A 288,358-nucleotide genomic window follows, 5' to 3' on the forward strand; every position below is an offset into this window, starting at 1 on the left:
TTTATCTCTTGCTCGGTGGTTCCATTTTTTGAGAGTATGAATTATAAATATTTGAATTTGTCAGTGCCGTTAATTTCCCTATTATCGTCCATTTCCAAGTATCTCACTGGTTCTTGCTCTGTTGTTAAATATTCGGTCTTTTCTAGATTTACCCCCAGTCCATTTTTTGTGTATTCCTTTTTTAATTTTCGGAGCATATAGCACAGATCTTCTTCATTTTGAGCCGTTATCACTTGGTCATCTGCAAAGCCTAATGTGTACAAGAAGTTGTCCCGGATTGGTATTCCCATCCCTTCACATTTCCTTTTCCATGGTTTTAATATTTGTTCAAGGAATATCTTGAACAGTGTCGGAGATGTAGAGCATCCCTGCAATAAGCTTTTTGTGGTATTAAATTCGTTGGAGTATTTGTTGTCGGTTTTAACTCTTACCTTGTTGCTGTTGTAAAGGTTTTTTACGGCTTCTATTAACCTCTGAGTTATTCAGATTTCCTTCATCGTGTTCCATAGTTGTTTTCTGGTGACCGTGTCATATGCCTTTTTTAAATCTATGAATGCCATGTGTACTGGTCTATTTTTTGCCATTTTTTTTTCAATTAATTGTTGGAGTATATATATGTGGTCTATGCAGGATTTTCCTGCCGTGAACCCCGCCTGATCTTCTCCGATTTTATTTGAGATAGATTTTTCCAGTTTTTCTTTCAGTATTTTTTCATATAACCTGCCCATACATGCTATCACACTGATGCCTCTGTAGTTCCCGCATTTTTTCTTATCTTCCTTTTTATGTATCGAGGTTATATATGCTTTGGACCATTTTACTGAACATTTCGTGTATAATTCTGTGTAGTTTGTCCATTCCGTACTTAATTAGTTCATTAACTATTCCTCCTAGTCCCTCTGATTTTTCGTTCTTTAAAGTCTTTATGGCATTCTTTACTTCGATTAGTGTTATCTCAATCTGTTCTTTATTCTGATTTTGCTGTTGTTCCTGTTCTGTGTCTCTCTCTATGAAATCTGGGCGGTTTTCTGTGAGTAGTTCTTTATAGTAGTCTTCCCACTCTTTTTCTGATATGTATTGTATTTGGACCTTTTCGTTGTTATTCTTCCGTAAAGATTTAAATATTTTCCAGGATTCCGAATTCCTTGTTTCTCCTATGTATTGTTCAATTTGTGCACATGTTTCTTCCCATTCTTCATTCTTTTCTTTTGCCGTTCTTCGTTTTACTTCTCTGTTTTTCTCTTTGTACTTCTGTGTGTCTTCTGGGGATTGGGTGCTCATACTTTTCATATATAGAATTTTCTTCTCCTCAATATATTTTTTGGTTTCTTTGTTTATTTTTACTTTGTGTTAGGTATTTCTTTTCTCAAGTTTCCCAAAGCTTCTAATGCCGCCTTTTTTATGCCGTGTTTGACGTGCTCGTACGTTTCTTTGACGTTTCTGAAACCGAAATCCTGTAACTCCAGTCTTCTCTGCTATAGGTCCCTTAGTTCAATTAATGATTATACATTATTATTCATAAAAAATTTAGAGTATAACTTAGGGAAATTGAATACTTCCCAACAAATTGTAGTATCCGTCAAACTAAAATTATTAATTTACCATTAATAAATTACTACAGAGAATATCTCTGGAAAAGTTAAAGTCGCCACTACAGTGGTGTAGCATAAAGTTTATAATAAAAATTTAATAAATATAATATATACAGTTTTTGAGGCAAACCCTCAAGGGAATATAAATGCATATTACCCAATGAATTAAAGTATTCATCGGACTAAACGTGAAGGAGAAAATTAATTTAAATTAATAATAAAGCGGCAATATATCTGATATATTCAGAAATACATTGTTGAAGAATTTTGTCTTAAGAAATTCTTCTTCGGAAGTACAACGACTTCCTTTACAAGATAGCATACTATACACATAGTATGAAGTCTAGTTAGTAATTAAAGACAAATCAGCAAAGTATATAAAAATAAAGGCAAATAAGCAAAGTCAGGTAAATATTTAATATAGAGATCATATCTCATAGAAATGAATAGCTAATGAACATTGCTACTGAATGAATCTAAAAAAAATTAGTACTCAGGATGGCTGAGCACCTAAAGTAAGGTAACAATAATATCAAAATTATAAGATGAGTAAAAGCATGTAGACATTAATATGCAAATATAATTATTGATAAACAACTCAAAAATACATATAAACTTTACTTGATATGTCAAATAAGACAAAGTTCTACACAAAAGAGATATTTTTTTTTGAACCTATTCTCTATCCTTCCATTGTTGGATGTAGGTCTCCCCCAGTTCTCTCCATCTTTCCCTATCTTGAGCTGTTCTCTGCCATGTGGGACCTCATTGTTTCCTGATGTCATCTTTCCACCTCATCTGTGGTCTGCCTCTTGATCTCTTTGCATTGTATGGACGCCATTTTCCGATGGCATTGTTCCATCGTCCGTCTTGGAGACGTTCATTGTGTCCAGCCCATTTCCATTTCAGTTTTGCTGCTTGTTCTATCGCGTCTACTGTCTTTGTTCTGGTTCTAATCCACTGGTTATGTTTTCTATCTTTAAGTGATATACCCAACATTTGTCTCTCCATCGCTCTTTGTGCCTTTCTTATCCTATCCAAATTGGCCTGTGTAAATGTCCATGTCTGTGCTCCATATGTGAGAACCGGTATTATACAGGAGTTATATACCTTGCTTCGTAAGTATAGAGGGATTGTTTGATTTTTTAGAACGTAAGAAAGTTTGCCGCTGCCCATCCCATTCTTACTCGTCTTTATATTTCGGCTGTTTGATTTTCTCTGTTAGCTCTGATTGCTTGTCCTAGATAGATATATTCATTTACCTGTTCTATTTTTTCTGTTTGTATTTTTATTGCCTCTCGGTCTTCCGTGTTTGTCATTACTTTTGTTTTGTTGAAGTTAATTTTTAGGCCTTTTTGCAGTGATTTTTCATGAAGTTCATTCAGCATTAATTCTAGTTCTTGTCGTTCCGAGGAGATCAGGAGTATATCATCCGCATATTTAAGGTGATTTAGGTACTTTCCGTTAATACATATTCCTCTGTTTTCCCAATCTGTTGATTTTATTATATCTTCAAGGGTCAAGGTAAACAGTTTAGGTGAAATTATATCGCCTTGTCGGACTCCTCGTTTAACTTTTATATTATCCGTTATTAATTTGTCGTCCAGAATTACGGTCATGGTTGCGTTTTGGTAAATATCATGTATCAATTGTCGGCATTGGTTTTCTCAATTAAGATTTTAAGCGCATGTAGATGGTCGATTGTGCTGTATCCTTTCCTGAATCCGGCCTGTTCCACTGGTTGGTAGTTATTAAGTTTATAGGTTAGTCGGTTGTTTATTATTCATTACAAAAGAGATATAGTAACTGCATAAAACAAGTCCTAGAAGACTAAGTGTAAGTTAATAATTAAAATAAGGTAATGATACATAAGAAATGTCATTCTCACTAAATATAAACCAGGGATCTACACAAAAGAATAAAGTACTGCATAAATATAGTTTACAAAAATAGAAGAAAACAAGTGAAAGTAGGTATACTACAATCAAACTACGACATTTTACATTCTAATTTTGGGGGCCTTCTATTAGAAATATTGTTAATTATTGCAGACGTTAGTTTACCTGTTTAGAAGTATGAAAATGAAAAAAAGTGTAAAACCGAAATTTGTTGGTTACGTAGGAGGTGTCGAAATAGGTTTAAATTGTGTATTCGCTTTATGAACTTTCGGTACTTCATAAAAACGAGGTGTCTTGCTGTAATGAGGTGTAATTAATCTTCTTTGATAATTTGTTAAATAATTTTTAAACTTTAAATAAAGTTCTAAAGATTCTGTTTTCCAAGGGTTTCGTTGTGTATTTCCATTCTCGTCCAAAAATGAATCATATAATTCAATTGCATAATATCGTTATTGCATTTCTCCTTATATCTTTAAAATTAATCTTTTAGGTAGACCATTATATTTAAGGGGAGGTTACAATTTGCGTAATAGTAATGTTATTTTTCCACAATATTGAATTGTCTACATGATTATTATAACTTTTGTCGTTATAACAACTTGTACAAACAAACTTGTGTATTTTATCACAATAAAAATGTCTTGTAGAATATCCATTAAAAGTTATACAAGATTGGTTAAGTTTTATTTGAACATAGGTGTAATTCTAGGAATTTTTCCAACTATTTCAAATAATCAAACGATTCAGCTACTTCACAAGACTATTTTTAGTTTAACATGTGTACTATGTTATATCTTCGTAGTGGTCTATCATATTGCATATGCAAAGATGAGTTTCTTGGAAACAATGTCATTAGCTGGCTTTATAGTATTTCAATTCACTAGTTTGCAGTCTGTCATTATAAACAGAAAGTACTGGATGATTTATATAAGCAGTTTAAAAGCTATAGACAGAAAACTTCCTTGTAAGCCAAATATTAGTTTGCTACAATTTTTCTGTTACATTGCTTCAACTTTTTTCCTAGTACTTAATGCTGTATTTTTTCAAGTTAACTTACCTGGTGGAACTGCTTTGCACAACCTTGGTATTTTTTCTTGGAGCTACATTTTTACTAAAGCAGTTTTTAGTGTGATTTACACTCTACAGATAACAGATATTTTTTCGACAGCAATGGGTGCTATTTTGGGCTCTACACGACAGACATTTTTAAATACCGGAAACTCCAAGATACTCTATAAAAATCTTAACAATATTAAGTTTTTGTATAAAAATCTTTCTACATCAACGAAAATGTTTAACGCGCTCATTGGAAAATTTATTTTTCTATTTTTCATTATGAATCTCGCAAATGTTCTTTTAAATACTGACTTTATACTACATGATAGTTTTCATTTTGAAGGAGATGGTCTTACAGTAGCTAGTTGTTATTTCATAATACTTTGTATTATATACGCGGTGAGTATTATTTACACATATTTTTATTTATTTATGTCGATCTTTATAAATAATTACTAGCAGGCTCGGGTAAAAGCCATGTATGCAGATCGGTTTCCCATTTAATTCTGATAAATTTATTACTAGTGGACCAAGTAAGTAAAGATATCTATGGCGGCAGTCAGGGTCAGTAGGATAATAATTCATGGTTTCTAAAACAATTCGACCAATTCGACCGGATTAAATTTCATTCAAACTTTTTAAAAGAATTCGACCAATCTGAGCGTTAAGTGATCCCTGCGTAAGACACTTTTTAAATTAATGATCCGAAATCCGAGACATCCATCCGCCTGTGTGGATTCTTAAAAAGCCACGTTTGACGATTTACATGTAAAAATTAACGGAATATTAGTTGACGAGCAACCAAACATACATTTCTCTCCATACACATTTAATTGCCAAGTACGGCAAATTTAAATTTGCCGATGCTTTATTTGGATTGGCCACAAGCTGTACCTTGCGAGCGCGGAATGAAATGTTATTTCAGGATGGATAAGTACTTAAGAACTTAAGTAGGGAAGTGGTCATGAGTGTACGGATTGGCTTTTCTGGTATTTCTGGGATTAATTTTTATTTTCTAAATTAATACTGTGATAAGGGGCGTAGGAAATTTTGACACTAAGCAGGTAGCGACTAAAATTTAATGGCAATTTTCGACACCAGCCCCAATTCCCGTTTTTACCTTACAGGTATATTCGACACCAAATAAATAGCTGCGACATAAATAAAATACCATAATTAATTAATTTATTTATTTTAATAAAAGTAATGTGCATTTTATTTCTTTATAACTGTAATAATATCTAAATATAATACAACTAGTACCTAATTTTTGTACATTTTACCGTTAATATACTTGTATACAATGATTTATTTGCTATTATAGGAATGATAAGATGCAGCTTTTATAAAATCTAACCTACGTATTTGTTGGGATCGTAGTTTATCCATCATTTTCTCTAAAAATGCCAATTTAGCCTTAATAGTAGTATCTTTGATTTTTGCTGGTATATGTAAACTATTTATTTTGACATAAGTGTCTACTTGAAATTCTTTTAACTTTTCAATAAAAATAAAAATAGAAGGATGTGTTGAATAAAAAGAAGAATTAAATCTCGAATGAAAGGATTTACAGGCATTGTCTTGTACCAAACCCAAAGATTGAATTTTTTTAAACCAGTTTTGGTGTAAGTGAAAACGGCATCCACTAATTTTTGCATTGGGCCACATATACAATAAAGCACAGTGAATTGCTTTTTCAAAGTCCACAAATATTTCAGTTGGCTCTAATGATAATTGAAATGTTTCAAAAATCTTAGACCTTAATAAAGAAAATAAATTTTTGTATGTCATTGACAATTTGTCCTTTAACAAACAGTATGCTAAAGGAACATAATGTCCATTTTCCAAGCCATGTATAGTAAATAATTGTAGAAAATATTTGGTACTGTATGAAAATGTACCATCTATATACAAAGTTTTTAATTTACAACAAACGAATATTTGTCTCGCATGAAAATACAATTACATTTAATTCAGGATGATTTAAAAACAAAAAACTTTCATTGCGACAGGTTTTAGGAGAATAATTACTAACCGCGTTATGGACTTCTGATATGCTTCTTGGTAACGGACCTGGTAACAGTTTACGACGACAGTTGTAAATGTTCTTTCTTATGCTAGCTATGTCAGGAACCGTCAGCAAATTGGCATCACACTCAGCAACAGCAGTTCTTGTAATTTTGGCAGGCTTTTCCGATATGTCCTCTTGGGCTTTTCTTTTACATGCATTGGTTACCATCTTTACTTCAAGCTTTTTTGGATCGGCTTCATGATTATGTACCAAATCACTTCTTGTGATGGTGAGATCCTCACAGCCTATTGTAAATATTTTTGCGGAACACTTAGTGTTTCTTTGGGTGCAGCGCCAAAATATCTCGCCGCTTTTTAACACTTTCTGTTTCGAGAACGAATGATGCTTCACCACTAATAAATCTCGACCACGGGAACTTTTTATCAAACTCATTTTTTAAATATCCGTATATGTGCACAAGTCAACGTCAAACAAGAAATAAATTACAACTGAAATAATTTAGTCACAAGTACACAAGTGCCACGCCCCCCGCCGTGACAATAAATATTGGGAAAACCCGCTTGTCCTGCTTGGGTGCAAATGTCCATCGCCGCTAATTACCTACCTACCTGCTTTACGCCGCGGTGTCGAAATTTCCTATAATAAAATTTGACCCTTCGATTACCCCAGGTACAAAGACAATTTGGTGTCGAAAGTTCGCCCGCCGGTGATAAGTTACCGCTGTCGTAAATAGTTAAAGGGTTTTTTGATATATTAGAAGTTTTTTTTTTTAATTAAAGTGTTAACAAATACAGGTAAATTAACCTAAAAAAATGCAAGCTATGGGAGAAACTGTAAGTATTGATAAATCTGATATTGTAAAGTACATTTTGCAAAATGGGTTTTCATCTATTCCATACGAAGAACAAATTGTTATTAAAAATAAAGACCGTCTTTTGCCTAAAATGTTCCGGTTCATAAATATTAGTGCGGGGGGTAAGGGAAGTAATAAATCATTTTCAGATAAAAATGCTATTAAACATAACAAAATTTTAAAAAATAATTTACGCAGTTTACAAAACGTAAAATTACAACAAAATTAAATTTAAATACCGCGAGTAAAAGAAACAATGCAACAGTGTAAAAATACCCAGCTCATCACTGCATAACGTTTATTGCACGAATGGCTTTGCTAGACCCCCACTTTCAAATTTTTTTCTGCGCGGTGACTTTACTCTACATTATAAGTGCCTGCAAATGAGCACAGCTTCGTAAATGTTACGAAGGTTAGTAATAACGTTATATGTAATTGCAAAAACAACGATATTATCAGTTTTGTTTTTTTTTAGCGTGAAATATGAATACAAAAAATAGAGACACGTACAGACCTCACACGCAGCGGGAGTTGGAAGCTAAGTTGCAATAACTGTGCCATAAAGAACTTTGGCCAGATGAATCGGATAACAATTTTGATAAATCAGAAAGTAGATCTGAAATAGAAGATGCCGTTTTAGAAGCATTCAGTCCATCTGAATCAGAGTTCGAACCATCCACCGATAATGACTGAGATTCCGACCATGACTTGCCATCCAGTATTAAGAAAATAAATTCTAAAAAGAGTAATGAATTGGAAAAACAGTACTTCAGTGTTTTCAAGAAAAGAAAGAAATGGCTCTAAAATCGACAAGGGAAAGAACTATCCTCCTTAGCAAACTCCATCAAACGAAGAAGAATCTCCAGAAATTGCAGCTAAAGAAAAGCAAAATCGGTTGCCGTCGAGTCTAAAAGGTAAAAATGGACACAGGTGGCCCCCTCAACCAAAGGCCGCTACTAAAACTCCAAAACGTATTTCATTGTTTTGTGAGTCCAGAGTCTCTGGCAAAAATTGTAGGATATACAAATGCTGGAATTTCTGTTGGGACCCAAAAATGTTAAGTTGAAAAACTTAAAAACTCAAAAATGAATATTGACGAATTGCATGCACTCCTAGGACTACCTATTTGTGCTTCTGATCAAAAAGACAAACATTTGACGACAAGACAAATATTTGATGACTAAATTTCTGGTGTGATATATAAATCAACTATGAGCCGTGAAATATTTGAATTTCTTATAGAATGTTTAAGTTTTGATGATAAAATGTCTAGACTAGACAGAAAAAAGAACAGATCTATTAGCAGCCATTTGTGAAATATATGATGATCTTATACAGAACTGCAAAACATTCTATAAGCCCGGATCATACCTAGTAATCGATGAGCTACTGGCTTTTAGGGGAAGATGCCCTTTCCGGATGTATATCTTAAAAAAGCCAGTCAAATATGAACTGAAAATAGTAATGCTGTGTGACGTAGGTACCAAATATATGTTCGATATAGAATTGTATTTAGGAAAGAGAACTAAAATCAATGGACTGTCTCTAGGTAAATATTGTGTAAAACAATTAACTCAGGATGTGTACGGAAATAAATTTAACTATAGTTGGTAGGTACTCTACGGCAAAATAAAAGAGAAATACCTCCGAAGATGATAAATCTCAAAAATCGTAAAATTGTTCATTCCTTACCTTCGGTGGTGAAAAAACAATAGTATCCTGTAAGACAAAAGTAAATAAGTATGTGCTTCTTCTGACAACAGTCCACAAAGGCCCAGTAGAATGTGATCCAACTAGAAAGCCAGATATCATTAAATTTTATAATGCAACCAAGTACGGAGTAAACACATTTAACTAAATTTGCGGAAACATGAACATCTCCAGAAAAACAAGAAGATGGCCCCTTTGCCTAGTCTATGACATGATAAAAATAGCTTGCATAAACTTTTGGATAATTTATAATCATAACCAACAACGACAGCGGAAAAAACCATCACCAGAAAAAAATTTATGGTCATTTTGTCTGAACAACTGACGAAACCTTGGCTATAGCATCGTATAAATTGGTTAACTTTGAACTGCTCGGTAAAGTTGCTTATTAAAAATATTTTAAATCTGGAGCCGCAGCAAGAACGAATATGCCCTTTTATATCAAAACGGGCCATGTGTCAATTTTGTCCGTCTAAAAAACGTCGAATGACAACCCATCATTGCCAGCATTGCCGACGTTCATTTTGTGATGAACATTGTAATGGAAATATAGCAAGGAAATAAAGAAGGAAAAATTAAGGGACAATTAGCCTAGTAAAGAGAAACAATTATTTAAGAAATTATTACATATTCCAAATTGATTAAAGAACAAATAAATTCATAGCTGGTAGGTAACATATTTACGTAAACATTTTACATTAAACAAAGATTGAAAACTCGACCCAGTTTAAATGTATTACACGAGTCTCAAATATCAGGCCACCAAGGTTGTTTAAATCACGTTTCAAAACATAGACCTCCGCCGAAATACAACACGAGGATCAGTCAGCAAAAAAAACAATAACGCGACCTTGGTACTACGACTGAAAATTGAGAACACGGACTAATAAAAAAAGCGAACAAGGGGGCCAGCGGGTTAGTGGGAAGTGGTCACGCCAGACGCTCCACGCCATAGTGTGGAGATCGGACGATACGCAGACAGTGGACGCGTTATTTAACTCGACGGGATAGTGTGACGTATAAGTGTCTACAACTGAAGATTCGAAGGTTCGCAATCTCAAATCCCTGTAGACTGGAGGCGTATTCCCTAGCTAGAGCCTAGATACGCGAAGGTAACTAAGATCTATATACTAACCCAAGGTATATCTAATAATACGGAATTGTCCGACCTTTAATTCCTTGCTTGTCTCTTCTCGTCTCCCTTCGCGCCTGATCGAACATTTTTGGTCCTAACTGATGTTTTGTAGTGTACTGTATAGTTAATACATCGTAAACTCGAAATTTGTTTTTGTTATTCCTAACCGTTACAGGTCGAGACTAGAAGAGATACACATTTCGCTTATGCAGTGCTCCGGCTTCTAACGTAAGCCCATAGCCTCTCACTCTTTGCAGGACCTGAGACCGAGAAGTCCTTAATTCCCTTCCTTTCCAGAAAGATTTCCCTACCCTCTTGTAAATCCGCGAGGGCGGAACCAGTCAGTCCGGACTAGTGAAACCAGTAAGCCTTGCCCCGCTCGCAGGGATAAGTATCTCATAAAAATTGTAGAGGCATTGATAAGGACATTGAGACAGACGTCTTCTACAATGGTGACAGCCTTATCAGAGTGGAGACAATTCATTAGAGGGGTTTAGTCGATTCATCTACAGCTTCAATCCTAAATTATTACGCTTAACCCCCCCAATGTTGTTAGCACATCGCGCCCTTTGTTGTCAGCAGTGTACGTCTAAAATGTAGAATTTATATGTAGTTCTAAAATGTAGATTTTTTTTTTGTGATTTTTGGTTTAAGACACATCTCTTCGTTTAAAATAATTTGTAAAATTAAGATAAATAAAATAATTTTTCGGTGGCCATATTTTTTTCTCAGTGTAGTAAATTTCACTATGGTTAGTATAAATAAAGGTAAAAGTAAGGTTAGTATTCTAGGGTTAACTACGAGTAATTAATTATTTTCAAAATTTACACATTCACTCCAATGTAATACTAGCACTCTTCTCTTCACCAGCGCCGCCCTAGCGACAAACCAAGCAAACGGGTAAAATAGTGTACACAAATTTCAAGGTCGCCCAATTTTGATACTTCTTCTGCTTATAGTGTTCCATATCCGTGATCTAAAGTCCTTTTACCCTATGACGGCCAATATACAATTAAGATATGATCAGTGGGCCTCAAACAGTGGGGCGTTAATATTTAATTCCGATAGCTTGAAAAGTAAAAATATTTAATTTGCTGTATTTTATGTTCAGTAATAATATTGGATTTTACTGTATCAAAGACAAATAAAATGAATATAATACGTATATACAGGGCGTGTTAAAAGAAGTGGGACGGAATATTTCAAATAGTCGAAATTATTTGTCGACATCAAATGTTCATCAAGGTCTCTATAAATCTCTATTTTGCATAGAGTGAAAATTATACGAATGGTTTTGCATGCAGTAAAATTGGAAAATACTTGCCAAGTTGCTGGTATGTCCAAATTTGAATAATATACATCTAAGACTTTACTTTCTGCAGACACTGTATTAAATATAACCTTGAAACAAATTGGCACTAAATCACTTCCGAGTTTTCAGCAAAACAAAAGTTTAAACACGTGTACTCCAGTACCTAATTCCAAAGCAATTGAGAGTATGCAGTCCAGTAATTAGACCGAAAGTACTTTATCGTTTAACTAAAACACACCACAAAGTCCGAATTGAATTCCCGAAACACTTTTTTGTTACTTCTTTTTAGCAAACGATTTGTCCTATATACAGTCTAATATTTCACTATCAGAGTCGTCATTATCATCTAAATTGTCTATCCGAATAATTAGAGGCCGGACCTTATCTATAACTCGCTCGGTTTGAAAAGACTTATATGTCTTCCGTATGTCTAATGCAATTTTGCCATTGTTCTGCCTTTATTTGTTCTAGCGATTCTTTCCATAAACTAAGAACGCTAGCGTCATCTGTTGTGATGAATGCATGTTTATCATAAAAATTTTTGGCTATAACTCAAACTAACTCAATTGCATTATAGTAGCAATGGTAGGGCGGAAGTCGAAGAACTTCATGGCCATATTTAAGAGCCATTTGGTCAGTAACAAATTTCTTTTAAATTTTGTGCTCTCCACACCTTTGAAGTAAATCGACTTTTAAAAATATGTCACTGTGATAAATTTTCTTTTCTGTCAACCACAACTTTATTTCTTCTTTTGTCCAGCTGCTTGAAGGATATCTCTCTTCTACTCTTGAGTGGTAGGATGCATTATCCAACACTATTATGGATGGTCGCTCCAATGTTTTTAACAAATTTTCTTCAAACCATTCTTCAAAAATATTTGCATTCATATTTCCATGGTAATTACCTGTATTCTTTGTGGACGAAAAAATTAAACTAGCGTCAGGAATAAAACCCTCATCATTTCCATCCAGCATGAAGTATAATGTAGCGTTTACCGTTACCGGAACGACTAGAAGAATAACATTTCGTGATGCCATCTTGCCAGGATGATTTTGAAAATCCGAGCGAAAATCCAAAGTTCATCTAAAAATATAACTTGTCTCGAACTATCAGACGTTTTGTTCATGTATTTTCTTAAAAAATGCCACCGTTTTGAAACATCATTAAAGAATTCAATTTCTTCTCGTATAATGTTAGGCCCAGTAACATCTTTAAATTCTTTTGATGCTTCTGTTCTTTCTTTGTCTTCAAAAAATTGTGCTATATATTGTGTTCATCTCTGCATTTTTTGGTTTATATCTGTTATAAGTGCACCACTTTCATCTCTTAGTTGCCTAGTTTGAAGTGTTTTTCTCATTCCTGTTAATTCACATTCTCATTCTCAACAACATTCTCTCCTTAGCTTTTTTTATTCTCCTTTTAATTAATCGATCAGTTTCATTATATTTAATTGGATTTTTGTTTTGAATAATTTTCTTTCATTAATTAATAGTAGTATTTCTTCAGTCATCCAGTCTTTATGTGTTCTTTTCTTTGGTTTTAAGTTTTCATTTGCTGTTTTAATTAGTCCTACTTTTATATTTTCCCATTTCTGATCAATGTTATAACTACTTTTAGTCAGTTTTTGGGCATTACGTAGATTTTCAGTAAGAGTTTTTACAGTTTGTTCCTTTGTTTGTGGTTCCCTTAATCTCTTAATATCAATTCTACTTTGTGTGGGTTTTTTAACCAGTTTCAATTTGGATCGTAATGTGACTACTATGGGGTTATGGTCTAAACCGATGTCTGCTCCAGGGTAAGTTTTGGCAGACAGTATAGAATTACGAAATCTTTGTCTAATGAGGACAAAGTCAATTTGATTTCGGATTATTCTATTCGTTGTGTCAGGTATTAGGTATTACAAATTCTTCCGTCTAGCAAAATTGTATCAAACGGTTACCACGTTCATTTCTATTTCCTAGACCATATTCCCCCACATATCCATCCACTCTTCCCTGACCAACTTTGGCATTGAAGTCACCCATTACTATTGTAGTGTGATGTTTCTTTATCGATTTTAAGACTTGTTCCAAATCATGGTAAAATAGTTCGATATCGTCGTCATCTTTATCTGCCGTAGGAGCATAAACTTGAATAAATTTTACTATACCTTTTTTAGACTGAAGTTGTATTGATAAGGTCCTATCAGAATAAGGAGTAAAACTTCTCACAGAGTAATTGGCCTTTTTTGCAACTAAGATAGCAACACCATAGCGATGATTGACCTCGTTGTTACCTGAATAATACATGGTTCTATTATTTGTAATTTGTTTGCCTGAACCTGGCCACGGTACGTCACTTATACCTAAAACATCAATTTGGAGGTTTTCCATTTCAAGCAGTACGTTCGCTAATTTACCACTTGCATATAGACTTCTGACATTCCACGTTACTATTTTCAATTTTTTAAGTGCACAGGGATTTCTCTGGTTTACGACCTGGGAGGCCCTGTGATCTACAGTTATTCCTCCCCTACCGGATCTTGGATTCCGTGCTTCATAATCAGTAAGTTTGTTTACTCTACTTGTCATTTGTCATTCATTACTGCACTAGGAGTACTCTATGAGTCTTTAATGTAGTGGTTATCCGTTGCCTTTTGCATCCTTACGCCGTTGAACTATTTTTCGATTCATCCGCCTTTAGGACCAGTTTCCCAACCCTTGGACAAAAGAGTGCCCTTTTACTTATTAACTCATCCGCCCGCAGCCGTTGGTCATAAGTGGGGGATTGCTTATACCGGCAATCATTCGGTGAATTACCTGTTGGTCCACGGGAGGTATTTTATTTCCCATCTACCCACCGGTAAACCGGGTCGAGCATTCCCCTATCTGCCACCTGGGGACGCGCTCTATAGAGGTTACAGGTTCCCCCGAGAGACGTTTTCGTTAACAGTGGCGTTAACAGAAATATATTCTTAAATAGGATGAATCATTTTTCAATGATTGTGTGGATTTAAGAAATACAATACTAAACAAATTTTTAAAGTGTGTATAAAGGAGATTACAATTATTATGATTCATGGTACTCCTTATTTTCCAAATAATATTTTCGTGTAAAGGCATAACTTTGATTATTGGGTAAACCTACATTATACGATACGTCAGAAGAAATTGATTGAAATCAGTGCTGATTGAAACAACAGAGCAGTAAAATGTTATTCATAAAGGTAGTGTAAAATATATCGCCGCTTATCTGGTCCGCTAGTAATAAAGTTACCAGCATTTAATTGCACAGCGATCGTCTTAGGTGGAAAATACTTTATGAATCAGGCGATTATGTCTGTTTTTACACATTCATTACATTTGGTAATTTCTGCCGCATTTGCCGCAGTTAGAAACAAAGCTTGGGGAAGGGACAATTCTACAATTCTAGACCACGACCTGTAAATCAACCCCGGATACAATAATTATTCTGTCGCTTCATTATGTCTAAGGTTCCTTTATATTGTAAAAATCAGAACTCTTATTATTAAACACATGTTTTTTAATAAAAATCAATGTAATAATAAGTCGAAGGTTACAATTTGTTTAATGAAAATGTTTTTTAATCGTATAATAAATTAATTTTCTACACAATTGTTGTAAGTGTTTTCCATTATTAAAATTAACTTAGTCCATAGAAGACATATTATTTTTAAGCGTAATACTAGTAAAATGTCGGGCAAAATCTGCGTTAAAAACTATACAAGTTTGGTAAAATTTTATTTAAATGTAGGTATAATTTTAGGAATTTTTCCTACAGTCTCAAATAATCAAAAGATTCAGATATTTCACAAGATTATTTTTACTGCATTATCTATACTGTGTCACGTTTCTTTTATTTCCTACCAAGATTTCTATGCAAATGTTAGTACCATAGAATTTATGCCAGCAACTGCCTTTTTATTATTTGAATTTATCACCTGGTGGATGGTTTTGACATATAGAAATAACTGGATAATTTACATAAGCAGCATAAGAGCTATAGATACTAAGAATAATTGCAAATTCAATATTAGTTTACTGCAATTCGTCTGTTACATTTCTTCAATTATTTTCGCAATATTTAATGTTGCATTTTTACAAGTTACTGCACCTGGTAAAAATGCGTTGCAGAATCTTGGTCTCTTCTTTTGGAACTACATTTTTGTTAAAGCAGTAGTGATGGTTACTTACTATCTACAAATGACAACTGTTTTTTTAGAAGTAGTTGAATTTATTTCAGACTCTACAACACAGACATTTTTAGAAATCAGGAACTCAAAAATCTTGTTCAAGAAGAATCTTAACAATATTAAGTTTTTGTACAAAAATCTTTTTATAACAACGAAAATGTTTAACATCATCATTGGAAAATTTATTTCCGTATATTTGATCATGAATTTAGCAGACATTCTTTTTAATGCTGATTATATACTACACATTCATTTTGTTGTTGGAAAAATTCCTGATGGTTTAGCTGCTTACTCCTATTATTTTATAATATATCTGGTACTGGAAACTGTAAGTATTAGTTGTTGATATTCTTTTTTTTTTATTTATTTACGCTGTAACCACCAGGGTTATTAGCGACCTAAATATATAATACAGGTGAAGTTAGAAAAAATTACAATAATTGATACAGTCCTGAGTCTTTAAGATAACTTATTGTGTTTTTAATGTTCATGTTTTTTCCTAGGGCTTCCTTTATATTATTTGGTATAGTGTGCTTCTTTCTTGCTGCTTCATATGTTTTGCACTGAGTTAGTATATGCTTCACGGTGAGTGTTACTTGACAATTTTCACACATTGGCGGCACAGTTCGCGTAAAGAGGTGTTTATGTGTAAAGTTACTGTGTCCTAGTCGCAAACGTGTTATTCTCACTTGGTCCTGTCTATTCGCTGTGGGTTGGAACCATGGTTTCACTAATTTTTTGATTTCCTTGAGTTTATTTTGTGATGCACTCCACTTATTTTGCCACGCACTTAACACTTTATGTTTTATTTCTGACTTAAAGTCATCTGAAGAAACCTCATTAATAAGAATGGAGTCCTGGCTGAAGGATGCTAAGCGTGTTAGTTCATCTGCTTCTTCATTTCCTTGTATACCTGAATGTGATGGAACAAACATGAAGTCAACAGTGATCTTATTATTATTTAGAATCTCTATTTCTGATTTGATATGTGAGACAATTGGATTATTGGTATATAAACGTTTGATAGTGTGAAGTGAGCTTAGTGAATCGGTTATTATGAGAGACGGGGACAGTTTTGACTCTTTTATGTGGATAAGTGCTTGTAATATTGCAAACAACTCCGCAGTATATGACGAAGTAATGGGCTTGAATTTAAATTTTAAGGATGTATTGGGTGTAAGGATGGCTGCACCAACACTGTTTGAAGATTTGGATGCGTCAGTGTATATCTTATAGTGATTTTTATAAGTTTCCATTTCTGTTAAGAATAATTGTTTGATCAGGTCTGTTGTAGTCTCACGTTTTTTATATATACTAAGGTTAGTATTAATCTTGGGAATCGATATTAACCAAGATGGAGAAGTTAGGAAATTTGTTGGGAGAATTTCAGGAAATTTAAGATGTAGGTCATGAAGGTTTCTTCTAACTCTTTCGTAAAATGGTGGATCTAGTCTTGTTGTAGAGAAAGTGTCTTGAAATCGATCTGTGAACGTATTGGTATAAGTAGGGTGTTCTTTATTACTAGCTATTTTAGAGGCATATGAGAGAGAAAGGTATTTGCATCGTAAACTTAGTGGTGGTTCTCCTGTTAAGCATTGTAAACTTTCAACTGGTGTCGTTCGAAACGCACCTATAGCTATTCGTAGAGCTGTGTTTTGAACAGTTTCTAATGTTTTCAATACTGATATTTTACTTGATGAATAAACTATCGCACCATAGTCGAGTTTGGATCTAATTAAAGATTTATATACATGTAATAGTGTATTTTGATCTGCTCCCCAGTTTTTGCTGAAAATAGTTTTCATAAAATTTAGTCCTGCTTGGCATGATTTTTTAAGTTCTTCTGTATGTTTTTTCCAGGTGAGCTTTTGGTCGAAAACCATACCTAAAAATCTGATATTATTTGTGAAACTAAGGGTTTGATTATATAGCTTTAGATGTGGAGTTAGAGTGTTATTTTTTCGTGTGAATAAAATACATTTAGTTTTTGTTGGTGAAAATTGTAATCCGATAGTCCTAGACCATGATTCTAACTGATTAATTGTTTGTTGTAAATGTTTTTGAATAGATGTAGAGTTTTTTCCTTTGGCAAATAAAACTAAGTCATCAGCGTATAATCTTCCTTTAACAATCGGTGAGCATTGTTGAAGTATGTCGTTTATGGCTATTAGAAAAAGGGTTGAGCTTATAACTGACCCTTGTGGTACTCCGTTCTTTTGAATTTTTTTATCTGAGTTAACGTTGTCTGATCGAACTATGAAGCTGCGAGAATGAAGAAAATTGGAAATAAATTTTAACATATTGCCTCTGATATTCCAATTATGCAATTTTGATATGATATTGTATCGCCAGACAGTATCATAAGCTTTATTAATATAAAAAAAACTGCGATACAATCTTGCTTATTTGCAAATGCTTCATGTATTCCTGACTCTAAGTCTATTAGGTTATCTATAGTGGATCTATTTTGCCTAAATCCGCTTTGTTGTGGAATAAGGAGTTTTTGTTGTTCTAAATACCATCTCAGCCTTTTATTTACCATTTTCTCTAACACTTTACATATAATATTGGTTAAAGATATTGGTCGATATGACTCAGGTGATGTCCGGGATTTCTCAGGTTTAAGAAGTGGTAGTATTATTGCTTCGGACCAAGTTGATGGGAAAACCTGGTTACTCCAGATAAAATTATAAAGGTCTAGTAATAAATTTTTTCCATTGTCTGGTAGATGTAGTAGAAATGCTAAGGGGATACCGTCTGGTCCTGGGCTTGAATCTTTGGAAGAGTTTAAGGCTTCAGCAAGTTCTATGAAGGAAAAAGGAACGTTAAGGTTGTGAATCTCATGTCCGTCTGATTTCAATACGTTTTTTTCCACGTTGTTTTTATGTATTTTAAAATTATCAGTGTAATTTTCATCACTGGAATTTAATTCGTATTGGTCTGCTAACATATCCACGATTTCTTTTCTATCACTAATTATTTTGTTATTTTTTGCTAGAAAAGGAATCCTATATGGTTGGTTTTTGCCAGAGATTTTCCTTAAGTTTCTCCAAACTGTACTTGTGCTTGAAGAGGTATTTAGAGATGAGATGAATTTTCTCCAGGATTCTTTTCTATTCTTTTTTAGAATGTATCTTGCCTCAGCTCTTCGTTTTTTGTAGTCTGTTATGTTTTCGTCTGTTTTATGATGCTTTAGTTTATTGAAAGATTTCTTATACGCTCTTGTAGCTTGGCTGCATTCAGGTGTCCACCACGGAAGAGGTTTATGTTTCTTTAAAATTTTTGTTTTTCTTACATACGCCTCTGGGGCTGCTGTGATGGTTTGTAAAAATGTACTTAAAAACTTGTCAATGTCATTTGATGATGTAAAGTTGGTTTGGTTAATGTCCTGTTCGATCTGTTTGGTAAAATTAGTCCAATCAGCATTTTTAATATTCCATTTTGAGATAGGCGATTCGATATTTGTGGTTTTTTGATGCGTTAAAGAAATTATAATGGGGTAATGGTCACTACCATATAAGTAGGGTAGAACGTCCCATGTTAACGTAGTGGACAGAACAGGGTCACACAGAGAAATATCAATTGCCGATGATGTGCCATTATGTATGTTGAATCTGGTTGGTCTTCCAGATTCAGATTTTGAGATGTTATAATATCTTCTATAATTCGTCCTTTTAGGTTGAGTTTTATGGAACCCCACATCGGATTGTGGCAGTTAAGATCTCCAACGATAATTCTAGGTGAAGGAATTTGTTCCAAAACAGCTGTTAAATCTTCTTGGGATATGGTTTGATTTGGTGGGATATACATATTACATATATAAATCTTTTGAGGTATATTTATTGCAATAGTTATTAATTCAATGTTATTTGAAGTCACTGGTAACTGTGTGCTCATGAATTTTTCATCCACGTAAATTGCTACTCCTCCACTGGCAATGTTTTGGTTTAATCTGTTATTATAAAAACATGAATAATTACGAAAGTTATATACATGGTTTGAATTTTTGAAATTTGTTTCCTGTAGACAGATAATAGATGGGTGTGTTTCAGAGATATGTTTTAGTTTTTCAAAATGGGTGTAAAACCCATTTAAGTTCCATTGAAGCAGAGAAGTGAATGTAATTATTCTTTAAAGGAATTATTTATCGATGAGTCGGAATCTTCTTCCGACAATGAAGTATTCACAGAGAGAAAACCTATGTGTTTGCCAAGTTTTCGTATTAATTTGGTGCTTTTGGTTTTCATTCTTCTGTCGATGTAGTGTGGATGTAATTCCGATAGAAACTTTATAAGTGCATGAGAGTCTTCTGAGTACAATTTTGTTACGCTGATTATGTCTTTTGATCCTTGTATATTTTCGAATAGATCCACTACTTGATCGAAGCTTAACAATTGCTTTTCCCTTTCTACATATTCTCTAACTGGTTCCAATAATGTTTGGAGATTTGGTATATCATTTCTTAAGTTTTTGTCATCAGTTTTGGTTTTTTTCTTTAATTGAAGCTTAGGTTTTTCAAAGTTTTCTTCGGAGGGTGGCGTGATTGCATCTTCTATGGTTCTTTTTCCGGTTGCTTTGTTCGAAGTTACTTGGAGTTCGTAAGAATTCAAATGTGTATTTTTATTTGGAGGTAAGTGTTGACTTGTTTCGGGTAAGGTTGATTTATGTTTTTGGGTATTAGAGGATGACTCAGACGATGTAGGTGTTGTGATTGTAGTGTTAACTGAAGAAGTGGTCAAATGTATAGATGTATTTTGTAGTGAGCACTGTTGGGTTTGGTTTATTGATAAATTTGGGATTGCTACTGTTTGTAATGTGGTTTGAGAAGACGTAGTAAGTGTGGAGGGAGTGGTATTTGATATTGCAAGAGTATTTTGTAGATTATCTTGTTGAGTATATCTTTTGGGCTATAAATATGCGATATTATGTTTGTTCCAACTCGATAATATAAGATTCAGGTAGTACAAAGTTGTCTGGAAAAGGTGAAACGAAAATTTGTCTTTGGAAGCTTAGAATATGACTAAAGGCAGGATTGGTTGCTCCTATCCGTAGATATGATATGTCTGAGAGAGGATTTAAACCTAGTTTTATTAATTCGTCCATTATTATGTTAGAAGGTATGCTTGGACATACATTGGACAGAATTAAGCGGACTGATGGAGTTATTAATCTTCTCGCTTCTAGTATATTTCCATTTACTATTATCTTCTTTGTTTCTGCTAAGAATTTATCTACTTGGTTTTTGGATGATAGATATATGCATATTCTACCATTTGATATACGGGATGCGAAAATTATATTTTTCGGTTCTATATGCTGACTCAATCCTTCAATATAGTCATTAATTGTACAATTCTCTAGAGTGTTAAATAAAATAGCTTGATCTCTGCTTGGGATTAATATACTACGTGGTTGACTAACTGCTTTTGAGTATGATGCATTTTGTGTTAGCTGATTGGAAGATGACATCTTTTAAATGGATTTTAAAATCCGAGTAAAACTGGTGCTGTTTTACAGCTTTCGTTGCGATACCAGTTCATGTAAATTGGATAATACTTATAACTAATAGCAGTGATTTACTTAAATATCTAAATCCAAATAGATGAAAAAAGTATATTTTATCTACTCACGATTCCAATATTCAGTATACAAATCACTTTCACTTTTATACTTAATTACTTTTCTCACTAAGTTATTAAACCACTATAAAATTAACTTCTTTGCGAGCTATTTTAGATTAGACTCGAACAGGATTTTGATTTTAATATTATTCACTATTTACATGTTCAGAACTGAAGAAATAATCGTTTAAATATTTAAATTTTTAAGAGAAACTTTGAAATGCGTCTAAACACTTTGACAGTTTTTTGACGTTTTTTTTCTGTTGATATTCTTAATTTCCTACTTGGACGATAACATTACTATTCATGATAAATCTCACTATAGTAGAGTTAGTAAATCGTAGGCAATAAATTCTGAGAAATGGTAGTTTAGTTTTACCGACACTTTTACCAGGTTGTGATTATAGATAATTTATGAACATCTATATTCTTAAATCACATACCGTCAAAAATAGTCATAGAATATCGGACTTGTTTTTTTTGTTATTGGCATAGACTAGGTGTCAATCAGCCAATTACAACATGACTAATACCTTAAACATATAAATTTTATGACAGTAAAGTCCATAAAATATCAATAACGAAAAGCTGAATAATATGCTTTAAGAACTAAAATTAAAATAAGATACAAGTTAAATGTTAAATATAGCATCTTTTCAACATCATCAGTGTGTTCAAAAAACGGTACACATAAGTATTATAATTCAAAACTTCTTTCTTTGTATTATCTCCTTTTTATCTATATTTACATACAAATAAGATGATGAGGTTCTCAGAGTTCCACAGCAAACTCTTGAGCAGCTATCTACTCAATTCGACAGCTGCTTTGCTATGGACTGTCTAAGTTGCTCACCACAATTTTGCAGATACATATATTTTTTTTGATAGTAGATACTACAAGACTATTTTATTACTTGACAGAAATTTTACTAATGCATTATAAATTCTCTCATTTCCATTAGCTAAGACACTAAGGATATTAAAAGGAGCCGTACATTAAGATCATGTAATTGTTGAATAAATTGATCTGTTTCATCCTTATATTTTTGACATTCGAAAAAAATATGATCTAAATCACCTTTTTTGCCACAATTTTGACAAAGATCATTTTCGAGAACATGAATTTTATGTAGATGTGTGGGATAACAGGCGTGGCCAAATCTAAGACGTGTAACAGTTGTGATATATTTTCTTGAATAATTATATGGCTGTAACCACGTTTTATTCGGTATTTGATTTTGTATACTGCAGTATCTAGAAGGGTTGGTATAAGTATGTTGTGACCAACATTCGTTCCAAATATTGAGATATTTCATTCTAATATAAACTACTGCATTACAAAAACTTACAGGTAGTTTATTGGTCAAACCATTTTTTACACTTTTTCTTGCCAGCATATCCACATACTCGTTATGTTCGAGACCGACATATGCTTTAACCCATAAAAAATTAATGTTTTTGTTAGCCTTTTGCAGTTCTAAAAACCCCTTTTTATTTGCATATATGATATAATTGGAGGAGTAGCTTGGGTATTTAGCCAAAACCAAGGAATTTAAAACAGACAGGGAGTCCGATATAATTATTGCAGAATCAATTGTAGACGGTGATAAAAATGTCAACGCTTCGTAGATTGCAATAGCTTCAGCACTAAATATAGAAAAAAATGTAATCCAGTTTGTAGGAATAATTAATATTTTTGGAGGGAATATAAAAAGCACATCCCACACCATCCTTGGACTTAGAAGCATCTGTCATTGAATGCCATAGTCTGTGGACTAGTACGCATTTCGATGCGCATCGCCCCGCCTCGAATTTTCCCATTGGCTCTTGACTTGGAAATCCCTATTTATCGCTCGAACAGCGCATATAAATATTGGCGATTTTCAGGTCAGCCAGGTCAGTTCCTCACGGGCTCTCCGAGAGCTTAGTGCTCTCGGGGCTCTGCTTCCTGCATTTATTTTCCATAGTCTGTGGCTGAGAATTGTTTCAACTTAACTTGGTGTTTTTATTTCGACGAAGAAATTGTCATGTAAGAAATATCTTGCCTTTTCCAAGGCAAGACACCCAAGATAAATATTTTCCAAGTCCATAACCCGAAAATGGACTTAAGTAGAGGAGCTCTCGACAGTATATTCTATTCGAAGCCCTCTACAGAGCACCCGGAGACAACAGAAGGTGGTTAGACCCGTATTTGTTCCCCCGAGGTGACATGGCGCCCGACAACGTGGTTAAAATCCGAACCCACGACCCAGCTCGAATTCACAGAAGGCAACACACCATTGACTTCAACATCGGTTGAAGTCAAGAGAAGAATGGGGAGAACCACGTAGTATTAGAAAGCAATACTCTACCACTCCGACATCGAGGCCTTCTGCAGACCTGACGCCTTCGACGTGCAGACGAGCCAGGCTTATTCGAAGTTAGATGCCGATGGAAGTCCCGGAGTAGACCCAGCCATCGCCCCCCTACCGAAAGTGGTTGGACGACCACGTAGGCTTCGGCACACTGGTACTCTACGAAACCCCGTTGGATATGGCAGATGGGATCCGGACGACCGAAAAGAAGACGAGTCTGTTGGAGGAGTTGGCACACCGACCGAGGATGGACCTGTAGGAGCTTGAGATGCCGTTATCACCTCCGATCTCCCCCTGTAAGTAGACCGAAATACAACATTGGAGACCTTACGAAAGTAAACGACCAAGAGGAAGACCACAGATGAGATGGGTTGAAAACATTAAAAGAATAGCCGAAATAAATTGGAAATATGTTGCTCAGGATAGAGACGGATGGAAGGAGTTGGGAAAGGCCTATGTCCAAACATGGACGACAGAAGGCTAAGACGAAGAAGAAGAAGTGTTGGACAACAGGCGTGGCCAAATCTAAGACGTGTTACAGTTGTGATATATTTTCTTGAATAATTAAATGGCTGGAACCACGTTTTATTCGGTATTTGATTTTGTATAGTGCAGTATCTAGAAGGGTTGGTATAAGTATGTTGTGACCAACATTCGTTTCAAATATTAAGATGTTTCATTTTAATATAAACGACTGCATCACAAAAACTTACAGGTAGATTATTGGTCAAACCATTTTTTACATTTTTTTTCGGCGGGCGAACTTTCGACACCAAATTGTCTTTGTACCTGGGGTAATCGAAGGGTCAAATTTTATTATAGGAAATTTCGACACCGCGGCGTAAAGCAGGTAGGTAGGTAATTAGCGGCAATGGACATTTGCACCCAAGCAGGACAAGCGGGTTTTCCCAATATTTATTGTCACGGCGGGGGACGTGGGACTTGTGTACTTGTGACTAAATTATTTCAGTTGTAATTTATTTCTTGTTTGACGTTGACTTGTGCACGTATACGGATATTTAAAAAATGAGTTTGATAAAAAGTTCCCGTGGTCGAGATTTATTAGTGGTGGAGCATCATTCGTTCTCGAAACAGAAAGTGTTAAAAAGCGGCGAGATATTTTGGCGCTACATCCAAAGAAACACTAAGTGTTCCGCAAAAGTGTTTACAATAGGCTGTGAGGACCTCACCATCACAAGAAGTGATTTGGTACATAATCATGAAGCCGATCCAAAAAAGCTTGAAGTAAAGATGGTAACCAATGCATGTAAAAGAAAAGCCCAAGAGGACATATCGGAAAAGCTTGCCAAAATTACAAGAACTGCTGTTGCTGAGTGTGATGCCAATTTGCTGACGGTTCCTGACATAGCTAGCATAAGAAAGAACATTTACAACTGTCGTCGTAAACTGTTACCAGGTCCGTTACCAAGAAGCATATCAGAAGTCCATAACGCGGTTAGTAATTATTCTCCTAAAACCTGTCGCAATGAAAGTTTTTTGTTTTTAAATCATCCTGAATTAAATGTAATTGTATTTTCATGCGAGACAAATATTCGTTTGTTGTGTAAATTAAAAACTTTGTATATGGATGGTACATTTTCATACAGTACCAAATATTTTCTACAATTATTTACTATATGTACATGGCTTGGAAAATGGACATTATGTTCCTTTAGCATACTGTTTGTTAAAGGGCAAATTGTCAATGACATACAAAAATTTATTTTCTTTATTAAGGTCTAAGATTTTTGAAACATTTCAATTATCATTAGAGCCAACTGAAATATTTGTGGACTTTGAAAAAGCAATTCACTGTGCTTTATTGTATATGTGGCCCAATGCAAAAATTAGTGGATGCCGTTTTCACTTACACCAAAACTGGTTTAAAAAAATTCAATCTTTGGGTTTGGTACAAGAATATAAGGATACAAATTCAGAAATTGGAAAATGGTTAAGGCATACGTTTGGTTTAACTTATTTAAATCCAGCAGAAGTTGAAGAATGCTTTCTTTATGATTTAATGTCATATAAACCTATAAACGCAACACTTGATATATATGCAGATTATTTACTGGAAAATTACATTTTCGATAGCGCTCTATTTCCACCACACATATGGTCTAATCAGAATCCGTCTATTGCGAGGACCACAAATGCCTGTGAATCCTTTCATTCGAGATTTAATTCTTCTTTTTATTCAACACATCCTTCTATTTCTATTTTTATTGAAAAGTTAAAAGAATTTCAAGTAGACACTTATGTCAAAATAAATAGTTTACATATACCAACAAAAATCAAAGATACTACTGTTAAGGCTAAATTGGCATTTTTGGAGAAAATGATGGATAAACTATGATCCCAACAAATACGTAGGTTAGATTTTATAAAAGCTGTATCTTATCATTCCTATAATAGCAAATAAATCATTGTATACAAGTATATTAACGGTAAAATGTACAAAAATTAGGTACTAGTTGTATTATATTTAGATATTATTACAGTTATAAAGAAATAAAATGCACATTACTTTTATTAAAATAAATAAATAAATTAATTATGGTATTTTATTTATGTCGCAGCTATATTTATTTGGTGTCGAATATACCTGTAAGATAAAAACGGGAATTGGGGCTGGTGTCGAAAATTGCCATTAAATTTTAGTCGCTACCTGCTTAGTGTCGAAATTTCCTACGCCCCCTTTTTTGCCAGGATATCCACATACTCGTTAGGTTCGAGACCGATATGTACTTTAACCCATACAATTAGTGTTTTTGTTAACTTTTTGCAGTTCTAAAATCCGTTTTTTAATTGCATATATGATATAATTGGAGGAGTAACTTGGTTACTTAGCCAAAACCGAGGAATTTAAAACAGACAGGGAGTCCGATATAATTATTGCAGAATCAATTGTAGACTGTGTTAAAAATTTAGAAATTTAGCGAATCGGTCGCCCCTCTAAGTGTGCTGGATCCGCTGCTGGGGCTTTAAGGTTCAGGGTTCTGTTAAGAATTTAATTTTTTAAAACGGTTCGCCTCTAAAAATGTTTGGATATCACTGGTTTATTTTATAATTGTGGTTTTTTATTTATATTATACTTTATATAAAACAATATACTTCGTGTAAGAAAACAATTCGTTTGATGACAATGTTTTGTCTGTCTATATCTAATAATTAATTGTCCACACGATTGTTATTATTATTTACCATTACAAAAATTAAGTTAGTTCCTATACGACCGATTCTTTTTTAATGTCGTATTTGTATAATGGTTAAAGTCTCTATAAAAAATTATATAACTTTGGTCACATTTTATTTAAACGTAGGTGTAATTCTAGGATGTTTTCCTATAGTTTCAAATAACCAAAAGATCAAGATACTTCACAAAATTATTTTTACTGGGTTATGTGTACTATGTTACATTTCTCTCATTGCCTATCAAGACGCTTACCCATTGATGAGTAACTTGCAAGTTATGTCAGCAATTGCGTGGGTATTATACGAATTTAATTGTTGGCTATCTGTTTTTACATGTAGAAAGCACTGGATGCTTGTTATAAGAAGTTTAAGAGCTATCGATTGTAAAATTTATTGCAAATTTAATATAAGTTTGCTACAATTTCTCTGTTATATTTCTTCAAATCTCTTTTCAATTTTTAATGCTACATTTTTTCAAATTATCGCACCTGGTTTTACTACTTTACAGAACTTGGGGATTTTATTTTGGAACTATATATTCGTCAAAGCAGTTTTTATTGTCATCTTCATTATACAAATGACAGACGTTTTTTCAACAGTAATTCGTTTCATTTCAGACTACACTAGACAAACATTTTTACATGCAAAAAACTCTAACATATTGTTCAATAAAAATATCAACAATATTAGGTTTTTGTACAAAAATCTTTTTATAGCAATTACAATGTTTAACACAAGCATAGGCACATTTATTTTTTTATATTTGATGATAAATCTGACAGATGTTCTGTATAATGTTGATTTTATATTACATACTGATTCTGTTTTTCGAGAAGATGCTTATGCTCTAGTTGCATATTATTTTAGAATATTTTTAGTGCTGGAATCTGTAAGTATTCTTTGTTAATCTTTATTGAAAATTTTCCGACAAACATAGACTACTAGAGATGAAACAATTTATAATATTGTAAACAATGTTGTAAAACATAAATCAAAAAGTTGACTGCTTTATTCTAAACCTTATCGTCAAACATTTCAAGGACTTTAATCGGTATCTGTAGCAGCATCTGAATCTTAAGAGCAGTACTGTTTTTTGCATAGTCTTATAGAAATGTTTATTAAGACCTACTTCTCCGTGACTGTGTATTCAAGTGCCTATGTATATGCGTGCAAATATATATGTGTACTAGCTGACACGGCTACGCTTTGCTGTGTGGCTTGACTAATATTTATGTTCAATTTATTTAACAGAGTTAGGTAAATATCATGAAATCCGTGATGGCATCCCCGGTATATCCAGAGAATTTAAAATTTTTTTTGGATAATTCACTGCTTCGTCTTCATTAAAGATACTGTCGAGTGATTTAAAAGATATTAGATCACCTGGTAACAACTGTTGAATCTGGAAGTTAATTTCGTTAACGTCAACATTTTTCACCACCAAAATTGCGCGCTCAATAAGCCAATTATGATTCAAATACTTATTCAGTACAGCTGGGAAGACACTTACAATTAATTTATGTTTGGTCAACAGGCTTATTTTGCCGTTCACACGGTGAACCCCGGTAACCTGAGCAACTCTGAAGAAGATTGTGGTAACCAACCCTAATGAGAAGCAGAGTCAGGGCAGACGAGAGCGGGAGAAATGGTCCATCGAAGATTAGGGGGTTGGGTAAAAGGTTAACGACTTCTTTCCTTAAAAAAACTTATTGTTATGAAAGCACAAAGCAGAAAAGCCGGACTGTTTAATTTACGATGGCCTAGCAAACGACAAAGGAATTACGATTTACGGATCTGCACATGGACCGTATGAACCCTTCATGCCCAGGCGTTCTTAAATTGCTAACACAAGAACTGGATAAAATCAAAGCAGATGTAATAGCGATTCAGGAGATGAGATGGACTGGTTCAAGAATTATCGAGAGAAAAGATTACAATATATACTGTAGCGGACATAGCACCTGACACGAGTTTGGCAGTGGTTTTCTAGTCAGTAAAAAAAGAAAAACAATTAGTCCTTAACTTAAAACCCATAAACAACAGAATACGTTACCTACGTCTTAAAGGAAAAATCTTTAATTATACAAATACATAATGGATAAATAATATGATCGATGTCCACGTCATGACGTGAAAATAATTGCTGGTGATCTTAATGCAAAAATTTGCAAAGAGCGATTTTCCAGCCAACTATAGGATGTTTGAGCTTGCATGAAGAGTCAAGTGATAACGGGCTAAGACTAGTAAACTTTGCAAGCACTAAAAACATGATAGGAGAAACAAGATTTTCTCATAAAATAATACACAAAGGAACATGGAAATCACCTGACAACGAAACTGTTTACCAGATAGATCACAACTGAGAAGGCATCGGAATATTGGGGAAAACCAAAACAGTTAGACAAAACGAATGGTTTAACGAGGAGTGCCCAGAAGTAACAGATAATAAAAATAGAACATACCTAAAGACAGATCAAGCTAGATGCACAAGAAGAGCAGAGGAGGAATAACGGACCCTAAGAAGGGAAGAAAAAAGATTACATAGAAGAAAAAAAGGCAATTTAAAGAAAAGCAGTTAGAAAACATAGAATGGCTGAGAAATCACAACGAAACTCGAATGTTTTACAGAAATGTAAACAAAATGAGTAAAGAGTTTAAGCCAAGAATAGGGAGCTGTAAGGATGGGTAAGGAAATATCCTAAGTAATAATGCCACTATATGGAAATCTAACGCTCATTATATCGAAGGAGCAGATAACACCGTAGCAGATCGAAATGATTGGAATCTATTCAACTTTCAACTCAAACAAAAGACCACCTACCACTGAAGAGGTTGCCCAAATCATTAAAAAGCTTAAAAATAATACAACAGCAGGAACTGATCAAATTTGTAGTGATATCTACAAGAATGGAGGCGACGTTCTGCTACAAGCACTGCATAAACTTTTACTTCTTATCAGGCAAAATAAGACCATGCCCTGAGAATGGTTTCAAGGCGTAATATAGCCGTTACATAAAAAAAGGCGATCAGCTCCAGTGTGACAACTACAGAAGTAAAACTCTGTTACCAACTGCTTACAAAATACTAGCAAATAATCTCTACGAAAGGCTACAAGTTTACACAGTTAAAATATAGTTTGGGAAATACAATACCAGGCTGGATTTACTCCAAAAAAATCAACAATTTACCATATTCATTCAATAAGATAGATCCTGGAGAAAACATTGGAATTTAATATTAAAACCCATCATCTATTTGACATGATAGTGTCAAGAGAACGAAGAGTACTATACCAATCAATGCGTGCGTTTAGTATACCAGAAAGACTTATCCGATTAACGAGAATGACAATGTCTACCTTAAAAGCCAGCGTTAGGATACAGGGAGAAAATTTTCGATCCTTTGAGATAAAGGATGGACTCAGACAAGGACATGCCCTGGCTTGCCTCCTATTTAAAATTACCTAGGAAAAAGCAGTCCGAGACACACGAATTAGAGACGGCGGTTTTATTTACAATAAATCGGTTGAGTTTACCGAAAGTACAAGCTGATTATAGCCGCAAATGTCAAACATGGAACAAAAAATTTCGGTATAGCAGTGTTGGCATGTTTTTATAATGTAGATGCTGTATGCTTCAAATATAAAAAGATAAAGCTTTAGAAAAGTACATTTTGTATATTATGTTATGAATTCTGCAATTTTTGATTGATATAAAACAACAATGAGTAAATATTTGTTTCTTTGGAGATTAATTGCAGTTAATTAGTAGAAATTTTTTTAGCGATTACCCTTTGATAGATTAGGGGATAGATTTGGCAATCGTCAAATCAGCAGTTGCCAGATTACAACAGATGTTTGCAATTAATCTCGAAAGAGACAAATATTAACTTGTTATTGCTTCATATAAATTAAAAATTGCAGAATTCATAAAATAGTATAATTAAAATGTACTTTTTAAAAGCTTTATTTCTTTATATTTGAAGCATACAACATATGCATTATAAAAACATGCCAACACTGTCAAACCGAAATATTTTTGACATTTGCGGCTATGTTCAGCTTGTACTTTCGGTAAACTCAACCAATAAATCAATACAATAGCAATACAATGCCTTAACTCAGCAAATGTAGGTAGCGACCATAGCCTAGTATTATGTAAAATAAGAATCATCCTGAAATACTTCTCACCCAAAGTCGAAGGACTAAATACGGAATCCACGGAATACTTATACAGGAAAAGAATATCAGAGATAATCGCTGGGAATGAAATATTAGAAAACGATAACATCGGGGAAAGCTGGGAAAAACCCAAAAATAACATAATTAACGCAGCAACAGAATCACTTGGAGAAAGAAAAGTAACGAACACTAACATATCAAAAAAGAAAACACCATGGTTTAGAGAGAAAGTGAAGACAAAATGTAAAGAAAAGAAGAAAGCCTTTTTACAATACAGAACACAACAAACATAACAGTCATACAACCATTATAAACGAATCAAAAATGAAACGAATACTTTACTTAGACAAATAAAAAAGGAACACTGGCAGAGTTTCTCAATACAGATGGAACACAACTTTTCTGGAACACAAACAGAAATATGGAGAATGATCAGAGGACAAAGAAAAGAGATGAACGAACTAATAAAAACGAAACATATTCGGAAGGAAACATGGGTAGACTACTTTCGATCCCTATTTGCTAAAGCTGACGATAATGAACCACCAACACCAGAGGTGACGACAAACAAAGAAATAAATATGAGGAGGAAGAGGTAAAGGAAGCATTAAGGAGAGGACAGAATACCCAACGATGTTCTAATACCTCTCTTCAAAAAGGAAGACAAATCAGACCCGGAAAATTACAGAGGAATTAATTTATTAAACACAACACTAAAATTAACAACCAAAGTGATAACAAAAACAAATAAACTGAATGAAATTATAACATTAGCAGAAGAACAACAAGGTTTTAGTTTTTGGGAAGATCATGCACCGATGCTATATTTATAATGAGACAAGTGCAAGAGAAATCATTAGAATACAACAAACCGGCATATCTATGTTTCGTGGACCTTAAGAAGGCATTTGACTGGGTCAAATTAAAAGACGTTATCCACTTATTGTAAGCAAGAGAGATACCTCTAGGAATAATCAAAACGATCGAAAATATCTACCAAAACAACACAATGAAAGTAAAAGTAGAAGAAGAACTAACCGACCCTATTGAAGCTGGCAATGGGATAAGACAGGGAGACTCAGTTAGTCTTCTATTGTTCAACCTGATTATGGATGAAATAATAAAAAAGTAAGAACTTAAAAAGATACCAAATGGGAGAAAAACAACTTAAAATAATCTGTTATGCAGATGACGCAATACTACTCTCTCAAAGTGAAAATGATTTACAACGTATGCTGCACCAATTTAATATTACCGCCAGAAAATTTAACATGTTAATTTCCCCAAAAAGACAAAATGCATGGTTACAACAACAAATTAACTAAGATGTAAATTGGAGCTGGAAGGTCAGATAATAGAACAAGTGATGGAAATTAAATATCTAGGCATCACATTATCTAGCTACGGAAAGCTCGCAACTGAAGTGGAAGATCAAGTAAATAGAACAAACAGAGCCGCAGGCTGCCTAAATTAAACAATATAGAGAAATAAAAATATCGGGAAAGAAACGAAAGGCAGAATTTACAAAACAGTCATCAGACCAATAATGACATATGCGACAGAAACAATACCTGATACAGAGAGGACAAAAAGGATGTTAGAAACAGTAGAGATGAAAACACTTAGAAAAATTGATGGTAAGACACTATGGGACAGAGCTAGAAGTACAGACACACGACGCAGATGCAAGGTGGAAAACATCAAGAAGTAACTAAGAAATAGAAGAGTAGAATGGAACGATCATATAAGTCGAATGACAACAAATAGAGTAGTAAAGACGTTAACAGACGGTTCCCCAATAGAAAGACAATCAGTAGGAAGACCACGAAAAGAATGGAACGACAACTTACTAGAGGCACATAGAAAAACAGGCACATTCGTGTCTATATAAAAAGAAGAAGAAGAAGAATAAATCCTAGCATACGCTGATGACATTGACATAATAACCAGGTTACTAAGAATCCGATAGCAAATGAGGAACGGGAAACAGCATTTAGAAGTCATATCTTTGAACGTGTTGACACGTTCACCTTCACATACCTTGGCACGCTAGTCAGTACTACCAATAAAACAAGCGAAGAAATTAAAAGACGAATAAATCTTACAAATAGGGCATACTATGGACTCCAAAAACAATTTCACTCAAGAAATATCCTAAGAAAAACTAAAATTATTTTAATGAACCAGATATTGTAACGTTCATTAAAACACAGCGACTTAGATGGGCCGGACACATAATACGAATGCCTTATAACATGATTGCTAAAAAGATAAGACAGGAACATTTATAGAAATAAGAAGGTCGTTAGATGGAGTTAAGACCGACTTGAAACCGAACAGAATGGCGACTGATCTTAGAGCAGGCCAGGATTCACAGACGATTGTGAAGCCCAAAAATATTATGATGATTTTACGGTTTCCAATATTTAGCAAATGTTTGGAAAATATTTGTGCTGATTTTGTACTTGTACTCTTATCGTAATGGTCAATCGAACTGTTTCGACATTTCGCCATAGGAACGATTGTGTTAAATCAACATATGTAAAGAGAGGAATAATCGGTAATTTCTGTCGGAAGTCACCAGACAGTAGTAATACAGCATCGCCGAATAGTTTGTCGTTGCCATTTCTATGTTTTGAATCACGAAACTAGAAATCCTAGATTTCTATTGACGAAACCAAAATCTAGATTTATGCTTTAATCTGTGCCTTCTAAGAATTGCAAGGCAAAACAGACGTTGCTAAAAATATAAAGAGAGAAATGGGGAATCTTAAATTGCATTCCACAACATATCTCCTCAACAAAGCAAAAATCCTTGGCGAATTTGAATGGGTTTCTTGTAGTCACAGAGTATATCGAAACGATCTGCTTTTTCTACAGAACCTACCACAAGTAGGCCAAAAACTATTATTGCAACTTTTCAATTTTATATGGATCAATAAGGTATTTCCACAAATATGGCACTCGTCAATCATAGTTCCAATACACAAACCAGGTAAACCTAAATTTGAAGTAGAATCCTATAGATCAATTATAAATGCAATGTGTAAGTTGCTAGAAAAGATCATTGCCAATCGACTCATGTGGTATATTAAACATAAACATATTATTATACCCGAACAAAGTGAAAAGTGAAAAAATAGCCCAACACTAGATAACTAATATCATTGGAATCATAAATTCACGAAGCATTTATATGCAATCAATAATGTTTAGCCATATCCTTTGATGTAAAAAAGGCTTTTGATACAGTATGTCGCTGTGATATTTTAACTACACTCCACAATTGGAAGATTCACGGTAATATGTTTGCTTTTATTTCAAATTTTCTACGGAAACGATATTTCCAAGTTCGAATCAATAACCATTTGTCTGAATCTAAATTACAGAAATATGGAATTCCACAGGGCTCGAATCTAAGCGTAGCGCTATTTTTAATTACTATTATCAATTGTGTGTCGTACTGCGATGGCACAATTAAAACTTTTTTGTACGCTGATGATCTGGTAATTCTAGCAAGAAATAAAAACATTATCTGCTCATAATCGTATTGCTGCAGCTCTTAAGTTGATAGAATCGTGGTCTAACAATATTAGACTCCAGTTTTCCACCACAAAAACAAAAGCTATACATTTTTCACGAAAATTAAATCCACAAAATATCGAGAACAAAAACTGGCCATAGGACAGCATATTTCATACCAATTATGATGCAAAAGTCTTAAGGCTCCCAGCCTTGGGAGCTTAAAATACTGACCCACCGAAGAGTTAATTAAAAAATATTTTGGAAACGTCCTTAATTTTGAAAGAACACATAAATAGTTCATTTATTTTATTTCCAAAGTATTAATTACCACACAAATAATATATTAAGTTGAAGGTTATAATATATTTAATGACTATGTTTTTAATTGTACTCTGCTAATTAATTACTTATCCAATATATCCAATATTAAACTAATATATATGTGACATTTCTTAGTAAACCTCTATCAAAATGGCCTGCAAACTATTTGTTAAAAGTTATAAAACTTTGGTGAAATTTTATTTAAGTGTAGGTGCAATTCTAGGAATTTTCCCTGTCAGTTCAAGTAATCGGAAGATTCAAAATCTCCATAAAAGTTTTTTTTGTGTAATCTTTGTAGTATGTTACTTTTCCTTCGTTGCCTATCACAACACAGATCCAGATACTAGTTGTTTCAAAATTATGTCATTAATTTTGTTTGCATTATTTGAATTTAATAGCTGGCGGTCCACCTTTTCATACAGAAAGTACTGTATAATTTATACGTTCAGTTTTGGAGCTATAGACAGCAGGAATCCTGGCGAAGTAATTTTAAATTCACTGCAGGTTGCCGGTTATATATTTATAATGCTGTTCGCAATATTTTGTGCAGTGTTTTACCAAATTACCTCACCCGTCACAACTGATTGGGCAAAAGTGGGGCTTTTCTTTTGGGATTACAGTTTTATTAAAGCAGCTTTTATTATCACGTCCACTCTACAAATGACAAATATTTTTGTACAACTATTTCATGTTATTTCAGATTCTACGAGACAAGTATTTTTAGACACAGGGAACTCTGAATCTATGCTTAATAAAAGTCTTAACGATATTAAATGTATATATAAAAATCTTTTTATAGCGATGAATATGTTTAACACAATTTTTGGACATTTTATTTTTATATTCATGTTCATTAGCCTACTAGATGCTCTCTTTTGTGCAGATTATATGCTACATAACGATTTTGTTTTTGAAGGAACTTTTGAAAATTTAATTAGTTATTTTTTTATACTATTCGTAATGCTGGAATGTGTAAGTATTATTTGTTAATATTTATATAGTTATTGCACATAAACCTGCATATTTTGTAATTACTAGCAATTTTTAAAGGTATAATTTAGCAAAGTATTCCTTTGGATAACCTCAAATTTTTTTTCGCTCAGAACTTTTGTAAATTTCAAAATTTGTGCTTGACTTCTGGGTGGCACTTTCCCTCTGTGGACGTGAACTATAATTTCAGTAATTTTTTAGATAGGCTTGTTAGCCCAGGGAAATAAACATTTTTTCATGACACTCGTCCGGCCAGGCAAACGATAGTTGTTTTGAGTAGTATGGTCCTCTGTAACAAAAACCTATATGTTTCCTGCAGTCGATTTTTTGGACTTAATTAGTTATTAACAAATTAAAGTCAAAAAACGGAAAATTTTTGCTTTTTTCGTCCATCAGCAAAAAGTGAAGCATTTTAGACAAATTTTAGAAGAGAAGAAACTTATAAGTCATATAAAAACCTTTAAAATGGCGTTTTCTAAATGTTTCTATACTTATTTGTTGCTTGGAAAGTTGCAAAATAAGTCAAAAATTTTGGTTTTTTGTAAATGTTAATAACTTTTTTGAAAATAAACCTACACCATTTATATTTCATGGAATGCTGTGCCTTGTAGTGCTTAAAATATGGTTAAAATTTCAAAGGGATCAGTCAAATAGTTTAAAAGTTATTTTATTTGTTTATCCCAAATTAATTTTTTTTGCAACAATATAAGTCAGAAAATTATATAGTTTTAGTAATTGTAAGGGTAGTTTATGGAAGAAGAAGACTTGTTTTATTATTAACAATAAAAAAAAATTAAGAAAATTAATTTTAAATATTGCAAAATAATTTTGCAAAAACATGTCGCTTTTCTGCTTATAAACAATTAGAATAACTTTTTAACCATTGCCTGCAAGAATATTATTTTTTTATATTTAAGAGGCCTGAATTTTTTCACAAATTTAAAAGAAAAAAAATTTGTTCTAAAATAATTTGGGACAAAGTTAGCCTCTTTTTTTATTTTATTCATAGCAGCTTTGTTTATAATAATTAATAAATCTTATTAGCGTTATTTAAAAGAAAATACTTTATAGTTTTAACGTGCCAAAATCTAAAAAGATTGCCCTTCAACGAAATCGTCCACAAAGCTTCAAAATGTGGTCCTTAAAATCGGCTGGCTTCGAAACTCACGGAAGCCGAAGGGAGGGGGAAGGAGCTGTTAGCTGTATCGCTGGTTCTTATTTATGGGTTTCAACGTTCCTTTTTTAATTTGTATGTACTGTTTGCGTACATTACGAATATGCATTATTTCAATAAATTGTTAAATAAACTATCTAATTTGCTTCAAATTTTTTTTCAATTTTTATTGTAATATTTGAGATAATTTTTATTTAAAAACATAAATATTTATCATTAATTTATACCTCTTTAATAAAATTGTAAATAATTTATTTATAATAGATTTTATTAAAACAACAAATTATCCTATTCAATTGTTTCTAAAAATAGTATTGCTTTGGAAATATTAATTAAAATAATTTTTCTAATGTCTATTCTTTATTATTTTATTATTATTCTTTTTAAGTTAGAATTAATTTCATGTTATCGAATGAACTATCCTACAATAAAGTCGTCCCAAGAATGCAACTCAGTAGTATTGGCAATATAATTTTAAAGTCATCTACTTTAAAATATACGTTTATATATATATATATATATATATATATATATATATATATATATATATATATATATACAGGGTGATTGATTAGTGTAAGGATTAGTTCTAAAATTAGTTACAATCTTACAGGCTGTTCCATAAGATGGTGGCAGACCAAACTTTTGTTTTTTTCTGCTTCACTTCCCCATCACAACAATGTAAAGTTTTATTATATTATACCGGGGATTTAAAAAGTTCTAACCAATATTACCTGAAAATCGTATCAAGTTTAACTCCCTGTATAATAAAAAAGGAGTATAGGAACATTGATATATTGCAACCATAGTTTTTTAATAATTGTTAAAAATTATAAAACATATTCGTTTTTATAATATTGGTTAAATCAAATACAGGGTAAGTCAAAATGCAAGTACATTATTTTCTTGGTAATTTTAAATGGAACACCCTGTATTTTATATCACTATCAAAAAGTACTAATATCGTACTTCAAATTTTATAAAGTACTCCCTATACCTAAAGTTATCAGTTTTCTAGATATTTTTATTTTTCTATCAAAGTATTAATTTGGTAGATATTTTAACGTTTTGACATTATTGTTTATTAATTCAGTATTGGGATACACCGTAAATTAGCAACAATTATTATTTAGTAATTCAGTAATTAATTCAATTTAAATTAGCAATAATGAATTTTACTACTGATGAAATGGTAGATATGATCTGCATATTGGGGGAATGCAATAAAAATTCATTACTATCAGCTAGAACTTATCAAGAATGGTTTTTAGATAGGCAGCAACCTAGACAAAATACATTTGAAAAATTGAAAGATCGATTTAGCCGCACTGGTAAGGTGGTCCCAAGGTCACCGGAATTCAATAAAATGGACTCATTTTTAGGGGTTACGTTAAGAACGAAGTATATAAAATACCACCAACAAGAAGGGATTATGAAAAATAGAATCCGAATTGCATTTCAAAACATTTCTTTACAAATGCTTAGTAGGTAATGTAAGCAACTCTTTCAATGACCGCTTTCAAGTATGCACAGATGTTTTGGGAGGTCATTTTGAACACCTTACTTAAGTAGGATAAGTTAAAATTACTATTATTTTTTATAAATTTTATTTCAAATAAATTGTTTTCCTTTATGTGTCGCTATTTCGTTACTGAATTAATAATTATTATTGGTAAACGTTAAAATATCTACCAAATTAATACTTTGATAGAAAAATAAAAATATCTAGAAAACTGATAACTTTAGGTATAGGGAGTACTTTATAAAATTTGAAGTACGATATTAGTACTTTTTGATAGTGATATAAAATACAGGGTGTTCTATTTAAAATTAGCAAGAAAATAATGTACTTGCATTTTGACTTACCCTGTATTTGATTTAACAAATATTATAAAAACGAATATGTTTTATAAGTTTTAACAATTATTAAAAAACTATGGTTGCAATAGATCAATGTTCCTATACTCCTTTGTAATTATACAGGGAGTTAAACTTGATACGATTTTCAGATAATATTGGTTATAACTTTTTAAATACCTGGTATAACATAATAAAACTTTACATTGTTGTGATGTGGAAGTAAAGCAGATTTCAAATTTAAAATAAAATACAGGGTGTTCCATTTAAAAAAACATAAGTTTGGTCTGCCACCATCTTATGGAACACCCTGTAAGATTGTAACTAATTTTAAAATGTGGAGTTTAAAGCTGCCTACAATTTTTGTTAAAAACTTTTTTTTGTAATTCTTACTATAACAGATCTACTGAGATTTCTTAATTGTTATAAACAAAACTGCTATGAATTAAATAAAAAAAGAGGCTAACTTTGTCCCAAATTATTTTAGGACAAATTTTTTTCTTTTAAATTTGTAAAAAAATTTAGGCTTTTTAAATATAAAAAAATATTGTTCTTACAGGCAATGGCTAAAAAGTTATTCTAATTGTTTATAAGCAAAAAATCGACATGTTTTTGCAAAATTATTTTGCAATATTTAAAATTAATTTTCTTAATTTTTTTTTAATGTTAATAATAGAACAAGTCTTCTTCTTCAAGAAACTATCATTATAATTACTAAAACTATATAATTTTCTGACTTATATTGTTGCAAAAAAAATTAATTTGGGATAAACAAATAAAATAACTCTTAAACTATTGGACCGATCACTTTGAAATTTTAACAGTATTTTAAGTACTCATAGACACAGCATTCTATAAAATATAAATGTTATAAATTTATTTTCAAAAAAGTTATTAACATTTATAAAAAACCGAAATTTTTGACCTATTTTGCAATTTCATAAGCAACAAATAAGGATAGAAACATTTAGTAAACGCCATTTTAAAGGTTTTTATATGACTTAAAAGTTTCTTCTCTTGTAAAATTTGTTTAAAATGCTTCACTTTTTGTCGATAGACGAAAAAAGCAAAATTTTTCCGTTTTTTGACCTTATTTTGTTAATAACTAATTAAGTCCAAAAAATCGACTGCAGGAAACATATAGGTTTTTGTTACAGAGGTCCATACTACTCATAACAACTGTCGTTTGCCTGGCCGGACGAGTGTCAAAAACAGGGTACTTTTTTTGCTTATTTCCCTGGCCTATGTCTGTATAGTCAGTTCGCTATATTTACGCGGGTTTCGGATTAACAAAATTATGCTAATGACTCATTGATAACCAGTTGCAGTAAACGACTTCCCAGAAAATTAGGTAAAAACTTCATTAATGTTCATATTTTAAAATACATTAAAATAACATTAGGGTAGGTATAAATTTGTTACAATATTGCAGTTGAATTAATTCTTTGCCAGTGTTGACATTGTATGTTTGGTGGAAATATTTAAAAATGCCTAGACGTGTGTTAGATGTAGATAGTCTAATTTGTAGTGTACATAAGTATTTCACGGATGAAAAAGAAAATGGCGGTCCTTTAAAATCGGTAATGTCTGTTCAACAACGCGTATGTGATGCTCTAGGAATTAGTGCAACCAAACTAAGAGGAGTATTACAAAATCGCAATAATGAACGGCCGAAAGAAGATCACCGAAAAACTCGCCTATCATTGAAAACGAAAGATATTCCAGATGGAAAAAAATTTGGAATTCGAACGATAATTTATGGTCACAATTTGATTTTTTGTCTATAAGTTTTTTCCCTTATATTTTACATAAACAATTTTTATATAATTTTTTTATATCAACTATATTTTTATTTTCCCGTTTTTTAAATTAAAATTGATAAATAATTTACGGATATTTTTGCAAAAAAAGCAGTTGTTTTGTACTAGTTTATAAATTAATTACTATTTAAATAAATAGCTTCAGAACAATATTAGTTTATAAATTTTATTAATTTTTTATTAACAAAACAAAATGTTATTAATACATTTAAACATCGAAGAATTACCACCTTTTAAATTTGTGCGAAATTATGACCTTTCTATTTTGAAGAAATTTTGGAGCGTGACAGTTGCTTACTCATCCTGCCTTTTTTACGCATATTAAGATTTATTATCGGTTTTCTATTATATAGATGACCTTTCTCCTATTCACATAAATACATATAAAATGTAGGGACACGAGGACGGTATACTCTGTGATCTTTGGAGATATTTAGATCTAAAAACATAAATAAATGTGTACCGTTCTTGTACTGTACATATACCTATATACCTATACACATATATAAACATATAGATCGTCAAAGTAGTAAATAATAATAAGTAATATAAGGAATATAATAATACAATGTGTAAAAAATTACCTGAAATTTAATTCATAAAATATATAGTATTATTACATCATTGATATAAAATGAAAAAAAATATATGTTGATTTTCCGATTTCCGGGGAAGGGGGTAAAAATTATGTTATCATTAATGGACTCATCATTAATTAAAACAATATATAGACCTACAGTGACATATGGAGCAGAAAATTGGATATTAAACAAAAGACGTCAGAGCAGAATTCAGGCAGCAGAGATGAAATACCTCAGAAGAACGATCGGAGTAAAAAGAACTGATAGAATCAGAAATGAAGAAATAAGAGAAAGACTCAAAAGCAAACCGATACTGGACTCAATCAAGGAGAAAAAATTGGCATGGTTCGGACATCTAACCCGGATGGACAATAATAGACAAGTAAAAAGAGTGTGGGACGCCAAACCAATAGGGAAGAACAGAAGAGGAAGACCCATTAAAGAATGGAACAGTGACATCTCGCAGATACTGCAGAGTAAGGGTAAGAGTTGGCAGGAAGCAACACAGATGGCATCCAATAGGAAGGAATGGAGAAAGTTCGTTAAGAGCTAGGACACCTCAGAAGACTGTCAAATATTGTAATTTAATGAGTTGTATTATAAACGGCCCAACAGGGAAAGGTACAAATGGCTCTACTGATTAAGTAAGTAAGTAAGTAATGGACTCAATTTTTCCGAGGTTTCCCATATTTCCCGGCCAGTGAAAACAATGTACTTATTCATATTTCGACGAGCTACCCCAGATTTAAATAAAGAGGCTTCTAGTTGCAATGTAAGCCGAGATAATGTAAATTTTTCCTACGTGTTTCAATTTGAGTTATCCCCTCCACTTTCCTATGTCGATCTCTCAAAAGCACCTTCGTTTCGAAGGGCTGTAAGTTTCGAAAAATTGGACGAATTTTATATTTATGAGTTTCAATATAAAATTTAGATTTTAATTTAAAATTTGTGCAAAGTTTACTTCTTAATGTTTATAAACAATGGAGATACGATTTTTTTAAAAATAGTCCTTAACTTCGTTCCTATTGGTCATAGATTTTTTTTAATGTGAGTTTTTTTACCAGCTATCCAATGGTTGCACGTATAAGTCTGTAGCTTGAAAAATATAGAATTTATTACAATTATTTTTAAGTACAAAACATACCCCTTTTTCAAACGTTTATTTTGTAAATTTCTATGAAAAAGCAATATGCATTTAACTTCTGAAATAGTTTAAGTCTTAAAAAATCCTATGAAATTTGCTAAATGTGTCTAGCATCATTAATAGAGCAAGTTCAATAGTTTTAATATTTAGCCGCAGGAATAAATAAATTAAAAATTTTTAAACTATTTGACCGATCGGGGGGAAATTTCGCACAAATTTAAAATATATATTAATATATATTTTAAATATATATAAAATAATAAATATAAATATAAATAATAATAAATATTATATAAAAATATAAATTAAATGTATTAATAATATTTTATTTTGTTAATAAAAAAATTAATAAAATTTATGAATTAGTGCCAAAAACTGCTTTTTTGCAAGTATCTCCGTAAATTATTTATCAATTTTAATTTAAAAAACGGGACAATAAAGATATTCTTGATATAAAAAATGATATAATTATTATTTAAGTAAAATATAAGGGAAAAAACTTATAGACAAAAAATCAACTTGTGACCATAAATTATTGTTTAAAAAAAACGCAAGGTAAAAATACGAGTACTTTTTCATCTATTCGTCATCTAGTAACCCCCACCTATGTCTTGAAAGCTTCAGATATTGCCGTGAAATCGATGATTTTTGCATAATCAGACTGGGCTATAAGTCTCCCAACCTTGGGAGCTTAAAATACTGACCCACCGAAGAGTTAATTGAAAAAATATTTTGGGAACGGCCTTAGTTTTGAAAGAACTCATAAACAGTTCGTTTATTTAATTAAGTTAATTAAGTATTAATTACCACACAAATAATATATCAAGTTGAAGGTTACAATTTATTTAATGACTATGATTTTGATTAATGGAAATTGTAATGTTAATGTTTAATTAATGTAATGTTTATTAATTGAATATATCACCAAGTACTTTGCTAATTAACTACTTAAATCTATTTGTATATTTTTATCCAGTATAAGGCTGGTGTACAATTAAGCTATACGTTACAAGTCTTAGTAAACTCTATCAAAATGACCTGCAAACTACTTGTTAAAAGTTATAAAACTTTGGTGAAGTTTTATTTAAGTGTAGGTGCAATTCTAGGAATTTTTCCTGTCAGTTCAAGTAACTGGAATATCCAAATTCTCCACAAAAGTTTTTTTTGCTTAATTTTTGTACTATGTTACTTTTCCTTCGTTTCCTATCACCACACAGATTTTGATACTAGTTGTTTTAAAATGATGTCATTGATTTTGTTTGCATTATTTGAATTTATTAGCTTGAGGTCCACTTTTTCATACAGAAAGTACTGGATAATTTATACCGATAGTTTTGGAGCTATAGATAGTAAGAATCCTGGCCAAGTAATTTTAAATTCACTGCAGGTTGCCTGTTATATATTTATAATGCTGTTTGCAATATTTAATGCAGTGTATAACCAAATTACCGCTCCCTACACAACTGTTTTGGAAAACATGGGAATTTTCTTTTGGAATTACATTTTTATTAAAGCAGCTTTTATTATCACGTGCACTCTACAAATGACACACATTTTTTTACAACTATTTCGTGTTATTTTAAATTCTACGAGACAAGTATTTTTAGACACAAGAAACTCAAAATCTATGCTTAATAAAAATCTTAACGATATTAAATTTTTATATAAAAATCTTTTTATAGCAATGAAAATGTTTAACACAATTTTTGGACATTTTATTTTTATATTCCTGTTCATAAGTCTACTAGATGCTCTCTTTTGTGCAGATCTTATACTACATAATGATTTTGTTTTTGAAGACATTTTTGAACCTTTACTTATTTATTTTTTTATACTATTCGCAATGGTGGAATGTGTAAGTATTATTTGTTAATCTTTATACAGTTATTGCATATAAAATGAATATTTTGTAATTTTTAAAGTATTACTTTTGATAATCTAAAAGTTTTTTCCGTTTTGGGTGGCATTTTCCCTCTGTGGGCTATAATTTCAGTAATTTTTTAAATAGGCTTGTCTGTATTTTCAATAAGGCATTTCATTTAATTCCAATTAAGTCAAAACATCACAAACCCTAGAATACCAAAAGTATTCAGCCAAAAATATGCATTTACGCATATTTATGGTGATATACTTTGTCATTGAATATATCACCAAGTACAGAGGAACATATCTAAAACATATCAACACAGCTAAAAAATATACTATTGTTACACTTCTTGAAAATTAACTTTATTCAACCCCAACAATATTACAATACTTTTTAACTAACTGACAACTATATCTTTAACATTTCAAATTAAAAATACAACTGTTCCCCAACTGTCAAAAACATCTGTTATATATATTTTCTGACTTTCCAAACTTCACTACACATTTCAAGAATTTTCGATATCATCTTGAATGTTCTCGAACTACTTCTTCTTTTTCGTAAATGGACTTTTCCTATGTGGGATAAATCTTTCGTAACACTGCTTCCTCCTTTATAGTTATTCGCCTCGAATAACTGGACTATCAGGGATCGATTGAAGCCAACGGGGTGGATCAGTTCCATGGTATGGAGCTAGTCTCTCGATATGAACTACCTTGGGTTTACTTCTAGCTGAAAACTGAATGCGATAGATTAGATCATTTATTTTCTGCAGGACGGTATACGGACCTTCCCAGTTTCGTTGAAGTTTCGGACAAAGTCCTTTCTTACGTGTGGGATTGTATAACCATACTGGGTCACCTCTTGCGAAAGTTGTACCAGTAGCATGCATGTCGAGCCTGGCCTTGGCTTTATCACTTTGAAGCTTCAAACTTTTACGAGCAAATTCGTAGACTTTTTCTAATTTTTCTTTTAAATTTTCAATGTAAGTCAGGGATGGACATTCTTCTTCGCAGGGAGGCAATCTTCCGAAAATAAGATCTTGAGGAAGCTTCATTTCTCTTCCGGTGATCATCATTGATGGAGAATAACCAGTTGCTTCATGTTCGGAACTTCTATAGGCTAACAGGAATAGAGGAATTAAACTATCCCAATCTTTTTGATTATCAGAGACAAATATTGAAAGGTATTGACAAACAGTTCTATTATGTTCACAAGGAATCTACGTTCCTGTATTTGGCTGTATACCATATATTAAAAAAATTTATTAAAAATCCTTTGTAAAAGGTATATATTTTTAAAAACCCAAACGGGCTGTTATAGACAAAACGTTTTCGGAATCCATTATTCCATCATCAGTGTCTAGGTGTACATGAATGTAGCCACTAAATACATGGGTAAAAACCCGTTAACAAAAATTTAGTTACATTTGTTTTACATTATATTATATAAATTGCTAGGATGCTAAAGTTACCGTTGGATTAGGTAACATGGCGACATATGACTCCACGTTGAAGTTGCAAGTCCTGAGACAGTGTGTCTACGAGGACTTAATGGAAACAACTAAGATTTTGCAGTATGTTTAAAATTTGGGATAAAATAGGTTGTTGGTTATCTGCGGTTGTGATTTCTTCATTTTCTTAAAATCTTATTTCTCTTAATTTTGGGCAAGATCTCGAAATGCTTTTTGCCGCTTCATAATCCTGGGCTGAGACTAGTACTACATTTAGCGATTTGTGATGTTGTAATCGGAGAGCGTGTTGCATTTCAACATCCTGTAGACCATCTATGAATGCCTGTATTCCAATTTGATCCAGAAAATCTTTAGGTGCCTGAGGGTATGCCAAGTGCAATAGTAATAGTAAAATTATAAATATATAATTGGCGTGTGTAAGAGGCAGACTGGTTAGGAACTTTGGGGACAACTTGGTTTTTCTGGCAGTCAAACATTATTGTTTTCAAATCCGGCTTCTTCTTTTTTAACAATTGATAAAAAGGTTTTGCCCTTAGTTTATGGACTCGTTTGTTCACAATTAAATTTGTCTTTTCATGCGCATTTTGTTCAGACATAATTTTTCCATCCAGCTCCAAACACTTAGAACACACGTCTGTTCTGAGACTTTCAAATCCCAGATTAAACTTTGTACTCAATACATGACGAACATATGAGAGCTTACAAAGAGTATTTGGATATATGGAGTTTGCTCAGTTCAGTAGATCAGTTTTGCTCTATTGTAATCTTTGCTGATTGCTGATATTTGCAGAAGTGGACGACAACCTGCATCATAGAATATTTTACATTTTCCATTCTTCATTGTCTCCTTATTTGTCTCCTTATTGCCAGATCTCTACATTTAGCGATATTTTCGTTGTATTTAATACTTCTTTTTCTACTTCTTCTTTTTAAGTAAATATGACTGTCTGTTTTTTAATGTTCCTCCAGTAAGTTGTCGTTCTATCGTTTTCGTGGTCTTTTTACTGATCGTTTTAATATTGGGGAACCGTCTCTTGTTGTCTTTATTACTTTATTTGTTATCATTCGGCATATATTTTTTTTCTTACCCAGTTCTTGATGTTCTCCACCTTGCATCTACGTCGTATATCTATGCCTATAGCTCTGTCCCATAGTGTACTACCATCAACTGTACTAAGTATTTTCATCTCTGCTGTTTCTAACATCCTTTTTGTCCTCTCTGTGTCAGGTCGTGTTTCTGCCGCGTATCTCATTATTGGTCTGATGACTGTTTTGTAAATTATGCCTTTCATTTCTTTTTCGATATTTTTATTTCTCCATATTGTTTCATTCAGGCAGCCTGCGGCTCTGTTTGCTTTAGTCAGTAGATATTTCACTTTAGTGTCAAGCTTTCCCTAGCTAGATAATGTGATGCCTAGATATTTAAACTCCATCTCTTGTTCTATTATCTGACCATCCAGCTCCATTTAACATCATAGTAAATTTGTTGTTGTAACCATACATTTTGTATTTTTTGGAAAAATTAACAGAAAATTAACATGTTAAATTTTCTGGTGGTTATTTAAATTGGTGCAGCATACGTTGTAGATCGTCTTCACTTTAAGAGAGTTCTGCGTATTTGTATTGTATTTTACACGAAGATTATTATTTGTATTATTTGTTGTGTACATACTAATGTATACCTAATTTAGAACACCCTCTACAATTTGTTACTCTATTAAACATATTGTTCTATTTATGAGTACTTTTTTAATTTGATTAATCGATTAAACCGTTAGTGACAAAACCAATAATTTGAAATGAATATTAATAATATATTATCTAATATATAAAGGTCAACAAAAAAGCAAACAACGTTATTGTCTTAACAGACCTAACAAACCATGTTTAGTGTAGTCCTAAAACAATACTTTACCATTTGTAGTTTATTAGGATTGCTTCCTTATAGTTTTAAATCTAAAGGATGGCATATACTACATACCCTAATAGTTTTTCTACTTGTTATTACCAAACATGTTACCACCTTGGTTAATTTAACTGAAAGAACGGGTGGAGATCAAGTTTTGTATGGTATTATGACAATCCTACTTAAAACTTATAACTGGTTTGGCCCATATGCGTGTTTTGCAAATAAGGAAGACGTAACTAATATTTTTAAAATTTTAAGATCTATAGAAGACACAAAAATTTACGTGAAGTATACTACTACGAAAAAAGTAACATTTTTTGTGGTTTATCTATTTTTTCTATTCTTAGGAGGTTCTTTAATTATAGCTACAGCTTTTTATTCCTCTGGAACTCACAGTAATGACTATATAGGTGTGCATTTTTGGATTTTAGATTATTCCGGATTTATATCAGTGTTTATAATTGTCATACAAACAGCATTGGTTATTGAAGGTATGTTATTAAACGTACAAAAATTAACGAACCGATTATTCTTAGAAAGGCACACTCTGAAAGTTGCGGTGTTTAAACAACTCAAAGAACTAAAAAAAACGTACAAATATTTGTATATTTTGACTGACAAGTTTAACATTATATTTGGAAAGTACGTTCTCATTATACTTTGCACTAATGTATCGGAAGTCATATATATATCAAACTGGCTTCTCCATTTAGAATTCGTTAAAGTAGATCAAAGTAACATGGTGATTTTCATTATATTTGGTTTTTTCTATACAATAACGGAATGTGTAAGTAAAAAAAAGCTTTATATAAAGCGATTAATTTTCTTTTTTCAACAGCACTTGACACTGCCTACTCCTGGACGTAAGCCTCCCTTTGACTTTTTCATTTTAATTTGTCTCTTCCAGTTTCTTCTCGCCTTTTCTAATCGTCCACTCATCTTTTTGTAGATCTTTCCACACCTGCCTTATGTTGCCTAGGTCTCCACTTTACGATACGTTTAGTCTACCTGGGATCATCTTGTCTGGCAACATGCCCTATCCAAAACTACTTTAATAAAGCTTTACGTGTATTACGTCCTCTATTTTTTGCTAGACTTACTGCGGATTATTTTGTTCCGTTCGCATTATATACCCTATCCACCTTAGACATCCTATCTTAACCCATCAAAGCCTGAATTAAATTTTTTGTTAAACCGGTGGTTTTTTATCAAGTTTAGTTTAGGAAAAATACAAATAGGCAGAAAAACCTATTAAATTTTATTTGTTTATCGAATATATGACATTACAAACTGTGATCATATGTTAACATTAGGTGAAAATCCTATAAAAATATAAGATTTACTCTTTATGATATATGGCAAAGCATTAAATGCAGAGTCCAATATCCCATTTCACACACTGCGTACGTCTTAAGGTCGATTCTCACTATACGTTCCGTTTACTTTCCATATCCGTGGCTTTCCATTTACATAAAATATTATTAAACACAAATCATATAGTATATGCCCACTTTCCGTTCCGTTTACCTACCATTCCCGAAGCCTCGCGTTCAAGATTACCGGCCACGTATTTTTTCTGCGACAAGCTGCGATGTGTCGGGTATGGTATGGATAGGGCGAATATTATTACATCGCGGTTCAGTCTAAGTTGTTAAGATAAATATGAATGACAAAAAATTGATAGAACTTGTCAGGCAAAATAATGCCTTATATGATTTTGAAAATAAAAAATGTAGCGATAATTCAGTTAAAGACAATATTTGGTCAGCTATTGTCAAGGAACTCGATGCCGAATAAATTTTAAATTATTTATTTGTTTATGTGTATAATGCAAAATCTTAGCAACTGTGATACTGGATAACTCAGAAAAAGTAATTTTTGTCTACACAACTGAATGTGGAAGTTGTTTCCATTCTAATTTAAAGTTCATTGAGAAAAACCAGACTTATTGTAAGTAAACGCGACGTCTACTGAGAATTGTGGTTAAAATAATGGGAGGTATATGGAACGGGTATGGAAAGTAAACGGAACGTATAGTGAGAATCGACCTTTACTGAGCAGCACCCGTCTCCTGCGCACCACCGTCGTTTTTTGTTAGGGACCGGTATAATGAGATGGTTAATACCATCGTACTTAATGTTGTCAGAGATTCTGTTAAAAGATAAACTATTTCTACTTGTTGTTGGTCTACCAGATCTAATGGGAAGGTTTCTGAAAGATTTATCACATTTAAAAGTCTTAATAAATTGTGTTATATTACCTTTCAAACTTTGAAACTTTCTTTGTTTTTCTATTACCACCTCTAGTTTCAGTATGCATTTTTTCTCCGGTACGATGATAACGATGAAGGACTCCCTTTATTTGGCCTTTCTTTACCAAAAGTATTTTTAAAAATGTACTGCATACGGCTATAATTTGTGCTTCACAGCACAAGTTGTAACAAAATATGTTTCATTACCGTGTCCATTCACAATACGTTTTTGTTGAATTGGAATGGCCTTACAATATTTAACAATGAAACTGTCTTGATAACTATTCGTTTTTTGTGCATAAAAAGCATCATGGAATTGTTTTATATCTCGCATCGTAAGCTTCTGATAAGAGTATGCCTTAGAAATGTGTTTACAAGTTATCTGTTCTGGCAATAATGAGGCAGAGTCTCTATAAGAAAAAAATTATAATAATATTTGAAACCGAAGAGATACCATTATTAAATCTGTAGACATTATTTTAAACGGGATTTTTTGTTGTATATTTTATAACTCATCAAACAAAACATAAAAACAAATATTTGTTTACATTGATTTAGTATATCCCTAAATTGGTCTAATGTTTTAATGCAAGAAGTTTCGCATATAAAATGATTTTGAGTAGAGATGTTTGTAAGATGGAAAGTTTCTTACCTTTATCTTTGCAATTTTACATTTTAGTAAAATTCGTTATTTAGTATTTCTGGTACTTAATCTTAATAACAGTCGTCACTCAACTAAATGTTTTTGTGTTTGTTTATTTTTAATTTGAATTGTGTTTGTACTTATATTTTAATTGTTAAAGTGAATTATACAACTAAATGTTACATGTCGAAGATAGCTGCAAACCACATTGTATCACAAACCATTACTTGATGATATTAAAAAAATCGGGCGTGAATGATTTGGACGCTAAATTTAAAATTCGACAATGAAAAATAAAATTACCTGTTTCTGCATACATGATTTGGACGCTGGGTGTAATTGAAATGTAAATGAAAAGTCAGGTAATAAAATTCTAGAGATTAAGCTTGATAAGGTTTATTTGTCACTTTGAAATAAATACGACATACATTTTAAGAAATGGAATCGATCGATACAGTTAGTTTGATACTCATGTATCCTATTTCTAACGAACATAATTTTTTTTCTACTCTTTGGATCTTTAAGTATATTACTTTCACTATTACAGACACTATTAATTTTAATGTAAGTTTCAGTTTGAAAATTTTTTAAAACATCAATAAAATGGAAAATATTTGGATGAGCATGGTAAAAATTATCATTAAAACGCGAGTGGAACGATTCACAAGCATTAGTTGTTAATTGTAAACTCTCACTCATCGCAGCCCACATCTCCAACGGAAATGTTGCGTGGTCGCCAATGTAGTTGTCCAATAAGTAGTCGGAAAACTTTTCAATTTTTAAATCCTTAGGTTGAATAGCCATAAAATCATATATGAAAGATTCTTCGACTTCTGAGGGAGGTAAAAATGGCAGCCCAAAAATATGTTTCAGCCATTTAGATATTTCACTGTCTGCCAATTTATATTCCCGAATTAAGCCACAACCACCTATAATACGATAGCAAGCTTGCATAAGATGAAAACGGCACCCTTTAATGTGCACATTTGGAAATTCAAAACGCGCAGCATTGTGGATAGCAATTTCAAAATCGGAGAAAATGATTTTTGGATTGAGTTTTAGACCAATTACTTCACATTTGCATTTCAAAACATTAAATAGTTTTATATAGGTTTATTCCGATTTGTCGGGAAGTATACAATAACACAATGGTATATAATGTCCATTGATAAATACATGTATGGTAAAAAATTGCTTGGAATATTGAGCACAGTAACTAAATGTACCGTCCATATAAATCGTTTCACTGCCGCACAGAAAACGCATGTTAGTGTTACACGAGAAGATGATAATGTTAGAACTTAGTTCAACCGCAAATATAAAATTCTCGTCTTTAAGAGTTTTGATATTCATAATATTTACCGCAGCAATAGTTTCTTCTTTACTTTTGGGCAGTTTCGGTTGAGCCATTCGCCGTTCACTGTATATTTGATTTCGTATTAAATTAACGTCTTTAACAGACATGTGGCTCAAGCAATCTACATTTTCTTTCAACGCACTATGTATGATTATGGACGGCCTTTTGGTCAAATTATCCTTAGCCTTTCTTTTGGCACTGCTACGCACAATCTGTCTATTAAGCGTCTTGATATCACACTCGTGATTATGTACTAGATTACTTCGGATCACTAACTTTTCTGGCCCTTTCGTGAATATCTTCGCTTTACACGACCGTTTTACGCACCTCCAATACGTTTCTTCCGATTTTAGTACTTTATCTTGAGAAAAAGTAAAACTGTTCACTTTAAGTAAAATTTTACCACGATTACTTACTAACGATGAAATTTCCATGTTCACTTTTCACTATTCTCTGACAAACTAGTAACTAAGTAAATTTCAATGACCATCATTAAACCCTAATTATATCTAATATCTGGTATCTGCGATAATCCTTCCGGCAGCGTCCAAAACAAGGATACTTTTTAGACCCTCAGGTACTTCAGCGTCGAAAACATGCCCGCCCAAAAAATCACACTGCCATTAACCTCTATCAAGTAAGATATTGTTATATTTTTATTAATCTAATTTATTGTCTATATTTATTATCAAAGGTTCTAAATTATAACACTTACAAATTTATTAAAGTCTTTATTAAAATATTCACTAATTTATCACAATATTTATTTATATTTATTTTCGCGTACAATTATATCTCGATCTAAAAACTCGACTTCATATTTACAAACTAACTGTTATTCAAAAACTTTCGTCTTTATATTAAAGCACCGTTAGTCTAGAATCTCGTCGAAGGATGAAGGACCTTCCTGACCCTTGGTGAAAAGACTGGAAGGTCACGCCATACTGGTTTTTTTAGCCGAGGGAGACCCGTGGATCTTCTTACTAGAAAATACTCGAATGAGTAAGGATATTAGTAATAAATATGTTTACAGTTTTGAGTCATATGATATCTATCGTAACAATATAAATAACAAACAATTATTAAATTGTATTTTAAATAATTGTAACTCTCATCTGATGATGCCAATGAAAATTGGCGAAATAAAATGAACTGTTGAACAGAGGACACTTGGCTTTTAATCAGCTGTATACCCAATTAACCTCAACCCCCTATATATATATATATATATATATATATATATATATATATATATACATATATATATATACATATATATATATATATATATATATATATATATATATATATATATATATATATAAAGGTAAAAAGTATAGACATAGCTCGCAACAAAGGAAAAAAAAATATAATAAAATATGTTTATAAGATTAAAGGCAACCGTATATATGTATTTCTGACATATATATATATATATATATATATATATATATATATATATATATATATATATATAAAGGTAAAAAGTATAGGCATAGCTCGCAACAAAGAAAAAAAATTTAATAAAATATGTTTATAAGATTGAAGGCAACCGTATATATGTATTTCTGACTATTGGTCGTCTTTAGTACGGTGCAGCCAAGTTAGAAAAGGAGCATATTAACTTGGGAAAGGATCAAGTGTCAAATTCTACAAGTGTCCTCTCCTGTGGGTCTTTTTGACCACTCACTTATTACTGCTCACATTCAATTTAGTTTAACCCTGCCTTGCAATCTTTAATGTAAATTCAGTTTTATCCCAGTTAAACTGGCAATCTATTTTTCTTAATCACTCTGATCCATCGTCAATGTGGGACTCTTTTCTTCATACTGCTATTACAACAATATCTGATCATACAACCAAACGGTAGCTACACAGAAATGGACTATAATCTATTTCTAATGAGTGTAGAGTAATAAAATCTCATGAAGTATTCAAAAGCGCTACAGGGTAATCCGTCAATAATCCGTCAATAAATTCCGTCCGCATTGCAAAATTCTGTCGTTTCATAAAGAGCAGGTAGGTATCACCCTGTTTTAAGGGATTAGTCCATTGTTATCGACAGATAAACACTGAGCCAGAGGCGCGCTAGTGGGTTAATTGACAAAAGAATATGCATTCTTAAAAATCATATTAAAGGAAATAAAAATGTAATACAGCAGAACAGTGTTATTAAAAAAATATAAAATGTAACAATAAAATATATACGAACCGAAATCGGGAAATACTCACAAACACACACGAATGAACTTTACATATTGAAACACTTGTGGGGAGTTTAAATCAATTTATTCACAAAAACTACAAAAACTTTACTGGATACGTTATTACAATTCTACATCACTATAGTCTTCATCCGAAGAACTGTCATCATCCCCTGGTGTTATAATTATAGGGTCAACCACCTGATCGACCAAGTTGTCCAGTTCCCACATTTTATCTTCCTCTTTTAAAACATGCTGGATTGCTTTTTGCCAGTTTTCTGATGTGATTTCCATAATGGCTTGATCAAACAATACCTTGACATCTTTCATTTTAAATGTGGTATTGTGCCTTGCAACATATCCTTTAACTTGTGCCCATATAAGTTCTATGGGATTTAATTCGCAATGATATGGCGGTAGGCGTAGCACAATTACTTTATACTTTTCTGCTACATCTTCTACGGCATATTTTATGAAGCGAGATTTATGTTGTTTTACTACGGCTAGTAGTTCCTTCTTTATTGAATTCGTCTCAAACTGAATACCTTTATTTGACAGCCAGTTAATAATTTCTTGCTTTCTCCAAGCTGAAGTTGGTACCTTCTCTATGCGCCTTGAATGGTAGCTTGCATTATCCATAACCACGACCGAATCAGCTGGAAGAAATTTTAACATTTCCCCGAAGTAGTCTTCGAAGACATCCGAATTCATGTCCTCATGATAATCTCCCGTCCGACACGACTCAAAGCTTAACAAACCTTCTTTTAAAAATCCTTCTTCGCTTCCAATGTGAGCAATTATAAGCCTCTTCCCTTTTCCCGAAGGCACTTTAATACCCGTCGAAAGGCCTTCTATGAAAGCTTGGCGAGCACTTGTTACATTTTTATCTTGCCACATTTTTTGGACTATATAACCTTCGTTTATCCACGTCTCATCAAGATAAAAAATTTTCTTGTGCTCTCTGCGGTACTGTTTTATAGTTCTCAAATATTTTCGTCTCCAGCAAATGATTTCATCACTTTCCAGTAATAGTGCCTTTCGATTGTGCTTTTCCCAGGAAAAATTCATACTTTTTAAAGTTTTCCATAAAAGTTTTCTGGATATCAAAGGAATATCGTTATCTTGGCTTATCTCCATTAGTATTTTGTCAAGGGTGGGTATTTCCTTTTTAAAATAAAACGAATGAACTTTTCTTCGAATGTCACGTTTGGTGTCTTCACCTAAGATTTTTATTGGTCTTCCTGATTTTCTCTTGCATGGACTTAACTGGCCTGATATCTTTCTTTCTCGCAATAATTTAAAAATCGTGGACTGTCCAATTCCAGTCATTCGGGCACATCGCTCAACACTTTCTTGCACAGACAAACTAGGGTGATCGTGTTTTATGCAATCATATACATTTAAAATTATAACTTTTTCACTAACAGATAGCGGAGAATTTTTTACACCTCTTTTCTTTGGAGTAAATGTCGCCATTTTATAACTTTTTCACTATTTCTATATCACAATATTATTGTACGTTTAATTGGTGTAGTAACAATTACTAACTCGAATGTCGAATGTCGAATGATAATAATAAAATAAAAGAGGGATTATAATGAAAGTGTAAGTAAAACCTCATTACGCGTTATTAGTCTTCATGTTGATTTATTTTAGTTCTTAGTAATATTAGGAGGTGCGTCATACCCTTATCAGTTTCTTCTAATGCTTTTATTGGTTCAGTAAGGAAGTGAATTTGTTTTTATAAATAAAAATGTAATTAGCTTTAATGACCATATAATGGAATACGAGTTTGAAGAATAAGTTAATCGAAAAATTAAATAAAATTGGTTATCACAAAATATCCAAAATATGATATTTTGAGGTACATCAATTTTTGACGACGAAGTTGACATCCGTCCATTTGCCTACGCCCATGACGACACCGAAATTCAGGCAAATTTTATGACACTTCATGATTTATTACTCTACACTCATTTGAAACCAATTATAAAATCTTGGATTAACCTCTGAAGATGTGAATTTACTGGTTCCCTTAAAGTTAAGAACAGAATTTGAAGAATGTATCATTACAAGTGGTAATAGTAAAAAAGTTTATCGGTACATTCGTACATATTTATCTTCTAAAGTCTCCATACCATTACTTCAAAAAGCTGACGGGTCTGTATGTTCTTCGAATAAAAAATCTTCGAAATGTTTATCGTTATTTTTTTCTCAGGTTTTTACAGATGAACCTAACGATACCATTTCTCAAATAATGTGCCCATGTTTCTCTAAAACTCTTGACAATATATCTTTTACAGCGGGTGAAATTAAACATCATTTAAGGAAACTACGAAATAATTCATCACCTGGATTAGACGAACTCACCTCCTTTTCCTCAAACAATGTGCAGAATCTGTAGCCATCCCTATATCTCTTATAATTAATGCTTCTTTTAATCAAGGTTCTCTCCCCTTGTCCTGGAAATTGGCTTCGGTTACTCCTATATTTAAGAAAGGAAATAAACTTGATTGCAATAATTATCGTCCAAGCGTGGTTCCTATTGTCGGCAAGGTCATGGAATCGATTATTTCGGAAGCTATGTCTGAGTTTCTTCTTCAAGAAAATGTCATTCCCTACCAACAGCATGGCTTTTTCAAAGGTGGTAATGACCAATCAAAATGATTGGTCATTATCTTTAAACAATTGGAATCCTGTCGATGTAGTCTACTTAGACTTTTCCACAGCTTTCGACCGTATTCCAAAACGTCGATTACCAGATAAAGCTAAATTGGATCACTATGGTATCCGCGGAAAGTTAAACATTTGGATTTAAGATTTTCTATCCGACAGATACTTCAGGGTTCGTGTTGAGGAAGACCACTCACTAGTGGTCAGAAGTAGAAATCAGTAAGATTTCCATTTACATTGATGACGTCGTAGAAGCCCATACGCTGGAATATTTGCACATGCTTATTTACTGTGCAGCAATAGCAACAGCTAATATAATGGGAATTAAGATCAGAACACGACAGGGTACCAATGCCGGAAGGACAGATAACAGAGGTGCACCCTAGGAGAAACGGCTTCTAAACAAGATTGAATTATTGCGTAGGGACATTGGTCAAATGACAAAATATATACGAGGAACAACAAGTAGAAAAGTCATTAAAAGAGCTGATCAAATAATGCTGAGCACTGCAAGACACTCGCAATATGATCCAGAAAACATCACAGCCCACCAGTGCCTGGATATATTAAAACAAAAACTCTCCATTTATTCAGGACGACTAAGGAGATACAAGGTTAGTAACAACCGGAAATGTGACAATGAGCTTTTTGAGCATGCCAAGAAGGCGTTATATCGGAAACTTAACTCCACTGTCGAAAGTGCCAATAAATCATACCCAAGCCAAGAAGAAATTCAGAAGTTTTGTAGAAATCAACTTTGAACACCAGCTGCTCTTAACACCAATGCTGGATGGATAGAAGATACGACGCACAGCTGTCAACACTACCGCACAACTGTATATGAACCCTTCACCACAGAAGAAGTCTCTAATATCATCAAAGAGCTTCATAACTGGAAATCTCCTGGACCAGACGGAGTTCAGAACTTCTGGCTTAAGAAGTGTGCTTGTCAACACTAATTAATTGTGTTATTTCTAATCCGCAGGAAATACCATCATTTCTAACTCGGGAACAACTTATTTAATACCGAAGGATCAAAATAATACTTAAGATCCAGCCAAGTACCGCCCAATTACTTGTCTTCCAACTCTGTATAAATTGGTCACATCCTGTGTAGCCCAGCGTATCTACCAACACTGCACTCTAAACAATATCATAGAACCTCAACAGAAAGGATACGCTAAGGGTTCCATAGGTTGCAAAGAACAACTTATTATCGACTCAGTCATTTCTAACCAGGCACACACCAAAAAAAGAAACCTCTTCACTGCCTTTATTGACTATAAGAAGGCCTTTGACTTAGTGCCGCATGAATGGCTGGTAGATATATTGAGAATATATAAAGTCGATGATAATATAGTGTCCTTTTTAAGTCATATAATGACAGATTGGAAGACTAAAATTCACCTCCAAATACTTGGTGAAAACATTATCGAAACGGAAAATATCGCAATTAACCGCGGCCTATTCCAAGGAGACTCGCTGAGTCCATTGTGGTTCTGTCTAGCGATGAACCCACTATCCCAGCTATTGAACTCCACTGACTCAGGTTTAGCATTAAAAACAACAACACTGTAGTAGCGAAACTTAATCATCTGTTGTATATGGATGATTTGAAACTAATGGCTTCCACTCAAAATCACTTAGATCAAATACTAAAAACTGTAGAAACTTTTTCAAATGATATCAGTAAGCACTTTGGGTTAGACAAATGTCGTGTATTAAATATAACCAAGGAAAAGGTTCAGCCCTGGAGATTCGATATGCAAAATGGCCAAAACATTAAGGCTATGGGCGAAAATAACATGTATAAATATCTAGGAGTAAAGCAAGCGCGGAAAATTGACCATAAACAAATGAAAATCGAATTAACATCAGAGTTTATACGAAGGGTAAAACAGCTACTCCGCTCACATCTTAATAGTAAAAATGTGTTTAAGGCATTAAACACCTACGCATTTTCCACGCTTAGCTACTCATTTGGGATTATTAAGTGGACTAAAACGGATATAGAAACTCTTCAGAGAAAATTACGAACACACCTCACAAAGGTACAAAAACACCATCCTCAAAGTGCAGTAGAAAGAACGACATTACCGCGGTATTTAAGAGGACGAGGACTTATTGATATAAGCGAGCAATTAGAAAAACAGATTACTAATTTAAGAACTTATTTTCAGGTGCAAGCGGATACATCTACTCTTCATTGCGCGATTTGTGCAGTAGATGACACAACACCGATCAAACTGAGGGAACAAGAAATGCGCATAAACCATCTTACTAAGAACGAAAAAATGGGCATCTGGATAAATAAACCTCTGCACGGGCGACATCCGAATGAAGTCAGTCAAGACTATGTCGACAATATAGCGTCGAACTATTGGCTGACATCAGGAAAGATGTTTCCTAAAACAGAAGGTTCATTACTCGTCATTCAGGGTCAGGTTTTACCAACCAAAAATTACCTGAAATATATTGTCAAAGACCTCAGGTCCAAAACGACAAATGCCGATATGAATGTCAAGCCCAACAAACTATCCAACATCTTACCGGGGGCTGCCAGGCATTTGCTGCAACTGAATATAAGGAACGGCATGACTTAGTAGGAAAAATCCTCTATCAAGGGATAGCTTTTAAACTGGGACTTCTACAAATAAACCATCTCCCATGTTATCAATACGTTCCTGAGAGTATGCTTGAGAATGACAACTACAAGCTATACTGGGACCGCACTGTGCTCACAGACCAAACTGTAGCACATAATAGACCAGATCTCGACCAGATCTCGTAAACTAACAAGACAAACAACTCTAATCGATGTGGCGATACCTAACAACAATAATCTGCGTGTTAAGTACAACGAAAAGATCGCCAAGTACAGAGATCTGGAAATACAAATAAGGAGACAATGGAGAAAGGAAAGTACCCAGAAAGTACCTATTATTCTTTCTACCACTGGAGTCATTCCGAAGAACCTCCTAGAAAACATAAAAAAGCTGGGTCTAAATAAACATCTATATAAGATCATGCAGAAACCTGTGCTACTTTCGACGTCCAGATGCGTGCGAAATTTTTTGGGAGATACACCGACGTACCAAGTCACCTAGGACTCGATAACATAAAACAGTCCCACCAGAGCTCAATCCTTTTGATACCGTAGGTAACTGGGATGAGTGAATTTTTTCCTTAAAAGAAGTGTGAGCCGTATGGCTAAATTTGGATAATAATAGTAATTTTTCCCCTTTGCACATCCGTTAACCCCACATAAGGCATATTTTCATGTTTGAACGCAAAAGTTAGTTTATTTATTTTCATTCAATTTACAACTAAAACAAATAATCTATACCTCCTAGAACCTGACTCATACAGACCAATTAGCTTAACATGTTCTATGAGCAAATTGATGGAAAAAATGGTAAATCTTAGATTAACGTGGACATTAGAATTATCAAATCGTTTAGTTCCGGAACAAAACGGTTTCAGACAAAATCGTTCGGGCATTGACAATATTCTTGATCTAGAATCTGACATTCATGAAGCGCTAGCAACCAAACAACATTGTATTGCAATATTTTTCGACTTAAAAAGGGCATTCAATACTTGTTGGAAATTCAATATTCTGAAAGAACTACATTCATGGAATATTCGTGGAAATTGCCTGAAATTTATTAAAAACTTTTTACAGAACCGGTCTTTTTGCGTAAGAGTACATAATACTAACTCAGAGGAGAAAAGTGAAGAAAATGGAACACCCCAAGGATCAGTCCTAAGCCCTACTTTATTCTTAGTGGCAATAAATAATATTATTAACAACCTTACTAAACCTCTAAAGGCTCGACTTTTCGCAGATGACCTTGTTGTCTATATCAAAGGAAATAACACCGAATCAATGACAAACGCTTTGCAGTGTTTTCTAAACCAATTAGAACAATGGTCTCTAACGACCGGATTCAAATTTTCAGTAACAAAAACATCAGGTATACTCTTCTCCAAAAAGGTTTCATCAATGCCCCCTACATTAAAATTATACAACACTATGCTACCATTTAAACCAACGGCAAAGTTCTTAGGTATGTGGTTTGATCAAAAACTTACTTGGCAAGAACATATAAAACAAATAGTTTTAACATGTCATAAAAGACTGAATCTAATGAAAACATTGGCAAACCGAAATTGGGGATCAGATCAGGAAACTCTGTTGAGAATATATAAAACACTAATTAGATCTAAATTAGATTATGGATCAATTGCATATGCATCTGCTTCAAAAACACTACTTTAAAAAAAACTTGACAGTATACACAACGCTGGTATTAGAATTGCACTCGGAGCCTTCCGGACAACTCCCTCCGAAAGCATACTGAGCGAAGCCGGCGAGCCACCTCTAAATTACCGAAGAATATACTTAGCTCTAGCGCATGCTACATCTATAGCCTCAAATATAAAAAAACCTCTCTACTTTTATACTTTTAATCAAATATATTAATTATTACAATAATAAGCCCCGTGCCCCCAAACCTTATTACGAGAGAATCCGATTATATAGCTCCAGACTGAACATTCAATTCCCAACAGTATTTCAAACAAATACCAATAACTATCTACCTTGGACTATCGAACAGCCCAAAGTCATTACAGCGTTAAGTATATAATATAATAAACATGAAACTAGTCCTATTATTTTTAAAGTTAAACTAAATTCAATCCTAGATCAACAATACACTGAGTGGATTAAAATTTATACAGATGCATCCAAAGGTGAACTTGGCGTTGGAGTAGCAGTGGTAACACCAAATGACACTTTTCAATTTAAACTTCCTCTAAATTCCAGCATCTATACTGCAGAACTATTTGGTTTGCTCAAAGCCATCAAGCAAGTAAATCTTAAAAACATCCCTTGTTGTCTAGTCCTTTCTGACTCTCTCAGCGCAGTCAAAGCTATGCAAAATGTATACCCTAAACACCCCATTGAGAAAATTATCAGGGCCGAATTAATGAAAGCTCAAGAAAATTTCAGAAGAGTCCACTTCCTATGGATACCATCTCATATAGGCATAGAAGGGAATGAAGAAGCAGATACTAGTGCGCGTAACGCTATCACCAGTGACGTATCAGAAACAGAGTGTCGGAGTATCGCAGGCGATCTAAAAGTTTATTTCAAAAATAAGGTGTTGAGTGCGTGGAATAGGGAGTGGAATGACTCTAGTTCGAAACTCAGAACCATCAAAAGTGATATTTTTTAATGGAAGTCCACAGCCAGAAGTAGAAGATGCCAAACTATTATTACACGTCTACGACTTGGATACTGTAGGTATACTCATGCCTATCTCTTCTCAAATAGTGAACCTCCAAAATGCGAAACCTGCAATACAGTAGACAGTATAAAGCACTTCTTGATAGACTGTCCTAAATATGTAAATCAAAGACAGTCTTACAATTTGCCAAATAACCTGAAAGCACTCCTCAACAAAAGTTTAGTTCCGAACAATTTATTAGGTTACTTAAAATCTATAAATATGTTACACAAAATTTAACTTAATTAATTGTTACAAATGTTCAATTGTTCACAAATTGTAATTAATTGTTACAATGATTTATTGTTACAAATGTTAATTTAATATTATTACAAATGCTACAGGAATGTCGCTAATAACCTTTGGGTGGATGCGACTTTGTTTCTTTAAATAAAAAAAAAAAAAAATCTATACCGTAACGGGCTGTGTTATCTGATTGTTTTATTGGTTTGTTTATTTTCAATAAAAACCTTTATTCTTCGCAACAGTAACAAGTTATAGTAATAATAAGTTTTTTTAAAAGAAATAAATATTTGTTTACAATACATGGTAATTCCATGTATTTTGGTTGTGTGTATCAAGAAAAATTGGAAATAGACCGACAAATGTAAAGGCTTTTTTGTAAATTTTTTTCAGCAGTGTAATTTGTTCAATAACGATTAACACAAAAATATAATACGCAGACCGTTTTTATTAATGACCCGAAATTAGTTCATTACAATCATGATAAAAATTACTTCTTTCCATTAACAAAGTTAGACTAAAAGCGTAAGAATAAAATAAAGGTAGATAATACAAGTCCTTTTTGTTAATACATAATCATAATGCGTTGCAAAATATCTGTTAAAAGCTATACAAATTTGATTAAGTTTTATTTTAATATGGGTATAATTATAGGATTTTTTCCAATTACTTTAAAGAGTCCGACAATCCAAACACTTCACAAAAGTATTCTTACAGTAATCTATGTAGTTTTTTTATATTCTTTAATTGCCTATCAAGTCAGCTACGCATCTATGGGTTACTTGAGACTTCTGTCAGTCATTGCTTATATATCGTTTGAACTGAACAGCTGGTGGTCTGTGGTTACATATAGAAAGTACTGGATGACTTACATGAATAGCTTAAGAGCTATAGATAGCAAGGTCATTTGCAAACCTGACATAACTTTGATACAATTCATCTGTTATGTTTGTATTACAGTTGTAGCGATAATTAATATGACATTTTTCGTCGTCACTGAATCTGATGCAACTGCGTTGGAGAAACTTGGAGTTGTGGTTTGGGCCTACAGTTTTATTAAAGCAATACATTGCATCATATGCACTCTACAAATGACGAAAGTTTTTTTAAACGTACTGGGTGTTATTTCCGACTCTACAAAACATACCTTTTTGGACACAAACAACAAAATACTTTATATTGAAAATCTTAACAATATTAAATTTTTGTATAAAAATGTTTTTATTGCATCGAAAATGTTTAGTACCATCTTTGGAAAGTTTATTTTGCTATTTTTCGTCATTAATCTGGCAGATGTTCTGTTTGGTGCTGATTATGCAATACATACTGGATTTGTTTTTGGAGGAGGTTTTGATCTTGTGGTTGGCCTGTATTTTATAATTTTAACAGTGGTAGAATCGGTAAGTACTAGTTTTAGTTTGTACATAGTCCTGCATATATATATATATATAGACATCTTTAAGGAATATGACCGTTTAATTTAATATAAAAAAATGTGCACTCGTAAGTGAACGGGATATTTTCGGTCAATTTGGAGATAAAAAAGACAAGAGTTGTGCTACTTTATCTATTTATTGAAGACGTTTCGCCCAATGTTCATTGGGCATCATCAGTTCATCTAAAAGAGTATTATAAGCAATACATCTATATGAAAAACAATTAAGTAAATGATCTTACCTTTAAAAGATAGATGATAGATTTTAGAATCAATCAATGTTTTCAAAAGTTAAATTAAACAAAAATTAATATAAAATTACTTTAATTGGGAATCTTCCGGCGTTCTGTGTTTCTGTGTTTTTGCTGATTTATTTAATAGATTAATTTTTGATGTTTCTTCACAATAATAACATCTTAATGCTACAGATCTTTTAAAGGTAAGATCATTTACTTAATTGTTTTTCATATAGATGTATTGCTTATAATACTCTTTTAGATGAACTGATGATGCCCAATGAACATTGGGCGAAACGTCTTCAATAAATAGATAAAGTAGCACAACTCTTGTCTTTTTTATCTCCAAATTGACCGAAAATATCCCATTCACTTACGAGTGCACATTTTTATATATATATATATATATATATATATATATATATATATATATATATATATAAATATATATATATATATATATATATATATATACAGTGCTAGTATCTTTTATTGTTGTAATAGTGAAATTTGAAGAGTGGTAATAGACAGTCGTAGGCTTCTCAACTAGTCATAACAGATGACATTACAGCGCCTCTGTGACAGATAATTTTAAATGGAACCTTGTGGTAAGTGATACCTCGTTTGAAAACGATAAATACTAAAATTGTAGCTTCTCATTTAATTAATAAATATTTCACAACCAGTTTTTATTGTTTGTGTTCAAAATGTGCTCCATCTACTTCCTGACAGTAATCCATTCTATTTCTTAACTCTTGCCTTACTCGTTCAAATGTGTCGGGGGAAATTGCCCTTTATTCTTCAACAACTAGTTGTTTCAAAATATCAATATTGTTGGGTGCTGTAGCGAAAACTTTAGATTTCAAGTATCCCCACAGAAAAAATCTAATGGTATGAGGTCCGGTGACCAAGCGGGCCATTCTATCGTACCTCATCGTCCAATCCATCTACCACGATATTCCCCATCTAGGTAACGTCTTATTGCACCATAATGGTGTGCAGGAGCACCATCTTGTTGAAACGTTGTTTCCAAGTTGCCGAATTCATCTGGATTATCCAGAATTTCCGGTATTAACGGTTCAATTGCATTTTGTAATATCTCCAGATACACTTCACCGGTTAAGTTAGTATTGAGAAAAACAGGCCCAACAATGTGGTTTCCCAAAATACTTGCCCAAACATTTATTTTTTTTTTGGAAATTGAGTATGTGTTTCACGAAAGACGTGAGGATTTGTGTCACTCCAATATCTCATATTGTATGTTAACATTTCCATTGAGAGAAAAAGTACTTTAGACACTAAAACAAATTGTTTTTATGTAATCGGGCTGTTGCTTAATTTTATTAAACATATTTTTACAGAATTCTACTCTTCGTTTGGGGTCATCATCTGAAAGTTGGTGCACAATTTTTTATTTGTATGGATTAAATTTGTTTTCGGCCAACACTCGGTATACTGTCTCTTGACTGATACATAGATAGATGCAACTTGGGCTGTAGAAGAAGTATGAAACACTACCATTTCTGTAATTATGTCAATTTTTTTGTTATCACTAATTAAATATAAGGTTGAATGCTCGAATAAATGAACTTTGATCAAATAAAAGGCATATATCGAGCACAGTTTAATTTAATCTTGCCCAAGTACTTTCGATCCCTAGATAATCTTTAGGGGCATTTCGTCAATTGCGGCCTATCTGACAAGAACAAAATGTCATAAACATATAATTAAATAATCATCACACTACACTACAAAAGGACATTTTGTTCTTGTCAGATAGGCCGCAATTGACGAAATGCCCCTGAAGATGATCTAGGGATCGAAAGTACTTGGGCAAGATTAAATTAAACTGTGCTCGATATATGCCTTATATTTGATCAAAGTTTATCACTAATTGTTGGCCGACCAGATCGTTTCTCATCTTGAACACTACCTGTTCGTTTAAACTTCCGAAGAAGCTTCCTCAAGTAAGCACTCGATGTAAAGCGATCGAGACAATTCTCATTAAAAAGACGTTCCGCTGCATGGAAATTATTTCCACATTCACCAATTATTAATACAGCTACTACTTTGTCGGCTACAGTACGTACACTTCTGCCCTTGTAAAAATTTGAACATCTCGTTAAACAATAATTAAACTAAATATTAACTAAGAACAACTAACTAAAAACAACTTAACTAAACTTGAATTGACTAAACTAAGCAGAAACAGAAACTAGATATTCAGATATAAATGCGTTTGCAAACTAAAAATAACTAGAGAATTGACTAAACTAAGCAGTTGAGCTATAAACGCTTTTGCATTCTAAAAACAACTAGAGAATTAATAAACATCAACTTTTTTGACAAATAACCAAAGGCGAATGTTGGAATTTTTATTAATTAAATGCCAAACTAGAATTTTAGTATTTATTTAATTTATTCATTAAAATAAGCTTAAATTCAAATAAAATTAGTATGGTTGAATAGGTATTTTCAATACCTTTTAAACTAAGTATCACTTGCCATAAGGTAATATTTAAAATATTTGTCACAGTTTCGCTGTAACGTCATCTGTCACTATTACGTCACGACTAGTTAAGAAGCCTACGTCTGTTTATTACCTCCCTCCAAATTTCACTATTATAAGTATAACCGTTCAAAAGATACCAGGGGGGAACGGATTTTTGACTAGCACTGTATAAACTTGCGTGCATGGAAATCGGCCCACTTTCAACTTTTGACTAGAACTATACATTTTTCAGAAACTGCTACTCGGACCAAAAAAGGGATATACTGGTTAAAAGATAATTTAATATGCTTTAATATGAGTATACATTTATGAAAATTTATTTCGTCTTCGGTACACTTTCCTTCTTCGCTCACTATCATAGAGGAATATTCTGGTTTCATTTGAAAACAGAATAGATCCCCATTGTTCCAACGTCCAGTTCAGATGATCCCGTGTGCAAAACGCAGGAGTGCTTGACGATGGGTTGCAGTAAGTTTTTAACCAATCCCAGGTACATGAGGGGTCAGAATATTTTTCCCCAGTGTTTGTCTTACTGTCCACTGACTAATAACCACTATTCTTACTTCACACAGCTGTTATTGCACTTGAACTGCATTAAGGTTAAGATTTCTTATTGTTGTTGATACAATGAAGCTGTCATGACGAACCGCTGCGCATGCCATATCCAGTTGTACAGCAACAGCTCGCTGGCTAAATCCATTTTCTAGTAATGCAATAACTTGTGCGGCTTTCTCTGGTTAAATTGACACATACTTGAACAATAATTAATTATGAATTTTTTGGAGCCAATATCAAGAGGGATATGGTTGCATTCGAGTTTGGGGTCTTAATTTGCCTACTTCCCTCGCTCGTGACGTACCAGTGTCTTGTTCTCAAAAAATACGAGAACCGTCAAGCAGCACTATGGTCTCAATTTACCTACTCCTCAGTGTCAAGTGACAACCGGTCTTATGTGCGGGAACGGTATGAGCGGACTCGGTTAGCTGAATTGTCAATATAAATGAGTCAGATAAAATTAAATTATTAGAAGAATTTTTCAGCAAGTAACAAAAAACAAAATTTGTTTAATTTACTTTAGTTTACGCAAAGATCCCTGGTTCGCAAATATTTAATAGAAAATAAACTTTCAATTGCACGAAAATTACCCCTATTAAAAAACACGATTCTTCATCATCATCTACTTTTTGTTAGGGCAAATCATTTTCCTTTCTGTAGATCTATTTTGGATACTCCCAGTCAGGTACAATTTCCAACACTCCGTATTGGCTACAAAAGAGTTAGCAACAAACGACGAAAATTAAATCATAGTTGTACTAAAATTAAAAGTAACTCTTTCTTTATATTGTGTAACTCATATTGTGGCTTATTTCCAATTAAACTAGTAAATTCACTACAACATCACTTTGTAACTGATATTTCTTCCCTATATACAATTTGCTTACAACATCGTTGCATCGTCAGTACTGAACGTTGTTCAGTACTGACACATTCACGCATGAAACTATCTTTTTTGGAATTAAGTAGACCAACTTAGTGTGAAGTTGTAGTTTTTGTAATCATCCTCATCAATGACATTGAGCAATTTCGTGTCACAATAGTTCACACGATCAACAAATAATTTCTTCATCCAACATTTTTCTTTTTTCAAATAATAAGGATAACAAGCACAAAATGCTGCCATTTTTTTCCTCCTAATTATATTTTGCATAGTATTTACTCAATACATTTTTTGGTTAAGCGATGTACACCGTCCTGAAAACAAAACTAGAACTGAAGTTGGACCAGAGTATATACCCCCCTATAGTAAGGTAACTTCCATAGAAAGTTTCAGGAGAGAGTTTCTAGCACCAAATACCGACGGGCCGAAACTAATTTTATTTGGTGGCAAATTCAAATAATATGCTCTGAATTTTAGGCCCCAAAATTAAAGAAGTATACTTTTAATTTAAAGTAAACATAGTCATAAAATAAGAAATAAAAACTTATTCTATGCCAAAAAATATATTCTTTGTCCAAAAATATAGTATACACTTACACATTTTTATATATAAATGTATAACATAATATCTGATACAGAAAGAGTATATATTATGGTACACGAAAGTTTTTATTTAATATTTTATGATTATATCTGTTTTCCTTTACATTAACGAACCAAAGTCTCAAAAACAACAAAATAAAACTCAGATATCATGATACTTGTTTATTTGTATAATTTTCTTTGGTAAAGTATTGGCAACAGATATCCTCCTCCTTCTCATTTCTTAAGCCCTTGTTAAGGTTTGGGTGGAGACACTCTAAATATTGTTAGCTTGTTGTCTCCATAGGCTGCAATTCTGTACCAGATGGACAATTTCATGAAGGGATTTTTCCACCATCTTCATTTAATCTTCCCATCGTGTTAAAGATATTTCTTTTGATATACAGAGATACCTCTATATTCATTAGAACTGGTTTGTTATAAGTTCCATATCTCCTAAACTAGTCTTCCTTATAGGAACATCTGTAGATAATAAAGTGTAAACTCTAGAATTTCTGCGATCTTGCCCTTCAGGATCATCACAAATTAGCATGTAAGTCCATGTAACTATTGCTCAGAATTAGAAGAACCATGAAAATCTAAAATAATGAAATATTATTAAAATTTAGAATATATGACTTTTTTTATAAAATAAGGCCAATTTTAGGAATGCAATTATAAGAATTAAGAGTTTTTTTTTATAAAATAAGGCAACTGTTAGGAATGCAATTGTAAGAGTTAAGAGTTTTAATGATTTTAAAATATATATAGTATATAAATATAAGATGAATTTTGGTTAAGATTTAAAGGTAATTTAACTTCTTCTTCTTCCTATGCCATCCCCATTAACAGAGGTTGGCGACCACATTTCTAAAAGTTTCTCTGTCTTTTGCAACGTGGAATAATTCGTCTACAGTCATGTTTGTCCAGTCTTGAATATTTCGCAGCCATGACTTCCTCTTTCTACCTATTCCCTTTTTGCCATCGACTCTACCCTGCATACCCTGCATGATGACCTACATGGGTCAATTTAACTACAAAAACAAAATAGTATCGAGTTTTTATTTACTGGTATATATATATATATATATATATATATATATATATATATATATATATATATATATATATATATATATATATATATATATAACAAAAGTTTGGTATAATTAGCTGCTGTTCTAACCTCGTGCTTGTAAAAATAAACTCCTAATCCTCAGAATGTTTAATGTCATATGTCCAACTTTAACTTTCACCCATCAACAAACAATATTCTTTTGATTTGGAATAATATACCATTTTGGTATTGTACCTTCTTCTCTTTTAGCAGTGTTTATTAGATATATAAAAATTGATGTATACTGTTTTTATGGCCTATTTCTAAAATTTGGGATACGATGTTTTTACAACGCCATTTGCAACTTGCAATTGCAAAGGCGTGGATTACAATGTTGCCACTCACACATTTTTTTAGTGGATACTTATAATTCTTTAGAATAAGTTATTGTAAATTTAAGTGGTGGAAGATAATTCCCATAAATACTAGAAATTCAAATAAGGAAAGTAGTTTACATCTTTAAATGCTAGAATTTACACAAACACCAACTTCACCAACTTTTTTATATGCTAAACATTGCAATATTGTTGTTTTGTACATTGCCTATTTTTTAACAAAATTTTACAACTTAAAAAGGGATCATTCCCGTGAGTTGGCTGTATATCATATAGTTAAAAAACTCGAACATTGAAGTAAAACACTGTTGTGATTGGTATATTTAATTAAATTTTAAAAATCCTAAAGGATTAAGTTCAAAACGTTTTCGGACGTATCAGTCCATCTTCAGTGAAATTTGTAGTACTTTTAGTAAGTAATTAATAAGTAATAGGTAAGTAGTGATTTTTAATTAAATATACCAGTTATTACAACCGAAGTGTTTTTCACACACACACACTCGCAAATTTATTTAATTTCTGTTAAAGGGGTAATAAGGGGAGAAAAATTACTAAAGTCGTAATAAATTCGTAAAAACCTAGCAGAACACTGTGGTATATCATAAATTTTTTTTTTTAATTCTGCTAGCTTGAACCGTAAGCCAGCAGAATCGCTCCCCTTAAGAGTGGTTTGATGGTGAAAAAATATTAGGGTGGTAATAAATTAGTGAAAAATGGGTGAAAAAATATGCCGTCAACAAAAAGTTTTTTTTTAATTCTGCTAGCTTAAACCTTAAGCCAGCAGAATCGCTCCCATTAAGGGTGGTTTGGTGGTGAAAAATTATTAGGGTGGTAATAAATTAGTAAAAAATTAGTGAAAAAATATGCCATCAACAAAAAGTTTGTTTTCTGAATTCTGCTAGCTTGAACCTTAAGCCAGCAGAATCGCTCCCATTAAGGGGGGTTTGGTGGTGAAAAATTATTAGGGTGGTAATAAATTAGTGAAAAATGGGTGAAAAAATATGCCGTCAACAAAAAGTTTTTTTTTTTTAATTCTGCTAGCTTAAACCTTAAGCCAGCAGAATCGCTCCCATTAAGGGTGGTTTGGTGGTGAAAAATTATTAGGGTGGTAATAAATTAGTGAAAAATTGGTGAAAAAATATGCCATCAACATAAAGTTTTTTTTTGAATTCTGCTAGCTTGAACCTTAAGCCAGCAGAATCGCTCCCATTAAGGGGGGTTTGGTGGTGAAAAATTATTAGGGTGGTAATAAATTAGTGAAAAATGGGTGAAAAAATATGCCGTCAACAAAAAGTTTTTTTTTTAATTCTGCTAGCTTAAACCTTAAGCCAGCAGAATCGCTCCCATTAAGGGTGGTTTGGTGGTGAAAAATTATTAGGGTGGTAATAAATTAGTTAAAAATTGGTGAAAAAATATGCCATCAACATAAAGTTTTTTTTTGAATTCTGCTAGCTTGAACCTTAAGCCAGCAGAATCGCTCCCATTAAGGTTGGTTTGGTGGTGAAAAATTATTAGGGTGGTAATAAATTAGTGAAAAATTGGTGAAAAAATATTACGTAGGTTAAATTGGATTCCGCTCATGTGTCCCCGCTAGCTTAAGGGACCTTGCAAATCACTCTCCTCACCCGCCCTATTCTACTGATCTTACTTTTTGTGGTATATACTCAGAGTTGGACCGTTAGTTGGATAGCAAGTCGGAGCGTGAGTGGAGACGAATATCCAACTAGTAGTCCTACTAAGTGGGACCGCAAGTCGGAACGTGAATGTCCAGCTTAAGCTGTACTAGTTTCGATAAAGTTATAACAAAATATCTTCTAAAACATTGTTTTACTGCTCGGAAATATATGACTCATTGCAAAACATCCACTGAACTGCTTACCGTAACTTTGCCATAAATCTTTTTCTGTTTAATATGTGTTCTTGTTTGTATATATTTAAGTTGCGTTTTATATTCCTTTTTTATATACTATGTATTGACTTGCTACAAACAGTATTTGTTATGTAGTAAAATAAATACTCTACTCCTTTATCCGGGCTTAGGACCGGCAACATGATCATTGACCGACTCGATTCACCCAATGATCATTAAGTTAAAAGCGAAGTTAAAGGCGAAGTTAAAAAATTCCTGTGCGTGTTTTTTCGTTTAGCAGTCAGTGTATTTTTCAATATACCATAATGAATATTTCTAATAATCTAATGAATACAAAATTGGATTGACGTCAATTACATTAAACTATTTGTCGACGTCTACAAAACCTAATTTATTTATTGGATCTAGAATAAAATGTATCAAACACACACATCGCTTTTAAAATTTTATTTTAAAGTTGGCAGCTGGATAGGAATATTTCCAAAAGATTTAAAAGATGATAGAACATTTACATCAGTAAATTTTATTTACTTTTTCTACAGTGTCATCGGTGCGATTATAAATCTTCTGTATATTTACTACGATGAGGTAACATCATCGTTTACTGTTTTAGTAACCACAGCATTGATCTGGTTTGACTGGACTCGCTTTGTAGGAATAATTAAAGACAACAAACGATGGGGTGTATTTTTCCAGAGTTTGAAACTTGCCGAAGGAAAAATGTTGAAACCACCACCACAACGAGCATTTCCCTTGTTTGGTGTAATATTTATTTCTACTATCATCGGAGCTATCAAATTTGCTTTTGATATTCTTCTGGTTGACTTTAGCAATTCCTTCATCTCCTTTGTCATGTTAACTTATGCAGTAACGGATATGGTTAATGGCATACGGTTTTATATTTCGATTATTTGTATTATTGTGATTACGAGTGTTTTACAAAAGTGTTACTTAAATGTAATTTTACAAACGAAAGAAGCATTCTCTAATACTAAAAACGTTGATGTTATCTATATGGTCAAGATTAACAATATTAAATTTGTATATAAAAAATTACACCGGTCTTTGACTCGATTTAATGAAATTTTTGGATTACCAACATTAATTATATTTCTGTTGAATCTTGTCAGTGTGCTAGATGTGGTTAATTATGCACTGATTATTTTTTTAGATTACGATGAAGATTATGAAATTGATACCTTCTATATATTTAACTTAATCGTAGTTGGGTTAATAGATTGCGTAAGTTTTTTTTACATCCTTTATTTATTGTAATGTGTTTCTACAAATAAAAAAACAATAATCAATCAAGTTTATCACGTAATTAACACAGGGGAGATCCGTCCAGTGACAAATATCCTTTAAGATAAATTTCTAATATATATAAATAGTTAAAATATAAATAACACTTTACAAAGACATTTACTAACATATTAAAACATAGCAATACAGTAAAACCTCGATATAACGGACTAATTGGGGGGACGGGGTGTCCGTTAAAGCCGAAAGTCCGTTATATAAAAATATGTTTAAAATAAATCAAAAAAACTTTTTTTTTAAATATGTACTGTATTTGGATGTATATAAAAAATTCAAAATACAAACAAAATTCTATTTAATTGACTTCGGACATTCGTCGTGAAGTGACGTTGCTGTTGATATCGACGCGCTTGCTGTCGGTAATCCAGTTTTGAAAAAGAAATCAGGTTTCGTTTGCACTTTCGGTGTTTGCTTTTTTTTATGATCAACTCTCTAAAATTACGAAAATGCATAGCGCACAGTTGAACTTCTTTATCTGATGAATAATCAATAACTGTTATTAGATCGTCGAGATGCGATCTTACCTCTGATAACTTTATTTTTAGCAGTGTTGTTTTGTCATCTTCTTCGGTATCATCACTTCTATCCTCATTTTTTAGGTTCATAACTTCATCTGCTATTTCACATCTAGTCATGGTGTTATACCCCTTTATCTACCTCTAGCCATTGTAAAACACCTTCCTCAGCTATATGTTCTCCGGCATTATTATGTATTGTCCTACAGAAATCAGTAACTTCCAACCCTTCCAAATCTGTGCATGCATCTAGGCCATCAAACAAATTCTTCCAACCATGTTTTAATGTTTGCTGTTTCACCTCCTCTCATGCTGTAGCAAAATTAAAAATTGTTGATTTTAAATTGTAAGACCTTAAGTTTTGCAAGGTACGTTGCCCTTTTGTATCTTCTGCATTATCTCCATCGATCAATACAACTATTAAATCCTCTAAAAACTTTCTGCGATATATTCGTTTGGTTGCCAAAATTATTCCCTGATCCATTGGTTGAATAAGCAATGTTGTATTTTTTGATAAAAACACACAGCTAAAGTTGCTAGGTTTACGAGATTTGCCAACCATTACAGGAGTCAATTTATGCGATCCATCGGAGTTAGCACAAAACCGAGATCCTCTTCTTGCTGATTTTTCTTCCAGAATTATATTTTTAAAATTTGGAGGCTTGTGTGCTTTCAAGCAGGGTACGCCATAACAAACCAGTTTCGTCAGTATTGTAAATCTGAGATTCTAATAGCATTTCGTTACTTATATGTTCATGTTCTATTAATTTTTGACTAAAAGGTTCTATTTCTTCTTTTGGGGCACATGAGGCTTTGCCTCAATATTTTATTCACGATTCCGTGCTTTTTGCGAAAGCGCTAGAGCCATTCATCACTTGCTTTGAATGGTATGTCTATATGATTTGCTAATTTAATTGCATCAGATTTTAATTCGACTGCCCGGACCGGGACCCCTCTAGAACGTTGTTGGCCGAACTATTTTAAGATTGCTTCTTCCAGTGAAGTTTTACGAGCCAATTTCATTCGTTTTCTGAGATTGCTGTTCTCTCCTACATCACACATGAATGCAAATTTATTTATTTTGCTTTTGTTTTTTTATTGTTTTTTTATGTCCGAAACAGTTTGCTTTTTTATGCCATATTGATCACATATATGAGACACAGACGTTCCAGACTCCAACTTTTGTATATTATCTAGTTTTTAATTGATTTTTAGATTGATTCTTTTTCGTTTGTCCATATTTAAAGGGTAGGATTGCGAAAATTTTAACTTACTGGAGTACACTAAATGTGTTCATTTACAACGAATAAGTAAGTCAAACTGCTGTAGAGTTTGCATGATTCCCCGGACACCGTGGTAAACACCCATATAATCATAGAAACCTACGTGTTATTATATCTGGGAATCCCCTAATAATATGTGATAATCTCACTTTCCCTCTCTTGCCTACAAATGTGCAAATTTATATCTCATGTGTGTATTTTTTATGTTTCTCTTACAAATTTATTTTTCAGCAAAAAAATATATACATATTACTATTAGAAATGACTCTTATCTAAATTTTGTTGAAATTCTTTGTAAAATACAGTGGTATGGGACGGGTTAAGTATTTATAATATTAACAGTACGTTTTTATTGCGTTTTTTTTTATATTTGACCGGATTTTTTGTCCGTTATATATTATTTCGTTACGGCTACATATTATTTGGAGAAACATTATTTGGACAACTTATTTGCAGTGTTTTTGAATTTATTTTGTTAAATTCGCCCGGCTTCGTTCTTAAGTGATAATTTCAAAATGTCCGAAAGAAAAAGAAAACGACTTTCAGGTTTTTAATATAAAAAAATAAAAGAGGCAAAAATTGAGGAGAAAAAAACTTAGAGGTGCACTGGAATCATTTTTGATGAAAAACATACATATGATGAAAATATAAAAGACTCTGATATAAATTTAGGACCTTCAACTTCAAGCAAAGTCCAAACCATAGAAAAAGTACCAAACAATTGAATATTCCTGCGGATAGAGACGGATGATTTGATGGCAATAATAGCGATAGTGCGAGTGATGATGCTGAAACGCCTGAACCTGAAACCACCAACCAAGACAGAACAATTAATGTTCCAGTTAATCTGGATTGTAGTGTAGGAAGCTCCAGCATATACTTGGTTTCAGATGATCCCGGAAAATGGCCTGCAAATATGAATCCAAGTGAAGTGAAGAATATGAAAACTGTTTAAACTATCTACAACATTAAAAAAATGATTAACAGTTGACTCTGCTCATCAAAAATTATATGAAATGGAGAAAAAACATTGGGGCGCACGTAGAACAAATAACAATTGTAGTAAGATGTGTTTCTGCTTTCTGCAATGTTATCTTTAGAACATGAAGTGTGTGCGACATTGGACATTAAAGATATTGTCAAAAAGTTTTCCGAGACGAAAGCCCGAAAAGTACGTTTTTAGTTTTTTTATGTGTTTATGTTTCTATTCACGGTTTATTTTAATTAAATGGACGTTTAAATTAGGATATTAGGATATACATATTCTGGACGTTGGATCATGGTTATTAAATTAGGATAATGGACGTTTAAATTAGGATATTAGGATATACATTAGGATAATATATGGACGTTGGATCATGGAGATTAGTCTAAATGTTCAAGTAAATATTTATCTATTTACAAATTATTATTGTTATATTATGCATCTTCTTCACATTTCTTTAAATAATAGTATGTATATCTAAAGTGTTGGAAGGGGGGCGGCAAATATTAAATTGCACACGGGCGGCCAATACCTTAGCGGCGGCCCTGTATACCGTAGGTACAAACTGGCTTTAGAATACATTTATACAGTAATAATTTATTGTGTAGACTTAATTTGAATTTTTGGTTCATGAACCAATACATTTTCCTGTATATTAATCCTAGTTGCAGTCGCTTTCCAGTCCAGATGTGCTTTCCCCAATTTAGTTGGCTGTCAAAATGTACTCCCAAGTATTTTTCAACATCACCTTTTTTGGGTATTATGATATTGTTTATCCGCACAGATGGTACACTCTCTTTGGGTAAAGTTAATGTTATATGTGCTGATTTGCTGCCATTTACTTTAACTCGCCACAGTTTTAACCATCTCTCTAGTTCATTTAAATGATTTTGTAAAATTTGAAAGGCTGTAACAGAAACCAAGCTAAAAGCCATTATCACAGTATCATCTGCGTAGGTAGCAATTGTGCTGTTTACTCTTGTGTGAATATCTGCCGTATAGATTAAGTATAAAGTTGATCCCAATATACTACCCTGGGGTACTTCCGATAGAATTGGAGATATGTTTGATTCTGCTTCATTGTATCTGACCTGGAAATATCGATTGGTAAGATAGGTTCTCAGAATTGCATTCACTGAATGAGGAAAGTGAATATTTATTTTAGATAGCAGCCCCTCATGCCATACTTTATCAGATGCTTGTGAGACATCCAAAAAGGCTGAAGTGCAGTATTCTTTCTTTTCAATTGCATCTCTTACTACTTTGGAAACTCTATGTATCTGTTCAATTGTTCCATGTTGTTGCCTGAATTCAAACTGATAATCCGGTATTAACTTTTGTCTGTAGATTATAGAATTCATTCATTGAAGAAGTATCCTTTAAAATATCTTAGAGATAATGGAAAGAAAACTGATTGAACGATAGGATGATAGTTCGTGTGGATCTTTAATTGGTTTCGGTATTGGAATTTTTTGTGCCATTTTCCATTCAAACGGAAAGTAGCCTAACTTTAGTAAAGCGTTAAATATGTACATAACCAACTGAAATCCTTCTTTGGGTAAATTTTTGCAGATCTTTCCGACATTAAGGGTACCCTGGAGCTTTTTTATTATTGAGATATTTAACTAAATCTTTAATTTCGTTAATTTTAATATTTTCTATAGGAGGTGACATCTGGTAGGGTGCATCCAAGTTCTTGTGAATGAATTCTTTCTTTTCTATATGATAGTTCTGGAGTGAGGTTGAAACACCTAGCTGAAATGATTAGCGAATGTTTGTGCTTTATCTTCATCGGCCTTGGCCCAATCACCATCTTTATTTCTAATGGGACCATCATGCTTAATCTGATGTTTAAGTTTTTTAGAGAGTTTCCAAATAGAGAAATTCGTGATATCCATCGCAGTGAGACTTTCAAGAAATTCATTTATGCCTTGATATTTGGCAAACGAGTAGCCCTATTCAGTTCAGTTGTGTCCTCAGCAAATCTGAAATTTGCCACTGTTTTCTTAGTTTTCTCTTTTCGTTAGTTAAAATTTTTATATGATGTGGATATGGTTCACAGTTATTACTTTGATTTAGATCTCCAGTGGCTCTCCAAGCTGCCTGTTGAATGATTGATGTAAGCTGATGAACTGCTTCCTCAATATTTTCATTTGTTTTAAAAGGAAGATTTAAGTTAATTGCATTTTGAATATTAAATCTCAACAGACTCCAATTTGTTTTATGATTTGAAAACATGCTGTATTTATTTGTATTATATGCATGTTCCATCACATCAATAAATATGGGAGAATGGTCCGACGAAAGGTCAAAGGAAGGTTTAATATCTAAAAAGTTGTTACTTATTCATTTTATGATACCAAAATCGATGAGATCGGGTATTTTATTTCTATCTGTAGGCCAGTAGGTTGGTTGCCCAGTAGAAATTGGGGTTAAATTATTTTCGTTTAAAGTTCTCTTTCGCGTGTTGTTATCAATCTGGAACCCCATCTTGTATGTTTTGCATTAAAATCATCTGCTTTAATATAGCGATGACGAATCGCATTGAAATAACTAGAAAAATGCTCCTCTTTAATTATTTTATCAGGGGGACAGTACGCAGCTGACATCGTTATGTGTCCTTTACTGAGTTCTACAGATATTAAGGTTGCCTGAATGTTGATTTCACACACTTTATTTATTTCGTGATGTTTTATGTTACTTCCAATGATTAAGTCAGTTCCACCATGACCTTTTACCATTGGGTGTGGTGTGACATAGGTGCAAAAATCTGGCATACTTAAATGGCTCTTGTTTGTCACATGAGCTTCAGAGACCATCATGATATTAAGATTATTTAACTTTATAAATGTCTTAATCTCCTCACTATGGTTTGTATGGCCGTTGCGTTCCAATATCCAATTTTAATTTTAGGGTTGAACATTAATTTTTGATAACATCGTTATGAGAAGGTCGAACATTTTATCCATTATCTCCATAAGTTTTTGGACCATTAATTCTAAACTGTTACTTGTTTCTGTTGTATTTAGTTTCTCCCGTGTAGTACAGTAGTAGTAGTTTGAGACAGATGTGGTGCTAAGATTTGGTCCCTCCACAGCGTTTGCTTATGTCGCGATGGGCGACGAGTATTTGAGGAACTTGGCGGGCAAAGAGATTGTATTTTCTCCCTCAACTTTGGAAATTGTTTTTTTGGAGCTCGTTGTAGACCAAACAGCCTCTGTAGTTGGCAGGATGATTCTCTTGGCAATTTGTGCACTTCACATCTTTAATTCGTGTTGGGTTTGGACACTCGGATGACAAGTGATTGGCTGTACATTTTACGCATCGGGGCATTCTGTTGCAATATTTGTGAGCGTGTCCGAAATTTTGACACCTGCGGCATTGCGGAATTTCTCTTTTGTGATGTGGTGGTTCAACTCAAGTTTGTTTCACGAAAAATGGTTGAGTGCTTAATGGTTACCTGAGTTGATCCTATTGTGTATACAAGAGTTTCTCAATAAACTACCGAAGTACACAGGGTCGCATTTCAGAAAGTTTGTTATTTAATATATTTCATTGGTAGCTGTGTAATACACGATTATAAAAATTTATTAAATTATTTCATATGGTATTTTCAGGTTGTTCAAGTGAATATACTTGATAATTGAACAATTTTTAACATGAAGAAAGTAGTTTTTTTATTCTACGTGAATAATTATAGTATATGGATCTAAATTCAGAAAGGTACTTTTCTTCACACTTTTTACAGGCTTAGGACTGTCAGCAAAAAACTGGCGTGTTTAAAAGTTTTTGCTCTTCCTAATCGGATATCGTTAAAAATGTACAGTAATAATAGTTTTATTTACAGTATATACATACAAACGAATACATAATGTACAACAAAATAGATGAATTGAAAAAAAAAAATATTGAAAAATATATACAAGTTAATATTTACAAAAAAAATACCCAAAATAACCAAAATATATTTATGAATTCCTAAATACCTAATTCTGTTTCGCTGTCGCTATCCTCTTCAAGATTAATAACAATTGGTTTAATTATGTGATTCAAAGTAACATATGAATTTTCTACGTTCATTACATGGCATACTGAATTTTTCCAACTTTCTGGGGAGATATCATCAACACATTTCCTTATTAATTCGACTACACTACCACTTAAAGTCGGAGAAACATTTTGTGACCTAACATTTGACTTTAGTTGGTGCCACATATGCTCTATGGGATTAAATAAACAATAGTAGGGTGGAAGCCGTAACACTGTATGTCCCATGTCCTCGGCCAATGCGTCACAAACATATACTTTTTTAATAGAAAATGATTTAACACTTCTAACAGTTCATTTTTTAAATAACTTTCTTCAAAATATATATCGTTTTCTAACAGGTAGTTTTGAATTTCAATTTTCGTGTTATTTGCACTTGGAGACTTATGTAATTGACGACTGTGGTAACTTGCATTGTCCATTACTATCACACTATTTTGAGAAAGGTTAGGTATAAGACAATTCTTAAACCATTGCTCAAAAAGCTCTGCCGTTGTATCCTCATGGTAGTCCACGCAGGAGTCTTTAATGTTCTTTGCAGAAAGCCATAAGGCATTTGGGACCCAACCATTTTCTGATCCTGCATGTAAAATTGTTATTCTTTTCCCTTTTTTTGATGAAGCTTTTGTTTGGCACCTGTTGGAAGAATCGGACTATCCTTTGGATGGTGTTTCATGAGTGTCAAACCATGTCTCGTCCAGATAAATTATTGGTCGATCTTCTGTACGGTACTTTCTTATGGAAGTTACATATTCAGTACGACACTTTTGTAAACGATGGGACTCCATAAGCACTTGCATTTTGTCAATTGTACGATATCTGAAGCCCATTTTAGACAAAATCCTCCAAAGACCAATGCGGCTACAGTTTATTTGTGTATTATCATTAGTAAGCCGTTGTTTTAAAGCATCTAATGTAGGTATCCGTTGCTCTTCGTACATTGTGTAAATTTTTCGTCTTATTAGGACCTTATCACTTTCGTAAATACATTTGGTAGAACCGGCATCCTTACGCTTCCTTCTTGACCTTATAGGATTTGATGTAATTATTTTCACTGTGGTTAGAGGTATTTTCGTTAAATCAGATATTTCACTGGCAGCAGTATTAGCAGTCCTTTTGTAAGTAAAGAACTATATATTGTTTTTACGATTTCTCTAGCGTCAGCAGATAAATGCTTTTTCTTTGCTGCAACACTGAAAGAAGCACCATCAATGTTTTTCCACGGACGCCACATAATGCTTTTTTATAGGTATAAATAGGTATAACACTGGTAACACTTGTAACACTTTAAACTAAATGAAACAAAATGTATATTTAAAAATTTCTCATCGGTTTTATATACTTTTACAAATTATGTAGAATAGAGGGAACCTGTATAATTATTCCAGGAAATAATTAACGATCAACAAATTTATTGTGGTCATTAAAAGATCAACCCTTGATAGTGAAACTCACTGTTAAAATGTTTACAACTTTATGAAATAAAATGTATTCTAATCGTTTTTATAATTTTATACGATTTTTTAATCGTTTTTATATTACCAGGAATTTATTATACAAACAAGATAATGACACTCCATAGTAGCTTCAATTTTATCTGAATACTTACCTGCTCAACTAATGTTGACTAAGCTGGGGTACTTGCGGTCGGGTTTTATTGCAATCATTAAGCACTCAACCATTTTTCGTGAAATAAACTATACTATTGATTTAAGTAGTTTATTGACTTTATAAATGTCTTTATTATTTGCATTAGCAACCAATTCTACGTGGAAAAGTAGTAATTGCTTTTTATCCCCTTTTCATTTAATGTTGGAGATATTTTTGACTGAATTTCCTAGTTCTTCGAGTGTCCTTTTAATATCATTAATTTGTGTTAAGAGGCAAATATTGCGGATAAACACTCGAAATCCACAGTCCTGTTTTATCTCATATGTGTGAAACTGCGTTTTTTTTTGCTGTTAAACTTTTAATAATATCCGAATAGTTTTCAGGTGAATCTACTTGGAGTTTAATTTGGTTATCCCTAAGACATTTAATGGTATATAGATTTGGTATTTTTTCATCAAGCACTTCGCGTAGCGATTGTATATATTCGACATTCTGAATGAATATTGGTGGAGGTTTTTTGGATTCGGCAATTTTATTTTCTTCTTTCATATCATCAGTAGCTAAGGGCTACTATATATCTATTGGTCGTTGGCGTAGGTTTCTGCAACCAATAATCATGAATAGTAAAATATGTTCTCCTATTACTTCACAAATTCTTCCCAGAAGTTCAATCCGGTTGCTGAAATGTTCTTGTTTTGTTTTTTTTATTACTCAGTTCTCTGCTCTATATGCCAATAAACTGAGAACTATAGCACCAACCTTCTGGTTATGGACAGATTGTTTAATAGCAGTTCAGCTAAAATTGGAAGTTCAGCGTTGGAATTTAATTGCAACGAAAGGCATCCCATCCAATCTACTACACGAGAAAAAGTGCCAGATGGAATGAGAGCGAAATGAGAGCCTAATGTTGCAAATGAAAAAGGGAAAAGCCAATTGTTGCATATAAAAGGGAAAAAAACTAAGTGTTAATTTTTTTGACGTGACAACGTCTTAAATTAGGTTGTGGCTCGGAGTCACTGAAAAAGTGTAACGCCCGCTCACGTCTGTTACGATGAGTCACCGAACGAAAGGGAGGCCCGCCGGACCGGCGAATGCCTTGCGTCTCTCTCCCATTCAAACATGATCGGTCCGCTGCGCGCGCAGCACTAGAGAATTAGGCGCGTTGAATCGGTGCGTGTTTGTGTCTCTGTCTTTCTCGAGCGTTCTTGGCGTTGGATTACACATTACAGCAGAAACACTTCCTTTTATTTCATATTTCTCCTATCATCGTCCTATCCTCAACAAAATCACTCAAATAGAAATTAGTTAAGTTTAAGTTTACATGTACAATGTTTTAGTAAACAAAATATATTTCTATAGTTAAAATTTGTGCAATTCTTATTTTCATTCAATTCCTTGTTCCTATTATGCAATTTAATAATATTCATATCAATAAATATTCTACCGAGAAAAAGACGTTGTCACGTAAAATCTTCGCCCGTAAAACCGACTTTACAGGCAACCGATTTTTTTTTAATTGGAAATTATATTTACTGCAGATAAAGTGTAGTGAATAAGAATACTTATGATTAAACAAAATTGTCAAACAATAGGGAATGTAACCAATACAAAAGAAAATATAAAGTCCACTTGAAACACTACAATAGATTAGGCTTAGCTCAAGAGAATGAGAGTTTTGCTCAGAGAGGAGGTCGGCACGTTTGCTTGTCTGTAGTAACTTAAGGTTAGATCAATCCTAAGGTGATCTTGAGATGGGCGCCAGAATCGCATCTGAAATGCTTTATACACTATAGTATAATCTTAATTTACTTATAGCCCCAAAACATATATGCCCCAAAAATATGTATTTACAAAAACAGTTATCTAAAAATACGACCCAAAATATAAATATATACAAAAATTGATCTACCCAGACCTTTGACAATGAGGTCAATAGGTAAGTATGTTATAACTGTTGAATAACTCACATGGAGTAAATAGTAATTAAAATAGAACAAAAACAATTAAATTTTTAGAAAAATTAATAAAGGAGCAAGTAATGTAAAAATAAAGGCAAGTAAAAGGATTCTGCAAGGTGAGAGTACTACCCAGAGATTGTGCACAAACCTGTTTTGTAACCCACCTAGGCTGAAGGCCTAAGTATCCAAGAATATAATATATAATATAAAGAAAAATTGAAATTTGAATTATTAATAGTTTTAACAAAAAAATAAATGTCCTTAGTAACCTTATTGCTGTGAAGGAAGTTCCCTAATCCGTCGTCTATTGTCCAGGTAGTGGATGGACTCTGAGGTGGCTCTGCCTATGTTGACTAAGGTAACAGCTTACTAGGACTGGTAGACCAACCAGAAAATTCTAACTTAATATAGTTAATTTCCCAAATCCAAGTATTTCCCAAATAAAAAAAAATATTCTTTCCCAAATCAAAATGTCCAAATATTGGAGCCGGCAGGCTACAAGAGAACAAAAGAAACCTTTTTATTCCGTGTTCTTATACTTATTAGTGTTCAAATAACAAAAACTAGAATATGTTGGTCATTAAGCGACCTTGACTCAAATATTTAATATTTTCATAATGGAATTTACTTATATATGTATATATAAAAAATGATGGTTGGATATTTCTACTAAGGTGAGAAAGTTTAGATGATTAAGGAATTGTAATATTTAAATGGAGATAGTACGTGTATGGAAAGTAACTTACCAGAACCTCGGAGTGTTTTTCCCATAAAAAAACAACGTAATTTTCTAAAGAAAAACTGTATAAAACTAAATACTTCTTCAAGCAACTTAAACTTTTCACATTTCCCAAAAATAATAACTTAAAATTTTTTCTTTCCCTGCTCCTAAGTTCTGCCTGCCGTGATAACCTTAACTCGTCTTCTCGAAGTTCTCTTCCAGAATGAGCAGGTATAGTTCCCTTTATAGATAAGCAGGTTAGGTTTCCATTCTCTCCAATGACAAGGGAATCGATTCTATTATAACCTACATCGATATATTAAATTGTATTGTAAGTTGCCTAATCTACGGCGGCCAATTAGTAGCTATTGTAGGGATTCAGTTTCATTATTCGACTGTGATTTTGCTAACGTTCGAAATGTTAGATTATTAACGATCGTATCGTTACACTAATATTGTCCACGCAGTTATTGGGTGCATATGGACTAACTAAGCTCTGACGTCACAATGGGCGCGGATTTTAAAACCCTTTTTAAACAGTTCTAATTTGTGTGTATTTGTCCCATAAGGAGTTGAAAATATTAGTTTGTTTAATTGTTAAGAATAATAAGGATTTTTAGTTATGAACATTCATTGTGGGCGATTGGTATTATTTGTTGTTTGTGAATTTGTAAGGTGAGAATATCAAAGGATTAAGATATTCACTATGGATGTTCATATTTTAAGGTTATGTTATGGTTTGATTAAAACTTTAATTATTTCTTACTGTATTTAAAGGTATATTGTTGTTGTTTTTATCGGTGTTATTACAAAATTATTCAATAAATCATTGAATTTATTTACGAACTTAAGAAAACTTAAAATTAATTATTTAATCTTTTTTAAGTGCTACTGATTTTATCCCCTAAAAGACTAAATATATTCGTTTTCTCGTAGTTTAAATAATTAACAGTTTTGTTGTCATTACTAAAAAATTCACTAATACTGGATATCTTCAACAAATTTTTACTAATCATTCTATGCCCTATAAAATAAACTCAAAAACTATAACAACATTCAAAAAACATTTTTTAAACACTCATTATGGCAATTTGATAAAAAGGTTTCCACAGAATGTTATATTTTAACTTAAACTACGAGAAAACGAATGTCTTTAGTATTTAACAGGATAAAATCACTGGCAATGAAAGAAAAATAAAACTAATTTAAATATTTTTAACTTTGTACATAAATTTAATGATTTATTCATTTATTTTGAAATAACCCTGATAAAACAGTTGGCAATGGATAGAACTGACTGGCGTAATAGACTTGGGAAGGTCGAGGCTCTTTTATAGGGCTGTAGCACCAATGATGATGATGAGCCCTGATAAAAACAACAACAGAATATCTTGAAATTCAGTAAAAAATAATTAAGGATGTTGTACTTAAAAAACAAAAGGGACTAATGATATCAGAAAATCAGACTTTTGGTCTCCTCTGTATTTATAAATAGTCTTATATTTGGTAAAAGCCATTTTGTACACGCATTTCTTCATATGGTCCTACAATCTTGTTTGTTCTAGATCATGTGTGTCAATTAAAGTCTCCCAATAAACAATTTCTTTCTTTTGTTAATAATTTTTAATATATGAGGTCCCTTTATCATCGTAGTCTTCTTTTGTGGCAACCGTGTCGTCCTTAGATAGTGCAAACACCCCTATTATCACTATTTCATATATATATATATATATATATATATATATATATATATATATATATATATATTCTTTTACTTTGAGTTCGAGTTTTAATATGCGTTCATTTACAGCAACGGTTAATTTAGAACAGCGGCCGAAAGGAGGTTTTGGTCTTCTTGTTATTAAGTTGCAGAAGCAGTGTCTAAGTGACCAGCCATTTTTTGGGTATTTCACGATCTACAGGTTATTCTACCTTTGATAATTAATTATATATGATTTGATTAATTATATTGTTTGTGCCAGGTATTCCTGCTCCATTCAATTTGTTAATGTAACCTTGACCAAAGTTATTGTTATAAAATAAATAATTTGGAATTATTAATGAAATTGGGACAATTTGAGAAACTATTGGGAGAAATATAAAGACAGAGGTGTTGGTGTTATAACAAATCTAAAAAATAATGTATCTACCTTTCAGTGGAGTCTTAAAGCAATACAATAATATTTGCAGTTTGCTTGGATTTCTTCCTTACGATTTTGACTCTAAAGGATGGTGTGTAGTACAAGAATTGATAATTGTTTTACTTATTATTATAAAGCAAGTACTACTCTGGGTAGGGTTTGTAAATCGACCAGAAAATAAAGGGTTGTTTCTTATTTTGGCGTGCTTAAGTACAAGTTTTTACTGGTTTGGCCTATGTACGTGTTTTACAAATAAAGAAGATATGCGCATTATTTTAAAAACATTGGAATCCATAGAAGAAAAGAAAGCTTACATTGATTTTACTATGATAAAGAGATTGAAATATTTGCTAGTTTACCTACTTTTTTTGGTAGGAGGATCGTCCTCGGTTCTTACATTAATGTTTTCTGTTCCTGCTAGTCCCAGTTACTTCTATATAAATTCTATTTTTTGGATATTTAATTACTTTGGAGTTGTGACCATACTAATAATTGTTCTACAAACAACATCGATTATTAAAGAAATACTTAACAATATCCATATTTTAACAAAGAAATTGTTATTAAAGAAAAAGTTATTGAGAAGTGTATTTTTTAAACAACTTATGGAATTAAAAGTGACTTACAAAAATGTATACGTTATAACTAATAAATTTAATGTCGTTTTTGGAAAATTCATCTATAATATACTTTGTATTAACTTGGTGGATGTTTTGCATATAACAAACTGGCTTTTCCATTTTAGTTTGTGGGAAAGCAGTCAAAGCGTCATGCAACTTTCGGTAACATTTGCTCTACCCTATATAGTACTGAAATGTGTAAGTAAACCTAATTTTTGTTGATATTTTACCATTGCAGCTGTTTTAAATGTGACTAAGAAATATATTCAGAAGGCAACATCCGATTCGTGCCAGATGATAGTGTAACGATTATGTTGTTTACCACATTGGGATCATTATAGGGGGTTGAAAATTGGGGACAGAAATTACTGGGGTGGAGATAGAGCAAGCAAAATAAGCCGAAACTTTGGCGAACGGCCCTCAGGATTTATTTGGTGAGCTGGGTCATGGATGAGTGAATGGCAAGGGGTTGGATTGGGGCAACTACAAAGATGAAACAAAAGGGGTCAGAAACTTTTTTTTTAATAAATAAACAAAATGGTTTAGGAAAAAAATTACACATTTATTGTTGTCTCACCATAAATAGTTACAAAAATATAAATAATAACAATAAAATACAAAATATCAAAAACAGACTTACTATGTCACATCCGTTTACAAACTCTTGAAGTTGGAGATACTACACAACTTACAATTGTTAATGGGCGACAATTTGTAGCAGAAATAAATTATTACAAATAAAAAAATATCTTTTTAAATGAAACTATGCATAGAGGTTAACCTTTTTCTAAAAACAAAACAAAATCTCAAATATGATTAGATATTTACAAGATATCAAAAATAGTGCTAACTGTCATATGTCAATACCAAATCTTAAAACTGAGAACAAATAAAATGACACCTAAGCCACACCCTAAGATTTACAATTTTAATTATTACAATTATGTAGGCAATTATTTTCAGAAAATTTTTATCTTTAAAAATCAACACAAAAGAGTTACCTAGATTTCACTAAAGGTACTTTAAATTTTCTGGGATTAGGAACTGGAATCAAACTCTCTGCCACAGGAACAAATTCATCTCCAATCTGCAAAAGATATTCTGAAATGGCTTCTTAGGACAAGAAACAAATTTAAGGTTGAAATTGGCACTGGACGCAAAGCTTGGATACTCGTTTTCTTAAAAACTCAACAATGGAACATGTGGGTATCTTTCAAATTTGTTGAAAAAATGCCGTTTTACAAATATCTCAGATGAGATACGGCATACAAATAAGAAAACAGTGATTTCTAAGGTTAGGAACTGGCTTCACACTCTTTGCCACACGAACAAATTTATCTCCAAACTGCGAAAAAAAATCTGAAACGGATTCTTAGGACTGAAAAACTGAGGTTGAAGTTGGAGCACTGGAAGCAAAATTTTAAGCTCGGCTTTTTAAAAAAAAACTGGAACCATGTGAGTATTTTTTAAAATTGTTGGAAACGCCGTTTTACAAATATCTTAGATGAGAGACGGCTTACAAATAAAAAACAGTAATAACTCGTTCAAAATTGACACATTACATTGAGTATAATTCACTTTTTTCCACAAATTTGCCGGTTTTTTAACGCCGACACTCGTAGCGTCTTGACTCAATGGCCAATCTTTCAAACCTTCACTTAAACTGTAACTATACATTGAACTTAACACTGCTACACATTTTCCATGAAAAAGGACAAAAACACAAAACATTTAAAATTTGACGTAAAATTTGGACCAATATTGAAGCCAACTACTCCTAACAGCGACCTCAGTGAGAGTCATGTAATTCTAAAAAATCGATCGCTTCCCCGCATAACCGTCTCAGCGATCTAAGTGGATGTTTATTTAAAACGAAATATTGAGCGGAAAACGATCAAAGAAAATACCAAAGAATAAGCGTCTATGATATATTAACAAACTGTATTTAGTTTTTATTTAGAAAATCGCATCGACCAAATGGTCATTAGCGAAAAATTAGTGGATTACATTAGGTACAATTACTGCATTACAATTTGGTTTATTAAATATTGTGGTACTTTTTAATGTCTTTCAAGAAATTCAGAGTATTGTTAAAGTTACAGTCTGCACCTAGAGCTTCTATAAGTGTTCCTGGTATCTTGTTACTTCGTTGTTGATTGTAGAGGGGACATTCACATAGTATGTGCATTATTGTTAGTATCGTATTACATGTTATACATCGCGGCGATTGGCACTTTTTAATTAAGTATTCATGCGTTAACCTAGTATGTACGAGTCTAAGGCGCGTTCCTATTATTTCTTGGCTTCTTGACTTAGGTAACAAGAAGGACCGTTTTAATTTTTTTTAAAGCGGGTTTTTTGGATACAGTTGTCGGATGCTTTGCATGGCACTAAGTGAGTCTGTTAAGATAATATTTGGAGTTTGTTGTCAGATTGATTAGTTCTATGGCGCGATAGAGAGCATACAGTTCAGCTGTATAGATAGTACGAACATTAGATAGTTTGAATTTAAGGACCTTCTCTGGAGTTACTACAGACGCTCCCACACCTTCGGATGATTTTGAACAATCAGTGTGTATCTGGGTATGATTTTTATAACGACTAAGGATTTTTCTAAAATGGAAAATAATTAGATTATGATAAGTGGAGTTTTTATCAAATGACGTAAGTTCAAAGTTAAATGATGGTATGTTTTGAATCCAAGGTGGACTATGGTCATATGTTTATGGAAGACATTCAGGTATGACAATATCAAACAGATGCAAATGGTCTTTTATTGTTTTATAGAAAGGTTTAACAGAAGGGTGATTTGCATTGAGGTTTGGGTAATTATCAGTAAAAGTATTTCTATAGACAGGATTTTCTGCATTATCCTTAATTTTTGTTGCATATGTTAGACTAAGGTAAGCTCTTCTATCATTTAACGACAATTCATTTGTTTCGCAAAGTAAACTTTTAATCGGTGTTGTACAAAAGGCTCCCAGGCATATTCTGAGTGCTGTGTTATGAATAGTATCGAGCTTCTTAAGTACCGATTTCGATGCTGAGTCGTGAGCTATAGCTGCGTAGTCTAGCTGTGATCTGTATATAATTAACAATGTACTCCTGTTTGAACCCCAATTCTTGTGTGCTAGAATTTTTAGTAAATTTAATCTTCTGTAACATTGAAATGTTAGATTATTGATATGTTCTTTCCAATTCAACTTTCTGTCAAAAGTAACTCCTAGCAATTTTAGCGAATCTTTTTGTTGTAGTAATTGGTTGTATAGATATAATGAGATTGGTGTACTGACTTTGTTTTTAAAAATACTATATATTTAGTTTTAGTTGATGAAAAGATAAATCCAGTTTCCTCTGACCATTTTCCAATATCTAACAAGAAACTCTGTGCAAGTTGTGAGAGGTTGTTTAAGTTTTTGCTTTGACCAAATATTACGAGATCGTCAGCATATAAACGGCCTTTAAGTGAAAGTTTTAAATTTCGTAGAACATCATTTATGGCAATTATAAATAGCGTAGGACTTATAACAGACCCCGAGGAATTCCATTTCCTAATTCCACTTTTGACGACAAATTGCCATTTACTCTAACATGCATATACCTTTTATATAAGAAGTTTTTTATAAATGCAAGGCAATGTCCTTTGATTTTTAAATCGTACAGTAATCTGATGATACGGTGGCGCCAAGCTGTATCAAAGGCTCTTTCAATGTCGAAGAATATTCCAATACATTTTTGATTAAGGGAGAAGGCTTTATGTACACTGCTTTTTAGGTCTATAATATTGTCTAGAGTGTATCTATTTTGTCAGAAACCACTTTGTTCTGGAATAATAATATTTAGATCTTCAAGTGTCCAGAGGAGACGACGGATGACCATTTTTTCTAACAGTTTGCATGTAGCACATGTTAGCGCAATTGGTCTATAAGACTCAGGATCTGTTTTGGGGCATTTTGGTTTTAATATTGGTATTTTAATAGAATCTCTCCATGCTGTTGGAAATTTCTGTTCTGTTCAAATAATATTAAATATGTTAAGAAGATGATTGTGTGCATTCTCAGGTAAATGCTTAAGAAAAACCATTGGGATATTATCTGGACCCTAACTAGTCTCTTTAAATGAGTTTAATGCATCTTTATTCATTTATATTAAATTTGGTGTTTAAAGCACCTGTGTCATCTACAAACAGTATAATTACATTGCATTCTTCGTTCTGTTTAAAGTTGATAAAATTATTATTATAATTGCTTGTATTCTATTTTTATACGTATTAGCAAATTCTTCTGCTATTTCTAGATTATCTGTGATTATTCTATTATCTTTCTTTAGTTGAGTGATTTTGTTATAAGCCGGTATTCCAGATATTTTTTTGACATTCTTCCACATTTCAGACATAGGGAAAACTTCCTACTGTTTATACTGGACACAAATTGAGTCCACGAATTTCTTTTTGAAGTTTTTATTCTAACTGAGCTTTAGCTTTAAGTTTTTAAAATTCTATTTTCTTTTTAAGTGTTTTATGTCTTTTGTATTTGTTAAAGACTTTTTTGGAAGCTTCGATCGATGTCTTACATTGTTCATTCCACCAAGGAACTGGTTAATGTTTTGTAACAAGTGCAGTTTCTTAATGGTTACCTCAGCTGCTTTTAAGATGATGCTAAAGAAGGTTTCGATGTCTGTGTCAATATTGTTGGATATTTTACAGTTTGTGACATGTTTTTCTATGATATCTTCAAAAATGTCCAATTTGCTTCCTTCGTTTTCCACCTTGAGGCGTGCTTTCCATTTTTGGGCTTGAACAAGTTATTAGTGATTATTATTGGGTAATTATCACTGTTATAAGTGTATTCTAATCTGTTCCATGTCATTAATGCAGAGAAGTTATTATCCGCTATCGTTAAGTCCAAGAGCGTTGATTCGCCTGTTTGTATATTGAATCTTGTAGGGCGTCCATCATTCAACAGTGATAAGTTATACTGATCTATTAATTCTTCAATAATGAGTCCTCTTTTGACATCATATGTAGAACCCCAAATAGTGTAAGCATTAAAATCATCATCATCATCACGTAGCGCTACAACCCCGGGGTGGGTCTTGGCTGACTGTACAACTTTTTTCCAATTTGTTCGGTCTTCCATCAACCTAGGGTCAAATGGAATGTTCATTATCCGGAGATCTGCTTGGATGTTATCTCTCCATCGTATTCTGGGACGTCCGAGTGGTCTTTTGCCTGTGGGAATCTCCTCCCATACCAGTTTTACAAGTCTCTCGTTATGCAGTCTGTGCACGTGGCCTGTCCATCTTAGTCGCTGTGATTTAATCTCTTGGACAATATCGGCGTCATTGTATAGTGATTTTATTTCGATATTGGTTCTGATCTTATACTGGTTTGTGGTGATGTCATGGTGAGGTCCGAAAATTTTTTTAAGTATTTTTCGTTCAAAGCGTCTGAGCTTTTCTTCGTTTGCTTTGGTCATGGTCCACGTTTCGCATCCGTATGTTATTACAGGTCTGACGATGGATTTATAGATTTTTATCTTTGAACTTCTTGTAAGATTTTTTGATTTTATGAGCTCATCCAGTGCGAATAGACAGCGGTTTGCAGATTGGATTTTGTCTTTTGAGAGTTTGTGGAATTTTTATAATTATTAGCATTATGTCCTTGCTGTTTGCAGTTAAAGCATAACTGATTATCTTGGGATAAGAAAATTCGATAGGATTTGTTACCGTAATTAATCAAAAAAGATTCTGGTAAAGGATTTATAACAGGGTTGATAAAAACTTGTCTTCTAAAACTCTAAATATGATTGAATTCCGGCAAGGTAGAGCTAATACGAGGAAAGGTCATTGATGACATTGGCTTGAGACCTAGGTTTTCTAATTCGTGAATAAGAATATCATGGGGAATTAAGGGGCATATATTTGATAGAACCAACAAATTCGATGGAGTAATATATTTTATAGCTTGAACTGGTTCATTATTTATTAGTATTACACCATCATAATATACCTGCATAAAGTTATCCACGATTTCTTTGCTCGCTAGATACATGCATACGCGATTATTGGACAGCCTTAAAGAAAATAAGTTGTTTTTGGAAAGTATAAGTGCTCCTAGTGGTATGAGGTAGTTCTGTAGGCGTAATTCATCTTTTGAAGAGAAAACGATCGCTTGTTCAGGACTAGGGTATGTATGTTGGTTTAAAACTTTTGAGTAGGATTTAGCTGTGTTGATATGTTGTGGTACAGAGGTAATTACGTTGGAACTTCCATCTGATGTTACGGACATGATGAATTCTCTATATGCGATCTTAACAGGACTTTATGTTATATATAAATTAAATCAAATAAAGTCCCACTCTGTTTATTTTAAAATTAGTTGATCGGTCTGGTATTTACCAAATTAGCTGAATAACGATAAGATTACAACTAGTTTTTTGGTTAATTTGTAACTACAATTATTGATGAGAATATGTTATTGATGCTTAAAAGTGATATTTCTAATCAAACTATGATTAATTGGAAAAGAAGTACTTACGGCACTTAACAAATCACTGTAAACTTCTTTGATATATCACCTTTAATTATTTAAATTTATACTTTTTCTATTAAAAACTATAAAAGTTGTGGAGCTTGAAATTAAGTAGATTTTTATGCCTCTAAAACATGTTTATTAAAAGAAATAGGGAAGCTAATGAAATTAATGTACATACAGTGTGTAAATAATAAACATTATACGTACTAATAACTAAATGCCGCAACTAAGGTAGATTACTTATGGACGTATGTAAATACGTATGTACTGTGCTCACACTTTAAAGAGATGTTTGATTGTCTTTTGCTTTTTCTTGATTAGACAGTCTGTCATTGCTTGTTTTTGTATCTCCTTTAATATCAAAGTTTTTTCAAAGTTATATCTTCTCTCTCCTCGCACCAACGCATTAAAGTGTTTGCAACCAATATAGCATCATCACAGTAGACTGTGAAAGATCTTTCACCTGTGCTTCTTGGGTCACGTGTTCATCAAATTATGTTATTTCTTTAATTTTTTCTTCATCTTTTAAGTCATAATTTAGAGTGTCATCTAAAGTCCACTCTTGTAAATTCTGATGAATTAGTCATATCGTTGCAAATTTAAAGGGTAGCATCTAGTACAACTTCATTTATTAGAGCATTCAACCTCAATATGGTTTTAGAAAGGGTACAGGCACTAAAGAAGCAATTATGGGATTGACACTGATGGCGGAAAGGTATCTTGAGGTTCAAAAACGGCTGTATGTGGGCTTTGTCGATTATAGAAAGGCCTTTGACCGCATCAAACACGGAAAATTGATCGAGGTGCTAAAAAAAGTAGGGTTGGACGGACACGACATAGCTATCATAAGTAATACATACTGGAACCACACAGGATGCGTTCGAACAGAGAACGGAAACACCAAGTACATCAACATAGAACTAGGAGTGCGTCAAGGGTGCATTTTATCCCCCCTATTATTTAATGTATATGCCGAACATATAATCAGAGCTTCTCTTGAAGATCGCCCTGAAGGTGCCAGAGCCAATGGAATCATCATTAACAATATAAGATATGCCGATGACACCGTAGTATTAGCAGAAACAGAAGACCAACTAAATATATTGATGAACATATTATGAGAAGAAAGTCACAGGCTGGACTTGGACATTAACTTTTCCAAAACCAAAATTCTGGTATTCCACAAAAACCCCCATGAACAAGTTACACCTAACATACAATTAAATGGTATCACCCTTCAGAGCTTCTAAAGCTTCATATACCTGTACAGAGAACTAAATAGTCAACTAGACCACTCAAAAGAAATTAGACGACGCATTGAATTGATGAGGGTTCATGAATATGCGTAAAATGCTCTGTAACCCCAAGCTATCAGTCTCAATAAGATTGAGAACACTAAAGTGTTATGTGTGGTCTCTATTACTATATGGCTGTGAGCCCTGGACATTAAAACAGTATGACGTCAACAAATTAAATTCATTTGAAATGTGGATGTACCGCCGAATGCTAAGAATAAGCTGGACCAGCAGAACTACGAATGAAGAAGTACTCAGAGCAATGAACACACGCCCTCATCTGGTCAATACTATTAAAATTAGAAAGACGTCATATCTAGGACACATAATGCGCCATAGGGAATTTGAGCAGCTCCAAGTAATGTTAGAAGGCAAGATTGAAGGTAAAAGGGGCATAGGACGAAAGAAAAAATCTTGGCTACGAAACATCAGAGATTGGACCCACACAAAAGGAAATGAATTAATTCATCAAGCCCAGAATAGAGAGAAATTTGCCATATTGATCGCCAACCTCAACAGAGAAGGCACTTAGGAGAAGGAACCTTATATCAATATTATTAATTTGGCTGAGAGTGATGAAGAGAACGATAATGACGATGAGTTGAAATAATTGTTAACTCTAACTGGAAGATCGAATGTGAATTTCCAAAGTTGCTAGTATACCATTTAATATATAACAGTAAAAAACAGATGGGTAACTTTTTGTGCCATCGCATTTGACATGTAAGTAAATAAAAACTATTTTTGAAGTTATACTTCTTTAGGCGCGATTGGGAAAAATTGATGAGAGTGAATTTATATAAAATTCACAGTATGAAGTACGCGCATATTCACAGCATGCAGTTAGTTGCTACATCTAAATCTTAAAGTAGAATTTCACTATTTGGGAGATTAATTCAATGTTTAAACGCTGAATATCCTCAAATTTAAATGTACACAGCGGCCCTCAACTACTACCCGTTTGCTCAATTGCAATTTGCGTTTTCTTATAAGAAATTACACAATATATAAGTAGTATATTTATTTGTGCTTCTCTATAGAAAAACTGACCAGGAGTTGTCGTACAGTGTAGCCAATTCTTGTTTACAAGTAGTAATTATGGTCATACAAAACCTGTATTCTTTCACGAAGCGATTATTACTGTCATAAAAATACCAAAAAATTAAGCACAAAATTGTAATTAAATAAATTTTATTTATATGTTCTGTTTCGTTACATATTTAAATTCATAAAATAAAAATCGATATTTTAAAACAATATTTTTCAATCGTTTGGCAACTTTGGCATTAGCGACGGAACTCCGTTTCAATTCCGACCCACAGAAAGCCGTAAAACTAGTTTTTGTCGAGCGGGTGCTCATAAACAATAGTTCATTTACATTGGCGTTTCTGAGGGTAGGGCATGTGTTGCATTTTGTGAATATATTTTATGCGATAAGTTTGTGTTGTTGATAAAACGTGTTATTGATAATACGAGTGTTATAGTTGGTCGTTTTATAGTAAATTTTTAGTTATATTCTGTGATTATGAACAGGTGATTATGAAAGAAATTGAAAGGGAGGATTCAAGAATGGCTTACAGAAAGAAGATTGCATACGAAGAATCAATGCTCAAAATTTAGCTACTTGACATTGTACGGTTAAGGAAAAGTGAATATCTTAAATATGATGTAGATGAAACTGCAAAAGATTATGATGTCAAAGTTCTGCGTCTACCACCTTATCATTGCGAACTTAATCCCATTGAACTTATCTGGGCGCAAGTGAAAGGAGAAGTAGAACGCAATAACAAAACGTTCAAATTAAACGAAATTAAGAAACTTTTGATTCAAGCAATCCTCCATGTAACTCCAGAGAAATGGGCTAAATGTATAGGCCACATAATTAAAGAAGAACATCGTATGTGGGAACTTGACACTCATATCGAAGTTTTACTAGAGCCAATTATAATTACACCAGGTGGTGAAGATAATGACAGCGATAGCAGCACTGCATCTTCAGATTTAGACAGCGAATAATATTTTCTAATAGTTTAATAAGAACATCAGCATAAAAAAGCAAGCCAAAAACAAAAAAAAACGAGAAGAACATAGTAAGTGTGTATAGTGTTTGTGTTTAAATAGAATAGTACAATGTTTTGTTACATCAAACATTATTTTTATTTTGTTTTTATAGAATTTTATTTTGTTTTATAGGATTTTATTTTGTTTTGTTTTTGTGTTTTGTTCATTTTATTTAATAAGACAATATGGCTCTTGGCGAACACCCATTTCAAAAATGTAACGCACCACAAGACATACCTCTGGGGTGGTGTGGAAACTGTCTTAAAACTTGTTTTAAAAAAAATTCATTGTGTAACTCTTTAAGGACGGGTCACGTCAAAAGACGTTTTAGCGTAAAGGCGGGTACACATTTGCGAGCAGAACTGTTCGCGAACCGTTTGTGAACGCTATATTCGTTAATGTGTACGGCAGAAAAAACCGCTTGCGTACTGTTTCATCGTGACTCGTCGCGAACCAAATTGTTGCGGTTTATTTCACGACTTCAAAGGAAGCTCGGCTTTCAGTTTGGACGGCGCTTACTAGACGCAGCGAACATTTTTATTGTGTTATCAAATCAACATTGTGTGAATGACGTGTTCCTTCCTAGAGAGACGTGAGAAAACAGTAAACTGATTATTGTCATGGACGTATAAATAAAGATAAAATCTTTATTTATACGTCGATGATTACTGTACATAATTTTATTTTTGTTAAACAAGCAAAAACAGGAACATAAATCAGTACCCAAATTATAAATAAAATGAATCATTTCGCATTTGTGTGTTCGTTGTTGGTTTGTCGCTTTCCATGGATCGAGATAAGTATGCGATTAGTACGATGTAGAATATTTTTCAAGGATCTGTACGCGTACTGTACGTATACCGTTCGGCTCGCATATGTGTACCCACCTTAACTTCCGCGACAGCCGGTTGGTATCAGTAAACTTTCTGCAAAATTACTTGTTTTTTATAGCTTTTTGTTTGTGGCATTCTGTATTTTTAGGGGAGTATAGGGAATGAGCCACAAAATATTTATTCATATGTTTATTTATTGACGTTTCGATCTCTATATCCAGAGACCGTTTTCAATTATACAAATGATAGTAATATTTATTTTCTATGATAAAGATAGAAAAAAATATTCTAAAGATAGAAAAAAAAAGAAAATAAACAATACAAGATTATAAAAATATATAATAATAAACAAATAAAATAAATATAGCTATTATTTATATCTTTGAAGGCGGTCTTTGGATATAGAGATCGAAACGTCAGTAAAAGCTTGTAAATAAATATATTGTGGCCTATTTCAAACATTAATATTTGAAAAATAAAATATAATTAACGTTAAAATAAAAGTAAGTGTACGCCACTGGATTTCCAAACAGCTTTCCGCATTTCTGCGCCTTTAAATGATGAATCACTCTCAAATAGTGAAATTATACCATAAGTAAGATATTAATGTAAATAAAGTGTGAAAAAAAATATATTGGTGTTTTTGTTAATTCGATTATATTAGGATTGTGATAAATATTTACTGATATTTTGTATATTGTATATGTATATTGTTCTGAAGCTATTTTCTTGTGGCCAAGAAATTACTGGCAATAAGCCACAATTAAAGGTTAAAGTACGTTTATTGACGTTTCAATTTCCACTTCGGAAATCGTTCTAATGTTTGTATTTTGAGAACGATTTTTGAGTTTCAATTTCCGAAGTGGAAAATGAAATGTCAATAAAGGTACTTTAACCTTTAATTGTAGCTTATTCCCATTTAAATAGTAATTTCTTTGTATATATATATATATATATATATATATATATATATTTGTGTGTAAAAATCGACCTGGTTCAGTAGTTTTCATCTACTTTATAATTACGTAGAAACTACATTTATCCGTTACTTTAGCACCTCACTGTATAATATATTAATATTAAGTGTTCATTGCCGAACTTAATACGGTTAATAAAAAAACTTGTAAATCCACCAAAAGGTAATTTTTATTACACTTTCTCCGATAATTTTATTTGAATGTTGGATACAGATTAGTACAACTCTGTAAATGTCTCTCTGGGGGTCTGTGTTACAATAGGTATCAATATATGATTACCAGTAGGTCGGTTTTTAAAATTTAGATCTTGTCCCTCACTATAATATTCGAGTTGTTACAACCGTACTCTGTTACAACCGTACTCAGGCTGCCCTACTTTGTTTTTAACAAATATCAGGTTGGACTTTTTTAAGAGGTCAACCCTGTGTACATATATACGCTATTAGAACACCTTTTACAATTTGTAACTATATTAGACGCCTTGTTTTATATATTGTGTTCTTTTCTAATTAATTTATCGATTCAACTTTGAGTGACACAACAAATAATTTGAAATTGATTTTAGGACCTAATCATTTATCTAATATATAAAGGTAAATCAAAAATAGACTACGTTATTGTTGCAAGAGACCTAATAAATCATGTTCAGTGGAGTCCTAAAGCAATACTTTAACATTTGTTGTTTGTTAGGGTTGCTCCCCTGTATATCTAAATCTAAAGCATGGTATGTACTACAGTCCTTAATAGTTTTTGTACTTTTTATTGTCAGGCATGTAATAGCCTGGACAAATATAACTAGTACAACCGGTGGAAATCAAGTTTTGTATAGTGCTACGACAATTGCAAATAAAATGTTTAACTGGTTTGCCCTATATGCTTGTTTTGCAAATAAGGAAGACATAAGTACTCTACTGAAAATTTTGAGATCTATAGAAGACAAGAAAATTTACGTTGATTTTAGTAACATAAAGAAAGTAACATTTTTTCTCGTTTACCTAATTTTTATAGTATTAGGAGTTTCTTTACTTACCAGTTTAGTTTCTTCTTACAGTACAGCCTCAAGAGACCTCTATTTAGGGGTACCTGTTTGGATTTTGGATTTTTCTGGATTTGCATCAGTGTTTATAATAATTATACAAACAGGATTGGTTATTGAAGATATATTGGTAAATTTAAATAAGTTAACGAACCGATTGTTTCTAAAAAAGAAGTCATTGAAAGTTGCGGTGTTTATACAACTAACAGAACTAAAAAAAATGTACAAAAATTTATACATTTTGACTGATAAGCTTAATATCATATTTGGGAAGTTTATTTTTATGATAATTTGCATTAATTTGTTGGATATAATATACATATCAAACTGGCTTCTCCATGTAGACTTCGTTACAATATATCAAAGTGGCATGGTGATTTACTTTATATTTGGTTTTTTCTATACAATAACGGAATGTGTAAGTAAAACAAAACTATATACCAAGCGATATATTTATCGTCTTCTTTCAACGACCATTGACTGCTCATTCCTGAACGTAAGCCTTCCTTTGGCGTTTCCATTTTAATTTAACTGTTCAAGACTATCTGCTTTAATACAGCAGATCGTTGTATTACGTCCCTTAGTTTTTTTCTAGGTTTACCCCGAACGAGATCTTTTAAAGTTTATTTCTGGCGTAAGTCATTCCACTGTACGCTGTGTTACACCCTTTTTGTGGGCAGCTTTTATGGTCAACGTAATTGCCTCTAGACCGCATTTCGTCACTGGAAGGCTGCAAGAATTAAAAAATTTAGCGTTTAGATTTATAAACATATTATTATTCTTGAGGACAATTTTAAGTCTGTCAATGACAACCTATGTCATGCGTATTCTTTGGTCTACCTCCGCATGTTGTTTTTCTCTTCTTCTTCTTGTAGTGCCTATCCGTTTCGTATGTTGGAGACCATCATGGCAATCTGTATTTTGCAAACTGCGGCTCTGAAAAGATTTGTGGTTGTTATGTCAAACCACGTACGCAGATTCAGCCAGGCAATAGTGCGCGAATTGTCAGTTCTTTATTTAGCGTAAGATATCCCAATAGACCAATTCCAAGTCATTCAACAATTCAAAGGATTTTACAAAATTTTGAAAATATTGGGACCGTGATTTCTAATTGTACCTGTGCAAACAATATCGCTGAGATACCAAAAAATTTAGAAAATCAAAATGAAATAAATGTATTAACAGCAGTTATAAAAAATCCTACAGACCAGTTTAATATTCATAATTTGGCTTTCAAAATTTTGATAAGGAATAAATTTCGTTCATATAAATTTCGATGTCATCAAGAACTAACAGAAGGAGATGCTGAGCGATGAGCGGAATTTTGTTATGAAATTTTAGAGAGGGCTAATGCAGACAGACAATTTTTAAAAAACATTTTGTTTAGTCATTAACGTACATTTACATTAATCATGTGGAATAACCATCATGTGAATACCCTAATTTGGAATAATAACCCAAATTATAGGATTTGGTCGACAAGAAAGCCAGAGGATATTATTGAAAGCCATACCCAATATTGTCAAAAAATAAATGTCTGGTTAGGAATATTTGGACACAATATTATTGGACCATTTTTCTATGAGAAAAAATTAAATTCAAAAAAGTTTTTAGACTTGCTACAAGAAGAGATTTTACCCAGACTTGCAGAAATAGCTCCAGATGAAGAAGAAATTTGGTTTCAAATGGATGGATGCCCTGCGCACAATAACTGGGGGGTTAAGGAATTTCTTAAAAACAGCTATAATAATAATTATTTGAGTGGACCTGACTGTAATATTGAATTGGAGTTTATTATAATATCTTACATTAAATAAAGATATGGCAGTGCTCGCACTATTGCCTGAATATATCATTATTGCGATTTTTCGTGAACTGAGTACATTGCATCAACTTTATTGCTTTGTAAATAATATAATTTATTGTTTGCAAAATACCATTTATTATTCAACAGTAACAGTAGTATTTTTTAAAATTTGCTTTGAAAATTCAAATATTATCAAATATCGGAATTATCAATATGACCAAACGCAACATGTCATACACATTCTTGTACCGCTTGTGGCCTGACTTTAAAGGGTGGCCTGAAAAATGTATTATATTTTTGCAAAAATTTTGGAGTACGCTTAAATCGTAGAACAATTTTAACATTCGTTTTTAATACAGATAGAGGAGAATTCGGGACGCAATACATTTATTATATGAAAAGGGAATATCACTGGATTTAGTAAAAACCATTGAGAATATATATAAAGATAACATAGCTATGGTAAGATGTAAAGGAAAACTATCGCAACCTATCAAATATGAAACTGGCATTAGACAAGGAGATTCGCTGAGCCCATTAATATTTAATCTGATAATGGATGAAATCATATAAAAAATTAAAAAAAGAAGAGGATATAGAATGGGAGAAAAGGAAATAAGGATAATATGCTAACAAGAGCAGATACGACGAAAACACAAAGACTACTGGAAACAACAGAAATGAAAGTCTTACGAAAAATAACAAACCAAACTCTAAGAAACAGAGTAAGAAGTGAGGAAATACGAGCGAGATGTGGTATAGAGGAAATAAACGCGTGGACCAAAAGAAGAAAAGTGGAATGGAATCAACACATCGAAAGAATGACAGAAAATAGAATAGTACGAATAGCAAGAGACAAATCGCCAAATGGAAGAAGATCATTGGGACGACCGAGGAAAAGATGGTCAGACAACGTCAATTGAGGCTAAAAACCGAAGTAAAACAGGCATTAAGCCTATTTATAAAGTAGGAAGAAGAAGAAGAAGAAGAAGTTTTTAATACAGATCTTAGTTCTCTATAAATAGTTTTTTATGACTTTTGATGTAAAATAATTAAGGAAGCAGGAATTCAACAATTTAGAATTTCCCATTACGTTTCCTATGGCCCGTTTGGCGATTCACAGTAAGACTTTTAGTGCCAGTTTGTTTAATTTTCCTGTGAAGCGAATCAAATATTGAACAAGGGAATATGAGCTCTAACATCATAATACTTTAGTGATATTATCGTTATAATTTTAATATTTTTTTAAGTAAGGAGTAGTGTTATATATAGTAGCATTTAAAAAAGACTCATTCTTTTTTAAACAATGATGGTAGTGTTGTATTAATAGGTAAATACAAAGTTTGAGAAGACATTATTCAAATATCTTTTCTAAGAAATATATGGTCGGAGCGAATTGACCTATGCCCCTTTTCTGTGGGGTATTAAAATCTGACCGCGCGAGCGAACTATAGTTTACTTTTATGAACGAGAGAGTAATTAGCATAATTTTAACTGGTAGCTTCGACCACTCCATGGGCGTGCTCAAGATTAATTGAAAAATTACTTTGAATAATTGTAAAAAATAAATGAATTATTTCAGTGTTATAAAGTGTTATGTGTATGTAAACAAAAGTGACCTCTTTTATCACACACTATATTAGAACTAACTGGCCTACATTAAAAAGGGTTTTAAAAAATTCACATTTTTTTTAATTTTTGTATTTATGTAGGTATTAAGGTATGTTAAATAGATGAATAAAAATATTAGTATAAAACTTACAGCTACTTGTTACAAATCCAAATCAGATTCAGAAGATGAACTTTCAGAATCAAGATTTATAATAACTGGCTCGATCATTTTATCAGTAATATTGTCCAGCTTCCACATTTTTTCCTCTTCTTTAATAGTGTGATTTACTGCCTTTTCCCAGTTTTCAGGTTTTACATTATTTACGGCCTCCAAAAACAACTGTTTAACATCATGAATTTTAAAAGTGGGATTTTTTCTTGAAACTTCACTCTTTATCTGTGCCCATACCAGTTCAATCGGGTTTAATTCACAATGATATGGTGGGGATCTAAGCACTGTCATTCCACGATTTTTGGCAATTTCATCAATTTCGTATTTTTAAAATTTTTCTTTATGAAGGGCACACAACGAATAAAGTTCCTTTCTTATAGATCCGGGATGGTACGTAATATTTTTTGAACTCAGCCAATTCTGCAAGTCTTTTTTTAACCACTTGGTTGTGGGCAGTCCTTCTATAAGTCTGGAGTGATAACTTGCATTATCCATTACTATTACACAGTTCTTAGGAAGAAGATCTATCATTTGTTCGAACCATTCTTGAAAGACATCAGCGTTCATGTCTTCATGGTAGTCACCGGTACGAGTTGATTCAAAAGTTAATAAACCACCTTCAACAAAACCGTCTGAACTGCCGATGTGTACTATTATCAGCCTGCGTCCCTTTCCTGATGGTGGATTTAAACCAGTAGATAAGTTATTTACAAAAGCGTGCCTTTGACTTGTAACAGTTTCATCCTGCCAAAATTTATTTGGTGTATGACCCTCGTTGATCCATGTTTCATCAAGATAAAATATTTTTCTTTTTTGGTTTCTCATTTCCTTTATGGTTCTTAGAAAATGTCTTCTCCATATGACAATATCGCTTCTTTCTAATAAAATAGACTTTCTGGGATTCTTTTTCCAGCGGAAGCCTATTTCTTTTAAAAGATTCCATAACGTACTTCGACTCATTTCTGGGTAATCCTTATCATCTCGAACTAAGACAAGAACTTTATCCAATGTTGGAAATTCTTGTCTAAAGAAGAATTCATGCACTTTCCGTCGAAGTCCTTCTTTAAAATGATATTCTATTTGAAATTTTGGTTTCCCTGGAGCATTACGTGGCATTTGAAAACTACCACATTTCTCTTCTTTAATAACTCTGTAAATCGTAGATTTCCCAACATCAAGTGTACTGCTAACTAACTCAACGGTCTCATCAACACTTTCACATAAACGTTTGTCTGTAAATGATTTAAAACAATTAAATATTAATGTTTTTTCATTAACTGTTAGAGGACCAATTTTTCGGCGTTTACACGGCACTTCCAAATTTTCCATAACACTAGTATACACAATAAACTGCACCTTGCAACTGAAGTACCTACTTTTAGTGAACTGTTAAGAATTTTGAATACGCCACTTGGACCTTCCTATATACAAAATGGAAAAACCCACATCACATTTTCTGTGGAATAAGTTTAGAAGGTAATTATCTAGTCAATTACTGTCGTAGATTCCTGGAATTAAAGAATTCCAAATGTTTGATTGTTGAAACCCTTACTTCGTGGAATGCACTCATTTCAGATAAAATAAAACGTTTTATTTTATCTAAAGAATTAAACTTTATTTTGCAAATAGGTAGGTACTTATTAAACTTTTATTGGTTATATATAACCAATAACATAAACATCTTACATTTCTTGCAAATTCATTAGTACCTGTTAACCTCCATCACTCCGACACTGGCAACCTTATTTAGGGATTAGTAAGCCTCACAACTATTGTATTCTATTCTGCTCCAACCTTTATACCTGGTGGTCATACTCAATTTAAAATTGTTTTCCTATATACTTCTGTAAACTTGTTGACAAATATCTGTTTTTCATTGAGTCACCCGTATCAACAGTTTAGGGATTTGCATACATAATTTATTGTTTTATTACTCTCTCATACATAAAAATACACTATAGTATACCTACACCAAGTTTATTTACTATTCAAGGTTGTTGACGTCTGAGGAAATGTAGGTAATGGGGTGTATTCTGTAACATTTCCGTTAAATTTAAGAGGCCTCTAAAATTTAACTTTTAACGGTCTTCTTAAAGTTTTAGGTAACATTGACATTCTATAAAGAAATATTATAGAGGACCACTAAAATATATTTTTTTAGAGGAATCCTCTAAAATGTTTTCAATCAGATCCGGCAACGTCGCACGTCGATCGTGTTTAAACTACTTGCAAGGTAGAAATTGACCAAAAACTAAGTGTCGTAGACCAAAAACTTAAGAAAAAAGAAGAAATTGACAGTATGCTTGACTTAATATTTTATTATTATTGAAAATATATTTCAGTTTATTTGTGTTCGCGTAGGTTTTATTTTCTTTTTAATAAAATTTTATTATGTCTCGTGCTCCACGAACAACAAAATCTCAAAAAGAGTTTTTGATAAGTTTTTTCGAAGAAAATAAAATTCTAACAGGAATTAAAATTAAACCTAAATGAATTGGGACAAGTCCATGTGTTATGTGAATTCAACTCTACAAAAAGAATAAAAAATTTGAATTTTGTTATAAGTGTAAGACATGGATTATAAAGTAAACTGAGAGTTACCTTTCATTATTATTTATTATTTCATCACCTAAAGCTTCGTAAAAATCTATCATAAAAAGCCATTAGTCTTTTTTAATTGTTTATCTGCACTATAATATATAAATAACAAATTAATAATCATACAAACTTAACCAAACAAAAATAATCAAATGATATTTAACGGTCTGCTAAAAGTAAGAGGATAAGTGTTATAGAATACACCCCAATTTGCAAAATAATTATTTCTTGCTTTAACAATATGGCGTTGGCTATTATCTAGTTATGCCACAGTTAACTAAATTATGTCGGATAGTTTCTGCAACATCAAAAATTCGTTCCAGTAATACAGCTTCTGTTGCGATTTTATCTGGATTATCATAAACCAACGATTTTAGATGTCCCCAAAAATAAAAATTCAGTACATTGCATTCGAGACCTCGTAGTGGCCACAAAATTGATCCATTCCTACTAATCCAATGACGAGAATAAGTGGTATACTTTTTCCATCGTCAATTTGCCAAGCGTCGGCTTTTGAGATTCTTTGATGCCAATGCCGACCATTGGCGTGGAAATTAAGAAAAGGGATCAGTTATCAAACGCATATTTCAAGAAAAATCATATATTTTTTATTAATTTTTACATAATTATATTCAGGAAAATTTCTCAATTTTTGGGCAGAAATTGTTTAAACAATTTTTTAATCAAATTAAAAATATCACCTTTTGTGCTGCAAAAAATATTTTTTAGGTTTTTGGGTGACTCTAAATAAGATCTATGTCATTTTTCTCAAAAGTTAATAGTTTTGGAGATATAGGCGATTTAAAATCCGAAAAATGCGATACCTAATATGCATTTTCGAGGCTTGAAAAATATGTAAATGAGTATTTTTGAGATTCAAGAGTATCTAAACTAAAGTATCAACATTGATTTTGGTGAGAAATCGGAGCAATATTTTCCGTAGCAGAAAAAGGTGATCTTTTGAATTTGAATTGTTTCCGGCAAAAAGTCCGGCACCCTTCAACCTTCGATTTGTTTAAACGGGGCATTTTTGAATAGGACTCTTCAAAGGACAGAATCAGTTTTTTTTTTCAAATGGGAGCGGGCTCACAACATCGAATAAATAACAAATTAATTCTTTCAAATTAAAGCTTGTTAATTTTAGTGATTTATAAGAATATTGGACTTATTATTTAGTTTTTACATAAACCATAATATTTTTTACAATTATCTGTAAATAATGGCTCATTCTGTCAGAAAATTTTAAAAGATTGTCTATCCAGCAATTAAGATAGTCAACTAAAATTAAATTTTTAAACACGGCCTACTGTTAATGCACAAACAGGGTGAATCTTCAATATTTTGCCTCGAGTTAGAGATATCTGAAAAAGTTATTTGGAAAAGATGTTCCAAATATTATTATAACGCCACATAACAAAGTTTTATGTCAAAATTGGCACTTTTACTTTTTTCAATAATTGAAGAGCTTATTTCCAAAGTGTCTTAAATCCAAAATTTCGATTTTTTTAATTTTCTTTTTTTAAACTTTATAGATTTCTTCAAGTCTAGAATCAAGTTATATGTACCAAAACAACTTCTTATTTACCATTTAAAAGTTCATATGAAAATTGTAAAATTGTATAATTTGTATGTTAAATTTGTATGAAAATCTGTAATTTCATGGATTTCATTATATGGATGTAAGACACTTTGGAAATAAGCTCTTCAATTGTAGTCAGGATTCTAAAACGGACAGTTGGCTGTCCCGAGATGCATCTTTAGACAGCCAATTGTAGATTTAGGATCGAGATTACAAATAATACTGAAAAACTAAAATTGCGAATTTTGTCATGAAATTTGGTATGTGCGGTTATTATTAGGTTTCGTGTTATTATTAGGTATTTTATTTAATATGCGGGAATGATCGGACGCATTATCCATAACAATCACTGAATTCGGCGGAATATATAATTATATTCAGGGAAATCTCTTAATTTTTCACGAATCAGTTCTTAAGTAGGCACTCTATTTTCTTTGTAAAAATTGTAAACTGTTCGCTGAATAACGTCTTTTGCAGCAGTGTCAATCCTACCCAATTTTTTATTTGGTCGCTTTCGTTTTAAGGAATGATCTGTAACTGTGCCTAATTTAATAATTGTATATATCGTCTTATACCCGATTTTTTTAATACATGAATTCTCGAAACAATTGCATTATCAATTGTAAACTGTTCGCTGAATATCGTCTTTTGCAGCAGTGTCAATCCTACCCAATTTTTTATTTGGTCGCTTTCGTTTTAAGGAATAATCTGTAACTGTGCCTAATTTAATAATTGTATATATCGTCTTATACCCAATTTTTTTAATACATGAATTCTCGAAACAATTGCATTATCAGCTATCCCAATATTTTCTTTTTTCAAACACTCATACATATTTAAAACTATTCTTTGGGATTGTACGTGCAAATCTTTATTTTTTAATTCGAAGCTGTCATTAACATAATTGTCATTATTTATTGATAACACAGAAGTTGATGCATCTTAAAAAATGCCATCCTAGAAAAATATAATATTACTTATAACTTATATTACTTATACCTTATAATAAGCCTCCGCCTCTGCAAAAGGAAATATTTTAGGGTGTCACATTGCCAGACAAACAGGTGTTCATTAGAATTTACGGCTTTGCGCTTCGCTGTTGTCATAATGCATGAGTTTAAAATTAGTGAATATAACCTTAATACCATTATTAATATATCTGCAATTTTTCATGTTTCCAGGTAAGGTATAAAATCAATGAAATTTGGAAAAAAATAATACAATTCTTGAAACCGTTTTTGAGAACTTGGATTCTTAAAAGTTGTCTGATTTCTTAAAAGTCGATCATTATATCTATAAAAGTATTACCGCTAAATTCACCAACAGGGCAACGTCGAACGTTCAAATTCTCTCCAGACTACAATGTTGCCAATATTCGAAAATTACTTAGAATATAAGTAATATATACAAAGTTCACGGTTGCTTTAATTCATTAGTGAAGAGTCCATGGAAATATTAGTACCTAGTTAATTAATTTATATATATATATATATATATATATATATATATATATATATATATATATATATATATTTTTTGAGAATATGTTCATATTATTTCTTAAGAGTGTCGTTCGTTGACTAGCAATTGAATAATAACGAATAGAGAATAGAGAATATTTTTTAAATATAACCTTAGGAATTTTAGGAAATATGTCTGACAACCTTGATTTGAAAGGCGGTCTCTTTGATACCAGAATGAGACATGTTTATGTTGGAAAATTATTAGTGGATGTACTATATCAAGAAGATTTTAGCAGCTCAGGTAAAATGTGCTAGTTAATATCCCGCCTAGAAACAATATTCAAACTGCCTCTAAGTGGGCGCTCACAACGAGGAGCCGACCCTCTTCCGACCGTAGGATCGTACCATATTATTGATCGCCAGGTAAAATAAATGCATTATTTAAAATGCGAGCGTTCACTGTGACTGCTATTCTCTAGGCGAGGATACGAGGCGATGGTCTCCGTTATGAACGTACCCTTCTAACCATTAACTATACAATAAAGCTAGCAAGATGAATTTTCATTGGAAATTAAAACGAATTAGAAGATTTTAAAGATGAAGTTAATTAACATTTACTTGATTAGTAAGAAAGTTCAAGAATACAGATCAAAATACAAACAATAAAAATAAATAAAATTATCCAACTAAACAAACATTAAATTTCAAAATAAAAGGACGAGAAGGTGTTAGACAATAATGCCCTTTGAAAAGATGAAGAAAAAGTAGGAAGTAAAGTATTATTTGTATCCAAATTTAACTTATACGACATACTCCCTCTAAGAGAAAAATTCACTCATCCTAGTTACCTACGGTATCAAAAGGACTGAGTTACGAATTCACCTAGTGTTACTTCTCCATATACCTCTAGCGGAAGAGCGGGTACGCTTAAAAACAGGCATATGATGGTGATAATGATGAGGTGACACGGTATGCCGGAGTACCTCCCAATAATTTTCGTACGCATTTGGACGTCGAGAGTAGTAGTTTTCTACACGATCTTATAAATATTTTCACGCAGACCCAGCTGTTTTATTTTCTATGAGATTTTTCAGGATAACACCAGTAGTAGAGATAATAATACGTACTTTCTGTGTATTTTCTGCAGAAATTATTGGTGGAAAGCATTAATAGACAGATCGCTTTTACAGCAGCATTGTCACTAAAGAATGCATAATTTTACTATAGCATTTGAACAATTACATCGTTTTTCATTTAGCATAACTTAACCTTGATGATTGTTACCAACTAAAGTAATAATAAACTTGGTGTTCAACGTACGTATTACAGGTAGATAACCAACAATATACGCTGATATTTGCAGAAGTAGACGACAACCTGCATCATAGAATATTTTACATTTTCCATTCTTCATTGTCTCCTTATTTGTCTCCTTATTGCCAGATCTCTACATTTAGCGATATTTTCGTTGTATTTAATACTTCTTTTTCTACTTCTTCTTTTTAAGTAAATATGACTGTCTGTTTTTCAATGTTCCTCCAGTAAGTTGTCGTTCCATCGTTTTCGTGGTCTTCCTACTGATCGTCTTCCTATTGGGAAACCGTCTCTTGTCGTCTTTACTACTTTATTTGTTATCATTCGGCTTATATGATCGTTCCATTCTACTCTTTTATTTCTTACTCAGTTCTTTATGTTCTTCACCTTGCATCTACGTCGTATATCTATGCCTATAGCTCTGTCCCATAGTGTACTACCATCAACTTTACTAAGTAATTTCATCTCTGCTGTTTCTAACATCCTTTTTGTCCTCTCTGTGTCAGGTCGTGTTTCTGCCGCGTATCTTATTATTGGTCTGATGACTGTTTTGTAAATTATGCCTTTCATTTCTTTTTCGATATTTTTATTTCTCCATATTGTTTCATTCAGGCAGCCTGTGGCTCTGTTTGCTTTAGTCACTAGATATTTCACTTTAGTTTCAAGCTTTCCCTAGCTAGATAATGTGATGCCTAGATATTTAAACTCCATATCTTGGTCTATTATCTGACCATCCAGCTCCAATTACATCATAGTAAATTTGTTGTAACCATACATTTTGTATTTTTTGGAAAAATTATATATATATATATATATATATATATATATATATATATATATATATATATATATATATATATATATATTAGGGATTCTACAGTATTCACTGCCTTCCCTCGCTCAACCGTTTCCATCTCTCTCTGTTGTTCCATTCTCCATCGTTTAGTCCTCTCTTACTCATGGCGTCGTCTAATTCGTTCCTCCAGGATTTTCGGGGTCGTCCTCTTTTCCTCCTTCCTATGGGGCTCCATTCGGTTATTCTTTTTATCCATCTGCTGTCGCTAGCTCTTCTTACATGTCCATACCACTTTAGTCTTTTTTGTTCTATATATGTTAGTATGTCTGTTTCTATTGATGTTCTTTGCTTTATTTCGTCAATACTTCTCCTATCCATTCTTGTTACTCTGCAGCATCTTCGCAGGCATTCCCTCTCTGTTGCTATTATCTTCCTGCTGTTTTTCTTGTTTATGATCCAATTTTCGGCCCCATATGTCATAATACTTCGCACTAATGTTTTATAAATCTGCGTTTTTGTCTTCATATTTAGGTGTCTATCCCACCATACTGAGTTAAGTTGTCGGATTGCTGTTCTTGTTTGTCCTAATCTTTGTGTAATTTCTTCCTCTGTTGTTGCCTTTTTCGTGATTATGAACCCTAGGTATTTGAATTTATCCTTTCCTTTGATTGTTACGTTGTCATCAATCTGTAGATCTTCTATGTCTTCTTCACTTGTAGATAGGTACTCTGTTTTCGCGAGGTTAATATCTAGGCCAGCCTTGGTATATTCTTCTTGTAGTTTCTTCATCATGTAGCTGAGGTCGTCTTGGTCTTGTGCAATCACTACTTGATCGTCTGCAAAACTTAACGTATATAGGTATTCGTTCCGTACCGGTACTCCCATGCCTTCGCATTTTCTTTTCCATGTAGTCAAGGCTTTCTCTAAGTATATTTTGAATAGGGTTGGAGATGTGGAACAACCCTGCAGGAGCCCTTTTGTTGTGGTGAAGTCTCCTATGATTCTTGTTCCCATTTTAATGGACACTTTATTTTCTTTATACAGAGCTTTTGTAGCTTCTATGAGTTCCGTCTGTATTTCTAATTTGTACATTGCCTCCCATAGTTCTGACCTTGGTACAGAGTCATACGCCTTTCTCAGATCCACAAATGCCAAGTGTATATCTCTATTTTTTGCTTTTTTCTTTTCCAACAGTTGTTCCAGTGTGTATATGTGGTCTATGCATGATCTTCCTGCCGTGAAGCCTGCCTGATCCTCCCCGATTTTGCCTTTTATCGCTTGCTCTATCTTTTCTCGCAGTATCTTCCCATATAATCTTCCTATTGATGATATTACGCTTATTCCTCTGTAGTTTTCGCATTTGGAAAAATTAACATGTTAAATTTTCTGGTGGTTATTTAAATTGGTGCAACATACGTTGTAGATCGTCTTCACTTTAAGAGAATAATGCGTATTTGTATTGTATTTAACACGAAGATTATTATTTGTATTACTTATTGTGTACATACTAATGTATACCTAATATTAGAACACCCTCTACAATTTGTTACTCTATTAAACATATTGTTCTATTTATGAGTACTTTTTTAATTTGATTAATCGATTTAACCGTTAGTGACAAAACCAATAATTTAAAATTAATATTAATAATTTATTATCTAATATATAAAGGTCAACAATAAAGCAAACAACGTTATTGTCTTAACAGACCTAACAAACCATGTTTAGTGTAGTCCTAAAACAATACTTTACCGTTTGTAGTTTATTAGGATTGCTTCCTTATAGTTTTAGATCTAAAGGATGGCATATACTACATACCCGTATAGTTTTTCTACTTCTTATTACCAAACATGTTACCAGCTTGGTTAATTTAGCTGACAGAACGGGTGGAGATCAAGTTTTGTATGGTGTTATGACAATCCTACTTAAAACTTATAACTGGTTTGGCCCATATGCGTGTTTTGCAAATAAGGAAGACGTAACTAATATTTTTAAAATTTTAAGATCTATAGAAGACACAAAAATTTACGTGAAGTATACTACTACGAAGAAAGTAACATTTTTTCTGGTTTACCTAATTTTTCTATTCTTAGGTTCTTTAACTATTGCTGTAGCTTTTTATTCCTCTGGAACTAACAGTGATGACTATATAGGTGTGCCTTTATGGATTTTAGATTATTCCGGATTTGTATCAGTGTTTATAATTGTCATGCAAACAGCATTGTTTACTGAAGGTATGTTGGTAAATGTACAAAAATTAACGAACCAATTGTTCTTGGGAAAGCACACTCTGAAAGTTGCGGTGTTTAAACAACTCAAAGAAATAAAAAAAACGTACAAATATTTGTATATTTTGATTGACAAGTTTAACATTGTATTTGGAAAGTACGTTCTCATTATACTTTGCATTAATGTGTTGGAAGTCTTATATATATCAAACTGGCTTCTCCATTTAGACTTCGTTAAAGTAGATCAAAGTAACATGGTGATTTTCATTATATTTGGTTTGTTCTATACAATAACGGAATGTGTAAGTAAAATAAATCTGTATACAAAGCAATTAATTTTCTTTTTTCGGCAGCACTTGACACTGCCTACTCCTGGACGTAAGCCTCCCTTAGACGTTTTCATTTTAATTTGTCTCTTCCAGTGTCTTCTCGCCTTTTCTACCATATCGTCCAGTCATCTTTTTTGAGATCTTTCCACACATCACTTATGTTGCCTAGGTCTCCACTTTACGATACGTTTAGTCCACCTGGGATCATCTTGTCTGGCAACATGCCCTATCCAAAACCACTTCAATAAAGCAGTGCGTTGTATTACGTCTTCTATTTTTTTCTAGGTTTACTGCGGATGCGATCTTCTAAAGTTATTTCCATCATGATCACCATTCTGGCTTTACAACCCTGCATGGGTCCTAACCTCCTCAAGAATTTCTCTCTAGTCATCCCTATCCATCGCCTTTCTCAGCCAAGCACATATTCCCATATTTCTCATGTCTTTATCGATGCTATCAAGGAACCTTGTTCTGGGTCTTCCTCTTCTTCTCTGACCAATGGGTCTATCAAAGAGCGTTATTCTACTGGTTTATTTTGTTCCATCCGCATTATATGTCCTATCCACCTTAGACGTCCTATCTTAACTCATCAAAGCCTGAATTAATTTTTTTGTTAAACTGTGGCCATATGGTAACACTAGGTCAAAATCCTATAAAAATATTATAAGATTTACTCTTTATGAAATATGGCAAAGCATTTAATAGGAGTCCAATATGGCATTTTTCACAGTGCGTACGTCCTACTGAGCAGCACCCTTCTCCTGTGCACCGGCTTCGTTTTTTGTTAGGAACAGGTATAATTAGATGGTTAATACCATCGTACCTAATGTTTTCAGAGATTTCAATTAACCATGTAAGTATAGACCAATACCATTTCTTACTACGAATACTTATACGGTATCTTGTAAAATCCTCATCCATTCTATCAGGGCCTTCCACAAACATGTTATACATTCCAACAACATGAAGGCGAGGAACTTAAACAACTTTTTTTGCAGAATGTAAATAACGTTTTACTTGTTGAATAGGATGCACATCACATGAAGTTGATGCCATTATTACGATGGCGTTTTCCATCCATCTTGTCAACATAATACCATCTTCCTTGTCAATTTTTTAACCAAATACCTCGAGTTTGTTTGAACATAGTTTATTGTATCGACAAGTGGAACATCTTGTGGTATTATATTCTCTCTTATTGTTTCTGTGACACTATATCCTTTTTCTTTTAAATGCACCATTAAATTAAATCCAGTAAAAAGGTTATCTACATAGATTTGGTAAGGCAGCTTTTCTTGTGACAAAGTATCCAACATCAAGACAAGGGGAACGGCTGCCTTTCCAAATGCAAGTTGGTAAAAATCGTTCGAATTTGTACTTTTCCCTCGATAGATCTCAAAATTTACAAGGTAACTAGTTTCGGAGTTAAGGCACCATTCTTTATAACCGAATCTTATCGGTTTTCCCCTAACGCATTGTTTAGAATTATGGCGACCATATTATTTCACCATCGACTCATCATAATTCATATTTTCAGTTGGTTGATTTTATTTGAGAAAAGAACTCTAATTTTTTTATTACTGGTCTTAATTTCCACATTTTATCATTTAAATCCATTTGCGCGTTATCAGCATAGTGCATGAGATGCATTACTTGGATAAACCTGTTGCGACACATTGCATCCTTTACCATTTTATTGGAAATGTTCATTGTCCCAATAAAACCTTCAGTTAAGGAAGACAGTTGTATCCAGACACAATCAAAATACCCAAAAAACATTTGAGCTCATCCAAGGTAATCTTCAGATCAGGAAAATTCACAAAAAGAGCGCATTTTCTGGTTTCGTCTAAACAATGGCCTGGCATTTCGTTATCGAAAAACAACGCAAATAAATTTATAGGGCTGATATTTTTAAATTGTGAGTAGTCTACTTTGGGAAAATCAGATGTTTTTACAAAATCTCCATCGACCCAAGTTCTTTTAGTATACTTTTTTCTCTTTAGTGATTTCAAAAAACTAGTATTAGGTTCTGTATTAAGTGATGACACACTTGGTGTTTGCTCGTCTTCCATCTCATTAAAAACACCATTGTATTCTGGTGCACCATTAAAATAACCCAGCTCGGCTTCTGCTAATAATTGTCTTTGGGACAGGTTATCTACAAATTCACCACTATCTTTGTCAGCCGAATCTTCATCAGTCAATACATTTGGATTAGGTGGAGCTATCCTTTATATCATCCCTTGCCCAAACTGCAACGCCACCACATTTATATTGGGATCTACTAAAAGAATTTACAATTTTAAAATTTGGAAAACTATAATGAATCACCTTGCCATCTGCTGACCACGTCTCAGTCATACAAAGAAATTTCAAATCAGGCTCTTTATAATCAGCATATAAACAATCCATTTTAAATTAATTTAGTCCCTGAATATTTGACAGAAGGAGATCGTACTCATCCCTTTCTTTTTCCTGTTTAAAAGTCATTTCTTTATCCTTCATTTTATTTGCGTAGGTTTTTGGGCGCTTCATAAAAAACATCCTTACATAGGAGCCTACTGGCCATAGTTTTGGGTCCATCGCTTTACCGAAATTTTGTTCAAAAATTGAAACTTTGAAAGATGAATACATGTTGGGATGCTTAGCCGTTAACGACGTACATATTCTTCTTCTTCTCGTAGCACTACAAACCGGGATGGGTTTTGGCTGACTGCACAACTTGCTTCCATCTTGAACGGTCGTCCATAATAGTTGGGTCAGTGGGCAGCCCCATTGTTCTTAGATCTGACCATATATTGTCTCTCCATCGCATTCGTGGACGTCGTAAGTCTCCATCGCATTCGCAAGGCGGTTATTAGGGAGTCTATGGACATGGCCAGTCCATCTAAGACGTTGAGATTTATTCTCATGGACTATATCGCTCGCTCTATACATCTGCTTGACCTCAGCATTTGTTCTTATTCGGTATTGGTTGCTATTAATGTTGTGATAAGGCCCAAAGATTCTTCTGAGGATTTTCCTCTCAAAACATCTTTTCTTTCAGTTTCTTTGGTCAGGGTCCACGTCTCACACCCATACATGAGCACCGGTCTAATCACCATTTTATATATTCTAATCTTTGATGTGCGTGTTAGGCTTTTAGATTTAATAGTATTGTGGAGGCTGTACATACATATGTTTGCTGCCTGAATTCTTCCATTACACATATTACTTCTGGAAAATGTTTTTCTAACATCTTTTAAGATTTTCTGTCGTTATATGTTGATCAAATCTAGTAACATGAAGATGGCTAAATTTTGGGACGCCACTGATTTATAAGTTCTCATTATTACCTATAACAATACGTTTATTCCTTTTTTAATGTTTAACCGTTTTCCATTCCTACCCACTACTATTTGTATTCTCAATATTTATCAAATTTTCATGGTTTGTTAAATATTAATAATATCTGAACATTTTGTCTTCGTTTGTAGTCTTAAAATATTAGCTGATAATTATTTATTATTTTCGATATAGGAAACAACTTTTTTATTGGTAATACTTTAAAACACAGTTTTTGTTGGGGAACTCCTTTCTTTATCAACAGATGAACTTTTATTAAGTGCAATATTTTTTGAGGGTGTAGTTTTTTGTTTTTTGGGTATTCTTTACCGCTAGACTCTATCGGTCGTTCAAAATTGAGATTTCTGTTAGAATGGCTTATTAAATTCATATTTTGTTGAGTCGATGGCGACTGGTCGGTTAGTTGCGTTATATTTAAATAAATCTAATTGTTCTTTCAGTAAATTTATTGTTATTTGTTGATTTGATATTAGTATTTCATTCTGATTAATAATTTTCTTTAAGCACCTGATTTTAGTTAGCCTCGGATCCTCGTCGTCAACTTGTTTATCCAAGATTTCGTTTCCTGGATCACTTAACCTCACACTTTCGTCACAGCATATAACTGATTTATCGTCGATATATTTAATACATTTTAACTGCTTCAGGCAGCCACTATGTGATAACGTTCCATATTTCGCACATAAAAGACCACTTTTTGCAACTTTTTGACACTTTTTACAGCACTTAACTACCGAGTCGTAAACACGACCGTTTCTCTGAGGAGCCAGGATGGATCTCAAGGCAGGCCAGTGCTCACGAAGGGCTGTAGCGCGACCTGATGATGATGCTCCAAAAACTAGAAGACGAGTACAAAATATAGACTGGAGATAAACCTAGAAAAGACTGAATACTTAACATCAAAACAACAGTGAGACTGTTGTCTTACTGTTATTTACAATACTTAACATCAAAACAATAGTTACTGATTTACTTGGTGATACTTCTCCATGTATCTCTAGCGGAAGAGCTGGAACGCTTAAAAACAGGCATATGATGATGGTGAGGAGGTGACATGGTATGCCGAAGTATCTCCCAATAATTTTCGTATGTATTTGGACGTCGAGAGTAGTACAGTAATGGGCGACTTCAATGCCAAAGTTGGCCAGGGAAGAGTGGATGGATGCATATGTGGGGGAATATGGTCTAGGAAATAGAAATGAACGTGGTGACCGTTTGATACAATTTTGCCAGACGGATGAATTTGTAATAGCTAATACACTTTTTAAGCTACCAAAAAGGAGATTATATACATGGAAATCTCCTGGTGATACAACGAAATCAAATTGACTTTGTCCTCATTAGACAAAGATTTCGTAATTCTATACTGTCTGCCAAAACTTACCCTGGAACAGACACCGGTTCAGACCATAACCCCATAGTAGTCACATTACGAAACAAATTGAAACTGGTTAAAAAACCCACACAAAGTAGAATTGGTATTAAGAGATTAAGGGAACCACAAACAAAGGAACAAACTGTAAAAACTCTTACTGAAAATCTACATAATGCCCAAGAACTGAATAAAAGTAGTTATAACATTGATCAGAAATGGGAAAATATAAAAGTAGCAATTATTAAAACAGCAAATGAAAACTTAAAACCAAAGAAAAGAAAACATAAAGACTGGATGACTGAAGAAATACTACTATTAATGAATGAAAGAAACAAAACAAAAAATACAATTAAATATAATGAAACTGATCGATTAATTTAAAAGAGAATAAAAGAAGCTAAGGAGAGAATGTTACACGAGCAGTGCAAAGAACTAGAAGAAATTGAGAAAAAATATGACTTTTTTAACATGCATAAAAGAATTAGAGAATTAACAGGAAAGAGAAAAATACTTCAAACTAGGCAACTAAGAGATGAAAGTAGTGCACTTATAACAGATATATACCAAAAAATGCAGAGATAGACACAATATATAGCACAACTTTTTGAAGATAAAGAGAGAACAGAAGCACCAAAAGAATTTAAGGATAATACTGGGCCTGACATTATACGAGAAGAAATTGAATATGCAATGAAACAAGCTAAAGGTGGTAAATCTCCCGGGCCTGATGAAGTTCTTATCGAATTACTCAAAATTGTGAATCTGAATCTATTGATCTTCTTTTAGATCTATCCAATACCATATATAGAACAGGTATAATACCTAAAGAATGGATCCATACTGCTACCCAAAAAAGCCAATGCAAAGGAGTGCAATAAACATTGCACCATAGCCTTAATGGGTCATGTCTTGAAATTGTTTTTAAAAGTAATTCACAATAGAATACATAAGAAATTAGATGAAGGCATAAGTAATACACAAATGGGATTTAGGAAAGGACTTGGAACACGAGATGCACCGTTTGAAGTAAGTATTCTTTCGCAGAGATGGTTAGATATAAATCAGGAAGTATATGCCTGTTTCATTGATTTTGAGAAGGCATTTGACAGAGTGCAGCATAATCGGCTGAAAGAAATTTTATTAAATAAAAACATAGACAGTAGAGACATTAGAATCATATGTAACCTCTATTGGAACCAAACAGCAAAAGTGAAAGTTGAAAATGAACTGACCGAGGATATCCAGATTCGCCGTGGGGTCCGCCAAGGGTGTATTTTATCAGCCTTGTTATTCAATTTATACAGTGAAGCCATCTCAGAATTAGCGCTTGCCGAGGTCAGTGAGGGCCTTATAATAAACGGTGAGCCACTTAATAACATAAGATATGCTGACGACACCGTCCTTCTGGCAGGAACACTAGAACAACTGCAACACCTTGCTGAACAACTAAATATATACTGCAATGATTATGTACTAAAAATAAATTTGAAGGAAACCAAGTTCATGGTATTTACAAAACCACAAAACATCAAAGTTAAGCTAGTACTAGATAATACACAAATTGAACAAATATCTTCGTACAAATACCTTGGAGCATGGATCAGAGAAGATACTGATCAGACAAAAGAAATAAGATGCCGCATTGAAATTGCACAGTTGTAATCACGATATCAATATATCGCTCCGAATAAGAATGTTTCGATGTTATATTTTCTCTACCCTTTTGTATGGGGTTGAAGCTTGGACACTTAAAAAATCCAACATTAAAAACCTAGAAGCATTCGAAATGTGGTGTTACCGATGTATTTTGAAAATATCATGGATGAATCGCAAAACAAACGAACAAGTTCTCGAACAACTAGGAAAACAATGCGAAGTTTTAAATTCCATAAAAATCAGGAAATTGGAATACTTGTGGCACATCATGAAAGGTGAAAAATACGAACTACTAAGGAATATAATGCAGGGTAAAATCAAAGGCAGAAGAAGCGTAGGAAGACGTAAAATCTCGTGGCTACGCAATCTCCGTGAGTGGTTTGGATGCAGTTCAATTGAACTATTCAGTAGGGATGGCGGTTTTTGACAAAACACCGGTTTTCGGTTATACCGGTTTTTTTTGCTTACGTTTTAATCTGGCGGTTATAACCGGCCAAAAAAACCGGTTTTTGCAAAAACCGGTTTTCGGTTTTTTTAATCCAATAGGTTACAAAGTTACATTTACAATGCACTTTAGTTTGCGACACTTCATTCGACTCGATATCAATATGATCAAAATTAGAAGGTACTATGGAAAGAACATCAATATCAATATAAATAAAATACAATTTTTAATAAAACCATTTTATTCTATTAATTATTATATGTATTTATTATTATATATTTATTGATTATTATTAAATATAATATAGAGTAAGATTAATATATACATATTGCAATAATATACAATAAAAGTATAATATAAGTAGAATGAAGTAATATTTTAATTAAAAAAGTATAGGTTGGAAGGTTAGAAATAGGTTATATTATATGAAATGGATTTAGCATTGTGTTGGCAAGTATTTTTCATGAAGCCTATTGAGAAAAACTCGTTCATATATATGTTGATGGGTTAAGCGACTTCTCTCATCTGACACAATATCATTCAATGATGACATCAGTCTCTCTGATGCCTCCAAACTTCCGACCAACGACATGTATTTTTTAGCTATAAAAGCCAATCCTGGCATACAAGTTCTGTTCTGCTCCCAGAATGAAAACGGATCACTTAATCTCAGCAGCAGAGGCTGCTGCAGATATAGAGTCAGTTCATTTGGAAAAGAACTTTGAATCCGTATGTCCTGAGAACTTGAACTGGAGTCACTGCTAGATCGTGTGAAGACCAAAGAGGGTTTGATTTTAAACTCACTTTGGCTTCTTCATTCTGAAAGGAGCAGGAAGGAGAAAGTTTTCCGATTTCGGTAAGGTACATCCTAACTTTCGAGCCTAAATTGGATGTAAATTGATATAAGGTTGAATGCTCAAATAAATGAACTTTCATAAAATGAAAGGCAGATATCAAGCACAGTTTTATTAATTAAATCTTGCCCAAGTACTTTCGCCTCCTAGAGCATATTCAGGGGCATTTCGTCAAATTTTGGCTATCCAACAATCGCAGAATGTCGTATATAACATAAAATTAAACATAAAATTGTACATAACACTACACTAAACAAAGACAAACACTTTAAAAAATAGTCGAAGCTACATTCTAGTCGTCAACAGAAGAGAGATTCACTCCTGTTTCCCTGTTTCCTGTTACCCCAGCCATTTCACCTTATAAAAAATTTCCCAGATTCTTTGAAATGGGATTTAAAAGAAATAATATCAACATAAATATTTTACTTAAAAATAAATTAGATAATGCAATTCATCTTTTATTTTTACTACTATCAAAAAAAATTTATCATGTATTACTTTTAACACGTTTGTATATTTGTATAATAGGTACATTTAAACTCATTTAATACTTCCTGTATGGATGTATCGTTTTGAAAACGTAAGGAAATCCTTGAAGATTCGTTTTCGTAATCGGTACCTAATTCGATATTCATAGTCAGAACATTACTTTCGGTAATTAGAAAGAAAAAGCCCTTCACCCACTTTCAATGTCAAGTCAAGTGTGAAGTGAAGAATAGATGATGTACCAGATCACTTCTTATGTAAATATTATGGTTACAAATACCTTTTCAACGAAATATTATAAAAAAATTGTTTCTGGCTGATGTGAGTTTGCACTTTCAGTTGGCTTCTGTATTTATAAAATAAAATAAAATTTGAATTATGGTTTTGTTTGTAATAATTACTTGAGAATAATAATTATGATTGGGATGCAAAATAATACCTAACCTAATCCTAATCACCGTAAAAACCTAATAACCGGTTTTTACTTTAAAAATAAAAAAACCGGTTATAACCGGGGAAAAAAAAACAAAAAAACAACCGATAAAACCGGTTATTGCGATGTAAAAAAACCGGTTTTCGGTTAAAACCGGTGGGTTTTTCCCATCCCTACTATTCAGGCGCGTAACCAACAAAATTATAATTGCCAGAATGATTTCCAATCTCCGATAGGAGCGGAACTTGAAGAAGAAGAAGTATTACAGTTTTCTGCATGATCTCATAAATATTTTCACTTAAACCCAGATGTTTTACGTTTTCTATGAGATTTTTCGGGATAACACCAGTGGTAGAGAGAATAATAATTTTACTATAGCATTTAAACAATAACATCGTTTTTTATATATCATCACCTAACCTTGATAATTATTACCAACTAAATAATAATAAACTTACTAAGTATTAAAGGTAGATAACCAACAATAAACGCTGACATTTGCAGAAGTGGACAGCCTGCATTATAGAATATTTTACATTTTCCATTCTCCATTATCATCGTATTTATATTTACAGATCTCTGCCCTTTGCGCTGTTTCCGTTGTATTTAACACGAAGAATATTGTTGTTAGGTATCTTTACATCAATTGAGGAGCCTAGAAGCCAAGGGGTACAAGTGCAATTTTAAACAAAATGGGGATAAGTGCACTAAGTAGTTGCTATGGAGTCAAATATTGTTGTGGCAAAGGGATACAAGCGTATCGCTGTACGGTGCTGTAATCTAGCGGATGGTATAAGTACTACCTCAAATATCAGCTGTTTGCCTGAGAAGCCAAGAGGTACAAGCGCCACTTTACCCCTTGGCCTCCAACTGACTGTCATCAGAGTTGTTTGTTGTTGAATGTTGTACACGCTTGTCGACACTGTTGCTGTGTATCCTTTAATTCAAACTTTACCCATATTATTCTACGATAGTTGGCAACTTTAAGAGTAAAGTAACCAAAGTTTTGCTGCCTTACTTGCAATGGACATCGCAAGTATTGTAGATGAAGAAGAACAGGAGTCTCAACATAACCTCTTTAGCGGTAAGTGAAAATTCTGTAAAGTCCATAGTTTGTGTTAATAAAGGCTATTATTAGATAAAACTAGCGCATGTCTTATTTTTTCAGACGACTTAGATGCAGATTCTACATACAAGCCTCAATCTAGTGACAGTGACAGTGAATCCGAAGTAGAACCTGAACTGCCTAAACCAGGACCATGAAAAGAACATAACAAACACCCTGGTAAGAAGAGGCTGAGAAGGTCAGACAATTGGGCACGGGTACGTGCAAAGCAGGCAAGAAATGAAGGGCACCTTTATACTGACCGAAAAGGACAGTGCATCGAGCAAAGCGTATGGAAGAGTTTAACCATAACTGTAGATACGGTTGTAATACAAATATCCCTAATGTAATGACAAATGATAATATATTTTTGACAGTTATTGGGGCTACGAAGCTTGGACCTTCAAACTTCTTTTTTATGTTCTTGCATTAGCCTTCAAGATCCTGCAAGAAAAAAACCTAATGCGAGCTATGTAAAGAGAACAAGCTGTACTTACACATTAGAAGGGTATAGAGTATGTAAGGCCTTTTTTATGAAAACCCTTGATGTCAGAAATAAACGAATTACTAATGTTATAATAAAAAAATGACCAGCACAAACTTGGTTTCTCACAAGAACCAACGAGGTCGTAAAGCTCCATCGAATAAAACAACAGATGAAACCATTTACTTAATCAAAGAGCACTTAAAGTCACTTTCTAAGTACAGTAGCCATTACTCTAGAATTAGATCTCCAAATGTGAAGTATTTGAGCGTGGAACTGACAATGAAAAAAATCTACACTTTTTATGTAGAACTGTGTATGGAAAAAAACGTAAACCCTGTGAAGGAGAGTTACTATAGGTACATTTTTCGTATCAAGTTTAACCTTTCACTCAAGAGACCTCACACCGATACGTGTGATAAATGTGACACACTACAGAATATTATTAATAATGGCGTTGATCCAGAAAGAGTTGCAACAGCAAAAATCGAAAAAGAATTACACTTGCCCAAGGCACAAGCTGCAAAAAATGCAAAGGATGATTATGCATCGAATTTCAAAAATGACCCAACTACAGTAGTTGTATGCTTTGATTTACAAAAGACGCTTTCAACTCCTAGTTTAACCTGCAAAAAAGTATACTATAGCCGTCAACTTTGGATAATTTTTGTGTGCACAATGTTTGCACTGGACAGGCACAGAGGTTTTTGTGGCATGAAGGTCGAGGTAATCGTTGTTGCAACGAAATTGCTTCCTGCCTTTGTAAATACATCCAGACGCTGCCACCGACCGTTAAGCGCATAATTCTGTACAGTGACAACTGTGGTGGCCAAAACAAAAGTCATTATATCGCAAAGTACTGGCATTATGTAGTCCAAAAGACACAAATTGATACTGTTGACCACAGGTTTCTAGTAGTGGGACATTCATTCATGGAATGTGACCAAGATTTCAAGATTATCGAAAAAGTGAAAAACAGAAACCATCAGCAGGTTTATGTACCAAGTATGTGGGCCGACATCATAGTGAAATCTAGTAGGAAGTTTATGGTGACGCAAATGGAGGATGATGATTTTGTGTCTTTAGATTCACTAGAACCTTACTTTAGGAAAAATGTCCAGGTATCAGTAAAATGCAGCGTATGCATTTTGAGAAAGTAAATCCATACACACTGTTTTAAACAGAAAGCGTCAACCTTCCTACCTTTTCCCAGCTGAATATGAAGTCTTCAAGAGCTGGTCGAACTCTCAACGAACTCCCGTTATTAGCAGCAACAGGAGACAAGCCAAAAATCAAGAAATTTAAATTTTACAACTTACAGTCACTTTTACCATACGTTACCCCTATCTACCACGACTTCTTCAACACCTTACAATGCGCTAATGGGCCTAACAATGTTCCTGTCGAAGTTAACCAGAATGCTATTGTTCCCCCAGGTGCGAAGAGCCAGGAAACGTTTTTGATAGCGAGTCAGAAACTGATTAGTTATACTTCAGGAATGGTAGTATTAAACTGATTAAAACAATTTTGTAACTCATTCTGTTAATGATTTTGTGTTAAATTACATTATTTTCATTACAGTTGTATTTTTTACTCAATCCAAATTTTCATATACAAAACAAACCTAAAGGGTTCACTTAATATCTGATTATTTTTTTGAAAGCCAAGGGGTACAAGTGATCACTCTTATCACACTATCAAGGATTGTAAAATAAGGGCAAAAAGACAAGATCTAAAACTTATTCTACAGCATATGTAACACCCCTAAGTTATTTTAAAAAGTGTTTCATGTGTATAATACAATTACTTATAATTTTAAAAGAGAGTTAAACTTAAACCTTCTTTTTCTCATTATCAATATTTTTATTCACTTGTACCCCTTGGCTTCTAGGCTCCTCAATTAGTGTTCTTTGCCTAGTACTTAAGTTTGTCAACTAGTATGAGATCTGCTCTATTATGTGTCACAATACAGCTTGTAGAATCTTATTTGTATATTTGTATTACTTTTATGTACATACTAATGTATAATATTAGAACACCCTCTACAATTTGTCACTGCATTGAAAATATATTGTTCTTTATATGAGTTCTTTTCTAATTCAGTTTATTAATTCGACCTTGAGTGAGACAACCAATAATTTTAAATTATTATTAATAATCTATTATCTAATAAAATATATAAGCGTAAATAACAAAGCAGTCTACGTTATTGTTACAAGACACCTAACAAACCATGTTTAGTCCAGTGCTAAAACAATATTTTAACATTTGTAGTTTTTTAGGATTACTCCCTTATAATTTTAAATCCAAAAGATGGCATGTACTACAGACCTTAATAGTTTTTCTACTTGTTATTACCAAACATCTAATAACCTGGATAAATTTAAACAATAGAACGGGTGGAGACCAAGTTTTGTTTGGTGTTACAACAATCGCGATTAAAACTTTTAACTGGTTTGGCCCATATGCGTGTTTTGCAAATAATGAAGACATAACAAATCTTTTTAAAATTTTAAGATCTATAGAAGCCAAAAAAATTTACCTGAAGTATACTACTATGACCAAAGTAGCATTTTTTCTAGTTTACCTAATATTTTCATTCGTAGGATATGTTTTAATTATTACTGTAGTTTTTTCTGATACTGAAACTCCGATTGACCACTACTTAGGTGTACCTTTGTGGATTTTAGATTATTCCGGATTTGTGTCTGTGTTTATAATTGTCATACAAATAGCCTCGGCTATTGAAAGTATGTTGGTAAATTTAAATAAATTAACGAACCAATTGTTTTTAAAAAAGATGTTGAAAGTTGCGGTGTTTAAACAACTCACAGAACTAAAAATAACATACAAATCTTTGTATATTTTGACTGACAAGTTTAACATTATATTTGGAAAGTACGTTCTTATTATACTTTGTATTAATATGTTGGACGTCATATATACATCAAACTGGCTTCTCCATTTAGGTGTCAATAAAAGTAGTATGGTTATTTTTTTTATATTTGGATTACTCTATACAATGATGGAATGTGTAAGTAAAACAAAACTATATACAAATCGATTTATTTATGGCTATGCTATATATATATATATATATATATATATATATATATATATATATATATATATATATATATATATATATATATCCCTTAACTACTGACGTGGATGTAGACTCTGACATGCGGTATGTCATACCGTTGTCTATTCTCCTTTATTTTTTAATATGAATTTATCTTATATCACTGTATTTGTTTTTTATATCAACTACGGAATGATTCTTCACATTGCTGTAGCATAATATACTGCTACAAGTAAAATAAACTTTACTTTTTCAAGAATATTATGAATGCATGCATAATATTTAAAACAATGGTGGACGTTACTACAAAATCGTTTATAAACTAAATTACAAGAAAAATTGATTACTTGTGACTAACAAATGGTAAAATAATGTTAAAAGAAACAGACTAATGATTTAAATTTAATGAGAAACTAAAATACAAAATTCTGACAATAACCAAAAATTACAATAAAATAACTAGTCATTTTGCGCTCAAGGTCCGCAATTTTTCTTTGTACACTGTAAACACACTGGTTTTCCACAAGAAAAGCACACATAAAAAGTCTTTCGCTTTAATGCACTTGGGCATAAGTAACACTTCTTCTTTTTCTCAAGCCTTTCTTCAAAATCTGCTTCTTTTTGGCGTTTTTGTCCTAGTATTCGTTCAATACCACATAATAATTCTCTCGGGATTCTGAAATTTTCGAGTCTTCTTTGTAGATGAGGTAAAACTAATTGATTCGCCAGCTCCGTTGTGTAGTTTAGCCTTTCCATATTATCTTCTTGTAGTGATTGGTACACAACATGCGAATTAACAGCAGCTATATCAATGATGCAGTAAAAAATAGTAAGTGGCCATCGGCGAGAACGACGTTTTACAGAATATTTGGCACACTTGGCATCTAAAGTATCGACACCTCCTTTCGTACGATTATAATGAGCTATAATTTCAGGTTTTCCAGTAATCTGATCCGTGCCTATTGAATGGTGCATCGAAGAAATAGGTAAAATAGCCCTCGATTTTTTTGGCAGATGGGAAATTAGGGATAAACTTTTCGTAAATCCGTAAGTAGTTGAATTTACTTGCCTACATCGGTGTGGCTGGAATTCCGGAGAGATTTCCCGTTTATTTTTCTTGAGGGTTCCCACATACGTTAACTTCTTTACTTCTAACTGCTTAACTAATTCTATAGAACTAAACCAATTATCAGCTGTGATATTACGGTTAGTTCCATAAATAGGTTTAGCAAGCCGAAGAACAGATTGAGTTGGTTTATTCATCTTCTTTTCTTCCTCAGATAACCCAGTTCCGTCAGTGTCCTTGCCTCCATATATATAGGCATTGTATAAGAAACTTGTTCGTGCATCAGTCAGGCACATTATTTTAATGCCATATTTCATAGGCTTATTAGGCATATACATTTTAAACCTACACCTTCCCCTAAAGCCGACCAACATTTCATCAATACAAACACAAATACAAACACATGTGCCTACGGAATACAGTTTTTGACAATTTGATATGGATATATTAAATATGTTACTAATGGCTGCTGTTGGATCTATCTTTTTTCTTTCTTCTCTATCCAGAGGGTTATCAAAACGTAAACATTTTAGAAATATTGCAAATCTTTCTTTTGACATAACACATCTGAATATATCTCTACCAGTGCCATCTGTAGCAAATATAGAATTTATATCTTCGGCATTGGATTTGAAAGCTGATGAGTATAAAAGCAATCCCAAAAAGGCTTTTAGTTCTATTTCATCAATTTCATTTAGTTCTGGTCTATTCATTCTTTTATAGTTTTCACGAATTGCACGTAATTTATTATTTGTCCATTTACGTATTTCTTGTATTATATCCTCAGAAATAAGAAAATTAAAAAAAATGATGAAGTTTCGTTTCTTACATCTCTGGACCACACAGCTGGTACTTTTGTTACAAGGTTTTGTAACGGAGTTCTTACATTTTTCGAGGGTGCTGTAGTAGACCACTTAAAACGATTTTTGCCATAAAAATATGACTTACCATTATCATTTAAATGATATTCGTCTTCAGAACTTTCCGACTGCTCACTTCCGGTGTCGTGTGAACTTTCAATACATACTTCTTCGCTTGCATCGTCAACATCACTATCACTAAAATATTCTAAATCACTAGGTACTTCGTCAGCCCTTTAAGATAAAACAGCCTCAAAATCATCATCTGAAAGCTTTACAGTTTTGCAGCTAAATTTAGAACAACTGGATGAACTTGCTGCCATACTAACAGCAAAAGAATACACTACACTGCTTTTAACTATAGAAACGTAAATACTGACATGCGGTACTTGATACCACAAGAAAACTTTATTTCAACGTAGCTCAAAGACTAAACGTGTACTAAAACTGCAGCAGTTGAGAGCAGGTACAATTAAACCCCACTTGAATATACAGATGGTGTTCTAAGAATCTTTTATAAAACACGTTTTACAACAAAATATATTATTTTCGGCTCGGTATGGCATACCGCATGTCAGTGGTTAAGGGATATATATATATATATATATATATATATATATATATATATATATATATATATATACATATATATATATATATATATATTTATTTATATATATATATATATATATATATATATATATATTTATATATATATATATATATTTATATATACATATATATTATATATATATATATAAATATATATATATATATATATATATATATATATATATATATATATATATTACTATGATCTGCTTTTATATTAACTTTTTATTTATTTAATTACTTTATTTAATTATTTAATTAATTATCTAAGTGTCGCAAATCATACATAAAAAACAATCTCAGGGTGCCATTTTATTATACAAAAAACAACATAAACAAGAAATTTGGATAAAATAATTACACTTCCTATAAAAATTTTGAAATATTGGAATCTTTGTTCATTGGTTTTTATACTCAAAAAAAAAATAAAATTCTGAATAATATAAAAAGAAACTTTTTAAATTTATTAAGCAATATTAATAATTATCCTTTGACATTAAAAAAACTTTATGATATTTGCAATGTGAATCAGAAAACTTTAATTAATTTTTTTAACTTTTATAAAATTTATGGTATTTTAAAATAGCGATAATTTTTTATCTTCTGATGGAATAGAGTCTTTTATTTGAAAAATACAAAAAAATTCTGTCACAAAAAATGATTGACTGACCATTTAATCAACACACGACAATGTCTATTTTCGACCAAAACAGCTCCCCCTTGTTGATTATATTAGGCTACCAATCAAAGCCTTCTCCGTTCTAAGTATCAATCTATCAGCATACCAGCAACTCTTTCTCCAAAACACGAGCAGGCCTCTTTTTACAGTACTCGTTCAACAAATTTTCTTCTCTCTTTCATATACTAACAATCTTCTGAGACCCAAGTATTTTTTTTACTTGGTGTCGCAAATATTTTTAATAGTTATAGTTCTTGTGACTTACTCACTTGGACTTTATAGAATCCAGGAGGTATTCAATTTCTCAACTTTGACCTATCTCTCGTTCCACCATTCAGCCACCCACTTTTAACTATTAACGCCACTGGCACTTGCTTCTTAACTGACTACACAAAACTTCAACTGCTTCTTTCGGATGACCATCAGATAATAATCTTTTCTACTCAAAACTTTCAAAACATTCACTCTCTTTCATCCCCATTCCAAACTTGCTAACTAATCAGAAAATTGCTATATCCCTCCTCTTATTTTACATCAGAAAACCCAAGCATCGCTTCTAAACAACTTTCTTTTAAAATGATAACGGTTTTATCTTATACTTTCTAAATACAATAACTACCTGGTGGCTTCGGCCTTTCCAGCGAAACAAAACCAAAGGCTTTTAAAATATAACATCTACAAATACCGGGAAACAATTGTCTATTCACATTTAATATTTACTAATGTTTTTCAGTCCTTCAGGGTAAAACTCATTATGGATAAACCCACTGCTTAAAACTAACTTATAACAAATATTTACAAATCGATGTACAGTGCGTTGCAAATTTATGTGCCCGCGTTCTATAACAAAATAAAATTTTTATTCTATCTTTGATCGATAAAATGAAACACAACAATATATATATATATATATATATATATATATATATATATATATATATATATATATATATATATATATATATATATATATATATAGTGAAAAAGCGATAAACGCTTGTAATCAACGCTGATCAGTTAGACTACAAACACAACTATTTAGGTATGCAGCGAAAGATAGGACAAAGAAATACTCTTTTTAGTCTACCAAGCTTTCGCAAATCTTTATTTGCATCATCAGGGTGCTACAATAAACAAAATTAAAACAAATTACAGAATAAAAATTTTGTATCTTACACTAATTGAGATTAGTTGTCATGGTGTTTATACAATGAAATGGACAACTCATCTGACTCCTACAAATGATGGCGAAAACTATCCAAAAAATTTTGTTATAAAACGTTCTTTTATAAAAAACATATTTAAAAATACTTAAAAATACATATACATAAACATTTAGATAAAATTATGTTACAAAACAATTACAGAACATGTGCAATCCTTTTCCATTCTTCTCTGTCTGTCGCTATAGTCATCCACCTAGAGCCCACGTGCTTATTGATATCATCTGCCCATCTCATTTGGGGCCTTCCTCTGCTTCGTTTATTTTGTTCCATCGGTCTTCTTTTGTTTTATATTGTGTCCTGCAAATCTCCATTTCAATTTTTCAACTTCTTGTCTAACATCCCTCACTTTTGTTTTCTCTCTTATGCACTCATTTCTTTTTTATCCATTAGTCTTATGTGCAACATTTGTATTTCCATTGCTCTTTGGGTTTTTATGATTTTGTCCATATTTGCTTTTGTAAATGTCCACGTTTGGAAACCATAAGTGAGAACAGGGAGTACGCATTGATTGTATACTTTGGTCTTAAGATGCTGTGGATATCTTTTGTTTTTAAGGATGTAGCTTAGTTTGCCAAATGCCGCCCATGCCAGTCTAACTCGTCTTTTTATCTTTGCTGTTTGGTTTTCTTTGCTAAGTTTTATAGTTTGACCCAGATATATATAATCCTGAACTTGTTCTATTTTATCTTGTCCGATCCTCATTGTGATGTCTTCATCTGTATTTGTTATGATTTTAACTGAATCGATGTAGAGACGGTAGTTGACTTACATTTACCTTCTTTTTTTTCTGTAACGTTTCATGATTGTTTTCGATTTCACGATTGTCTTCTTTCTCCGTTGATTTGCAGACATTAGTATTATGGGGTTTAACTGTTTTGTCTGAAGATTTGGCAACATTCGAACTAGAAGGTGCATTTGAAGGAATAGTTTTCGATTTTAACAAATATATTATTTCATCCTGACGTTGGTTACCTTTTGTAAGTTCACTGTTTAAAGCTTTCAAGTATTGACTTTCAATATTAGCACATTTTAGATCACATGTTAGATTATTGATTTCTAACCTCAAGTCGAGAATATCACAGTTTATCACACCATTTTCAGCGGACTTATCAGTCTCCCTGTATTCCACCAGTTGTTTGATACTTTCACTCATTTTTAACGAGTCTGGCACCTTTTTAGATATTAAAATTTCTATTAAATCGGACTTTTTAGACGATCTAGTTCCTTATAAACGCTCTTGTCAAACGCCATGTTGCCCTCTATTTCTATTTGCTTTTTTACTATTTGTCTAAAACCCGTCGATGTAATACACAGTAATGACAATCGTTTTATAAACAATTATGTTTTGGAAGAATATGAGAAAAGCTTATGCTGGATGGCAAGGATGCTTAGAAGAAGATGGAAAGGTGCAGTCAGGGAGGATCCGAAGAAAGTGGGAAAAATACAATGCAAAATAGTGGCACAGGACTGGCAAAAATAATGATGAACAAATATATTGGTTGTTTATTAACCTAAATATACATATGCGATATTGATTTACAAACATTTATATCTTATCTTATTAATTTTTCTGGTAATTTGGTTGATTACAATAGTAATTTTAATACAAAATTTAATAAATTAATATTGATAATTCCTCATTACAAAACAAAACATTATTTATTATTTACATATATTGTCTTAACAGACATGCTTATATATAATTGATTTCCATTATAATTATTGAAATGACTTTTTACCCCTCTATTGCATAGTTAGAAAAACATACAAGAGATATGTACGGTGAAGCAAGGAAATACAACTCTATTTTAAAGTTGTACTTTCAAATTTGTCGAATTTTTGGAATATGTCCTTGGTGTTGCGTTAGTACCTTAGGACTAACGATACAGCAGTTAGTTTTTTCTGGCGTTTATATCATTGACCTTTTATATTTGCCATGGTTTGTATACATCAAATCAAAAAATAATAATGACTTTTTAGTTATACCTTCTACGATTCTGTCCAGAGCATTCAATTTTAGCTGTTTTTACTCGATTTTTAAAAATAGTAAGTACTGGCAAGCGTTGTTTGAAGCTGTGGATATTATAGAAAGTAACACTGTACTTATTATTACAAACAAGCAAATGATACTTTATATTGTATTTATATTATCGACTTTAGCTCTTGGCACTTTTACAATATTAAACTTTTTTGTTACTTTTACTGAAGGACTGAACATTAACAATCTAGGCGTGATATTTTGGATGCTAGTTTACTATCAGATGGTTCTAGTAACATGGGGTATCCTGCAGATTACCGCTACGCTAGAGAAAATACTTAAAAATTCTTACAATTTAACCAAAACTTTGTTTACGAGCCGAAACACCACCGGAATTCGCTTCTTAGGTGAACTTAATGATCTCAAAGTTATGTACAAAAATTTGAGTGTCATCGTCAAAAACTTTAATGCAATTTTTGGGAAACACATGTTCTTAGTGTTTGCTATTGCAATAAGTGATATTATTTACTGCACGAATTGGATAATACATTTTTACTTTACAGACATTTTTGATAATGCAATATCATTGTTGGTTCCTTATATGATCATAGAGAGCGTAAGTTAGAATATTTTTTAATAGTTAAAGGATTTGATTAGTTCGTACAAATAAAGTTTATATCGTTATCATCATTATTCTGACTTTACAACCTTGTGTGTGTCCTAGCCTTCCCAAGAATGTGGCATAGTATTGTGGAAAATATTTTATACGCTGCATTTGGATGGAATTTCTCTGTGGTTGGAGCATTCAAAGATATCTCCTTTTTTTGTGTCTGTATCAAAGTATTCCATTATTCCAATTACTGCGAAAAGATTTCTGTATATTTTTTTTATAAGCTGCTTTAGTGCCATTATGTGCTGCTATAGTACCATTACCCTAATAAATTTTAATAACAAGATTTTGAATAATAAATTTTATACTCTATTATACACCTTGACCCAATGAAAATTCGCATTCCTCTAAAACTCGATAAAACAAAGGTCGCAAAAAGGAGGCAACTTAATTTTAGCAATTTTTTCAGAAGAAGCAATAACTGTGACTACGAATCCGTTTAATTTATTTGTTGTTATCATATCGATCCCTGCAAAGAATAACGTTGTAACCAGCATTTATGATATTCTTCAGAAATGATAAAAAAAGATACCAATTTCTTTGATTTCTTTTTTTATATGTATGTGACATTTTTTCAGTGTAAGTAGTAAGTAGTTATATAAATGTTGAACTCCTCTTTTAGAATAAGGTCTACTTTTTTTTATTAGAGAATAGGTTTTTGAACTGTGGCAGTTACAGTTTTTGATATAAATATAAAGATTCATCGAATAATCTTGTAACTGCACTTACGATGTTCTCATCGGAAAAGTTAATATGAATTTCAAATTATTGCTCGTTGTACTCGTAGGTTAAGGAATAATGTTAGTAGATAGTTTTTAAAATGCAAATTGTATTACAAACTAAATATAAATTCGAATTAAATTTAAAATTAACATATTTATTTTATGTCAAATCTTCCATATCGCTGTCTTGATTAATGTTTTTGCAATCAACTGGAAGATTTTTAAAATAATCGTGGTAAGTGACAGGAATGCACTGGCTTCGACATAAACTCTGCAGATCATCATATTTTGCTTTTGTTATCCCTAGATAAGATGAATATGCTAGATGTAGATTAGAAAGACCGTTACTAGAAGTTACTAACCTTTTTTGTTTCCTGAAGATAGGTTTCTGTAGCAAGTTTAACTTAATTTTTTTATCGGATATGAAACTATATTGAATATTCACCTCCCCAGGATTTGTTTCAGAAATATTTATGTGTTTCACCATGTTCCAGACCATTTTTTCAGTTTCTTCATTTATATACCAATTTGGAAATGTTCATAAGTTTTTTAAAATCAAGTATATTGTCTTTGTGCAGTTCAGTTACCAAATACGGTTTTCCTGTTGTTTTTGAACATCTTACTAAGCTTATCCAATGTTCGGGAATAAAAACTGTTTGGTTTTTTTTTACGTCGCTCTATTAAGGCGTGCATGGAATCTCCCTCATTTTGGGAATTACCTACCTCAAAATAATTGTGCGTTATTTTTATAGAAAATTTTTCAACTGTAAAAGATCGCAAATATTATTCTGTTTCTATTTTATCCCTGCAATTATCACTATAAAATATAAAATTTTTATATCCTTTTAAAACAGTAGTTGCAATGAAATTATAAACACTGCTACTTATTTCGTTAGCTCCCTTCCTTCCTGTGGTTTCATCCCACATGTAGCACAATCCTTCATTGCGTCCTATGTCAAATATTGTGAAATTATAAACGCATAATTTTCGTTTATAGTAAAACATTGACAGTTCAGACTGAGGTGTGGTGAGAACTTTCTGCAAGTCGTAACAAGCAACTATAGTTTCCATTAAATTTTTAGCGATCTCTTAATCCCTTTCCTTAAGTTGTCTTACAACAGTCTTATTAGCAATATGGTTAGTGTACTTCAGATTCATCTCTGCGTTTCCGTCTTCACGTGCATTTCGGTAAACATGACAGAAGACACACTGGTCTTTTTTTGGTTTAAAAAATTCGATGTTAAATTCACTGTTGAATATCTCACGGTACTGTCTTAATGTTGCAGTCGACGAGATAGGATGTTCTTTCTGCATGCACTCCGTATACAAATCAAACAGTTTAGAAATATTTAGTTTCTCTTCAAAATATAATTTTGTTGTTTTTTTTTTCTAAGGTAATGTGACTCTACTGCTGGAATAGACGATATGTGTTTTCGAACAGTTTTTTTATTTCTTCTGCTACTCGTTGTGGCTGAGTGGTGTGTTTTCCACGCATATCTTCAACAATTATAACAACTTCACTCTCTGACATCTTTTTAGACATTGTCATCACCCAACTATCGGTTATATCAAACGTATCAAGAAACATATTTTTACATACCACAATGTGGCTATCATTTATAGGCAATTTATACTGAAATGTCCACTTCCTTCGAGATTCAATGGTAGTATTTAAAATACGAGTTCTTGTGTATCTAGTAACCAAACGACTAATATATTGGGTCTGAAGGTTGTGATCTCCCATTTTCCAAAACTCTTTAAAAAGTTGTTGTCTTGTTGTAATATTCGGTTTTTTTTTGGCACTTTCGGATACATTTGTCCATACAACCACCTTTAAGTTGTCGTTGTTTTACAACTTTACCTTTTTTATTTATAAATTGTTCTCCTTTGTTTTTTTTTGTTTACGAATTACATCTTTCCATTCCGTTCTATTAGCTTTACGTTTTCGTCCCCTTCTTATACTTTTTAAGCTAATACTTGCGACTTGCCCTAATATGTCGTTTAAAATTGAACTGACTATAAATAGCGATGTCGATTTATTATTGTTCCGCCGGAGGTAATCACCCAAACCGGATTGATTCTGATGTAGAGTAGAACTTTTTGATGATTCTGTAAATAATTAAAATAATTAAAAAACTTATGACTAACAAAACAATAAATTTACCAGATGATAAAGGAATATACTCCGAAACGTCGGGAAAAAAAGCTTCTTCAATTTCACTTTGCTCAAAATCATCAAATATTTCATTTTGTTTCTCTAACGTTTTTTTAAAAGTTATTAGTTCATCTCCTAAAAATAAGATCAGAACAATAAAAAGAATATTTAATGTAGACCTAACTTAAACCACTTTATATAAGAACAAATTATTTACCTGTATTTACAAATGAAGAACAACTTGCTTGTCCAAGTCTTTAGTACCATTATGTTCTTCTACGGGACCTTCTAAAAATTAACCTTGTTATCGTTATTTATTTTTAGAAAATTATAAAATACTAACTTGTTTGTGACAACGCCAACAGTATCAGTCGAGAACTACAGTTCATCCCAAACCCTTCTTTCAGTGCGTCATAGTTGATCGAATTCTCTCTAACGCATTAAGCTAGAAGTGACAGAAAAAAACGTAAGTCTGTGATTATTATACATAGAACTTAGAAAATTATGTATCGTTTACGGGTATTTGCATATTAAAGCGAATTCTACTTACGGATATATAATTGGTTGGAGTTTAGAATGCGCTAAATAGATATCCAATCAACGATGCGCATAAATATAATTTGACGCAAATGGTCTCAATAGTGACAGTACTATGACAATGTCAACTGATAAAATGATAATTGTCATTCCAGGTTAGTATTTTCAGACATTTTACAGTGAAAATTTAATTTTGTATTTATTGTCATAAAAATATTTTAAATATGCCGAGATATACCGAGAAAGAACAAAGAGTAATATTAAAATTATTAAATTATTTTCAATTAGAAGATATTCATATGTATTAAAACGGTTCTTTTTAGAACCACATTTTATTAAAATATAAGATATAATTGATGCCAGCCACATATCCCCTGTAATCATTGATTTTAATGAATCAGGTTTTGAATCGGATTGTGGATTGTTTGAAATATAATATTCATTTTTGTTATTCATAAAAAAAGAAGGTAAACTTACATTCGGTATCTTGTTTTTTAACTAAACTCCATTAACACTATTTCATCTGCATACCGAAACTGGTAGATTAACTCAAAAATCGACTGCTTCACTATTTAAACTAGTTACATAAACTTACATTCGGTATCTTGTTTTTTAACTAAACTCCATTAACACTATTTCATCTGCATACCGAAACTGATAGATTAACTCAAAAATCAACTGCTTTACTATTTAAACTGTCCATTGTTCTTTACCTAAACTTCATAACACTCTTTCATTTGCACACCCAATCTAGTAGAATCACTCACTATTTAAACTATTTTCACGATTTTATGATAAATCTTCACAAAATTAAACTAATGGCTGCCACAGAAACTTTCCGAAAATTACTTATCCGAATATGACTGATTTCAATCGATGCTATTTTAATTTTATCACAGGAATGCCGTGCAATTGCCAGTAAATTTTTTTATCTCGCAGTCAACTCTTAAAAGATTCTATAGGAGGAAGCGTTATTTTAAATAAACAAACATTCCAATTCCATAGTGTTTATAATAAATAATAATAAATCCATAAATAAATCTTAGCTAATTAAGCACTTTCTTTGGAATGTATAGAATAGCAATTATGACAAAATGCCGTTCCAATATAAGGCGCAATAAAATTTTTTATACAGGACGGGACCTCTAATATGTAAAGTAAAAAAAAATTTGAATTCTTATTTTTTACTTCACATTTTAAAAAAATAATCTTTTCACATTTAGCCGATTACAATCCTGCAACTGTCAGATTTAACTAAAATGTCATGCAATAATTCTCGACATTCTTAAAATCCTATATGACGTCAAAATTAGTGACGCACTGAAAGAAGGGTTTGGGACAGACTGTACGTTGATGTCTGCTCATGATTTTTTAAAAATAACACCTGCACTGTCTACTATTCAACTGCAAACTAAACACCGTGACCGGGAAACAATCAAGATCTGTCTTGTCTATTTCCCCCTACTGGTCTCACAATAACGCCGCGAAATATTAATACACGACGTGTAGTATCTACCTGCATAATTATCGGAACTTAGCAGCCAATGCGACGAATAAAATTGTAACAACAGTTACGGTGTAGTTCGGAATCTTTCTTATTTATGCAGTTACGGCCACACCGACCATGTTGGCAGAGCGTAAAAAGTTATCCAAGAAGAACACTGTAACTCAAAATCTCCAAAAATGTTAGTTACAACGTTACTCTATGCAGGGATCGATATGTAGGGCCGTTACCAGGTCAATATTTCTTTTTTTTTTAAATAAACCCACAACATTGAGACAGCCTTTTTGTAGAACACGTCAACGATTTTTTACACTTCACAAAAAAATTCAATTCTGACCCTATTTTATTTCAGAACTATATGAATTTGTTTCTACAATATCACAATAATCTTCCTACGAAATTTAGTTAGCTATAACTGATTCCCTTATTAAAATACTATGATTAAAATGGAACTCTCTCTCTGACCACTTACTCACTCGTAGCGGTATTATACAAGAAGCTGCTGTCTAAACTAAACGCAGTATCTTATCTTTCATTTCTTCTGTGTTTGATCCTTTAAGTTTGATTAATTCACTAGTAGTATAGTACAAACGGAATTCGGTAAGAGTTGGAAGATTTTACTCAAGCTTTAATCCCTGGGTCATATTACCGATAACAGCGATTAATGAAAATATATAGGTCCGGACTTAGACTCACAATGACTTTTACGAACGTAATTGTATAAAAAGGTGACGATTACCTAAAAAAGAATAATGTTTAGTTTGCTAATCACTTTCTCTGAATTAAAAGTTTGTGACTCATAGATATACCACGTTTTTATATTATTATTTTACAATGACTTTTACGAACGTAATTGTATAAAAAGGCGACGATTTACTAAAAAAAAAATAATAATTAGTTTGCTAATCACTTTCTCTGAATTAAAAGTTTGTGAGTCATAGATATACCACGTTTTTATATTATCACTTATCACTGCAAACAGTTGTGAACACGAAATAATGTTATTCAGTTATATTTTAGATTTAGTCTAGGGTAGATTGATTGAAGACATTACGTAGGTAGATACTTTTAAAATGTGACTTCATTGGGAAAACAATAATTCCAAGCATGAGACCTCTCTAACAATGCCAAAGGTATAGTGAAAAATATGCTTGAAAGACTGTGCTCTGCACACGTAAAAGACTTGAGACTAAATTTGAGGCCATTAAAGAAACTGTTTTATAACAAAAGTGACAAAATCAACTGGATAGCAATAAAATGGAATGTGCAAAAGCTGAGAGATGCGACAATTACAGAACGGTAAACATCGGAAAACATCACCAACAGGCTAAGGCATCAAAATGTAAATGAAGAAGCCCAGACAGATATAGACTTCTACTCGACCAGAATAAAAGAAAACATTAAAGCAGGAGCGAAAGATGAAATAGGTACAGAAATTTGTGCCCGTAAAAATCATTGGTTTGACAATGAATGCAACAATGCAACAAAAGAAAAAAATTAAGCCTACAAAATGATGATTACCCATGAACTAGAACAACTGTAGATAATTACCAGACAAAGATAAGGGAAGAAAATAAGATACAGAAAAGAAAAAAACGAAACCACTTAAATAAGGAACTTAAATATATACAAAACCTCAACAGAGAGAAAGAATTCAGAAAATTCTTCAATGCAGAAGTCAGAGTGGCGACCTATTAACAACAAGAAAAAATGTATTGAATAGATGGGTGAAATAGTTTAAGCAGGCAATTAATATAGAGAGAAAAAAAGAAAACCTGGAAACGAAAGAGATAAGGTAAGGGGAACAAACGAGAGGGAAGAGGAACCACCAACGATTCTTGAAGTTATAGATGCAATTAAAAAACTAGCCAGAAACAAATCACCTGGAATAGATAATCTCCCAGCGGAACTATATAAAGAAGGTGGTCACGATACCATAATGAGATTACAGCAGCATATAAAAGAAATCTCTTTGTCAACCGTTTTCCATTCACTGCTGAATGTAGGTCTCTCCCAATTGCTTCCATCTTTCTGTATCTTGCGCCAGTCTAATCTACTGTTTGCCTGCCACTGCTCTTATGTCATCTACCCATCTTTTTTAGGTCTTCCCATGCTTCTTGTTGTCGTCCTTGGTCTCCATTCTGGAGTTCTCCGTATCCACCTGTTGTCATTATATCGGGCTACGTGACCTGCCCAGCGCCATTTCATTTTTGTAATTTGTTCCACAATATCCCTAATCTTCGTTATACGTCTTATCTCGGTGTTTCTAATCTTGTCTCTCAGTGATATTCCAAGCATGATTCGTTCCATTGCTATTCGCGTTGTTTCTAATTTTTTAGCAGATTTTTTGGTAAGGGCTACTGTCTCCAAGCCGTAGGTACAAACTGGTAGTATTCATGTGTTATACACCTTTTTACAGGAATTGAGATGTTTTTTAAGATATATGCTAGTTTGCCGAAAGCGCCCCATGCCAGTTATGTTCTTCTTTTAATTTCAGCATTTTGATTTGGTTTTCCAAGTTTGATGACATGACCTAGATATACATAATGTTCAACATTTTCTATGGTATGATTTTTTATTGTTATATTTGTCTAGTCTCGGCTCAGTATTTTTGATTTACTGTAGTTCATTTTTAAGCCTCCCGCTCCTGAAACTGCATTTAATTGTTGTAACATATCATTTAGTTCTTGGATATTATCGGCTATTAAAACTATGCCATCTGCGAGATTAAGTATAATACGTCGACGTTGATACTCTTGTTGTTCCATTCTAGTTTCTTAAAAATGTCTTCTAGAACAAGGGTAAATAGTTTGGAAGAGATGGTGTCTCCTTGTCTTACTCCCCGGTGTAGTCTTATGGGATTAGTTTTTGTGCTTTCGTTCAGCTTTATCTGCATGATGGCATTTTCATATATGTTTTTAATTATGTTAGTATATCTTGAATATATACGTGCATTTTCTAGAGATTAAAGCACTGCCCATAATTCGATGGAATCGAATGCTTTATGGAAATCAACGAACGCCATATGAATTGGAACATTGTACTCGGTGCATTTTTCTATCAGTGTTCTTACGGTGTGCAAGTGGTCTATGGTACTAAAATGTTTTCTGAATCCAGCCTGCTTGATAGGTTGATAGAAATCGAGCTTATGTGTTAAGCGGTTAGTTAGGATTTTAGTTAGTAATTTATACACATGTGATAGCAAGGATATATATATATATATATATATATATATATATATATATATATATATATACAAGGATTTCCACAGTTTTCACTGTATTCCTTCACTCAACCGTTTTCTCCAATTTTTCCTGTTTGGCCAGTCCCCTTCCTGTAGGTTTCTTCTACTCATTGCTTCGTTCACCTCATCTCTGAAAGATCTTCGGGGTCTGCCTCTCTTTCTTCTTCCTATCGGGCTCCACTCTGTTATTCTATTTATCCACCGATTTTGGTCTGCTCTTCTGACATGTCCGTACTATGTTAATCTCTTCTGTTCGATGTAGTCTATTATGTCGGAGTTCATTCCCATTCTCCTCTTAATCTCCATGTTATTTATTCTGTCTCTTCTTGTTACTCTGCAGCTTCTCCTTAGGAATTCCATCTCTGTTGCTCTTATTTTGTTTTTGGTTTTCTTATTTATTGTCCAATTTTCACACCCATAAGTGAGGATACTTCTTGTCATGGTATTATATATTTTTTTCTTTGTTTTCATGCTGATGTTCTTATCCCATAGTACCGGGTTCAATTTTTGTATGCAGTCTCTTGTTTGTCCTAGTCTATTTTTTATCTCTTCCTCCGTTGTTCCTTTGTTTGATATTATGAAACCTAAATACTTATACTTGTCTGTTCCTTTGATTTGTTTACCTTCGTCTATTTCCAGCTGTTTTATTTCTGTATTCTCCGTTGTTAGGTATTCAGTTTTCTTTAGGTTTATTTCCATCCCATTCTTTGTATATTCCTGCTCCAGTTTTCTCATCATAATTGGATATTGGTCGGTAATTCTCGATGTTTGCTTTGTCTCCTTTCTTGAATAGTAGAATGACTTCGGAGTTGTACCATTCTTGAGGAATCTTTCCTTCATCAATTACTTTATTAAATAAAATATTTAATACCGCTAAATATTCTGCGTTTCAAATAAACATTCATTGAGATTGCTGAGAAGTTTTTACCGGCAAGATAATCGCGACACTCTCGCTGAGGCGAGAAAAAATTCTACGTCGAATTTGAAAGTTTTCTGTTTTGTTCCTTTTCATGGAAAAGGTGTAGCAGTTTAATCAGTTTAATGGCTCAGTTGCAGTTTAAGTGACGTTTGGAAGAATCGTTAATTCCATCCTCGCTTTGTTCCTCCCTGGTTGTCATCCCAGGCTTTTTTACAGTTTGGAGATGAGTTTTGTTTGTGTTCAGAGATTACCAATCCAGTTTCAACACTCGGAAACTTTAGTGCTTTTTTTGGTGAAATCAGGTAACTTTTTCTGTGTTTCAATTTTAAAGTAAAGACAGACATTTTTTTGATAATAATAATTGCTTTCATTATTTAAAAAGATAATTCTTTATTTACCACAGTTTATAGTCCAGTAACATTTGTAGGTTTTTGTAGAATCTCCTGAGTTTGTAAAAGGATAATGACATGTAAGTATTTCTAATAATTATTTCAATAGTTGTTGTAATCGTTATAATTTGGAACCTCGAAGCAGCATCCATTTTAAACTGCTAGAGGTCCTTCCTGTTTTTTTTTGTTTGCCCATTTATCCCAGGAGATTCATATAAGTACCCCTTTTTTTCATTTTTGTAGTTGCCCCAATCCAACCCCATTGCCATTCAACTTATCCGCGACCCAGCTCTCCAAACAAATGCTGTGTGGCGTTCACACAGTTTCGTTTATTTTGCTTATCCTATCTCCACCCCCAGTAGTTTTTTGTCCCCAATTTTTAAACCCCCTATAATTATACCCTATGTGGTAGGCAAAATATTACGTTACAAACGGACCAGAGTTTTCCGGTTACGTATGTAAAATGTGTTGCCCGGATAAGGGTTAAACTATATTTCCAACGGTACTTAAAATTGCAGGTCGCTATCGGTCGATGTGTTCGCTTTCTACAGAAACCGAGATCGCCATCGTGAACGCGGAAGCGATCGTGGTCGCCTAGATGTGTTCTCCGCCTAATAATTATATCGCTTATCGCATCAGTACGTAATGGAAATGCAAGAAATTAAGCCATTGTTATTAATTATTGATTATTTGTTCTTTGTTTGTATAAACGTCAGTCAGATAATAACCACGGCAGACAATCGTCTACAAAAACCTACAGAACACAAAGGCGCACTTAGCGTTGAAATATACAGTTGTACATAATGGTGACCAAATTACGCGGATTCTTTTTAAAATTTTATTTTAAGATAGGTAGAATATTAGGAATATTTCCTTGGTATTACGAAACTTATAAAGGAACTGTCGTTCAACGTATTATCTACACTATAATTTACATTTTTGATATAATAGTAACACCTCTCGAGGCATACAGACTATTGGATATGGACAGAAGCATGGTCGTGATATCCCTTTGCGTGACAAGGATATTTAACTTGATTGGTTTTTATGGCATCTATAAAAACTCTGAAGAATGGTGCGTCCTTTTTCAAGCTCTTGAAGAAATCAGAGCTAAAAGAATGCACTTTTTATGCAACACTGATAAAAGTACCATGTTCTTTACATTGTACATCACTGTAACTATATCTGCAACCATAACCAACTTGTATTTTTGTTATAATTTTGTACATTCCTTTAATGTAATTGATTTACTTTCCCATCTTTACTGGATTTTTTCATCGCTACAATTTTTCTTAGCTATTTTTTGCATACTACAGACAACAGCTGCACTGCAGGAAATGGTCAACAACTGTATCGAATTTACAAAAGGAATATTTCTTTCAAAAAAAGCAAATACTTATTTACTCCAACAATTGGATATTGTAAAAACTATGCATAAGCATATTTATATTATATCTGAAAAGATTAGTGTTATATTTGGACCTTACATCCTTCTGTTCCTTTTAATGGTAATCTGTGACGTACTTTATCTGGCTGATGGTCTGTTACACTTTGCTTTAATAGAGAATAAGCAAAGGGCATTCATGTTGTTGACAACATATATTATACCGTATATAGGGTTGGAGTTTGTAAGTTTTTAAAACATTTATTGTATATTCAGGATTTTATTCTTTAAATCGGGATAGGTGGTGTAAAAAAACTTGCAAAAAGAGGTGTTGGATGTGGCCTTTTCTTCTCTTCTAACCAAAGTTGGCGATGACTTCTGCAAACAGTTTTTGATGGTTCTTAGCAATGCCATCTATTGTCTATTAGAGCCACGTCAGTCTCAAGCTTTTCTTCTAAAAGTTCTCGGTATATCTTGGTTTATAACTTCTTCATTTCTGACAAGGTCCATCCACGGAATCTTTAACATGCTCAAAAATAAAGTCTTGTATTTATTTTCAACTTACATACTTTAATGTCATATCTAAAAATATTAAATACTGCTATTCTATTCCACTTTGTATCTTCTTATCTGGATCTAGATCTTATTGATCAGATAGCTAAGGAAATTAAATCGATCATTTCAGTAAATCACAAAAAACTGTTTTAAAGCGCTGTAAAAAAACTGCCTTAAAATTAATTGTTAATTTTATAGATATATTATTAATAAGTAAGACACATTTTACTGACAAATCGTATTTTAAAATACCTCATTATCTAACGTACCATACTAACCACCCAGACAAGACAGCCCATGGAGGTACAGCAATCTTGATCAAACAATCAATTAAACATTTCATGATGGAAAGTTATATATCAGACTGTATCCAAGCTACAGTAATTTAAGTGTGCTCATTACCTTACGAAATAACAATAGCAGCAGTATATTGCCCTCCAAAGCACAATATTAAAAAAAACGATTTCGGATCCTTCTTCAATACTCTAGGTCCAAAATTTATCGCAGCTGGTGACTTTAATAGTAAACACACTTACTGGGGATCAAGATTAATAACAACAAAGGGGAGAGAGCTCTATAGCTTAATGCAAGAAAATAAATACTCATATTTATCAACAGGAACACCAACGTACTGGTCAACGGACCCCAAAAAAAGACCAGACCTCTTAGATTTTTGTATCATAAAAGGAATATCTAACACCTTTATGGATATAGTTCCAAGTTATGACCTATCTTCAGATCATTCACCAATTATTGCAACAATTAGCACATGCGTTATTAACAAACAACCTACTCCAAAACTGCATGGACCTAGAACAGATTGGAACCTTTACCGAAAAATACTAGATGAAAACATTAAACTAAATGTAAGACTAAAAAGCCCTTCAGAAATAGAAGCAGCTACAAACAACCTTATAACTTGACTTCAAAACGCTGCAAAAGAAGCGACACCGAACGATGCAGATAAAAATAAAATCGAGAAAAGAATAAATATTCCATTAGAAATTAAAAAGCTCATTGCTGAAAAAAGAAGAGCAAGAGCCAAATGGCAACAAAGTCGGAACCCAGCGGATAAAACGTTTTACAATCGCTTAACAAATAAATTAAAAACACAACTAAAAATTTCAAGAGAAGAGTCAGTCAAAAAATATGTAACACAACTTAATAGATACGACCATTCAATATGGAAACCAATCAAATCATCCTTAAAACCTCAAGCAATATCCCCACTAGTAAGAAAAACCACAGACACACAGAACCAATGGGCAAGAAGCGATAAAGAAAAATCAGAATTATTTGCTGAACATTTAGCAACAGTATTCCAACCACACAACAATGAAGAAGATCAAGAAATTATTAATTATCTAAACTCAGAACAACCATCAGTAAATCCAATAAAATTAACAACACCCAAAGAACTCAAAGAAGAAATCTTAAGACTAAATATCAAAAAGTCACCAGGAATTGACCTAATAACACCAAAAATGCTAAAAGAATTACCAAAAAAGGGTATAGTAATCCTTACATATATATTTAACGCAATATTAAGATGTAATTATTGGCCTAACAATCTAAAAATTGCAGAAATACTATTATTTCCAAAACCAGGTAAGGATCCAAGTGAAGTCTCATCCTATCGACCTATCAGTCTGTTATCAACAATCTCCAAATTACTAGAAAAACTTTTAATAAAAAGAATAGATCCAGACTTTACAGGCGCAGATTGGATACCAAATTATCAGTTTGGATTTCGACGAGAACACTCAACTATCCAGCAATGCCACCGAATAACCCATAAAATCAATACCGCATTAGAAGAAAAGGAATATTGCCCAATGGTATCACTAGATGTACGTCAAGCTTTTGATAGGGTTTGGCATAAAGGACTTCTTTATAAAATTAAACAAATATTACCACCATTCTTTCGAATACTTACATCATACTTGGAAAACCGACAGTTTAGAACAAAAGTAAATGGAGAAATATCCAAAACGCATCCCATTAAGGCGGGAATTCCACAGGGAAGCGTCCTGGGACCTTTATTATATATATTATATACGTCTGATCTACCAACATCACATAACGTAACAATTGGCACATTTGCAGATGACACAGTAGCACTTACAAGTCACAAAAACATTAACATAGCTACACAACAACTCCAAGACTATTTGTATGAGCTTGAAAACTGGCTAAAACAATGGAAAATAAAAATAAATGAAAACAAGTCAACCCACGTAACTTTTACTTTACGACGAGAAACACCACCACCAATATATATCAACAATGAGGAAATACCCAGGACTAAAACAACCAAATACCTAGGGCTACACCTGGACCAAACCCTGTGTTGGAAAGAACACATCAGCAAAAAAAGAAAACAAATACAACTAAGACAAAAAGAAATCATTTGGTTAATTGGAAAAAACTCCAAGCTGTCAATAAATAATAAAATTCTAATTTATAAAACAGTTATCAAACCAATATGGACATATGGCATAGAGCTATGGGGCTGTAGTAGTAAATCTAATATTGCTATTATGGAAAGATGCCAATCAAAAATCTTAAGAGCAATTGTTGATGCACCCTGGTACGTAACCAACCAAAGAATCTATGAGGACCTCAATATCTCAACAGTGAAAGAAGTATACCAGCAAAAGAAATTACAATACATTCAAAAAGTGAACACACACTCCAATCCATTAATCTCCGCAATACCTCAACATCGAGTTATCAGAAGACTAAAGCGACGTTGGCCAACAGACCAGTAACATGGACCCGTGATTCTCTCACTGGAGGGGACCACATCACGCCAGAACCAAGGGACAGGACCTAAACTCATCACATTAACTTATAGAATACATTGTTTTATTCTGATTGTTAATTTATTAGTTATAATAATAAAAAAAAATTAATTGTTGCAATAATATTTCACTATCCTGTAAATTATGCACTACATACTTTTTCTAAAAAATGTTATATTATGGGTTTAAAAAGTCATATTATGGGTTTAAAAAAAATGACTTATGTTGTTTCAAAACTGAAATAAAAAAAATGTTTTTTTTGGAATTGTTTTTATTGTCTGTCAAACAAATTATAAGCATTAATCATCATTATTTGCGTCAGTGGTAGCCCACTACATAATCTCTTCAAAAAACGACCTTTTTTTCCTCTGGTATGTAGTCCATGAGCTTATATTTCAATTTTTTTTTATTAATTGGTACTTTACTAACCGGGTGGGCCAGAACTATTGGTAAAAATGGAATTCTATGACTTATTTTAAGTTTCAAGTTATTAGTGATAAAACCATTAATATATTACGAAACTGTTATAGTTCCTGGTTGGTTTGAAGAATAAAAAAAGATAGTAGTTTGAAATCTAGAAAGTGATTTTTTTATTAGACATCGAGTCGGTAGACAAACATGCTTTTTGGTAATGTTTAGGCCACCACTTTTTAAATTTAAAAATATTCCATGTTTCTACCATTTTAACAAAGCTGTCAGAAAATAAATGAAGATGTTTCACAGCAGTAGGCACTTCAGACTTGATATAATCCATAAGAAATAAAGCTACTTCATTAGGACCCTTTCCGGTTTGACCCTCGTGGTAAGTGTAAAACATCTCTGATTTTTTTTTTTTGTATAATGTGAATTCTAAAGACGTTGTAGGCTAGTTGACGTAAGTAAAAAGTCTCCTGTATAGGGATAAGTGGAAGTTGAAGATTTTGCATATAATCAAACATACAGTAGCCTCTGTCTTGCATATCTCTGCAATTTTTACCATTTTACTTCTTCACTTCTTTACACATATTTTATGTACAGATAATTCTGCAACCCGCCACGCGCTTTGCTGTCTCGTTTAAAGATAGACTCTTAATTTTTATTTTTAACTGTTCACATTCACAGCAAGTGTCTACCTGTGGACGTCCAAAAGATAGAAAAGTGCTCCTGGAAAATCTTTAAATAAAATTTATACTTCATTGAATTATTATTATTATTATTAGGAAATTTGGCACAAAATAGGGCATACATAATTCGCACATTCAATTTTTTGTCTAAGTAATGCTCCTCTTTTCTTTTGTAATGTGAAATCTTGGTGGAAAAACTCCTAATATAAGTCTTAATCTGTTCTTTTAAATTTTCAGACAGCATTGGCTAAAATATTTTTTCCACGTTTATCTAGTGGTGCTTTTCCTTGCACAAGAAGCACAGTTTGAATTCCCATGAAAGCTTTTTTGCAAACAATAATTTTGCCACCCCAGCCTGTCACGGAGTAACTATAATTATATCGTCTATTCTTTGGACTTTCATTTCGATGTCGTCTCTTGTTTACTTTACACTTTTCCATGAGCCCTTGTAAGTATGAGTCTTGTGCATTCTTGGTAAGCATGCTTCTGAATTTGGCAAGTATTTCAGCCCTTACATCCGCATTAACTTTTTCAAAGCACTTCAAGCAACAACTACAAAAAATATATATTAATTTTACGTTTAATAACTATCTTAACCTTAAATTTACCGACAGCCTTCTTCTGGTTTTCTTGCAGGTACAACATTACCTTAATAATTTTCATATTCTTCCCCACACAGCCTCGCTTTATTAATAATTTCTGACTTATAATTGTCTTTTTTACTTTTTTCTAAATTCAGATCTAAACTACATTCACTTTAAAATTCCCATCTGTCAACAAACGCACGTGAAAGCCAAACAGGGTCGTACTGAGGCATATTATATGATTTTTAAAAATATTTACTTTTTAAACCATTAGTGTAAGAATTTCTTGAAATTGAATCATTTTGAGAAAAATTTAATGTTCCATTGAAGAAAAATGTAAATACCTTAACAATAAGTATAATATATAACACACAATATATTAACTTAAAAGCAACACGCTACAATTTGAATTTAAACAGACTGGCAAGTTTGGATCTGTAACATGAGAATCCGTCTGGCTTAAGATAAATAAATTATATTTAATAGCCTCTTGACGAATGAGAGGGCGAATATCAACACGTGCGTATGTTTACAGATGGGAATTTGCTAAATAAATATACTTTATATTCGTGCCATTTATTGCAAGCATCTTGATCGTTTTTTTTACAAATGAAAATTCCTCGCTGAAACAACATCATTCGATGACTCACGTGGTTTTCGAATGGAATGGGTATTTATATTAAGCTGTAGTTTATTACAGCAAGTCGAGACTGATGTCGTTTCTGCTTAGAATGGTGCGTTGACGTACAAAAACAGATTTATGAAGAAATGTCAATATTGCCAAAAATTGACTCAAGTTGTTTCTGAAAAGACCGATTCAATATTTCATTGTCAGTAATTATTACGGTGTCGCCGCCCTATCGGATGTTTGTATACTATGGTCTTCTTTAGGTACCGTCTCCTCTAAGGAGGTTGGTAATCATCACAGCTATTTTCACTTTTGAGATTGCAGCTCTGAACAAGTCGACGGAACTGCAATTATACCATTTTCTCAGATTGTTGAGCCAGAAGATGCGTCTTTTTTCAATACTTCATACTACAATACTACAAAAATATAATCCTCATGGTATTTATCAAGGTAAATGCAATAGACTTACCTTATTGATTATTAAAAACTGAAAATGGGGGCATCTTACATGACCCCCTGTAGCTGGTGAGGTTTTTTCGACTTACATTACCTCTGATCTGTTCTGGAGTCTTGGGCTAACTGATATAAAGATGGTATGAAAAATCAGTTAGTACCCATCAATGTCAAGTGGAATGATGTAGTAGGAGCAAAAGTCATTGTGCTTAAGTTTGTGAATAGGCAGTTTTTAGTGAAGAATTGTGTTTTGTGTGTAGTAAGATCAATAGCAATTTTTGGTATTTTAAAAAGGTGGTAGAATGTAAAACAATGAGTGACTGTGATGTAAAATAAATTTGGTATACCAGGGTAAGGCAAAATTTAAGTTAGGTAGTTAAAATTAATAAATTATTTTAAAGGCGGTAAAAAGAATGTTATTACCTAATTGTTTCCTTGTATGAAGTAGGTATAGATACAAGTTGGTTTGAAATTTGTGGAAGATGAATCGAGGAAAAAGAAATAAAAGAAAAAGAAAGAAAAGGAAATAGGAGATGAATGTAAAGATGTAAGCTGGGGATACGGAAACTGATTGTGATAAGAGATTGGTAGATGTAGCGTGAGTGTTTATAAGAAAACCTGTGTGATTAGTCAGATGGTAGTTATTGGAGAGGATGGGAAATGGGATATTGGAGAAGGGATGTTAGTGTAATAATGGTGACAAGAATAGAGTTAAGTATGGCGGATTATATAAGGTGATATTAAGCTATGGGAAATTAGAAAGAAATGTAGAAGTAAGTAAAACTGGATGTGTAGTCAACAAAAAGAAAGTTAGATTAGGAAAATAATTGTCGATGAAGTGGAACAAAGTCTCTGTTGATGCTGGTGTGACGATTAACACAATTGGGATTGTTTTTCTTTTCCTTGACTATTTCCAAATCCTCAAAAAGGTCAAGTTTGAGATAATCTCTACCTGGGATGTTGTGAAGAAGAGAAATATCATCTGGTACCTTGATTGTGTGATTGTGATATTTGAGATGATGGGAAAAAGAAGAAGTGTTCTCTAACTTAGAATGTAAATATTGAGGAGGAAGATGTAAAGAAAACATTAAGGGAATTAAAAAATAGAAAATCACCAGGAGAGGACAGAATACTCAACAAACTCCTAAAGTACGGAGGACCAGATGTGGCCAAATAACTAATCCAAAAAATAATGGAACAAAACAGAATTCCTTAAGAATGGAGATCAAGCATCCTAATACTTCATTTGAAAAAGTGAGACAAATCGGACTTGGAAAATTACAGAGGTATTAATTTATTAAACACAACACTAAAAGTAACAACCGAAGTGATAACAAATAAACTGAATGAAATTATAACACTAGCAGAAGAACAGGGGTTCAAGGTTTTAGGTCTGGAAGATCATGCACCGACGCTAAATTTATAATGGGGCAAGTGCAAGAGAAGTCATTAGAATACAACAAACCGGCATATCTATGTATGTTTCGTGGACCTTAAGGTCCAACAAATTAAAGGACGTTAGCAACTTATTGTACGCAAGAGAGATGCCTCTAGAAATAATCAAAACTGTCGAAAATATCCACCAAAACAACACAATAAAAGTAAAAGTAGAAAAGGAACTAACCGACTCTATTAAAGCTGGCAATGGGATAAGGTAGGGAGATTCCCTGAGTCCGCTATTGTTCAACCTAATCATGAATAAAATAATAAACAAAGTAAAATAAAAAAGGATACCAAATGGGAGAAAAACAACTTAAAATAAACTACTATGCTTCTTCTTCTTTAAGTTCCATCTTCTATCGAAGGTTGGAAATCATCATGGCTATGCGGACTCTGTTGACTGCAGCTCTAAAAAGTTCTGCATTGCTGCATTTAAACCATTACATTAAGTTTTTAAGCCAGGATATTCTTCGTCTTCCCACATTTCGCTTTTCTCGGATTTTTGCCTTGCATAATAAGTTGTAAAAAACTGCTATGCAGACGATGCAATAATACTCTCTCAAAGTGAAGACGATTTACAACGTATGCTGCACCAATTTAATATAACTGCCAGAAAATTTAACATTTAACATTAATTTCCCCAAAAAAAGCAAAATGCACGGTTACAACAACAAATTTACTAAGATGTAAATTGAAGCTGGAAGGTCAGATACCATAACAAGTGATAGAGTTTAAATATCTAGGCATCACCTTATCTAGCTACAAAAAGCTCGAAATTGAAGTGGAAGATCAAGTGAATAGAGCAAACAGAGCCGCAGGCTGCCTGAATGAAACAATATGGGGAAATAAAAATATTGGGAAATGAATGAAAGGCAGAATTTACAAAACAGCCATCAGACCAATAATGACATACGCGGCAGAAACACAACCTGACACAGAAAGCACAAAAATGACACAGAAAGCAGAAAAAGGATGTTAGAAACAGCAGAGATGAAAACACTTGGAAAAATTGACGGTAAGACACTATGGGACAGAGCTAGAAGTACAGATATACGACATAGATGCAAGGTGGAGAACGTCAAGAACTAGGTAAGAAATAGAAGAGTAGAATGGAACGATCATATAAACTCAATGACAAAGAAGAGCTATATATGTGGATGTTAGCCAGTCATGCGGTATTATGCTATGTTCATATGTAATGTTGTAGAGGGATGTTAATTTCCTGACAGCATTATCACTTAGGTGTTTAAAATGTTCGGCTGTTATTAGGTCTTCGCCGGCTGCCTTGTTGTTCTTTGCGTCTTTTATTGCCAGCAAAACTTCTTCGGTGAGAATGTTAAATTTTTCATCTGTATCTATTTGTGGGGGCTCTTCTGTTCTCTGATTACCAAACAAATCTTTAAGATGTTGCTCCCATATTTCTTTCTGTTTTTGAGGATCCAATTTCATTTGGTTTTTCTTGTTTGTTACAATCGATAAGTGTTTAGCTTTCCATATTCCAGCTACTTCTTTACGCTTTCTGAGTAGTTCTCTATCTTTAAGCTTCATATGCAGATCTTCTACTTATTTACATTTTTCTTTCATCCACTCTTCCTTAGCTACATTTATTTTTTTCTTAATTTCCCTGTTGTGTTCTTTGTATCTTGTTAGGTTTTTGTTTTTTACTATCCGTCTCCTCTCCATAATTTGTAATATTTCGTTTGTCATCCATGGTTTTCTATGTTTACAGTTTTCTTTCTCTATACTTTGGTCTGCTGGCCCCAAGAGAGTATTTTTAATTTTCTCCCACATGTCTTTAATGTTTTCTTCTATTATCTTCTCTTTAGTGGGAGCTATTGTCTTAGACTCTAACTGCGTGTCTACCATGTCTTCATACTTCTGTCGCTGTCCTTGGTTAGCACTACTCCATGCTATTCTCTAACTGGGTTTAGCCTTGTCTACTCTTTTAAGTTTTAATCAGATGGTTGCGACTACAGGATTGTGGTCTGAATTTATGTCACAGCTTGGGTACGTTTTTAGATTTAGAATACCATTACGGAACCTTTTGTTAATTGTAATGCAGTCGATTTGGTTCCTCACAATTCTTCCTTCGCAATCTTGAGGAGATCTCCACATATATAGACGTCTTTTAGGTAATTTAAACCATTTGTTAAGAACCACCAGGTTGTTCTCTTGGCAAAATCCAACAAAGCGTGTGCCTCGTTCGTTCCTGGTCCCTAAACCATATGGGCCAATGATCGATTCGACTTTTTGTACTCCTACTTTGGCATTCCAATCTCCCATAAATAGGTTGATGTCATCTGATTTCATATGTTTTTTGATCTTTTCAATATCGGAATAGAAAATCTCAAGATCTTCGTCTGGGCTGTCTGCTGTCGGTGTGTATATGTGTATTATATTGATGTCGAATGGTTGTCCATTTAATTTGATAATTATTAATCTACCGCTGACTGGTAGGAAACTTTTCGTGTATTGTTTCATGGATGCTCTTACCAACACTCCTACACCTGACTGGGCATCATTATCTTTGCCTGTATAATAGAAACTGTTGCCATTTACTGTATCCACATATCCTTCTCCTTTCCATCTCACCTCGCACATACCAAGTATGTCCCACTTCATTCGTCTCATCTCGTTTTCAGCATTTACTAGTTTTCCTGCTCTATATAAAGTTTTAATATTCCACGTAGCAATTTTAAGTTTCCTTCCGGGGATTCTTAGCGCCCCTTGACGATTGAACGCCTGCCGGAAACTAGGGGCCATGTTTTGATTTTGACTTGCCATATTAACTATCTTGGAAATTTAATGCGATGGTTTTCCACTTTCCTTTCGCATCATATGCCGTTGACGACGGGATGTCGTTCATCGGCCTTCGGGGAAGATTTCTCCTTCCCAGGACTAGAGGCTGCCCTTGTGCCATTCCTAAGAATAACGTTGAATGCTTATACCGGCAAACACTTGGTTCCCATCTGCGTCAGCCACCTAAGCTATCCACTTAAGTGTTGCCCGTCTTCTACCGTGTGGAGGTGCAGATTGGGGGTTTCCCTTCATTGAGATAAAGACCATAAAGGCATTTCTTGATACTCTCCAGAATTTTTGGAAGACTTATAGGGGAACGACGGGTAATTACAAACACTCAAGGAAAATAGTTGTTTATTTGAAATATAAAAATGTTGAAAACTCGGAAACCACTACAGAGTGGCTAACAGTAATACAGCTATTAATTTTTGTTATTGGATAATCAAAAATAAAAATTTTAATAATAAAAAAACTCAATTAAAAATTTTCACGAAATGTTCGCTGTTACCCGAAATGTCGGGTAATAATAAACATGAGAAGGGTAATGGCGAACAACACAATTACCTATTAACAAAAATCACATTTATAGTTGTCCGGTGTGTCCGAGCCGCTGAAGAATTTATGCACCACAAATGGTGGTGCATAATATGAACTCACCACAAATTAAACAAGATTCTCCTTCATTACAATCGTCGGTATTAATATTGTCATTATCGTCAGATTCATCATCTTTATATGATGTCGAATCTTCCTCTTCGCTTGAAGATCGTAGTACTTTTCTCTTTGCAGTTTTATTTTTCTTTTTTAAAAATTTTTGTTTTTCAATTTCTTTTTCCATTTTTTGTTTCCTTCTAAGCTCCTTTTGTTCGAGTTCTAATTTCAAAGGCGTTGAGGTTAATATTTCGGATCTTTGTTTTTTTCTTCCACCCTTCTTCGGAACAGATATCTTTTGTTTTTCTTTCGGTAAAGGCAAGATATCGCTGAATGAAACATTTTCGGTATTTTCACATATCTGGTTTTCTTTGGAAGGGCCTGGTTGGGGTTCCAGTAAATCTTCTTGAATAGTTTGTGAAAGACCTTCTTGGCTATTAATTTGTTGAGTTTGATTATCGTTTGAACTGTAAAAGTCTCCTTTATTAAATGTATTTCGATTGAATGGAAAAATTCCGGTCATCTCAAAACCGTTTGCAGCTTTGTCTATGCTTGCAACTCTAGTATACACCTTTGAGAATAAAGTGCTTACATGGCACATTTCAATTTTCTCATAGGGTTGAGATTTTAAAAACGAATCACATTCAACGTCATATGCTCGCTTCAATGATGAGAAAAAGCTAACGTCTAGTGGTTGCAGACGATGCGTAGGTATGTGGATGTATTGACAGCATAATGATACCATTTTCTTTGCAAAAATTATAAATTGCAATAGAACAATGACTGGAGTGATTGTCCAGCAGCAGTAAAATGCAGTCTTTGATAAACGAATAGTGGAGGTATAAAAGATCCGCTGGCACTCATACAACAGCATACCGTCACGTTCTTGCCTCTTTCTCCACTTGTAACTGCTCCAACTTGTTTTTGGCCTCTAGGTCCAATTATCCGATAAGGCCTATTTACGTTTTTAATGCCAGTCTCATCGACATTAAATATTCCAGTAGGTGGAAACTTGTATTCATCGTACAGCTTACCCAAATTGTCATAAAACCTTGAGACTTGATCCTTATTGAAACCTTGAATGCGATTAAGACTTGTTGCTTCAGGTTTACGGAAACTTAACTCAGGATGCCTTGACATGAATCCATATAACCAGTCTTTACCTGCTTCTTGTTTTTCTCTGTTGAAACTATGTTTTAAGTTTAATTTCTCTGCATAGGCGAAGGCCTCTTTTCGCAACTGAATTGGGGTTAATCCATAAAATATTTTAGATAACGTTAGTAAATGACGACTCATTTCTTCTTCCTGTTCATTTGAAAAGAGGGTGTTTGCACCCAGCCTGCCTTTGTAAAAGCCTCTAGAGACTATGTTTTGTAATGTTGTAACAGGTATATTAAATTGGCGTGCAGCTTCCCTTAGGCTATAACGTCTTTCTTCAATTGCCTTTAGAGCAGCTTTCATTTGATCATCATTCCATGAAAATTTGTTGGTACTTCGTTTCCGTTTAAAAGGCATCTGAAAAAGATACAAATTGTTAAATAAGCAAAAGAAAAGCAAAAATGTAAAGAATCTAAGCCAAATTATTAAAAGAGTAAACGCGAACACTTAACGGGTAATCGCGAACATCTGTTCGTGATTACCCGATTTGGAAATGAATATGAAGAAACGAAACAATCATAATGTAAATGCATTTAACTTCTCCGTAATAGGACAATTTTGTAGGTTAAATAATAGTAAGTTAACTAACTCTAACAATTTAAATGAAACCATCAAGTGTTTAGGTACATACCTTATTTTCTGAATTGCTAAAATTGTAGTGCAAGCACCAAAAACAAATAAATCGCTGTAAAAAATTCGACAAATACGGGGCAACTGTGTATCTATGCCACCATGTGCAGACTAGTAGGAAGCATGAAATGAAGTTTACAACGGAATGATACAGATAACGTACGCATGTCTTCTGTGATGTTCGCAATCACCCGTTGTTCGCTATTACCCGTCGTTCCCCTACCCACACTATTACCCTAGAATAACAGAGACACATGTGTTGGGTTTTTCTCTGCTATTACACTGTAATGGTCACACGACGACTAACCGTCAGTCACAACAGTACATGAAGGTACCTAAACGTTCGATTCCTTACAATAACCTATATAATACCAACATAAAAAAAGTCTTCCCGGTCTCTCACACAGTGACGCCACTACCCAAAGGTTAAAGGCAATTACAATTTATTTTTAATGAGATATATTATAATACAAGTTTGTTTTTATATGCACATATACACAGGCGTACCTGTATTTTAATTACATTAGTGAAGGACTTATTATTATTAAAGACGCACAGACACAATAATGGTCGCCGCTTAAGGGCAATTACAATTCATTTTTAATGACATATTATAATACCTAGAAGTTTGTTTTTATACGCATATATACACAGACATACGTGTATTTTAATTACATTAGTGAAGGACTTACTATTGTTAAATACGTACAGACACAACATAATGGTCGCCAACGAACGAGTGTTTTTACAATTTTATTTTAAGACAGGTGGACTTCTAGGAATATTTCCCTGGAATTACAAAGATAATAAATTATTTTTTCTACAACATATTATTTACATTATGATTTATATTTGTGATTTATTCGTAACAGCTCAAGTAACGTACAAGAAATTACTTGTAAAAGAATTCATGTTGGCGTTATCCATCAGCGCGACAAGGATTTTTAATTTGATTGGTTTGTATGGCATCTGTAACAGCTCTGAGCACTGGCGTGCACTTTTTGAAACCTTCGAAGAAATCAATACTAAAAAATTGCACTTTTTCTGCAAATCGGATAAAAATATTGCATACGTTATATTGTACATCACTCTAGCTATATGTGCATCTATTGTCAACTTATTTTTTATTTATTATTTTAAAACTATTTTCAGCATAATTAATTTTTTGTGCGTGCTTTACTGGATCCTTACGTCGCTACAATTTTTGTTAGCTCTTGTTTGCATACTTCACACAACAGCTACACTCCAGGAAATGCTTAACAACTGTATAGAATTTACGAAAGGAATATTTCCTTCAAGAAAACCAATAGCTTATTTACTTCGACAGCTGAATATTCTAAAATCTATGTACAAAATCATTTATACTATATCTGAAAAGTTTAATGTAATATTTGGGTATTACATTATCGTGTTTCTTTTTTTGGTAATCTCTGACGTGCTGTATCTGGCTGATACTTTGCTACATTTTGCCTTAGTGGAGAATTGGCAAAGAGTATTGCTGCTGCTGTTAACTTATGTTATACCACACGCAATATTAAAGATTGTAAGTACTTCCCTTCATTAATCATTTGTCTACCTCTTTTTCTTCTTTTCCCGTGTATGTTATGGTTGCTCCTAAGTATTCAAATTCTAACACTTTTTATAGCGTAAGAATCCTAAGTTTTGTTCGTAGCTATTATTTTGTATTATTTTAATATACTTATTTGATCAGTAGTTGTTCTTCCTGATCTAAAACCTCTCTGGTATTCTACAATTACATTGTTATTATATTTTATTAATCTTTTTCCAATAATTTTTGCAAGTCTTTTATAGACTACTTCTAATACTGCTATACCTCTATAGCTTTGGCACTCCGTTTTGTCTCCTTTTTTATAGATAGGACAAATAAGAGCACTATTCCATTGTTTCGGCATTTCTTCCTTATGCCAAATTATTAGCTTCGAGTGAAATATCCTTTCCTTCAATCTTTCGCCACCTTCCTTAAAAATCTCAGCTGGGATACCACTTTCTCCTGCACTTTTGTTATTTTTTGTGTCTCTTATTATTTCTTTGACTTCATTCAGAGTTGGTTCCTCGCACGTATTTTCTTCATCTTTTTGCCAATTCTCATTTCCCTCAAGTTCCTCTCGTTGGTCTGTATTTAATAGATCTTCGAAATATTTCGCCTATCTGTTTAATTTTTCTGTTGTTTCACCTAGAAGTAAGCCTTCTTTGTTTCTGCAATATGTGGATTATTCTTTGTAGTTTCTCTGGATTTCTTAACTTCTTGGTAGAAATTCTTTACCTCTTTGTTTCTATAAGCTTCTTCTATGTTTTTCAATTGCTTTGCTAGCTGTTCTATTTTCTTTTTTCTGCAAATTCTTTCCACTTCCCTTCTTCTTGCCACATAGTTTTCGATCGCATTTTTGCTACTTTTTTATCTCTTTGTAGTTTTGCACTGTTTCTTCTTGCCAAAACATTCCTACATTCTTCATCGAATCAGTCTTGCCGCCTTTTTATTTGCTCTCTTCCTTTACACTTTTCCGCTACTTCCGGCATGGCTGTCTGTATGGTCTGCCATTCTTCTTCTATATCCAGTTGGACTGGATTCTCTAGTTTTTTATTTATTTCTTCCTCTAGTCTGTTTACAACCTGCTTCTCTTGAAAGCGCTTTAATTGGTAATTTAATCTATCTCTAGCAGGTTTTGGTATTATTGGTAGTTCTTGTTTTAGTTTTGCCATTAGTAGTTTATGGTCACTGTTGGTATATGCCCCGCCGTAACTCCTGCAATCGATTATTGCCTTATCATGTTTGCTTTCAATTAGGACATGATCTATCTGATTTTTTATTTTTCCATCGGGAGGAGTCCATGTTACCTTATGACTGTCTTTGTGATCAAACCTTGTGCTCGCTATCTTTATTTTGTTCTCTGTAGCAAATTCTATTAATTTTTTTCCATTTTCATTTGATTCCTTATGTAAACTTCGTCCCCCTGTTATTCTTCTATATATTTTCTCTTTTCTGACTTTCGCATTCATGTCACCAATGATTATCTTTATATCGTATTTCTGTATATGCCCTATTAGGATATACAGGGTGTTTGGTAGGTCGATGGAAATTTTTTAAGGGATAATAGGGGACGCCATTTGCAAAATTTTTTGCTAATAATGTATCGCTCAAACTGTTAACGTTTCCGAAATAAAGTTAAATTTGTCAATATTTGACAATTCAACGTTTAAAAATTATCTAGGCGTACTACCTCCCTGTTTTACGAATGGAATAAAAATGTAAACCTACAACACTGACTCTTCGCATAAAATTTCCATCAGCTATCGTCATTCTCCGAACGCATAACAAACAAAAAACAATATACCTGCTACGGTATGCTATGGTTCAACAATCACTATCCCAATAGGTGGATCGGACGAACTGGACCGTTTTTGTGGCCTGCTAGATCGTTCGATTTAACACCGTGTGACTACCACATCTGGGGTAGATTCAAAGAACTTGTTTTTCAACTTCCAATCCGAACTAGAGCTTATTTAATGGAAAGGATTATCGAAGCAGCTGACATTATAAGGGCAGAATTGAGGTTAAAAGTAACCACATCAGAAATACGACGCAGGGCAATAGGTGGTTCTCATTTTGAACAACAATGACTGTTTTCTGAAGTTTATGTACATACTTAATAAGGCATAATAAATGTTACAAAAAGCATGATGTATCATTGTTATGTTTTACCTTTCTTACCCGTTTCATTAATGAAGGTTACTTTAACAATGCATTGATATTCAACGAAGGGTTTTTGCTATCTGAGCAAGTAATACGTAAGGTATTTTGTATGTCAGGGAAATCTCTCGCTTGGATAATTATTTTTAAAAATAAAATGGATGAGCAGCTTTATTTTCGAATATTGACAAATTTAACTTTATTTCGGAAACCTTAACAGTTTGAGCGATACATTATTAGCAAAAAATTTTGCAAATGGCGTCCCCTATTATCCCTTAAAAAATTTCCATCGACCTACCAAACACCCTGTATATATATATATATATATATATATATATATATATATATATATATATATATATATATATCTGATTGCTTACTTCTCCGTTTTTCCTTTGATATGTTATTCTATTGCTTATATAATTTGTTTTTTTCTTGTATCATTTCTTTTACGTTTTCTGTTATCCATGGTGGTTCGTGGTGTTTTTTGTCGTTGTTCTCTGTTGCTAATACTTATAAGGAATTTTTTTTATTATCGTTTTAAGGTTGTTGTATTCTTATTCTACGTCCATATTTCTTTCCATCTCATTTAGTTCTTTTTCTAATCTAGATTGAAAAATATGTTTAATACTTGGTTGAAATAAAAGGTGCAATTTACATCTCTCCGTTTTGTACTGTGTAGTATTGTTTCTCTCACTTTCGGTGTTCTGTTTGTAGTATTGTTTAAAGGGGCACAAAAGATTAGCTAAAAGAAAGTGGTGATCTGTCCCACAGTTAGATCATCTTTTTACTCTGCAGTCTTGGCACTTTTGATTTCTGTCTCATTATTATATATATATATATATATATATATATATATATATATATATATATATATATATATATATATATATATATATATATTATAGTCTATGATCGACTTCGTTGGATTGTTGGATTAAAGAATTTATCTACATTGATTATCCCAAACGATACATTGATAATAAATTTTTTATTGACCCAAAATTAGAAAAATATATTCAAATTAAATATCTCCTTGCTGAATTAGAACACATTAGTTCATTACCAATTGAATTAGAACAAAACCTAGTTCGTCCAAGATCTACAACCATCATTACTAACCATATTCTACACTTATCTAAATTATCTTATATATTTTTTAAAAACTTATATTTCAAAACCGAGAAATTTCTCAAATCTAATCCTGACCTGGTAGTTTCCAAAGCAGACAAAGGAAACGTCACTATTATTCTATATAGAAAAAAAACACATTATCTACAACTCTGTTCTTCACTCATCTATAATGATGAATCATACACATTAATTTCTTCTGATCCTACCTCCTCTCTACAAACAAGACGTAATGCAGTACTTGCATCCTCGGCTGCTTCAAAGGAAGTTAATAACAACACTAAGAAGAAACTTACCACGTATAGTGGTACAATTGGCAAATTATATGCATTGCCCAAGATTCATTAACTAATTCTGTGAAACAGTCGCTTCAATTGGAACCCCTATTGAACACATCTCTGCTTTTGTTACAGTCATCCTTACTAAAGCTTACAATTTTGAGAATAGGTATTATGTCAAAGATTCATTTTAAATCGTGCAAATTGTGGCTTAACCCCATTTAAACACAAAATTTAAAAAAAAGACCGTCTGTTGTTATTCCGAAATTCTGTTAAATTGCAACTTCTGTGATTACAAATGGTTTTATTTAACCTAATATAATTAAAGATACTGTTCCTTGATGAAGCTTTAAAATATTTAAAACAAGTATTTTTTCCCAACAGACTGAGAACACTGGTTTTTTGATCTTATAAAGAGTAATTAACCGAGGTCATCGGCGTGCAGTACCAACTAGCCTGCTAGATTTATGCCTCTTGATTTTTCCAAGATTTATTATAACATCTAATAATTTATTCTCGTCAATTTCAGACATGCTTTCACCTTGAAGTCTACCAATTTTTATATAAATTTCCTACGTAGCTCGTTAATAAATAAAAAAATTCGTAATAAATTGTACTAATGTAACTCATTTTTAGGTTTTCTCTGTGTCGATGGCACTATTCTCCAACCGAGTAGAACAAGCTGGCGAAGATCTCTTAAGACTCTGCTACAGTTTGCAAAAAGACGTAGAAAATCCGTTGATGCTTACTCAACTGAAGCTACTCACTGAGTTTTTTCGAGGCCTCAAACCAAAAATTCAAGTGATTGGGTATTTCGATGTAAATAAAAGATTAATACCAGTTATGATTTCACTAATAACTTCTTATTTGATCATTATAATTCAATTTCAAGGCCGTGTACTATAAAAACCGTTGTTTATTTATCTATTTAAGTGTAATTGAATGTATTTTATTATGTAAATTACTTAGTTATTATTTATGTATTTTAGTTTTATTGCATAAACTTCTATCCTTGAAAAGCTGTCTATTTTTATTTACAGTAACCTATCCCAATTACTAAACCATTGTGACATCTTTACTATAAAGGAGAATAGTAAGTATTATTTAGAATCAAATAATCTGTATTAGTTGCACTATAATAATGTCCTAAAGTACGGATTGTCTATGACACGCTTTTCAAGGAGTCTAAAGGTGTGTCCAGACTTGAACATTTTAACCCCAACGAACAGAACGAATTAAGCGCACAGGAATGAGTAAAACGAACAATACGAACAAAAATCGTGCTGTTCAGGAGAATTGCGTTCATGTAAAAAGTTCCAGATGTTTCCAGTTTCTACCCTGTTGTAAGGAGTAGAGGCTTGGACACTAAAACAGTTGACCACAAAAAACATCGAAGCTTTCGAGATGTGGTGCTATAGGCGCATTCTCAGAATATCATGGATGGACCGCGTCACTAACACGCAAGTACTCCAAACTTTAGACAAAAGATGCGAAATTCTAAATGAGATAAAAACTAGAAAGATGGAATACTTGGGGCACATTGTGAGAGGTGAAAAGTACGAACTTTTAAGAAATATCATGCAGGGCAAAATTAAGGGCAAAAGAAGTGTGGGAAGAAGAAAAATATCGTGGCTTCGTAATCTACGTGAATGGTTCGGGTGTAGTTCGATTGAACTTTTTTGGCGGGCTGCTAACAAAGTCGCAGTGGCCATGATGATTTCCAATCTCCGCTAGGAGTGGCACGAGAAGAAGAAGAAGAAAAAGTTCCAGATGCTTGTAGTATTTGGAGTCTCTTTTTCTAAAAAATTAGAAGTTTACTAGATAAATATGAACACTGGCTTAACAGAAGCGTTTAGCGCCTTTTAATTGGCATTTAATTTTAATTTAATTGTAAAATGGCCAAAAAGAAGAACAAACGACAGAGTCAGTGGATATGAAAATTGTATCTACACCGTACTGATAATTTGTTATTACAAGAAATGGACGTCATCCACTTAGAGAATTTCACTGAAATAAGTTGTGAAGATTTTAAGGATTTAATAGGTTTAATTGGACCTATAATTGAAAAACAGCACAAAATTACGGAAAGCTATAGCGGTTAAAGATCGTTTGGCCTTAAAATTATGGTTTTTAGCTTCTGGTGATTCTTTTAGAATCACCAGAATAATATTTAATTGTTTCTGATTTTATATTGGAAGTAATATTTGTATTCTAATTATTCGACAAACAAACCAATAAAATAATAATATGCTATATATCAAAATAAATGTAATTGCATTTGCGAAATGCCAAAAGAGGAGTATCAATACTTATATTGAAGAAATACAAAAAGAATATATAGAACTGGCAAGCAATAAACCAAAAAATCATAAAGATCAACCTCAACCTGAAAGGATCAAAAATAACAATAATAGAGACATACGGTCCGAATGATGATGCACGCATAGAAGAAAAAACAAAATACTATGAAGTCCTAGATGAAACTATTTCTCAAATAGGTCAAACAAGGGAAACTATTATACTAGGTGACCTTAATGCAAGAACTGGTAGAAGAATAAATGATAAAACAATAGGACCATATCAAGAAAACACTACAAACGACAATGGCAATAACTTAATAGAAATGTGTAGACACAACTCACTAAGGATCACGAATGGGTATTTCAAACATAGGGAAATACATACATATACATGGACTCAGAATACAAGAAACTTAAGATCAGTAATTGAGTACCTAATAATGAAACAAAAATCTAAAATAAACGTGCATGACGTAAAAGTGTTTCGAGGAACCGAATGTGGAAGTGGCCACCATCTAGTAAAAGCCAAAATGATACTACCTCTAAGAGGAAATGGTAAACACCAACAAAATAAAAATCTAAATGAAAATCACTCAGTCAAAGTTGAACAACTGCAGTAAAATCTAACAAGTTTAGACAACGATAGTACTAGAGAATTATATAAAAAAAGATTGGAGCAACAACTACCACAGGAATTCAAACATAAAACAACAGAAAATTTACATAGAATAATAAGAAAAGGAATACATCAAGCGGCCAAAGAAGCATTAGGTATAAGAGTTAACAAACTCAGAAAGACAAATAATTGGTGGAATGATGAACTACGGGAAATGAAAGAACAAAAGCAAAAATTATATCACAGATGGCTGGGAACAAAGGATTAAGAACACAAAAGAGAATATAGAGAAATAGTTAATAAATTTAAATCCACGATAATAGAGTCAAAAAATCAAAGCTGAGAGAGAAAATGTCAGGAATTAGATACGTACATTGACGGCCGCAAATCAAGAGAATCCTGGAGGATTATAAAAAACATCAGATCCAACAAAACAGAACAAATAGCCATACACTCCATAGAGACCGAAAAATGGGAAAAACACTATAAAACACTGTTAGTAAAAGAAAGACCGGAATACAAAAACATAGAACAACATGAAGTCCTGATTCAAGGAGAGCCACCAACAATTAACATCGAAGAAACTAAAAAAGCTGTATAATTGTTGAAAAATGGACGTTCTCCGGGTCCAGAAGTGATATATGCAGAGTTAATAAAAAATGGAACCAACAAACTATTCGAGATACTAACAGAAGTTTTTAATAGGCACTTGCACGGAGAACCAGTGCCACAAAGTTGGAAAGAAGGATGGATTACATATATCCATAAAAAAGAAAATAAGGAAGATTGCAATAACTATCGGGGTATAACTGTTACGAGCACGCTTAGCAGATTATATAGGAGAATTATAAAAGAACGCATAAGCGAAGAATACCGTCCTTTTGAATCAGAAGAACAAAACGGATTCAGAGCAGGACGATCCACGATGGATAGTATTTTCTGCTTATTCCAAATACTCGAGAAAAGAACACAGATCTTAAAAAGTACATTTACTTTTAGTAGATTTAACAAAAGCATACGACACCGTGCCTGTTGCGAAATTGTGGGAAGTATTGGAGAAAACCAGTATCAGCGTTCCACTAATCGACGCTATTAAAGATCTATATAACAACACAATATCAAAATTTAAAATAGGAAATAAGGTTTCTAATGGTTTTCAGGTAACAACAGGACTGAAGCAAGGATGTTGTTTATCTCCCATACTATTCAATATATATATATATATATATATATATATATATATATATATATATATATATATATATATATATATCGACGAAGCACTCAGGCACTGGAAAAAGAGGTGTAAAGGGATGGGGCTGTCTACTGGGGATTAAACGTTATACACGTTGCACTATGCAGATGACCAGGTAGTTATTGCCCAAGACAAGGAAGAGCTGGAGTATATGGCTAGAAAATGAATGGAAGAGTACAAAAAATGGGGTCTCGAAGTAAATTAACAAGAAACGCAATATCTTTGCATAGGATGAGAAAATACTGCAGATGGCCTCGACTTACAAGACGGGAAAATTAAGAAATGCGATCAATGTATATATTTAGGGGTAAAACTAACAAAGACAGGAAGAACTGATGAAGCCATAAAAGACAGAATAACCAAAGGCAAACGAGTTATAGGTGCATTAAATTCAGTACTACGGCAGAAAAATATAAGACCGGAAACAAAAAAAAGAATATATAATACCATATTAAAACCAATAATCGTCTATGGCTCAGAAGTATGGCAGTTATCACAAAAACTTAAAGGTAACCTATCGGCAGTTGAAATAGATTTTTCGAGGAGAGCAGCGGGAAAGTCTAGATTAGAACATAATATGAGAAATGAGGACATAAGGAATCAAATGAATGTACAAAGATCAATTATAGAAGACGTCGAAAAACAACAATTAACATGGTACGGACATGTTAGACGTATGGGGGAAGAAAGACTACCAAAATAATATTAGAATGGATACTACCAGAGAAAATAAAACGAGGACGACCATCAACAACATGGATGCAAGGAATTTCAAAAGCAAAGTCAGCAAGAAATCTATCTGAAGAAGACTGGTAGAATAGACAAGATTGGCGAAGGAACCCAAAGGCGGATTACGCTATGAACGGGATATATATGTATATATATATATATATATATATATATATATATATATATATATATATATATATATATATATATATATACATCGGTTTAGAACGTCTTTCGACGTTGTCCGATACCTAAACACCATCTCTTCCTATCTTCGCAGTCGTTTGTTGTTAAATTTCTTTCGCTCATGGACTTGTTTACGCCGTGTTGCCATTCTAATCTGGGTCTTGCTCTTTTCCGACCTATCGGTTGCCATTCTACTACTTTTTTGGTGAGTCTTGTTGCTGGCATCCGTTGAACATGCCCATACCACCTTAATTGTTTCTTCTCTATATCTTGAGTTATATTTCCTTCTATTCCCATACGTTGTTTTATTACATCATTCCTGATTCGGTCTCGTCTGGAAATACCTAAAGATCTTCTCGTTGCTTCCATCTCTACTGCTTTTATTCGCTTTTTGTTCTTTTCACTAATTCTCCATGTTTCAGCGCCATAAAGAAAAGTAGTTTTAATCATGGTCTCATATATATTAAATTTTCTTCCTTTCGTTATCTCTTTACTCCACAGTATATCATTGAGATATCCTAAGACTTTCTTTGCTTGAGAGATTCGGTTTTCTATTTTCCGTATATCAGTTCCTGTATTGTCAAAGGCAACACCCAAGTAGTCATAGCTCTGACAGCAGGACATATGTTGTCCGTTTTTGAGGTCTATGTTATCTGACTCGTTACCAATACAAAGATATTTGGTTTTTGTTGTATTGACATTCATTCCCCAGTCGTTACATTCTTCTATCAGTTTTCTAAGCATGTACTGCATGTCTTCCCTGTCGGTCGATAGTACTATTTGGTCATCAGCAAACTGGAGTGTATATTTACATTCATTGCTTAGCTCTATACCCATCCTATGCACCTTTCTTGTCCATCTTTTCAATGCTGCTGCAACATATATCTTGAATAAGGTTGGTGAGATACAGCATCCCTGTCGCAAGCCTTTTGTAACCAGGAATTCTTCCGTTAGATATTTTCCTGTTTTTATCTGTGCCTTTGAGTCTCTATATAGTTCTTGTACAGCATTTATCAATGTGTGGTTGATGTTAGATCTTTTGTTGTCATATGCTTTATGCAGGTCTACAAAAGTAATATGAGTTTCTAGATTCTTAGCCGATCTTTTTTCTATTATTTGTTTAAGACAAAATACGTTATCGGTGCACGATCTTCCTGCATGGAACCCGCTTTGTTCTTCCTCTTCATTGTGCTTATATTCTTCCTCGATCATATTTCTCAAAATTCGTCCATACAGTCTGCTCAGGGTGCTGGTTACCGATATGCCTCTATAATTATTACAATTCCTTTTGTCCCCCTTTTTGTGTATTGAGGACATGTATGCCGTTCTCCATTGTTCTGGTACTGGGTGTCCATTTAGGCACTGATTGATCACATTAGTTAATTTTTCAAATAGTTTATGAGTTCCATTCTTAAGCATTTCAGCATAGATTCCCTCAGGTCCAGCGGATTTACCATTCTTTAGGGTCATTAAAGCCTTCCTTACTGTTTCAATGTCTACCCTCGCTTCCTCTCCTTGTATATGTAATGACTGTGTTGGGGAGTTCGCTATTTATTCTTATCTTGTCTCTGTTAGCAAGCTTTCATAGTGATCTTTCCATTGTCTAGGTTTTATGGTGTGTATGTGTGCTTTGTCTTTTCCTGTATTTTTTACTGATTGTACAAAATTCCATACCTCTGTACATTGCTTCCCTCCGATGTATGTATTGATTTCTTGACATTTCTGATCCCATGTTTTATTCTTTTCCAAAACTACAATTGCCATTTGGATCGCGAACCTTCGAAAGGAGACGACGCAATGAGAACAAGATTCACTGCAATATTTAGCGTTTGTATTTTCAGGGATAGCACAAAAGATGGAGAGTAACCATTGTTTCGGTATGTGTCCTGTTTTGTATACTGAGTTAAATAAGTCTACTATAATGTCTAAGGTTTCATCTTTTAATATCTTTAAAACCATATCCTCTTCTACTTCTATCTCCATCTGTTTGGTTCTATTGTCTTCGAACAGTTCATGGATGTATTCTATCCATCTCTTTAATTTGTCGTTTATTCAACACAAGTTTCCCATTCGCATTTTCTAGTATTTCCGGTTTTCTTGTTTTATTGTTGTGAGTTAATTTTTTAATTTTTTTATGTGTGTTTAAATTATTATGTCTTTTCTGGTATTCTTCTATTTCTGCGCATTGTTCTTTTAACCATTGTTCTTTCGCTTTCTTAATTTTGTATTTTATTTGTTTATCCACTTTCTTGTACATCTGATTATCTTTGTTTTTATATTGATGTCTCTCTTCCATTAAATCTAAAATTTCTTCCGTCCTCCATTGCTTCTTTTTATATCTGGTTGGTATTAGAATTTCTTTTTGACTTTTATCTATTTTTGTCTTTATTAATAACTATTTTTTATCCGTCTGAGTATTTTGTAGAATTTGTTCTTTGACATTCATTAATCCGTTTTTAATTTCATCCGCCAGGCGTTGCCTTATGTGTTCCTTAATTTACTTGTATCGATTTTTTGCATTTGTTGTTCTTCGTTTTATTATTTTTATTTTAAGTCTAATTTTGATCACTACTGTACATTCTTCTACTTTTTCTTCCCAACCTTTGCGTTAAAGTCTCCCATTATAATTGTTACATCTTGCGCTTTAATGGATTTTAAAATGTTGTCTAGGCTGGTTTGTCCGGAGCATAAATTTGTAGGATGTTTATTTTGGGTTTGTTCTGGTTTAATTAAGTAAAAGAGTATAATTCTGTTGGAGTATGGAGTGAAATTTATTACAGCTTCATCAATGTTTTTGTTAAATATTATCCCGACACCATATCTGTGTGAACCCTCTTGACTTCCTAAATAATATATTGCTTTATTGATGATTTTTATCTTTCCCGAGTCGGGCCATTGGACATCGCTGATTCCTAAAATATCTATATTCAGCCTTTTCATTTCTTTAACGGCATTATGTACTTTTCCAGCTTAATGTAGACTTCTAACATTCCAAGTCGCTACTTCGGGGAGGCCTTGCAGTCTTGTGAGTTTCCTCCTCTGCTGGATGTTGTTTTCCGAATTTCATGATCAGTAGAGTGTTTGGTTGTATTGTTAGTCATGATGATTAACTAGAGATGCTCTATGAGCCTTTAATATGTTAGTTTCCCGTTGCCTTATGCATCTACACGCCGTTGACCATGTCTGGTTCGTCCGCCTTTAGAAACAATTTTCCATTTCTAGGATAAGAAGGTACACTTCCACTTACCGACTCTTTCACCCGAAGCTGTTGATTAGTAAGTGGGGGATAACTTATACCGGCTTAAAATGATTCACAAACTGCAAAACACGTTCTGTCACTTGGAAATTTTAATCCTTTCTAAGAAATTTGAAGGCTTATAAATTGACGCTCTCCTCTTTGGAAATTTGTAAATATGTTGTACCTGTAGAGATTACGTACTTATATCATTTGTTGATTAAAATGACAAACATTTTAGAACAATGCTGAATATTTTATTTTAGAAAATCCGTCACTGTTTTGTGATGTTATATTGGATTTTATATCACGTGCAATAAAATTTGTTCCATCAATCATTTTTAAATGTACTTAAAATTTCTCAATATTATTATCTTCGTCAAGCCACCTTCGTTTTGACCCATTCCGTTTAAGACTTCTTTGTTTGAGATGCGTTGAAACCATGGTATCTTAGCCATACTACGATATGACCACATTTCGAAGGCTTCTAATTTGTTCATCATATTAACCTTCATGATCCAGGTTTCACATCTATATAGTAATACAAGATACTCATAACATGTTAGGAACTTGACTTTTAGTTGTAGGTTCAGTTGAGAGTTGCACAGTATAGAAGTTTCATAGATGCTTCTCTTGGGATAGGTTACTCTAAATAAAAAAATAGACAACTTCTCATGGATAGAATTTTATGCAATAAAATTAAAATACATAAAAACAATAACTAAGTAATTTACATAATAAAATACATTCAATTACACTTAAATAGATAAATAAACCAAATTTTTTATAGTACACGGCCTTGAAATTGAATTATAATGATCAAATAGGAAGTAATAAGTGAAATCATAACTGGTATTAACCTTTTATTTACATCGAAATACCCAATCACTTGAATTTTTGGTCTAAGGCCTCGAAAAAACTCAGTGAGTAGCTTTAGTTGAGTGAGCATCAACGGATTTTCTACGTCTTTTCGCAAACTGTAGCAGAGTCTTAAGAGATCTTCACCAGCTTGTTCTACTCGGTTGGAGAATAGTGCCATCGACACAGAGAAAACCTAAAAATGAGTTATATAAGTTCAATTAATAACAAATCTTATCGGTTAGGCTTTATTTAGTAAATTTATACAAAAACTCGTTGACTTAAAAGTGGAAGCATCCCTAAAATTCATAAGAATAAATTATTCAATATTATGATATAAGTCTTGGAAAATCTGGTTAATTTACGCTTTCTTGGATTGTGCAAAAAGTGCATTCTTGACTATGAACTCTGACCAATGCAATTTGCAAGGTAAAATTGAAGGAAAAAGGGCCCCAGGACGAAGAAGGATATCCTGAGAGAATGGTATAGAAAGACCTCAACACAGCTGTTCTGTATAGCAACCAATAAAGTCATCATAGCCAGAATGATCGCCAATGTTCGGAACGGACAGGCACCCTAAGAAGAAAGCGTTCGATTGTGTTAATCATTCAGAATTAGTAAGAAAGATTGCTCCAGGACCGTTCGATAGATGAGAATGACCTTAAAATCATAAAGAACCTTTATATGAATCAAGTGGCATCTGTGAGAGTAGGACTGGAATCTACATCATATTTCTCAATCGACAAAGATTTACGACAGGGTTGTGTTCTGTCACCCCTCCTTTTTAATCTTTACTCTAAAACGATTTCCGATACAGCCTTAAGTGACACTGAAGATGCTGATGATACAGTCATAATAGCTGATAGCCAAGAAGCGTTTCAACGACTAATGGATAGAATAAACACTGAAGAAGAACGACTGCGCTTGAAGAATAATATAGACAAGACGAAGGTAATGGTGGTTAGCAGAACACACGAAAATATGAAATTAAACATAAGAGTAACCAATAAGAATATCCAAAAGGTCCCCAAGTTCAGATATCTCGGTAGTTGGATAACTGAAGATCTAGATCCAGACATAGAGATACGTAGTATAGATACGAAGTATTAAATCGAATGGGCAGAGAACGAAAATTGCTGTTAATAATAAAAAGAAGAAAAACTGCATATCTGAGTCATATACTTCGAAATTCCAAGTACCAGTTCTTAAAGCTTATTATGAAAGGGAAGATAGAAGGAAAACAGGGCATCGGAAGAAAGAAATACTTATGGCTTAAAAACATAAGGGATTGGACAAACCTCGATGACCATGCACTATTTAGAGCCACACAAGACCGAGAGAAGTATGCCAGAATTGTCGCCAACATCCACTAATTGGATAGGGCACCATAAGAAGAAGATATCAGAAATGAAGGAATTATAATGCAAACGAAGGTGGATCAATGACTTTTAGAAGAAAAGTTTGAGGCAGACGTGACTCTGGTAAAAATCGATGGCGTAGCTAAGAATCGTCAAAAAATGTTTGCAAATGTCATGACCAACTTTCAAAATGAATCGAAGACACACATCTCAAACCTTTTTTGTAAGTTTTTTAACACCACCTATTCCGGGTTAAAGAAGAAACTTTTAAAGATACAAAAAATATTTTAAGAACTTACAAAATCCAATGCTATATGCGGTATAATATATGTTGACAATAACAGCAACACTTGTTGCCTATTCTCTGTTAAAGCAACGTGTAACAGACGATCAACTAGATAAAGTACGTCACAGATTGACATCAAAAGGAACACAAGGATGTAAGCTCCAAATATAACGCTAATATTTTCAGATATATTATAAATATGCTTATACATGGTTTTAGTAATATCCAACTGTTGAAGTAAATAGGTTGTTGCTTTTTTTGAAAGAAATATTCCTTTTGTAAATTCGATACAGTTGTTAACCATTTCCTGTAGTGCAGCTGTTGTCTGTAGTATGCAAAAAATGGCTAACAAAAATTGTAGCGATGAAAGAATCCAGTAAAGCTGACAGAGCAATTCAATTAAGTTAAACGAATGGAAAAAATTAAAAATAAAAAACAAGTTGTTGCTGATTACAAATGTAGATACAGTGATGTACAATGTAAAGAACATGATACTTTTATCAGTGTTGCATAAAAAGTGCATTTTTTTAGTTCTGATTTCTTCTAGAGCTTGAAAAAGGACGCACCACTCTTCAGAGTTGTTATAGATGCCATAAAAACCAATCAAGTTAAACATCCTTGTCACGCAAATGGAAATCACTACCGTTATTATGTCAGTATGTAATAGTCTGTATGCCTCGAGAGGTGTTACTATAAGATCTAAAATGTAAATCATAGTATAGATAATTCGTTGTACGACAATTCCATTATAATCTTCGTAAGTCCAAGGACATATTCCTATAATACTGCCTATGTTAAAATAAAATTTTAAAAAGTGTCGGCAGATTTGGTTCACCATTATTGTGTTCAACTATAGATTCCAACTTTAACTGCGTGTTTGTGTTTTGTAGGTTTGTGTAAACAAATGTCTATAATAGTTATTACCTAATTGACGTTAATGCAAACTAAAAATAAATAATCAATAATTTATAACAATGATTTTATAATTCCATTAAGTAATGAAGCGATATAATTAATACCAATTTATTTTAATTCTGTGTTAAATTGTGTAGTCATTATAATCAACAAATAATATAAAATCCACAAGAAAAATAAATTCCTGCAGCTGGCTGTATACCATGTATCACAAGAAAATGAAATAAATAATCAAAATCCACATTTAGATTTTATTTGTAAATTTAATAAACAAATTAGATACAAGCGCACCTTTTTGAAGGTCCATAAAAATCATACTTATCAATACTACTTGAAGCTGTTTCTTTATTTTCCATATCGTTTGTAGAACTGAAACATTGAATTAATAAAAAAAAAAGAAAAAAGACATGCTATCATAATTATGGAATATGGTATGAGTATGCATTATATTTATTATACTCTGTATGGTAAATTACATAGAAATTAGTTATAGTTACCTTGGTTCTGGTGATTTATGATAAATATTTATTGGAACAGTTCCTTTCCTCAAATTAAACCGTCCACTTGGTTGTATTATTAGATCATGCTTTCTAAAGTGTTCTGAGCAGACCATAGCAGTTTTGGTTATTTGTTCTTTATCTAAACCGAACATAGACAACCAAATATCCAGCATCTGTTGATTCTTTACTGGGAACCTGCATATGATATTTCATTGAAATTATTATATTTATAGCAATTATAGTGTAGATTAGAAAAAATAAATAAATGTATTTATAATACTACAAAATTTACTTTATTTAACAAAATTAAACTCCAATTCATGTCAAGAATTAAGTAATATCACATCCCTGTACTACGCCCATGGACGTAATTCCAATGTTTATAATACTTACGAATGAAATGACAGTTCTGGATGTAAATTTGTAAATATGCAGTTTTCTCGCATACAACACAGTTACTCACCATTATTACACTTAACTATTAACTATTCTTCAATTAAAATTTAAAATATATTAACAAATTCACTAAAATCTCACAGATAAGGAAATTGTCAACTCAAAGGTAAACAATACAACGCCATGTTCCTTTTCTTCAAATCGCTACGATTAGTTTATATCACCAATGATGCCAAGTTTTACAAAAATTTAAGATTATCAGAATATATTTTCTTTTAATAAATTAAAAAATTATTGTTTTTCTTTTAATTCCTTGATTGCGAAATGAGTATATCTAAAAATAGTTTATACTAACTAGATAATATATTTTTATTTATAAATTAAAAATAAATTATACTAAAAATCAAAAATTATCTCGAAGATTGACTTGGAAAAAAAATAATTTGACAACGTCAAATTAGGGATTTGTGCCTATGACTGTGACGATCTCATGACTTCATGTAAAGATGTAAATAGCCCGGTCCTTCTTTATTTATACGTCCATGGTTATAGGTAACTATCCACAAATATTTTCCCACTCTCCCCCACCCTTTATTTGAAAAAATAAAAAAAAAGTACATCAACAACTTTATTGTGTGGAATTTAGGTCTCTTTCTAGTTTACTTATTTAACACTTGGTATAATTGGGCATATTTCACATAAAACTGGTTTTCAAATTTTTCTTCACAGGTTACGCCCCCTAGCGGTTAACTTAGAAACTTGAAAGTTATTTCCAGCGATTTCTCTTGGCCACTTTTACTAAGAAATTTTTTTCTCGTAAAGTTATAACATAAATAGTTTCTGATATATAGCCGAGAGATCGGCTAATTAGACCACCCGGTACAATTTTCAGTGACAATAAAGCATATTTCTTTTTCTTCTTCTTTCTTATAAAGAAGGAACATTAGCTTATGCAACCTTTTTGACTTATAAAACGATTAAAGACGACGAGAATAATAATATGAATGCAACGCTAATGTACTTTTTTAAATTAAGTGCTCATAAATACTTACAAATTCCACTGCTGTGTAAGGTATAAGAATCGACAAAAGCAACATCACTGTTTGTTTATTTATCCCCTTGTGCAAGAAAGAATTAAATATACAGAGTATATCAATTATTACATTAAGAAGAATCAGAAGGATATAACATCCAAATATAGAATTAAACTTTTCAGATATAGTATTAATATGCTTATACACATTTTTTAAACTATTTAGCTGTTGGAGTGAATGAGCGTTTGATTCCTTAAAATAAAATATGTCCTTGGTTAATTCTTTACAGTTTTTAAGCATTTCTTTTAATGCAATTGTTGTTTGAATTAAACAAAAAACAACTACCACAAATTGTATAGATGAAAGAATCCAGTAAAATTCGCCCAGAAAATCAATTGTTGTTAATATATGTCTAAAAGCACCAACATAAAAAAAGTTTAATCCGATTGCCACTACAGTTGAAGCGATGTACAGTGTAATATACAAGGCGTTTTGATTTTCATTAAATAAAAAGTTTAACTTTGTAGTTTTCATAGCTTCAAACGTTTCGAATAGAATACACCAATCGTCAGAACTGTTATATAAGGAATAAAAACCAGTCAAGGTAAATATTCTTGTCACTATAACAGAGATCCATACTACGATTCCTTCTCTATCTAGTTTTCTATGCGCTATTAGAGGTGTAACGATTATATCAAGAATATAAATTACAGTGTAGATAAAGTATTGTATGACAGTTCCCTTTTCGTCTTTAAAATTCCAAGGAAATATTCCTAGTAGTCCACCAATCTTAAAATAAAATGTTAAAAACTGTTCACGGTTTTTTGTTACCATTATTTATTTTGTCTGTAGGTTTCAGCAATGACTCTAAATGCTTCTTTCCGTTCAAAGAATAAAAACAAATTAAAAATATCTTGAAGCACCAATTAACAATAATAACTTAATTTCATTATACAATTCCATTAAGTTATGAATTTTATATTTATCTCTGGTAAATACAAACAACACTCTTATTACTGTTATAATTATTGATTATTTATTATTAAATTACCACCATTGAAGCCGATCCACAATGATAAGAAATTAGTTAGCAATAAGGAAACTTCCAAAAGTTGTTGACAAAACAGTTTATAACATTTATAATTATAGGCGAGCGGCGCACCCCCAAAAGGTTACATAAAAAGCCAAATAACCCACCGCCCGTCCCGCCCCCAATAAAAGACTACTGATCCAAACCAAGTGTAATCGGTTGTTTATATCATTTTTAACAAAAAACCTAAATAATTTTTGAAGTAAAGATTCTATACTGGCGTTGTATTACTTTTTCTAAATTTAAATGCTGAGGCGAGCGTCACGGAGCTAGCGCCACAAGATGGCGGCGTTACGGGCGGCGTCACAAAATAACGGCTTTTTATATCGATTCATTAGTATCGATCAATTCAGAACGAAAAATAATTCATTATTAAAAATTTTGGAAAAATCACAATATTTCCTTTATGCCGACGTATGGTAACAATTTTAGTCAAATATATATCCTCCAAAATTATATCATAATGCCTATTTTTGATGCAATATATCCCATTTTTGACGCTATTGTAACCAGTGACGAAATATATAGAGTTTTAAATAACTGCAATGATCGTAAATCGCCAGGAACTGACTATATTTCTTATGATTTTTTTTAAATCTTCCAAATAATTGGAAGATTTAACGGGCTCTATTTAACTTGCATATTTAGTAGAATATTGAAAACGACCATTATAGCGCATTGCTGGAGTGGAGTCATTTTTACCATGATATTTAAAAGGGGAGATGTTCCAGCAAACTATAGAACTATTGCCCTATTTAACTTCTTTTTCTTCTTCTTCTGCCTCTTTATAAGCAATTCTGCTTGTTCATTGGTGGATTAATACCTCTATGGAAGGTTGTCACTTCATCTTTTGCGCGATCTTCCGATACTTCTTCTGCCGATTGGTGCCTTATCTCTTCCTATTTTGACGAAACGGGTCTCCTCCATTCTGCTGATGTGGTTATCCCATTCTTTTTTTTTTATTTTATGTCCATTCATTTCTACAATGTACGTTACATTTTCTTATGTCTTCACTTACTTCTCTTTCGATCTCTCAGCGTATTTCCTGTAATTCTTGTTAGTACTCTTATCTCTGCCATTTCCAGTAGCCTTTGTCTATTTGCTTTTTGTTCTTGATCTCCCACATCTTTGTCCAGATCTCCATAGCTAGACAGTGTAATTCCCAGGTATTTTATTTCCATTGCTTGTTCAATACTGATGTCATCAATTTCTATTTTACATCTGGTTGGTTCTTTGCTGACTACTACTGTTTTAGTTTTCTGAGATGAAATTGTCATATTAAATTCTTTGATCCTATGTTAAATCTGTGGACCAGTCTTTGCAGGCTATTTTCATATTGGGCTATCAATATTGCGTCGTCTGCTTAATAGAGTAATTTGATTTCTTTGTTTTCCATTCTGTATCCTCTTCGTTTGTTGACGGTTTTGACCTAGTAAGTTTTGCCCCACTTAACTGTGTTGAGCAAGTATTCACTAATATTTTGTTAAATAGACTCAATGATTGGGTGGAACAAAATAATGTTCGTAGTTGTAATTTGATTCATCTGATTTTGAGGTGGTCTGTCCAAATGAGAGCGATTTATGTCACTAATCTGGAGAGAGCGCGTGCACGTCGATGACTACGAACTTAAAAATAATTTACCCAAAGGGTTTTGACTGGAAGAACTACCACAACAAATTAAGGTAGGTGACTTTCTTCTTGTGACAGTTTTAAATGCAAAAGCAAAGAAGAATTTTTCGGCTGAAGTGATTAAACTGAGGAAGAACTTTATTTCCTTAAAGGTCGTGGGCACAGATTTGTTTTTCAGAAGTAAATGACATGAGTTTCAACAGTAAACATGACATTGTGGGAAAACTTTGAAAAGTTTGAAAAGCTAAGATATGGTAAAATAATTTTCGAATGATTTGCTATGTTTGGTATGTGTTAATATGTAATAATAAATGAAATTTATTATATTATTGTTCTTATTGGGCTGTTCAATACAAGACCGCCATTTCTCCATACCCTGACCACCATTATCCGACAGCATAGGCTAATACCGGTCAATCACCTGTTTTGATTTTTATCATGAAAAAAGAAATAATTGGCTCTTCACGAAAAGAATAATAATATAACAAAGCAAAATACTAAACGAACACATTTCACTGGAAACCTCAATAAAATATGATTAAATACATCATTCACAGTATTTTTCCCTCTAACTTTTCTATTTCACCCTCAGATATACTAGTCAGTTTTGACATTGTTTCTTTATTCACCAACATTCCCATCGATAAAACCATTTTTATCTTGGACTCTAAACATCAAATTCCCCAAGACACCTTATCTCTTATAAAACACTGCATGTCCTATATATATTTTTCGTTCCAAAATCATTTCTATCGGCATCGCCCTTCTCCCCCGTAATAGCAGATATCTACATGGAACATTTTGAAACAGCAGCCTTGTCCTCGTCAAATCTCAAACCCACCTGCTGGTTACGGTACGTTGATGACATCTTTGTCATTTGGCCCCATGGTAAAGACACATTAGATCTCTTCCTCTCCCACCTGAATGGAATACATCCCAGCATTCAATTCACCCCATTGTTATTCAATCTGTACAGCGAAGCTATTTTCAAGGAAGCAATATCAGAGGAACAACAGGGTATATCAATAAACGGAAAAATCTTAAACAACATAAGATTCGCAGACGACACCGTTATTTTTGCAGACAGTCTAGAAGCATTGCAACGCTTAGTAAATAGATTACGTCAAGTCAGTATCAAATATGGACTACAAATGAACGTTAAGAAAACCAAGTTCATGATTATTTCTAAGCAACATACAGTAGGAAGGCTAGATATCGAGGGAAAACAAGTAGAAAGAGTGAATAACTACAAATATCTGGGAACTTGGGTAAATGAAAACAATGACCAAGGTAGAGAAATAAGGAAACGCATTGAAATTGCAAGACAAGCATTTATAAAAATGAAAACAATGTTTGTCAATCAAGACCTTCCTCTGGATCTGAGGATAAGAGCCTTAAGATGCTACGTGTTCTCGACTTTGTTGTATGGAATGGAAAGCTGGACACTAAAAGTTGATAATATAAAGAAGTTGGAATCATTTGAGATGTGGTGCTATAGAAGGATTTTGAAAATACCATAGACCCAACGAGTTACAAACGCAGAAGTATTAAGAAGGCTACAAAAGGATTGCGAGGTCATAAAGCACATTAAAACAAGAAAGCTAGAATATTTATTACCAGAGGTGCGAAATATGAAATATTAAGGCTCATAATGCAAGGTAAAATCAAGGTTAAAAGATCCATAGGAAGACGAAGAATTTCCTGGCTGAGAAACCTAAGAGAGCTGTATAGTTGCAGCTCAGTAGATCTTTTTAGAGCAGCCGCCAATAAGGTAAGGATAGCTGTAATGTTAGCCAACCTCTGATATGAGAAGGAACTACAAGAAGAAGAATTCAGTTTACGATGGAAGACTCTTATTTCCTGTTTTATAAAACTTAGCGAAAACAATCACAGGTCATCCGAAATCAACAAGACAAATACACTTACAAAACGGCTACCACAAAACCCAAATCAATAGAAGCATTCAAAAACTTCTAAACCCCATTCCATCCAAAAAAGAAACCTTTCGCCGGATCAACCCAAAATCTTTGTACCTTTCATTAAAGGTGTCACTGACAAGATCTGTAAGACTCTTAACCCTCTAAATATCAAAACCATCTTTACTACTCACTCCAAATTGTCCAATCTCACTAGATCCATAAAAGACCAAATCCCCAATGAACACCATGGCGTCTACGAGATACCTTGTTCCAGTTGCCCACGTACATACGTAGGACAGACAAACTGACGAATCCATAACCGTATTTACGAACATTCTCTATTAGTCAAACATTCCGATACCACTTCAGCTCTAGCCCAACATCATATCCAGACAGTCCACAAAATAGATTTCGAAAAAGCTAAAACCATCGCTCCCATCCGCTCCTTAAAATCTAAAATCATTCGTGAAGCCATCGAGATCGAAAAACGGCCTAACAGTTTAAACACGCGCGATGACGCTAAACAACTACTGGCAACAAGGCGACCGTTGCTTCAGCGACCCCCCACCCCCCACACCAATCAGGCCACGTCAGCTCAGATCACGTCAGCGCATACCGTTCCCGCGAAATAAGACCTCGAACTCGAACGGAACCGTATCCTTCTTGAAAATGGCTCCAAAATGGATGCCGAAACGTCGAGCTTTAAATTCTCAACGCAGTTCTTCCCGAGAACTCAGCAATTTTCATTTATCTGACCGCGGAAATTTATCCGAACATTGCGTTGCTGAGCTAAGGTAATGAATGCTAAACAAAAATATTAACAAATACTTACAAATTCCAAAGCTATATAAGGTATCATAAAAGTTGATAAAAACAACCACACTCTTTCTATATTTTCCCTTAAAGCAAAGTGCAATATAGAATCAGCGAGATAAAGTACATCACATAGTACCATAAAGAGGAAGACGAGTATGTAACTTCCAAATATAGCACAAATTTTTTCAGATACAGTATAAATATTCTTGTATATAGATTTCAGAATGTTTAGTTGTTGTATTGAAATACTTTTCGGTTTTTTTGAAAGAAACATTTCTTTCGTACATACCCTACAGTTGTTGAGCATTTCTCGTAACGCAGCTGTTGTATGTAGAATGCAAAAAATAGCTAATATGAATTGTAACGTTGTAAGAATCCAGTAAAACTCGCCCAAAAAATCAATTGTAATGAAGGTTTTTCTGAAATTACAAAGGAAACAAAAGCTTATAACAATTGCTGTGATAAATAAAGCGATGCATAAAATAAAGTACATAATACTTTTATCCGTATTCCATAAAAAGTACAATTTTTTAATTTTGATCTCTTCAAATGCTTTAAAAATAATACACCAGTTCTCAGAGTGGATGTACATACAATAAAAGGCAGTGAAATTTAGTAGTCTTGTCGATAAAACAGCGATTACCAGCATTATACCCTCTCCGTGTAATTTTCTATATAATAGCACAGGTGTTAATGTTAAACCAAATAAATAAATCATATTATAGATAACATGTTGTATGAAAATTCCTTTTTCGTCTTCGTTATCCCAAGGAAATATTCCTAGTAGTCCACCTATCTTAAAATAAAATGTTAAAAACTGTTCACGGATTTTTGTCACCATTATTTATTTTGTCTGTTAGTTTCAGCAATGAATCTAAATGCTTCTTTCCGTTAAAAGAATAAAAACAAAATAAAAATATCTTGAACTACCTATTCACAACAATAACTTAATTTTATTATACAATTCCATTAACTTATGAATTTTATATTTATCTCTGGCAAATACAATCAATACTATTATTATTGATTGTGTATTATTAAATTACTACCATTGAAGTTGATCCAGAGCGATAAGAAATTAGTTAACAATAAGGAAACTTCCAAAAGTTGTTGACAAAACAGTCTATAACATTTATAATTATAGGCGAGCGGCGCATCCCCAAAAGGATACATAAATAAACGAAATAACCCACCGCCCGTCTCGCCCCCAATAAAAGACTACTGATCCAAACCAAGTGTAATTGGTTGTTTATATAATTTGAAACAAAAAACCAAAATAATTTCCAAAGTAAAGATTCTATGTATACTGGCGTTGTATTCTCTATTTAACGGGCATATTTAATAGAATATTGAAAACGACCATTATCCTGCATAGCTAGAGTGGAGTCATTTTTACCATGATATTTAAAAAGGGCAACAGAGATGTTCCAGCAAACTATAGAGCTATTGCCCTACTTAACTTCTTTTTCTTTTTCTTCTGCCTCTTTAAAAGCAATTCTGCTTGTTCCAACTGCCACTGCGACTAAAAAAAAATATACGCTACATTTGTATATTATAAACGGACTTTTGATTCCATTATCCATCATTTGCTCTGGCAAAAGCTATTTGGCTTTGGAGTGAGTTCTAAAATAATGGCTATTTTGAAAAACATATATGATAACGCTAGAATGTACATCAAAACTTCAAACGGCTGCATAAAACCATTTGATAACACAACAGCAGTCTTACAGAGAGAACTTTTGAGTCCACTATTAATAAGTTTATTTACTGCGGATATAGATAAATTTTTGATCAGTCAGTGGTCAAAAGGTATCTCCATTGATAGCAAAAAATATGCTGATGATTTGGTCAGTCTTTCTGACTCGTAAGTTGAACTCAATAAAAATTTAAGTTGTCTAGAAAAATACAGTGACCAAAACCAGCCAACTGTAAATTTTGACAAATCCAAATTTCTTCCATTCGCACGAAGTTGTCAAATTGGCAGTAGAAGTGTTAAATTCCTATATAAGAACCAAACAATTGAAGTTCTAAGTTGTCAACAAATTAGTATACCTACGATTCACCTTAACCACTAACAACTTTAACTGAACATTTTTAAGGAATGGTCGATACAACAATGAAAAGAGCAAAAGATGCGATTTGTTGAAACATTCGATAAATATATGAAATGTTTGTCACTAACTGTTTATCTGCATACACTCCTGGATTCTATGTGACCATAGATGTAATGTTGGAAGCGTTCCGTGGTCGGTGCAAATTTAGGCAGTATATAGCCAATAAGCCAGCGAAATACGGAATCAAGATTTATGCCTTGGTGGACCCTAGAACATTTTTTACAAAAAATCTCGAAATTTACCCCGGCAAACAACCTGAAGGACCATATCAACTACCCAACGATGCATCTAATGTAGTAAAAAGACTTATACGATCCATACCAAAGAGCATACCATGAAGCCAGAGATTATTACTGATTACAACCTCACAAAGGGCGGAGTGGATGTTGATAAAATGAAGGCAGAATACTCGGAGACTCGATTTAGCAATCGCAAATCGCTAGCAACATCTCGAATATGCTACATAATGTCCCATCTTCACCGACGTTCCAATATCCCAAATCTACCTTTTCAGTTGAGATTCAGAATCCGAAATGTAACCGGAGAAAAGCCATCAGTTTCTCAAGGGGCAACTCTAACTATAAAACCAAGATGTTATTTTTGCCCTGTAAGGAAGAACAGGAACAATAACTACTAATGACTCTTTATTTGACCTATACCCATATGTTACATAAAATGTAACACGCAAGTGATGGCGTAATTTTTTGAGGTACGAGTGATGGAGGGTTAAAGGCCAGTATTTGACTTCAAAATCCAAAATATCCATATATATTATTACTCAACTAGTCACTAAAGCCCTTTCTAAGAATATATATACATATATATATATATATATATATATATATATATATATATATATATATATATATATATATATATATATATATATAAATTCTTAGAAAGATTTTTGGGGCCGTAAATGAAAATGGGCTATGGCGTCGAAGATACAACTTTGAACTGTATCAGTTATACACCGGCTTGAAAATTAATTTGAAAAAAACTAAATTTATGGTAATCACGAAATCAAAGAACATCATAAAAGAGCTAATCTTGTAATAGACAATACAACGATTGAGCGTGTGTCCTGTTATAAATATCTAGGTGCTTGGATCACAGACGATACTGATCAAACAAAAGAGATTAGATGTAGAATAGAAATCGCTAGATCAGTCTTTAATAGAATGCGCAAACTCTTTTGCAATCGTGATATCAATATAAAGTTACGAATACGAATGCTGCGGTGTTATGTCTTTTCTACCCTGTTGTATGGAGTAGAGGCTTGGACACTAAAACAGTTGACCACAAAAAACATCGAAGCTTTCGAGATGTGGTGCTATAGGCGCATTCTCAGAATATCATGGATGGACCGCGTCACTAACACGCAAGTACTCCAAACTTTAGACAAAAGATGCGAAATTCTAAATGAGATAAAAACTAGAAAGATGGAATACTTGGGGCACATTGTGAGAGGTGAAAAGTACGAACTTTTAAGAAATATCATGCAGGGCAAAATTAAGGGCAAAAGAAGTGTGGGAAGAAGAAAAATATCGTGGCTGCGTAATCTACGTGAATGGTTCGGGTGTAGTTCGATTGAACTTTTTAGGCGCGCTGCTAACAAAGTCGCAGTGGCCATGATGATTTCCAATCTCCGCTAGGAGTGGCACGAGAAGAAGAAGTTATACACCGATCCAGATATTGTGAAATTCGTTAAAGTGCAGAGACTTAGATGGGCTGGACACATTGCTAGGATGTCAGATCACGAATACACGAAGAGATTAACATTTTCAAAACCAGAGGGCACAAGAAGCAGAGGACGACCACGAATGAGATGGATTGATGATGTGGAAGAAGACCTACAGATTCTAGGGGTTAGAAGATGGAGGGAAGTTGCCAGGAATCGACAGGAGTGGCGACTTCTTTGCGAGCAGGCCAAGATCCACAACTGATTGTCGAGCCACTTATGATGATATATATATATATATATATATATATATATATATATATATATACATATATATATATATATATATATATATATATATATATATATATATATATATAGTAAACTCTTAAATATTGGGGAAATCTGCAAGAAATACTCTAATGTGTATCAATTGTTTCGCCGAACGTTTTCGCCAAAGAGAATTAATTTGGCTTCTTCAGGGCTGAAAGAGAATAAATTATAATTAGCTACCATATATTATCTATTAAAACATTATTGATCTTACCGTAACTTAGAATTGTAGAGTTAGAATATTAAAAAACTTTGCTAGTAACATAGTGGTGTTTTTTGTTACTATGTGCAAAAAAAGTTTTTTATAAGAATTGAAATGTATGGTAGCTTCGAACTTGACACGTAAAGGCTTACCCAAGGTTAATCGAAAAACCCAATGCAACTACATTTAAAAGGAGGTAATTCTTTGAAATGTCGGCAATAACTAAATTTTTGATTTTGAGATAGTTAAAAGTGAGGTTCTGTTTAAGGCAGAACGCAAGCGCTGACAACTTCATTATAGTTGGTATGAATCTTTATGTCGTTAAGGTTCATTGGTAAAAAACGAATGAATTTAAATCCCAGTAAAGGGAAATATTATTTTGATTTTCTTTATTTAATTATATTATACTGTTCATGTATTATTGAATCTTATTGAGACGTATCTAAGAAAAGCAAGGGAATGTTATATATTTTTTGTTAATGAAAATTAATTATAAAGGTATGTTAGTTGTTAATGGATATATCAGTCAAGTTAGTAATCTGTGATATAGTATTGTTCTTGGTATCTGATTTAAGTAACAGGTGGTATATATCGCTTAGATTCTTGATGTCACTCTTAACATTAATGGAGAAATCGTTAAGAAAAATATAAGACATTTCAATGAACTCTCTTTTAGATTTATTGTTCTCACGGTGGAGAATTGTGGTGTTGGTATAGTCCATGAGATGACCAGTGGAATGGACATGTTTGGCTAATGCACAACGGTCAGGGTGAAGTCGAGAATCACTTTTGTGTAGTGTAATACGTGATTTCAATAATTGAGATGTTTGACCGATGTAGGAATTGTTGCAAGAGAGACATGGAATGTTGTAGACAATATTACTAAGCCTATCTATGGGAGTCTTATCTTTTATCTTAGAATAAAGATTATTAATTGTTAGGGCTGATCTACAAGCTACATTAAGTTTAATGTTGTTATTATTATTGCCAAAGCTATTTTCAACACTTTTCAGAATCCTTGTTAACCCCGGAGTGATATCTCTGAAATATGGTAATGAAAAATATTTGTTTATAGGAGTATCAGAGACTGGGTTCCCACTTAAGACATCAGGATCAGCATTGTTAGTCGCGAAGGAAGGTGAAATATCTTCGTCATGGATAGTATTAAACAAAATCTTATTAACTAATGGTGTTGGATAAGCGTTTGAAATAAAAAGTTTCTGTAGGATTTGTAGGTTTTTTGTATGAAATGAAGGATCTGATAGTTTTGTTACTCTATTTTTCATCTGTTTGATTAAGTTGACTTTGGTAGAATTATTATGGTATGAGTTGTAGTTAAGGTATCTACCAGAATGGGTCGGTTTTTTATACCAATCTATTTTGATGTTGTGACAATACTATATCACAGATTACTAACTTGACTGATATATCCATTAACAACTAACATACCTTTATAATTCATTTTCATTAACAAAAAATATATAACATTCCCTTGCTTTTCTTAGATACGTCTCAATAAGATTCAATAATACATGAACAGTATAATATAATTAAATAAAGAAAATCAAAATAATATTTCCCTTTACTGGGATTTAAATTCATTCGTTTTTTACCAATGAACCTTAACGACATAAAGATTCATACCAACTATAATGAAGTTGTCAGCGCTTGCGTTCTGCCTTAAACAGAACCTCACTTTTAACTATCTCAAAATCAAAAATTTAGTTATTGCCGACATTTCAAAGAATTACCTCCTTTTAAATGTAGTTGCATTGGGTTTTTCGATTAACCTTGGGTAAGCCTTTACGTGTCAAGTTCGAAGCTACCATACATTTCAATTCTTATAAAAAACTTTTTTTTGCACATAGTAACAAAAAACACCACTATGTTACTAGCAAAGTTTTTTAATATTCTAACTCTACAATTCTAAGTTACGGTAAGATCAATAATGTTTTAATAGATAATATATGGTAGCTAATTATAATTTATTCTCTTTCAGCCCTGAAGAAGCCAAATTAATTCTCTTTGGCGAAAACGTTCGGCGAAACAATTGATACATTAGAGTATTTCTTGCAGATTTCCCCAATATTTAAGAGTTTACTATTTAACTAATCTGCAAAGATTAAATTTCTTTTCTATATATATATATATATATATATATATATATATATATATATATATATATTAGAAGTGATTATTTCGACCAAAAAATAATTTATAAATACGTTCAAATTATCGGGTAAAGTGGTCTATAATAAAAGTCTTTCTTTTGTCTAAATTACTCAATATTTCGCCATTTATTTAAAAGCTTCCTCAGGAGTAAACCAAAAACAATTTGAACATTACAAAAAATGGCGTACAAATACATTTTAAAACACTCACAGAATTTAAAAGATTTCGCAAATAAAAACTGACATTGAAGTATTTGAAATATTGAATGTCAAGATTAAATTGTCTTAAGCACGTTCGTTACAGCTATACGATAAAAAGTTAAAGTTATTTCAAATGTAAAAATAAAAATAACAATAAAAGAAAAGTTAGAAGAATAATATTTATTTGATGAATTATTAAGGTTAGTTGTTATTAAGATGAATGTTGGCTATTTTTAATATTTATAAATTTTGTTCAATTTGTTACAATATATGTTACTTAACTGTCCAGTGTCCGTTTTATAATTTAAAGTGTTTTTATTTTTGTTAATGTAATACATTTCAAGAAATAATCTTCTTTTGTAGTTATCAGTCTGTGCCAAAATGTGAGCTTTGTTATAGTCTAGCATATGACCAGTGTTTTCATAGTGCTCAACCACTGCGCAAGTATTTTTTCTCAAGCGGCAATCACTTTTATGTTGTATGATGCGTTGTTTTAGCGATTGTGATGTTTGACCAATATAGCTATTTTGACATCCTAAACATGGTATTTCATAAACGACATTACTTTTATATAAGGTTGGTACTGGGTCTTTGATTTTTGAAAATAGTTGTTTGCTGTTCATGGTATTATATTTAGCTATACTAATATTAGGAACATTTTTGAATATAGATATGACAGAATGAGTTAGACCATTAATAAAGGGAAGTTTTTTATATTTGATTGATTTGTTATTAGAATCATGGACGGGACCGTCATAGAAATTAGTGCTGTAAATCAGTTTTTTTTAAATTTGTTTAGGATATCCGTTGTTACGAAAAATTTTGTATATTATGTTCAGATTTTTTTGTAAAAAGTTGTCATCAACAATGGACATTATCCTGTTTTTTATACCTAGTACGGTATTATATTTTTGACGGGTGGTATGGTTTGAAAAGTAATTTATATACCTGCCTGATGCTGTCGGCTTGAACAAATGATAATATTTTGACATTGGATTGGTACCAAAAGCCGACAGCATCAGGCAGGTATATAAATTATTATTCAAACCATACCACCCGTCAAAAATATAATACCGTACTAGGTATAAAAAACAGGATAATGTCCATTGTTGATGACAACTTTTTACAAAAAAATCTGAACATAATATACAAAATTTTTCGTAACAACGGATATCCTAAACAAATTTAAAAAAAACTGATTTACAGCACTAATTTCTATGACGGTCCCGTCCATGATTCTAATAACAAATCAATCAAATATAAAAAACTTCCCTTTATTAATGGTCTAACTCATTCTGTCATATCTATATTCAAAAATGTTCCTAATATTAGTATAGCTAAATATAATACCATGAACAGCAAACAACTATTTTCAAAAATCAAAGACCCAGTACCAACCTTATATAAAAGTAATGTCGTTTATGAAATACCATGTTTAGGATGTCAAAATAGCTATATTGGTCAAACATCACAATCGCTAAAACAACGCATCATACAACATAAAAGTGATTGCCGCTTGAGAAAAAATACTTGCGCAGTGGTTGAGCACTATGAAAACACTGGTCATATGCTAGACTATAACAAAGCTCACATTTTGGCACAGACTGATAACTACAAAAGAAGATTATTTCTTGAAATGTATTACATTAACAAAAATAAAAACACTTTAAATTATAAAACGGACACTGGACAGTTAAGTAACATATATTGTAACATATTGAACAAAATTTATAAATATTAAAAATAGCCAACATTCATCTTAATAACAACTAACCTTAATAATTCATCAAATATTCAAACTTTTCTTTTATTGTTATTTTTATTTTTACATTTGAAATAATTTTAATTTTTTATCATATAGCTGTAACGAACGTGCTTAAGACAATTTAATCTTGACATTCAATATTTCAAATACTTCAATGTCAGTTTTTATTTGCGAAATCTTTTAAATTCCGTGAGTGTTTTAAAATGTATTTGTACGCCATTTTTTGTAATGTTCAAATTGTTTTTAGTTTACTCCTGAGGAAGCTTTTAAATAAATGGCGAAATATTGAGTAATTTAGAAAAAAGAAAGATTTTTATTATAGACCACTTTATCCGATAATTTGAACGTATATATATATATATATATATATATATATATATATATATATATATATATATATGTATATATATATATTATATATGTATATATATATATATATATATATATATATATATATATATATATATATATATATGTTCGGAAAGATTTCCGCGGTTAGTACAATTAAACTTAGAGCTAAGATTAATATTATTATAAAAATTAATATTAAACTCACCAGTCTTCCGGGTTGAACCGCGTCGATATCCATTTTGCCGAGCTTTCGACATCCTCTCTGATGTCTTCTTCAGGGCTTCCGAGGTCTCAGTCTCCCGAGCCCCCAGACACTACTACACTCACTAGTCACTTCTAGTTCACTCGCCATAGAAATAGAAAAAAGACCAAATTGCCTTAATAAAAGAGATGACGCCATACGGTTACCTTCTACATGGAGACCTCTCATAAACAAAATATCGCCCCCTCCATCTTCGAATCAAAATCCCACTGTCGGAAATGTTCGTGCCAACTCTCGCGCCAATCCCCACCCTAACCCCCACCTAGGCCACGTCACCATCGACGGTATAAATGAACCGTCCCCTGGTCCCAGTCGTAGTAGTGAACTAGTGAGTGAACTAGAAGTGACTAGTGAGTGTAGTAGTGTCTGGGGGCTCGGGAGACTGAGACCTCGGAAGCCCTGAAGAAGACATCAGAGAGGATGTCGAAAGCTCGGCAAGATGGATATCGACGCGGTTCAACCCGGAAGACTGGTGAGTTTAATATTAATTTTTATAATAATATTAATCTTAGCTCTAAGTTTAATATATATATATATATATATATATATATATATATATATATAAACTAAACCAACAAGTGTTGCTGAGCTAAGGTAATGAATGCTAAACAAAAATATTAACAAATACTTACAAATTCCAAAGCTATGAAAGGTATGACAAAGGTTGATAAAACCAACCATACTCTTTGTATATTTTCCCTTAAAACAAAGTGCAATACAGAATTAGCGAAATAAAGTACATTACATAGTACCATAAAGAGGAAGAGGAGTATGTAACTTCCAAATATAGTACAAATTTTTTCAGATATAGTATAAATATTCTTGTATATAGATTTCAGAATGTTCAGCTGTTGTATTGAAATACTTTTCGGTTTTTTTGAAACAAACATTTCTTTCGTACATACCGCACTGTTGTTGAGCATTTCTCGTAACGCAGCTGTTGTATGTAGAATGCAAAAAATAGCTAACATGAATTGTAATGTTGTAAGAATCCAGTAAAACTCGCCTAAAAAATCAATTGTGATGAAGGTTTTTCTAAAATTACGGAGGAAAAAAAAGCTTATAACAATTGCTGTTATCAGGAAAGAGATGCATAAAGTAAAGTACATAATACTTTTATCCGTATTGCATAAAAAGTACAATTTTTTAATTTTTATCTCTTCAAATGCTTTAAAAATAATACACCAGTTCTCAGAGTGGATATACATACAATAAAAGGCAGTGAAATTTAGTAGTCTTGTCGATAAAAAGGAGAGTACCAGCATTATACCCTCACCGTGTAATTTTCTATATAATAGCACAGGTAATAATAATAAACCACATAAATAAATAATATTATAGATAACATGTTGTATGAAATTTCCTTTTTCGTCTTCGTAATCCCAAGGAAATATTCCTAGTAGTCCACCTATCTTAAAATAATATGTCAAAAATAGTCCACTCCTTTTGGTTATCATTATATTGTAGGTATGTAAGTCTCAAGTGCTTCTTCGTATTCTAAAGGATTTAATTGTGTTATTAGATAATATAACATTACTTAATTTTATTGTTTTTTCATCAAGTTATGGACGACTACGCGTCATTTGATTAATTAAGTCAGAACACTTACCTGAATTAATGTACCCCGAATTATTATAGTGTTACATTCCCTTTAAAAATTATCGATAGCACAGTTTTTATCACACCACAAATTGTAACGTTAGTGACGAATAATTTCAAAATGAATAGAAATTGTCGTGTTAATAATATACCAAAAGGAATAATCATATTTAGTTAACCTGACATTCTATTATGCGTATTTCGCTATTATTAGCTGGTCAGATATAACTTGCTGGTAAAGACAAAATGAAGAATATTCCTCCTTAGTCCTAATCCCTTTTGGGATGTGGTCACACCATTAGGCCTTTGCAGTTTTTTTTTTTCGATTTCCCTCCACCCCTTCCTGTCCTGGGCTACTTGTTCGTGTTTAATCAATATTTTTGTTTGATCTGTCCAACGGCTTGGAGATCTTCCTCTAGGTCTATTTTCTTCAACTCTACCCTCGACTATCAGTTTTTCCATCGTAAAATGGAAAATAGGTTTCCATCCTTCTTCGTTCAGCTTCCTTCTTTTATCCATAAGCTTTTTTGTTTCTGTTGATATAAAGTTGTTCTTTTTTAGATCCGTTCTTGCTATTTCTTTTCCTGATGTAATCATCGTTGCTGTAAGTATGTTGTCTATTTCGTCTATATCTTTATCATCACTGTCTAATTTTTGGGTAAGTTGTTCTTTCCATAGGCTTTTGTATATCTCTTATTATTGCCCTAGTTTGTTTCTATATAATATATCCCAGTTTCTAGTTATTTTTCTTTTCATTTCATAGTTACCGTCAATACTGATTTTTGCTCTGACCATCCTGTGATCGCTACCTGTTATGAATCTGTTAAGAACTTTTACAATATTTAATGATATATCGTTCCGTGAACAGTATGTGATCGATCTAATTTTTTGTGGATTCATTGATCCATGTTCATTTTCGTTGGGGCTTCTTTTGTAAAAGGAGTTCATTGCATATAGATGCTTTTATTTTAGGTAGTTCATCAAAGTAGCATCTCTATCATTTCTCTGACTATACCCGAAATCTCCTATTTTAGTTTCTTCTTTGTTTAGTTTTCTATCCAGTTTGGCATTGAAATCTCCAATTACTAGTGTAAGACGATTTTTATGTTCTTCCATAGCCTTTGATATATCTTCATAAAATAGTTCGATATCTTCTTCATCATAAGCTGTCGTGAGGGCATATACCTGGATAATTTTAATTAATATTCTGCTTATTTCAAGTATGACATAGGCGACACGATCTGATATACCTTTGATAATTTGGACATGCTTACTTATAGCTTTATTTATTTTAAATCCTACTCCAAATTTACTATTCCCATCTATTTAGTGGCTCAACAAATGTACATCCAGATAACACTGATGATGGAATATTAATTCCGAAAACGTTCTGTGATGTAGCCCGATAGGGTGATTTTAATTTATAACTTTTATAAAGAAATTTTTTTATATATTTTTTTAAACTTTAGTTCGAAAGGTTTTATTATGCAATTTGCAATTTATTTAAAGTTTGCAATGGATTGTGTATTTTGTTTTCTTTTATTTTTTGATATTGACGATTTATTTGATTTTAGAAAATTTTAAATTGTTACTGTTATTTTTCCGACTTTTTGTAAGCTTTGTCCATAAAATTTTACAATTTTCAGCGACAATAAAGCATATTTCTATTCTATTCTAAAACTTTTCAGTCAATCACCGACTTAATGACCGACAGTAAAATTTTCGTGTCTCGAAATTCGCAGTCATTTTAATAAATCAACAATGTTAGTACAATAGTTAGATATTAGTGATTAAGATCCATTCCTCCCTCCGTTCTATATTTTTGGTCTCCAGTTAGGTATTTTCCTTCTGTTGATATCTTCTCTGGCCTGATCTTTCTATGATTCTTGGCTTCCCTTTTTCTTATCATCAAGTGCCCTAGTCTATCGACCAATAGCACGCACTTGCTGCGCATCACCCCGGCCACCTCGACTTGGAAATTATATATAAATATTTGCACAATTTTGAAGTCAGGATAAAAAGAGTAACATAAACTAAAGTAAACAAAAAATCACGTATTACAGTCAACAATATGGACTTAATATAAACGTTAAGATGACAAAGCTTATGATAATTAGCAAGAAAAGAATAACAGAAGGTCAACACTACGTCAACCAATCCCCTGTAGAAAAAGTGACGCACCACCACTACCTCGGCACCATAATAAATGAAGAATTGACCAACAACCAGGAGATAAGAGCACTCATCGGAAAAGCTAGATCCACCTTCAATCGAATGGGGGCCTTCTCCAAGAGTCACAACCTCTCTCTTGATATAAAAGTACGAATTCTGCGATGCTACGTCTTCTCTGTCCTTTTTTATGGTGTTGAATCGTGGACCTTGATATGTGCAGAAAACTGGAAGCATTTGAGATGTGGTTATATCGGAGAATGCTTAAGATCGCGTGGACAGACCGAGTCACAAATGAGGAGGTCCTCAGAAGAATCAATAAGAACCGAGAGATACTGACCACCATCAAATCTCGAAAGTTACAGTTCTTTGGACATATGCGAAATGAATCCAGATATGCTCTCCTTCAAGCCATCCTGCAAGGAAAAATATTTGAAAACGAGGTCCAGAAAGAAGAAGAACATCTTGGTTAAAGAACCTCAGAATCTGGTTCAATACAACATCTGTGCAGTTTTTCCGCGTTGCTGCAGAAAAGATAAAGATTGCCATGATGATCGCCAACATTCGTAACGGATAGGCACATCAAGAAGAAGAAATCTATAGTGAGGCGATAATATGTCTTTTTGCATCATACCTGGCGAACAGAAGGTTCAGAGTTCAAATTGGACCAACCCTATCCGACTTCGGAGCCCTGGAAGCTGGTGTGCCTCAGGGAGCGGTGCTATGGCCGTACTTATATACTATATTCACAGCTGATACTCCAACAAATCCCAGAACACTGTTTAGTGTTCCAAATAGATTCCAAAGATGGTCCATAAAGTGGAAAATTGCCCTGAACTCCGAAAAGACACAGGCCGTCATGTACACACACCGAAGAAGTAGACCGGACAGGGAGATCACCATTGTCAACACCCCTGTAAAATGGACAAACGAGGCTAAATACCTCGGAGTGATATTATACAGAAATCTTACTTTCACTGAAGATGTAAAGCAAGCAGTCTACAAAGCAAAAGCCCTAAGAAGTCAACTCTCTTTACTAATAGGCAGAAAGAGCAAACTTCGATTCAAAAAAACAAAAATGAGAGTAGCTAACAGCATAATACTACCCTCACTAATATATGCATCTGCCGCATGGGGACACACATGCAAAAGTAATAGAAAGAAAATCCAAATAGCCCAAAACTGGATGATCAGAGGGGCATTAAATATACCAAAATACGTACCGCTAAGATACGTATTTAGAGACTCTGGCCAGAAAAAAATCCCAAGGACAATGGACGAAAGAGCCTATGATATCTTCAACGGACTCAGAAACCACCCCAACAGGATTCTAAGAGAGTTGACAAACCACGACATCAACACAAGAACGGTGCACATACGGCCAAAACAACAACCGACTAGATATAGGGAAGAAGAATAAAATGAAGAAATGAGATAGCCACAGACGAGTCAAACTAACGTGTTTTAGACAGTAAGCACAAAAAAAATGGGACAGAGCTGCTGCAACCAATCAGAGATGGTTGGTTGGATGAGTTTGGATGCCTGCAGCAGTTCTGTCACAGTCTGGCGAGACTAAAACGATAATATATAAGACCAATATATACCGGAGTGTGTGGGGGCAATATACACCTGGGAATGCACATCTCAACACACGCACACATAGTATTAGTTTAGATGTAGTAAAAAAACAAAACCCAAAAAACATATACACGGAGTGTGTGAGAGCATTATATACTTGGGAATGCACACTCCATAGTTAAGTTAGATTAGTAGTAGTACTTAAGACAAAAAAATACTCGCTGTCTAAATAAAACTATGTCTTCTTCAGAACACTGAATGTCATCTGCTGTTTCGTATAAAAACAAAAAAAACCAATTAAAAAGTATAAAAGACCCGTCAGGCCTTTGCTACACCTAGATACTTCAATCTATTTACCTTTGGAATAGTTTTTTCTTCAGATTAGCATATCCCTCATTTATTTTTAGTCCTCAAGTTTCACTTCTTCTATCAGAGTCATCAGTAAGTATCCTAAGCTTTTTTTTTCTTCTTGCGGCTCTTACCATGTCATCAGCATATCCTATAATTTGTGTAGAAGCTTCGTATGTTCAACCTGTTGATTTCAGTTTTTTTATTCACTCCGTCCAGTCAGTGGCGGCTCGTATCACTTTAAGAAGGTAGTGTCAGAATTCGGGAAGCTGCCTTTATTTTTAGTGACGGGTAGAACAATACAAGAACCCACCATTGAAGAAAATTCAGATCCTGAAATCCTACCAGAAGAAATAACGGCAGCCATCAGACAAATGAAGGATGAAAAGACACCGCGACTTGATGAAATTTCTGCAGAACTACTGAAGATATTAGATTTAGAACACATAAAAATAATAACTAAAATATTTAATGAAATATACAAGGCACGAAGAGTTACATATGCCACGTTCAAAATAAATACTAGATATAATCTAAAAGTTATCCAAGTCTATGCTCCAACAACAGAATATACAGACGAGGAGATCGAAGTCTTTTATGATAATTTAAGCACAGCCATCACAAACAACCGTACACATTTCACAGTGGAGACTTTAACGCCAAAATAGGAACAAAACTGGATCCAGCAGAAACTGCTCTTGGAAATTTTGGAAGTCAGGGACGGAACGACCGTGGCGACACTCTTTTAAACTTCTTACTAGAGAAAAACCTATTCCTAATGAACAGTTACTACTACAAGAAACCTCACCGCAGATGGACGTGGAAAAGCCCAGATGGGAAGACGACAAACGAGATTGATTACTTTATCACTGATAAAAGATACATATTTACAGATGTGACAGTGCTAAATAAATTTGCGAAATCAAGCGACCATCGTATGGTGAGAGCCACCATTGTGTTAAATACCAACTATGAACGACACAATATGATAAAAAAGAAGCAAATAAACATATGGACACATCCAAACAACGAACAAAATTTTGAAGATCATATCGGTAAATTCCTTCAAGAAAAATCATCAAAAAATGATATTAACATCCTAAATGACATAATAGTAGAAGCAATAACAGAAGCTCAAAAGAAATGCTGCCCAAAAAGCGTAAAGGAAGAAAAAATTAGTCTGGAAACACAGAAAAAAATGGAACAAATAGGAATACTGAGAAGCGACGAAAACTCTAGTAACGACGATATAAATAAAATGAACAAGAAAGTATCAAGAGAAATCAGAAAAGACCTAAGAAAATACAAAGATGATAAAATCATCAAAACTATTGAGGAAAATAAGAGTATGAAAATAATGAGACGCAAACTCACAAATGGAAATAAACAAATAGTCAAACTCAAGGATAGAAATGGCAACATCACATCAAACAGAGAACATTTGTTACAAATTGTGGAATCATTCTGTGAGACATTATAAAGCAACCAATCGACTCTAGATATAGTTGAATATCAGCAGAGGAAGGTTCAAAATCAGGGTTCCGAAGATATCCCAGAAATCTCCTTGGACGAAATTTACAAGGCTCTAAAAAAGATGAAGAATAACAAAGCTCCGGGGGAGGACGGTGTCGTCACGGAAGCGATAAAGATAGGAGGCTCAGTACTGATAACCAAAATTCAAAAGCTCTTTAATCTATGCCTATGGAATCAAAATATCCCAACAAAGTGGAATAATTCAATAACTGTACTCTTACACAAGAAGGGAGATATAGCAGACCTGGAAAGATACAGACCAATCAGTCTCCTTAACCATCTTTATAAATTATACACCCGAATAATAACGAACATATTAGAAACAAAGCTGCATTTTTACCAACCTCGGGAACAAGCCGGTTTCCGCCCTAATTACGGCACAAACGATCGCCTGCAGTGCCTAAAAACCCTGATAGAAAAAACTAACAAATATAACCGTCCCTTGGCATTGATATTTGTAGACTTTAAAAAGGCGTTTGATACAGTGGAATTACCGTCAACCATTACAACCATAAGTCTACATTCAGCAACTAATAAAATAAAGATAAAAAGGGGAGTCAGGCAAGGTGATACCATGTCACCAAAGCTGTTCATTACCGTTCTTGAGTATGCATTTAAAAGACTAACATGGCAACAGAAAGGAATATCCATCGATGGAGAAAGATTAAACCATCTACGTTTTGCGGACGATATCGTGCTTCTATCAGATAATCTGGGAGAGATCAAAGACATGCTCCAAAAACTGAATTACATACTACAAGAAACTGGGCTGGAGATAAATTTCGAGAAAACCAAAATGATGACCAATATGGTTCCCAGCGAAGAGATACAGATCAATAACAACAAGGTAGAATTAATCGATAAATACACATATTTGGGTCATGAAATCAGAATAACCAGCGACAACCAAACCTGCAAGCTAAATAGACGAATCACGTTGGGATTGGCGGCATATGGAAGGATGAGAGACATTTTTAAAACAAATACCCCAATTCACCTGAAAAGGAAGGCATTTAACCAATGCATCTTATCAGTCTTGACCTACGGAGCAGAGACCCTAACTTTAACGAAAGCTACTGCCGAAAAACTGAGGGTAACACAAAGGCGAATGGAGCGATCAATGCTGAGCCTGACCTTGAAAGATCGCGTGAGAAATGAGGAGATACGCCGACGAACTGGCGTAGACGATATTATACTGCGAATCAATAAACAAAAGTGGAGGTGGGCTGGACATGTTGCTAGAATGGAAGACGGAAGATGGACGAAGAGATTATTGGAGTGGAGACCAAGAGCCGACAAGCGAAGTCGAGGCAGACCACCCACCCGATGGACCGACGACCTAAGGAGAATAGAAACAAACTGGATTGCAGCAGCTAGAGATAGAGAGAACTGGAGACGTTTGGAGGAGGCCTATATCCAACAATGGATGTGAAAATGGGGCTGGATGATGATGATGACAAGGCACGAAAAGTAGAGTGGCTCAAATAGGAGTTCGTACCACTGCCTGAAAAACCAGGAGCAAAAGTTTGTAAAGACTATAGGCCTATAAGCCTAATGAGCCATCTGCTGAAGCTGTTTTTAAAAGTCATCCGCAAAAGCATTTATATATATACAATAAACAGGCTTTTGAGCTATGGCTATAGAGAAGGGTCCTGAAGATACCATGGAGAGACAAATTCACCTTTGAAGACAACTTCCAACCATTTTCTGAATCCGTTTCACTTTTATCATTACTTTCAAAGGAAGAAATGATATCTACTTTGCAAGAAACTGTTACGTTGCTGGAAGTTTTAGTGACTACGCATATATGTCAACATTCGAAGCTGAAAGATGCTTCTCTATGTTGAAGGGGATAAAAACTTTTTTACACATCTCGATGAGAGAAGAAAGACTAAGTGCATTGGGAATATTATCAGCCGAAAAAGAGTTTCTCAACAACATTGAAGATTTTAATAAACGAGTTATTGACCGCTTTGATAATAAAAAAAAACGAAGACTAGATTTTAAATATGTTTCAACAGTGTAAATTTTTATTTTAATAAAGCTTCTGAAATGCCATAAATTACTGCTCGATGAAAATTCTGGTAAGTATTTATTATTCTTGTTTTGTCTTGTCTTGCAAGTCTTGTTCTTGTTGTCGGTTTGTTATGACATATTATCGTTATTCCTTGCTTTATTTTCATAATTCTTTATCTATGCTGTCATTTAATTATACACAAATGTTCATTTTAATTAAAGTGTGTTTTTTCTGTGACAAAAAGATTTTTTGTCTAATGCCATCTCTCTCTCACACACACACAATTAAAGTGTGCCCAAAAACTGAAAAAAAAATCGGTTGCCTGTAAAGTCGGTTATACGGGCAAAGATTTTACGTGACAACGTCTTTTTCTCGGTAGAATATTTATTGATATGAATATTATTAAATTGCACAATAGGAACAAGGAATTGCCGCTATAAACTCAGTTTCTCAACTTTTGTGTCAATCTAACAATTAATCAATCAATCATAGTTTACGATAATGAAATATTAGTGTACAATTATTTACCTTTATTGTTGTAGTTGTTGTAAATGACGAATCTACTCACGAATTGAAGACAAATCTCACGATCTCACGATTAAGGTCTTACATCTTACGATTTTTAAATTTTTTTTAAATTTCAAGTGTTTCTAATAACATGCATGGGAGGAAATCAGCTTTTTTTAGATTGTCACCTTGAAATATCCATAAATTGACTGTATTTTTGTATCAAAGTGGGCTACTCCAATTAACTCAATTAATATACACAAAATAATATAAACAAAGCTTAAAAGGTTCTTTATGCTTTGAAAGTGGTTTATAAACAACTGAATTGTAATGTATATTTTACCGCCTTTAATAAATATGAAGTATAGACTAAATTTTGTGTAAAGAACAAACATTCAACAGACCTAATAGTAAAAACATATTGATTTAAGTGTGAATTTGAGATAATGTGCTGACAAAATGTTAAATCCTAAGAAAACAAAATTATGTTTTTATGTATATTCATTATACTTAATACTCTTGGGTAAAATACCTCATATCATATATGTCTTTAGACACAGTTAATAATTTTCATTGAAGTTTAAACTATAAAGAATGTTTACAATCATTGCTCAATATTAAATGGATAAATCCATAGCAATATTATAAAAGAATATAGGTCCCTAGGTAATTTCCTAAAATTATATCTGATACTGGTGGTTCCCCCTAAAATAGGACACTGTAAGCACTCCACATTTTCACTACAGACACAGCTGACGATACTTTCAACGATTTTCAACTTTAGCGATTCAACGCGCCTAATTCTCTAGTGCCGCGCGCAGCGGACCGATCATGTTTGAGTGGGAGAGAGACGCAAGGCATTCGCCGGTCCGGCGGGCCTCTCTCTCGTTCGGTGACTCACTGTAACAGACGTGAGCGGGCGTTACACTTTTTCTTAAATGACTCCGAGCCACAACCTAATTTAAGACGTTGTCACGTCAAAAAAAATCCCTTTTCATCCAGCAGATACCCGGTAAATTTATCTATTTGCCTCTTTCAGTAATCACTAGCCGTCAGTGGTGTTGAGTTTGTCAACGAGAAAATAAAGGAGATCTCTTGTCCCACCTGCTGCACGAAGGCTAAGCTATAACTTATAAGGCTAAGCTAACTACTTATACTTATACTCTAGCACCAATATCACTATACAAGAGTAAAAACTACGAAAAGTAGAATAGGTCGTGGAGAAGACATTGTGAAACCCTACCACATACCATGGTCTTTTACACGATGTACTTCTCAATGCATGGAAGTTTTTATTGGTTAGAAACTTTACACTAACATCCGGCACGGATCGGATGTTGTCTTTTGAAAATATTCTTAGATGCATTAAAAAATTTGCAAAGTTAAAATACGCATAAAAATTGGGTTTACTTACACATTCCAGGGCCATAAAGGGTAAAGCAAATATTACCGAAAGCTGCATGATACTTTGGCTCGTTTCCAAAAAACGAAAATAGATAAGCCAGTTTGCTATATGCAAGACATCCACCAAATTAATACAAAGTATATTATAGATGAATTTTCCAAAAATGATATTAAATTTATCAGTTAGAACATATACATTTTTGTAAGTCACTTTTAATTCCATTAGTTGTTTAAAAACAACATGTCTCAATACGTTTTTCTTTAAAAATAATTTTTCTGTTAAAATATGGATATTGATAAGTATTTCTTTAATAATTGATGCTGTTTGCAGAACAATTATTAGTATCGTTGTAACTGCAAAATAATTAGAAATCCAAAAAACACAACCTAGATAGGAGTAAATGGGTCCATCAGTAAGAGAAAACATTAAAATAACAAGTGAGAATAATCCTACTATCAAAAAAAGTAGGTAAACTATCAAATATGTAAATCTTTGTTTCATACTAAAATCAATGTAAGCTTTCTTTTCTTCTATGGATCTCAACGTTTTTAAAATAATGCGCATATCTTCTTTATTGGTAATACACGCATACAGGCCAAGCCAGTATAAATTTATACTTGTGTAAACCGAAATAAGAAACAAAATTTTATCTCCTACTCTATTTATAAAACTTAGCCAGACTGTTACTTTCCTTATAATAATAACTACAACAATTATTAATTTCTGCACTACGCACCATCCTTTAGAGTCAACATCGTAGGGAAGTAATCCTAACAAACTGCAAATCTTATTGTATTGCTTTAAGACTCCACTGAAAGGTTGATACATTACTGTTTAGGTTTGTTGTAACACCAACGGTCTCTGGCTTTATGTTTCTTCAAATAGTTTTTAAAATTATCCTAAGTACATCAATAATTCCAAATTGTTTATTATATAACAATTATTTTTGATCAAGGGTACATTAACAAATTGAATAGAGCAGGAACACCTGGCGCAAACAATATAATTAATCAAAGCATATATAATTAATTATTAGGCGTAGAAGAACTTGTAGATGAGTTCTTAAAAAAGTGGCAGTAGGCGGTACTGTAGACTAGCGCGGAGAAAAGAAAGCCCCCCTAGACTTGTTAACAAAAATACTGACTGGAAAAGTTTCCAGGTAGACCTTGAAGAGAAGATTAACTTCCCAGTTCCATTAAGAACCGTTGATCAACTAAAGGCAGAAGTAGAATTACTCAATAAAAATGTTCAACAAGCTGCTTGGAACAACAGCATGAACAGTGTCGAAAGAATAAAAGGAAATAACTACCCGAAAGAAATCAAAGAAATGATAACCGAAAAAAGAAAACTGAGACGCAAGTGGCATCAGTCTAGAGCAGCAGTTGATAAAACTAGATTAAATAATAATAATATAATAATAACGGATTGATGACGGCTGTTGCCGCTTCTCCGCCCCCAATTTCCATCTTTTTCTGTCATATGCAATTGCCTCTTCTAAGTCTCTTGCCGCCATTGCTTCATCAATATCGTTGCGCCAACTTCTCCGTGGTTGTCCTCTCTTTCTTCTTTCAGGAGGGATCCATTCCAGTACTCTTCTATGCCATCTGTACTCTGGTATTCTTTTAACATGTCCGAACCAGATTAATTGTTTGTTTTCTTTCTATGTCATCATTGATATTTCGCTCCATTTTCATTTCGTTTCTTATTTGTTCGCTTCTAACTCCCTCCAGTTTCGATCTACCGCAGCTTCGTCTCAGATAATCCATTTCTGTCGTCATAACTTTGTTTCTATTAGCTTTGGTGACGTCGCATACTTCCGAACCGTAAAGTGTAATACTTTGGACTATACTACCATAAATGTGTTTTTTGGTTTCTCGTCGAATTGTTTTTTGCCAGAGAAGAGAGTTTAAGGCACGGGTCGCTGCTCTGCCCTTGTTTATTCTTTCCCTGATTTCATCTGCGCTATTTCCCTTCTTGTTGAAAATGACCCACAAATATTTGCAGGATTGCACGCCTTTGGTTTTATCGTCTTCCAAGACTAGCGAAAAAAGAAAGGCGAAATGTCACAAACATGTTAATTCGAGAAAATTAAATGTTTAACGTTCGAACCCTAATTATCATCATATAATAAAATATTTTGCGTACTTCTTTATTTAAGTAGCCTTCGTAATTATTTTGTAACGTATTATTTAAATAACGGAATTTAAAATAAAACGTCACATTGGTACAGAACTTATAATGTCCCTAGGCGTTATATAACAACCATATCTAGGCTTAAATTTGGACATGCTTGTTTTCCTGCTCATCTTGCAAGGATTCATGTGATCGAGAGTAAAAACTGTGTGGAATGTGGAGTAGAAGGTGACCTAGATCATGTAATTTTTGGTTGTGCCAAATATAATTTGGAATCCACCTTATTATACAATAATATAGTTCATATTACCGGTAAATCTCCGTTTAACGTTTTATCTGCCCTAGCGACTCAAAATAGATTAATTTACGATTGCATAATCGATTTTTTGACCAAATGTAATATTTTTCTTTAGTTAAAAAAAATTTGTTTTTATTTTTTACCTTTGTTTTCTCTCCTTTATATGTTTAATCCTATTTACCGTGGCCTAGTTCTCCTGTGTATGTTATATATTATAATTTCCTGATGGGCCCCTGGACGTGAAGCGAGTGACCCATGTTAATTGTATGTGTTTATGGATATATATGTGTATGTATTATTTATATTTTTTCTGTTCTTTTTGTTAAATGTTGTACTGATTCCCCAACTTTAAATTTATCTATTTTAGTCTATTTGATTGCAAATAACTCAAAAACTTATTACTGCGCCTAATGAGATTAAAAGATCATGTGTAACTGGCTGTATGGCAAACTGCCGAAGCCATAAAAAAAAAAAAAAAAAAAAACGTAAAACTATCATTTAGAAACATTGCTTTATGCAATCACCAGTCACTACAAACACGGGAAAAAAGGGAAATGTAAGATAAGATAGAACGATCTAGCCCTTTCAGATGTGCAAAACTGACTCAAGTGGGCCAGATTGTTGAATGTTTCCTTAGAAATTAGCTTAGCTCTAAAAAACGTTTGTTGAAAAAAGAGAAAGGAAAAGGCTTTTTAAAATAAACTCACCTATATATAATTTTGGTGACAACAGAAACTGCCTCTCAGGTAGTTGCACCTCATCGGGATTTGTAAATGGTTTGCGTATAATTGATGTCTTCCATTGTCACAAAGAACATAACTTTTTAACAAAAAATGAACAACAAAACGATTTACAAGCTTTTTTTTTAATTTGGAAAGAAATATCGGTTATCTCCAAGTTCCAATGGCTCTGTGAAATCAATATTACCCAACTGGTAGGATTTTTTTAGGGCGACTTCGGGCCATTGCCATAAACTTCTTTCACCTAGGACCATTACTTGCACCCAATCGTAACAGTTATTACTACCTCTTACAAATCCATCGAATTGTCCTGGAAAGCTGTCCAAGTAATCGGATACAATTGCGAAGTCTCCAACTCGAATGAAAAACTCTTGTAGATCTGCATTATTTCTATAGCTCTCATTAGATGCAAAATAAGAGTTAGTATCTGCAGTGTTTCCAAAATCTTGTATTTTATTGAAACGTTTTGCTTTTTTTTACCATCTTATGTTTAGGCAATTCACTAGAGCCAGTTGCAGCAATGGTCGCTTGTTCAGAGATTTTTTGATCTAGACTGTCAAGTACAACTTCGTTATTAAGGTCTCCGAGGACCTCACTTTGTAGATTTTCTTTCTCTGTTTTGCAAATCTGATGATTGGCTTGATTGCTCGTCTGTTCAGTTTTCCTTCCAATGTTACGTTTTGCTGCCATTCCAGTTTTCGTTCTTGCTATTCTTGTAGTGTCATTTTCTTTTACTTACTTCTTCTTAGCCATTTTTTTTTTTGCAACTGCAACATCTTGTTGGCTTTTAACATATTCAGCACATATACTTTTTCCCAAAGCAATTTTTGTTTTTCTTTTTCTTTTAACAACTCTATCAGCTGTGGACTGTAATCCCCTTCTTCTGCAAGAAAATTTAAAACAGCGTCGCTTACTCTTGAAGGTACTTGCGCAGCCCCAGTTTGGAATTCTGGTTAGTACTTCCTCTGCGTTTAGGGGAAAAATGCCACATTTTCTAAAGCCACTTTCCAAATTTTTTCCGCCATTTACACTAATTATTTTAACAAGTTTTTTCAAAAGGGTGGGAAAGGTGATTTTTGGGATTAAGTTGGTGTTAACAGTTAGTGTTTTGTATTCTACCAAAATATTTCGCCAAGCTATTTTCATCGGTCGAAAGTAGGCGACTTCTAATGGCTGTGTTAAGTGCGTAGAATTGGCAGTAAGAATTTAATTTTTTCTGCTTCACAAATCTGTGAAACTTTTAATAATATATGGGACGATAAATTGTCACCAATTAACACTTTAATGCCAGGAATGTGTTTTAATGTTGACAATAAAAGAGAAGTGAACCAGTCTTCGAAACAAGCTGTGTCGAACTATGTGCTTTTCGATATGTTGTACTGTGTCCCATGTGGGCCATTTTCTACCCAAGTCGACCGCAGTTTACTAAATTTATATACGACGTATGGAGGTAACATTACTTCAGCCGCATTTCCACAAAACGATTTACTAAAATTCATCATTCTTTTAGGATATTAGTCCGACGTTTTGTCACTTAAATTTGTTTCATTGTCGTTCCAAATGTTGTTAGCTGGGACATCGACGAGTTCACTCTGCAATTTGTTAAACGAGTCTCTTATAGTGGTTTCACTGATTTCTACTCTCGATCATTTGATGTTTCCTGCACAACGTTAAGTTAACAACGGATTTCGTTTAAGGTAAGCATTTAATTTGTAACAAGGAAAAGACAGTTAAGATTTTATTTCACGTATAGGGAGCTTGCGCATCCGTTTATACGTATTTCAGCCCAATAGGCATCATCAGAACGGCTTTCGCAAGCGCTCTGAACGTGAAATAATTCTTCTCTGTCTTAGGAAGCAACTATAACATGGCTTCGTATAGACGCAATGTAGCGACATCTGATAATAAAATCGTAGACTAATTTTCGAAACCAAATTCAAGAATTCCGCTTTAATCTGAGCCTTCTAAGAATTGCAAGGCAAAAACAGACGTTGATAAAGGTGTTAAGAGAGACATGGGGAATCTAAAACTTGCATTCCACAACATATCTTTTCAACTAAGCAAAATTCTTAGCGAATTGGTTTCTAGTACTCGTACAGAGTATATCGAAATAACAAGGAAAAGACAGTTAAGATTTTATTTCACGTATAGGGAGCTTGCGCATCCGTTTATACGTATTTCAGCCCAATAAGCATCATCAGAACGGCTTTCGCAAGCGCTCTGAACGTGAAATAATTCTTCTCTGTCTTAGGAAGCAACTATAACATGGCTTCGTATAGACGCAATGTAGCGACATCTGATAATAAAATCGTAGACTAATTTTCGAAACCAAATTCAAGAATTCCGCTTTAATCTGAGCCTTCTAAGAATTGCAAGGCAAAAACAGACGTTGATAAAGGTGTTAAGAGAGACATGGGGAATCTAAAACTTGCATTCCACAACATATCTTTTCAACTAAGCAAAATTCTTAGCGAATTGGTTTCTAGTACTCGTACAGAGTATATCGAAATAACAAGGAAAAGACAGTTAAGATTTTATTTCACGTATAGGGAGCTTGCGCATCCGTTTATACGTATTTCAGCCCAATAGGCATCATCAGAACGGCTTTCGCAAGCGCTCTGAACGTGAAATAATTCTTCTCTGTCTTAGGAAGCAACTATAACATGGCTTCGTATAGACGCAATGTAGCGACATCTGATAATAAAATCGTAGACTAATTTTCGAAACCAAATTCAAGAATTCCGCTTTAATCTGAGCCTTCTAAGAATTGCAAGGCAAAAACAGACGTTGATAAAGGTGTTAAGAGAGACATGGGGAATCTAAAACTTGCATTCCACAACATATCTTTTCAACTAAGCAAAATTCTTAGCGAATTGGTTTCTAGTACTCGTACAGAGTATATCGAAATAACAAGGAAAAGACAGTTAAGATTTTATTTCACGTATAGGGAGCTTGCGCATCCGTTTATACGTATTTCAGCCCAATAGGCATCATCAGAACGGCTTTCGCAAGCGCTCTGAACGTGAAATAATTCTTCTCTGTCTTAGGAAGCAACTATAACATGGCTTCGTATAGACGCAATGTAGCGACATCTGATAATAAAATCGTAGACTAATTTTCGAAACCAAATTCAAGAATTCCGCTTTAATCTGAGCCTTCTAAGAATTGCAAGGCAAAAACAGACGTTGATAAAGGTGTTAAGAGAGACATGGGGAATCTAAAACTTGCATTCCACAACATATCTTTTCAACTAAGCAAAATTCTTAGCGAATCGGTTTCTAGTACTCGTACAGAGTATATCGTATATCTTTTCCTTGTTATTTCGATATACTCTGTACGAGTACTAGAAACCAATTCGCTAAGAATTTTGCTTAGTTGAAAAGATATGTTGTGGAATGCAAGTTTTAGATTCCCCATGTCTCTCTTAATACCTTTATCAACGTCTGTTTTTGCCTTGCAATTCTTAGAAGGCTCAGATTAAAGCGGAATTCTTGAATTTGGTTTCGAAAATTAGTCTACGATTTTATTATCATATGTCGCTACATTGCGTCTATACGAAGCCATGTTATAGTTGCTTCCTAAGACAGAGAAGAATTATTTCACGTTCAGAGCGCTTGCGAAAGCCGTTCTGATGATGCCTATTGGGCTGAAATACGTATAAACGGATGCGCAAGCTCCCTATACGTGAAATAAAATCTTAACTGTCTTTTCCTTGTTATTTCGATATACTCTGTACGAGTACTAGAAACCAATTTGCTAAGAATTTTGCTTAGTTGAAAAGATATGTTGTGGAATGCAAGTTTTAGATTCCCCATGTCTCTCTTAACACCTTTATCAACGTCTGTTTTTGCCTTGCAATTCTTAGAAGGCTCAGATTAAAGCGGAATTCTTGAATTTGGTTTCGAAAATTAGTCTACATTTAATTTGTCTTTTCCTGGCAAGTTATTTTTAAATTGCTTAATAATTCGACCATCACGATCTAAATAATTTTTCATTAAACTTCGTTAATCTGTCTAATCCAATGGAAATCCGTATAAAGATAAGCTACAAATATGAGACGTAAAGGCGTCCTCTTCAGTTTTCGTAAAAATTGTCTGACCACCATATTGTTTTGTATGCCTATTTTTTAATCTATTTTTGAAAATAATTACTGGCACTCCCAATTCTATTGCAGCTTTTCTCTGAGATAGAACTCCATTTCTGCTAGCTTCTAGAGCTCTTTCGACTTTCGACTGTGTCTGCCGTGTAATTTAAATAATTTCTCCTATTAGCAACACGTTTGTAATTAGAGAGCATCTAAAAGAAAAAAAAGGTTACCTACGTCGTTGGTGCTATAAAGTTAATAAATCCTGCAGTTGTTACAGGGCAAAATTTAAATTAAAAATCAGCATTTACTTACTTTAATTTAATATAGAACCAAGGAATGACCAAAATCCGACAATCAACAAACTGGGCTAAAGTTACCCGAAAACCGTTAAATTCTGTAGCACCCTGCAAATAATACCCGACCTTCGTAGTGACTATGTTTACAGTTTGTAGACTGAAATATTGCTGCACAGCGGTTAAGAATTCGCAGATTTTCAATACGCAACTATGTAATTATTGTTACTCTTGGAAGTATTATTGGTTGCCAATCAATTTTTCCCCCCAAAAAATCACATGTAAAATGGCTCATTTTAGAAATTCGTTTTTTTCTTAATATAACAAGTATTAACGTAATTTATTAAATTTTTCCTACAGTTCATATGGTACTGATGATGCGGTATAATGAAATTTACTTGATAATATATTGTACAAACGCCCTAGTTACTAAAATTTCTTTTTCCCAAAATGAGCCAAAGTCACCCTGGTGGGCTAAAGTTACCCGAAATTATGGTACGCATAAAAATTAGGTTTACTTACACATTCCAGGACCATAAAGTGTGAAGCAAATATTAGCAAAAGCTGCATGGTACTTTGGCTCGTTTCCAAAAAACGAAAATATATAAGCCAGTTTGCTAAATGCAAGACATCCACCAAATTAATACAAAGTATATTATAGATGAATTTTCCAAAAATGATATTAAATTTATCAGTTACAACATATACATTTTTGTAAGTCACTTTTAATTCCATTAGTTGTTTAAAAAATACATGTCTCAATACGTTTTTCTTTACAAACAATTTTTCTGTTAAAATATGGATATTGTTAAGTATTTCTTTAATAATTGATGTTGTTTGTAGAACAATTATTAGTATCGTTGTAACTGCAAAATAATTAAAAATCCGAAAAACATAACCTAGATAGGAGTAAATGGGCCTATTAGTAAGAGAAAACATTAAAATAACAAGTGCGAATAATCCTACTTTAAAAAAAAGTAGGTAAACTATCAAATATGTAAATCTTTGTTTCATACTAAAATCAATGTAAGCTTTCTTTTCTTCTATGGATCTCAACGTTTTTAAAATAATGCGCATATCTTCTTTATTGGTAATACACGCATACAGGCCAAGCCAGTATAAATTTATACTTGTGTAAACCGAAATAAGAAACAAAATTGTTTCTCCAACTCTATTTGTAACACTTAGCCAGGCTGTCACTTGCCTTATAATAATAACTACAACAATTATTAATTTCTGCACTACGCACCATCCTTTAGAGTCAACATCGTAGGGAAGTAATCCTAACAAACTGCAAATCTTATTGTATTGCTTTAAGACTCCACTGAAAGGTTGATACATTACTGGTTAGGTTTGTTGTAACACCAACGGCCTCTGGCTTTATGTTTCTTCAAATAGTTTTTAAAATTATCCTAAGTACATCAATAATTCCAAATTATTTGTTATATAACAATTATTTTTGATCAAGGGTACATTAACAAATTGAATAGAGCAGGAACACCTGGCGCAAACAATATAATTAATCAAAGCATATATAATTAATTATTAGGCGTAGAAGAACTTGTAGATGAGTTCTTAAAAAAAGTGGCAGTAGGCGGTACTGTAGACTAGCGCGAAGCTTCACACTATGCTTTCTGTATTTTTTAAATTGAAATAATATGTTTAAAATTAAATAAATAGTTTTGTTATATATTTGAAGAAAAGTTATCCAAAAAGAAAGCCCCCCTAGACTTGTTAACAAAAATACTGACTGGAAAAGTTTCCAGGTAGACCTTGAAGAGAAGATTAACTTCCCAGTTCCATTAAGAACCGTTGATCAACTAGAGGCAGAAGTAGAATTACTCAATAAAAATGTTCAACAAGCAGCTTGGAACAACAGCACGAACAGTGTCGAAAGAATAAAAGGAAATAACTACCCGAAAGAAATCAAAGAAATGATAACCGAAAAAAGAAAACTGAGACGCAAGTGGCATCAGTCTAGAGCAGCAGTTGATAAAACTAGATTAAATAATAATAATATAATAATAACGGATTGATGACGGCTGTTGCCGCTTCTCCGCCCCCAATTTCCATCTTTTTCTGTCATATGCAATTGCCTCTTCTAAGTCTCTTGCCGCCATTGCTTCATCAATATCGTTGCGCCAACTTCTCCGTGGTTGTCCTCTCTTTCTTCTTTCAGGAGGGATCCATTCCAGTACTCTTCTATGCCATCTGTACTCTGGTATTCTTTTAACATGTCCGAACCAGATTAATTGTTTGTTTTCTTTCTATGTCATCATTGATATTTCGCTCCATTTTCATTTCGTTTCTTATTTGTTCGCTTCTAACTCCCTCCAGTTTCGATCTACCGCAGCTTCGTCTCAGATAATCCATTTCTGTCGTCATAACTTTGTTTCTATAAGCTTTGGTGACGTCGCATACTTCCGAACCGTAAAGTGTAATACTTTGGACTATACTACCGTAAATGTGTTTTTTGGTTTCTCGTCGAATTGTTTTTTGCCAGAGAAGAGAGTTTAAGGCACGGGTCGCTGCTCTGCCCTTGTTTATTCTTTCCCTGATTTCATCTGCGCTATTTCCCTTCTTGTTGAAAATGACCCACAAATATTTGCAGGATTGCACGCCTTTGGTTTTATCGTCTTCCAAGACTAGCGAAAAAAGAAAAGCGAAATGTCACAAACATGTTAATTCGAGAAAATTAAATGTTTAACGTTCGAACCCTAATTATCATCATATAATAAAATATTTTGCGTACTTCTTTATTTAAGTAGCCTTCGTAATTATTTTGTAACGTATTATTTAAATAACGGAATTTAAAATAAAACGTAAAACTATCATTTAGAAACATTGCTTTATGCAATCACCAGTCACTACAAACACGGGAAAAAAGGGAAATGTAAGATAAGATAGAACGATCTAGCCCTTTCAGATGTGCAAAACTGACTCAAGTGGACCAGATTGTTGAATGTTTCCTTAGAACTTAGCTTAGCTCTAAAAAACGTTATATGAAAAAAGAGAAAGGAAAAGGCTTTTTAAAATAAACTCACCTGTATATAATTTTGGTGACAACAGAAACTGCCTCTCAGGTAGTTGCACCTCATCGGGATTTGTAAATGGTTTGCGTATAATTGATGTCTCCCATTGTCACAAAGAACATAACTTTTTAACAAAAAATGAACAATAAAACGATTTGCAAGCTTTTTTTTAATTTGGAAAGAAATATCGGTTATCTCCAAGTTCCAATGGCTCTGTGAAATCAATATTACCCAACTGGTAGGATTTTTTTAGGGCGATTTCGGGCCATTGCCATAAACTTCTTTCACCTAGGACCATTACTTGCACCCAACCGTAACAGTTATTACTACCTCTTACAAATCCATCGAATTGTCCTGGAAAGCTGTCCAAGTAATCGGATACAATTGCGAAGTCTCCAACTCGGATGAAAAATTCTTGTAGATCTGCATTATTTCTATAGCTCTCATTAGATGCAAAATAAGAGTTAGTATCTGCAGTGTTTCCAAAATCTTGTATTTTATTGAAACGTTTTGCTTTTTTTTACCATCTTATGTTTAGGCAATTCAGTAGAGCCAGTTGCAGCAATGGTCGCTTGTTCAGAGATTTTTTGATCTAGACTGTCAAGTACAACTTCGTTATTAAGGTCTCCGAGGACCTCATTTTGTAGATTTTCTTTCTCTGTTTTGCAAATCTGATGATTGGCTTGATTGCTCGTCTGTTCAGTTTTCCTTCTAATGTTACGTTTTGCTGCCATTCCAGTTTTCGTTCTTGCTATTCTTGTAGTGTCATTTTCTTTTACTTACTTCTTCTTAGCCATTTTTTTGCAACTGCAACATCTTGTTGGCTTTTAACATATTCAGCACATATACTTTTTCCTAAAGCAATTTTTGTTTTTCTTTTTCTTTTAACAACTCTATCAGCTGTGGACTGTAATCCCCTTCTTCTGCAAGAAAATTTAAAACAGCGTCGCTTACTCTCGAAGGTACTTGCGCAGCCCCAGTTTGGAATTCTGGTTAGTACTTCCTCTGCGTTTAGGGGAAAAATGCCACATTTTCTAAAGCCACTTTCCAAATTTTTTCCGCCATTTACACTAATTATTTTAACAAGTTTTTTCAAAAGGGTGGGAAAGGTGATTTTTGGGATTAAGTTGGTGTTAACATTTAGTGTTTTGTATTCTACCAAAATATTTCGCCAAGCTATTTTCATCGGTCGAAAGTAGGCGACTTCTAATGGTTGTGTTAAGTACGTAGAATTGGCAGTAAGAATTTAATTTTTCTGCTTCACAAATCTGTGAAACTTTTAATAATATATGGGACGATAAATTGTCACCAATTAACACTTTAATGCCAGGAATGTGTTTTAATGTTGACAATAAAAGAGAAGTGAACCAGTCTTCGAAACAAGCTGTGTCGAACTATCTGCTTTTCGATATGTTGTACTGTGTCCCATGTGGGCGATTTTCTAACCAAGTCGACCGCAGTTTACTAAATTTATATACGATGTATGGAGGTAACATTACTTCAGCCGCATTTCCACAAAACATTAATGATGTGGCCGATTTACTAAAATTCATCATTCTTTTAGGATATTAGTCCCACGTCTTGTCACTTAAATTTGTTTCATTGTCGTTCCAAATGTTGTTAGCTGGGACATCTACGAGTTCACTCTGCAATTTGTTAAACGAGTCTCTTATTTCAGTTTTCGTAAAAATTATCTGACCGCCATATTGTTTTGTATGCCTATTTTTTAATCTATTTTTGAAAATAATTACTGGCACTCCCAATTCTATTGCAGCTTTTCTCTGAGATAGAACTCCATTTCTGATAGCTTCTAGAGCTCTTTCGACTGTGTCTGCCGTGTAATTTAAATAATTTCTCCTATTAGCAACACGTTTGTAATTAGAGAGCATCTAAAAGAAAAAAAGGTTACCTATGTCGTTGGTGCTATAAAGTTAATAAATCCTGCAGTTGTTACAGGGCAAAATTTAAATTAAAAATCAGCATTTACTTACTTTAATTTAATATAGAACCAAGGAATGACCAAAATCCGACAATCAACAAACTGGGCCAAAGTCACCCGAAAACCGTTAAATTCTGTAGCCCCCTGCAAATAATACCCGACCTTCGTAGTGACTATGTTTACAGTTTGGAGACTGAAATATTGCTGCACAGCGGTTAAGAATTCGCAGATTTTCAATACGCAACTATGTAATTATTGTTACTCTTGGAAGTATTATTGGTTGCCAACCAATTTTTCCGCCCAAAAAATTACATGTAAAATGGCTACATTTTAGAAATTCGTTTTTTTCTTAATATAACAAGTATTATCGTAATTTATTAAAATTTTCCTACAGTTCATATGGTACTGATGATGCGGTATAATGAAATTTACTTGATAAATTATTGTACAAACGCCCTAGTTACTAAAATTTCTTTTTCCCAAAATGCGCCAAAGTCACCCTGGTGGGCTAAAGTTACCCGAAATTATGGTACGCATAAAAATTAGGTTTACTTACACATTCCAGGACCATAAAGTGTGAAGCAAATATTAGCAAAAGCTGCATGGTACTTTGGCTCGTTTCCAAAAAACGAAAATATATAAGCCAGTTTGCTAAATGCAAGACATCCACCAAATTAATACAAAGTATATTATAGATGAATTTTCCAAAAAGGATATTAAATTTATCAGTTACAACATATACATTTTTGTAAGTCACTTTTAATTCCATTAGTTGTTTAAAAAATACATGTCTCAATACGTTTTTCTTTACAAACAATTTTTCTGTTAAAATATGGATATTGTTAAGTATTTCTTTAATAATTGATGTTGTTTGTAGAACAATTATTAGTATCGTTGTAACTGCAAAATAATTAAAAATCCGAAAAACATAACCTAGATAGGAGTAAATGGGCCTATTAGTAAGAGAAAACATTAAAATAACAAGTGCGAATAATCCTACTATCAAAAAAAGTAGGTAAACTATCAAATATGTAAATCTCTTTTTCATACTAAAATCAATGTAAGCTTTCTTTTCTTCTATGGATCTCAACGTTTTTAAAATAATGCGCATATCTTCTTTATTGGTAATACACGCATACAGGCCAAGCCAGTATAAATTTATACTTGTGTAAACCGAAATCAGAAACAAAATTGTATCTCCAACTCTATTTGTAATACTTAGCCAGGCTGTCACTTGCCTTATAATAATAACTACAACAATTAATAATTTCTGCACTACGCACCATCCTTTAGAGTCAACATCGTAGGGAAGTAATCCTAACAAACTGCAAATCTTATTGTATTGCTTTAAGACTCCACTGAAAGGTTGATACATTACTTTTCAGGTTTGTTGTAACACCAACGGTCTCTGGCTTTATGTTTCTTCAAATAGTTTTTAAAATTATCCTAAGTACATCAATAATTCCAAATTGTTTGTTATATAACAATTATTTTTGATCAAGGGTACATTAACAAATTGAATAGAGCAGGAACACCTGGCGCAAACAATATAATTAATCAAAGTATATATAATTAATTATTAGGCGTAGAAGAACTTGTAGATGAGTTCTTAAAAAAAGTGGCAGTAGGCGGTACTTTAGACTAGCGCGAAGAAAAGAAAGCCCCCCTAGACTTGTTAACAAAAATACTGACTGGAAAAGTTTCCAGGTAGACCTTGAAGAGAAGATTAACTTCCCAGTTCCATTAAGAACCGTTGATCAACTAGAGGCAGAAGTAGAATTACTCAATAAAAATGTTCAACAAGCTGCTTGGTACAACAGCACGAACAATGTCGAAAGAATAAAAGGAAATAACTACCCGAAAGAAATCAAAGAAATGATAACCGAAAAAAGAAAACTGAGGCGCAAGTGGCATCAGTCTAGAGCAGCAGTTGATAAAACTAGATTAAATAATAATAATATAATAATAACAGATTGATAACGGATGTTGCTGCTTCTCCGCCCCAATTTCCATCTTTTTCTGTCATATGCAGTTGCCTCTTCTAAGTCCTTTGCCGCCATTGCTTCATCAATATCGTTGCGTGGTCCGTGGTCGTCCTCTCTTTCTTCTTTCAGGAGGGATCCATTTCAGTACTCTTCTAGGCCATCTGTACTCTGGTATTCTTTTAACATGTCCGAACCAGATTAATGTTTTGTATTCTTTCTATGTCATCATTGATATTTCGCTCCATTTTCATTTCGTTTCTTATTTGTTCGTTTCTAACTCCCGCCAGTTTCGATCTACCGCAGCTTCATCTCAGATAATCCATTTCTGTCATAACTTTGTTTCTATTAGCTTTGGTGACGTCGCATACTTTCGAATCGTAAAGTGTAATACTTTGGACTATACTACCATAAATGTGTTTTTTGGTTTCTCGTCGAATTGTTTCTTGCCAAAGAAGAGAGTTTAAGGCACGGGTCGCTGCTCTGCCCTTGTTTATTCTTTCCCTGATTTCATCTGCGCTATTTCTCTTCTTGTTGAAAATGACCCACAAATATTTGCAGGATTGCACGCCTTTGATTTTATCGTCTTCCAAGACTAAGTCAGATATTTCGCAAAGAAAAGTGTATATAGCTTGTTTTCTTCTACCGTTATTCCCATGTTTCTACATTTTTTTACCCATTTCACTAAGGATCTGTCCAAATAGATTTTGAATAAGGTGGGTAACAGACAGCAGCCTTGTCTTAGTTCCTTTGTTGTTTGAAAAGGAGAGGTGATTTCTTGTCCCATTTTAATTCTTGCAAAGTTTTGTTCGTAGTATTTTTGAGTGGCGTTAATAAGAATTGGGTTTATTTTCAAGTTACCCATTTCTATCGATAGTTGGGAGATCGATACCCTGTCAGTTAGCATCTACCTAAGTGAACTATCAAATGATAGCGCTAGTGATTACTCATTGTGGAAGGCTACCAAACGATTAAAAAGGCCAACCTTGCAGAATTCACTAATTAGAAATACTAATGGTAGCTGGGCAAAAAACAATATACAAAAGGCCAACAGGTTTGCTGAACACCTAGAAAATACTTTTTATCCAAATGAAGAACAAGAAATAATTAACTGGGAGCTCCTTGATCAAGATGAAATGGAGATTAGCCCTGTAACTCTAAAGGAAGTATATTTGGAAATAAAAGAAAATATGCCCTGGATTTGATCTTATTACTGGGGAAGTGTTAAGCAACTTCCAAGGAAAGCTATAATAAAACTAACACATCCATTTTATAAACGCTTGCTTTAGGCTGAGATACGTACCAAATATATGGAAGGTGGCAGAAATTATAAGGACACTAAAACCAGGAAAACCTCCACAAGAAGTTTCTTCGTAAAGGCATATCTCACTGTTACCTGCCATGTCTAAATTATATGAAAAATTACTCTTGAAGAGACTAAAACCGATTATAGAGGAAAAAAATCTTATTCCTAATCATCAGTTTGGGTTTAGAGCAAGCCACTCAACGATAGATTAGGTACATAGAATAACAGATATAGTAGAAAAAGCTCTAGAAGCAGGAAAAGTCTGTTCCGCAATTTTCGTCGATGTAGCGCAGGCTTTTGACAAAGTGTGGCATGACGGATTTTATCATAAAATAAGATGCTACTTACCAAAACAATATTCGGAACTACTAGAATCAGATATATATATCCGTCAGATACTTTAGAGTTAAATATGAGGAAGCATATTCAGAATTAAGAGAAGTTAAAGCTGGAGTTCCACAATGAAGTGTCCCAGGGCCAGTGCTATACCTTTATTGCAGACGACACATGCATTCTAGCAGTCGGACAAATCCACGAGGATACAGCAACCATGCTACAGAACTCTGTTGAACAAATTATTATCTGGACCAAGCGATGGCGTATAAAATTGAATGAAACAAAATCTGTTCATGTCAATTTTACTAACAAAAGAGAACAACATATCCCACTTATTATAAATAGAAACCAAATACCTTATGCAAATACGGCAAAATATTTGGGTATGACATTAGATTCCAAGCTACGTTGAAAAGCACATATTAAGAAAAAAAAAAGAGGAATTAGAAATTGAGTTCAAAAAGATGTACTGGTTAATGGGAAAAAAAGCCACTCTGTCTACTTATAATAAATTGTTATTGTAGTCCTTAAACCGATATGGACATATGGATTGTTAACGCTCCATGATACTTCAGAAACTGTGATCTTCATCGAGACCTCCAGATGGATACGGTTATCCAGACAATAAGTAAGTTTGCCGAGAGTCATAAACAAAGGCTCTCCATCCACGTGAATGTCGAGGCCATCAAACTCCTAGACAACGCCAAATAAATAAGAAGACTTAAGAGAACGAAGCCGTTTGAGTCAGTGCTTTAATTTAGTGAAATTTAAAAAGCAGAGCAAAGTGCGGCTAAAGTGTACACGTTAGCTAGTAGTACTATAATATATTAGAGCCTAAGGAATATTGCTGAATGTAACCTTAGATAAGTTTTTGTAATATTTTGTATTTAGAACTAACTTGCTTATTGATCATAGTGACTGATCAGATAGCAATAATCATAAGATTCCTGTTGGAGTTTTATTAAATAAAAAATAAACGTTCGAAAAATAAATAAACGTTCGCATGTTCGGTGCGTAGAATTGGCAGTAAGACACACGAATTTAATTTTTGCTGCTTCACAAAGCTGTGAAACTTTTAATAGTATATGGGACGATAAATTGTTACCAATTAACACTTTAATGCCAGGAATGTGTTTTAATGTTGACAATAAAAGAGAAGTGAACCAGTCTTCGAAACAAGCTGTGTCGAACTATCCGCTTTTCGATATGTTGTACTGTGTCCCTTCTTCTTATGGTGCCGTGCACCTATACCGCATTGGCGAATTATCTTAAGGTCAGACGTCTGTCTTTTGCGGCATGCAAAAGTTCGCCAGTGTTAGTTACGCCTGTGCAGTTCTTTATATTTCGCAGCCACGACATTTGTTTGCGACCTACTTCTCTCTTGCCCTCAATCTTTCCTTGGATAATTAGTTGAGGAATTGCGTATTTTTCCCCTCTCAGGATGTGGCCCAGGTATCCAATCTTTCGTGCCTTGATCAAGCTGAGCAATTCTCTCTCAGTATTTGACTGTGTCCCATGTGGGCCATAATTACTGGCACTCCAAATTCTATTGCAGCTTTTCTCTGAGATAGAACTTCATTTCTGATAGCTTCTAGAGCTCTTTCGACTGTGTCTGCTGTGTAATTTCCATAATTTCTCCTATTAGCAACACGTTTATAATTAGAGAGCATCTAAAAGAAAAAAAAGGTTACCTATGTCGTTGGTGCTATAAAGCTAATAAATCCTGCAGTTGTTACAGGGCAAAATTTAAATTAAAAATCAGCATTTACTTACTTTAATTTAATATAGAACCAAGGAATGACCAAAATCCGATAATCAACAAACTGGAAAAAAGTCACCCGAAAACCGTTAAATTCTGTAGCACCCTGCAAATAATACCCGACCTTCTTAGTGACTATGTTTAGACTGAAATATTGCTGCACAGCGGTTAAGAATTCGCAGTTTTTCAATACGCAACTATGTAATTATTGTTACTCTTGGAAGTATTATTGGTTGCCAACCAATTTTTCCGCCCAAAAAATCACATGTAAAATGGCTACATTATATAGCATATATACGTACAATATATTGTACAAACGCCCTAGTTACTAAAATTTCTTTTTCCCAAAATGAGCCAAAGTCACCCTGGTGGGCTAAAGTTACCCGAAATTATGATACGCATAAAAATTAGGTTTACTTACACATTCCAGGACCATAAAGTGTGAAGCAAATATTAGCAAAAGCTGCATGGTACTTTGGCTCGTTTCCAAAAAACGAAAATATATAAGCCAGTTTGCTAAATGCAAGATATCCACCAAATTAATACAAAGTATATTATAGATGAATTTTCCAAAAATGATATTAAATTTATCAGTTACAACATATACATTTTTGTAAGTCACTTTTAATTCCATTAGTTGTTTAAAAAATACATGTCTCAATACGTTTTTCTTTACAAACAATTTTTCTGTTAAGATATGGATATTGTTAAGTATTTCTTTAATAATTGATGTTGTTTGTAGAACAATTATTAGTATCGTTGTAACTGCAAAATAATTCAAAATCCGAAAAACATAACTTAGATAGGAGTAAATGGGCCTATTAGTAAGAGAAAACATTAAAATAACAAGTGCGAATAATCCTACTATCAAAAAAAGTAGGTAAACTATCAAATATGTAAATCTCTTTTTCATACTAAAATCAATGTAAGCTTTCTTTTCTTCTATGGATCTCAACGTTTTTAAAATAATGCGCATATCTTCTTTATTGGTAATACACGCATACAGGCCAAAACAGTATAAATTTATACTTGTGTAAATCGAAATAAGAAACAAAATTGTATCTCCAACTCTATTTGTAACACTTAGCCAGGTTGTCACTTGCCTTATAATAATAACTACAACAATTATTAATTTCTGTACTACACACCATCCTTTAGAGTCACCATCGTAAGGAAGAAATCCTACCAAACTACAAATCTTATTATATTGCTTTAAGACTCCACTGAAAGGTTGATACATTACTTTTCAGGTTTGTTGTAACACCAACGGTCTCTGGCTTTATGTTTCTTCAAATAGTTTTTAAAATTATCCTAAGTACATCAATAATTCTAAATTGTTTGTTTTATAACAATTATATTTGATCAAGGATACATTAACAAATTGAATAGAGCAGGAGCACCTGGGGCAGACAATGTAATTAATCAAATCATATATAATTAATTATTAGGCGTAGAAGTACATTATTAAAAAAGTGGCAGTAGCAGGAGCATGTGGTGCATGAATGCAGGGGATGCATCGCATCCCCTAACATCTAAAATTTATTATCAGTAGTTAAAACTACATAATCATATTTCAAATTGATTTGTAATAATTCAAATATTTACAAGGTAAAATATGTTTGTCGAATGACAATTACTGGCAACACCGCACGGTGACTGTAATATCTTTGGATGCATTTTTTGAAACCATTCTGCTCGCGCTAGCATCGCTTCAATTCGACAGCACAAGTCGAATCTCGGGCCCAATTTGTGTAGGTTTGGATCGGCATTTTTAAGAATATTGGATGCAATATTATATTTGCTTATCATAGGCAAGGCGACTGGAGTAACTGGTAATACAGCACGTTTGCCGTGTTTTGCATTTATATTAATTCAAGTAGTTTTTGCTATGTTTCACGTGTTTATATATATATATATATATATATATATATATATATATATATATATATATATATATATACATCTCCAAGAAATTAACGCACCACTTTGAAATATTAAAATATTGTATTAGCGTTAATAAAAATTTCCATTGTAATGTTATATTTTGCAAGCCCCTTGTATATGCTATTCGTACACTCTATATTTATTGACTGTGTTTTATCGCTATAGTTTTTTTTTTGCAACAAAACAAAAAGAAGCAAAAAAATGTACTTATTCTATAAATATACTAATTTCCAAGTGTTCACGAATTTTATTCGGCTACTGTTTAATTGTTGATTATTGTTAATTGTGTTTATTAGGGAGCGTCAATCACGTAATTTAACCCGAGATGAATGTGCCCAAGCAGTGATACTGTCGGAAGAAGGTTGGAGTTACCGGAGAATTGGTTGTCGGTTTAATGTGTCCCACACATCCGTCTCACGGGTGTTAGAAAGATTCCTCGAAACAGGGGATCATACACGCAGACCAGGGCAAGGACGAAACCGGGTAACTACCCCTACTCAAGATCGATTTTTAAGAATTTCTGCTCTTCGACAACGTTTTGTAACACATCGAAGTCTACAAATTCAGCTTCGAGACGTGCATGCTATACAAATTAGTACTGAAACTGTTCGCCAGCGACTTATGGAATACAACTTAACACCTAGGATTGCCGTCTGGGGTCCTCTATTAACTGCAGAGCATCGAAGGGGGAGATTACATTTTGCCAGAGAACACGTTAATTGGTTAGAGGCTGACTGGGAACGAGTGCTATTTACTGATGAATCCCGATTTTGTTTGTACAATAACGACAGACGTGTTCGTGTGTTGCGACGACCCATTGAACGATATGCTCAGTGTAACTTCTCACACACCACATTTTTTGGTGGAGGATCCGTTATGGTGTGGGGTGGTATTTTTTGACCGCACGTACGGACCTAGTGGTCATAGAAAATGAAACTGTTACAGCTGAAACGAAGATATTGGAGATCCTGGAGCAACATGTATTACCATTCGCTTCTTATATCGGTGAAAATTTATTACTAATGCAAGATAATGTCAGACCTCACGCTGCACAGATCGTCAGAAATTATTTAGAAGAGGTAGAAATTAACACTATGGAATGGCCAGCACATAGTCCGGATTTAAATCCGATTGAAAATCTCTGGGATATCATTGGTAGGCGATTAAGAGCGACACCGATCCAACCAAACAACTTACAGGAAGTGGGAGAGAGGCTGATCCAGATTTGGAGAGAACTAGACCAAAATGAAATACGGCAATTAATTTTAAGTATGGGCCAACGATGTGAGGCTGTTATACGAAGTAGAGGTGGAAACACTCGTTCTTAAGATTTTTTTTATATTTTAGTTTACTTTTGTTATCATTATTTTTTTAGAATTTTCCTTTTTATTTTTTTTTTCTCCTGTACTTCAACATGTTCTGATGATTAGACAAATTGTTATAATTACTAATAAAATGTAGAGTAAATCTGGTGAAGTTTTATTTTTTATTCTTTGCCTGTTTACAAATAAAATTGAATTATTGAAGTGGTGCGTTAATTTCTTGGAGAAGTGTATATATATATATATATATATATATATATATAAAAGGTTAATACTAAAAACAAAATAGGTATATCGATGGAAGGCAACCGTATATACGTATTTCTGACTATTGTTCGTCTTCAGTACGGTGCAGCCAAGTTAGAAAAGAAGCATGTTAACTTGGAAATCGATCACTACAATTGCAATGCGACCAATTTATGGCATTAGAGTTAGAAGACCCTGATGGTTTCCAGGGCAACAACTAACAATAAGCACGGAGAAAGCTACAGCTACCTGAGGAAAGGAATGCCAAACGTTAAAACGTTTAAAACAAATAGAAAAGGTTAATGCGATGAATAATAAAAGTAAAATGTAACTTAACTGCACCATACTGAAGACGACCAATAGTAAGAAATACGTATATATGGTTGCCTTCCATCGATATACCTATTTTGTTTTTTGTTTTCCTGTTTTCTCGGATACAGAATGGGCAACAAAAGAATTGGTATGGTGTGTTACGCAGATGATGCAGCAATTATTGCCAAATCAGAAGATGATCTTCAGAGACAGCTCTTTCAGTTCTTTCAAATAAACCGCCAACTAAATATGACCATTTCTATCAACAAAACTAAATGTATGATAATAGCAAAAGATCCGCTCAGGTGTAAGTTAGTGGTTGAGAACAACCCCATAGAACAGGTGATGCAATTCAGATATCTGGGCATAGATATATCAAGCACATACGACCCAGTAAAGGACCTAAGGAGTCAGATTAACAAAGAATCCGCATTGTCGGGATGTCTGTGGGAGATAGTCTGGTCAAATCCGTATATGCGCTCAGATAGTAAAATTAGAATCTACAAGACTTGCATACGACCGATCATGACATATGGCATAGAAGTGCACGAAGATACCAACAAAACAAAACAGATACTAAGGGTTGCCGAAATGAAAATCCTAAGAACAATAGTGGACAAAACAAGAAGAGACAGGGTTGTTAGAAACACATACGTCAGAGAGCAGTGCAAAATTCAAGATATTGTAAGATGGGGAATGTAGCGTAAAAGGATGTGGTACAATCATGTAAGACGAATGGATGAGAATAGACTCCCAAAAATTGCCCTAGAAAACAACCCGTTCGGTTCAAGACCTCCCGGAAGACCACCTAAAAGATGGAGGGATAGTTGGCAATCTACTTCCCAGGAAATTGACCAAAGGCAGCTTCAGAATTAAACAGATCGAAAGATCTCCAAGAAATAGAAGAAGAAGAAGAAGTTTTCCTGTTTTGCGAGACATATCATAAGCACATATATTAAAGAATTTTTGTAGAATGTGGTGGTACGCTCAAAATCTTTATTCTAGTAGATGTATGATTTGCTTCTTTGTGCCAATCGAACATTGGTTAGTTTATGATATAAAATGTTTTCATTATTAATTTTTAAATAAGTAAGTCTGTTTGCATACAAACATTTTAAGAAGTCATATTTGTAATAGAAGTTTCAAAGACTATAGTGGCAATAAGTCATATCCAGCACTGAAATAAGTTGTTACAAAAGTACTTACGCATTCCAAAAATGAGTATATAAACATGTAGAACTTTTGCACTAATTCGTTAATATGATTGTTCTGAGCAAATCGCATCAGATAATGAAAGTCATAGAGAATGTCAAAAAAATTGATCGATAATAACATAAAAATATATTTGCCATAGATGATGTTAAATTTATTCACAGCTGTGTATGTGTTTTTAAATATTAGCTTGTGATGGGTTAATTTCTGAAAAAACGTCAGCCGAGACTCTTGTCTGTTATTCAAAAATATGCCAGAAATTTGAACTTTCATTTGATGGATAACTTTATCGAATGCAGTGGTTATAAATAGCGAAGTCCACGTAATGAAAGTTATTTGGAAGAATAAATGCATCCATAATAAAGGTGCTGCAATCATTATAAAATAAAACCTTTGGTCTACGAAAACATGGGTAATGAAGTAGATCAAGTTTACAATTTCTAACACAACAAACAATACACCGGATATGATGTGTGTTACAGTTATATCTGCCTTAAAATTGACGATATTGCCTTCAACTATTTCAAAACTGGTTAAAAATATGTCCAAATCTTCTTCATTTGAGATAATCGTATATAAACCACAACATCCCCATACGCAGAAGAGAAACGTAGAAGAATATCTTAAGAGATCAATGCTTGCGTATGCACTTGATAAAAACAGAAAAAGGCATATTATATCAGTAGTGTAAAATATTGCGTAAAATATTTTACGCCAATCGAAACCATTTTTGTTTAAAGTTTTAGGAAATAGCCCCATTAAAATGCCAAATTTAAACAAAATCTTTATAAAAAAGGTATAATTTTTAACAGCTACAGTACGTGGCATACTCTTGAATTTTTCTTGCTGCGCGTGTTTTAATCAAACTAAGTTAAAAAACTAATAGAACTATACAACTAAACAAACAAATATATTACAAATTAATTATTAGAGTGGTCTTGATTGTTTTGTTTATAGATAATTTGTATATTTGATATAATAGTCTATATATTTTGTAATCTATTAATATTAAAAAAAATATGGTACAGTAGACTAGCACGGTGCTTCATAATATCTTTTCTATTTTTAAAATTTAAATAATATTTTTTAAATTCAATAAAGTAATTGAGAAAATCTGAGGACAAATTGCATGAGAGTAAGAAGGGAGTGTAAGAGGTTAAGAAGAGTACAAGCAGGATATTTGGAAGAGATAATAAATGAATTAAAGCTAATGCAGAATGAATACAGGAATGAGATAAGATCTAAGAAAAAAAAGTGGAGTAACATGCTTTAGGATCTCGAAAGGGATATCTGGGGATAGGGCTTCAAGATTGTCTGTACCGAATTGAAGGGGAAAATGACACCCTTCCCCCTGCCTGAGGATAAGAAACACCGTTTAATACGAGAACTCTGGGTTGCTAAAATTTAAATGTATTATCAATATAAATTATATATTACCTGAAATTTATTTACGGTGTCAGAATAAATGCCTTCATTGTCCAGAGTAATGTTGTTTAGATCATTCTTAAAAGAAATTAATTTGGTTTTTAAAAAATTAAATGTCAAATGATTAGCTTAGCACCACTCTATGATTTTTAGCAGATCAATAATAATAATCGTATTCAGTACCATAGAATCCTTGTTTGTCATAAAATTGTGGTGTCATCTGTAAATATAGCTAGCCGACCATTATTGTCAAAATTAATTATGTCATTAAAATATAAAAAAGAATTAAAAGGCCAATATTACATTCTTCTCCAATAAAACTGGAAGACGGTAGTTGGGCCAGAAATAATCAGCAGAAGGCAGAGAGATTTGCCACTCATCTAGAGAACACATTTAATTTGCAAGATGACCAAGACGATGAACAGAATTGGCCTGAACCAAAGCAAATAGATGAGAATATCAAGCCAACTTCCCCAAAAGAAGTAGCTGAGTTAATTAAAGAACAAATCGACCCAAATAAAGCACCAGGTTATGACCTCATTACCGGAAGACTGCTAAAAAATCTACCAAGAAAAGCTATCGAAAAATTAACAAATTTAATAAATGCTGCCTTTAGACTAAGATGTTCAAGATTTATGGAAGATAGCTGAGGTGATCATGATACCAGAGCCTGGGAAACCCCCCAATGAGGTGACATCATATAGACCAATATCACTCCTACCTGTGATGTCCAAGGTGTTTGAAAAACTCCTCCTGAGAAGAATCCTACCAATAATTGAAGAAAAGAAAATAATTCCAGATCATCAATTTGGATTTAGAAATAAGCATTCGACAATTGACCAGGTGCATAGAATAACTGCTATAATTGAAAGATCATTAGAGAAAAGAAAAGTCTGTTCTGCAACCTTCTGGCACAGGCGTTTGATAAAGTCTGGCATAAGGGTTTGATACATAAACTTAAATCATTCATGCCTAAACAATATTCAAATATATTACAATCATATCTAGCGAACAGGCATTTTAGAGTTAAACAAGAAGATGCATACACTGATCTCAAGGATATTGAAGCAGGTGTTCCACAAGGGAGTGTATTGGGTCCAGTCCTATATCTAATATACACGTGTGATATACCTGAACTAGAAGACGACACCATAGCTACCTTCGCAGATGACACTGCTGTCTTAGCGGTAAGTGACACCGTCGAAGAAGCTACAGAAAAACTACAAAATTCGATAAATAAAATCCATGAATGGACCAAAAAATGGAAAATTAAACTGAATGAGAATAAATCAGTCCATATAAATTTTACCAATAAGAGAATTAATAATATTCCTATTAGAATAAATGATGTCCAAGTGCCTATTGCAACATCAGCAAAGTACTTGGGGATCACTCTTGATGCGAAACTTCGCTGGAAAGCTCACGTGAAGAAGAAAAGAGAAGAACTAGGCACCCGCTACAAGAAAATGTATTGGTTAATGGGAAGACATTCCTCTCTATCCATAAATAATAAACTCCTAATCTATAAACAAATACTGAGACCAGTATGGACCTATGGCTGCCAACTCTGGGGCTGTGCCAAGCCTAGTAACATCAAAGTAATCCAGATATTCCAGAATAAAGTACTGAGGAACATCGTAGATGCCCCTTGGTACGTTAGGAACAACGACCTTCACCGGGACCTCAAGATGGAAGACGTCATTCAGATAATCAAGAAATTTGCAGGGAGCCATGAACAACGACTCCATCATCATGTAAACGTCGAGGCTATCCAGCTCCTCGACAATACGAACTTAGAAAGAAGGCTCAAAAGAACAAAGCCTTTTGAACTGGTATAATGAGTGAGTGAAAAGCAGAGTAAAGTGTTGTGCGAGTATGCATGCTAAATTTAATGCTAGTTATTAGAAATAATAGGAAAGATACTAGTGAGTAGACAGCTAATTTTAAGATTTCATTAGTAATGTAAGTTAGAAACAAATTGATAATTGGTCTTACTGACCAGATTTTAATGTAAGTACACTTCTGTGTCTTTAGTAAAAAAAAAAAACAAAAATATCAAAAAAAAAGGTAGGACCGAAGACACAGCCTTGAGATCCGCCACAAATAATAAAGATATCACTAGAGTAGCGTTCATTGATGGATACAGACTGGCATCTGTCTTTAATGTAAGAACTGAACCACTTTAGAGCAGTGCCTCTAAAACAATGTCGTTCCAGTTTATTAAGAAGTACATTGTGATTGACACAGTCAAATGCTTTAAATAGTTCACAGAAAGCCGCAGCAGCATTATTTAATTCCAAGTATAGCTTTTCCATGAATTCGAAGATGATATCATATGTACTTTTTAATAACAGGAAACCGGATTGAAAGAAAGAAAATACATTTGTTTTTGTAAGAAGGTCATCACTCGGATTTTTACCAATTTTTCTACAACCTTTGAGCGACGGTATCAAAGAGTTATTTTCGTTGTTATTTACATTTGAATAAAAGATATAATTACGTGTAATATTGTAAAATTAAAAAAATATTATTTTGTTGACATAAAAGCATTAAAAACATATATTTTTTACAGGTACGTAGTTGCGCATCGCAAGTTACTAATGTGACTAAATTCAAAATATTAAAAAATTAACGAATTTATTAATTTAGCAAAAAAAAACAGATTAAATTATTGAGTTGAACACATAATGTTACCTGCTTATAATAATAAAATGTCGCGAAATATTTAATCACCTGTCAAATTCACGTCGGATATTGTAGTTAGTAATGTGACGTCAGATCCATCGTCTATAAGTTAAGGCCGTATGACACTATGCATTTTCTTGTACCATTTCTTATATCGTTTCTGATATAGAAAGTTATTTATGTTTTCTTGTATCGTTTCTTGCACGTACATTTGTGCTATGTATGACACTATGCAAGTTCTTTTATCGGAAATTGTATGTGATTGGGCACATGATTGGTCGAAATTTCGACACATATAAAAATAGAACTGCAGTACCTGAGGACCCCAAGGCAGATGCTACTGATTATTTTAAAAAATACTGTGGTTCAAAAATGAAAGAAATAAAATGTCCCAATATTAAAACTAATTTTAAACCACAATTTTTGAACATATTCAACAGGCTGTAATGGAAGACAGAAATAATAAATAATTTGGTTGTAATATTTTTTTTTTACAAATTATGTGTTTGAATGGCATGCTCTTGAAATTCTACTCTCTTATTTGGAGATATAAAATAATCTTTAAACTCATCAAGAATTTTTAAAATGGTTATGTATTGTTTTTAGTAATACATCTCCTCCTACTTTCAGTAGTTCCGATGCTATTTTATCCAATCCATGTGATTTATTGTTTTTTAATTTAGCTACTGCTGTTCTAATCTTGGTTATTGTTGGTGGGCACTTTTCTCTGATGTCTGCTTGGTCTAAAACTATGATTTAGAAACATTGCTTTATGCAATCACCAGTCACTACAAACACGGGAAAAAAGCGAAATGTAAGATAAGATAGAACGATGTAGCCCTTTCAGATGTGCAAAACTGACTCAAGTGGACCAGATTGTTGAATGTTTCCTTAGAAATAAGCTTAGCTCTAAAAAACGTTATATGAAAAAAGAGAAAGGAAAAGGCTTTTTAAAATAAACTCATCTGTATATAATTTTAGTGACAACAGAAACTGCCTCTCAGGTAGTTGCACCTCATCGGGATTTGTAAATGGTTTGCGTATAATTGATGTCTCCCATTGTCACAAAGAACATAACTTTTTAACAAAAAATGAACAATAAAACGATTTGCAAACTTTTTTTTAATTTGGAAAGAAATATCGGTTATCTCCAAGTTCCAATGGCTCTGTGAAATCAATATTACCCAACTGGTAGGATTTTTTTAGGGCGACTTCGGGCCATTGCCATAAACTTCTTTCACCTAGGACCATTACTTGCACCCAATCGTAACAGTTATTACTACCTCTTACAAATCCATCGAATTTTCCTGGAAAGCTGTCCAAGTAATCGGATACAATTGCGAAGTCTCCAACTCGGATGAAAAACTCTTGTAGATCTGCATTATTTCTATAGCTCTCATTAGATGCAAAATAAGAGTTAGTATCTGCAGTGTTTCCAAAATCTTGTATTTTATTGAAGCGTTTTGCTTTTTTTTACCATCTTATGTTTAGGCAATCCACTAGAGCCAGCTGCAGCAATGGTCGCTTGTTCAGAGATTTCTTGATATAGGCTACTGCCAAGTACAACTTCGTTATTAAGGTCTCCGAGGACCTCATTTTGTTGATTTTCTTTCTCTGTTTTGCAAATCTGATGATTGGCTTGATTGCTCGTCTGTTCAGTTTTCCTTCCAATGTTACGTTTTGCTGCCATTCCAGTTTTCGTTCTTGCTATTCTTGTAGTGTCATTTTCTTTTACTTGCTTCTTCTTAGCCATTTTTTTTGCAACTGCAACATCTTGTTGGCTTTTAACATATTCAGCACATATACTTTTTCCTAAAGCAATTTTTGTTTTTCTTTTTCTTTTAACAACTCCATCAGCTGTGGACTGTAATCCCCTTTTTCTGCAAGAAAATTTAAAACAGCGTCGCTTACTCTCGAAGGTACTTGCGCAGCCTCAGTTTGGAATTCTGGTTAGTACTTCCTCTGCGTTTAGGGGAAAAATGCCACATTTTCTAAAGCCACTTTCCAAATTTTTTCTGCCATTTACACTAATTATTTTAACAAGATTTTTCAAAAGGGTGGGAAAGGTGATTTTTGGGATTAAGTTGGTGTTAACATTTAGTGTTTTGTATTCTACCAAAATATTTCGCCAAGCTATTTTCATCGGTCGAAAGTAGGCGACATCTAATGGCTGTGTTAGGTGCGTAGAATTGGCAGTAAGACACACGAATTTAATTTTTTCTGCTTCACAAAGCTGTGAAACTTTTAATTATATATGGGACGATAAATTGTCACCAATTAACACTTTAATGCCAGGAATGTGTTTTAATGTTGACAATAAAAGAGAAGTGAACCAGTCTTCGAAACAAGCTGTGTCGAACTATCCGCTTTTCGATATGTTGTACTGTGTCCCATGTGGGCCATTTTCTACCCAAGTCGACCGCAGTTTACTAAATTTATATACGACGTATGGAGGTAACATTTCTTCAGCCGCATTTCCACAAAACATTAATGATGTTGCCGATTTACTAAAATTCATCATTCTTTTTGGATATTAGTCCCACGTTTTGTCACTTAAATTTGTTTCATTGTCGTTTCAAATGTTGTTAGCTGAAAAATCGACGACTTTACTCTGCAATTTGTTAAACGAGTCTCTTATAGTGGTTTCACTGATTTCTACTCTCGATCATTTGATGTTTCCTGCACCACGTTGAGTTAACAACGGATTTCGTTTAAGGAAAGCATTTAATTTGTCTTTTCCTGGCAAGTTATTTTTAAATTGCTTAATAATTCGACCATCACGATCTAAATAATTTTTCACTAAACTTCGTAAATCTGTCTGATCCAATGGAAATGCCTATAAAGGTAAGCTACAAATATGAGACGTAAAGGCGTCCTCTTCAGTTTGCGTAAAAATTGTCTGACCACCATATTGTTTTGTATGCCTATTTTTTAATCTATTTTTGAAAGTAATTACTGGCACTCCCAATTCTATTGCATCTTTTCTCTGAGATAGAACTACATTTCTGATAGCTTCTAGAGCTCTTTCGACTATGTCTGCCTAATAATTTAAATAATTTCTCCTATTAGCAACACGTTTGTAATTAGAGAGCATCTAAAAGAAAAAAAGGTTACCTATGTCGTTGGTGCTAAAAAGTTAATAAATCCTGCAGTTGTTACAAGGCTAAATTTAAATTAAAAATCAGCATTTACTTACTTTAATTTAATATAGAACCAAGGAATGACCAAAATCCGACAATCAACAAACTGGGCCAAAGTCACCAGAAAACCGTTAAATTATGTAGCACCCTGCAAATAATACTCGACCTTCTTAGTGACTATGTTTAAACTGAAATATTGCTGCACAGCGGTTAAGAATTCGCAGATTTTCAATACGCAACTATGTAATTATTCTTACTCTTGGAAGTATTATTGGTTGCCAACCAATTTTTCCGCCCAAAAAATCGCATGTAAAATGGCTACATTTTAGAAATTCGTTTTTTTCTTAATATAACAAGTACATATTAACGTAATTTATTAAAATTTTCCTACAGTTTATATGGTACTGATAATGCGGTATAATGAAATTTACTTGATAATATATTGCACAAACGCCCTAGTTACTAAAATTTCTTTCTCCCAAAATAAGCCAAAGTCACCCTGGTTAGCTAAAGTCACCCGAAATTAGGGTACACATAAAAATTAGATTTACTTACACATTCCAGGACCATAAAGTGTGAAGCAAATATTAGCGAAAGCTGCATGGTACTTTGGCTCGTTTCCAAAAAACGAAAATAGATAAGCCAGTTTGCTATATGCAAGACATCCACCAAATTAATACAAAGTATAATATAAATGAATTTTCCAAAAAGGATATTAAATTTATCAGTTAGAACATATACATTTTTGTAAGATACTTTTAATTCCATTAGTTGTTTAAAAAACACATGTCTCAATACGTTTTTCTTTAAAAACAATTTTTCTGTTAAAATATGGATATTGTTAAGTATTTCTTTAATAATTGATGTTGTTTGTAAAACAATTATTAGTATCGTTGTAACTGCAAAATAATTAAAAATCCAAAAAACATGACCTAGATAGGTGTAAATGGGCCTGTTAGTAAGAGAAAACATTAAAATAACAAGTGCGAATAATCCTACTATCAAAAAAAGTAGGTAAACTGTCAAATATGTAAATCTCTTTTTCATACTAAAATCAATGTAAGCTTTCTTTTCTTCTATGGATCTCAACGTTTTTAAAATAATGCGCATATCTTCTTTATTGGTAGTACACGCATACAGGCCAAGCCAGTATAAATGTATACTTGTGTAAACCGAAATAAGAAACAAAATTTTATTTCCAACTCTATTTGTAACACTTAGCCAGGTTGTTACTTGCCTTATAATAATAACTACAACAATTATTAATTTCTGCACTACACACCATCCTTTAGAGTCACCATCGTAAGGAAGTAATCCTAACAAACTACAAATCTTATTATATTGCTTTAAGACTTCACTGAAAGGTTGATACATTACTTTTCAGGTTTGTTGTAACACCAACGGTCTCTGGCATTAGTTTTCTTCAAATAGATTTTAAAATTATCCTAAGTACATCAATAATTCCAAGTGTTTTATAACAATTATTTTTGATCAAGGATACATTAACAAATTGAATAGAGCAGGAGCACCTGGGGCAAACAATATAATTAATCAAATCATATATAATTAATTATTAGGCGTAGAAGAACTTGTACATTATTAAAAAAAGTGGCAGTAGCAGGGGCATGTGGTGCATGAATGCAGGGGATGCATCGCATCCCCTAAAATCTAAAATTTATTATCAGTAGTTAAAACTACATAATCATATTTCAAATTGATTTGTAATAATTCAAATATTTACAAGGTAAAATATGTTTTTCAAGAAATCATTTAATTACTTTAAGAATGACAATTACTGGCAACAGCGCACTGGTGACCGGTGACTGTCAAAATAGGTATATCGATGGAAGGCAAAAATATATACGTATTTCTGACTATTGTTCGTCTTCAGTACGGTGCAGCCAAGTTAGAAAAGAATCATGTTAACTTGGGAATCGATCACTACAATTGCAATGAGACCAATTTATGGCATTAGAATTAGAAGACCCTGATGGTTTCCAGGGCAACAACTAACAATAACCACGGAGAAAGCTACAGCTACCTGAGGAAAGGAATGCCAAACGTTAAAACGTTTAAAACAAATAGAAAAGGTTAATGCGATGAATAATAAAAGTAAAATGTAACTTAACTGCACCATACTGAAGACGACCAATAGTTAGAAATACGTATACATGGTTGCCTTCCATCGATATACCTATTTTGTTTTTTGTTTTCCTGTTTTCTCGGATACAGAATGGGCAACAAAAGAATTGGTATGGTTTGTTACGCAGATGATGCAGCAATTATTGCCGAATCAGAAGATGATCTTCAGAGACAGCTCTTTCAGTTCTTTTAAATAAGCCGCCAACTAAATATGACCATTTCTACCAACAAAACTAAATGTATGATAATAGCAAAAGATCCGCTCAGGTGTAAGTTAGTGGTTGAGAACAACCCCATAGAACAGGTGATGCAATTCGGATATCTGGGCATAGATATATCAAGCACACACGACCCAGTAAAGGACCTAAGGAGTCAGATCAACAAAGAATCCGCATTGTCGGGATATCTGCGGGAGATAGTCTGGTCAAATCCCTATATGCGCACAGATAGTAAAATTAGAATCTACAAGACTTGCATACGGCCGATCATGACATATGGCATAGAAGTACACGAAGATACCAACAAAACAAAATAGATACTAAGGGTTGCCGAAATGAAAACCGTAAGAACAATAGTGGACAAAACAAGAAGAGACAGGGTTAGAAACACATACGTCAGAGAGCAGTGCAAAATTCAAGATATTGTAAGATGGGGAATGTAGCGTAAAAGGATGTGGTACAATCATGTAAGACGAATGGATGAGAATAGACTCCCAAAAATTGCCCTAGAAAGCAACCCGTTCGGTTCAAGACCTCCCGGAAGACCACCTAAAAGATGGAGGGATAGTTGGCAATCTACTTCCCAGGAAATTAACCAAAGGCAGCTTCAGAATTAAACAGATCGAAAGATCTCCAAGAAGTAGAAGAAGAAGAAGAAGTTTTCCTGTTTTGCGAGACATATCATAAGCATATCTATTAAAGAATTTTTGTAGAATGTGGTGGTACGTTCAAAATTTTTATTCTAGTAGATGTATGATTTGCTTCTTTGTGCCAATCGAACATTGGTTAGTTTAAGATATGGAATGTTTTCATTATTAATTTTTAAATAAGTAAGTCTGTTTGCACACAAACATTTTAAGAAGTCATATTTGTAATAGAAGTTTCAAAGACTATAGTGGCAATAAGTCATATCCAGCACTGAAATAAGTTGTTACAAAAGTACTTACGCATTCCAAAAATGAGTATATAAACATGTAGAACTTTTGCACTAATTCGTTAATATGATTGTTCTGAGAAAATCGCATCAGATAATGAAAGTCATAGAGAATGTCAAAAAAATTGATCGATAATAACATAAAAATATATTTGCCATAGATGATGTTAAATTTATTCACAGCTGTGTATGTGTTTTTAAATATTAGCTTGTGATGGGTTAATTTCTGAAAAAACGTCAGCCGAGACTCTTGTCTGTTATCTAAAAATATGCCAGGAATTTGAACTTTCATTTGATGGATAACTTTATCGAATGCAGTGGTTATAAATAGCGAAGTCCACGTAATGAAAGTTATTTGGAAGAATAAATGCATCCATAATAAAGGCGCTGCAATCATTATAAAATAAAACCTTTGGTCTACGAAAACATGGGTAATGAAGTAGATCAAGTTTACAATTTCTAACACAACAAACAATACACCGGATATGATGAGTGTTACAGTTATATCTGCCTTAAAATTGACGATATTGCCTTCAACTTTTTCAAAACTGGTTAAAAATATGTCCAAATCTTCTTCATTTGAGATAATCGTATATAAACCACAACATCCCCATACGCAGAAGAGAAACGTAGAAGAATATCTTAAGAGATCAATGCTTGCGTATGCATTTGATAAAAACAGAAGAAGGCATATTATATCAGTAGTGTAAAATATTGCGTAAAATATTTTACGCCAATCGAAACCATTTTTGTTTAAAGTTTTAGGAAATAGCCCCATTAAAATGCCAAATTTAAACAAAATCTTTAAAAAAAAGGTATAATTTTTAACAGCTACAGTACGTGGCATACTCTTGACTTTTTGTTGCTGCGTGTGTTTTAATCAAACTAAGTTAAAAAATAATAGAACTATACAACTAAACAAACAAATATATTACAAATTAATTATTAGAGTGGTCTTGATTGTTTTGTTTATAGATAATTTGTATATTTGATATAATAGTCTATATATTTTGTAATCTATTAATATTAAAAAAAATATGGTACAGTAGACTAGCACGGTGCTTCATAATATGTTTTCTATTTTTAAAATTTAAATAATATTTTTTAAATTCAATAAAGTAATTGAGAAAATCTGAGGACAAATTGCATGAGAGTAAGAAGGGAGTGTAAGAGGTTAAGAAGAGTACAAGCAGGATATTTGGGAGATAATAAATGAATTAAAGCGAATGCAGAATGAATACAGGAATGAGATAAGATCTAAGAAAGAAAAGTGGAGTAACATGCTTTAGGATCTCGAAAGGGATATCTGGGGATAGGGCTTCAAGATTGTCTGTACCGAATTGAAGGGGAAAATGACACCCTTCCCCTGCCTGAGGATGAGAAACACCGTTTAATACGAGAACTCTGGAATACCAGGACCTGGGTATGGAAACTGTGACCGAAGTAATCAAGAGAACAGCATTAAGTCACTAGCAGAGGCTGCATAGTCATGTAAATGTCGACGCAATCCAGCTTCTTGACAACACTGAACTAAAGAGTAAAAGAGAAGACTCTTAAGGACAAAACTATTTGAGTTGGCGTAAATGTGTAACAGTTTAGTGTAAAAAGCATAGTATAGTGCTGTGATGTTATTTTATGTTAGTTTTAGTTCATTCTTCTTCTTCTCATTGAACCGTCTCCTTTCGAAGGTTGGCGATCCAAATGGCAATTGCAGTTTTGGAAACTGCTGCCGCGTCTTTCAGCCACGAGTTCTGGCGTCTTCCTACTGATCTTTTGCCCTGTACTTTTCCTTCTAGTATAACTTGAAGTAATTCATATCTTTCACCTCTCGACACATGACGCAAGTATTGCATTTTCCTCTCTTTGATTATTCTTAGTAATTCTTTTTGTTTACACATGCGACGAAGTACCTCAACATTAGTAACTCTTTGTACCCATGGAATCCTCAACATTCGTCTGTATATATACATCCCAAAGGCACCTATTCTTTTTTCTATTTCAGAGTCCATTGTCCAACTTTTACAGCCATACAGTAAGACAGAAAAAACGTAACATCTGATCATTCGGATCCTAAGCTGTAGACTAAGGTCTGATCTTGTAAAAAATGTTTTCATGCTCATGAATGTTTTCCTTGCTTGTTCGATTCTTGAGAGGATTTTCTTTTTTTGGATTACACTGACTATTGATATTTGTTCCCAAATATTTTATGGAATTTACCTGTTCTATTATTTGACCCTTGGCATACACCTGTACGTTTATTGGTGTCTTTGAAAATACTAAAGTTTTAGTTTTCAAAACGTTTAGATGTAAATCGAACATTTCGCTGTGGTGAACTACCGCATTTATTATATTTTGTAGTTCTTGTGCGTTGCTTGCTATTAAGACGGTATCATCAGCATATCTGATGTTGTCTATGCTGATTCCGTTAATCTTAATTCCGCCTTGGACCTCGTCTTATGCTTCTCTGAATATAGACTCCGAATACAAATTAAAGAGTAGCGGTGATAAGACGCAACCCTGTCTCACTCCTCGTCGGATTTGTATGTCTTCGGATGTTGTGTACTCTATTTCAATTGTTGCCGTTTGGTGCCAGTATAGTTCTGAGATAATTCGCAAGTCTTGTTCGTCAACTCCAGTTGTTCTCAGAATTTCGATCATCTTTTGATGGTTCACGCAGTCAAATACTTTTCGGTAGTCAATAAAACATGCATATACATCTACATTCACGTCTCTGCATCGTTGCGTTAACACATTTAAAGCAAAAAGAGCCTCTCGTGTTCCCAATCCGTTTCGAAATCCGAATTGAGTGTCACTCATCTGGAACTCGCACTTTTTGTAAATTCGTGTATGGATAATTCTAAGAAAAGTTTTAAGGACATGAGACATCAAGCTTAATAATCGATAATCATCGCATTGTGAGGAATTCGATTTTTTTGGTAATGCTACGAATATTGATTTTAGCCAGTCTGGTATTTTACCTGTGTCATATATCTTATTGAATAGTGCTGTTATTAAATCCAGGCTTTTACTTTCGTTATCTGCAATTAGTTTAAGTATTTCGACATTGATATTGTCTGGACCGGTGGCTTTTCCATCTTTCTGAGATTTTACTGAATCACTTCTTCTTTGGTTATTTCTGGGCCTTTTTTATTTATTCTGGTTGATAGATAAAATAAGAGTAAGCCATAGGGTAAGCCCTTAGATTTCTGTATTTCTATATATTAAATTAGGTCAGAAAATAACCGGTAATTAGTCATTTGTGACCAGATAGCAGTATACAAACACCGTACAGGTATTATATTAGGAAAAAGAACATTTTGCTGTAGTATTGGCAAATGATGATTTAAAAAATTCAGATATATGGCACCATTCACAGGACCGTCAAAAAAATGTAGACCAGTCACATAATCGCCAACAATACCATCCCAAACATTTATAGACCGTCTAGTTTGACCTCATCTCCAATTGGACTCTTTGCACTTGCCGCTGAGACTATTGAAAAAAGGTAATCTGTATGCGGTAAGGATGCAGTTTATGTTTACGAAGGATTTTTGCTGCAGAAGTTTGACTAATGTCATCTTGGAGTGAAATTTCATGAGTACTGATATGGGGATCTTCAGTAGTAGCTATCAGTATATCATATTCCTTTTTTAACTTAGAACAGTTTTGGTTCTATTATTTTTTTCATATACAACTGACCCGTGCGAACAAAACGATCCATTAATTTTTCAAAAGCTCTTGCGTTTTGCTTCCTTCGTTCAGGATATCGCTGGTGATATATTCTGGATGTATGTAAGCAATTTTTTGAACTTTTTTCTAATACCCAGACTATATAATGTTAAATCTTCTACAGAAAAATTCATTTTTGACAATAAAGACAAGCCACACAGACCAATTAAACAGGTAATAATATAAAAACCAATTATTGTTTAATAAAATGAAAACTGTCAGTTTTTCAAAGCCTACTAATTTACCTTTGTAACTGACACAAATGGCCTTAAACTTATTAATCACTGCGCGTCACAATCGGCAGTTAGGAATATTTTATTAAAAATTCCTGGCTTAGAATACTGTTGATATAACAACCCAAAAATTGTTACATCAATTGTATATTGTTTTGCTTTCTGTTTTGTGTGAGTTATTTACTGAATAAAAATAATCTTGTTATATTATTATACAAAACATAAGATCTTGTAGAAATTTTAGGAATCTTGTATTTCATTGGGGAAATATGATATTTCCATAGTATCACGTTTATTGATACATTCATTGCATATTGTTATGTGTTATATTTTTTGTTAGTTACTTCATCATCATATAACGGGGGTCCTACGGCGATTGCCGCTTCCCGCATTTCAGCCTCCATCTTTTTCTATCTCTCCAATCTCCCTCTTCTAAGCCTCTAGATTGCATTGTTTTTGTAATTTCTCTTCTCCAGGAATTTGGTGGTCTTCCCCTTTTCCTTCTTTCTGGCGGAACATACATTAAGGCTTTCTTTGGCCACCGCTCCTCCTCCATTCTCATCACGTGACCATACCATTGTAATTGCCTTCCTTGTATTCTATCTGAAAGAGTATCTCTAATTCCTGTACGGTTTCGTTAGTTAGCTACTTACTGAATAAAAATAATTTTGTTTTATTATCTCTCAATACTCAATACTTATTTCTAATTACAAAAATTGAATGAATCCCGAAATTTGAAGAAAACTAAAAATCTTTTTCTTCTTCTTCTTTTTATATCGACATGACTCTGTCTGTTTTTTAATGTACCTCCAGTAAGTTGTGGTTCCATCGTTTTCGTGGTCTTCCTACTGATCGTCTTTGGGGAACCGCCTCTTGCCGTCTTTACTACTCTATTTGTTGTCATCCGGATTATATGATCGTTCCATTCTACTCTTCTATTTCTTATTCAGTACTTGACGTTCTCCACCTTGCATCTACGTCGTATATCTGTACTTCTAGTTCTGTCCCATAGTGTCTTACCATTAATTTTTCTGTTTCTGTGTTTTCATCTCTGCTGTTTCTAACATCCTTTTTGTCCTTTCTGTGTCAGGTCTTGTTTCTGCCGTGTATGTCATTATTGGTCTGATGACTGTTTTGTAAATTCTGCTTTTCGTTTCTTTCCCGATATTTTTATTTCTCCATATTGTTTCATTCAGGCAACCTGCGTCTCTGTTTGCTCTATTTACTTGATCTTCCACTTCCGTTTCGAGCTTTCCGTAGCTAGATAATGTGATGCCTAGATATTTAAACTCCATCACTTGTTCTATTATCTGACCTTCCAGCTCCAATTTACATCTTAGTAAATTTGCTGTTGTAACCATGCATTTTGTCTTTTTTGGGGAAATTAACATGTTAAATTTGGCGGTTATATTAAATTGGTGCAGCATACGTTGTAAATCATCTTCACTTTGAGAGAGTTGTATAGCGTCGCGCGTCGTCTGCATAGAAGATTATTTTAAGTTGTTTTTCTCCCATTTGGTATCCTTTTTTAGTGCTTACTATTTTTCATCTATAATCAGGTTGAACAAAACAGGACTCAGGGAATCCCCTACCTTATTCCATTGTCAGCTTCAATAGGATCGGTTAGTTCTTCTTCTACTTTTACTATTATTGTGTTGTTTTGGTAGATATTTTCGATCGTTTTGATTATTTCTAGAGTTATCTCTCTTGCGTACAGTGAGTGGATAACTTCTTTTAATTTGACCTGGTCAAATACCTTTTTAAGGTCCACGAAACATAGATATGCCGGTTTGTTATATTCTAATCATTTTTCTTGCACTTGCCTTAGTATAAATATAGCGTCGGTACATGATCTTCCCGACCTAAAACCTTGTTGTTCTTCTGCTAGTGTTATAATTTCATTCAGTTTATTTGTTATCACTTTGGTTGTTAATTTTAGTGTTGTTTTTAATAAATTAATTCCTCTGTAATTTTCCGGGTCCAATTTGTCTCCCTTTTGAAGAGAGGTATTAGGATGCTTGATCTCCATTCTTGAGGAATTCTGTTTTGTTCTATTATTTATTTTTATTCTAGTTTAGTCAGATCTGGTCCTCCGTACTTAAGAAGTCCTCTCCTGCTGATTTTTTATCTGAAAACTAAAAATATCCCGGAAAAATAATGAGTTTAGGTATAAGGAATGTTATATAAAAATTAAAGAGTATTATAAATACAAGATTTCTAAAAAATAAAATATAGGGTGATCCATTTAAAAAATTGAGAAAATCGTATTTTGTTTTTGTAGTTTACCCTGTATACTGCCACGGAAAAGTGAAGGGGAGAACTGTCGAGCTCCGTTTTTTTTTTAGATTGAAACTTCAAATTAAAGCGCTGGATCTTAATTTTTTTAAAATGGAGTAGTTTAACAAAAAAATAATAATTGTGCTATTTTCACCTCACAGAAAATCCGGGAAAAATAAATTTATTAATTTTTCCCGGGAAAAATAAATTTATTTATTTTTTTTTTATAAAAAAGTTATTGGATTTTCTTCTTCTTCTTTAGGTGCCGTCTTCTCTAAGGAGGTTGGTAATCATCACAGCTATTTTCACTTTTGAGATTGCAGCAAGTCGACGGAACTGCAATTATACCACTTTCTCAAATTGTTGAGCCAGGAGATGCGTCTTCTTCCAATACTTCGCTTTCCCTGTATTTTTTCCTGCATTATGGTTTGTAGCAACACATATTTATCCCCTCTCATAACGTGGCCGAGATATTGTAACTTCTTCTTCGGCTTTTCCCATTATGAATTCGCCGTTTTCGTCCTTCACAGCACTCTATTCTCCCAGTCACCTTCTCTGAGGTCTCTATCTATCATAGCATTTCCGGCGTATGTTTTCCATCTTGTAGCAGGTCTTCCTCTCCGTCTTCTTCCCGGCGGGTCCCAGTTTAATATTCTTTTCGGCCACCTATGCTCTGGCATTCTTTGTACATGCCCGTACCACTGCAGGGCTCTGTTTTCCAACTTTTTTGTAATTGAGCATTTTACTTCCATTCTGCTCCATATTTCCTCCGTTCTTATTCTATCCGCTCTTGTAATTTGTAGACATCTTCTTATAAAGTCCAGTTCAACTGTTCTTATTTTATTTCGTATTGTTGTCATTGGCCATACTTCCGCTCCATATAGGGTAATATTCATCACTAGACTTCGGCAAATATGCATATTGCATATTTTGCATATTGTGCATATTTTATGCAAATATTTCATATTTTAGCATATTTGTATAAAAGTTTGCATAAAGTGCATAAAAGTTCAGATTTTTATACTGTATTTGAAAATTTTTAAACATACCAATTTATTTCAATTCTTGTATAAAATTTTGTAGTCATTTTAATCAAGAAATGATCTAAGTACGTAATCTCTACAGGTACAAAACATTTACAATTTCAAAGAAGATCAATTTAAGTAGCCCTCAACATTCTTAGAAAGTCTCGGTCACTGAGGCATTCAGTTATTGGATAATCGCTAAGGATTCGCTCATTTGCATTTTATGATCTAATCCCCAAATCTATCTACAATTTATTGTATCTTAACAGCAGGTAAACGGCTAATAGTTTTGTTCCTAATTTAGGGATTTTCCAAAGTCTCCCAATTTATTGAATTAGGTATCTAAACATTTCTAATTTGATGCTCAGATTTGTAAATCATTTTTGTTTTGATATTCAAAGCGTAAACACTCGTTGTGCGTAACAAAAAGGAAGATTGTGATTTTATAATGCCTAAAACAACCAGTGCTTCAGCTTGGATTAAACCTTATAAAGAGCTGTCTATGGATATGGGAAAAATCTACTGTTTAGTCTGTGGCAAAATTGTAAGTATCTAATATTTTCTATTAAATATCTAATATTTCATACATACAGGGTGTTTCCAAATGACACTTACAACGTTTGACTGTAGATACTTCTCGAAAAATTGAACAAAACGATATAGTTAATGAGGGGTCAAACTTATTTACTTTTCGAGATACAGGGTGTTAAAATTAAAAAAAATTAAATTTTTTTAGTTAATAACAACAATAACTTTAAAACCAATAAACGTATTTACTTGAAATTTAGTACTCGTAGGTTGTTTTTAAATGAAAAATAGCTTCCGTTAGTGAGAAAAAATTGTCCATGGTACAATACAATGGTGTGTATTTAGAAAAATTTTTCACCTTTACTTTTTTTATGAAGTCAGCTATTCTAAAACACAATTATTTTTATTGTAATTGAATTAACAAAAAAAAACTTTTGTTGAATTTTAAAATAAGTTATATGATGTACTAATGGTTAGTAACAAAAACTAATTTGTGGATTAATACTGCATTTAAAACACTTAGCGAGTGTTTTTTTTTTCCAAACCAGTTATTTGATTAACCAAAAACACCTTGTATATTTTTATATTTTAAAGGTTGGGTTAAAATAAAGGTTTTTATTTTTATTTATAGATAGCATGTGAGAAGAAATTTCAGATAGACCAACATGTGAGAACTGCTTCACACATTGCAAAAAAAGGAAAAATAGGAGGAAAATATCAAACTTCAATGGCTAAATGTTTCCAATCTACTTCAAAAAAATTAGATGAGCAAGAAACTTTTAATGAAGACTTGTGTCGCGCATTAGTGTCTGCAAACATACCGCTTTCAAAATTAGCAAATGTAAATTTTAGTTCGTTTCTAAAAAAATATTGCAAACTTAATGTTCCAAGTGATCGGTCTCTAAGAAGAACGTGAACGGGCTATACTCGTCGGTGTTAATTAATATTAAGGAAGAAATTGCAGATAATTATTTTTACATATCTGTAGACGAAACCACTGATTTCTCAGGAAAGTATATTGCTCATTTATTGATTGGTGTTCTTAAAGAAGATACCTTACCAAAATCTCATCTTATTTCATGCCAGCAACTTGAGAAAACAAATGCTTTAACAATTTTGCGTTTTATACAAGAAACATTAGCAACTTTTTTTCTTCCGACAACTATTCCTTCTAATAAATTACTGCTTATTTTATCGGATGCTGCTCCTTATATGGTGAAAGCAGGACAAAATTTAAAAATATTTTTCCAAGATTTAATACATGTTACTTGTGTAGCGCATGGATTAAACAGAGTTGCAGAGGAAATACGAAAAAGTTTCCTCTTGTAAATACCATGATATCCAGTGTCAAAAAAGTATTTCTTAAATATCCTATAAGAATTCAACTTTATAAAGAAATGCTACCTAACATTCCTCTTCCACCACAACCTATTTTAACGCGATGGGGAACATGGTTAGAAGCAGCTAATTTTTATGCAGATCATTTTGTTAAAATAAAGAACATAATTGATACGTTAACAGATGAAAGTTCCCAATCTCTTTTGGATTCTAAACAAACTTTTCAGAGTAACTTGCTTCAACAAGAACTTTCATTTATAAAATCAAATTTTAGTTTTGTTCAAAAAACAATTGAAGGGCTCGGGTGTAAAAAATGGTATGTGACATTTTTCAAATGTTAAAGGAGACGACACTATTGAAAGTTTCAAAAATCCTATGTAAGAAATATATACTCTAATTACGACAAATTTGAGACTGAAAGTACAGTAATACAATTCGAAAGTATAGTAACAAATTTGTGTGCACTGGATTTTTTTCAAAGATATTACAAGAATTTTTGAAAAAAACATGCAGTAGATACCATTATTTACACTTTTTTAATTATGACACTGCAGTAGATACCATTGTTTGCATTATTTTATTTAAAAGCACGTTACATAAACAATAAGAAAGTTTTTTAAAGAAAATATATCCTTAACTAAAAAATAATTAAAAATTAAAATTCAAGCATTGGATTTAACACGTAAATTGGTATAATAGTCATGATGCACTGAGGGTATCCATTGTAGGCATGATAGCACATGTTCAAGTTTTCCAGACTCAATAAGAAGCTGAGCTTCATATTTCCTTTCTAGTTTGTTGAGAAACTGTTCTTTAAATCGAACCGGTCTGCCTCTTTTTTTAATTGAGAAACTAGTAAAATGGCCACTATATGAGTTTGATAACTCTATTATATCAAGATGTTCAGCTGAAAATCTCATTCTAACAGCGTTTCGGATACTCATCTGATGATTGTCGGATGGTTTTGGCTGTTGGAAATGATTCCTCATTTCAGAAATTTTTAAAAAGTCTTCCTGTTTCATACGATATACTAGGAATGGTGTTGTTTTCTGCGAAGCAAGTAAAACTGCTTCCAATTCCTTTGGAGAATATACATATTGGCAGTGAGCTCTAATATATTTTTCCACTAGGGCAAAATCTCGATCTGAAGGAAGCATTGTATGCCCAACTTGAGGAAACACATGAATAATTTCTTTGAAACGGTCTTCTGCTACTAGACGAATCCAAACTGAGGCAAGTGACCAATTCTTATTTTGTCCACTGCAGTTGTCAGAAATGGCAATAAGTTTGGAACCTTTTATATCTTGGGATGAAAAATGTTTAATTATACAGCTTCCAATCTCGTCAGCTCCTCTGCCAGCTGTTGCCTCATCCCACATGTAGAAATACCCCTGGGAGGGATACAAACTATGGATGCTGAAATTGTAACAAAACAACTTCTTCTTGTAAAAGGTTGGCCCTGTCGATAATTTAGGAGTTGGCACAGCCTGCTGAAGATCGAATGTTATAGCATAAATTCCATCAGATGTTGAGGCTTCCAGAGTCGCTTCTTTTATGGCGTCTTGGCCAGCTTTGGCTTTTCGGTGATGCAATTCTTGTTTAAATTTTAGTTCTTGTATATTCTTGTATATGCCTTCATCAGTTTTTGAAGCGGAATTTTTAAGACCGACGTTTATGCTGTCACAAACACCGCAGTTATCTGTTTGTGGGTTTTTAAACTTAATATTAAATTCTTCGGTAAATATACGTCTAAATTTGTCTGAAGATACACATTTGCTGACTTGTCGTATGCATTCTTGCTTATAAACATAATAACACTTCTCTGCAGTATATTCTAATGTCATGAAATATGTGCTAGGATTATCTTGACGAGAGTAGTGGCTCTCGTACTTAGGTAATGATTCAATGAAAGACCTGACAAAATCAATTTGTTGATCAGTATATTTTCTTTTATGATTTTTGTGTGAACCCCTACCATCCATCTTTGGAGTTGATAAACCAGTTTTCATAGATTTTACAACATTCTCAACTCTTCCTCTATTGTTTTGTAACCCATGTATGCTTAAGAATGCCTTCTTACAAATTTGTAATTTACCAGTCATAGAGGACCTTATGTAATACATCACGGTGTGACTTCGCCTTGAAGATGTATTTTTAGTAGTACTACGAGCTTTAAGCTTTAGCTCTATGCAGCCAAATATATATGCATTTTGGATATTAAAGCTGCTCAGTTTCCAAAATGTCTCAAAAATGTTTTTCACTTCATCTTCGGATAAAAGTGTAAAACATTTATTTCTACAACAGCAGTCTGGTCCTATAAACTTTTCTTTTTGTACCATTCCCTTACCACCATAGCTGAGATATCTTTCGCCACTATTTCTTTTATTCTTTTCCTTGGTTTGTTTTTTATTTCCACGTTTACGTTTTCATCCTTTCTTTTCAGTGTTTGTAACTTCAGTTGTTTGTCGTGTCAAATTTTCCTCATTTATATCCTTGTCTGACGATGTTGATGGAATTTTACATGCTATCTTAGATTTCTGCAAGAAAAAAGAAAATATAAATCTATGTGTACATAGAACTACCATGCAAATAACCAAATATCTACATGCGTGTAAAAAATGGTATCTGAATTCACTTACCATTGTTTACATGCAGTGTAGTTTATTCGATAATTTGTCAAATTTCTTACCTTTATTGGCCCATTTTCATCGTTTATAGGCATATATTCCGGGTCTTTATCTGAATCATAAAACTCGCTGTCACTATTTGATAGCAAAGTTTCGCTTAAAACATCTTTATTTTTGGCAACAAAACATTGATCCAGCTGATCGTTAGACGCCATGTTTTACACATACCATTATTTACGCAAATTCGATGACACTTAGCTGCCATTTGCAACTTATTTACAGCGCCATCTTTTAAACTAGTAACGAAATATCAACAGATTCCTGTTTAGAACTGCATATACCATTGTTTTCATGCAAAAACTTAATTTCGACAATTTTGTCAGATACCATTATTTACACCCGAGCCCTTCAATTACTCAGTTAGAATCACCAAAACTGTCATTGTTCGAAAGTACAGCATTAATAAAAAAATTTGCGTCATGTTGTCGGAACGTTAGAGGTAATATTGGAAAAGATATTTTAAAAAAATTTGAAGCTACTATGGAAAAAAATAAAGGTTACCATATTCTTTCTGAAGTAGTCAGTGTTCTAGCTGGAAATATTTCGGAAACAATTAATTTAGAACCAAATGTTTTGGTTAGTTTGAAAAATGCTCCCGTTACATCAGTTGATGTTGAACGAAGTTTTTCCATATATAAATATATGTACTCAGACAGAAGCCACAAGTTTTTGTTAGAAAATTTTGAACACCACTTGGTCATTTATTGTTACCATAATTCTAAATAAGTTTATTCATACTTAAAAATGATGTAGTTACTTAAAATAAATGTAAATCTTAATGAATAGTAGGAAATATTTAGTTATGTACACTTTTTTTTTTTAAATAAAATTGTTACTATTTTACGATTTTTTTATTTATTTGTATGCATATTTTGTAAATTATTTGCATATTTTCGGGTAAACACGTGCATATTTATGCGCATATTTTCTACATTTTTATTTGCATATTTGCCGAAGTCTATTCATCACTATGCTTTGAAAGATCCTCTTTTTGTTTTCTTTGGTTAGAGTGTTGTTCCATATCACTCTATGAAGTGCTCTTGTGGCTTGTTTTCCCGGTGCTATTTTCATTTCTATATCTTTCATACAAGTACCATATCGGCTAATCATTGACCCTAAATACTTAAAAGCCTTACAACTCTTAATAGTCTCTTCTTCTAAACTTAAGTTCAAATCTGCAACCTCGGGTCCAATACATAAGTATTCGGTCTTGCACATATTTATCTTGAGTCCTCAAAGTTCATATTCTTCCTTTAATTTCCTTATCATATATTCCATATCCTCCCTGTCTTGTGCAAAAATGACTTGATCATCTGCAAAAAGTAGTGAATGTAATATATTCTCTTGTACTGGTATGCCCATTGTTCCGCATTTTCTATACCATCTTTTCAAACCCTGATCTATATATATGTTAAAAAGTGTAGGTGAGAGACCACATTCCTGTTTGAGGTCTTTTGTTGCGGTGATTGTTTTTGTTATTTTATTACCTAACTTTATTTGCACTTGTGTTTCTTTATACAGTCTTTGTGTTATATTTACCCATTTCTCTCTAACGCGCATTCTTCTCATTGCTTCCCATAGTTGTTTCCTGGGCACGCTATCGTATGCTTTCTCTAAGTCGATAAAGGTCATATGTGTTTCAATGTTTTTTCTTTGTTCTTTTCAATCACCTGTCTCATAATGAATATATTATCTAAACATGATCTGACTTTTCGGAATCCGGCTTGTTCTTCGCTATAATGGTCCATGTGTTGTTCTAGTTTTTCTTTTATAACTGATGAAAAGATTATTGCTATTGAAGGCATTACACTGATCTCTCTGTAGTTATTTGGTGACCTTTTGTCACCTTTTTTAAAAATGAAGGACATGTATGACAAATTCCACTCATCGGGAATCTTCTCTCCTGCTTCGATTTTATTGAACAACATTCGTATAAAGGATACTATCCTTGCGCCTCCATATTTCAGCAGTTCCATTTTTATGTTCCCTGGTCCTGGTGCTTTATTGTTTTTGGATTTCTTTAGTGCTTTATTTATATCTTCCTCTGTGATTTCTACTTCCTCAGTTATTATTGTCACAGGGTCGTATGAGATATACTTCGGCCTATTCTCCTGCAATAATTTTGTGTAATGCTTTGTCCACTCTTTTGGTGTAATTATCTGTATGGTATTTTTACTTCGTTTATTACTTCTCATGTTTTTTATTTTTTTCCATGCTTCCGTTGATCTGTTATACCCTATCGTGTTGTCTATGTCTCCGCGCATTCTCTCCCAGTTTTCGTTTTCTCAAGCTTTATTCTTTGTTTAACTTGTTGTCTGGGGGTAACACATTCTTCCTGTGTTCCTGGGGTTCTGTCGTTTAGCCATTTATGAAATGCACTTTTTTTTCTTTTAACCATCTATTCTAAGTCGTCGCTGTATTTCTCGAAATATGTATTCTTATGTTGTTCAATACCCAGCACTTCGTTTGCCGCTTTGTTTATTTTTTCCTTTAGGTGTTGATACATTTCTGTTGGGGTCCATTCTTCGTTCATCTGTAGCATATTCTGTAGCCTATTCTGATATAGTGTTCGAGTACTAAATTGTTGTAGAAGTTCTACTTTATACCTCGTATTTGCGATTTTTTGCATCTCCTCATCTTTCTAGATATTGTTTTTTGTCGTCTTCCCGTGTATATGAATTTTCCTAGCACTAATCGGTGGTTTCTTGCACATTCTGCTTGTCTGTATACTCTTACATCTTGTATTATTGTTTGGCTGGCTTTTCGTACTATTATTAAATCAATAATTGATCTTTGATTTCTACTAGGTTCTTCCCATGTGTATCTATTATGTATGTTTTTATGCTGGAACCATGTTCTTGTGTTGGTTATGGCTAAATCGTATTCTCGACATATTTCGATTAGTCGACTTCAATTGTCGTTTCTAATTTTATCTTCTCCGAATCGTCCCACTATATCTTCATCATCCTTTCCTATGTGGCTGTTAAAATCTCCAATTAGTAGAATATTTTCTTTTTCCTTTGTCCTGTCTAATACATCTGTTAGTGCGTTGAAAAAATCTTCCTTTTCCCTTATGGTCGCATTGTCACTCATTGCATATACTCCAACAATTATTGTTGGTTGTCCAAATATGTTCATCCTAATTTCCATTATTCGTTCATTTATTTGCTGGTAATCTTGTATGTATTTTCTCCATTTATTTTATAAACCAGATATTGTAACTTTCTTATCTTAATCGTATTCATGATTTCCATTTCCTTTGTCATCTTTCTGAGGAAAGGAGTATTGGAAACTCAGGAAACTCAGAAGTTAGTTCGATTTTCATTAGTTTATGGTCAATTTTTCGCGCTAGCTGTACTCCGAGATATTTGTACATATCATTTTCACCCATTGCCTTGATGTTTTGGTCATCTTGCATATCGAAACCTCCGAGCTGAACCTTTCCTCTGACTATATTTAGTATACCTCACGTATCTAGTCCAAAGTGCATGCTCTTATCATTTGAGATAGTTTTTCTTCATATAATAATTAGATTTACTATTAAATGATATTTATTTATATTTTATTATTCATATTTGGTCTAAATTTGACAGATTTGTCATAAGTAAACAACGTATACTTTGGTAATATGTTAGCTATTTCACTTTTTTTCTATTTAGTTGTTGTATCAGCCCGTTCAATACTGTATTGAATATTAGTAAACTTAATACGTCCTCTAGTCTATTCCCAGTTGCTATTTCAATACGTTGTGTCGTTTGTGCGTGCATTTTTACTTCTGATTTTTACTCAACTCGGAATATTGAGTATATCAAGAATAGAAGAGAGATTTTCTTCAAGCAGCTGGACAAAAGAAGAAATAAAGTTAAGGTTGGCAGAAAAGAAAATTTATCACAGTGACATATTTATAAAAGTCGATTTACTTCAAAGGTGCTGAGAGCACAAAATTAAAAAAAAATTGTTACTCATAAAATGGCTCTTAAATATGGCAATGAAGTTATTCGACTTCCGCGCTATCATTGCCACTATAATGCAATTGGGTTAGTTTGGGATATAGCCAAAAATTTTTATGATAAACATGCATCCAAAACAAAAGATGACGCTAGCGTTTTTAGTTTATGGAAAGAATTGCTACAACAAATAAAGGCAGAACAATGGTAAAATTGTATTAGACATACTAAAGACATAATCGTTCAGTCTTTTCAAACCGAGCGAGTTATAGATGAAGTCCGGCCTCTAATTATTCGGATAGACAATTCAGATAGTGACGACTCTAATAGTGAAATATCAGTTAGTGAATAGGACAAATCGTTTGCTAAAAAGAAGTAACAAAAAAGTGTTTCGAGAATTCACTTCGAACTTTGTAATGTGTTTTAGTTAAACGATAAAGTACCTTTGGTCTAATTACTGGACTACATACTCTCAATAGCTTTGGTATTAACTACTGACTACACGTGTTAAAACCTTTTGTTTTGCTGAAAACTCGGAAGTGATTTAGTACCAATTTGTGTCAAGGTTATATTTAATACAGTGTCTACATAAAGTAAAGTCTTGGATGTATTTTATTCAAATTTGGCATACCAGCAACTTGCTAGGTATATTCCAATTTTACTACATGCAAAACCATTCGTAGAATGCACTCTACGCAAAATGGAGACTTATAGAGACCTTGATGAACATTTGATGTCGACAAATAATTTGAAGTATTCGAAATATTCTGTCCCACTTCTTTTAACACGCCCTGTATATACATATTATATTCATTTTATGTGCCTTTGATACAGTAAAATCCAATATTATTAACATAAAATACAGCAAATAAAAGATTTTTACTTTACAAGCAATCGGAATTAAATATTAACGCCCACTGATCATATCTTAATTGCATATCGGCCGTTATAGGGTAAAAGGACTTTGGGCAAGAAAGTGACAAAAAACGTTATTTTCGGAACAAAGCTCTGCATGATGTACCAAACTTGACCTTTAATAAATATCTGAGTGCTCTTTTGTAGCACAAAAATCTGCTAAAATAATGAAGAGAACAGCTACCCCAAAAGTCAATACCGTATCTCAAATTAGATTTAATCAAGGCCACATAAACACTTTTTCTACTAAACAACACATAATTGAGTTGCTCAAATTTAAATTTATTATCAATATAGAGACCTAAAAATTTATTTGCGGGGTCAGAACAACTTTATTTTGCCTAGAAAAAAACCTTATAATTATAAGTTTTGTAAATGTTGTAAAAATAAATAAAGCTTTGTTATTTTTAGAGCAACTCAATTTGGTTAGTAAAAATCTACTCCCAACTTTTTTCAATTCTATAGTAGTGGAGAGTAGTACACAATGAGACATGGTACACAATAAGACATTCTAATTTTTTTTAAATTTACCGCCAACTTTCAATTCTACAACCAACATTATCTCAAAAATATCATTTTACGGCGCCAGTCAAAATAGTACCATTTCATTCGTGACCTCGTAAAAGTTACAGTGATAAACTGTTTAATGAAGGTAAGAAGTTACTTTTTATATAGTTTTGTTGACTTATTATTAGAACTAATTGTTGATTTGTGTCAATTTGCAAGTGTATGCGTGAAATACCACCAGTTAAGTTAGTCTAACCTCAAATAGTCGTGTCTCTCAACACTAAAAATTAAATATGAGTATTTGCATTTGTTTACAATTTGGTACACAATGAGACACCGGGTGAAGTTAACAGTGAGACTGTCCCATTGTGTACTACTAAAATTTGTACCACGTGTTTATGCTATATTGATATGTTGTATAAATAGAATGAAAGTTTATTATGTTTGTTACAGAAATGGTGTGCAAAGAAAAACCAAGAAGTCGAGCGACATTCAGCTCCGATAATATGGCAAGTGCCGTACAAGATGTTTTGGACGGAAAATCATTAAGAATTGCTGCCGTTGAACACGGAGTAAAATTTCAGACATTACAAAGATATGTCGCAAAAAAACGTACTAATTCAGATGATGATCGAATGAAACCCAATTATGTTGTACGACGTGTGTTTTCAAAAGGAACAGGAACTTTCTCTGTGTGACTATATCAAAACTTGTAGCAAAATGAGCTACGGATTAACAACCATTCAAGCATGAAAGGTAGCATACGATATGGCAATTGAAAACAATATTCTAGTTCTAGCGAATTGGATCACAGATAAAATAGCTGGAGTGTAATGGTTCCGTTCATTTTTAAACAATCAATATCAATATAATAACATCATTTAATCCACACAAAATGTCAACAAGTTCTTCGACAATTTACATGCCGTTTATTCTAGATATCCATCAGCTGTGTCTAATATCAGGATATATAACCTTGATGAGACTAGTACAACAACAGTGTAGAAACCTAAGAAAGTCATGGCGGAGAAAGGTGTAAAACAACTGAATAGTTGTACTAGCTGTGAAAGCGGTATTCTTATTACTACATGTGTAATTGTATGTGCGAATGGTGCGTTTTTACCTTCTGTTATGGTTTTTCCAAGGAAATATTATAAGGAGCATATGACACAAGGAGCTCCACCTGGCACACTGGGTTTAGCAAATCCAAGTAGATGGATGAATAGCGAGCTGTTTGTCGACGTTATGAAACATTTCATCAAGTTTAGCAACAGTTCAATAAAAAACCCTTCCATACTGATCTACGACAATCATGAGAGTCACTTAACATATTACGTTGTTCAACTGGCAAAGATAATGTGTAATCGTACTGACTCGTACTAACGTACACATTGTAGTAACAAACTGCAACCCCTTCATGTTTAAATTTTCTTTCCCTTTAAAGCGTATTACAATACCGCTATAGACTCATGGTTGCTGAACCATCCTGGTAAACCTATTTCAATATACCAGATAGCACAATGTGCAGGAGAGGCACATATGAAGGCATTAACACCTACTAATATTCTGCCAGGTTTTAATAAAACGGGAATTTTTCCCCTTAATAGAGACATTTTTTTCTGAAGCTGACTTCATTGGCAGTTTTGTGACTTCTTCTTCTTTTGGCATAATAACCCTGGATGGGTCTTTGCCTGTCTGGCTATGTCCTTCAATTCAGATCTCTCTTGTGCCCTTCTTCTCCATTGTCTTATGTTCATTGTTTTCAGGTCGTCTTTCACGTCATCCAACCATCTCGTTCTGGGCCCTTCTTTTTTTCGCCCTCCTATGGGCTTCCATTGTAACATTTTCTTTGTTGTTTTTACATCGTTTTGTCTCTGCACATGTCCCATCCATGACAGTCTTTGACTTTTCACAAATCTTACAATGTCATAACCTTCATTTAACTCATTAACCTCGTCGTTTCTCCTGATTCTCCATGTGCCATCTTCCTCTTGTACCGGGCCATATACTTTCCTCAGTATTTTTCTCTCGAATGTCCTGAGTTGGGCTTCATCTTTTTTCGTCATTACCCAAGTTTCACATCCATAGGTTACTAAGGGTCTAATCAGTGTTCTGTAGATAGTCATTTTAGTTCTTTTGTCTAATAATTTCGATGTCATCAATCTTTTATTAGCATAGTATGTACGATTCCCGCTGGAAATACGTGCATTAATTTCGCTACTTACGGAGTTCTTCTGATTGATTTCTGTGCTGAGATATGTAAAGGCATCCACTCGTTCGATAGTATAGTTGTCTATTGTTTTATGACTGATAGATCAAATAAAACTGAACAGCCAAATCCACAACCAGAGTCAACCGAGATGTCTAGTGTGCTTTCCAATCAAGTTATATCATCCTCATCGAAGACACCTGAAAATCAAGAAGTATCCCCATCAAGGACACCTGAAAAACCGATAATGTCTCAAAACTCTAAGTCAATAGTATCATCTTCGAATTCAAGTTCTTTCATCTCCCCTCATGAGTTTAAAGGATTTCCAAATGCAGAAAAGAGAAAAGGTGTGAAGGCGAGGAAAACTAAAAAGAGTGCAATTACTATTTAAATGGGAATAAGCCACAATTAAAGGTTAAAGTACGTTTATTGACGTTTCAATTTCCACTTCGGAAATCGTTCTGAATTTCCGAAGTGAAAATTGAAACGTCAATAAACGTACTTTAACCTTTAATTGTGGCTTATTCCCATTTAAAAAGTAATTACTTTAAAATGCCACAAGAAAATAGCTTCAGAACAATAATAAAAAGAGTGCAATTTTAACTAACACACCTGACTTGGATCAGTTAAAACTGCAAGCAACAACCAAAAAATGACTCCTCAGAATAATAAACGAATTAAGGTCAATTTAAATAAGGTAAGCGGCTCAGCACCAAAGCAGAAAAAAAATAAACGAAGTGATAGCACTTGGCAGTGAAAATTTAGAGTTGAAAGACGATTATGGCATTGATGCTAGTACAGAAATTTCCATTGATAGTTTTGTATTAGTGAAATTTGAAAACAATATATTTTATGTTGCTAAACTTCTCAAGACATTAGACTATAATGAATTTATGAATTTAAAGTGTCATTTTTAAGAAAAAGTGGTAAGCTTCAAGGCTGCTCTATTGTTCCTTTAGTTGAAGACATTGCTGCAGTAGCAAGGTCAGACGTTGTATCAATTCTACCAAAACCAAAAAATGTAGATAAAAAAAACAAGCGCCTTGCATCTTATTTCAAATTTGATGTAAAGTTTGACAGTATTAAGATCCGTTAAAATTTCCTTTCATTTCAGTTTTTCTATTATACCTGTAAAATTGCTATTTTCAATAATAAAAACTACACTTTATGTATTTACTTTAACAAATTATTGAAATAATACCACTTGACTCATTGTGTACCACCACTTGACTCATTGTGTACCACCAATGGTACACAATGAGACAGATGTAGACGCTTAGAAAAATAATCATAGATTTTGTTTCTTCACTCATGAGGGAATATCTATTTCAGACTATATTAAGGAAATAATCATATTGATGCTTGGTTAACTCAGTTTGTAAACAAATTCAAAAATGTCAATGTCAGAAATAAAAATGTGTTTTTTGTCTTATTGTGTAGTACCCTGCCCTACTGTGAAAAGTAACGTATTATATATATATATATATATATATATATATATATATATATATATATATATATATATATTGGAATGAATAGAATATAGGAGAAAGAAAAATAGTGTTTAAAAGGTTAATTTACAAGTTATATACTAGATAATATTAGATATTAAAAGTAATTGGTTATTTTAATAATTATAATATTGTAGATATATTTAAGTGAGCCATGTGACTAGGCAACCAAAAATACTCTTTAAAGTGACAGATAGAAATTCATAATTAGGAATATAAAGTGGGGTTATAATAATATGTTAGTTTAAAATGTTTAATTTATATATAGTTACTGATTTAAGTGTATATTCTGATCTGAAAAGCCTAAATGTCAACAAAATTATCAATAGAAAATTAACGAACTCTCCAGAATGCAGAATTTGACCTTTGTTTACGGTGGAACATTCTGGAATAATGGTTATGTCTGTGGATCGAACATATACTGTTTCCAGAAAATTCAGACATATGTTTAATGGAACAAATCGAACATGATTTCTTACCAGATGGTTCTGGAACATGGAAAATGATATAAATACCCGGTGATTTGGATTCAGTCCATTCAGTTAGTCAATCAGTTATGAGTTACAGTTACTATGAGTCCAGTTTAGTATGAAAGTTAATTAGAGTTAGCATGAAATAGAAGTCAGATCAATTATAGTCAGACAGAAGGTCCAATTGTTCAATATAGTGAGTTAAATGAAGATTAAGAAACAGTATAAAGAAAATATTATTGAAGATTAAAAATTATGTAATGTATAAATGCTGATTGGATAATGCAAGAAGTTTTAATTGAAAATTAAAATTATATAATATATTTGGTGATTGGATATTGGTATACTGAAAAGAAGAATAAATATAAATGCTGTTTGCTGGTTTGCTTGGTGATTTATAAATGCTATTATAAGAAGACATATATTTTAAATTGGTGAAGCTGATAATTGAAATAAGTAATTTCACAAAAACAAGGATAACCGAAGCACGAAGACATTGAGTGGTGATTAGAATCTATACAGTGGAAAACAGTTCATTTAGGCATTCAGTGACAGAAAGGTACAAAATTTTGTTAATATAATTTAGTTAGTGTCATAACAATTTCAATTTTGAAGATAGTTTGTTTAAATTTTACATTGTCTATAGAATTTAATTAGTTTCATAAGAATTTCAATTTAAAGATAGTTTATTTTAAATTTACATTGGCTAGGTTAGATATATATGTGTGTTTCATAATAGATATAATAAAGATAATTTAAAAAAGTACTTACAAACTAATTCTTTGAGAACCGCGATAAAAACCCTATATTATTAAAAAACACTCATTGCTCATCATTCACAAACAAAACATTATAACAATATATATAAAGATCAATAAATAATACTTACAGATTCTATTATTACGAATATTATAAATTGATAACTAATTAAAGCAATTAAAGGTCTGTCAAAAACAAAACGACTATGTAGTACATAGTCTGCACAATAGAGAGCATCTACTAAATTTATGAATAAGAATAAACAAATAAAATTTCCAAACATCGTATTAAACATATTGACTGTTATAAAAATATTTTTATATACAAATTTAATATTGTTAAGGCGAGGAAAATTAAGCGTAATTTCTGAGTTTTTTGTGTTTAAAAATTCTTGCCTCGTAGAATCTGAAATAACACGAACTAGTTGTACAAAAACATCTGTCATTTGTAGAGTGCATGTGACAATAAAAGCTGCTTTAATAAAATTGTTATCCCAAAAGAAATGTCCTACTTTCTCCAGAACGTTTCCAGCGGGTGTTATGATTTGGCAAAATACGGCATTAGATATTGCAAATAAAATTAAAAACATATAACAGGCAACCTGCAGTGAATTTAACATTACTTTGCCAGGAATCTTACTATCTATAGCTCCAAAACTGTCGGTATAAATTACCCAGTACTTTTTGTATGAAAAAATGGATAGCCAGCTATTAAATTCAAATATGGCATACGTAATTAATGATATGAGTTTGAAGTACCTACTATGTGAAGTTTTGAAGATATAAGTAACGAAAGTAATATAATGTAATACAAAATATATACAAGAAAAACTTTTTTGAAGAATTTGGATTCTTCGGTTACTTGAATTGGTAGGAAAAATTCCTAGAATTGCACCTACGCTTAAATAAAACTTCACCAAACTTGTATAGTTTTTAACAAATAGTTTGCAGGACATTTTGAAAGCGATTTGCTCAGAAATATTACTTCACGTATCTATACACTAGCTTAATATTGGAAATATAAAATATACGAGTATTTAAGTACTTAATTCATTAACTGAGTACAAATGAAAACATGTCAATAAATGTCATTGTCAATAAATAAACTGTAACCTTCGACTTAAGATATTACTGTTATATTAATTATTATTATGAAAATGAAGTAGATAACAAAATTAATTATTTATCCTGATTAAACACTTTCTTTACAGTGTAAATAAATGATTTGTTGATTAACGTAGAACAGGGAATTAGAAATGGAATAACATAAGTTAGACAAGTGTTATAAAACGAATCTGTCCGAATATCCTCTTTATGTTTTTTAAAAATAAGCACGCTATTTCAAGGATATATGCAAGAAATTGTCAAGCTACCTTGTTTCCGGAATAAAGGTCTGCAGGATGTACCCAACTTGACCTTGCATAAGTATCTGAGTGCTCCAAATTAGATTTAATCAAGGCCACATAAACACATTTTGCAATCTTGAGAAATACGGTGTGCTGATTTGACAGAAAAGCAACCCGATTATATCTTTTCAATACAGTGTGTTGTTGAAATTGAAATGTATTATCAATAATTAGATATTCTTCTTCTTCTTTTGGCATCATAACCCTGGATGGGTCTTTGCCTGTCTGGCTATGTCCTTCCATTCAGATCCCTCTTGTGCCCTTCTTCTCCATTGTCTTATGTTCATTGTTTTCAGGTCGTCTTCCGCGTCATCCAACCATCTCGTTCTGGGCCTTCCTTTTTTTCGCCTTCCTATGGGCTTCCATTGTAACATTTTCTTAGTTGTTTTTGCATCGCTTTGTCTCTGCACATGTCCCAGCCATGACAGTCTTTGACTTTTCACAAATCTTACAATGTCATAACCTTCATTTAACTCATTAACCTCGTCGTTTCTCCTGATTCTCCATGTGCCATCTTCCTCTTGTATTGGACTTCATCTTTTTTCGTCATTACCCAAGTTTCACATCCATAGGTTACTACGGGTCTAATCAGTGTTCTGTAGATAGTCATTTTGGTTCTTTTGTCTAATAATTTCGATGTCATCAATCTTTTATTAGCATAGTATGTACGATTCCCGCTGGAAATACGTGCAATAATTTCGCTACTTACGGAGTTCTTCTGATTGATTTCTGTGCCGAGATATGTAAAGGCATCCACTCGTTCGATAGTATAGTTGTCTATTGTGATATTATTTTCATTGTCAGTTATTCTTTTGACTGTCATATACTTCGTTTTTGCTTCGTTTATTTTGAGTCCTCTTTTTCTTGCTTCAGGATCAATTTGTTTGAACACTTCCATTAGTCGTGGCTTATTCCTACTAATGATGGCTACATCGTCTGCATATGAAGTAGTTTGTACTGATTTGGTGTTTATATGGCCAGTTATATTGGTTTTTCTGATGACTGCCTCAAGAACTAGGTTGAATAGCATGGTTGATAGGGCATCTCCCTGTCTTACTCCCATGTTGATGTTAAATAGGGGAATCAGTTCTCCATCTACTCTGACTGCGGCTTTTGAACCCTGCAACGTCATTTTTATGAGGCTGATGTATTTCTTAGGTATACCTAGATTACAAAGGTCTTCCAGCATTCTGTCTCTATTCATACTATCAAAAGCTTGTTTAAAGTCTATATACATATTATATAGGTCTATGTCGTATTCATAAGCTTTTTCTTGTGTCGTTCTTAGTATGAATATGTTATCTGTAGTGGCTCTATTTGGTCTGAATCCATTTTGATAATCACCAATTATATTTTCGGAGTATTCTAATAATCTATTGTAGATTATACCAGAAAGAATTTTGTATATTACATTTAGCAATGTAATTGGCCTATAATTCTGGCATTCCCTCTTATCTCCTTTTTTATATATTGGCTGTATGAGGCCAACTGTCCATTCCTCTGGCATTTGCTCCTTCGTCCATATTAATGTTATTAGGTAATAGATTCTTTCCCAGAGTTCGGATCCTCCATGCTTTAATAATTCTGCCGAAATTCCGTCCGTTCCTGGTGCTTTATTGTTTTTTAGTTTATTTATTATCTGAACTACTTCTTCATAACTCGGATTTTCGATGTGCTGCTCCGCAGTATAATATATTGTCTCGTTCTGATCATTTTCGTTGTCTGCATTTAGATTTTCTTCGAAATATTGTTTCCATCTCATTATAATTTTTTGCTTCTCTGTTAGTAGTTCTCCGTCCTTGTCTTTGCATATCGTTAGTTTTGGTCTAAATGACTGTTTAGTCATTTAGACCAAATAGTTTATAGACTGTTTAGTCATTTAAATAATTAGATATTACCTAAAATTGATTTACGGTGTTAAAATAAATGCCTTCATTGCCCAGAGTAATATTGTTTAGATCATTCTTAAAAGAAATTAATTTGGTTTTTGAAAAATTAAATGTCAAATGATTAGCTTTGCACCACTCAATGATTTTTAGCAGATCAATAATAATAATCGTATTCAGTACCATAGAATCCTTGCTTTGTCATAAAATTGTGGTGTCATCTGCAAATATAGCTAGACGACCATTATTGTCAAAATTAATTATGGCATTAAAATATATAAAAAAAAAAGATAGGACCCAAGACAGAGCCTTAAGATCCGCCACAAATAATAAAGATATCACTAGAGTAGTGTTCATTGATGGATACAGACTGGCATCTGTCTTTAATGTAAGAACTGAACCACTTTAGAGCAGTGCCTCTAAAACAATATCGTTCCAGTTTATTAAGAAGTATATTGTGATTGACACAGTCAAATGCTTTAAATAGTTCACAGAAAGCCGCAGCAGCAACATAATCATTATTTAATTCCAAGTATAGCTTTTCCATGAATTCGAAGATGACATCATATGTACTTTTTAATAACAGGAAACCGGATTGAAAGAAAGAAAATACATTTGTTTTTGTAAGAAGGTCATCACTCGGATTTTTACCAATTTTTCTACAACCTTTGAGCGACGGTATCAAAGAGTTATTTTCGTTGTTATTTACATTTGAATAAAAGATATAATTATGTGTAATATTGTAAAATTAAAAAAATATTATTTTGTTGACATAAAAGCATTAAAAACATATATTTTTTACAGGTACGTAGTTGCGCATCGCAAGTTACTAATGAGACTAAATTCAAAATATTAAAAAATTAACGAATTTATTAATTTAACAAAAAAAAACAGATTAAATTATTGAGTTGAACACATAATGTTCATCATCCAGCCTCAAGAGTCCACTGCTGAACATAGGCCTCTTCCTCATGTTTCCAACCCCGTCTATCTTGCGCCGCTCTTATCCAGTTTTTATTGAGTCTTCTTAAATCGTCAGTCCATCTTGTAGGTGGTCGACCGACGCTTCTCTTGTCTTCCCTTGGCCTCCATTCCAATAACCTCTTTGTCCATCGCCCATCTGTCATTCTGGCTATGTGTCCTGCCCATCTCCATTTTAGTCTGGCTATCTTTTCGATGATGTCAGTCACTCCGGTTCTTCTCCTGATGTCTTCGTTGGTTATTCTGTTTCGCAGAGTTATTCCTAACATGGACCGCTCCATTCTTCTCTGTGTGACTCTCAGTTTGGTAGCTGCTGCTTTGGTAAGGTAAGTGTTTCTGCTCCGTACGTCAAGACTGGGAGGACGCACTGATCAAATACCTTTCTCTTTAGGCATGTAGGCAGCTCACTTTTAAAATTTTCTCTCAGTTTTCCAAATGCTGCCCACCCAAGGCCGATTCTTCTCTTCAGTTCATGAGTCTGGTTATCCCTGCCAATCATAATTTCATGTCCCAGGTATTTATATCTATCTACGAGTTCTATTTCTTTCCCACCCATACTGATGTTCTGGTTGGGTACCAAATTGGTCATGATTTTTGTTTTCGAGATATTTATATTTAAACCTACACTTTCTGTAGCCACAACGAGTTCCTGTACCATCTCTCTTGCCATACCTAGATCTTCAGCTATTATAAGTATATCATCGGCGAAACGTAAGTTGTTTAGATATTCTCCATCTATTTTTATTCCCTTTGTCATCCAATCCAAATTCTTAAAAGCATGTTCTAGCACCGTATTAAAAAGTTTAGGTGACATTGGGTCTCCTTGTCTAACCCCCCGTTCTATTTTTATGCGATTACTGTTAGTATGTAATCTGACAGTGGTTGTTGCCTGCAGGTATATTTTGTATAATAATTTAGTATATCTATAATCTAGCCTGCATTCTTTAAGCGCCTGTAATATTTTGCTTAGCTCAACTGTGTCAAAGGCTTTGTGAAAATCGATAAATATTAGAACTAGAGGTTTATTGTATTCCACATAATGTTACCTGCTTATAATAATAAAATATCGCGAAATATTTAATCACCTGTCAAATTCACGTCGGATATTGTAGCTAGTAATGTGACATCAGATCCATCGTCTATAAGTTAAGGCCGTATGACACTATGCATTTTCTTGTATCATTTCTTATATCGTTTCTGATATAGAAAGTTATTTATGTTTTCTTGTATCGTTTCTTGCACGTACATTTGTGCTCTGTATGACACTATGCAAGTTCTTTTATCGGAAATTGTATGTGATTCGGCACATGATTGGTCGAAATTTCGACACATATAAAAATAGAACTGCAGTACCTGAGGACCCCAAGGTAGATGCTACTGATTATTTAAAAAAATACTGTGGTTCAAAAATGAAAGAAATAAAATGTCCCAATATTAAAACTAATTTTAAACCACAATTTTTGAACATATTCAAGAGGCTGTAATGGAAGACAGAAATAATAAATAATTTGGTTGTAATATTTTTTTTTACAAATTATGTGTTTGGATGGCATGCTCTTGAAATTCTACTCTCTTATTTGGAGATATAAAATAATCTTTAAACTCATCAAGAATTTTTAAAGCGGTTATGTATTGTTTTTAGTAATACATCTCCTCCTACTTTCAGTAGTTCCGATGCTATTTGATCCAATCCTTGTGATTTATTGTTTTTCAATTTAGCTACTGCTTTTCTAATCTTGGTTATTGTTGGTGGGCACTTTTCTCTGATGTCTACTTGGTCTAATTGTATATCAAAGTTCTGCTCCAGCCGCCATTATGACAGAAGTTTTACGTTTTTGCTTTTGCGGCTTTGCGCACAAATTGGCGCATTTCTTGTACAAGAAACTGCAGCGGACACAAATTCTTGTATCGTTTCTGATATAAGAACTATACGCTTGTATGACACTATCCATTTTTTTGTTATATTAGAAACGATATAAGAAATGATACAAGAAAATGCATAGTGTCATACGGCCTTTACATGTAAAAATATCAATAGGCGCCATCCTTAGTATATTAAATCGATGGTTAATATTTTATACGTCTATGCTTGAGATAGCCGGTAAGATACGAGTAACAGTGACAATTGAAAATAAACAATATGAATGAGACATGATAACAAAACCTAATTAATAGCTTTCATTGTTGTTTTATTGTTATTTTCGGGTATGATACCTTTGTAAAAGTAAATAAACCTTTGTTATTTTTAGAGCAACTCAATTTGGTTATTAAAAATAAAAACTTTTCCAATTCTATTCGCTCTGTGCGTGACTGACGCGACACCTACCGCCTTCATCTGACAGTTTTGGACCTATCAATTTTCAGGTTAAAAATATGACATTAATGACATATGTTTGACATTGTTAAATACAGGCGAAATTGACAATTATTAATAATTAACTTTTTAATTATATTTTTTCAGTTTATGTACAAAATAAATGTAGTATTAAAAACTGGGTTTCTCAAAATTCATCATAATATATCTTTTTAATCCCAAACGGAAAAGAAAAGTTAAAAATCTAGTACTGACAAATCAATTTTTCACGTGAAAGAGCATATAATTAAAAACAGTAATAGTAAAAGTTATGATATAAAAGCTAAAGTCATCAGGCACTCTGCAGTTATCTTGAAGCCTTATAAAATATCATTTAAGGTAAATTATTTAAATATTTCCTATTTCAATTGCATAAAAATGAGGTTATGTGATATTTCCTTTTTCATATTAATAGCACGGATCCATCTTTTTCTTTTCTCTAATTTATATGTAATCTTTGGGAGCCTATAAAAACTACACTTAAATTTTTTGCTATTATTAGCACAATTAAATACGCAACATGTATTTGCACACATTTTTGATAAAATTTATGCGTAAAAAGATAGTGTCCAATTTTGTCATATTTCGCCGCTACGCACGCTGGCATCATTTCAAGGTACCACTACCATGGTCACGCACGGAGCGAATAGTGCTGTAAAAACTAACATATTAAATATAGACAGTGTCTTCATAAAGTGTAGAAACGGTCTATTATCTCATGACCTAATTATTTTTTGAGTTAAAGCTCTGACAGGTCGATTTTTGTTTTTGTTTTTTATCCTTTTTGGAAAAAAAATAACTTTTACCCCTACTACCTTAACAGATGTGACGTCATCGATAATTTTTTTTAAATAGAAGGGCATATTTTTATCTAAAAAATTAAAAGCCCATATTTTTCTGAGTACAACCGGATCAAACTCATCACATTCAAACTTCACTATACAGAGTGTAAACGAAACCAGTGCTCGTATTTCTTAAAATTTAATTCAAAATTTATTTTACAAAGAAAATTATTAAAAAAGTCATATTATATTAAAGACAAACAAATAAAATAATTACGACAAATGCTCGAATTGAGCTCCTTGGTTTAATTCACACTATACAAGACATCCAATGAATTCTTGGATTATGTTTGACAACATCACTGGTGTAATTTGTTGCATTTCAGTACAAATTCTCTGTTTGAGCTATACAAAATTAGTAGGTCGGTTTACATATACTTTGCTTTCCAAATAACCCCAAATAGAAAAGTCCATGTGATTCAAATCTGGCGACCTAGCAATCTATTCAATGTGTATTCTGTATCGTACAACAATAAGAAACTCAATTCGAGCAGTTTTTGTAATTATTTTATTTACTTGTCTCTAATATGAAATTACTTCTTTAATAATATTCTTTGTAAAATAAATTTTGTATTAATTCTTTAGAAATACAAGCACTGGTTTCCCTTACGCTCTGTATACTCTGTAATTTTTTAGATAAAAATATGGCCTTTCTATTTAAAAATAACGCCACATCTGCTAAAATAGTGGGGTAAAAGTTTTTTTTTTCAAAAAGGTTAAAAAACAAAAATAAAAATCGACCTATCAGAGCCTTAACTCTCAAAATAATTAAGTCATGAGATAATAGAACGTTTCCACACTTCATGAATACACTGTATAAAGATCAATGAATAATACTTACAGGTTCCATCATTATAAATATTATAAAATAATAACTAATTAAAGTAATAAAAAGTCCTCCAAAAACAAAACGACTATGAAGAATATAATCTGCACCATAGAGAGCATCCACCAAATGCATGACCAAGAATAAATAAATAAAACGTCCAAACATCGTATTAAACATATTCACTGTTATAAAAATATTTTTATATAACAATTTAATATTATTAAGATGTTTATTAAGCATTATTTCTGAGTTTTTTGTGTTTAAAAATACTTGTCTAGTGGAATCTGAAATACCACGAACTAGTTGTACAAAAACATCTGTCATTTGTAGAGTGCATGTGACACTAAAAGCTGCTTTAATAAAACTGTAATCCCAAAGGAAAAGCCCCACTTTCTCCAAAACAGTTTCAGCGGGTGCAGTGATTTGGTAAAACACGGCACTAAAAAATATTGCGAACAGCATTAAAAATATGTAAAAAGTATAGTGCAGCAAATTTAAAATTACTTGGACAGAAATCTTACTATCTATAGCTCCAACACTGCTGGTATAAATTATCTAGTACTTTCTGTATGAAAAAATCGACAGCCAACTATTATATTCAAATATAGCATACAAACTTAACGACATAATTTTGAAGTAACTAATATATGAAGCGTTGATGATATAAACAACGAAGGAAATGTAACATATTACAAAGTATATGCAAGAAAATTTTTTTGAAGAATTTGGATCCTTCGGTTATTTGAATTGGTAGGAAAAATGGGTAGAATTACACCTACGCTTCAATAAAACTTCATCAAACTTGTATAGTTTTTAACAAATAGTTTGCAGGACATTTTGAAAGAGATTCACTCAGAAATATTACTTCACATACCTATACACTATCTTAATATTATAAATATAAAAATATATTTAGGTAATTCATTAAGAGAGTACACATGAAAACATTTGTCATTAAATAAATTGTAACCATTAACTTAATATTACTGTTATATTAATTATTATTTTGGAAATGAACTCAATAACAAAATGAACTATTTATCTGTTCTTCCAAAACTCGAAAATTTTTATTTTGATTTAGTGCTTAAATTGGGTATGCCGAAAATTTCGGGTGGTGCTCACAAACCCGTTTATGTGTGAGCATTTTAATATCCCCAGACATAATTGAGAGAGAAGGATACCTCTAGAGGGAGAGAGAGAGAGAGAGAGAGAGAAATTTATTGGTTCTAAAATGAGGTACATTTATAAAACACAATACGACAGTAGGAACGAATTACAAAAATTTATATTAAAATACTAATTATAGTATTTCCATAATAACAAAGCTATAAATTAGCGCCACTGTTCTGAAAAAATTCCTCGATTACTATAGTAACACTTAGATAATACGAACTACTTTATTGCTCTACGAAATACAAAGATATTGCTTCAGGATCTTATTTCTAGTGGTAGGTGATTAAACGCTTTCTTTCCAGTGTAAATAAATGATTTTTTAATTAACGTAGAAGACAGAATTGGAAGTGGAATAACGTAAGTTAGACGAGTGTTATAAGGGGAATCTGTCCGAATATCCTCTTTTTGTTTTTTAAAAATAAAGCACGCTATTTTAAGGATAGGTATGTACACAAAAAAGTGTCAAGATGCCATCTTTCTGGAATAAAGGTCTGCATGATGCACCAAACTTGACATTTTATAAATATCTAAGTGATCTCTTTTGTAGCATAATAGGCGAGCGGTTTACCCCTCAAAAGACGCTTAGAAACAGAATATACCGACTAAAATTCTTTTTGCATTTCTAATGCACCAAACGTTTTTTATTCGATTGTATATATTTTTACAAGATGAAATGTATTTTTTTTAAATTTTTACAAGTGGGCCGGCAATTGTTATTAACAAATAACTAATACAAAAAAGCAATTTCACCAAATTGCTTCGCAATCAATTTTTTTAGGTGTATCTCATCAAAATAAACACTTTTTCTCTCTTGATAATTTCTCGAAAAATGCTTCCTTTTCGAGTTATTTGCATTTTTTTGTTGAAAAAATGCCTTAATTAGTGATTTTTGGGATTTTTTTTCTAAAAAACTACTAAATGAATTGCAATTCTACAAAAAGCTTTATAATCTTTAAACCGTCGAGTACAAGTTAGAATATTTTGACAAGGATAAATGGTTTCTATCTCGCTAAAAACGTGGACCCAAATATTTCGAATATGCCTTTCGAGCAGTTTACCGCTAAGTGTGTACAGCGGTTGCGGCGATACAGGCGTGCGGCACGTAGAAATATTTAAAAAATTAATTCAATACAAATATTACGTACAATTTATTAAAAAAAAAAGATATTTCTAATTACTTTTATATAAACATATTATAATTAAAACAATTAAAATTAATTTTTTACAATGCTATTATAATGAAATTTTTCTTTTAATATACGTGGTGACTATATTATTGAATGTTTTATTACAGTGAAATACATTAAGCAATATATAATTAATTTTCATTGAAAAATCTAATAAAATTAAAATTAAATATTAATTATACATCGTTTTCATTGTCAATAATTTGAAAATTTTCGTCAACAGCAACAGGATTTCCATCTAATAAGCTGATTTCATTGTCTTCAATAAAGTCGTCTTTAACATTTTTACAATTCTCTGGTGTACATGCACATACTGCGCAGCATTCTAAATTATAGGAAATACAATTACAATTTTTCGTAGAACATTTTCCGGTACATGAGCAGAAATACTTTTGTAACATATCTAAACTAGTTTCGCCTTCAAAATAATTAAAATCGAAACAATTATTTTCCATTGTCCAACCATGGGTTAATGGATCAAGAGATGAAATAATATTGTTTTTTGCTTAAATCCATTCATTTATTTGCCACTTTGCTCTTAAGTAATGTTGTAATAATGCTGGTTTCGAAGGTGGTAATTTTTCATTAGATGCATTTTTTTTTAGCGCCTACAGCACCTCAACCGCTGTACACGCTTAGCGGGATACTCTCGAAAGGCATATTCGAAATATTTGGGTCCACGTTTTTAGCGAGATAGAAACCATTTATCCTTGTCAAAATATTCTAACTTGTACTCAACGGTTTAAAGATTATGAAGCTATCTGCAAAATTGCAATTCATTTAGTAGTTTTTTTAGAAAAAAAATCCCAAAAATCACTAATTACGGCATTTTTTTAACAAAAAAATGCAAAATAACTCGAAAAGGAAGCATTTTTTGAAAAATTATCAAGAGAGAAAAAGTGTTTATTTTGATGAGATACACCTAAAAAATTGATTCCGAAACAATTCGGTGAAATTGCTTTTTTGTGTAAGTTATTTGTTTATAACAATTGCCGGCCCACTTGTAAAAATTAAAAAAAAATTAATTGCATCTTGGAAAAATATATAGAATCGAATAAAAAGGGTTTGGTGCATTAGAAATGCAAAAAGAATTTTAGTCGGTTGATGCTCTGCTTATAGAGGTAAACCGCTCGCCTATAAAGAGTCTGCTGAAATAATGAAGAGAACAGCTACCCCAAAAGTCAATATACCGTATCTCAAATTAGATTTAATCATGGCGACATAAACACTGTTTGTACTCTTGAAGTATGGTGTGTAGCTGATTTGATAGCAAAGCAACCCGATAATATCTTTTCAATACAGTGCGTTGCTCAAATTTAAATTTATTATCAATATAGAGACCTAAAAATTTATTTGCGGTATCAGAATAACTTTAATTTGCCAAGAAAAACCTTATAATTATAAGTTTGTAAACTTTGTAAAAATAAATAAAGCTTTGGTATTTTTAGAGCAACTTAATTTGGTTATTAAAAATCTACTCCCAACTTTTTCCAATTTTATAGCACTGTGGAAAGCCTTATGGGAAAGAAAAGAGGGAATAAGAATTAGTGGAGAAATCATAAACACCATGAGATTTGCAGATGACACGGTAATTATGGCTGAGAGTATAGAAGAACTACAAACTTTACTAGATGCAATAAATAGTGAATGCATTCAAATGGGACTTGACATCAACACAGATAAGACCAAATTTATGATAGTATCAAGGAGTCCAATAAATAATGAACAACTAACTCTTGGTGGACAGCAAATAGAGAGAGTGACAAAATATAAATATCTGGGAGCTTACATCAACACAGAATTAGATCCAGACCAAGAGATCCGGGTACGAATAGAAATGGCAAGGGCAGCGTTCTTAAAATTCAAGCAATTGTTCTGTGACAGAAATCTGAATACTGCGCTGAGACTGAGGTTTGTTGAATGTTACGTCTGGTAGCAACTATTGTACGGGGTAGAAGCATGGACACTAAAAGCGCAAATAGTTAAGAAGATTGAAGCCTTTAAACTTTGGATATACCGGAGAATGTTGAGAATTCCATGGACTGCCAGGGTCACCAATGAGGAAGTGCTGAGAAGGATGGGTCGAGACAAAAAATTGTTGAGAACGATAAAAGTACGCAAGACTGCATACCTTGGACATATACTGAGAAATAATAAATATAGTCTTCTGCAGGTCATCATGCAGGGTAGAGTCGATGGCAAAAAGGGAATAGGTAGATAGAGGAAGTCTTGGCTGCGAAATATTCGAGACTGGACAAACATGACCGTAGATGAATTATTCCACGTTGCAAAAGACAGAGAAGCTTTTAAAAATGTGGTCGCCAACCTCCGTTAATGGGGACGGCATAGGAAGAAGAAAAAGTGGAAAGTAACGTATTACATATATATAAAGATTGATAAATAATACTTACAGCTTCTATTATTACGAATATTATAAATTGATAACCAATTAAAGTAATAAAAGGTCTTTCAAAACCAAAACGACTATGTAGTATATAGTCTGCACAATAGAGAGCATCTACTAAATGCATGACCAAGATTAAAAAAATAAAATTACCAAACATCGTATTCAACATATTCACTGTTATAAAAATATTTTTATATAAGATTTTAATATTGTTAAGATGTTTATTAAGCGTAATTTCCGAGTTTTTCGTGTTTAAAAATTCTTGTCTCGTAGAATCTGAAATAACACGAACTAGTTGTACAAAAACATCTGTCATTTGTAGAGTGCATGTGACAATAAAAGCTGCTTTAATAAAATTGTAATCCCAAAGGAAATGTCCGATTTTCTCCAGAACGTTTCTAGGGGGTGAAATGACTTGGTAAAACACGGCATTAGATATTGCAAATAAAATTAAAAACATATAGAAGGCAACCTGCAGTGAATTTAAAATTACTTGGCCAGGAATCTTACTATCTATAGCTCCAAAACTGGCGGTACAAATTACCCAGTACTTTTTGTATGAAAAAACGGACAACCAGCTATTAAATTCAAATATGCCATACGTTGTTAATGCCATGATTTTGAAGTAACTAATATTTGAATGTTTGATTATATAAGTAACGACAGTAATGTAACATAATACAAAACATATGCAAGAAAAACTTTTTTGAAGAATTTGGACTCTTCGGTTACTTGAATTGGTAGGAAAAATTCCTAGAACTGCACCTACGCTTAAATAAAACTTCACCAAAGTTGTATAGTTTCTAACAAATATTTTGCAGGACATTTTGAAAGCGTATTGCTAAGAAATACTACTTCACGTATCTATACACTAGCTTAATATTGGAAATATAAAATATATTTAAGTAATTTATTAACTGAGTACAAATGAAAACATTTGACAATCAATAAACTGTAACCTTCGACTTAATATATTACTGTTATATTAATTATTATCATGAAAATGAAGTAAATAACAAAATTAATTATTTATCCTGATTAAACACTTGCTTTATAAAAAGGAAAAGACAGTTAAGATGTTATTTCACGTACAGGGCGCCTGCGCATCCGCTTATACGTATTTCGGCCTAATAGACCTCATCAGAACGGCTTTCGTAATCGCTCTGAAAGTGAAATAAATCTTTTCTGTCTTAGGAACCAACTCTAACATGATTTCGTATAGACGCAATGTAGCGACATCTGATAATAAAATCGTAGACTAATTTTCTAAATCAAATTCAGAATTTCGCTTTAATCTGTGCCTTCTAAGAATTGCAAGGCAAAACTTTCTTTATAGTGTAAATAAATGATTTTTTGATGAACGTAGAAAAAGGAATTGGAAGTGGAATAACATAAGTTAGATAACATGGCAAGTATTTTCCAATTTTACTGCATGCAAAACCATTCGTATAATGCAGTCTACGCAAAATAGAGATTTGTAGAGACCTTGATGAGCATTTGATGTCGACAAATAATTTGGAGTATTCGAAATATTCCATCCCACTTCTTTTAACTCGCCCTGTATATACATATTATATACATTTTATTTGCCTTTGATACAGTAAAATCCAATATTATTACTGAACATAAAATACAGGAAATTAAGATTTTTACTTTTCAAGCGATCGGAATCAAGTCAACAACAGCATACCTTTGACTGGTCAGATGAGAACAGCGATTCTTTTGAAGATTCCGGAGATTCATATGTTCCAAGTGACTTTGACGATAACAGTGATGCGGATAGCGTTGATGATATTCAATCAAATCACGACAGTGACACAGCTGATGATGAAAATATACCTGTTCAACCTGTGCATACACCTATAATTACTTTTTTTTTTTACTTTACTTTAATTACTAAAACGAAGCGCTTAATCAAACTAAAACAGGAAAAGCCTGCTGGCTTTGATGGAATGTATCCTGAGTTTATAGTCCACACTGGTACAAAAACACGACAGTGGCTCAAAAAATTCTTTAGCGACATTGTGAATACAGCTGTGCTACCCCCAGAATTCAAAAGAACAAAAATTATCGCAATCCAGAAGCCTAGCAAAGACAACAAGCTGCCTGAAAGTTACCGGCCTATTGCCTTACTCAGTTGCTGTTATAAATTACTAGAACGACTTTTATATAACCGAATATGTGACACCATTGAGGATGCGATACCAATTGAACAAGCTGGATTTAGAAGAGGACGAAGTTGCTGTGACCAAGTGCTGTCCTTAACTACATTTATTGAAGCTGGCTTTGAAAGACGCGAAAAATCTGCCATAACATTTATAGATCTCACGGCTGCGTATGACACTGTGTGGAGAGAGGGCCTTATTTATAAGCTGATGAAAATACATACCTTGCCTAAAAACTTGTCAGCTGATAAACAATCTACTGACTAACAGACTGTTTCAGGTATATATGAATGATTCACAGAGTAACGTTAGAAAACTTAACAACGGCTTACCTCAAGGCTCAGTGCTAGCTCCTTTATTATTTAACCTTTATACAGCAGATATACCTGAAACAAAATCAAGAAAATTTGCTTATGCTGACGACCTGGTCATCGGCTTCCAAGATAATAGTAAAGAAGCAGGAGAACGAGCTTTAAACGAGGACTTAACTACACTAAGTAACTATTTTAAGAACTGGCGCTTACGTCCTAACACAAGCAAAACTGAAACCTGTCTCTTTCACCTGTCGAATCAACTTGCGGGCGATACTCTCAATGTAACTCTAAATGATACAGCTATCAAACATAACAACAACCCCAAATATCTAGGCGTCACACTTGATAGAACACTCACCTTCAAAAGTCATCTTACAAACACAGCCGGTAAACTAAGAACAAGAAATAACTTAATATCAAAACTTGCCGGAACAACTTGGGGTGCTTCTGCAGATACTCTTCGGACCTCTGCTCTAGCTTTGGTTTTTTCAGTGGCAGAATATTGTGCACCAGTATGGCTAAATAGTGCACATACAAGCAAAATCGATGTCCAACTTAACCAAACCATGAGAATAATCACTGGAACAATAAAACCAACGCCAGTGAGATGGCTGCCTACTCTAAGCAATATTGGTCCACCAGATCTACGCCGTACAGCAGCATTAGTGAGAGAGTACCAGAAAATTGTAGCCAACGTACAATTACCAATACATCAAGATATCCCAGACATCTCAAAAGAGCACCAGCGACTGAGATCTAGAAATCCTCCAATACGATCTGCCCGAAAAATTGGCAATTCCTATGATATACATAGGCAATGGACAACAAGATGGATGCCAACAGTAGAATCGGACTATATTAAGATATCCACCCCAACTCAGGGTTTCATCGGATCAAATCTGCCCCGGTCCACTTGGGCCAGGCTTAATCGTATACGTACCGGATATGGTAAATGTGCTGATTCGCTGTTCAGGTGGGGTCGTGCAGAAAGTCCACAGTGCGATTGCGGACAACCTAGACAGACCATAAGCCATTGTGTTTCAGACTGCTTGAATCGTGCCTACCGTGGAAACCTCCAGGACTTTGCGGAATGTTCCCCAGAAGCAATTGAATGGCTATGTAAATTGGACATTAATATTTAGTGTCATTCATTCTGTCATCTTTAGTGTTTAAATAATATATTTAATATATATGTATATATTATTGTATTTGTATATTTATCGTACTGTGAAAGTCCATACGCTAAATAAATAAATAAACCTATAATTACTTGGGGAACATGTGGAATTATTTCTCACCATATTGAATTTTCCGGTCAGTGTGGAACCGAAACAAACTGGACTGATCTGTCTTCTCCTTACAAAATATACCGCCAATTTATAGATGATAATATTCTTGATACAATAGTGAATGAGACAAATAGATATGCGTCGCAATATATACAAAACCATGAACTCTCTCGCAGGTCTTTTGTACGTCCGTGAAGAGAAACAGATCGGGATGAACTTCGAAAGTTGTTCGGAATTTTGATGATAATGGGTATAAATCATCTTCCACAGATGCGACTGTATTGGTCACAGAATAAAAAGTACAAAAAAGACCTAATCTGTAGCAGCATAAAACGTGATCGGTTCGATCTGCTTATGAAGTTCATTCATTTTTCCGATAATGTTAGTGGTTCCCAAAATAGTGATAGGCTACAAAAAATCAGAAATGTATTGGACATGATTATTAATAATTTCCAGAAAACTCTAAAACCAGATAAAGAGGTTGTAATTGATGAGTCCATGGTGCCCTGGAGAGGCAGACTTGTCTTCCGGCAATACTTGCCGGCCAAAGCACACAAATACGGGATCAAAATTTATAAGTTATGCACAACTGACGGTTACACTTACAACCTGAATATATATTGTGGCAAAAATGAGATGAATAATAGTAGACATGGTCACACTTTTGATGTAACAGTAAGACTCATGGAAGGTATGCTAAACGAAGGCCGAATTTTATATGCCGATAACTTTTATAATAGCGTTACTTTATCGGAGTACCTTCTACGACAAAATACCGAAACCTGTGGTACATTACGAGCAAATCGTAAAGGAAATCTAAAAGATGTTTGTCTAAAAAAAATCAAAAAAGGCGAAATATTTGGACAAAAAAATAGCAACGGAGTACGAGTTTTTAAATGGCAAGATAAAAGATCGGTCCTCATGATAAGCAGTGTACCTCAGCACATGGACGAATTATTAGTCTCCACTGGGTCAAAGGACAAGATGGGCGAAAACAAACTGAAGCCAAAATCGGTAATAGATTATAACAAAGCCAAAAAGGGTGTTGATATTTCGGACCAGATGTCTTCCTATTATACTTGTCTTCGGAAGTCCATCAAGTGGTATAAGAAGGCTATGTTCGAAGTTATTCTTGGAACCTGTGTGGTAAACTCATGGGTAATTTACAACAGAAATAAACAAAAAAAGATAGACATGCTAAAATTCAGGGAAGAAATAATAGATAAACTTCTAGACTGCAAAGACAATGAAACAGAAGCAGAGGATCATCAGAATGTAGGTGATCAAAGAAAGGGCAAAAAAAAATAACTCATAAACTGAAGAGAGTCGAGGGAAACTTTACAAAAAATCGCAGAAGATGCACTGTCTGCTATGATAAGATTCAAGGAGAAAAGGGGACTAAAGAAGCCAGACTTAAAACTAAACGAATAATTGCTTACTGTGACAGCTGTCCAGATGCACCGCCAATGTGTTTGGATTGTTTTAACCAAAAACACGGATAATTCGCTGACAGTGTCTTTATTTTTGAAAATTATTTTAGTTATGTTTTAGCTGTTTTTATGTTGAATTTTGAAGCTAGTTTTAAGAATAATAATAATATTTTTATTTGTTTTTTTACGACATACATTGATTGCACAGATTAAATTTAAAAAAAAATTGTAGTTTGCGTTGCATCCCCCAAATTTGTAACAATCACGAAACAAACGTAGAGTCGTTTATACACAACCTTTAGGTACAGCCGTAGACTACTATCTATTTCCTTCACACAACCATTAAGTTTGTATGATACATATATTGATTGCATTGATTAAATTTAAAAAAAAATGTAGTTTGCGCTGCATCCCCCAAATTTGTAACAATCTCGAAACGAACGTAGGGTCGTTTATACACAACCTTTAGGTACAGCCGTAGACCACTATCTATTTCCTTCACACAACCATTAAGTTTGTATGATACATATATTGATTGCATTGATTAAATTTAAAAAAAAATGTAGTTTGCGCTGCATCCCCCAAATTTGTAACAATCTCGAAGCGAACGTAGGGTCGTTTATACACAACCTTTAGGTACAGCCGTAGACCACTATCTATTTCCTTTACACAACCATTAAGTTTGTATGATACATACATTGATTGCATTGATTAAATTTCAAAACAAATGTAGTTTGCGCTGCATCCCCCAAATTTGTAACAATCTCGAAACGAACGTAGGGTCGTTTATACACAACCTTTAGGTACAGCCGTAGACCACTATCTATTTCCTTCACACAACCATTAAGTTTGTATGATACATATATTGATTGCATTGATTAAATTTAAAAAAAAATGTAGTTTGCGCTGCATCCCCCAAATTTGTAACAATCTCGAAGCGAACGTAGGGTCGTTTATACACAACCTTTAGGTACAGCCGTAGACCACTATCTATTTCCTTTACACAACCATTAAGTTTGTATGATACATACATTGATTGCATTGATTAAATTTCAAAAAAAATGTAGTTTGCGCTGCATCTCCCAAATTTGTAACAATCTCGAAACGAACGTAGGGTCGTTTATACACAACCTTTAGGTACAGCCGTAGACCAGTATCTATTTGCTTCACACAGCCGTTGAGTTTGTATGATACAATATATCGTCACTATGCCATGTACCATATACGCTACATGCCCTCTGTTGGCGATGGCCGGGATGTACCGTATACGGTACACTTTGTCGCGAACGTGATTATATATATATAGGTATATATATATATATATATATATATATATATATATATATATATATATATATATATATATATATACATATACATATATAGATATATATATAGCTATATATATATATATATATATATATATATATATATATATATATATATATATATATATATATAAGTCCGCTAGATGCAAAACTTTGTATTTACTGTATAAGTCAAACTGAGTTATTTGCAAAAAACTGATAAATTTTGCAAAAAACCTTAGACATAATAAATGGCACTTTTTTGTGATAGATAAATGCTTTATTAGGTAAAATATAATGATTTTTTTTTAGAAAAGTTATTGGGTTTGCTAGAAAAGGAAGAAACGTTTGAAAATACCGAGTTTTGCAAGTGAACTATGTAAATACAGATTTATGCAACTAACATTTGCAAATACATGATAATAGTCAACCATTAACGATATTAGTGGTTGTTATATTAGTCTGTTTTCTAAACCTAATGTGTTAGGAATAAGGAAGAAAGCATGTGGAAGTAAACTTTTAGTGAAGTTTATTTTTATCCAAAGTACAAAAGGTATTACAAATTATAATATGTATATATTTATATTAATTCCTAAACTCTAAGTTCCTCTGGGTCCTCATCATCAATATGATCATTTTCTGCAGCACTCTCTTTATTATTTGCTTGTACGCCAGTATCTATAATTTTATAAAATTTGAGATCCGGCTGGTCTCTCCAATTTTCACCAAAATGGTTTCTAAGGAGAGTGCCTATGGACGATTTATCTCCTTCCAATGAACATCCAATCTGTTGTAACTTTGGTTTCAATAAAGAAATCTTTTTCCCTTTTCGTATTATAGACTTGCTGAACCCTATGTCAGAACGATAAAATATTTCCCCCCTTACCGTAGCCATATAATCTTTGTCCTTAGAAAATATAAATCGTTTCGTTGCATTACATTTAAAATGCCACTGGGAAGGTTTTTTAACAACAACGTCACTCGTCTTTCTCCAGTCTGATATCTGCCAGTCTTTACCAAGTCTCAGCACCTTTGAGTGTTTTCCAATTATGTCTTCATATTCTCTTCTGTTTATTACAACGTTCTTCTTTTTTATCTCCCTTTCTATCATACCGAAAATCCTATCTGGTGGCAAAAAGGAATGACCAACAACAGGAAACGTAAACTCCACTTCCTTGATGTGACCAGGTGCTTCATAAACCAACCAGTAGATTATCATAGACATCATCGTGCTATTTTTGTTCTGTCCACCACATCCATCTGCAAATAGGTGAACTTTTTCGATTTGATTTTTAAAGTTGAATTTTATGAGAGTATCATGTACAGCAGAGGCAACAGCATTTGAATCTTTTGGATGTTCAAACTCCAGCCACACATATGACGTCACATTTGCAGAAGAAAGATGGGATTTCGAATTTCCAGCCACGATGGTGAAATTATAAAAATTTATTTGCTGTGAGAAATAAGCCGCCTGGTCGGGAAGCTTTGGCAAAGAAAGATTTTTTTGACAATCAAAAGAAAATATTTGTATGTTATGATTTGATTCTTTTTTAACAAAGAATAAAAGGCTTTAGCTTTTAACGTATGAACTCTCTGCTCTGTTATAACCTTTAACTTTTCTTCTTCTGAATTTTCTTTTCTCAAAATTTCCTTCGCTCTGAGACACGCAGAACAAGCATCTACTAAGGGAGTGCCGAATGATATGTTGTAGTGTTCATTAACGTATGTTCGGAAATATGATAACTTTACGGAATGATGTGGATGACGTTGACAATACATTCTGTAAAGCTTTGTAAAATTCAGATCACATGATAAATACAATCTAGTCGATCGTCCTCTATTATAATGACTCTCTGCACCGTTCAAACGCCCCATAAATGTTTGGATAGATAATTTTATTGGATCAAATCTACCTTTTGTTGTATCTCCCCCTCTTCTCTCTTTTGGTATTTCATCCCGGATAACAAACGTTCTTACAACACGCTCTCTTCTTTCAGAACTTAAATGAGTTATTCCAAGAAATGCTGTCTTGCATACTCTTAAAAGTCCACCCTCTACTGTAGGAACAAAATATTTAATTGAAATTCCATGTAGGTTTGTACCTGATCTCTTGGGCTTTTGATCTTCACAAAATTTCAGCAAAAAAATATCTTGTTTTATTTTGTCAGTTGTTGAATACAGATTATTATGGAAACGCTGAATGTCTAGCATCTTTAAATCTATACAACAATACACTTTCTTTGTATGGTTACAGGTGGGAAAACCGGGTAAATCCTTAGGTTTATGCCTAAAAATATTGACAATAAGTCCCAAACCTATCTAGTTAATTGTAGACACCTCTTACCTCTTAAGTTTCATTACATTTCGTTTCCATTTTTCTGTTTGTACAACTCGTTTTCTCCCTTTTCCTTTTTCACAAGGTCTAATATGCACATGAAGATCCATAATGTTAATTATTTGCAATAAACTTGGTGTTTTTAGTACTCAAATAACAAACAGTGAAACCGGTAATGGCGAATGATGGAATAATTGACATGTGCACATGAGACTCAAACAATGTAAGCGATTGGCCAATTGCAATTACACAGTTATGCAACTGGCATAGGCTGACAAATACAGAGTTTTGCGTCTGATTCAAGATTTCCAATGCCTTTTTCTTAGTAAATACCTTACTTTGCTGCTGAATTTCTACATCAGCAGATAGCTATAACATGTGACAAATAACTGTCAGCTAAAACTCAATTTTTACAATTTTTGCAAATACAGAGTTTTGCATCTAGCGGACTTATATATCTATATATAAAGATCAATGGATAATACTTACGCATTCCACAATTACGAATATTACAAATTGATAACTAATTAAAGTAATAAAAGTTCCTCCAAAAACAAAACGAGTACGTAGTACATAATCTGCACAATAGAGAGCATCTACTAGATTCATAACCAAGAATAAAAAAATAAAATGTCCACACATCGTATTAAACATATTCACTGTTATAAAAATATTTTTATATAAAAATTTAATATTGTTAAGATGTTTATTAAGAATAATTTCCGAGTTTTTTGTGTTTAAAAATACTTGTCTAGTAGAATCTGAAATACCACGAAGTAATTGTGCAAAAACATCTGTCATTTGTAGGGTGCATGTGACAATAAAAGCTGCTTTAATAAAACTGTAATCCCAAAGGAAATGTCCCACTTTCTTCAAAACTGTTCTATTTGGTGTGATAATTTGGTAACACACGGCACTAAATATTGAGAATAGCATTAAAAACATATAACAGGCAACCTGCAGTGAATTTAAAATTACTTGACCAGGAATCTTACTATCTATAGCTCCAAAACTGTCGGTACAAATTACCCAGTACTTTTTGTATGAAAAAATGGATAGCCAGCTATTAAATTCAAACATGGCATACGTAATTAATGATATGAGTTTGAAGTACCTACTATATGAAGTTTCGAAGATATAAGCAACGAAGAAAATGTAACATATTACAAGGAATATGCAAGAAAAACTTTTTTGGAGAATTTGAATCCTTCGGTTATTTGAATTGGTAGGGAAAATTCCTAAAATTGCACCTACGCTTAAATAAAACTTCACCAAAGTTGTATAGTTTTTAACAAATGGTTTGCAGGACATTTTGAAAGCTTACTGAAAGATTTACTCAGAAATATTACTTTATGTACCTATAGACTAGCTTAATACTGGAAATATAAAATATATTTAAGTAATTCATTAACAGAGTACAAACGAAAACATTTGTCAATAAATAATTTATAACCTTCGACTTAATATATTACTGTTATATTAATTATTATTTTGAAAATAAACTAAATAACAAAATTAATTATTTATCTGTTCTTACAAAAGTCGACAATTTTTATTTTTATGTTTTAATTAATCCTTTAGGGGTGAGCATTTTAACATCCCATGAATATTTAAGACAGAAAGAGAGAGAGAGAGAGAGAAAGAGAAAGAGAAAGAGAGAAATTTATTGTTTCGAAAATGAGTTACATTTTTATAACACAACATGACGCAAACAAAGAAAAAGATACATTAAAATACTGATTATAAAATTTTCAGTAGTAATATCCCTAGGACATTGATAACAGATGAGATAATTTCATGACAATCGAAAGCTCGTTCCTTGGTAACAGCACGAAGCCGAAGGCTGAGTGCTGTTACCAAGCAACGAGCTTGAGAAATTTGTCATGAAATTATGAGGCATTCATCAATGTCCGAGGGATATTCGGCGGATAATTTTTCGAAAAAAAAATCATAACTCAACATAACGAAACATTTATTTATTAAAAGTACAGTTAGTGAAAGTACAATTATTAAAATTTAAGTTAACATTAGATTCGTTGTTGTTCTCTACTATAGTAGATCTATTACCACGCATAATATTTATAATCTTGTTGTGGTGTTCTTGATCGAGATTCAAGTATAGTTTTATAGAATTCTGATTGCCATGACCAGTAATTTTTAGCAATTGTTGTTCTTCTACACCACTTTTTGCTAATTTATTTGTGACTGTAGGTTGTATTTCTGGTAATTTTTTCTTTGATTGGCGCATTTATACTTTGAACATTCTCATTGCCGAAACGTGACATTTTGAAATTTATTTGGATGAAGTTGTCAAACTCGAGAGTCGCAGATTACTACGAATGGTACTATCTTTAACAAATCAGTACAAATTGTCGGATACGCAGATGACATAGACATCATAGGTAGGTCCACAGAATCTCTGACTGAAGCATTTCGGTCGTTAAGAGCATTTGCACACAGAATGGGACTAAATATAAATGTTCAAAAGACCAAATATATGTGTTGCACTAGGTCAAGCAACCCGACATCTACACGAATAATAATTGATGATCTAGAACTGGAAGGTGTTGACACCTTCATATACTTAGGGTCGCTGCTAACCAAAGATAACAACGTCAGTGAAGAAATAAAAAGAAGAATAGTGCTCGCCAATAAGTGTTACTATGGCTTAAGAAGACAGATGGCCTCAAAAATGCCTAGAAAAATTAAACTGACTATATAAAAAACACTAATAAGACCAGTGCTAACATATGGTTCAGAAACTTGGACACTAACACAGAATGACCAAGAATTGCTCAAACGTTTTGAGCGAAAAATACTAAGACGAATATATGGAGGCATAAAAGAACAAGGTTTGTGGCGCAGGTGTTACAATTTTGAGTTGTATAGAAGATTTGGTTTAAATTAATGGGTTCTGGTTGCTTAATTCCATTTCGTTTTTTTCGCTTTTTAGTAGAACCCCTCCTTAAATCATTTTTTCTTAAAGCTTCATCTGCAAAACTTGTTTTGTAAAAGCATTGAAACTCATGTTTTTGGGTGTATTTTAACCACTTTAAAATATTTGCATCCACGGTACATCTTCCCCATCGTCATTCATTTTACGATGTAATAATTTTCCTAATAGTACGCTACTAAAATTTGAAAAATCTTTTTGTTCCATCTCTACTTGAAGGGGAGAAGTCTTCCGTAAACTTTTTATGAAATTACTCCAATCATGTGAAACTTCAATTTCAGGTGTTGTTTTTTTCTTAGCTGTCTCTATGGCCGCATGAATTGTGTCGGCCTCCACATGGATGTGGCCAGGTTCCATAAATGTATGATTTACCTCTTTCAAACATTTTCCTATTTTCTTCATCTTCACTAACAATATCATTGTGAATAAAAAAATGTTTTTGTTTTGGCCAGAACAAGAATCATTGTACAAATAAAGCATGTCTACTTCTATTAGTAGCGACAAAATGAATTTTCTTATACATGAAGCTATTTCTTGCCCACCACGACCAGCCACTGTCTCGTTCCGTAGGAAACAGATTCCCACATTGGCTGCTGTAGTAGTCTCAAAAACTGTTAAGTTGTAGGTCCATAGTTGCCTTTTATAAAACGAAACACCGTTCCGGAAGTATGGGGTTGGTAGACTTTTTCTGAGCCAAAAGAAGTAACCCCAAACGTTTGGTCTATTTTGCTTCGTTCTTTGTCTAACGACGTTTGCTTATAAGCACTCTCAGCTAAATCTAAATGTTTTTTCCTCTCAAGTAAAAGCTTTCCCTGTTCCTCTTCTCCTTCTTTAGTTAGTTGCTTATTTTACGTACTTCTTAGACTTACATTAAACTGGCCACACTTAGCACAAGTGTCATTTTTTTTTGCAGGACCGTAAAAAGAAAGATTAAATTCTTCATTGAATACTTTTCTATACATTGAATAGTGGCTATTATAAGCCGGAAAACTATTTATATGCTTCCTAATCACATGTTTTCAATCTTTCTGGATTCTATAATGTTTAAAATGCTTTCCTCTGCCATCCATTGGGCAGATATTAGACTGACTAGTTTTTTTTTTCTTGACAATTGTCCTTACTTTTTTAAAGTTAAATCAAACGTTTGAATATACATCGCTTGACATATTTCAACAGACTCGTTTTCATCAGTAGTTCATCAGTAGTATACCTAACGTATAGGTAGTTTGCCATGGCAAGTTTTTGTCAGTAGGTAAATAATAATATAATTACCTACGAACAAAATCTTTTTTGTGACCAATAAATTTTATGAATTAAATATTACCTCAAAGAAAATTTCCTTTAGTCTTGTTATTTCTTTAGTACCTTACTTCTTCCCAAAAAATGCTTCCCTGTTACAAAATACCTAAAACGTGAATCATGAATTTTCCACACAAAATAGAAAAGTAAATTAATAACAAAGAACTAAGAAGGTACCCAAATAGTGTTTATTTATTAACCCATTTACTAGGAGTTAAAGGTCGAAATGGTATTATATTATAATTGACGGTACAATCTAAGTCAGGGGAAACACAACTTGCGGACGTTAATTTACTTGTACTAGCACTTTCGCTAACTAAAATAAATCAAATATAATAATTTGTATTTTTACAAATATATTAATTTGTATTTTTAATAACAACAGTAATAACTTACCATTTTTAGAAGACAATCTATAGTTTTCTAAAAAAAAATTTATTTCAAAATTTTTGTAAAAGGTATAAATAAAACACCCAAACGGACTATAACACAAATACAAAACGTTTTCGGAATGTAAATTTAAACAGTTGTTATCAACAGATCCTCGAAGACACTTTCAGGACCAAGTAACCGATGTAGAGCCATACGTTGCCATGTTACCAATTCCAACGGTAACTTAGACATCTTAACTTTTAATAGTATCTATATAATGTAACATAATTGTAAATTTATATCATTTATTTAAAGGGTTTTTGCCCATATATTTTAGTGGCTCACAGCATGTGCACTTTTTAATAATATACCCTTAGCAAGAAATGTAAAACATCACATCATAGCCTGGTAAATTTTTTGAGGTTAGAAAAACAACTGTCAAAATGTCTTAGTTAGGGCCAATGTCCACTAAAGAAATGAATAAACGGCGAATGTCCAGGAAGCTGTACATTGGCTCTGTTTAAAATAATAATTAGAAAGGGCCAAACTCCAGTGAGATTTACATTGGCCTTTTTTCATTTTAATGGAAACGGACTTAGGCCAAATTATTATAAAAATAACTTGAAAACTATATATATTTGGACATTGGCTTCTTTTCTGATAAATGCATCAAATTGACCTATTTTAGTAGTGAAGTTAACTAATTATAGCACATTTTGAACATTGGCCCTTTTTCTACCAAGGTACAAATATAGTGATATAGTAGGATCGTTTTAGCCTGTCGCATAAGTAATAAAACTGTCTGTTCAGATTTGCCTCAGGTAGTCAGCGGTTCTCAAATTAAAAATGTACGGTTTTCTTAATTTGATAATACGACATTAGGGTTTTTTTTAATAAAATGACTTTGTATTATGTTTTATAATAATTGAATATCATAATGTAAATTGATAAACATTGAGTATGAAATATACAGGGTCATTCACGCAACATGTTGGTTAAAAGTTTTCAAAGTTCTGGTCGTCACTGGTTTCTGCAAACTTGGAATAATGGGTTATGCAAATCATTCTTCATTTTTTAAATATTTGCATTCTTTTAGCACTTTCGGTTGTACCGGAAGTCGCCATTAAGTTTCTTATTTTAAATTGAAACTGTGCTTTTTGTAATTTTTTTTACAATCTACGTAAAATTCTGGATCGATTTTTATTGAGATACCATTCTCGAAAAAATGGCCGTTTTTAAGATATTTAAAGTTTTTGAAAAAATTATCATATTACACATGCAACTTCAAAAATTAATATTGTGGTTAATATTTATGCTGAAAAAACAAAAATTCTTTTTCAGCGTGTACTAAACTCTATTTTTATTTAAGCATCAAAAAATTTGCAAATGTTAATAATGGGTGTTCAAAATTTTTGTATTATATTTTTATATATTTTATAAACATGTATGTCTATAAAAATATATATCTATATAAAACAAAGATTTATTCCTACTTCCCACACACACCTTCCCAAACCCACCGAGGGAGGTTCTCCTGCGTTACACCCAGCCCCGGCTTTCCTCCGCCCCCTGGTCTTTGGAGCCAGGTCTCGACTATTTCGCGGTATCCCCCGTCAGGCAATGGGAGATTTCCGTGTATTTACATTTAAGTGGTAGGTTAGCCCATTTGGCTTTATCACTACCAGCCAAATCAATTGTTCGGCGATCTAATGATGGTTGTGTGTGCCGATACTTGCTTTCCCTTTTCTGCACTAAGTGCAGTCGATAGCGAGCAAGCATCGAATTCTTTCATCCGTCGTCTAATAATACCCAGTCATTCGTTCAGTCATGTCCTTAATTTACCTTACTTGCTAATCTAATTTTTTTGGTGCTTGCATTCAAGAGCGTCGTGCGGCGTGCCTCCTAGGTAACATTATGTGTTCAAGTCAATAATTTAATCTGTTTTATTTAATTACTAAATTTGTTAAATTTTTAATATTTTGTATTTAGTCACATTAGTAACTTGCGATGCGCAACTACTTACCTGCAAAATGTATACGTTTTTAATACTTTTATGTCAAAAAAATAATATTTTTTTTTTAATTTTACAATGTTACACGAGTTATAGTCGTTGACCCCATAAGCCAATACCCTAAATCCGATGCGTCAGCACCTGAACTATGATCGACCTGAATATAAAAATGCAACTTGCGAATTATTGTTTTATTTTCCAATGTGTAATGTATTTCATTTTAATTAATTTTATTATTAAGCCTGATTTTAATATGGTAACTTTTAAGAACGCAATAAGGTTCTCTCGCATTTGTATATTAAATAATTATATTTTTTAAAAATCGTCCCTGAAGGGCAGAAACTATCAGTGGCGCAGTCTTAGTGGATTTTTCGTAGAATTCCATTGCGGATATTCGTGAGTTTTAACTCTTTGACGAAAAAAGAACCGGTTTCCGTTTTTCATAAACTTTTCGAACTGTCAGTGATTTTGGGCTCCATCAGGACATCCAGAATTTCCAGGGACATCAGAATAAACAAGCAGAAGTACATAAATGTGGTAAGCTAATAATTTTTATTAATATTCAGACTCCTCTTTGCCTATTAAATCCTTTTGTGAAAATAATACTCAAGAGTACCTATTATTTACTTATTATTTTTGATAGATAAGAATATAATTAACTAACTTTCAAAATAATTAAGTCATGAGATAATAGAACGTTTCCACACTTCATGAATACACTGTATAAAGATCAATGAATAATACTTACAGATTCCATCATTATGAATATTATAAAATAATAACTAATTAAAGTAATAAAAAGTCCTCCAAAAACAAAACGACTATGTAGTACATAATCTGCACAATAGAGAGCATCCACTAAATTCATGACCAAGAATAAACAAATAAAACGTCCAAACATCGTATTAAACATATTCACTGTTATAAAAATATTTTTATATAACAATTTAATATTGTTAAGATGTTTATTAAGCATATTCTGTGAGTTTTTTGTGTTTAAAAATACTTGTCTAGTAGAATCTGAGATACCACGAACTAGTTGTAAAAACACATTTGTCATTTGTAGAGTACACGTGACACTAAAAGTTACTTTAATAAAACTGTAATCCCAAAGGAAAAGTCCCACTTTCTCAAAAACAGTTTCAGTGGTTGAGGTGATTTGGTAAAACACGGCACTAAATAATGCGAACAGCATGAAAAATATGTAAAAGGTACAGTGCAGCGAATTTAAAATTACTTGGACAGAAATCTTACTATCTATAACTCTTAAACTTCTTTTATAAATTATCCAGTACTTTCTGTATGAAAAAATGGACAGCCAGCTATTAAATTCAAACATGGCATACGTAATCATTGACATAATTTTGAAATAACTAATATATGAAGCGTTGATGATATAAACAACGAAGGAAATGTAACATAGTACAAAGTATATGCAAGAAAAACTTTTTTGAAGAATTTGGATCCTTTGGTTACTTGAATTGGTAGGAAAAATTCCTAGAATTGTACCTACGCTTAAATAAAACTTCACCAAAGTTGTATAGTTTCTAACAAATATTTTGCAGGACATTTTGAAAGCGATTTGCTCAAAAATATTACTTCACGTATCTATACACTAGCTTAATATTGGAAATATAAAAATATATTTAAGTAATTCATTAACAGAGTACAAATGAAAACATTTGTCATTAAATAAATTGTAACCTTCAACTTCATAGTACTGTTATATTAATTATTATTATGAAAATGAACTAAATAACAAAATGAACTATTCTGTTGTTACAAAACTCGGAAATTTTTATTTTGATTTTTTATTCACCCCGTTGGTGTACAAGCATTTTAAGATCCCGAGGCATAATTCAGAGAGAGAGAGAGAGAGAGAAATTTA

The sequence above is a fragment of the Diabrotica undecimpunctata genome, unplaced genomic scaffold (assembly GCF_040954645.1).
Source record: "Diabrotica undecimpunctata isolate CICGRU unplaced genomic scaffold, icDiaUnde3 ctg00000602.1, whole genome shotgun sequence".
In the NCBI taxonomy this organism is placed as follows: Eukaryota; Metazoa; Arthropoda; class Insecta; order Coleoptera; family Chrysomelidae; genus Diabrotica; species Diabrotica undecimpunctata.